The 258,512-nt window shown below is 40.9% G+C and overlaps 5 protein-coding genes and 3 long non-coding RNA genes across 16 annotated transcripts; 5 read left to right on the top strand and 3 right to left on the bottom strand.

The window, feature by feature from the left end:
• Positions 1-4,069: 4,069 nt before the first annotated feature.
• On the bottom strand, positions 4,070-45,045 carry LOC105463552 (phosphoribosyl pyrophosphate amidotransferase). 2 transcript variants are annotated; one of them, XM_011710729.2, is made up of 11 exons: positions 44,778-45,044; positions 16,829-16,895; positions 15,666-15,872; positions 12,507-12,619; positions 12,263-12,408; positions 11,327-11,399; positions 10,544-10,695; positions 10,000-10,127; positions 8,089-8,310; positions 5,525-5,645; positions 4,070-4,432 (listed from the first exon to the last, which is right to left on the bottom strand). In XM_011710729.2, exons 1-11 carry the CDS (start codon positions 44,903-44,905, stop codon positions 4,236-4,238), a joined length of 1,554 nt encoding a protein of 517 aa, XP_011709031.1. In that variant the 5' UTR covers positions 44,906-45,044; the 3' UTR covers positions 4,070-4,235. The 2 variants fall into 2 exon arrangements, with proteins under 2 accessions (XP_011709031.1, XP_011709032.1); XM_011710730.2 differs by lacking the exon at positions 8,089-8,310 and having other exon boundaries at positions 44,778-45,045.
• Positions 19,628-71,881, top strand: LOC105463551 (phosphoribosylaminoimidazole carboxylase and phosphoribosylaminoimidazolesuccinocarboxamide synthase). Of its 6 annotated transcripts, XR_011621195.1 has the most exons (15): positions 19,628-20,027; positions 25,498-25,584; positions 29,028-29,462; positions 38,635-38,700; positions 41,121-41,248; positions 45,716-45,782; positions 51,484-51,681; positions 56,807-56,985; positions 58,845-59,024; positions 59,122-59,235; positions 61,016-61,099; positions 62,408-62,588; positions 64,155-64,313; positions 69,911-70,138; positions 71,708-71,881. XR_011621195.1 is itself a non-coding variant. In XM_011710727.3 (14 exons), exons 1-14 carry the CDS (start codon positions 19,646-19,648, stop codon positions 70,072-70,074), a joined length of 2,424 nt encoding a protein of 807 aa, XP_011709029.2. In that variant the 5' UTR covers positions 19,628-19,645; the 3' UTR covers positions 70,075-71,881. The 6 variants fall into 6 exon arrangements, 5 of the variants coding, with proteins under 5 accessions (XP_011709029.2, XP_070949506.1, XP_070949507.1 ...); XM_011710727.3 differs by having other exon boundaries at positions 69,911-71,881; XM_071093405.1 differs by having other exon boundaries at positions 29,085-29,462; positions 69,911-71,881.
• Positions 71,882-78,083: 6,202 nt separating this feature from the next.
• Positions 78,084-113,594, top strand: LOC105463553 (signal recognition particle 72). Its single transcript, XM_011710731.3, has 19 exons — positions 78,084-78,221; positions 80,140-80,260; positions 82,201-82,324; positions 84,608-84,751; positions 84,834-84,945; positions 88,056-88,087; positions 89,726-89,850; positions 89,938-89,995; positions 93,248-93,379; positions 94,830-94,958; positions 96,418-96,490; positions 98,040-98,104; positions 99,476-99,571; positions 100,422-100,525; positions 100,657-100,734; positions 101,520-101,657; positions 105,873-105,910; positions 111,024-111,183; positions 112,222-113,594. Exons 1-19 carry the CDS (start codon positions 78,113-78,115, stop codon positions 112,397-112,399), a joined length of 2,016 nt encoding a protein of 671 aa, XP_011709033.1. The 5' UTR covers positions 78,084-78,112; the 3' UTR covers positions 112,400-113,594.
• Positions 94,902-128,531, bottom strand: LOC139362383 (uncharacterized). Its single transcript, XR_011621198.1, has 3 exons — positions 128,459-128,531; positions 119,263-119,341; positions 94,902-95,028 (listed from the first exon to the last, which is right to left on the bottom strand). It is a non-coding gene; the product is annotated as an uncharacterized lncRNA (long non-coding RNA).
• LOC105463555 (ARF like GTPase 9) lies at positions 115,690-135,692 on the top strand. The gene is made up of 4 exons (XM_011710732.3): positions 115,690-116,646; positions 121,887-122,049; positions 129,519-129,694; positions 135,400-135,692. The coding sequence occupies exons 1-4, from the start codon at positions 116,356-116,358 to the stop codon at positions 135,577-135,579; spliced, it is 810 nt and encodes a 269-aa protein (XP_011709034.2). The 5' UTR covers positions 115,690-116,355; the 3' UTR covers positions 135,580-135,692.
• On the bottom strand, positions 115,889-117,021 carry LOC139362382 (uncharacterized). 2 transcript variants are annotated; one of them, XR_011621197.1, is made up of 3 exons: positions 116,884-117,021; positions 116,619-116,778; positions 115,889-116,024 (listed from the first exon to the last, which is right to left on the bottom strand). It is a non-coding gene; the product is annotated as an uncharacterized lncRNA (long non-coding RNA). The 2 variants fall into 2 exon arrangements; XR_011621196.1 differs by lacking the exon at positions 115,889-116,024 and having other exon boundaries at positions 116,870-117,021.
• A 6,525-nt stretch (positions 135,693-142,217) lies between the features above and the next one.
• SPMAP2L (sperm microtubule associated protein 2 like) lies at positions 142,218-225,259 on the top strand. Of its 2 annotated transcripts, XM_071093409.1 has the most exons (10): positions 142,218-143,163; positions 169,947-169,980; positions 174,339-174,404; positions 176,064-176,144; positions 184,211-184,339; positions 203,404-203,541; positions 209,686-209,800; positions 218,183-218,314; positions 222,626-222,801; positions 224,907-225,259. In XM_071093409.1, the coding sequence occupies exons 1-10, from the start codon at positions 142,671-142,673 to the stop codon at positions 225,019-225,021; spliced, it is 1,479 nt and encodes a 492-aa protein (XP_070949510.1). In that variant the 5' UTR covers positions 142,218-142,670; the 3' UTR covers positions 225,022-225,259. The 2 variants fall into 2 exon arrangements, with proteins under 2 accessions (XP_070949510.1, XP_011709036.2); XM_011710734.2 differs by lacking the exon at positions 176,064-176,144 and having other exon boundaries at positions 142,530-143,163.
• A 12,699-nt stretch (positions 225,260-237,958) lies between these two features.
• Positions 237,959-244,734, top strand: LOC139362384 (uncharacterized). Its single transcript, XR_011621199.1, has 4 exons — positions 237,959-238,343; positions 241,215-241,275; positions 242,642-242,742; positions 244,349-244,734. It is a non-coding gene; the product is annotated as an uncharacterized lncRNA (long non-coding RNA).
• The last annotated feature ends 13,778 nt before the right edge of the window (positions 244,735-258,512 follow it).

The following is a 258,512-nucleotide window of genomic DNA, read 5'->3' on the forward strand; positions in this document are numbered from 1 at the left end:
CTGGCTAATTTATAAAGAAAAAAGGTTTAATTGACTCAGTTCCACATGGCTGGGGAGCCCTCAGGAAACTTAAAATCATGGTGGAAGGCACCTCTTCACAGAGCACGAGGAAAGAACAGCTAACTATGAAAGTAGAATGGAAGGCCAGGAGTGGTGGCTCACGCCTGTAATCCCAGCACTTTGGGAGGCCGAGGTGGGTGGATCATGAGGTCAAGAGATCAAGACCATCCTGGCCAAAACGGTGAAACCGTCTCTATGAAAAATATAAAAATTAACTGGGCATGGTGGCACATGCCTGTAGTCCCAGCTACTCGGGAGGCTGAGGCAGGAGGATCACTTGAACCCAGGAGGCGGAGGTTGCGGTGAGCCGAGACTGTGCCACTGCACTCCAGCCTGGCGACGTAGTGAGACTCCATCTCAAAAAAACAAAACAAAACAAAACAAAAACCCTCACTCTTTGCTTTAACAATAACAAGCGTGGTAAGGGTGGTGTCGGTCCATAAGTTAGATAGGCAGTTGCTAGGCAGATGTCCTTGCAGAAGTATGTGTGTATGTGTGTGTTGTGTTTAAGATTGTGGTGGCCTTTGTGCAGGTTGTAAATTTTGGTAGTCTTTTGATAGTTCTTGTTATCAACCATATGTATATGAGAACCCTTCCCCTTCATGGCCTTTCCTGGCTCTGTTTATCAGGGTTTTAATACAAGTGACTCCATTTTCAATTTGACAACTTCCACATTTCCTCTTTTGATCAAGGTCTTTCTCAAAAGCATCACTGATCAATCATCCTGTATGTAGGTTTTGATGTCTCTTGGTGCCAGTCTGCCCCCATGTTGAAGGGAGTCATTGGTAACTAGGAATTACCATCAAAATCCTTTAGCCACATTTGAGCAACAAAAGAGGTTTGGAGGGAGTGGATCTCAGGCTAAGTATACCTGGAGTCCATTGTTAAGTTCAATTTTGTCTCTTCCACAGGCACTGGCTATCATCTCAAAGTGCTGGGAGAGCATTTTTCTGTTAGGAGTTGCATTTCTATGCAAATTTGACAAGAAACAGTTCTTTAAAAAAATACAAAGTAACTATCTCAGCATAATAGTTTTGAGCCATGAACCTAGGCTTAAAGGTAACCAACTGAATAAATCAAATGATCATGAGGAATTAGGTGAGACCTGTTATACCATGTGGCCTATTTTCTTATTTTGTGTAAATTCTCCAAAGGAATGTATCCAGGTACAGCATGTAGTATGAGCAAAAGCACAGACATCTCTTTGTTTAGCTGGTACACAGCAATCCTATTATTTAGCGTTCCATGACTGGCTTGAATTAAAGCAGAGAGAGCTGTTTTAAAAAAGACCGTTAGTACAATTTGAACAAAACGTTTACTGAGGATGTTGCCAGTATTACCCCCTGGGTGGACTAAAGGATTTGGTCACTCACACTATCTACTGATTGTGAAATTTCAATTACACCATTATCCTGCCAAATGAAAGAGGCAGGCATAAACAAGGAAGAATAAAGAGGGGCAAAAGTGTCATTAGGATGGGGAGTTATGTTCCATCATCTTGGAAAAAGCTGCCCACAGTATAAAGAGGTTAACTTTTCATTCCGGTTTACAGGTTATAGCATTGAGCAGTTTTGGGAACCTTTGGGCATGAGATTTCTCCCTTAAAATTCAGTTAGTTTGAGCTTGGGCTTTAAGAACATAGCAAGTCTCATTTTTAGTAATTCTATGGAAGAATGTTGGATTGGAGGAACCTAGAAGAATTAAAGATCCAGTCCAGCGACCAAGGTTTACCTAGTTGCACAGAAATTTTCTTAACACTGGCAGGTGCCCTACTAGTAATCTTTCCTGTCTGTGACCAGTTTATCCTTAACATGGGAGACTTTTTCTTTGGATACCTTCAATATTAAGTATGTAGTATTTTCAGAGTGGTGCCTTTCATTTAGTTAATATGCATTTATGTTCCCTCTGTCATTTGATGGCTTGATTGCTCATTTCTTTTAAGCACTGAATAATATTCTATTGTCTGAATGTACTACAGTTTATCTATTCATGTACCTACCCACCCCAACACTTTGAATCTAATCCTGCTCTTCCATGACACTCCCTCTTTCCCCATAGTGCTTCCAAGGAACTTGCCACGATGTAGTGCTTACTTAGTATTGCATTTCTAATTACTTTATTTGTCCCTCATAGTCAACCAGACGTTTTGCCTGTTTCATAAGAGATGGCCTATTTATTGAAATGCCTGGATCAGAGAAATAAGATATGACTAGGTGGTGCCAAGAATGGAGCCTAGAAGTTGTTTTCATGCTAAAAAAAAAAAAAAGCACACACATATTTAAACATACTTATTACACATATTTATCAACAAGGCATCACAAATAAGTCACAAAAAGTAGGCTTAGTTTAGTTCACAATATAAATCCCGTGAAAACACATTTTTCATCTCTGCAGTTTCTAATACTCTACGTATATAAATTTAAAGCAGTTAAACAACATTTGAGATTAAATTGGTAAAAAAAAAAAAATTGTAATTGAATTCAGACTTCAGAAAATTGTGAAGTAAAAGGCCATGATGGAGAAATATTAAGAAATCTGTAGAATTACCAAACTGTCACAGTATTATTTTTCCTTTACAAAAGCATCTCAGTAAAACAAAAACTACAGAAAACGCAAAGTAAAATCAGAGATTTTGGTTCAGTACTTTCCCTGAGTCTCTTGTGTTTTAAAAATCAAATTAAGGCCAGTTCAAAATTGACCCACAGGTCTTGCCTCCTCCATGCTGCCATGGGGAATACATTTAAGACAAGAGGCTGCACATGTTGAGGTGGTCCCAGGGCTTTATTCAAATGCCAATTTGCCCATGTCACTGCCACAGGGTTATCTGACCCACTGCTGCATGTGGGCTTAAAGAGCTGTCAAAATGTTATCTTGGCCTGCTATAATATAATATGTGAGACTATATACCAAAGGAAGACAAACAGTTTCAGTTATTAATAAATATTAAATTTCTAAATGGATCTGGACACTATATACATCAAATTATGGTAATATAACAGAAACAAACACTTTTATGTTTAAAAATTCTTACATAAACAAAGGTTTGGGATCATCTTAAACTTCTAAATCTCAGATGTTACAAGAAAAAACTTCAAAAAAGAAATCAAACTCATTAGATCTTAATAAAGTAGAAAAAAGTGATTATAAGATGATACTAATTCCCCAAAGTGGTTGTCTCTTTGATCCTTAAACAAAACTGGCCCCTATTGTGTCTGTACTTGATCACTTAATTGCAATAATGTTTATGTGTACATGCATATGTACATCTACATGTATATATGCTTGCAAGTGATCAAGCACTTCATTAAAAAAGCATATGATAATTAAGGATAAAGGGATTGTTTGAATCTAAAAATCTAGTTTTTATTTCAAATGTACCAGGTTACTTGCTGAGCTTATAGTATCAGGGCACTATGGATCACATTTTCTAGTCAAATGTAAGAAAAACTTTTTCACAGATTTTTACAACCCTTTTTAGGACATCTCAAAGAGAGATGGCAAAGATCTGCCAATTATGTCTCCTTCCATCATAATGAAATCTTAATTGTAAACTAATTTCAAAAAGTTAATAATCATTAGCTTTTCGAAAGCTAACAGTCATAAGCTGTCTTAAAATCAGAGGTGAAATGATGGTTCAAATCACAAAAGTATGACACTTATTCACATTCTTATTATTTAATCTAATATAAGTATCCCATTGCACATGTGGGGTAACTGAGGCACCACAGATTATATTTTGTTTGTTTGTTGGTTTTTGAAGATTTGTCTACAGTTAGACAGGGAAACCAAGGTCATAACTACAGCCAGAACTGTCTTGTTGGCGTCACCTCTCCTTAACTCTAACTTCTTGCAGACCCTTTAAAGCACGGACTTGGCAAATGTCAGTGACCACCTGCCTTCTCTGACCAGGTAAAAAAGGCTAGCCGATGCTTGTGTAAAAAAAAGAACAACACCACATGTTGTTGTATTATATGCAATTAGAGATGTTCAGTTATCGCACTTTGGTATCCTTTTCAGAAAAAAAAAAAAAAAAAAATCTCCAAACTTATAAAGGTAAACATAAGCATGGCATTTTACATTGTACCAACTGAGTAACAGTAAATAGATGAGGTGTGACCACTATAACTTCTTGACCAACTTTCTATCTTGAAACTACACACATCCAACCCTACCAGCTACCATTCCAATTCTACAGGATATTTTCCAGTGAGACAAGCTGTACAATGACCACTCTTTTCAAAACATTCCAGGCCATTTCCATTTTCTTGGATCATAATATCATGCTTTTTCTCTTTCTGTTTTTTAAACTTTATCCCTTCTTGTACAGATGAAACCAGTCCTTCTACTGACAGATACACAACACTGTTTGCTCCTAAAGGGAGAAAGAAGGAAAAGTAAAAATGTAGTGAGAATTCCTTTAGAAAGGAAGAAATGCTTCAACAGAGAATAGTTACACACAGAATAATTTAACCTAGGATAAAAATTTCTCCTTTAGCCTTTCTTTAAAAAAAAGGAAAAAATAAGTCAATAAAACTCAGTTCCTTTATTTTTAAAATTTTAAATTGGAATCTAGGGGATAACATAATTTAAAACAGCAGAGGAGGCTTCAAGGCTAGAATGGAATTAGAGGGCTTTGGGAGTAATTTTCTTAATTAAGAAAGTGGAATTTAAAGTCAGGAAGATCTAGGCTCAAATTTAAGCTCAAGTTCACTCAGTTTTCCGAAGTCTATTCTTTCATCTATATAAGATGGTGGAAACATTGCCTAAATGTAGAGTTTTTATGATGTTATGATAATACAAATAATATAGGCAGTATAGTTTCTGGCAAAGTGTGAGTGCTCATAACATGTATGATACCCATCAGGGTGATATTTAAAAATATTTAACCAGTGAGGCACGTGCATGACAGGTTAAAAGAAACACCAGCCACAAACAAGTCATTGTGCCTTGCCTTGTGTAGAGGAAGCAAGGCACAATGACTAAATATCATGTGTTATTTCCACAGTTTATACATCACCTGATTTTGAAAGGAAGATGTCTTACCCAGGAAAACTTAGATCTCGAAGTCTCCTTATCTCATTATTGAATATGAACCTACACAAACTTTTTACTTTGTGATTTGTATCCACATCCAAATTACTCTGTTAGAATCTGATTAAATTATTTTTGTTTTTCTTGGGATCTGACTTTTGGGAGGTTTTAAGTGATATGCTTGCACTTCCCTCCACCTGGAAACCACCTCTCCCTTCTCTGATCTCACCTTGGCTTAGCTCTTCAACACAAGACTCTATGGCGTCTGCCCCATGCCAACTACTCTCACTGTTGAGAATAGTATTCAATATCTGCTTAACTTTAAAAACTTTTAACAAACACTGAATACTCCTTTTTACTAAAGGTGTAAAGACTGTCAAGCTTTGGCTTTTCTCTGTTAATAATCAAAGTTTATAGAAATTTTAATACTTACCTAGATATTCTGCAAGGTGATCAAATTCTGGTTTATTGGCAATGAGCTCTTCTTTTGTAGGAATGTTTATTCCCATGAAGCATGGATATTTAATTGGTGGTGAAGCTACTCGAATGTGTACCTTGGAAAGAAATCATTGTACACAAGGTTTGTAACACTATGCAAAATTCTCTTTCATTGTGCAAATACAATATAAAATTGTTTTGCAGAATATTCAGTAACAACATACGGGTAATAAACTATTCTTTCTACAAAGCTGCTGCTTGTTTTTTTTCTGTCACCTAATCATGAGGAATTTTCTTTCTCTAGATATCCTACTTCTCATTTGATGTCTTTACATTCCTAGAGCCACTTAGATTTTCTCTTGTAATACCGGGTACCTCTGCTTATCTCTTATCTTACCATTTTAAAAAGAAAAATACAATTTACCAGGTTATAACAAAACCTTACTACTACAACAGAGTTGTTTTTGTCTGTTACTATTGTTTTTTTTGCCTTTCATCAGGTACATTTAAATGGCTATACTCAGTGTCCACATTTCCTTTTTAAACTTTATTAGAATAGATTTTCCCATTTTTGCTATGTAGTCTTCTTATTTAATGGCTGCATCATATTTAATCACTGATATATCAATTTACTAAATTATATTCTCCAACCGGGAGATATTTAGGCCATTTCCAGGTTCTTTGACTTTATTCTTTTTCACTGTTGCAATAAATGATGCAATTATGTTAAACTCTTATATCTATTACATAATTTCCACAGAATTCCAGAGTGAGATGATCATAATCCTAAACACAAGTATAAAAAAGGCTGGAAAATCATAATCCCAATTATCTTGGAAACTTTCTAAATAAACTGGCGTACTGCTTTTCATCCCACTTTCTTCTACAGTGAGATTTTGTTTTTGATTTTTCAGAGATGGGATCTTACTATACGTTGCCCAGGCTGAGACTTTATTTTTAAATTTACTCAACTATTAGTTGTAAATGGCATCTCACTTCTGTAGTATGAGCTATGAAATAGAATAAGCTTTGAAATCTTAAAATAACTTAGTGTATCTATATAAAAACATGTTGTACACAATGAATATATACATTTATCAATTTAAATAATAAAAATTTAAAAAAAATTTTTTCAAGACATAAAGTGAGGCCAGGTGTGGTGGCTCACACCTGTAATCCAAGCACCTTGGGAGGCTGAGACAGGCGGATGGCCTGAGCTCAGGAGTTTGAGATCAGCATGGGCAACATGGCGAAACACTGCCTCTACTGAAAATACAAAAAATTAGCCGGGCATGGTGGTGTGTGCCTATGGTCCCAGCTATTTGGGAGGCTGAAGTGGGAGGATTGCTTGAGCCCAGGAGGTAGAGGTTGCAGTGAGGTGAGATCGAACCACTGCATTCCAACCAGGTGACACATTGAGTCCCAGTATCAAGGAAAAAACAAAAGACGTAAAGTGATATTAAAAAATAACTTGGCTGGGCACGGTGGCTCATGCCTGTAATCCTAACACCTTGGGAGGCCAAGGCAGGTGGATTACTTGAGCCCAGGAGCTCGAGACCAGCCTGGGAAACATGGTGAAACCCCGTCTCTACTAAAAATACAAAAATTAGCCTGACTGCAATGACGCATGCCTATAGTCCCAGAAACTGAGAAGGCTAAGGTGGGAGGATTGCTTGAGCCCCAGAAGCAGAGGTTGCAGTGAGTTGAGATGGTGCCATAGCACTCCAGCCTAGGCAACAGAGCCAGACACTGTCTTTAACAAAGAAATTTAAAAAAATATTAAGTCAAAGGTATTACACTGGAATTGGCTGCATGTCTTCAAGTAGAGAAAGCAATCAATACTCCACTGATTTTAAAGAGCATTCTATTTTGTGCTTTTAGACTTTTTTTTTGAGATTGGTTCGGCTCACTGCAATCTCCACCTCCCAGGCTCAAGCCATCCTCCCACCTCAGCCTCCTAAGTAGCTGGAATTTTAGGTGTGTGCCACCACGCCCCACCCATTTTTTGTAATTTTAGGAGAGGCGAGTTTCACTATGTCACCCAGGCTGGTCTTGAACTCCTAGACTCAAGCAATCTGCCCACCTCAGCCTCCCAAAGTGCTGGAATTATAGGCATAAGTCGCTGTGTCCAGCCTATTTTGTATAGTCTTTTTGTTAAAATTTTAGGTTTTTTAAAATTTAATTTAATTTTTTTAAATTTAATTTTACTATTATCTTTTATTTTTGTAGAGACAGGGTCTCACTATATTGCCCAGGCTGTCCTCGAACTCCTGGGCTCAAGCAACCCTCCTGCCTCAGGCTCCTGGGATTACAGGCATGAGCTACCTCACCCAGCCTTAAGCTTTTATATTGAGCTTTTTAATCTATTAAGGATTACATTTAAAGTGTGGCTGTTACATGTTCTCCAAGTTGCTACACAGTTAATCCTAAATCAAACTGATATAAAAAAGTTAATTTATTATATTGAACATCCATTTTGATTCACTACCCTGAATTGCAATTTTATGCCAGTATCTTATTGTTAACTGATGCTTTGGGATATGTTTTAATATTACTCACCTCTTTTGCACCAGATTCTTTGAGCAGTTTTATTATAGGTGAGATGGTATTGCCTCTCACAATTGAATCATCTACAAGAACAATTCTTTTGCCTTTAAAGTTGTCTGACAATACTCCAAATTTTTTTGCAACACCAAGTTGTCTTAACCTCATGTTTGGCTGAATGAAGGTTCTCCCTACATATCGGTTTTTACACAGCACCTCCACATATGGAAGTCCACACTGATAGAGAAGAAATGAAAGGACAATGAGGAGCAATATACAGAACAGGCAAATACTAGTTCTCTAGATTGTGTTGCCACCAGAATATTCAAGTGAAATTTCAAAATTATTTTCCTTTATTATTTGGAGAAAAGGCAAAAAGAAAAACCACTAAACAAAATATACTTGGTGGAAAAACCAATTCATTTTGTGAGGACTCATAATGTTTTTGTCTTAAACATTATTCCTGTTTTGAAAGATAACACTAAGCATATGAAGACATGACAAAGATTAAATCACTGTCAGAAAAATTCATTATTCAAAATGATAATTTTTATTTTTATTTTTTTGAGACGGACTTGCTCTGTCGCCCAGGCTGGAGCGCAGTGGCCGCGATCTCGGCTCACTGCAAGCTCCGCCTCCCAGGTTCACGCCATTCTCCTGCCTCAGCCTCCGAGTAGCTGGGACTATAGGCGCCCGCCACCACGCCCGGCTAGTTTTTTGTATTTTTAGTAGAGACGGGGTTTCACCATGTTAGCCAGGATGGTCTCGATCTCCTGACCTCGTGATCCACCCGCCTCGGCCTCCCAAAGCGCTGGGATTACAGGCTTGAGCCACCGCGCCCAGCCCAAAATAATTTTTAAAGAAATGAATTAAATAAATTAAAACCAGTAGACTAATGAGATACTTTTTAGGGATAGGAGGTAATTAACCCATTTATCAAGGTAATCTTTTATAAAATGTATGCATATTAATTATTTTAGAAGCTAATGAAGTATCCAAGATAGTGAATATTGGATGTTATACCCCAGGATTACTATAGTTACACAATCTACCTGGTTATGAAAATAAAGCATAACACTGACAACATTATGCTAAATGAACATAAACAGCTTTACTATTACCCATACTTAGTAGCAAGCAAATATTCCAGTGACTTGCGAAGATGATTCAAGATGTTTATTTTAATATTAAGTAAATTTTTCCACTGAAGTCAATATACAGTTGATGAACAGCATGGGTTTGAAGTGCATGAGTCTACTTATAGGTGGATTTTCTTCCATCTCTGCCAACCCTTAGACAGCAAGACCAGCCCCTTCTTTTCCTCTTCCCTCCTCAGCCTACTCAACGTGAAGACAACAATGAGGATGAAGACCTTTATGAAGATCCATTTTTACTTAAGGAATAGTAAATATATTTTCTCCTCCTTATGATTTTCTTCAAAGCATTTACTTTTCTCTAGCTTAAGTTATTGCAAGAATACAGTATATAATATATACACAAAATATGTTAATCAACTGTTTATGTTATTGGTCAGGCTTCCAGTCAACAGTAGGTTATCAGTTAAGTTTGGGGGCATTAAAATGTATACACAGATTTGACTGTGCAGAGGGCTGGCACCTTTAACCCCCAAATTGTTCAAGGGTCAACTGTATATTCATGATGTTATCTTTTTAAAAAGAGGGGGGCAAATTTCTGAACCCTTTAGTGAACGTTTTTTCTTTTCAGTGAACCTTTTAGTGGGTTTCACTAAAATAGTGCCATTGGGTAAAAAGCCTGGAAAATAAATAACGCTTGTAAACAAAGCAACATTAACCACCAAACCTTCCTTTCTCCTTAGAAATGTTGATGAGTTTCTCTTTATAGGCAAGGATTTCTTATTCCACAGCTAGGAGAGCAATTCACTGCATGTTAATTAAGAGAAAATACCTTTCCTGCATAAGCAAGAGCAGCAGGTGTAGCAGATTCTGGAACAGTGCTGACCAAATCTGCATCCACAGGTGCTTCAATCGCTAGCTGCTGGCCACAACGGTATCTTACTGTATAAACCATTTGGTCTGGTGTGTTTGGAAAAGGAGAGAGAGTATTTTACTTAGCATAATATAACAGTGTTATTCTAAAAAACTAGTGCTAGAATTCTACAGATTGAGTATAAAAAGAAATGCAATATATACAAAAATATGAATGTGGAAATACACAAACTAGGGAATTCAACTGTGTGGTTTAAAAAAAAATTTGACCCTTCATATAGATCTAAAAATCATAATCCTTACTCCTAACAAAAAACAAAATCCAAGAGTCAAAAGGAAGTAAAAAATTGTGATCTTATGACTTGTGGGCTCAGTCCTATATCCACAACATATAACTATGTGCCTTCGAAGAGCCAGGTAAGCCTTTGAGGCAAGAATTGCCATATTTCAAGGAGACAGCTAAAACATTTATATGAATATTCTAAGAAAAGAAATCTACTTACCTTCAAACATACTGTCTGGTCTTGCAAAATAAACATATTCAAAGATACAAAAAGCCATTGGGTTTCCTTCAGACCTTGATATAATATCAAGAGTTCGGACATTATGTCTGGATATTTCCACAATTTCTCCAGGCAAGACTTCACGGTAATATCTTGGGAAACAATGTTAAAGAAAGAAGACTTTTAATAAACTAGTCCTTAAGGCTGATGAAAACATTAATTATAAAGCACATAGAGTACCTTCCCTTAGAGAAACAATTGATTCATTCAATATAAAATCTAGAAGTGGCTTTTTAAAAAGTGGTATGTCTCCTGCAATGATTTCTGTATAATCTCTCTGTAAACTCTAAGTTCTAGTATAGAATTGAAAAATGAAGGGCCCTAAGTTGTACTGAATTTTAAAAGAATAAAGTATAAAGAAAACATTTTCTCCTGGCTTACATTTTTCTATCATAGCTATATCTCAATGAGGAAGTTCTTCCTTTCTAAAATAAGTCTCTATGATCATATTGTACTGTAAAAAGAGAAAAATATACAAAATAATTAAAATAAGTTTCATAGTATCTTGAAAGAATGCCAGCGTCAGAATTAGAAGCTATTACTAGAACATTAAACTCAGTGCAACTGCTGAACATAACATGCATAAGAAAATCCCTTTATAAATATTTTCTATTAGATATCAGAAGGAAAACTTTCAAACTTTCACGTAAATAAGAAACTGTGTCAAAAAAAAATTCTTTTCAACATGGGGAAAGATAATATGCCAAATAAGGTAAAACTTACCTTGCACCAATAGATAAGAAGCTACAAGATTCTGAAGACACCACCCATCCTTCTGTTTCTGATGTTTTTTTCTCTGTAAATCACAAATCAATTCAGTTAATGGATTCAAGAAATTTTAAGAGGCTATTTCAACAGAACAGCTAACACTAAATAAGTAAGTAAAAAAAATTCATAGAATAGCCATTTCTGTGGCTTTAAGAGCACATGGATCCTCATTTGACTTGAGCCAAAGATAAAATAAATGATCTTCTAAGGTTCCTTCTAACATTATGATTTCACGGCTAGAAAAACATCTTGATAAAAGTCAAAAGAAACCACTAAAATCATACTGCAGAAATGAAATAGCTAGGCAAAGGACATGAATAGGCAATCGAGACAGGAAAAAATAAGAATCTCCATTAAAAACATTAAAAGGGACTCATCCATCCAGGTGTGGTGGCTCTCACCTGTAATCCCAGGACTTTGGGAGGCTGAGGTGGGCAGATCACCTGAGGTCAGGAGTTTGACACCAGCCTGACCAACACGGAGAAACCCTGTCTCTACTAAAAATACAAAATTAGCTGGGTATGGTGGCGCATGCCTGTAATCCCGGCTACTCAGGAGGCTGTGGTAGGAGAATCACTTGAACCCAGGAGGCAGAGGTTGCAGTGAGCTGAGATCGCCCCATTGCACTCCAGCAGCCTGGGCAACAAGAGCGAAACTCTGTCTCAAAAACAAAACAAAACAAAAACAACAACAACAAAAAACAAATGGGACTCATCCTCAGAAGTACTCAAAGAAACATACTTCAAAAAGGAAGAATACATTTACCATTATTTCATTACTTAGCTCCCTCCCACCCATCAACTCTCTATACCTAAAGATTTCAGGGCTTGATAGCAGTACGACAATAACTGAAAAACATTATGAAAGGATATTCCTTCTGAAGTTTATTACCTTTGTCATTTATATCAGACACTGGAATAAGACGACCAATGCATAAAGGACGATTTCCATAAGGATCTCGTACTGCATAAATAACATCTCTGTGCATTATAAGCAGGGAGTATGCTGTGGGTGCTTCCTTCATCAAATTTTTAATCCTGGAATTAATTAAATAATGAATAACTTCAGTTATAAACATATGCAAGGCAAAACTGTCCTTACTAGAGCTCCAAGTTTAATCCAGTTCTCTGCTTACCTGGCTACCCAGTCTGGGGTGTCATCTTGTTCCTGAGGAGGGGTATACGCCAGTAACTGGGTAATCATTTCACTATCAGAACTTGTGGACAGACCAATACCATGACGCAGAAGCTATACAGAAAAAAGGAGAAGTTTAATCATCAGAGGGGAAGCTCCACCCCACCCCAAACCCAGTAGCCAACCATAATGGAAAGAAATAAGGCATTCTGTGGATGTCCAGCTATGAAAATCCTGCATCCCACTAATGCAGCAGTCCCCAATATTTTTGGTACCTGGGACCAGTTTGGTGGAAGACAATTTTTCCATGGACCAGGGACAGGGGATGGTTTGGGGATGATTCAAGCGAATTACATTTATTGTGCACTTTGTTTCTATTATTACTATACTGTAATATATAATGAAATAATTATACAACTCATCATAATCAGTGGGAGCCCTGAGCTTGTTTTCCTGCAACTAGACAGTCCCATCTGGGGGTGATGGGAGACAGTAACAGATCATCAGGCATTATACATTAGCTTCTCCTAAGGAGAGCACAACCTGGATCCCTTGCATGTACAGCTCACAACAGGGTTCATGCTCCTATGAGAATCTAATGCTGCTGATGATCTGGACAGGAGACAGAGCTCAGGTGGTAATAGTGAGCAATGGGGAACACCTATAAATACAGATGAAGCTTCACTTGCCGCTCACCTCCTGCTGTGTGGCCTTGTTCCTAACAAGTCACAGACTGGTACCAGTCCCTGGCACAGGGGTTGGGGACTCCTACATTAATGGTATGTGTATACTAATAACGGATGACCATGGCTGGAGGCAATATAAGAAATCTAGAAGGTTTTCAAGCAGAAAAAAAAAGTGCTTTGAGATGTATAGAAAAGCTTTTGAATACTAAATTTGAAGGCATGCAGACCTGAAAGTGGTTAGGGGATCTTGAAAATTTGGTTAGTGGGTCTGACCTTTTCTACCCTCAACACTCTTGATGAACTGGGTATATTCCTATAAAAGTAGTACACTACAGTGTTAACTTTCAAGCTGGGTTTGTTAGTGATCATAATGGTGGCTACCCATCCTCACTAATTATTACTGATAGAAGAAAGGAATCAACTGTATTGAACAACGAAATGTAGCAGATGCAATAAATATCGCTTGAGTGTACTCTATGATAATTACAAAGTTCTGAGCAAGACTGACCAGGACAAGGGCAGCCCCATGGACATGCACAGATTGAGTCTGAATGGGCACTACAGAACATTTTCAGTAGGGAGCTAAAAGTAGAGATGAAGTTTAGCATCTGGGTAAGGGGTAATGTCAGGAAACGGTGAGTTAGTGGTTATCTCTAAGTGGTGAATTTTTAAGAAATTTTTACTCCATATTTATACGTTCATGATTGTCTGAATTTTTAAATGAACTATACATTTTTTCATTTGGGGACAGAAAAGCACAATAAGGTCATTATAATGCCTACAAACAGGGCTGGACAAAGCTCTAGGAAATGTCTAAAGACAGAACTGAAAATAGAATGACAATGAATGGTACAAAAGCCTAGTTTCTAGATATTTTTGACCCGGCAATTCATTATTATTCAGCTTCTGTAACTGTTCATCATATGTGAATTGCCCAGCTCTAGAATGCTTATAGGATGATGGAGCATGTGGGTAACAATCTATTACTAAATATCACCAGGTTCTGAGGTTACCAAGTCAAGATGACTGGGAGCTAATAAACTGAAGAAACTCAACATTAATGAATGAATGCCTGAATGGATAAAAGGAAGCTACTAGGAATGAATATAAAGACAGGCAGTTTAAAAAAAAAAAAAAAGATAAAATGATGAATGAAAGCATAGGCACAAATTTGACATCATTAGCACAGAAAGCTCCAAACAACATGCTGTGAACCAAGAGTTTAAACACTCTCTCCCTTTTCCCATACTCTAGTTTTCTGTCATTGTTTCCAATTCATTTTTTTATGTCATCTCCAAGTTTATACTCCATTTTATTTTTATGATTTTGTGACATATAAGAAGAAATATATATGTTGATTTTTATCCTGGTCTTTCCTGGTACACAGCTCCTAAAACCCTTAGAATTGCCAAAATGATAAGTGTCCTTTTGTATGCTGTTGAGATGACCGGTAGCTAGGGGTTCCTACATAGCATCAGTATGAGGGCTGGTTGCCAGGGGAATCAACCAGAGGGTTGGAGCTTCCAGCTTCGGGGAGAAAGGCTAAAAGGTTAAGCTGATCACCAGTGGCTGATGATTTAATCATTCATGCCTACTTCATGAAGCCTCTATAGAAATTCACAATGACTAGGTTCAGAGAACTTCTGGATAGCTGAACAGTTGGAGATGCCTGGAAGGTGGTGCCCCTGGAAAGGGCATGGAAGCTCCATGCTCGTTCCCACATACCCCGCCCTTTCCATCTTTTCACCAGACTGCTCTTCTGTAGCCTTTGTAACATCCTTCATAATAAACTGGTAAATGTATACAAAGTACTTTCTTGAGTTTTGTGATGTTTGAAACCAAAGGCAGTGCCAGGGCTGTTGCAGGAACTCCCAATTTATAACTGGTTGTCAGATGTACCAGAGGCCTGGACTTGCAACTAGCATCTGAAGTGGGGGACAATCTTGTGGGATTGAGCCCTTAACTTCTGGAACCTGACTTTACCTCCAGGTACTATCAGAATACAACTGAATTATAGGATACCCATTTCGTATCCTCTGGAAAATTGGCTGGTACAAGAAACCCCCCCTATTTGGCCACAGAAGTGTGCTGAGTCTGAGAATAGGAAAAACGCTTGGTTTTTCTTATTTCATACGAGCTTTGTACATAGCAACAGAGTTAAAGAGATAGCAAGTCCATAAACTCTAATTTCTCTATGCTTCCAACCATAAATCAACTCTCCCAAATCTCTAGAGCAGTGCATTCAAAAAGTGAGTCTAAAATGCATATTCTCACCCTTGTCTCCAACTCTAGGGGACATCTTACAATCTGGAATTGTAACAAGTACTCCAGATCATTCTGATGCAATTGTTGTTGCAGTTAGGTAACAGGTAGCAACAATTAGAAAATGCCTTTTACAAAGATCCTTAACTTTTATTCATTAACCCATGCTAATCATTTAAAAAGGCTTAGGGAAAACAAACAAACAAATGTACCTTTTTCCTTAATCGAGCAGCATTTACCAATTCGCCATTATGTGCCACAGCTATCTTCCCATGAAGTGTTTCAACAACAAAGGGCTGACAATTTTCTAATTCACATTTTCCTGTAGTGGCATATCTTGTGTGTCCAATTCCAAGATTTGAAACATACAATTTTTTCAAATTGTCTTCAGTAAAGACGTGATTTACAAGACCCATTCCCTTGAGAAATCAAAAAGTGCAACTTAGAAAAAAACAGACTAGTACTGCTAGTAATAAACGCCTCTCTTCTCTGCTCAGCCAATCCAAATAAGACAAAGAAGTACATTTAATTTCTCTGTGTTTCAGAATTCTAATCTTAAAAAAAGGCCAAAAACAAATAACCTAACTGTAAGAACTGTGAAGCACTTACTTAAAAAAATTTATTGAGGCAAAAGTCACATAACATAAAATTAACCATTCTACAGAGAAAAATTTAGTGGCATTTAATACCTTCACAATGTTGAAGCACTTGTGTTTCATAAGATACTATTCACTAAAACATTTAAGAACAGATGTACTAAGCAATACAATTTGTCAAGCATAAAAACTAAGATTTGCATTAAACAAATCAAAGCATCTTAAAGCATTTAAATAAATGACTCCCTATTTGAGTTGGTCTTAGGCAAAAAATTGTCACTGGGGAAGAAATACATCCTAATTTGATAAATGTTAGGATATAAAGTTGAAAGTGGCTGATCCAAAGAATATCACTTTTGACTGCAAATTATTTATTCAAAACCCCCCCATATTAATGATCACCTGTCTTTTGTTATCTTTGTCATCCCATTTCTTTCACTTATTTATTTATTTATTTTATTTTTTGAGACGTAGTTTTAGTCTTGTTGCCCAGGCTGGAGTGCAATGGTGTGACATTGGCTCACCGCAATCTCCGCCTCCCAGGTTCAAATAATTCTCCTACCTCAGCCTCCCAAGTAGCTGGGATTACAGGCATGCGCCACCACACCTGGCTAATTTTGCATTTTGAGTAGAGACAGGGTTTCTCCATGTTGGTCAGGCTGGTCTCGAACTCCCGACCTCAGGTGATCCTCCTGCCTTGGCCTCCCAAAGTCCTGGGATTACAGGCATGAAGCATCACACCCAGCCTGTCATCAAGATTTCTTAAAGTTCAAATTTACCTTGTGTGATTTGAATGTTGGCACTGAACTCCCGTCACTAGTCACAATACCGGCACTCTCCTGACCCCTGTGAATATAAAAAGATATTAGCTGTTAAATCTGCCAATTGATGAGCTTCTTGAAGAACTTTATCAAGCATACTTTCTCGACAAGCACCCATGAACTCAGTGTGACAACACATTAAATGCTACTTGTACTAGAACTACTCCTATTGATGATGCTGATGCTGATGATTAGCAATCAAAGCAGATGACAATGTAACAACTAGATATCTAATTCTAACTAACATGTCCTAAGCATTTTACGCTGTAAAAATAAATAATTTAAAACCTACTGGAACCCCAAATATACTTTAGGCCTTGAGAGAGATATGACTGTGATCCAAGTCACATATGGTTACAACTTCTGTTTCTCAGACTATAGATTAACTCACTTTCTTATTTTTCTTGTTCTATACAATGACTAGAGAGAATTAAAAGACATCAGAGACGGCCGGGCGCGGTGGCTCACGCCTGTAACCCCAGCACTTTGGGAGGCCGACACGGGCAGATCACGAGGTCAAGAGTTGGAGACCATCCTGGCCAACATGGTGAAACCCTGTCTCGACTAAAAATACAAAAATTAGCTGGCCCTGGTGGCACATGCTTGTAGTCCCAGCTACTGAGGAGGCTGAGGCAGGAGAAACGCTTGAATCTGGGAGGCGGAGGTTGCAGTGAACCAAGAAGAAGAAGAAGAAAAAAAAAAGACAACAGAGGTGATAACATCCTGCCTTCTCAAGTGATGACCTTTGTTAAAGATTAACTTCTAGGCAGAGGCGGGTGGATCACAAGGCCAGGAGACCGAGACCATCCTGGTTGACACGGTGAAACCCCATCTCTATTAAAAATACAAAAAATTAGCCGGGTGTAGTGGCGTGCGCCTGTAGTCCCAGCTACTCGGGAGGCTGAGGCAGGAGAATGGTGTGAACCCAGGAGGCAGAGCTTGCAGTGAGCCGAGATCGCACCACTACACTCCAGCCTGGGTGACACAGCGAGAATCCATCTCAAAAAAAAAAAAAAAAAAAAAAAGGATAACTTCTGCTTTGCTGTGCTGCATAGACCAAATGAAAGAAAACCCATTCACAATTACATCCTCTGTAAAAAATGTTAAAGGTACCCTTCCCCAAAAGAACCACCACCTATAACCAATCAAACTGCTGTAACTGGGCGCTAACCTTGTATAAAAAATGTTGTGATTCCGCTAAAAACTCCTCTGTCTGCCTATAGAAATGAAACCTTAACCTTCCTACTTCTCAATGCTGACTCCATTCCTTGGAGTTGGTGTTTCCAGGTGAGTCATCCTCAAACTTGGCGCGTGAATAAACTCTCTTTAAACTAGATTCTGATCCTTTTAATTATTTAAGTTGATAGCATGAGTGATCTAATTTGGCTTTCACAACAATCCTATGAAGTAGGTACTATGATTACCACGCCCATTTTACAGATAAACACACTAAAGCAATAGAAAAGAAGTTACTTTCCCATTGCCAAACAGACAGCAAGTGGTACAGGCAGGATTCGAATACAGACAACCCAGCTGCAGAATTTATGCTTCTAACCTCTACACTTTATAACCTCTAAATAGGGTTTCAACAGGATGAGTATGTAGATATAAATTAAAACCTCCAAATATAATAGAGGCAAAATGTGTAGCTGGTACTGAAACTATCACCATTTTTTGTGCCTTTCTGCATTTTCCAAATGTTCTCCAATAAATAGCACTTTTATTATTAGAAAAAAAAAAAAAGTTGTTTTTGAAAACCCTCTGCTGACCAGGCACCCTTTCCCATGTCTGTGTCTCATTTCCTGCATTAGTGTTTTTAAGTGGTGATACAGAGAAAACAGCCAAAATCTAAAGACATAGTAAAGACTAAGAGCATCCATACCGCTGTGCAGTATAAACTCTCATAAAGGTTCCAACTGCTTTACAATTTTTAATAGTTCTGAACAAGTGCTATAAATAGTAGATGTTTATTGACCAATTTTTGTTCCAGAGAACATATATATCAGGATAGAAACAAAAAGTAAACCTCTTCCATATGTGCCTGTAGACTTTAGTGGCTGTTAATACATTGATTTATTTGGTAAAAAGGAACCTTTTTCAAAATTATATATTGCAATTTTTGCAGCATTTTATTAACGAGAAAAACTATAACATTAAATACGTTGCCAAGTAAAACTCTAAAAAACACTTGGCATGATCACAGCTCAGAGCAGCCTCAAGAACTGATTTTATTAAATGCATTAAATACTGAAAATAGATATGCATAATACTATATACCATATGGGACTAAATAAATTATGACTTATGATTTCTTTTATTTAGTGAAATGCTATGGGGTCTGTAAGTTAACCAATGTTAGAGGACTAGGTGATTCATGTCAGTGGAAATATATTATTAACAATGGTTATAAACCTCTGGGAAAAAACCTCTGCCAACCATTTTCAAAACAATTTTTAAAAATCAACAATCATTTGGTAAAACAGTAAATTATGAAAGAAAAGAAATACACAAAAAACGGTTTTCTTTCCCTTTTGTCTCAAGGGTAGTTCTTCCTTCAAGCTGAAATGAATATGGTTAAAAATCATTTAGGTCCAGGCTTCTTTAATCACAAAGCCTGCTTATTTGGCAGTTTCTCAAGTTACTCCCTCAGGCAGCTTGAACCAGTTAAACTAGATCCTTTCAGCTCTTCAGAGCTTATTGACAACCAGCCGTCTGGTTTCCTAGGAAACAAAACCTTGGCTAGAAATAGTGAATCATTTCCAGGTCACTTTCAACATGGAGAGTGGAGCAGGAAAGCACTGGACTGAGGAGGAGGTTAAAGCTTTGCTAAGTGTCTGGGCAGAAAAAAATATACGAAAACAACTTTATGGAACACTAAGAAATAAAGGAATATTTATTTACATTGCTAAAAGGCTGCAATCATTAGGAGTATACAGAGACTGGAAACAGTGCCGGGCTAAGTACAAAAATCTCAAATATGAATACAGAACAGTTAAATATGCCCATAACTCTGGAGACAGCTCTAAAACTATGAAGTTCTTCCACGATTTGGATGTAATCCTGCAGTATGAACCTGCCACACAATTTACAGAGGAAGATGCAAATGGCAGGTACCTGGAAACGCTCAGCCCAAGTACAGCCCCAGAGACCACTGAAGGTAAAAAAAAAAAAAAAAAAAAAAAAAGTACTCTATTGTTTTTGTTTTGTTTTACAGTTTTACAAACTGTAAAAGTTCAAGACTTCTGAGGCCATATGATAAATATAGACTGAAATGTCAAGACTGAGGAAAAATAACCAATTTATTATGCTATTTTGCACAAGGTTAAGAATTAATTTTTTTTAAAAAGAGGTTAAATATTACTACTTTAAAAAAATCTGTAAAATACAGAAAAAGCACATTACAATGGCACCGACTGCTAGTGCCAACTGCATGTGATGTTTCTGAAATATGGATTGGGTTCTAAAAATTGTTTAAGTTTTAATTTTGTAAGAGTGGCAAAAAGGGGGAAAAATATCAAAAACATTAATTAACTGATGTTTTTCCACAGCTCCAAACAAGAACTTTCTCCTTTATTTTGTTTCCATTTTCCTAAATTGATAAATAAAAGCACATTTAAAATAACTGTTCAACACTATTTCATTACTTGTTTCGAAGAACAGCTCCATTTTAACAATGAAGAAGAACAGCTCCATTTTAACAATAAAGTATCACGAAGATGTAATAGATTAAATGATCTGAGACTAAGTGATTTAGAGAAGTTTCTTGACGCACTGTGTTGTTAAACCCAATACTACTTACATAGAATCTGCTCACTGTCTGTGGAAACATTAGTAGGCAAAGGGAGGGAAATCAATGACAGTAATAAGATTTCTACCATAGTCTAAATCTTACAGATGCTATTTTTAAGAGCAGAATTATTCAAAAATCTGTAACACCCACTATCTGTGTGTACCATGGGCAAAGCACTAAGCTATATACATTTAGTAATGTGAAACCTCAAAAAGGACAGAACTGCAAATAAATTTAACACCTGAGAGAAAATAGTAAATAGTATAATAAAAGTACCAAATGTGAATTGGGTTAAGAGGACAAAGATTACAACTGGTTAACTTAAGTTAGCTAATTTTCATGTTTACAGCTCAGTAACAAATCATTTCATTAAAAGAAGAATCCACCCTGCCTACATTCTTTCCATTTCCGAGATGACACCAAATTCTGAGAAAGCTTTGCGGTTATTACCATATTAAACAGCAATTACATTATTTTATTCAATTAAACACCTTCCACTCTTCATTATTTAAGTGCTTTAAATATTGATTAATAAATAAGTAAATCACTTAGCTTCTGAAAGTCCCCGATTTTAACCAGGAGTTGGTCTGATGAAGATGTGGGTGCCAGTATCTCCACTTCTTAAAGGGATCTTCAGCCCTTTCAGGTATTCCCTTGGCTCCAAACTCCTTCATTTTCACTCATAAACAGAGGGACTATACTTACAACTTAACTATGCACGTTTAGGTACCTCAAACCCCCAATTCCAAAATCAAACTCTCCTCCCATCAACTTTTTTTTTTTTTTTTTTTTTTTAAGAGAGAGGGTTTCATTCCTGTCACCCAAGCTGGAATGCAGTGGCGTGATCTTGGCTCACTGCTCCAGGACTCAAATGATCCTCCCAACTCAGCCTCCTGAATAGCTGAGACTATGGGGCATGACCCACCATGCCTGGCTAATTTTTTGTATTTTTGGTAGAGATGGGTTTCACCATGTTGCCCTGGCTGGTCTCAAACTCCTGGGCTCAAGAGATTCTCCTGCTTCGGCCTCCCAAAGTGAGGCATGATCCACCACATCTAGCCCGAATTTGATCCTCCTACAAATTGCTTCCACCTTAGCATCACTATATTTCCAATCACTTATACAGAAACATTTGAGATATCCTTGATTTTTGGCCAGTCACTAAGTCTTTAAAAAATCTGCTGACATACTACATAAAATTTTCTCTCTGCTCTATTCTCATTACGGCTAACCAGAACTTCTTCATCTCTCATATACAATATTAATGTAACCTCTTTACTGGGCTCCCTGGTTTTCAGCCTCTTCCCATATACTTTCCACAATACCACTAGTTGTTTTTTACATTTTTAAATTATAAAATTATAAGCACATTAACATTTTGGTTGCATTAAAAATAATCTTTATACCTAAGATTAATCATGATCTAAAATTAAATATTACAATTAATGGTTCCATAATATTTAACTGAGTGTGGGTCTTCACCCCCCTCAGGCAAATGATACTGCAATTAATAACTTTTGTCCATTTTTAGTATTATTACTTTAGGACACAAGTCCTAATACTGATTCAGAAGGATATAATTACTTTGGTTTTTTTGTTGTTTTGTTTTGGGTTTTTCGTTTTGTTTTGTTGTGTTTGAGATGGAGTCTCACTCTGTCAAAAAGGCTGGAGTGCAGTGGTGTAATCTCAGCTCACCACAACCTCTGCTTCCCAGGTTCAAGCGATTCTCCTGCCTCAGCCTCCCAAGCTGGGATTAGAGGCGCACGCCACCATGCCCAGCTAGTTTTTGTATTTTCAGTAGAGACAGGGTTTCACCATGTTGACTAGGCTGGTCTCGAAGTCCTGTCCTCAAGGGATCTGCCCACCGTGGCCTTCCAAAGTGCTGGCATTACAGGCCTTAGGCATCCCGCCTGGCCATTACTTTGAAACATTATTTCTAAAATAACTGCTTTCCAAAATAACTGTACTTCACTAGGCATGAATGTCCCTTATGTAGAACCATTGTCATGCAAAATTATGGAGTATTGATGGGAAGAACGGACTTTCCAAATTTAATAAGTAAATAGTGATTTAGGCCAGGCGTGGTGGCTCATGCCTATAATCCCAGCACTTTGGGAAGTTGAGGAGGGTGGATCACCTGAGGTCAGGAGTTCAAGACCAGCCTGACCAACATGGTGAAACCCTGTCTCTACTAAAAATACAAAAAATTAGCTGGGTGTGGTGGTGGGCACCTGTAATCCCAGCTACTCGGGAGGCTGAGACAGGAGAATTGCTTGAACCCAGGAGGCAGAGGTTGTAGTGAGCCGAGATCATGCCTCTGTACTCCAGCCTGGGTGACAAGAGTAAAACTCCATTTCAAAATAAATAAATAAAATAAATAACGATTTAGGCTAATTTAAGAAACAATGGCCTATAATGATATACAAATTGGTAACTTTTAATTTGCATTTGTTTAATTACCAGTAAGGTGGAACACTTTTCTATACATTTATTCACTTTTACAAATTGACCATTCATGTCAACTGAGGTCTTAGAAATTTGCGTGATTTTCTTGCCTTATGATTTATTTGATCTGCAGAATCCAAAACTTTTTAAGGTAATCAAAGTTTTTTCCCTAAGGCTTAAGAAGCCCTCCTTGCACCAGGTTTGATTCATTATATAATGTTTTCTGGTTTTTCCTATGGCCGAACCAGCAGAATTTTTATTGGTGTGTGATAAATGGAAGAAGGGAAGAAAATGGAAGTGCCTTTTCCACTGTTGGGATCAACCTCATGCAAGTGGTAGGGATAGGCTGCTTGTTAGGCAGCAAGTAGCCAGGACCAGAGCCATGGCAAAGGACCCAAATACACTTTTGACCAACTCTACGAGGCTTCATGTTCTGCTAAATCTGATCATCCTCAGCCTCAGAATTCCTTTGGCCTACAGCTGCCAAACCACATTCCTTCAGTGGTCAAGTTTTCCCTCTATTTCACTCCTTTTATTTTATATAAATGCATCTCAAGTAATGATTTAAGAGTTTCAGTTTAAAATCCCCAGAGCCTCTACCTACAGTTTTAGGATTCATGCTGTGGAATGAGGAGCAACTTAGGAAAAAATTATCTGAAGAGGTCGGAGAGAGAGCTTTTCTGTTTCACTATCATTTGTATATTTGGTCCAGACTCTTTTCTATGGCGGTAAATCTAGACTCTAAACCAGGTAATAGAATAGAAACCCTGCCTTTCTTTACTGCTCTCATATTCAAGCTCAGGTGTTAAATAACCTGGGCCCTGTTTCTCTAAAGATAATTCTTACATAACTCCAGATTTTTATTTTTCCTATTTTCAAACAAATCTAAAACATTTCTCAACAACATTTTAGCCTAAAGCAATTATAAAACCTGATTTAAATTTTTCAACAATTTTTACCTTGAGAGTTAAATACAACTGTGCCATCTGAAAGCAGTGATGTGCTTTTGTACTTATGTTTATTTTTCATTTGTTTTCCTTTTTTAACATAGAAACCCTAATAGAGTTTTTAAGATGATAAAGAGCATACCTTTTCTTTTTCTTCAACGGGAAAGTCTGTAAACGTAATGGTGAATCATGATTTTAAAAGAATGTTTATGCCACTAAAATCACACCTAACAGTTGATCTATTAATGTAAAATACAACGCTACTTTTGTTACTCAATAAAATAGAACTGGAAAAACATTTGGAAATGAAATGATTAATGAGATGAGTAAATTTTTAATTTAAACATTACAAAGAGCAATCAAACGATACTTATCCACCTCCCGATTAGTCTGCAATTTCATTGTAATTATAATTCATCTTCATGTGTCAATTTGAGTTAAAAATCATATAAGTTGGATTCCTTTCTAAGATGTACTTCATCCTCCTCATTTGATCACTTTAAAAAGTAGCCTATGCCTCATTTTATGAAAGCCTATATAAAAGCATCCAAACCATAAAATGAGGAAATCAAAGGAGGACTTCAGTTTTTATGGTTGGCATGGTTCTTTTAAATGACATATTCCTTAATCCATTTAAACATAATTTAGATTAACTTCTGGAAACTTTAGTATGTATCAATCAATAAATTATATAAGATACTTAAAAACTCTAAGCTATCTGATCATATATGCCAAAAAAACAGCACTTTCTAATTATCTATCTCATTGCAGGACCCACTCTTTTACATTACTGGTATTATTTAGCAAGTGCCTACTCTGTTAGAGCACCCAAGATACAATTATAAATAAAACACCACTTTTTAAAAATGTAAGGCTGGGCACGGTGGCTCACGCCTGTAATCCCAGCACTTCGGGAGGCCGAGGATCACCTGAGGTTAGGAGTTCGAGACTAGCTTGGCCAACATGGTGAAACCTCGTCTCTACTAAAAATACAAAAATTAGCCAGGTGTGGTGGCAGATGCCTGTAATCCCAGCTACTTGTAAGGCTGAGGCAGGAGAATTGTTTGAACCCAGGAGGCAGAGGTTACGGTGAGCCAAGATCACACCACTGCACTCCACTCTAGCCTGGGCAACAAAGTGAGACTCTGTCTCAAAAAAAAAAAAAAAAAAAAAAAAGTAATTTAACTTGAAAACTAACTACAACTGTTTCTAAAAACTTACAAAATTACCAAACAATTCTAGCAGAAATTCAAAATAGACCATGTCTATATTGGATGGAAAAAATTGGATTTTTCTTTAAATACATAAATATTTAAACTATATTATACAACTTTATTACAAAATGTCTATCACAAATCTATTTTGAAGAATATGATCACATTTAGCTAAAGCTATTAGGATTATCAGTTATGTTATTTCTAAAAGGAATTCTGTTATATTTCCAGGTAAAATGTCAATTGCATCAGAAGATAAGGAAGATGTCTCAGGAAATCCTTTACTTCTGGTTTCTCATGTCAGACCAATGGAACTAGGTATAGTATAATGGGTGGGACAGAATGAAACTGATCTAATTTCAAACTAGAAGATAAGACTGGTTTCTAATCTGAGAAAACTGACAATTTTTCCTGGAAGAAACACTCAGAATTAATTTATGTTTTCCTCCCTTTTTGCCAACCCATACTGAAAAAAATTATTTCTTTTTTTTTTTTTTTTTTTTTTGAGACGGAGTCTCGCGCTGTCACCCAGGCTGGAGTGCAGTGGCCGGATCTCAGCTCACTGCAAGCTCCGCCTCCCGGGTTCACGCCATTCTCCTGCCTCCACCTCCCGAGTAGCTGGGACTACAGGCGTCCGCCACCTCGGCCGGCTAGTTTTTTGTATTTTTTAGTAGAGACGGGGTTTCACCGTGTTAGCCAGGATGGTCTCGATCTCCTGACCTCGTGATCCGCCCGTCTCGGCCTCCCAAAGTGCTGGGATTACAGGCTTGAGCCACCGCGCCCGGCCGAAAAAAATTATTTCTAAAGCAAATGATTTCTTTACCAAATTTAAGTTTCCTAGAAATACAGGTTCTCTAATTTCCAAACTTTACTCTTTAAATGTAAGAAATCTGATGGCTAGACTTACACATAGTAATGCACATGATCACTTTAGTGGCAAGGGTTAAGACAAACAGAATTTTACGTTTGAAAGTAAACATCAGAGCCACAACCAGGTCAAGGATTCAGTGTAAATCCTTCTTCGCTTCTATTTTTCTTTTCTTTTTTCTTTTTTTTTGGAGACCAAGTCTCACTCTGTTGCCCAGGCTGGAATGCACTGTCATGATCCCAGCTCACTGCAACCTCTGCCTCTGGTTCAGGCGATTCTCCTACCTCAGCCGCCCGAGTAGTTGGGATTACAGGCGCGTACCACCACACCCAGCTAATTTTGTATATTTAGTAGAGACGGGGTTTCACCATGTTAGCCAGGCTGATCTAGAATTCCCAACCTTTGGTGATCCACTCGCCTAGGTCTCCCAAAGTGCTGGGATTACAGGCATGAGCCACCACACCCGGCTGCTTCTAATTTCTTATCGAAGCTAGAAGCAAAAACCTTACTTCTAACTTAAATGATAGAAAAACCTATTTGTAACCCAAATAAGAAAAATAATTCTGAAAAGCATTTCAAAGCAAAGACATTAAATATACCACAAAATATCTCAAATAAATGCTATAAAGTTTTTTTCAATGACTTAAAACTCATGAATCTGATGAAAGTTGTTAATTGTAATATCATTTGTATGATAGGGGCCAAAACCTAATCTCAATTAAATATTACTGAACCATTAATTTAATATTTAATTTTAAATTATGGCCAGGCACAGTGATTCACACCTGTAACCCCAGTACTTTGGAAGGCCAAGGTGGGGGATCACTTGAGACCAGGAGTTCAAGACTAGCCTGGGCAACAGAGAGAACCCCCCCCCCCAATGCCTAATAAATTATTAAAAATAGGCCAGGTGCAGTCAGTGGTTCATGCCTGTAGTCCCAGCTACTTGTGAGGCTGAGGCAGGAAGGCTCACTTGAACCCAGGAGTTCAAGGCTGCAGTGAGTCATGACTGTGTTACTGCACTCGAGCCTGTGCAGCAGAGTCTAGGGAAAAAAAAAAATGAAAGAAACAAAATAAATTATGACTAATCTTGGGTATAATTTGAAGATATTTATTTATTTATTTATTTATTTATTTATTTATTTATGTTGAGACAGAGTCTCGCTCTGTCGCCAGGCTAGAGTGCAACGGTGAGATCTCGGCTCACTGCTATCTCCGCCTCCCAGGTCCAAGCGATTCTCCTGCCTCAGCCCCACAGGCACGCACCACCACACCCAGCTAGTTTTTGTATTTTCAGTAAAGACAGGGTTTCACCACGTTGGCCAGGATGGTCTTGACCTCCTGACCTCGTGATCCACCTGCCTTGGCTGCCCAAAGTGCTGGGATTACAGGCGTGAGACACCGCACCTGGCTGAAGATTATTTTCAATGCAAACAAAATGTTAATGTCATGCACGGTAGCTTGTGCCTGTGATCCCAGCTACTCTGGAGGCTCGCTTGAGCCTGGGAGGTTCAGACTGCAATGAGCGGTGATCTCTCCACTACACTCTAGCCTTGGTGAAAGAAAATTGCTTTCTTTTTAAAAAATTTTATTTTATTTTATCTTATTTTGAGACAGTGTCTCACTCTTTCACCCAGGCTGGAGTGCAGTGGTGTATTCTCAGCCTATTGCAACCTCCACCTCCTGGACTCAAGCAATCCTCCCACCTCAGCCTCCCAAGCACCTGGTACCACAGGCACATGCCACCAAGCCTGGCTAATTTTTGCATTTTTTTGTAGAGACAGGTTTTGCCCTGTTGCCCAGGCTGGTCCCCAACTCCTGAGCTCAGGCAATCCACCTGCCTTGGTACCCCAAAGTGCTGGGATTACAGGCCTGAGCCACCATGCCCAGCCAAAAATTCCTTTCTTTAATAATATTACATCCAATTTGAAACCCTGTCTCAAAAAAAAAAAAAAACCCCACAAAAACCAAAGTTAATGTGCTTGTAATTTTATAATTCAAAAAATGAACCTACTTCTTTTATGAAAATGAAATCTGAGAAAAGCACAAGATAATATGGTTGTCAAAATAACCAATATAAAGTCAGGTACCTGTCAGTAATGTAAATGAAGTATAAAACTGTTCTAGAGACCTAATACGCACCATGGCATATTAAAGGATTTATAACTAAGTGGAGACATACTGCCTAGGAACAAGGCATTATGAAATTTCTGACACACTTCCCTACCGTTGAAAGAAAATGCTTCATTTAAAATGGCTTTAGTCTTTCTGTAATTTTCACAAGGCATAAACACTGATTTTTCCGTGTGACTCTTCCAAGCCCTCAGCTCATGAGTAGCCTCAGTTCTCAACTCTGACTACACATTAGATCACAATCTGGGGATGAAGGATGAGGCAGGTACCAGAGTGGTGGTTTTTAAATGCTTCCCAGTAGACTGATACATAGCCAAAGAAAATCACAAGATAAAGAAAGGAGTTAAATTCTTTGTACCTATCCTATTTCAAAACAAATTATCTACAATGAGTCATTTTCTTATATAATTACTGTTTTCTACAGTAAATGCTACACATTTAAATATTGAACTTCCACTATGTACTGATATACACCCTACATAGTAAAGGAGTGATATGGAAGAGAAAAAAATGATATAGAGGAAAGATGATCAAAATGTGACTAAAAAGCCACAACTTTATTAAAGCCAGTAACTGGCATAATAATGGACAGCTTTAGGTTCTGAATTTGTTTCCCCACTGTTTAAGAGAAAAGCTAAGCTATGATTTGTTACTCCATCTCCTATGGAGGAAACTGCTTTCTTTAATAATGTTGCATCCAATTATTTACCTTGTCTGATGTATATAATGCATATGTCTTTTACCTCTCTACCTAATGCAGGTATCTCTACGTCAGTATTGGAACCCTCTAATAATACAACTTTTATCCCAACTGTAGCAAATGAAGGAGGAAAGCACTGGACTGTGACAGAAGTCAGGGCTCTAATAGACATCTGGTCTGATAAAAGCATACAACGACAACTAGAGGGAACAGTGAGAAATAAGAGGATATTTGAACAAATTGCGGCCAAGCTTCAGAAATCTGGAATAGAGAGAGACTGGAAACAGTGCAGAACAAAGTACAAAAACCTAAAACATGAATACAAGATCGTAAGAACAGCTCAAGATCTAGGCATGACTAAGAGTATGAAATTTTTTACTGAGTTGGATGCTATTCTGGGACCCAATAAAACAGAAAAATCACGAGACCAGGAGTCCCAAGATGGAGAACATGTCACAGAATGTGCCAACGTAAAAATGGGAGAGGACCAGACAGGTAGGAAGGTGAAGAAAAATAATCTTAACATCATGTTACATCATACAGGTTCAAGGATCCCTTTTCCAAAATGCCTGGGATCAGAAGTGTTTCAGATTTAGACATTTTTTCAGATTTTAGAGTATTTGGATATACATCGTGAGGTATCTTAGAAAGGGGAGCCAAGTCCAATCATGAAATTCACATGTGTTTCATACATATAGCTTAAAGCTAATTTTATGCAGTATTTTTAATAATTTTGTGCATGAAACAAAGTTTTGACTGTACCCATCACATGAGGTCAACTGTATAATTTTCCACAGGTAGCATCATGTTGGTGTTCAAAAAGTTTCAGATTTTGTAGCATTTCAGATTTCATGAGGGATGCTCAACCTGTATTGAAAATGTTCAGTACCATAAGAGGAATGTTATATACGTAAGTTAAATAGGTTTCATTACATGCTATTTGACAAACTAGCTGAATTTATTATGAAACAGATTTAGTATACATTTGATCTTCCCCAGAATAGAAACAGTACAGTTATACAAAAAGGAAATAAAACTGGATTCCCAGAATAAAGTTTAAAATAGATCAATTTTAATAAAGCAAATATGCAACCCCAGACGGCAGAAGTTAAAGTAAATTTTCACACTAATTGTGGTAAAACTGAGTAGAACAGAAAAAGGGCATTGAAGAACTTAGAAAAATATAAAATACATGAGACTTTCTTAGAAGTAGTACATTTCTCTGGGACCCATCATAAATGTCTTTAAAGTATATTTAAACCGAAGGATTGAGATGCAGTACATACACACAAAGACACGATAGCATGAAATAAACTGAATGAGTTCTAGACCAGGATTCAGGAAGTCAAAGTTCTAAGGCTCTGTGGAACCTTGAAGTAACCAAGTGTCTCCTCTAGACCAGGGGTCCCCAACACCTGGACCCTTACTGGTCCGTGGCCTGTTACGAACTGGGTTGCACAGCAGGAGATGAGTGGTGGGTGAGTCAAGTTTCTTCTCTATTTACAGACACTCCCCATCATGCACATTACGACCTGAGCTCCACCTCCTGTCAGATCAATGGCAACATTAGACTCTCACATTAGATTAGAATACTGGTGCAAGAAGACTGTTGTGAACTGTGCAGGCAAGGGATCTAGGTTGTGTGCTCCTCATGAGAATCTAATGCCTGATGATCTGTCACTGTCTCCCATCACTCCCAGACGGGACCATCTAGTTGCAGGAAAACAAGCTCAGGGCTCCCACTGATTCTAGATTATGGTGAGTTGTTTAATTATTTCATTATATATTACAGTGTAATAATAATAGAAATAGAGTGCACAATAAATGTAATGCACTTGAATCATCCCAAAACCACGGCCCCCTCACCCCCAGTCCATGGAAAAATTGTCTCCCATGAAACCAGTCCCTGGTGCCAAAAGGTTGGAGACTGCTGCTCTAGACCTAACTCCAGAATTGGGGGGTGTGGACAAGATGGTCTTAAAGACCTCTACTAACCACAATGTCTCCAGATTTTATTATCTGGCTTAAATGATGAGTCCCAATTCTAAGATAGTCTGTGTCTAGGGAAGAGAGGGGAACAATAGACAGTTAAGACTGGAAATGCTGGTGAGAAATCTCAAAATATTTCACTGGTGGACAAGAAAGAAACTGGTATGCTAGAGAACTATACATATCCCCCAGTTAGATGACTACAGATAAAGCAGCCCAATAGCAGTGGCATGATATCTTCATACAGTCAATGCTGGAGATGCAGCTAAAGATGATTCCATTAGTTATGTCAGAAGACCTAGTTAGAGACTCAGATCCATACCCAACATCTATAATGACAAAAAGGGTAGGGAATCTAACCTTTGGAAAAGCAAATAATCATATTTACTACTAGGGTCCCTTTAAAAAGGAAAATACTACATTAAAGTTTAAAACACAATTCTGGGCCAAGCGTTGTGGCTCATGCCTATAATCACAGCACTTTGGGAAGCCGGGGTAGGTGGATCACTTGAAGCCAGGAGTTTGAGACCAGCCTCACCAACATGGCGAAACCCCATCTCTACAAAAAAAATACACAAAAAATTAGCTAGGCCTGGTAGCACATGCCTGTAATCCCAGCTACTTAGGAGGCTGAGGCATGAGAATCCTTGGAACCTGGGAGGCAGAGGTTGCAGTAAGCCGAGATCGCACCACTGAACTACAGCCTGGGCAACAGAGTGAGACTCTGTCTCAAAAACAAACAAATAATCTAAATAAATAAAACACGATTCTGAAGTGAACTTAAAAAGTCAATATATATCCCCTTATGTTCATACAGTCATTGCTGGATATGTAGCTGAAGGTGATTTGGTCAGTAATAAGTCAGAAGGCATAGGAGATACAGATATAAAACAAGGTCTTGACACAGGTAAAAAAAATATTCAGGTGTTTTTGTTTTGTTTTGTTTTGTTTTTGGTGTGTGACAAAGCATATACACAAAATGCTATTATAAGACACTGTTATGGCCTGAACTGTGTTCCTCCCACCAATGTTCATATATTGAAGCCTTAAACCCCAATGTGATGTATTTGGAGACAGGGCCTTTGAATGATAACTAGCATCATGAGAGTGGTGCCCTCATAATGGGTTTTAGATTTTCCATCAATATATTAATAGATGCTACCATACCTAAGAAATTATGTTATAACATTGTATGAGGTACTGTTGGATCATAACTCAAAACACATAAATGGAAGGTGGAAATAATATTCCCCATGGCTGTTTTTCTCCAAGTATAGCAGCATCAGCATTAACTGAGAACTTACTCAAAATGCAAATTATTGGGTCCCATCCAGAATCAGAAACTCTAGTATTGGGGCCTAGCAATCTGTTTTAACAAGTCTTCCAGGTGATAATGATGCAAGCAAGTTTGAGAATCATTACCCTCTAGTATAGGGCACTAAGGGTGTGGAGGTGAAATTTCGTACTTGCAACCTGATAGTTTGCTGCTTCTACACAAACCAAAATTGGGGAGGAGGAGATCACCAAGCCCCCAAGCTGAAGCTTATCTGTTAAAAAGACCTTGTACCTAGTCTTTCAGTCCAAAGCTAAATATAACCTTACAAAGTATAAAGCCCAATGTTAATTTAACAAACTAGTTAATCAAATTTCCTATACTCCTGGCCAACTTATTTATCTGGTTTATCAGATAGGACAGAGTCTTAGGTTTCCATTGGCATCACAGCAATGGCCTTTGTCATTAAGAGTTAAAAATCAAATTACGCCAGGTGCAGTGGCACATGCCTATAATCCCGGCTTCTTGGGATGCTAAGATTGAAGCATCACTTGAGCCCAGGAGTTTGAATCCAGCCTGGGCAACACAGCAAGAACCCATCTCTAAAAATAAAAAATAAAAATTTAAAAAAGAAGAAAATCAGACTACTGCATTGTTTAATAAGGAAAAAAGATTTCCATCTAAAAAGTTAAGAGCTTTAGTATTCAGAAGATTTTAGCTTGTTAGTCCTTTGGAAAACTTACTTAAGCACAACCTCAAGATACTTTTTTACATGTAAAAGGAAAAGATTAAGTCAGAAATATGAGTTTTTTTGTTGTTGCTGTTTGGCACGTTTGCATGCCAAATATGAAATATTTGGAATATATTTAGAAAATATGAAACAGAACAAATGCATAGTCATTCTAGAAATTATATTAAACTGTTACATGAAAATACAAAGCAAAGATATAAACCTACAAGGATCTCAGCAGCTAAATACATAAGAAAAAAACTTAAACAGGCAAGGATTTTAGTAACACCTGCAATACATACCAACTGATTCACAAATTGCCACTCTGTTCTTAGGAAGAATGTAGTAGAATGTAGTATTGAGGTATAAAAATATGGATTATTTATCTTCAGGGAAAAAATTCACATGAAGTAGTCTTTCTTTAAAAAAACAAAGTGATGGACATTTACATGTAAAAACAGAGGTCACCTCATTTTTATTTTTTATGTTTCACTGATGAATTTCTGAAATTAGAATTGTTATTATTAATAATAACTCCATATTGTTAACTTTGATATCTGGCCAAAAAACCGGTTCCCCAAAAGTATTCTCTTTCCTATCTTAAATGTACGCTATAAGCCATAAGCTTTTCCTTACTTCAAATGAAAATCTAGCTAGAGCTGTAGACCCCTTGGATTCTGAGTATCTAGATCAGTTCCCTATTTGGAACTTCTGAAGATTTTGATCTAGTAGGTTGGAGTCAGTTCAGGCACCCGTATTTTTAGATGATTCTCAAGCATAGCCAGCACTGGAAACCATAGCTAGGTTATCATGCTCAAACCAGCAGAGGACTGATTCACACAGAAGTTTCAATTTGATTCCATTCAGGGAAGAAAAATCCGCTAATGCCAATAGATTATCACTTAAAAATTAATGACTAATGGAATACGAAGGAAATTAATCACAGGGAAGAATCATAGACTGCTCAGGCTATCCCTATTACATTAAGTAAAAAGAAGTGGTCCGTGAAAATTGAATTAACTAGATCTCTGGATCTAAAACATATTTTATTTTTCTCCCTGGTCTGAAGCATAAGCGAGAGAGGATAAAAGGAATCAAGACGTTATCAAAGGAGAAAGGACTCTGCTAAAAGAGAAAATTTGTGTTTGACAATCTTATCACCTACCTGTCTCCTCTGAGTAGGACAAAATTGACTTAATTCAGGTCCAATATCAGCTGCCATTTATATGAGCTGGAATGCCTTACTATCTATGTATTCCTGAAAGCCACTGCTTTCTCGTATAGGACAGTCACAGTTAAACCTATTTTAGGTCAGAGGGGGTGGAGTCAGGCATACTTAAATAAGCATAGAAATTCCATGGTAGTAAAATATATCCTATTAGATAAGGTCACGCTGATCTTCAGCCTAAAAATCACAAGTGAAATACCTCAATGTTCATCTAAGAATAACCCTAGAAATGCCCATTTTTCTTTTGGTTGTAGCAAAACATATTTCCAAAATTCAAAAAAATTCACAAGGAGATGGCCAGCAGGGGGCATTAAGGAATCTATTGTTACCATCTCAAAGGGTTTGCTAAGAATTATGTTTTCTTCTAATTCATTTATCTCTCCCAAAAGAAAGAAATTGGAAGCAATTTTCCTTAAACCTGGAATATTTAAACACTTTTGTATATTTTACATGCATTATAATTTGTATAATCTTAGCAGTAACATTATTACATAAATTAATGCACTTTAGTCAGATGAGACACGATATTACTGAGAACTTTTCATTTTAATCCAATAGTACATCCAGATAGAGAAGAACTGATTACTAAAAGTTCAGAAAACCCAAGACTTATAAATGTGAAAAAAGAAAGTTCAGACACAGGTATGCTGCTAATCTTAAATACAGGCAACTTGTTAATTATGAAGGTATTATTTTTCTAATTTGTACTGTTGATAATATTTTAATAAACTTTTAAGAGGCTGTGGCATAATAAAAAATATATCTAGTTTTGCTCTCCCATTCCTGGCACAAAGCATCAACAGCCTTTGGAATTTCCAGAGACAGAAGCATCTATGTTATGTTAATGAGGCTACTCTAGGTGGGTTCCCAGATAGCTTCAGGATGGCAGGTAGTCACCGAAAAAGACAATCATGTGATGAGGGTTGGAGCTTTGTGCCAGTGTGACTTCCAGGAAGGAGAGTGGGGCTGGAGGTTGAGTTCAATCTTGTAGCCAATGACTTAATCAATCACATCATAAAAACTCGGGCTCAGAAGATTTGGAAGCTCAGTACAATGCAGTTCATGTTTCCTTAGTTCCTTTATAACTTCCCACAGACATCACTGCATTAACCTCTACACTTGACCTGTCTTTACTTTTCTATTCTCAAACCTCAGCAACTTTTCTTTTTTGAGATGTAATTTACATACAATGAAATTCACCCAATTAAAGCACATAACTGTGGTTTTTAGTATATCCACAGTTATACAATAATCACCAGTATCCCATTTTAGAACATTTTGATCACCCCACAAAGAAACCCCGTATCTGTGGGGCGCAGTGGCTAATGCTTGTAATCCCAGCACTTTGGGAGGCCAAGGCAGGCAAATCACGAGGTCAAGAGATCAAGACCATCCTGGCCAACATGGTGAAACCCCATCTCTACCAAAAATACAAAAATTAGCTGGGCATGGTGGCGCACGCCTATAGTCTCAGCTACTCAGGAGGCTGAGGCAGGAGAATCGCTTGAACCCGGAAGGTGGAGGTTGCAGTGAGCCGAAGTCACGCCACTGCACTACAGCCTGGGTGACGGAGCAAGACTCTATCTCGGAAAAAAAAAAAAAAAAGAAATCCCATATCCATTAGTAGTTTAACTGCTTGACCACACCTCTGTAACCCCTGGCAACCACTAACCTACTTTCTGTTTCTATGGATTTGCCTGTTCTGGACATCAGTGGTACCCTCCAATATACATTTTTGTGTCTGGTTTCTTTTGTTTCATGGTTCATCCATGTTGTAGCATATATCAGTATTTCATTCCTTTTAATGGCTGAATAATATTCCAATTTACGGATATACCATATTTTGTTTTCCCATCCATCACTTGACAGATATTTGGGTCACTGCCATTTTCTGGCTCCTATGAACACTGTTGCTATGAATATCCTGGTACAATTTTTCTCTCATTTTGGTAAAGTATACATAAAATTTACCATTATACCCATAAGTACATTCACGTTGTTGCACAAACATCACCATTCTCCACCTCCTGAACTTTTTCATCATTCAAAACTGAAACTTCTGTAGCCATTAAACAATAACTCGTCCATCCCAACTCTTCTTAGCCTGTGGTGACCACTATTCTCCTTTCCATCTTTGTGAATTTGACTATTCTAGGTACCTCATGTAAGTGGAATCATACAATATTCGTCCATTTGTGCCTGGCTTATTTCACTTATAATATCTTCAGGGCTCCTCCATGTTGTAGCATTTATCAGAATTTCCTTCATTTTAATATTGCATTGTATGGATACACCATTTTATCAATCCATCGATGGTCATCTGGGTTGTTTCTGTCTTTTGGCTATTATCAATAACACTGCTATGAATGTGGATGCATAAATATCTGCTTGAGTCCCTGCTTCCAATTCTTTTGGGTATATACCCAGAAGTGAAATTGCTGATCATATGGTAATTTATGCTTAATTTTTTTAGGACCTGCCATACTGTTTTTTCCGCAGTAGATACATGTTTTTATGTGAACATGTTTTCAATTCTTCTGGGTTTATACGTAGGAGTGGAATTGCTTGGTCATATGGCATATGCTGAAAGTTTCTGAGGAACTACCTGTTTCCCACCATGACTTCATCATTTTACATTTCTATCACCATCTTTTAAAAATTATATCCAACAAGAGTGATTTAAACACATTTTCAAATTTCCATGAGGCACTAGGCATGGTGGTGTGCAACTGTAGTCCCAGCTAACTGGGAGGCTGAGGCAGGAGGATCACTTGAGCCCAGGAGGTCCACAGCAGCCTCAGCAACATAGTGAGAGCCTGTCTCTTAAAAAAAAACAAAAACAAAAACAAAAATCATAAGGCTGAAAAAGTATTCAGGATTAAAACCTAAGAGAATTGAAGATGAGAGGAACTCACTGTTGGAAAGTACCGTGGAGTATGCCCTCCCCCTGTCACCCCCCGCTGCACATCATTACCCCAAAATAACACTGGGTCCACTGCAGGGTCTAAACTGGTAAATTTTAAATGTCATTTTGATATATGAAGTCTAATAGAGAATATCTCTATTGTGTATTACCTAAAATGCTTCCACATACTTGAGTTGGTAGAGAACATGGTAGAGAAAGAAGGAAAATGTCAATGCCCACTTCTCACTAAAAGAAATTAAGTAAACATTGGGAATTTCCATATTCATAAATATCCAATGAAGATCACCTATGATGAAAAGCAGCTAAATTATCCTCACTAATAATGGAGAACAGTCTGTCTTATAATTTTTAGAATATACTGTTTGAATATGGACACAAAATTTCTTTTGACTCATATTGAAGTTATTATTGTATTCTTGGTGCTTTATGCCATCACAGTTGCTTTAAATGAATGATAATCAAATACAAGACTTATCTATGTTTGAATAATTATAAATCATGTTGATTTGTAGGTAATCCTTTAGAAGATGCTAAAAGTCATTTACAGATTGTAACAGTGAGTGACACAGAGGCTGGAAAATACTGGTGTGACAGTGAGGTCAGAGCATTGATACAAATATGGTCTGATGAAAAAATTAAGTGAATGCTTGAAGGGGTCACAAGAAACAAGAAAATATTTGAGGAAATTGTCAGAAGATTAATGCAGTTTGGGATAGACAGAGACTGGAAACAATGTCGTACCAAATATAAAAAGTTAAAATATGAATATAGCATTTTACAAAGAAAAAATGGCAACCCTCCAAGAAAAATGAGATTTTTTTTTTTTTTTTTTTTGAGACGGAGTCTTGCTCTGTCGCCCAGGCTGGAGTTCAGTGGCGCAATCTCGGCTCACTGCAAGCTCCGCCCTCGGGTTCATGCCATTCTCCTGCCTCAGCCTCCCAAGTAGCTGGGACTACAGGTGCCCGCCACCATGCCCGGCTAATTTTTTTGTATTTTTAGTAGAGACAGGGTTTCACCATGTTAGCCAGGATGGTCTTGATCTCCTGACCTCGTGATCCACCCGTCTGGGCCTCCCAAAGTGCTGGGGGATTACAGGCGTGAGCCACCGCGCCCGGCCAGAAAAATGAGATTTTATGAAGAGGTTGACTGCATCCTAAGAAAACCAACTCTCAGAACTGCCAAATGGAAACATGGTAACCTTCGAATTGACATTAACCAAAAAAAAAAAAAATTCTAGACATTCTTCTTTGCACTTTCATTCAGCAAGAGAAAAACTCTAAAAATAAAATCCTAACACTATCGTATACTCAAATGACCCTTTAAAATCATTAGAAATAGGTACCTAATTTAAGCCAAGAGTTTCAACTTTTTTCTAAACCTTATACCAAAATATTCCTAATTCTTAACTCATTATTTGTCCAACTGCTTAAGTGTTCTTATTTTAGTATACTTGAATACTTGAAAACTAATGCGTTTCAAATGATGTCATATAATGATTTTTTTCCTGTGTTTTTATTTAAGAATTATTTGAAGGTCATAACAAAAGCCAAGGAACTTTGAGCTTCAAGAGAAAAGCACATGAAGATGGTAAGAGCCAGAGAAATGCCAAATTCTTCCACACAGTGAAAAAACTTGTTGCTTTTTCCTGATAACAGAGATATTTATTCCTGTCCTTGATAAATTAGACTAAACATATTGTTTATGAACTGTATTAGAGCAGAGAATGCTGAGAAATAATTTCTTTCATAGCTCATTGAGTGAAAGTTTCTGCAGGAGCTAGATTTTATATTTTAAAAGAAGAAGAAATAAAAAAGAGTGAGAGTAACACCATAAGTAAACAAAAACTTGCCCGGAGTTAGATAACTATTTGGTTATCATGGTCCTTTAAATTGTACTTTACAGTGATTCTTACAATTATTGTTATCAGATGTAAAAAGAAAAAAATCCACAGTTCTTCAAAGGTAGTCAATAATCAATACAACATTTTAATAAGTCTGAAAGTAAGTCAAACTCAGAAGCCAACCTAATAATGGGAGCTGTAATTCCAAAATGACCCACCACAGATATCAGAAAAGAAAATATAATGCAATATAGCATGTAGAAGAAAATGCACACAAGACTAATAAGAAAACCTGAGTTCCAGTCTCTCTTTGACCCTAATTCCTCAACACAGAGCAAATCACTGCATCTCTCTGGATCTCTAAAATAATCCAGCTTTAATGTCTTATAGATTTATGATTTATGAAACTGTTTTTTAGTTAACACAAAAAATTGAAGAGTAAAACAAAATTTTACAAAGTAAACACACCAAACCCACCATTCAGGACATAAAACTAACTAGCACCTTAAAAGCCTCCCAGTCATTAATCATCCTCCAGCCCCCATAAACATTATCATTATTCTCACTTCTATCACCATAGATTAGTTTGGGATTTATACTATATGTACTTTTCTTTCATTCAACATTGTTTGTGAGATTCACCCATGATTTTACTCATAACAGTAATCTGTTATTTTTTATTGCTGTAGAACAGTCCATTATAAAAATATACAAGCCAGCCAGGTGCAGTGGCTCAGGTCTATAATCCCAGCACTTTGGGAGGCCAAGGCAAGAGGATCACTTGAACCCAGGAGTTCAAGACCAGTCTGGGCAACATAGTGAAACCCCCATCTCGATATTTAATAAATAAATAAACGTACATCCCATTACTTTTTCAAATCTATTTCACTGTTGGACATTTCAGTTGTTTCCAGATTGGGGCTTTTATGAAAAATTGCACATCTCTCAAAGGACATATGTATGCATTTCTGTTGAGTATATACCCAGAAGAGAAAGGCAGGGTCATAGGGCGTAGGTCATAGGGCATGCATATATCCAAGCAGTGTTCTAAGCACTTTACATATATTTAACATATTTAGTCCCAATCACAATCCTATAAGGTAGATACTATCATTATACCCAATTTATAGATGAGGAAATGGAGGCATAGAGAAGTCTAAGCTCTTGAACCAATGAGGTCTCTCTGCCAGGGCAGGGACCACATCTGCCCTGTATGGTAAAGTATTCCCAGTGTCTACCACACTGCCTTAGTAATGTACTTAGATGTACATTATTCCTATTTGTTGAGCTCCTGCTCAACAAATACATTTTGAATAAAGTATTAGCAAATAGCAAGAATTCCTCTTCCCCTTATAACCTTTTATCTCAAGTGAACTGAAAAGTGTACTTTTCCAAGTCTGGATATAAATGCAAGTCAGATAAAATGCTTGTGCCGTTAACCCTTAGCAGTTTCTCCTTTCAGGTTAAACGGCTAAGGGTTAACCGCACAAGAGTATCATTCTGAACCCACTGAATTTGAGCATTAGACCTTACAGTATGTAAGTCTAAGCCAACAGACGAGGAAACAGACTCAGAAGTTAGGAGACTTGCCCAAGATTAAACTGTGTTACTGGAAAACCTGCAGCTAGATTTCAGATTGTATGTTAAGGAGCTCTTCCCAATATTGACCAGAATGACCAAGCAGTGGTACTTGGAGACTTTTGGGGGCAGGTAAATTCTGCTTCAGACTAATGCAAAAAGCTAAGTTTTAAAAAAACAATAGTTATAAATGGAAGAATTGAAAACACTTATTTTAAATCAAGAATCACTGAATTATAAAATAATTAAAATCAAAGACTGGAACCATTTGCAAGGACACTTAAGTCACTTCCTCAAACCAAAATTTACTTGACTTAGATAAAGGTTATAGATTAAGGGAGTATAAAAGTTAAACACTATAGAAATGTTACATATTTGGTCATTTTCAGTCAAATATGAAAATCAAAATTAAGATATTCCCTGCCTTAATTTGGCAGCCCAAAGTAAGTTCTCTGACAAGCAAATCCTGTGTTCTCCACAAAACTAAATGAAGATTAACTGGGAACTAGATCCATAGAAGTTTGACTGAGTGCATCTCTCATTCTCACAAGTGCCTTTCTAGTGGTAATGTTCTGTACTCTGTTTGCAGAACCAGTGTCTAAATCTCTTAAGAAAAGTGCTCCTGAGATCATTACAAATCAGTTTCCTCAAAGCATAATAACAGAACCAAAAGATTCTACAGAATGTTTCTGCAGACAGGAAACCCAACTTCATCAGGTAAATCTTATAAATTTTTAGAAGTAGTATGAAAATGTTTGTCATTGTAAGGTTCAATTCCTAACCTGGAGAATTGATAATTCACTGAAGGGAAGGGCATGGTTATCTCCTAACTAATCAAGGAAAGGCTAACTAGCTGATTCATGGGATAAATCTACAGATGTTTACTAATTCCTTTTATGAAATCTTCAAATATGTCCAGGCCATTCTAGTCTCCATAAAATGTGACTGTGTTTTAAAGATGAAAATGTTTATTCTAAGAAGGGGTGTCTGGTTTGTTCAGAACTCCCTAAGCTACTGAAATGATGTTTTCAGGACCAAACCAGCATTTGGTGATTATATGAATCAGGCATGAACATACCCATACACATGCATGCACAGTTTACAGCTAAGAGGACATTTGAAAATTCCCCTACAGAAAGCAGAGCTACGGAATAAGTCTGAAGATAGCGAGCACTACTAAAAAGGGGGGGAGTACATCTGGATGAACCCATCTGGGTTAAATATCCAGTGCATGACTGACTTAACTAATTGATACTCCATTTATTTTTATATGAAATGGGTAATATACCTTCCAGGTATTCTGTTAACCCCAGGACTAAATGTTTCCGATTAGATTATGCACAAGACAAAAAACTGAACCAAATACAAAGCAAAAGTTACAGAAATCTCACCTTCTAGATTCCATCTTCTTAAAGATAAGGTTGGCCAGGCATGGTGGCTCACACCTGTAATCTCAGCACTTTGGGAGGCCGAGGCGGGTGGATCACTTGAGGCCAGGAGTTCGAGACCAGCCTGGTCAATATGGTGAAACCCCATCTCTGCTAAAAATAGAAAAATTAGCTGAGTGTGGTGGCGGGCACCTGTAATCCCAGCTACTCGGGAGGCTGAGGTACGAGAATCGCTTGAACTTGAGAAATGGAGGTTGCAGTGAGCCCAGAACATACCACTGCACTCCAGCCTAGGTAACAGAGTGAGACTCTGTCTCAAAAAAAAAAAAAAAAAAAAAAAAACCAAACAAAAAAACAAGAAGATAATGTATAAGAAATAAATTCCTTCATCAAAAAGGAAAAAAACCCAATCAAACCTTTTTGCAGTTGTTTTAAAACCAGTGAGTGAACGAGGGTGAGAAAGTGAAAACAGAGCTTTCTGCAACAGACCACCACCTCTCAGGGTACAGTATATAGATACAAAAAACTAACTAAACTAAAAAAAAAAGTTAGGTCTTAGTTTTATTCTGGCCCTTATCTATCAGTTTAGAGCAGCAGATAATTGAAGACATAAGGCAGTGTCACTGTTCTTCCAGTCAGAATCAGTCCTCCCAAAGGATGAGCACTATAGCTCATGCAAAATTTTAAATTGATTATGGGTGAGAACCAGCCCTCTTTGTGCACCTTAATGATTCTATGCCTACACAAGAGAAATTTTAAATTGTTTTTCAGTAATACACTTGTTCCTCAAAACCACATAATCACATAATTATTGCCCTTATCTGGTATTATTTAATCTTATAATTCTTTTACAGAAAAGCAACTATAGAAAACAGATATATGTAACCAGGAATCAAATTGTATTCATTAAAAAAACAAAACAAAACAAAACAAAAAAAACCCCACAAAAACCCATAACCATGAATACCAAGTATTTTCCTAAAATGGGTACTAAAACTCCAACTAGTGCTAATATGTAAGTTTTTTTAAAAAGTCTCTTTTTCTTCAGGCACACACTTAAAGGGAAGGAGAAAGGGGAATGAAAATTTCTTGGATAACTTTGGCAAAAAAGTAAATATAGTGAAGAACAGTTCATATATATTTTCTACAGACCACCAGGCAACCCTAAAGACCTCTAGATTCTCCTCCACCCCCATGACAGAGTATCCAAAATAACTTCTTTTTTTTTTGAGACGGAGTCTCGCTCTGTCGCCCAGGCTGGAGTGCAGTGGTGTGATCTTGGCTCTCTGGAACCTCCATCTCCCGGGTTCAAGCGATTCTCCTGCCTCAGCCTCCCGAGTAGCTGGGACTACAGACGTGCGCCACCATGCCCAGCTAATTTTTGTATTTTTAGTAGAGACGGGGTTTCACCATGTTGGCCAGGATGGTCTTGATCTCTTGACCTCGTGATCTGCTCACCTCGGCCTCCCAAAGTGCTGGGATTACGGGCTTGAGCCACCGCGCCTGGCCATAACTTCTAAGAATGTTACAATCTAATGTGGCTCACAACTATCACATAATCAAGAGTTTACTTTCTCCTTGGATTATATAACTAATTTTCTCAATAATTTTTTTTTAAACAAGAAATCTATTATGGTCAACCCACAATTATCCAAGATTGGAGTTATGCAAGTTAAAAATATACTTTTTGATGCTTCCCACATTCTCAGCTCTAAAACAAGGAATACACAAAATGTGGAACTGAAATTCAAGTATTTGGGACAATGAAAACAGCAAAAAGTACTTCTAGTTTAAGTTTGGTTGAGGGAAAGCTAATTATTTGGAATGCGTTTATACATGGTGCACCCATTTTGCTGTTAAGTGTTATTGCCAAGTTCCTTAACTGTAGTAGAAGTTGTTACTACTGTATTGCATTGCCTTATGGAAACTGTAATACTTTCAGTGAGAATATCAAACCTAGGTTTGTTTTTCTTATCCTAGTGTAATAATTTATATCAACTTCCAGTTAAGTCAGGTAGTAAGAAAAGGAAAGATCACCGAAGTAATTTTTTTTTTAACTCGAAGGGATCTCTCAATTTTTCAAAATCAAGTGTATGGATCTTGGCATAGAGACAATACTCCCCTGTCCCCCTTTTGAAGAAGGGAGTTAATTTTTGTCATATTACCAAGGTTTTCATTCATTACAAGACGTCTACTAACGAATCTTTTCCAGATGCATTATTCCCTATGGTTGGTTTATTTTCACTTAATTTATATGAGATCTACTACCGGTAGTTATTCTCAACATCAACTAGTCATCTTTCCCTGGGTCTGAAGTCTAGGATCCTCAAATTCCCAGAGCGATAACTACTTTCAAATCCATAATCTGCTCAATAGCTCTGCCCTTGCAAACAAAAGCTTGTGGTGGTTGGAGGCCCCGCGCGAAAACCTTTAGGTGTTCAAGGACCTGGACTGGCCGCCACGCCACACTAGCCTATTTACAGGAGCAGCCACAGGCTCGGGGATACTAGAACCCGCATGCAGTCGGGGAGGAGCCCTGACCCAGCTAGACCAAGCAACCGGCGCTTTACAAGCTGGCCAGCCTCTGGAGGGGTGCACAGACGGGGGGGCGGAGAAGCAGAAAGCCCCTAAAGGGCATGAGTGGCTGGGAGGGTGGGCAGGACAGGCTAAAGTTCATGGAAGCGAGGTGCCCCTCGTGCACGCCAAGGCAACCCGGTCGATGCCACAGGCAGGTACCGGTTCAGGTCGGAGAGGTCGGTCCTCCCAGCCCTCGGGCGCTCATGAGAACGCCTACTGAAGCGGCTCCGAGAGATGGAAACGCAAGCCTCCGCCACCGCCACCCCCACCCTGTTGCTTACCGGTGCTGCAGCCCCACGAGTCCCAGAGTGATCACATGCGGCACATCCAGCTGCGTGGGCCACTCTCCTGAGGCGATGCACCCGAACACGCCACATTCCTCTCGGACCCCCAACTCCTCCAGCTCCATGTCGCCGCCGAAAGCACGTGGAGGGACCTGCCGCTGCGGCCAAGGTGTAAGCACCAACCAGCCGCCAGCGCAGCCCGTGGAGCTGAGAAGCTCGCGCTCGCCTCAGGCGCTTCCTTCCCGAGGCTGGCCCCAACTACTGCGGCGGCGCGCGCTGTCCCTAGGTGGCGTGGCCAGCTCGGCCCTGCTCCGCCCCCTCCGAGCCCACCAACAAGCGAGGGCGGAGGGGCGGTCTCGCGGCTGAGGGGAGGGGTCACGGATGCTGTAGGGTGGAGCTAGTCTTCCCCTAAGAGCTCTCTGGAAAGTTGTATTTGCTGCACGTGGAAATCTCCGTTATTTGCCAGCACCCAACACTAGCGTAATGGGAATAACGGACTTAACGTCATTTCTCTTTCAGAGCATTTAGCCTTCATATTCCCTTCCCTACATGCTTCCCCCTAGGCCGTCACGACTTGGTATGCTCCAATCTCTGAGCCGCTCCCGCAGCGGAGAAGGGGCCGGGGTATGCGAGCTTCCGCAGAGTAGGGAGGGGCTGCCAGTGCGCGCCACTTTTCGCCTGTCCCGGCACTGCGCCAGCGCGAGGCGGCGCGGAGGCGGGGTCGCGTCGCTGCGCCTGCGCGGCGGGAAGCCAACGGGAAGATGTTTTGTCCCAGATCCACGTTTCGGTCTCCGCCAATACCCCTCCGGGTTAGGCCGGTGTCTGGGAGCTTGAAAAGAGTGGCTCTGGGTCGCGCGGCCCCGCCAGGGGGCGTGTCTGTGGGCCGCGCCTCCTTCCCCGCCCAGCGAAGCTCTCTGACCACCCCTCTTTTCTAGAGTTCTGCCTTGCTTCTCGGCGCGGTCGCAGTCCTCAGCCCACTCAGGATAATGGCGACAGCTGAGGGTGAGTAACAGGGTTCTGGGTCCTTAGCGGTCTTCCTGACCCCCAGGCCGTGAGCTCGCTGTGAGCTCGCGGCCACAGGCGGGCTGCGAAGCTCTGCCCGGCCTCCCTGCAGCCGCGCCTCTAGGCCGCCGTGCGGGCGCACACGTGGCCCAGGCGCTCCCGGGCCTCCCCGAACTTTACTGCCTCCGGGATGGGGAGAAGGAGCAAAGTAGAGGAGAACGAGAAATGACCAAGGGGTGGAAAGGCGCTTGGAAGCATTATTTATAATCAATAGCTGTTGCAAAATACAAGCAAATCAGTGTTGATTCGTCAAAACCTGAGTCTTGCTTTGTCCGTTAGGTTAATGACCTTTCTAAGATGAATAATCGAAACTTTTGAAAAACCTGTCTAGAGGCCGGACCCGGTGGCTCACGCCTGGAATCCCAGCACTTTGGGAGTCCGAGGCGGGCGGATCACCTGAGGTCAGGAGTACCAGACCAGCCTGGCCAACATGGCGAAACCCCGTCTCTTACTAAAAATACAAAAAAGTAGCCGGACGTGGTGGCGCGCGCCTGTAATCCCAGCTACTCTGGAGGCTGAGGTAGGAGAATCGCTAGAACCCGGAGGCGGAGGTTGCAGTGAGCCGAGATCGCGCTACTGCACTCCAGCCTGGGCGACAAAGCGAGACTCCGTCTCAAAAAAAAAGAACCTGTCTAGGGTGTGTGTGTGTAAGTAGTCTTTGATGCAATGGTGTGTGTGTGTTTAGTCTTTGATGCCATGGATGTGTGTGTGTGTGTGCACGCGCGCGTGTTGAAGTAGTCCTTGATGCCACGGCAGCTTGGGGGGGTGTGTGTGTGTGTGTGCGCGCGCGCGCGCGCGTGTTCAAGCAGTCTTTGATGTCATGGGTGTGTATGTGTGTGTGTGCGCGCGCGCGCGCGTGTTGAAGGTGTCTGAGTCCATGATGGCTGGGGAGGGGGGTGTTTTTAAGTCGTCTTTGATGCCATGATGGCGTGCGTCCGTGTGTGTGTGTGTGTGTGTGTGTGTGTGTGTGTGTGTGTGTGTGTTCAAGTAGTCTTTGATGCCATGATGGCTTTGAAGAACTCCAAAACCTTTAGGCAAAAAAGTTACACTATCAGGAAAGATTGTTCTTGCTATTTATGCTGGAAAAAAACGTTGGTTTATTCCACACATCCAGTTGCTATATGTATAGTGAGCCAATTGCTTTTCTTGGCTGCTGGGTACATTCTTTTCCACATAGAAAGTAACTGTATTTAGATTTTAAAAAGATGTAGACTCAGGCCAGGCGCCGTGGCTCACGCCTGTAATCCCAGCATTTTGGGAGGCCGAGGCGGGCGGATCACGAGGTCAGGAGATCGAGACCATCCTGGCCAACATGGTGAAGCCTCGGCTCTACTAAAAATACAAAAATTAGCTGGACGTGGTGGCGTATGCCTGTAATCCTAGCTACTCGGGAGGCTGAGGCAGGAGAATCACTTACTTGAACAGGGGAGTCAGAGGTTGCAGTGAGCCAGGATCCCGCTGCTGCACTCCAGCCTGGCGACAGAAAGAGATTCCATCTCAAAACAAAACAAAACAAAACAACTGTAGACTCAGCAAAAAAGATTCAGATGATATGGAGTATCAACTCCCTAAACTCAAGGCAAGGACCAGAATTTTTCTTGAAATCATGGTACCTGTACCTCTAAACTGGCAAATCTCTAAAATCTTTGCTCTTCCACTTCTTTCCATTTATGTACCGTTGGCAGGTTGATTTTTCTTAAATGTCACTTTTATGATCTCTAAAAGGCAAAGTGTTACAATGACATCTCTAGAGATGTTAAATCCAGTCTGTCCAGTCTGAAATTCCTTTTCATTCAAATCCTCAATACTGCTATCCTTTCTACCTCTTCAGCCTTAACTTTGACTTTTCTCTCCTGTGAATCCTTAGCTATGTTCCAGTCAGGTTAAATCACCAAAGTTTGTTTTTCATTATATACATTTTATTTATATTATTTTTCCCAGAACATTGCTGGCTAATGGAAATATACTGTAAATTTGTCTTCTATGAGCCACATTTTAAAAACTAAAATAATAAAAAAACTGATGCAATGTGTTTTTTTATATATGTATTTTTATATATATATATATATATATATATTTTTTTTTTTTTTTTTTTTTTGAGATGGAGTCTCCCTCTGTGTGGCCCAGGCTGGAGTACAGTGGCAAGATCTCAGCTCACTGCACCCTCCACTTCCCAGGTTCAAGTGATTCTCCTGCCTTGGCCCCCCAAGTAGCTGGAATTACAGGCACGCTCCACCACACCTGGCCAATTTTTTTTTTTAATTTATTTTTTAGTAGAGACAGGGTTTTGCCATGTTGGCTAGGCTGGTCTCAAACTCCTGACCTCAAGTGATCCGCCTTTCTTGGCCTCCCAAAGTGCTGGGATTACAGGCGTGAGCCCATTTTAATATATTTTATTTAGCTCTATATACACAAAATACATTTCAACATGGAGGCAAGATGAAAAATTGTTTAGATATTTTGCAATTTTTTATAACAAATGCAGTGTATATTTTAACAAATCACATCTCAACTTGTAATAGCCACATTTCTAGTGGCTGCCTTATTGGACAGCAGAGTCCTAGAATTTTCTTATCCTTTGTGTAAATTCTGTGCTTTCCCAGACTCTTAAATTTCAGTTCCATGAATCATTTTTCAGTCCTCATCAATCTTTTCTGAATTCATCTGCAAATTTATAGCAATCATTTTGGCACTTGTGTATGTCACCTATCGTCGTTTCTTTTTTTTTTTTTTTTTTTTTTTGAGACGGAGTCTCGCTCTGTCACCCAGGCTGGAGTGCAGTGGCGCAATCTCGGCTCACTGCAAGCTCCGCCTCCCGGGTTCACGCCATTCTCCTGCCTCAGCCTCCCGAGTAGCTGGGACTACAGGCGCCCACAACCGCGCCCGGCTAATTTTTTGTATTTTTTTTAGTAGAGACGGGGTTTCACTGTGGTCTCGATCTCCTGACCTTGTGATCCGCCCGCCTCGGCCTCCCAAAGTGCTGGGATTACAGGCGTGAGCCACCGCGCCCGGCCTCGTCGTTTCTTGTGTTGTTTCTACCCATTAATTGAAATTCCTTCCCTATTTAATGGCTAAGTAATACAGATTCAACTAAATTAAGGCGAGGGGCATTAGATACAAACTTTGCCCGGGCTTACTGCATATTAATACACATAAATGTTAATTTCTTTATCTGATCTGGGCATTGTGTTTTTTGTTTTGTTTTTTGTTTTTTTTTTCTTGAGACAGTCTCCCTCTGTTGCCTAGGCTGGAGTGCAGTGGCGCCATCTCAGCTCACTGCAACCTCCACCTCTCAGGTTCAAGGATTCTCCTGCCTCAGCCTCCCGAGTAGCAAGGATTACAGGTGCACACCACCACATCCAGCTAATTTTTGTATTTTTAGTAGAGATGGGGTTTTACCATGTTGGTCAGCCTAGTCTTGAACTCCTGACCTCAAGTGATCCGCCCACCTTGGCCTCCCGAAGTGCTGGGATTACAGGCATGAGCCACTGTGTCCGGCCCACTGTTCTTTACTCTTCCCTCTCTTATGCTCCATGCTGAATTCTCAAAGCTACTATCTTAAATATCTTGCATCTTTGCCCACTACTCTTTCCTTAGACCAAGACATTTCTTTCCCCCCCCCCCTTTTTTTTTTTTTGGAGACAGGGTCTCACTCTATCACCCAGGCTTGAGTGAAATAGCACAAATCTTGGCCCACTGCAGCCTCGACCTCCCCAAGTAGCTGGGACTACAGGCACATACCACCATGCTGGGCTAATTTTTGTTTTTTTGGTAGAGATGGGGTTTTGCCATGTTGCCCGGGCTGGTCTTGAACTCCTGAGCTAAAGCAATCTGTCTGCCTGGGCTTTCTAAAGTGCTGAGATTACAGATGTGAACCACTGCACCTGGCCAGACGTTTCTTGTTCGAGTTACTGCAACAGCATCCTAACTGGTCTCCCAAGCTCTAGTTTTTGTTCACTCACCCCTTCCTCCCTTCATTGTCCATACAGAAGCCATAATGATCTTTCCAAATACCGTTTTGCTTCATCACTTAAAATCATTATAGCTCTTCTTGGGTTAAAGTCTAAACTCAATCAGTATGGCTTGTGAAACCAGAAGGATGTGTAGCAAAATGGAAGGGAAATTTTCCAGGCCTAGGAGAGAAGAGATTGTCTGAAGCCCTAGGAGGAAGGTTGTGTAAGAATTAAAGATGTTGGAGTTCTAGAGAGGAAATAGACAAATAAGAATTTGGAGCAGTAAGCCAGGACTGTATCTTAAAGGGACTTTTAAACCATGTTAATGAGTCTAGACATTACCTTAGGGAGAATAGGGATTCATCCTCTAGATTAGGTGCCCTACAATGGCAACTGTTAACTAAATTATACCTACTTTGTTTAATGGTTATCTCCACTAGCTGGTGATGTGGCCCCTGTCCAACTCTTAAGTCTTGTCTCCTGCCATTCTTTTCTACAACTTAGCTGCAGCCCCCACCCCTTCCCCTGCCCAACAGCAATGTACATATACCCAGACCTCCAGCTCCAACCAGACTGAAGTTCTGCAATCCACTTTGGCCACCTTGTATTTATTCATCAACACTACCTACCCCTTTCTCTCCTTTGGCTAAATTTTGATCATTCTTCAGATCTCAACCTGTCACTTTCTTGTAGACTTCTTTTTCTAATGTTTAGACTAGTCCCATAGTCTGTATTTATTACATTCTGTTATTATGATGTCTTACTTAATATCAGCTCCCCTCAGACTCAGGTCTCTTGAGAGCAGGAATTATTATTTACTGGTATATCCCTTGGCACATGGATACATTAGGAAAATGTTGATACTGAGAGTGTTCTGGGAGCATGAGGACTGATTTCTCTCTTTGGAAATTTTAAGTTCCTAAACATCTATTATCTTTACTCTTTCTCTAAATCATCCTTTTGTGTACTTCTTAGGTCTTGTGACCAGCATCAAAATTGGATTCCTTTGTGCTCACTTCCTCACAATTTCTTACAACTGTTAGTGAAGAGAAAGGATTAATGGGGACAGGGACAGGATTAAGAAATAGAGAGGGATGCTTCCAAATGTGCTAACTTCAGTGGGATGTCATGCCTCCTCTTGAATATTGAAATCAAGAAACCCATCTGGCTGAATGTTCCCATTTTGCCTGCAAAAAAGCAAATATCAGCAAAAATCGCATGTTTTTTTCCTGCAAGCTAGTTTAGATACTATATTGTGAGTGTGTCTGTGAAAATACTAGTATAGTTACATTACTTGAAATGTGTCTTAATTAATTTTAATTCTAGTTCAGTTCCGCCGTGAGAGGCAGGTTAATAACGGAAAGAGCACAGGATTTGATGTCAGAGGAGTTAGGATTTTATCTACCTCTTATATTTCCTAACTGCATGACCCTCAACCCTTTTGATTTCTGCTTTACTAATTTCTACAATTATTTATGTAATTAAAATTCTTCACAAAATTGTGTGTATCAAATGTGATGATACAAGAAATACATTGTAGAGTATATGGTTTTATACAGATGATTTAATTTTTATTAATATTCCTTAATCACTGTATATTTACACATTCATTGTTCTAGGTGATTTAGTCTTCAGCATTCAGGACATTTCTTTCTGAATTTTGATCTATTTCCATTTTATTTCCACAGTACTGAACATTGGTAAAAAATTGTATGAAGGTAAAACAAAAGAAGTCTACGAATTGTTAGACAGCCCAGGAAAAGTCCTCCTGCAGTCCAAGGACCAGATTACAGCAGGAAATGCAGCTAGAAAGAATCACCTGGAAGGAAAAGCTGCAATCTCAAATAAAATCACGAGTTGTATTTTTCAGCTGTTACAGGAAGCAGGTAAGCAGCTCTCTTAAAGCTCTCTCTCACCTTCTCTGGTAAGCATGTTGATGTCTTTCAAGTGAAGTTGGCATTAAGATGAACAACTTGTTTGCAGATGTTTCAAAAGCTAAGTGAATTTAAATCAAACCAAGAACTCTTAAACTTCACTCTTAACACCTTATTTGGTTTGGGATTATTAGTGTCATTGAATTAAAAGGAATCTTAACAAGTTTGCTGTAATCTTATATCTGGCACATGCACTCTCTATGCAGCTTACCTCTCCAAGGCCATCTTCACTTTAAGGAATTTGACTATGAAGGAAACCCATTTTAATGTTAAGCAGTTCTAACAGATGAACTGAAATTTACTCCCTGTAATTCTATACAAATGGTCTTTGTTCTGCCTCTGGGAGATAATACAGAATTTCAAATTCTTCTTCCACTTGAAAGCCCTGAAAAGTAGTTGAAGACAGCAACCAAACCTTCTCCTCCTGCCATTCCTCAAGTGAGAGATTTGAACTAAAACCCCAGAGCACCCTCCTGTTCAAAAACTGATTGAAGGCTCTATTTTCAATAGAGAAATAGATTCAAAAGACCACAGGAAGATCAGAACATTGTGTGGTGGGTATCTGAAGCAAAGGGAAGGAAATTAGGATAAAGGGGTTTTCTGGAGGGATTCAGTCAGTTGCTGGTTGGTCTGTAGTATATGAAATTTCAGCTAGGAAAAGATTTGAACTCTTTCCGCACAGTGTAAATAGCCTCATTGCTTTGGATCATTCAACCTTTGAAGCCTTACCTATGAAATAAAAGCTTTTTCTTTCTCATGCTTGCCAGTTCTAATTTTATAATTTAATAACTTTCCTTTTAATTCCAATATTCCCAGTTGCCCTTTCATTTCTTAGAGTTTCTAGTAGCACTAATCTTTCTTAAATTCAAAAGGGAATTTAATGCTTTTGTTTTCAGTTAAGTTAGATGTAACTGCCTTACACAAAATAACAAGGTAATGTAATTTAAATACATTGTCAGTGCATTTCTGGAGTAGTTTTGTCTCTTCCAAAGTATCCTATTTCACAATTTTGGCTAATGTGAAAAAGATTTAATTGCAAACCTGGATTGTCATCTACATCATAAATCCCTCTATGCTGTGAAAGTAAGTATATTGCTATAAATTTAAAGGATCTTCCAGTTTCTAAGTCACAGAATCTAAGATTTTTATTTCAAGGTTTCTTGATTGGTAGCTTCCCAATGACTGAGGTAATTTCTAAAGAGAGCATCAAATTAATTTTAGGTTCCTTTTGCAATACAGATAAGTGTTCCATCTATTTATTTATTTTATTTATTTATTTATTTTGAATCAGAATCTTGCCTTGTTGCCCAGGCTGGAGTGCAGTGGCACAATCTTGGCTTACTGCAACCACCGTCTCCTGGGTTCAAGCGATTCTCATGCCTCAGCCTCCCAGGTAGCTGGGATTACAGTTATAGGTGCACGCCATCATACCCGGCTAATTTTTGTATTTTTAGTAGAGACAGGGTTTTGCCATGTTGGCCAGGCTGGTCTTGAACTGCTGGCCTTAGGTGATCCACCCGCCTTGGCCTCCCAAAGTGCTGGGATTACAGGTGTGAGCCACTGTACTCGGCCTGTTCCATCGATTTTTTTTTTTTTTTGCTTCCCAAGTTTTAACTCTCTCCATTCACTTAAACATTTTTTAAAGTGCTTAACTCTTTAAAATGTTAGCAGTCAGAAGATTATTTTCTGTGTACCCTTGGTAGTTTCACATAGCTACAGGATTATATTAAGTAATGGAAGATAAAGCCTGACTTTTTATTTGCTTATTTAGTGTATTTTCTGAGTGTATTTACACTCATCCCATTATCCATTTCCAGAACTTTATAACAAGTAAATTAGAGTGACTCAGTTGTGTTATGTTTGTCCAAGACTTTCTCTGTTTTAACTCTGAGAGTCTTGTGCTCAGGGGAACAGGGAAGGCTACCTAAATGAAATACTCCAATAATTATCTTTAAACTACTTTATTTGGCACTTAACATAGCTAAAACTTAATTGGTTCACAGAAAATGTTGAAAGATATTTTCCAGGTTTTATGTCTAGTACTGTGAAACTAAGTAAACCTGAATTTTTAAAAATTTCTTTTTTTTTTTTTTTTTTTTTGAGACGGAGTCTCGCTCTGCCGCCCAGGCTGGAGTGCAGTGGCCGGATCTCAGCTCACTGCAAGCTCCGCCTCCCAGGTTCACGCCATTCTCCTGCCTCAGCCTCCTGAGTAGCTGGGACTACAGGCGCCCGCCACCGCGCCCGGCTAGTTTTTTGTATTTTTTAGTAGAGACGGGGTTTCACCGTGTTAGCCAGGATGGTCTCGATCTCCTGACCTCGTGATCCGCCCATCTCGGCCTCCCAAAGTGCTGGGATTACAGGCTTGAGCCACCGCGCCCGGCCCTTAAAAATTTCTAAACAGACTAGTTTTAGGGTACATAGTAGGAATTCCATTAAACCTTATGTAATTTTTACTTGCTTAGTCATATAAATGCCTCATCTAGTTGGCCATCAGTGGTCTATTTAAAACTGTTGTTTACAACCAGAGTTATGTTCCAAATTAAGGTAGAAAGTAGAGGGGAAAGAGCATCGGGATGAGAATCAGAAAATCAGGATTCTACTTTTCTCATTGTCACTCAGGAACAAACAGTAAAGGACTATATGAATAAGAAGTAATCTTTTTCCATGGAAATAGTGTAACTGTGCCATAACTATGTTATACAATTTGTGGATTTGGTTTTATTACTTAAAAATTAAAATCTGGCCTTCTCAGTGATGATGAAATCCCAATTTCCTCCCAGAAATTCACTATAATTACATAAAGTGTGATAATAGTATATGAAGAACCATACTACAGTTGCTAAACCACAGATGGGAATCTGGACCGATCTAAAAGAGGGACGGCCACAGGGACATATGTATTAGCTAGAATTAGTATTCATAATTCTAGCTTATATATGTTCATTGTCATTCAGAGTGTGTAAGTGACATAAACATTTTTTAGTAACTTGAATGAGAGTTTTGAGTTTTGTAGACAACTAAGATAAACAATGGGAATTTTTTCTCACCATGCACAGTCATGGAATTTGCTTTCATATTTAGCAGTATTAGAAGCCATCATTGTGTCATCTAAACTGAGTCTCTTTTAGAAACTTTTAGGGTTTTTTTGTGCAGAGGTGATTACCGTAGCTTCATTATGTGCTTTTGGTTCTCTTTGGTATCTTTATGGTAACAATAGAATTGGATACTACTATGTCCAGCTTGGTAGACAAATGAGCAAATATATGACTAATGATTAACAGACCTAAGAGAGAAGAGCTCTTGAAGCCAACGATGTAGTTACTACCCCAAGTTGAGAATTGATTAAAGTCACCTGTCTATCCAAGAGCCTGATCATTCATTAAAAGTTAAACAACAGCTTACATCTAATTTTTAAAAAAAAAAAAAAAAAGGTTAAAATGACAATTTTACTTCCCCCTTTTCATTTTTTCCTTAGGGTTTCTGTTCATGCAACATACCACAATTCTTTCCCTTTTTCATTTGAATCTTATGAGTCAGATTTAAAGGGAAGGCAGAGGAAATAGTGTAGGGTTTGGACAGTGTGTTTCAAGTCCAGGCTCCATTACCAAATGGCTACATGACCTAGTGTGTGAAATTACTTCTTTGAACCTCTGTTTTTTTCACTGTAAAATGTATAAATAATAATACCTACCTCAAGGCTGGGCGTGGTGGCTCACACCTGTAATCCCAGCACTTTGGGAGGCTGAGGTGGGTGGATCACGAGATCAGGAGTTCGAGACCAGCCTGACCAACATGATGAAACCCTGTCTCTACTAAAAATACAGAAATTAGCCAGGCGTGGTGGTGCATGCCTGTAATCCCAGCTACTCAGGAGGCTGAAGCAGGAGAATCTCTTGAACCCAGGAGCAGAGGTTGCAGTAAGCTGAGATCACGCCGCTGCACTCCAGCCTCGGTGACACTTTGTCTCAAAAAAATAAAAAACCTACCTCAAAATTTTATGCACAATTAAATGAAACAACATATACAAAACACTTAGCACAGCGGAGGGTTTCCATAAATAGAAGCTCCCTTCATGTATGGATACACATATAACAGCAAAGATCCCCAATTCTTTCCTGATAATAAAAGTTAGACTAGAGGATTAGGTTGGGATTGGAAATAGTAATGCAGGCTGAAAATGAGCATTATCTCAAACCCATGTAGGTTTCCAGGAGTTATTTTAATTCATGTTAATGCTGTAGCGTTACTTTGTACTGTGATGTAATAACACTTCCCAGAGAGGCAATATAGCAAAGTGGTTAAGTGGGTGGCTCCTAGAGACAGGGTAGGTTGGAAATCCTGCTTTACCTAATACTAGCTGACATTACTGCTGTGTGTTAGTGTCCTTACCTGTTTTGTTGGATTGATCTTAATAGTATCTTATCAAATGTTTGGATAATTAAACAAAAAAGATGTATTTAAAATGATTAGAACAATATCTGCCATCAAATAGGCTCCTGATTTTTTTTTTAAAGAAAATTGTTATAAATACATAAAATTTACCAGTTTGACCATTTTTAAGTGTCCAATTCAGTGGCATTATGTGCATTCACAATGTTGTACACTCATCCCATTATCCACTTCCAGAACTTTTTCATCATCCCAAACAAACTGTGTAGCATTAAACAATAACTATTCCTTCCACTCCTCAGCCCCTGGTAACTTCCATTCTCTTTCTGTCTGAATTTCCCTATTCTAGTTACCTCATGTAAGTCGAATCACAAGTATTTGTCCTTTTGCATTTTGTGTTTTTCATTTAGCCTAGTGTTTTTAAGCTTCATCAGTATTATATAGCATGGATGTATCACGAATTTTCATTCCTTTTTATGGCTGAACAATACATTGTATGTATAGTCATGTGCTGCTTACTGTTTGAGTCAAAAACTGACTGCATCTACATTAAATAAAAAAAAAAATTACACTTATTTTTGATAGAGGTTCTTTGTTTCTTGTAAAGGGTAGAGTTTTATTGTGCCTCAGATCTACCTTTTTACATATTATTTCAATGCCTTTTTTAACTTTGGTTATCAATATGTAGGTATTAAAACTGCCTTCACCAGAAAATGTGGGGAGACAGCTTTCATTGCACCCCAGTGTGAAATGATTCCAATTGAATGGGTTTGCAGAAGAATAGCAACTGGTTCTTTTCTCAAAAGAAATCCTGGTGTCAAGGAAGGATATAAGTTTTACCCACCTAAAGTGGAGTTGTTTTTCAAGGTAATTATCTTATGCCTCTATTTTATGTCTTACTGTAACACGGCAATAAATTTATAATTAGAAACTCTAAAGGTTTAAATATTCAAGCAAAGTTTTTGATATTTTGATATTGCAAATGTCATCCCAAAATTTGTCTTATCTAGTTGCCAGTATCAATAATGTACACTTCCATTAGCAATGATAGATCAAATTTTATAAAGAAAGCATCTGAAAATCTTACCTTTGAACCAAGATGACTAATAGGAGGGCAAGAAAACTAACAGTTAATTTTTTAAAAATTTAGTTGAAATCTTTTTATATTCTAATACAGGAAAACTATACTAACAATGTCTCTTGTAAGTAAAAATATATAAATAAAGGTTGTAAGAATCAGTGGTTATGAATTTTTATAGGCTTTACTGCTTTAACCATCTTCATTTATGCTGTTAAGCATAGATCTGCTTGGGAAGCAATATCAGTGTTGCTTTTTAATCAATAAGTTATATATCTTGTGTATTATGATTATATAGATGAAGAATTTATAAAGATATTGTCGGCCGAGCGCGGTGGCTCAAGCCTGTAATCCCAGCACTTTGGGAGGCCGAGACGGGCGGATCACGAGGTCAGGAGATCGAGACCATCCTGGGTAACACAGTGAAACCCCGTCTCTACTAAAAAAAAAATACAAAAACTTAGCCGGGCGAGGTGGCAGGCGCCTGTAGTCCCAGCTACTCGGGAGGCTGAGGCAGGAGAATGGCATGAACCCGGGAGGCGGAGCTTGCAGTGAGCTGAGATCCGGCCACTGCACTCCAGCCTGGGTGACAGAGCGAGACTCCGTCTCAAAAAAAAAAAAAAAAAAAAAAAAGATATTGTCATATAAAGTTGGGACACAGCTTAGAATAAAATGAAATTATTTCATTTTTTTCACTTACCTCTTTGAGGTCTCTTGAATTATCAAATAATGTCCCTAAAAAATTATAGTCCTGTATAAATTCTAATAAAAAGTGAGGTCAGGAAGTTATGAGAACTGTAGTTTTGGAAAGATTTGATTGATTAAAATGTGCTTTGACCTTCCTGTCATGTCTGTTGACTGTTACTAAGGAAAAACAGAAATCACAAACTTAAATTCTGTTTAAATTTGTTTAGAGGTTAAATTCTTTGAAATACTTTGTGACCTAGAATAAGTTACTCACCTAAATACTTTGAATTTTAAAGTGCTATTGAGAGTAGACAAATTAAGAGTAATAGTTTTTTCTGCTTGCAGGAGCTAACTAGGAAAAAAAGAACAAAGGAGTAATAATTGCTTTGAATTAAGGAGTATCGTAAATTAAAAATTTCTTTAGATGTCTCATTTTGTTGCCTAGGCTGCTCTTGAACTCCTAGGCTCAAGCAATCCTCCTGCCTCAGCCTCCTAAATTACTAGGACTGCAGTGTGAGCCACTGCACCTGGCTCAAAATTTCTTTCTTTTCTTTTCTTTTTTTTTTTTTTGAGACGGAATCTCCCTCTGTGCCTAGGCTGGAGTGCAGTGGCGCCCTCTCAGCTCACTGCAACCTCTGCCTCCCGGGTTTAAATGATTCTCCTGCCTTAGCCTCCTGAGTAGCTGGGATTACGGTGTGCACCACCACACCCAGCTAATTTTTTGTATTTTTAGTAGACGGGGTTTCACCATGTTGGCCGGGCTGGTCTCGAACTCCTGACCTTGTGATCCGCCCACCTCAGCCCCCGCAAAGCACTGGGATTACAGGCGTGAGCTACCATGCCCAGCCGTGGCTGAAAATTTCTAAGGAGTTCATGCTCAAGGTGAAAAGGATGTTGGTTTTTCTGAAAAGTTTAAAAATTTTAGATTTAAGTTAATTGTACTACTATACTTTATTCACAGGATGATGCCAATAATGACCCACAGTGGTCTGAGGAACAGCTGATTGCTGCAAAACTTTGCTTCGCTGGACTTGTTATAGGCCAAACTGAAGTGGATATCATGAGTCATGCTACACAGGCTATATTTGAAATACTGGAGAAATCCTGGTTGCCCCAGAATTGTACACTGGTTGATATGAAGGTACAGATAAAACAATGGGATTTGAAAGTAAAGGTTAGAGTTGAGAGATGCTTTCATAGAATAGTTTTTGAAAACTTTGTTGACATGCTGTTTCCAGATTGAATTTGGTGTTGATGTAACCACCAAAGAAATTGTTCTTGCTGATGTTATTGACAATGATTCCTGGAGACTCTGGCCATCAGGAGATCGAAGCCAACAGAAAGACAAACAGGTAGATAATGTGTCAGGTTTTTTATCCTTTTTGAGGTCAAGCTGAGATAGAGGAGAAAGGAGAGATGAGGGGAAAAAGCAAATTATTGTTCCTAATGATAGGAACCTGTTTTGTTGATTGCTGTTTATTTTTAAAGAGAAATATCTCCGGTATCTTAATATAAGAATAATAGGAATAATACTTTACATTTATAAAGCAAATTTCTCATCTGTTACCTTAATAACCTTCTCACAACAATAACAGCAAGTACTATCTTTGGCTAAATGAAAACTAAGGGTCTTAAGAGAATGGGTATCTTCACAATTACTAGAGTCGGGCAGATCTGGGACTCTATCCCAAGTCTCCTGGATATTACCAGGCTCCATTTCTGCTCCTATAAAAAACAGTAGACACTTCGCAAAAGAAGACATCTATGTAGCCAACAAACATGAAAAAAAGCTCATCATTAGTGATCATTAGAGAAATGCAAACCTAAACCTCAATGAGATACCATCTCACACAAGTCAGAATGGCTGCTATTAAAAAGTCAGGAAACAACAGATGCTGGAGAGGCTGTGAAGAAATAGGAACACTTCTACACTGTTGGTGGGAATGCAAATTAGTTCAGCCATTGTGGAAGACAGTGCGGTGATTCCTCAAGGATCTAGAACCAGAAATACCATTTGACCCAGCAATCCCATTACTGGGTATACACCCAAAGGAATATAAATCATTCTACTGTAAAGACACGTGCACAGGAGCAGCACTGTTTATAATAGCAAAGACATGGAACCAACCTAAATGCCCATCAGTGATAGACTGGATAAAGAAAATGTGGTACATGCACACCATGGAATACTATGCAGCCATAAAAAAGAATGAGATTGGCCAGGCGCGGTGGCTCACCCCGGTAATCCCAGCACTCTGGGAGGCCAAGGTGGGTGGATCACAGGGTCAGGAGTTCAAGACCATCCTGCCTGGCCAAGATGGTGAAACCTTGTCTCTAAAAATAAAATAAAATAAGCCGGGCATGGTGGTGGGCACCTGTAATCCCAGCTACTCGGAAAGCTGAGGCAGAGAATTGTTTCAACCCAGGGGGGAGAGGTTGCAGTGAGACAAGATTGTGCCACTGCGCTCCAGCCTGGTTGATAGAGCGAACCTCTGTCTCACAAAAAAAAAAAAAGAAAAGAATGAGATCATGTCCTTTGCAGGGAAATGGATGAAGCTAGAAGCCATCATCCTCAGCAAACTAACACAGGAACGGAAAACGAAACACCACATATTCACGCTCATAAGTGGGAGTTGAACACTGAAAACACATGGACACAGGGAGGGGAACAACACACACCGGGGCCTCTTGCAGGATGGGGAACAACGGGAGGGAGAGCATTAGGACAAATACCTAACAGATATGGGGCTTAAAACCTAGATGACAGCTTGATGGTGCAGCAAACTACCATGGCACATGTATACCTATGTAACAAACCTGCACATTCTGCACATGTATTTAAAATAAAAAATAACCAAATTAGAGCAAGACCCTTTCTATACCTAATATATAAAAATTCTCAAGGCAGTTAATTGTAGTTGCTAGTACAGAAAACACTTAACCTTAAGAGAAAATAAAAGTATACTTTACTATGGAACTTTCTGTAGTTTAATTCAGGAAGTGATAAGATGCATTTTCAGAAGTATCCCTTGCTATACAAGCTCTTCATAATCCCTCCCCAAAACTCAGAAACCAGATAGTTTCAGGTAGCAAGACATACTTGTTTTCTAAACTTTCTATCTTATTTTCTAGTCTTATCGGGACCTCAAAGAAGTAACTCCTGAAGGGCTCCAAATGGTAAAGAAAAACTTTGAGTGGGTTGCAGAGAGAGTAGAGGTAAACCTTCTATAGTGAAACTGTACTGTATTATGTATTATGTGTTTTTCTTCTAAGAAAATCTTGTTTCAAAAGAAAAAAATGGGAGAGTATAGTGCTTTTCTCTTCAGTGACTTTGTTTTATTTAGTTTTTTTTGGAGACACAGTCTCGCCCTGTCACCCAGGCTGGAGTGCAGTGGTACGATCTCGGCTCACTGCAAGCTCCGCCTCCCAGGTTCATGCCATTCTCCTGGCTCAGCCTCCTGAGTAGCTGGGACTACAGGCGCCCGCCACCACGCCCAGCTAATTTTTTGTATTTTTAGTAGAGATGGGGTTTCACCATGTTAGCCAGGATGGTCTTGATCTCCTGACCTCGTGATCCGCCTGCCTCAGCCTCCCAAAGTGCTGGGATTACAGGCATGAGCCACCACGCCTGGCTTTTCAGTGACTTTGAAAGTGAGGAACACTTTTAGGAAATGTATCAGCTGGGCAATCCTTACTAGTATACTGGAACTCCCTGCTGTTAAGCTGGCCAATACACACCTCCCAGATCCTGTTGGGGAAATCTGAAATCTGTCTCCTCCCTACCCCGCAGGAGAAACCTTATATTTCCTACTCACCTCCACAGCTACTCAGAGTTCTATTAGCATGGGATGGCTGGAACTCTGTGTGGCTTTAAATGTTACTTTAAGTTTTATGGTATTACTCTAATTCTGGGAGTTGAATGGGGTTTGTGATTATGCAAGGGTCATAATCACATTTGAGAACATTATTCTCATAGGAATATATATATTTTGAGTTCCAAGCAATTAACTTACAAAGACTTAAAACATGACTTCTGATTTGGCTAATCAGAAGTATGCCTTGTAATCCCAAAATGCTGGGATTACAGGCGTGAGCCATCACTGCTGGCCACTAGGCTTTCTTAATACTCACCTCCAAAGAGCTTAAGGTACTCTAGGAGCTTAGAAAAGAAAAGCATCCATTAAACAAAGTGCACTGAAGGTCTTAGGATGAAATATTTTGTATTATAATTTCCTGAATATTAATTAAAAGATTTTGAGTATCTTTACTGTTTATTTTAAATAAACATAATTTGTCTCATAAAAATTGAATTCTTTAAGTCTTAATGATGAAGACCACTTTCCTTTATATATTGAGATTATTTTAAAAAATAAATGCTGTCTTTTTGTTCTGTTTGTCTCTGTCTTAAATTTGATCTGTTAAGAAAGAAAATATTGTGCCCAGATGTAATTTCACTACAAACCCTAGCTCATTTATTCATTTTTGTTTTTATGTTCTTTTCATATCCATGTATTTTTTCTTCAGTTGCTTTTGAAATCAGAAAGTCAGTGCAGGGTTGTAGTGTTGATGGGCTCTACTTCTGATCTTGGTCACTGTGAAAAAATCAAGAAGGCCTGTGGAAATTTTGGCATTCCATGTGAACTTCGAGTAACATCTGCGCATAAAGGACCAGATGAAACCCTGAGGATTAAAGCTGAGTATGAAGGTAAACCACAAGTAATATGGACATTTCAGGTATTTCTGATTTTGCTAAAAGAAATTACACACTTTAGACTAATAATGCTGAAAAAGAGCTTTGTCACTTTTCTAAGGGAAAAACACATGATATACTAGGCTTTCTTTTTTTCTTTTTTTTTTTGAGACGGCATCTCCCTTTGTCGCCCAAGCTGGAGTTGCAGTGGCGCCATCTCAGCTCACTGCAAGCTCCACCTCCCAGGTTCACGCCATTCTCCTGCCTCAGCCTCCTGAGTAGCTGGGACTACACGCGTCCGCCACCACGCCCGGCTAATTTTTTGTATTTTTAATAGAGACGGGGCTTCAAAGCCAGGATGGTCTTGATCTCCTGACCTCATGATCCACCCACCTTGGCCTCCCTAAGTGCTGGGATTACAGGCATGAGCCATCACGGCCGGCTACTAGGCTTTCTTTCTTAATGCTCACCTCCAAAGAGCTTAAGGTACTCTAGGAGCTTAGAAAAGAAAGGAGCAGGGAGAAAGAATTAAAAATGCAAGTATGAAAAGAAAACAAAGACTAGAATAATAAGAACCTCTGCCATCCTTATCTGGTAAGAAGGCCCTGGAGCATTGCTTCTAATAACGCTCCAATAGAAAATAGGCCCCCACAGTTACAGGAGGTGGGAGGTTGAAACAGCAGGTTCTCCTGCGAATCTTTAATTGCCACCCTTTCCTGGGAGGCAGTCAGATAGGAAATTAAGGAACAGTTTCAGAATACAGTACATAAAAAATAATGGTATAGCAGTGATCTAAAATAGTGGAGTCCTGGGTTTACAACCAAATGTTTCTCAACTAGAAAAAAAAGTTGATTATTTCATCTACAGGTCGTTGCTATGGAAGTGCAGTTACTAATTTGGGAAGAGTGGGAGGTTGGGGGAACTCAGACTCCTTTGATAGCTAATGAATTCTAGAACTCTTTTCAGAAAATTGCAAATACATATAATTTTGGATTCTAGGTTAGAAATCTCTGCTTTAGGAAACAAGCAAGGATAATTTATAAATTTATCAAAGAATGAATTGCTTAAGAGATTATGTTAAAAAAATATTTCAAAGGGCCTTAAAAATTTGGGGACACTATATCAATTAAACTTTCCTTCAACTCTTGCTTCAGGACGTGTCCCTAAACCCCTGGTCTATATTAACTGGTCTCCCTGCACCGGTTGACGGACCACCCAGTCAGGAAAGACACCTGTTCAGATGGTGTCATTCTTCACTTTGGCCAGCCTACGCAGCAATAGAAGAGGCCTATGAGCTATTCCCTCACTAACACCCTGCTATCCCCTTTATAATGTAGATCTCAAAAACAGCCAAACCTATTCCAGCTACTTTATTACTTGACATATAGTAAGTGGCAGAGTAACCTTATATCTTGAATATATGTGTAATAATAGTGTCTTTTATGTTTTTTCAGAGAAGACTATTCAAGGACCTCAAGTCATTAAAACATATAGGCCTTAAAACCCCCCCCCCCAAAAAAAACCCTGTCTTTAAACCTCTTTTGAATGTTTAGCATAATTATAAACTTGTTATTTCCCTAGGGGATGGCATTCCTACTGTATTTGTGGCAGTGGCAGGCAGAAGTAATGGTTTGGGACCAGTGATGTCTGGGAACACTGCATATCCAGTTATCAGCTGTCCTCCCCTCACACCAGACTGGGGAGCTCAGGATGTGTGGTCTTCTCTTCGACTGCCCAGTGGTAAGATACATTGAATTTTTAAAAACTGTTCATTACAAGCATTTAACAGATACAAAACAGTAGACAGAATAGCATAATAAAATCTCATGTACCCATGACGTAGCTTCAGCAATTAACATCTTGTGTCTACAGCCATCTCCTGCTGGATTATTTTAAAGCAGAACTTAGACGTTATAGTAATATATACTTAATTATACGTTTAAGTAATACGGGCTCTAGTTTTTAAATCATAATCATGATGTTGTTACAGAACAAAAGGGGCCCACTTCTGATGCATTAGAAACCGGTACTATCTAAGCCCCCAGGTTTTTGAGAAAGAAAGGCTTCCTCTTTCAAGTTGACCAATAAGGACACATGAGTCCAGCTCAAATCTGTCCCCCTGTGCTGGCTTTATGGCAGTAATCTTACTAGAAAAGGTTTAGGGGATAGATTCTGGGATTAGTAGGTGATTGGTGGAAGGAAAGGGGAGGTCTAGAAAGTCCTTGGGCATGTGCAGTTATCTCTTCGTGTTGTTTCATGGATCGTGTGTGTAAATTTGGGGGAGTTAGAATGAAATGTGGTGGACATTGGGCCTGTGACATCGGTCAGCTGGTTCTGTGCAGACTCTAGTTGGCCATATTGTTTAATCTACCATTCTGCAAACTCAAGAATTTCTGTTAGTTGTTGGTGTCTTTTAATTCCTGGGGACACAGTTTCAATACCATATTCACACCTCAGAAAGAGTAGTGGTAATTTCTTAAGATACAATTTTTAGTTGGTGTCCAAGTTTTCTAATTGTCTCATCTATTTGTTCAGATCCACCGCAGTCCTTATATTGCATTTAGTTGATAACCTCTTAATTTTTTTAATACATAACAATTCATCCTCCCTTCTTCCCTTTCATTTTTTCGATAGAATTTTCTACATTTTGGATTTGGCTTCTTACATTTCTAGGTGGTGGTAAACATGCTCTTCCATTCCCTATATTTTCTATAAACTGATGGTGAGATCTGTAATAAAATCAAGTTTGGATATTTTTTTCCCAAGAATTCATGGTATTGAGTTTTTTTTAAAGTAAATGTGATCATGTTACTTCTGTAGAGAGAATAAAATTTTATTCTTAAATATTGGGGATAAGGCTGGGTGCAGTGGCTCATGCCTGTCATCCCAGCACTTTGGGAGGCTGGGTCTCTTGAGGTCAGGAGTTCAACACTTGCCTGGCCAATATGGTGAAACCCCATCTCTACTAAAAATACAAAAATTACCTGGGCATGGTGGTGAGCACCTATAATCCCAGCTACTCAGAGGTTGAGGTAGGAGAATCACTTGAACCTGGGAGGCGGAGGTGAGTCAAGATTGCACCACTGGACTCCAAACTGGGCAACAGAGTGAGACGGTGGGGATAAAAGATAATAACATAAGGAAGTCCCCTTTTGGCTGATGGAACTGGATCACGTGTTGTGGTTTGTTCATCATAGACCAAGATATGATCTGACGTTCTGCAGTTTATGAGGGTCAATATTATTTCAGTAGGAGCAGATTTGCTTTATTACTGAAATCCCTAACTTTTGTCATAGCTGTATATATCCAGTCTTGATACATGTCAAGTATACTAAGTCCTTGAGCCCTCCAACCTGGTCCAGTGGACTGGCTTTTCTCTAGGCATCCTGTATTGCTGTTGTCTTAGGATCCCCCTTTACCATCATTTTAGAGACCCATTTTGCCTTTCTCTAGGCTTGGATCTCCCATGTTTTCACCTTACTTGGTTTATTTTTATTTTGTTGGAGTACATTCTTGAACTTAGGGGCAAAAGAATACAAAAGGTAAATTTTGATACCTTGTATATCTGAAATGTTTATATTGAAGCCCTATACTTATTATCAAATTAGAATCCTATGCTGATAATCATTTTGCCTTGGAATTTTGGGAGCATTATTATTCCACTGTCTCCAAGCATCCACAGTTGAGGACTCCATTGCTTTTCCACCAGTCTGATTCTAGGTTTCTCAGGAATTTTCTCTCTGGAAACTTTCAGGATCTTTTGTCTGTTTTGATTGTTCTTAAATTTTACACAGATGTGACGTGCCGAGTCTGTTTGCATTATGGACTTTCGGTGGGCTCTTTTAATCTGAAATTCTAATTTCTTAGTCCCCATTTTCCTTGAATTATTTAATTTTCTTACCCCTCCATATTCTCTCTTCTCTCATTTTTGAATTTATTCAAATTTGGGCTTCCCTTGATTTCTATTCTACTTGTTTGTCTTGTTGCTATACTCTCTGGAATATTTCCTCAATTTTACATTCCAGCCCTTGCGTTGAGTTTTTCTTTCTTTTTTCCTCCTTGAGATGGAGTCAGGCTCTGTTGCCCAGGCTGGAGTGCAATGGCACAACCTCGGCTTTACTGCAGCCTCCGTCTCCCAGGTTCAAGCAGTTCTGGTGCCTCAACCTCCCAAGTACCTGGGATTATAGGTGTGCACCACCACGCCCAGCTGATTTTTGTATTTTTAGCGGAGACATGGTTTCACCATGTTGGCCAGGCTGGTCTTGAACTCTTAACCTCAGGTGATCTGCCTGCCCTGGCCTCCCAAAGTGCTGAAGTTACAGGCGTGAGCCACTGTACCCGGCCTTCATTTTGGATACAGGTGTTTTTGTTTTTGTTTTTTGACACAGGATCTTGCTCTGTTGCCCAGGTGGGAGCGCAGTGGCGTGATCATATCTCACTGGACCCTTAAATTCCTAGGCTCATGTGATCCGCCCACCTCAGCCTCCCAAGTAGCTACGACTACAGGCCCACACCATCACACCTGGCTAATTTTTTTACTTTTTGTAGAGATGGGCACTTCGTATGTTGCCCAGGCTTGTCCTGAACTCCTGGGCTCAAGCAATCTTCCCACCTCAGCCTCCCAAAGTGTTGGGATTGGATAGGAACCACTGTCTCTGGTTTTTTTTACACGAAGTTTTCGTATTTCTTTTGGTTTTTGTTTTCTGGGCTTTTGTTGTTGTTGTCGTTTGTGTTTGTGTGTTTTTAAATTTCCAAGAGCTCTTTTTTGTTCTCTGGAGGAGAAGATTATAGTCTGTTGCATATAGTTACTTTCTTCAGCTGTCTGGTAATCCTTGGCTGTTTGCTTTTTTAAGAGTGGAGTACTATAAAAAACCAATTGGAAACTTCAAATGGGTGGTGTGTGTCAAAATTGGGCTTCACTGTGGGGTGTATCTGGTAGTGATTGTTCTTCAAATAACCCCTCACATTAATGTCTAGGTATTTTCTTAAGCGTTGACCAGAATTACTCAGAGAACAAAAGTGTCTGGTGTCCCCTGGTTCAAAGACACCTAGACTGTGAAGTCTGTTTTACCTTCAGAAAAATTAAAGGTCTGGCATGGTGGCTCATGCCTATAATCCCAACACTTTGGGAGGCAGAGATTGGTGGATTGCCTGAGCTCAGCCTAGGCAACCTGGCAACACCCCGTCTCTACCATAAATACAAAAATTAGCTAGGCATGGTAGCACACTCCTGTAGTCCCAGCTACTTGGGAAGCCAAGGTGGGAGGATCACTGGGGCCTGGGAAGTTGAGGCAGTAGTGAGCCGTGATGGCACCACTGTACTCCGGATGACAGAGCGAGACCCTGTCTCAGAAAAAAATAATGTTTAAAAAGAAAAAAAATTGCTACAGTGCTTTAAAGAGGCAGTTACTCGGGTAGATGGAGTGGAGAAGGAGATATGAGGGCCTAGCTGCTTTTTAGACTTCGAGTCAGTCATCTTATTAGTCCCTATTCCCTTCCAAAGGTATCTAGTGCCACTAATTTAGTCAGTCAACCTTTCGGGAAGTTCTGTAATGTCAATCATGTTGCTTCTTATCTTTCCCTCCTTTCAGTTTAGGATTAAGTTTTCTTTCTTTTTCTTTTTTCTTTTCTTTTCTTTTTTTTTAAGACAGAGTTTTGCTCTTGTTGCCCAGGCTGGAGTGCAATGGCGCAATCTCAGCTCACTGCAACCTCTGCCTCCCAGGTTCAAGCGATTCTCCTGCCTCAGCCTCCCAAGTAGCTGAGATCACAGGCATGCACCACCACGCCCAGCTAATTTTGATTACATTTTCTTGGTCTGCTAAGTTAGCTACTACTCTATTTGCCTTTCAATTGCCAAAATGTTACTGCTGTTATCTGGCCTTGTGTGTTCATGCCTATTTCCTTTATTCCCTTTGCTGTTTTTATAGGCTCTGAGAATTAAATTTTGTGCCTAAGCTATCTTTAACAAGATGTGACTATACAAATGTCTCAAGCTAAAAATCGGCAGCTACAAATAAAGCTGTAACCAAATTTATGCCAGAATTGTATAGATATCCATGGAGCTTACAAAAGGGGAGCATGATGAGCAAAAAATTGGCAATTTTTATAGTAGTGCCGTTTCAGGAGTGACAGATAATCTGGAAGACTTGTACATAATGATCACTAGAATCTTTTGAGGAGTAGTTTTACAGTAACCTGTGTAAAATCCTGAAGACTGCCCATATTTCTCATCTCTGATGTCATGCTCACTAGATAACTTTTTTTTTTTTTTTTTTTTTTTTTTTTACAATTTAAGCTATTCTTTTACCAGAAAGGGTGTCCTAGGCAGGAGACACAGGTTATTTCAACTATTAGAGTGGAGCACTCTACCCAGTGTGCTAACAATAATGGTTGACATTCTTGGAGCACATATTGTGTACCAGGCAATGCTCTAAGCACTTTATATTATTAACTCATTGAAGTGTCACATCAGGTAGCTACTAGTTACAATTCCCTTCTCACAGAAGAGGAGAATAAATTAACATGAAGTAACTTGACCAATACCACACAATAATGGGTGGAGCTCCATAAAATAATGTGTTAATACAAATTAGTAAATTGGCCTTGTGATTTGTATTTGACTCTGTTCTTGTTGCGGATAATGGTAGTCAAAGAGCCTGATGAATTCCAAGAATACTGGGAAGATGGAGCTTTTGGATATAGTCCCTGCTAGCAAACACTAGACATAATAGTACCACCTCAAGACACTCTGCCTGAGCAGACATGTGGCCCCTAGGATGTTACTTTCTTATTCTGGTGTCTTGGATCTTATTACTATTTATTTATAACTTGACATTTCCTAAAATTATTCTGTGGATTTGATTTTTTTTACTGCTTAAAAATGTTAAAATAGTTCAAATGTAGACAGAAAGATTAGTTAGAAAATTATCAAAACAACATAGCTCAAGTTTGTCTAAGAACAGGTACTTCTGGCCACTTACCTTGACCCTTATTTTACTTCAGTTGCTCTTCGCCAGGGATTGAAAGGGATAGTGTATGTGAACAGAACTTTCAAAAAGTTAAGTTTCTTTGTAAGTGATTTCTGTAAGAAGGGTGATAGATGATATATATAAAATGTCTCTTCATGGCAGGTAATACTGACTGCTTTTCCTCTTATAATCACTTTACCACTCCGGTATTAAAGACAGTTCTTCTAGAGATTCTACTTTAGATTAGAATAATGCAGTAGCTTTTTATTTTCTGGGGCAGGACTGCTCTGAGTATAAAATTTTTTGTGAGGTTGTATTTTCATTATTTATTGAGCTCAATTTTCTGTCTTTTCCTTTCTGAACCAATAGGTCTTGGCTGTTCAACCATACTTTCTCCAGAAGGATCAGCTCAATTTGCTGCTCAGATATTTGGATTAAACAACCATTTGGTATGGAGCAAACTGCGAGCAAGCATTTTGAACACATGGATTTCCTTGAAGCAGGCTGACAAGAAAATCAGAGAATGCCATTGAATTTTTTAGGGGAAAAACTACAAAGTTCTAATTTAGCTGAAGGAAAATCAAGCAAAATGAAAAGGTAATTTTAAATTAGAGAACACAAAATGTATTAGTGAATAAATGCTTTTCTAGATCCATATTAATAAATATGAACACCTAACCTCTCCTTTCTTAGGTTAGACACCAAGATATTTCAGCCAGCCTTTATCATTCCTCTTATTTTATCCTTTTTTCCTTAAGTATTGGTGGTCACTACTATTGAGTTTCTTCCTTAACACTGAATAATCTTAACTCCCTCAGCTAAAACTGGCATTACTGACTCCCAGCTATGTTTTTCCAGACTTGTATTTTCTTTTTTTTTCGAGACAGGGTCTTACTGTTGCCTAGGCTGGAGTGCAGTGGCGTGATCTCAGTTCACTGCTGCCTTCCCTCCTGGGCTCAAGCAGTTCTCCCACCTCAGCCTCTCGAGTAACAGAGATTATAATCTTGCAGCTCCATGCCGAGCTAATTCTATTTTTTGTAGAGATGGGGTCTCACTATGTCACCCAGGTTGGTCTTAAACTCCTGGACCCAAGTAATTCTCCTACCTCAGCCTCCCAAAATGCTAAGGTTACAGGCATGAGCCACTGTGCCTGGCTAGACTTATACTTTCAACTGTCCATTTCTCCCTGTACCTCCCATGGGCACTCCCATAAAAAACAGAATGCTCCCAACTTTATTCATCTTCCAAGCCTGAAACTCTTGGTATGCTCACTGCTGCCAAGTCAGAAGCTTGATTTCATCATTGATGTTTTTTTCACATTTCACATCTCACTCATCAAGTCATGTTGGTGTTAATTTCTAATTAACCCTTGAAATTACCGTCTTCTCATCCTCTGTACAAAAGCCTCAAGTGAGGGTCAAATTCAACATTATCCTGATCTAGACAGTCCCCATTCTCAATCCACCCTTTTCCAAGTTGATTGCCCAAGGACTTCTAACATAATAAACTCTTTAACTCTTTTGCACCACAGACTTCTTTGGAAATATATATGCTGTTGACCCTCTCTGTAGAAAACTGCACACATAAAACTTACCAACAGATGTCATTGGTTCTCGGGTTCTCCCGAAGCCTATCCATGGTTTATAGATTAAGAATTGACGAGGTAGCTGGGCGCAGTGGCTCACACCTATGATCACAGCACTTTGGGAGGCTGAAGCAAGCAGATCACTTGAGGTCAGGAGTTTGAGACCAGCCTGGCCAACATGGTGAAACCCTGTCTCTATTAAAAATACAAAAATTAGCCAGCCGTGATGGCGGGCACCTGTAATCTCAGCTACTCGGGAAGCTGAAGCATGAGAATTGCTTGAACCCGGGAGGCGGAGGTTGCAGTGAGCCTAGATCACGCCACTGCACTCCAACCTGGGCAACAGAGCAAGACTCCGTCTCAAAAGGGAAAAAAAAAATTGCTGATGTGACCCATGAAGGGAAGTCATTTTCCTCGTAATTTCTGGACTGCCACACATAGGTATCTTTAGTTCTTCGAAGGCCCACATTTTTATCATTTAAGACCTATTTGTTACTAAGTAGAGCTTTATCTTCAATGTCTCCATGAAGCCTTCTGTAACCACAGTGACTACAAGTAGTTCTTTCTCTATTGAATTGTAGGTCCAGAATAGAAGATGTCATTGTATACTTTACTTCCCTCACACTGTGTTACACTCTGATGTGCTATGCTTAGCTATCTGCCAGAGATTAGTAAATTATAAAACTCATGTGTACTACTTAAGTTTGTATCTTATGCTAGTTTATAAGAACAATTAAAAGGACTTAGAAGATTAACTTTGGTTTCATGGTCTCTGAAGTCACTGGCTGCTATTTCAGCTTGTTTACCCTTACCTAGCATTAAGACTGCATCTACTTCTGTGCAGTTTATGAAAATTTTTAAACATTCATTTAGACTGGTAGATAGGACTGACCATTATAAATTGTCATTATCAATTTTTTTCCCTTTTTTTTTTTTTTTTTTAAGAGCCAAATTCTCACTGTCTCCCAGGCTGGAGCACAGTGGCATGATTATAGCTCCCTGCAGCCTTGAACTCCTGGACTCAAGCTGCAGCCTCGAGTAGCTGGGTGCATGTGCCACCATGCCCAATTATGAATTTCATCATTAGTTTCTTAGTAGAGTCGACATGTCCTCAGTTGTAAGTTCATCAGTGTTAAATAGTTGAAGGTATTTCTACTGTTTTGTAAAAGTAACTTAAGCCTACCTGGTCTGCTATCTTTTGAGTATACTTTCCACGGACTTGTAGGTAAACATAAATAAAAAGAGAAAAATTATCCCAATAATACAGTTTTTAACCTTTTATCATAAAGACATGCTTAGAATTGCTGTTAAGCTTTCTGAGATTTAACCACTGAAACTAACTAAAAGACAAAACACAGGTAAAGCTTCATTCAGTATCCACTCACCCAATACTGGTTTGATTCTAGGGCCTAGGAAAGTAGGACTGAACAAAGCCCTCATCCACATGGAATTTATGTTTTAGAGGGGAAAACAAACCATAAAAAGATAAACAGTATAAAATCAGGAAAGGATAAATGCATATGAAGAATCAAAATGAGGACAGTGATGGGGATAAGAGGGGAAAGTTTTTGAGGAAAGCAGAGCAATGATGTAAAAGCAAGACACACAGAGATAGGGAAATAGCTTTCCATACTAAGGGAACAGGAAATAAAGTTGAGTTTTGCCTTGTGGACCTCCAAACATGAGAATTGCTGGAGCTCTGTGAACAAGGATGAGAGTGGAAGACAATATAAGAAAAGGCTAGATCACTTAGGGCCTATAGGCCACACTGAAGTGTGACAGGAAAACTACTCAGTTTGAGCAGAGGCCTGACATACTTTTGTGCCTCAATTTCATGAAGTGTGAAAATCGGACTAATACCACCTCATAAAGTTGTGAGAATTACATGAGTCAATATATGTAAGGCCCATCATGGCACACAAATGTGTTATGTAATATCTGTTGGGCAGACTGAAGAACAGTATGAGTGGAATTCATTCACCATAAAAATTGGAATTCTCTGGGCTTGGTAGCTCATGCCTGTAATCCCAGCACTTTGAGAGGCCGAGACAGGCGGATCACCTGAGAGATCAGGAGGTCGAGACCAGCCTGACCAACATGGGGAAACCCATCTCTACTAAAAAATAACAAAAACTAGCCGGGCATGGTGGCGCATTCGTGTAATCCCAGCTACTCAGGAGGCTGAGGCAGGAGAATCATTTGAACCTGGGAGGCAGAGGTTGTGGTGAGCAGAGATTGTGCCATTGCACTTCAGCCTGGGCAACAAGAGCAAAACTCTGTTTCAAAAAAAAAAAAGAAAAGAAAAGAAAGAAAATTACCTGGAATTCAATATTGCCATCAGCTGATTTAATTTCTAAAAATATGAAGAAAGGGGCAGTGTAATGTGCCACGGAGCATCCACAAACTGCCATTTCAGCCCAGCCAACCTTAGGAAGCCATTGAAAAGAGTTGTTTTTAATGGTGTTTTTACATCCAGCTTCCCACACCTCAAAATACTTGGGGTGGAACTGTTAATCTCACATTGCAGTACAATGAAAATAGTGGAATGGAAATCAAGTTATAAAATGGAGCTAAATATTTCTTCTGCTTGCCTCTGAGTGGACAAGATACCATAAGATACTGTACATGAGGTTGGGTGCGGTGGCTCATGCCTGTAATCCCAGCACTTTGGGAGGGTGAGGCGGGAAGATCACCTGAGGTCAGGAGTTCAAGACCAGCCTGACTGACATGGAGAAACCCCCTCTCTACTAAACACAAAATTAGCCAGGCATGGTGGTGCATGCCTGTAATCCCAGCTACTCGGGAGGCTGAGGCAGAATTGCTTGAACCCGGAAGGCAGAGGTGATGAGCTGAGATCAAGCCATTGCACTCCAGCCTGGGAAACAAGAGTGAAACTCCGTTGCCAAAAAAAAAAGATACTGTACACAGAAGCTTCTCAAATCATAAATGGCTAAATCCATTAATATAAAAATACATTATGGATACTGATGAGATGGCTAATTCTGTCAACTTGACTGGGCTAGGGATGCCTTGATAGCTGGTCAAACATTTCTAGGTGCGTCTGTGATGGTGTTTCTGGAAGAGACTAGCACTTGAATCAGTAGACTTGAGTAAAGAAGACTGCCTTCACCCATGTGGGTGGGCGTCATCTAATCCATTGAGGACCTAAATAGAACAAAAAGGGGGAGGAAGGGTGAACTGCTGGGACATCCATTTCGTGCCCCCAGACGTTGGTGCTCCTGGTCCTCAGGCCTTCAGACTAGGACTTACATTATTGCCTCACCTGATTCTCAAGCCTTTGGGTTTGGAACTACACTGGCTTTCCTGGGCCTTCAGTCTGCAGAAGGCAGACTGTGGGACTTCACCTCCATTTTGCAGAGCCAATTTCTCATAATCTCCACATATCCTATTGGTTCTGTGTTTTTTAGAGAACGAATACAGCCTACTATGTATATGTGAGGCTCTCGGAATACAAAGATGAACAAAATTAACCTTCTGCCCTCAATTAATGTTGGAGTCTCCAGAGGCAGACAATTTCGAAACACCATATTAAGTCTTAACATGGAATTAACAATATGGTATTGTGAATACACAGAAATAGGAAGGGCTCTCTGATCTCTAGAAAACAATTGTATACTGTGAATGAAATAATTCTCCACAGTCTATACTCAATCTCTCTTAGCTTTCCATAATTTTCTTCAGCAAACTTATTGCTACCATAGTACATATTTATTACCCATCTCTCCCAACTAGAAAATAAATTTTGTATTACACTGGGTTGTCTTCTTTGTTGTCAGTTGTATCCCAGCAATTGGTGTAATACATGGCACTGGCATATACAAGACATTTAAACACTTGTCAAATGAATAAAAGTGCAGATTCCAGGAGGTAGGGGGACACATAACTACACAGAAGTTAGAGATGACTAGCATGCAAGGGGGCTAGGAAATGAGTAAGGAGACCTATTTGAGTTGGGGAGGTGGCAAGCAGAGGCCAGATCACAAAAGCCCTTACTGCTAGTCTTTGTAGTTCGGATTTTATCAGGAGGGTAGGAAAGTGGCATCAGATACATGCTTTAGGAGATCAGTCTGGTGTTTTTCCCACCATCTGAAAACAGAAGATGCCATCTATGAGTGGGACCTCACCAGACAATCTTTCCATCCTTCACAATGTGAGATGTAAATTTGTTGTTTATTTAAAAAAACAAAACAAAACAAAAAAAAATGCCACTCTGGTTTGGAAGATTCCTGTTTCAAAAATGGCAGGTTAAGCCCCAAATTTATAGGCTGTTTGCCACAAAACTCCATTAAAATGACATAAGACATAGAAACAAGTCCACAGCAGCAGAATTCTGAGCATTTCTAAAAGCTACAAAATATATGGGATCAGAATGATATAGAAACCAAAATTACCAATTCTTATATAAAGTCAATGTTCTAAAAAGTAATACTAGTGCAGTGGCTCTTAACTTGGAGGGGATAGTGGATATAAACACCTTTGGAGAATACAGTGGAATCTACATTTTCTCAGAATAACAATACAACAAAATGTTGGTTGGGTATACCCAATTTTCTCACACAGCATTGTCATCTGGAGCTCCCATCCCCTTAAATCTAAACATAACTGGCTTGAAACCTTTGACAGTTCTAGTCAGTAAAAGTCTAAAGCTCTTCTCATGATTTTTACTAATTGACAAGAATTACACCCTCCAGCACCTACAGTTCAAGCCACCTTTCATGCTGTTTGCATTGTATATACTGCAAGGACCAGACAAAAATATGGCAGGGCACCATATGCCATATCAGGAGCTGGGCAGTTTCTGCCCTCAAGGAACTCACAGATTAGGTAAGGAATGTGAAGCAAAAAATGCCAACTGTGTGCCAGGCAGTATGCTAGATCCTAGGGATACTGCAGCGAGCAAGGTAAATATGGTTCCTTGGCCTCAGAATTACAGTCCATACAGAGTGAGATAACCCTTAATTGATTATCAGTGCTCAGAAGTAGACAGAATCTCCTATAAGTGGTCTCCCAACCTTTTTGGCACCAGGGACCGTTTTCAGGGAAGACAATCTTTCCACAGGAGTTGGACAGTTGGTTTCAGTATGATTCAAGCTCATTACATTTATCATTGGATTCTCATAAGGAGTGAGCAACCTAGATCCTTCACATTCCCAGTTCACAATAGGGTTTGAGCTTCTGTGAGAAGCTAATGCCACAGCTGATCTGACAAGAACTCAGGCCGTACTGCCCACTGGCCCACCAGTCACCTGCTGCTGTGCCGCCCGGTTCCTAACAGGCCACAGACCGGTACCAGGGTTGGGGACCCCGTTCTAAGAGGATGCAATCAATTAAGGGTTATCTCACTCTATATGGACTATAATTCTGAGGCCAAGGAACCATATTTACCTTGCTCACTGCAGTATCCCTAGGATCTAGCATATTGCCTGGCACATAGTTGGCATTTTTTGCTTCACAAGGTTGCCCAGTCTGCAAGATCAAATGTTTCCTCAAAGTAACTTTCAACGTAGAACCAGAAAGACTGAAAGACAAAAAAGTTAGCAAGGTCAGGCACAGTGGCTTAGGCCTGTAAATCCTGTACTTTGGGAGGCTGAGGAGGGCGGATCACTTGAGGTCAGGAATTTGAGACTAGCTTGGTTAGTCTCAAACCAACCCAAGCATAGTGAAACCCCATCTCTACTAAAAATACAAAACTTAACCAGGCACGGTGGCTCATGCCTATAGTCCCAAATCCTTGGGAGGCTGAGGCAAAAGAATCGCTTGAATCCAGGAGGTTGAGATGGCAGTGAGGTTCAGCCTGGGTCACAGAGCTAGACTACGTCTCAAAAAAAAAAAAAAAAAAAGAAGTTAGCTAGGTTCCTGAGGGACAGACGGAGTAGCAGAAGTTGTAAAAGTCATGACAAGATATGAGTCTGAAAAGCAGGCCATTCAATAAAATACAACATTCACATCAAGTGTATCTCTCACATCGTCTGGGTGTGGTGGCTCATGCCTGTAATCCCAGCACTTGGAGAGGCTGTGGTGGGAGGATTGCTTGAGCCCAGGAGTTCCAGACCAGCTTGGGCAACACAGCAAGATTCCCGTCTCTTAAAAAAAAAAAAAAAAAATGCTCACACCAAGCGTACCCAATAGATACCATTCCGTTCGTACACCTGAACACATCTTGATACTAAGGTCGTAAGCAAACCCTAATATTTTATATCTCTAGAACAAATATAGTATCCCTATTTCACAGTCGGGAAAAAAGACTCCCAGAAGCTAAGTAACTTGTTTATTGTCAGGCATCTAGTGAGTCGCAGAGCCAGGAACTGACCCCGGGCATTTTCACCCCACTACCCTTTCAGCTTATTGCCCACTGCTCCCGAACGGAGCGAAAATGACAGGCAGAGGGTTTCACCAAACCCTTTGTAATGGGAGATTCTTGCCTTCTTACCTTTCCTCACATTTGCTTCTCTGCCAGAATGTCCTCCCCTACTTTCCCCAGAACCCAAGTTCTCCTAATCATCTTTCAAGATCCCTTTCCCTCAACCACCGACAAGCCGTGCCTATTTCTCCTTCAAATGACTCCCTACGGCTTCTAGTTGGTAGTCTTTCATTTACCACCTCATAGTCCTTTTATTTATATCCCACAAATGATCGTCTGGGCCCGCACCGTGGGACCGGGACGCTGCCTCGACCATGGCGGTCTCCTGGAAACACGCTGCTTTGAGCCGAAACTGGTGACCGTTTCCCAACCCCGTCCGGGAGTCCGACGCCTCTTTCTCCAGGCCAACTTCAAGTGAGGTGCATCAACTCTATCCGTGCAAATTTCTTGCCACGAGAGCAGAAGATTACGGTCTCTGATGCTGCCTCAGAGTTGAAGACGCTCCCAACGCTTAGCAATCATCAACTTCCTCCTCCTCTTGGCAGCCTTAGAGATCCTCTTCCGGGGCAGAGGTCGCCCCGCCCCGCCCCTCGTCTCCTCCAAGATGGCGAGTAGCGGCAGTGGGGGGGTGTCAGTGCCTGCGCTGTGGAGTGAAGTGAACCGGTATGGCCAGAACGGCGACTTCACGCGCGCTCTCAAGACCGTCAATAAGAGTAAGTGTCGGGGTGGGCACTGGGGCGGGCCCAGGCCGGCGGGAGGATGCGGCCTGTTTCCGGCGCGCGAGACCACCTCGCGCGGGAGGCACGGGAAGGGGAGACCCCCGAAACCCCCCCGACCATTCTCCCGCCGGCTCGGGCCCGAACGTCCGGGAGACGCAGGTCTCACCCCTCGGCTTCACCAGGTCAGCCTGGGGTCCCTGGTTGCTTAGAGCCACGTGTACTTCCCTCTTTACCCCCCGCGGGAAGCGAGGGCAGGTTTTAAAGAGACCGCAGCTCTCGGAGCCCATTTCAAACTGTTTTCTTATTTGACTCCCTCTTTGCTGTTTTATTTCACAAATATTCCAAAGTGCCTCCTTTTCTTCTTCATCTTGAGCGCAGTGATCAGGACTGTATTACTGAGGGAGCTTGTTCTCTTTGGCCGCTAAAGGGGGAGGAACCTGCTTGGGACACGTAGTTTAGAAGCTGGTGCTGACCGGGTGGAAGCTGTACGTATTCTACTGGGCGAGAGGAAAGGGCTGGATCTGGATGTCAGGCCTGTCATTCCCACAGATGGGATCTCTTCATGTTATTAAGTTAGGAATTAAGTGTGTGGAAGCACCAACACTGGATAAATGTCGGAAGAAAAGTTTGGCCTGTTTTTTTTTTTTGCCTTGTAAGGGATAGTTTAGGGTTTTACTGCCTTTGTTGTGAGGTTTCATTCATCGGATCCTTTTGTTCTTTACTACATACCTGGAATGTGGCATGGCCATGCTACTTAATGTTCTCGGTGGTGCGCAGTTCTTCTCTAGTGAAGATACAGCCTGTGCATGTTATATTTGGAAATGTAATTACCAAGGCACGGCTTAGCTGTTCAGAGTAGTATTAACCTAAAAGGCGTGTCAGTAACATAGAAAGCTGTCTAAATAATTTTCAACACTCTAGTACTGGGTTAACGTGAAAAGTAGTGATTGTGCCCACAGTGCACTTTTGGTGATTTCAGACATTGAGGAGAATAGCTACGAATTAGAATTTATCCCTAAATTTGTTTGAATTAACTCTAGCCTTCCAAACAGTACTATGTACTTAGTAGCAGTGTAGTATTTTGCAGGAATTCTTTTAATCAGCAAAGGTTGTCAACTTGTTCACCAGTATGTTTTCTTAATTGGTAGAAATTCTTGTGATTCTTTGAGAATTGGACTTCTGTAGTTGCACAGGAACAAGAGTAACGATGATCCTGGTCATTTTAATACCGAACAGTTGTTAACATTGAAACTTGCCACCTGAGTTCTTCCTTATACTTTGGTCATCTTAGGTGAAAAGGGAAAATTTTAATGATTTTCGGAAACGTTGCCAGCAAGATAAATTGCCTTTGCATTATATTTTATAAAATTTTTCCGAAATATTCTCATTTTGTGTTTTCAGTAACCTTATTAAATAGGTAATGCTTTTCTAATCATTTTGTAGCTCAGAAAACTAAGATTTGACTGTTAAGCGATATACCCAAGACCTCAAGGCATTTAGTGGCAAGCTTGCACCAAACCTAGGTCATCTGCTTCCAAATTCTACCTGAACTATTTCCCTGTGAAGTAATGAACTATACAGAATGTAGCATGCATTTCAAGATAAAATATCTGGAGAAATTGCTTCTTTCTTCTTTATTTCACTGCACTTTTTTGGTACATGCATACTGGGCATCTTTATCTCATTGAAAATTTAATAACTCTCCTTATTGTCACTTCTTAAGTTAAAAGTGAAGATTAGTTATTTTCTGGGTTTGTTTTGCTTTGTTGCTGTTTCTTCTAGTTGTTCTGACCAATTATTTCTGCTGCAATAAAATTAGAAATTTAGCTTTCGGAGAGACAGGATGGGAAAATTTAGTAAAAATGTGAAAAGGAATGGATTTAAAAATGACTTTCCTAAAATTGTTCTCTAGTACTACAGATCAACAAAGATGACGTAACTGCCCTGCATTGTAAAGTGGTATGCCTTATCCAGAATGGAAGTTTCAAGGAAGCTTTGAATGTCATCAATACTCACACCAAAGTGTTAGCCAAGTAAGTGATTCAGTTAGTTGCTTGTACAGTTATTAGAAACACTTAGTATAGCTATAATCTCTTCCATGTTTTTTTCCCCAACTATTTGCTGATTTTTTTTATCTTTCCTTCCTTTTTTTCCCCCTTTTGCTTGTCAATAATGTTTCTGAAACTGGGAGGAATACTAGTAACTTCTGTTTCTTTTAGCCTTAGAGGGTCTATTTTTTGTTTGTTTTAACCATTGTGTTTCCTTTGAACCACTAAGGAGGTGAACCATAGAGAGTTGTGGGGCATAATTATGAGTCCTTGGAGGATGTAGGGAGAATAACTCAGTCAAAGTTTCTTTACTGTTACACCTAGGCTCCAAAAAAAAGTATTGAAATTAAATTTGAAGCATATTAATGGGATACTGGTTTATAAGGTGCAGAACAATGTACAATATACTTCCTTTTGCAAGAGGAGGAGGATGTAAAAATTTATATATCCATTTGCCTGTATTTGCAAAACAAACAATATAAAGAGAAACAATGAGTAAATAGTCATTTGTGGGAGGCCGAAAGAGGGCAGATCACAAGGTCAGGGCTTTGAGACCAGACCGGCCAATATGGTGAAACCCCATCTCTACTGAAGATACAAAAAATTAGCTGGGTATGGTGACAAGCATCTGTATTCCCAGCTACTCAGGAGGCTGAGGCAGGAGAATCGCTTGAACCCAGGAGACGGAGGCTGCAGTGAGCTGAGATTGCACCATTGCACTCCAGCGTGGGTAACGAGGAGACTCTGTCTCAAAAAAAAAAAAGTCATTTGTAGGAGGTAATAGGAACGGGTTAGATTTGGGTAGCAGTGGAAATAAAGCCTCTTACTGTACATCTTTTTCTTTTTATATTTGAGCCGTATAAATGTGTTACAGAGATTAAAAATTAATTTTAAACTTTATTAAAAATAAAAGGGAAATGGAGGCAATGCTGCTTTTCTCCTATTAAATATGTTTGTGCTAAAATTCAGTGTCTTGATTTTGGGCTATTTTGTGAGAGACATTTTCAAAAACATTTTGTCAATGAGTCTTGGATAAAAGTATTTATAAATTTTTTTTTTTTTTTTGAGACGGAGTCTTGCTCTGTCGCCCAGGCTGGTGGAACCTCCACCTTCCAGGTTCAAGCGATTCTCCTGCCTCAGCCTCCCAAGTAGCTGTGATTACAGATGTGCACCACCACACCGGGCTAATTTTTGTAATTTTAGTAGAGACAGGGTTTTGCCAATGTTGGCCAGGCTGGTCTTGAACTCCTGACCTCAAGTGATCCGCCCGCTTCGGCCTCCCAAAGTGCTGGGATTATGGGCATGAGCCACTGCACCTGGCCCAAAAATAAATTTTTTTGTTAGGTAAGTAAATAAAGGACATTGGCCTTTGCTTTAATAAATATTTTTCCTCATGGATTATGGTTGAAACATCATCAATGAGGTATCACATTAATGTAGATGAATTTTTAAGTGTGTGTATGTTAGTAGTGTTTACCGGTTGTTTGATTACAGGTACTTCTTTTAAGATTTATAGTTATTTTTTCTTTCTAATCATTTGTTTCTGAAACAAGTTTAAAGAAGCATTATATGGCTTATTGTTTTGTTAATGAATTTAAGAAACTTCCAAAACAACCCATTTAAAGCAGCCTTCAAATTATCTTTGTATCTAAGACAATTACTTATTTAGCAGATTAATGATTTCCTTCTTAAATGTTTATTTTAATAAGAATATCCATGAAAGAAAGGCTAGGGAAACTGATATATGCTTAATTATATGTTTGATAGACATTTACAAGCTATCTGATATTTAGATAAGTCTCTAACCTTTGTCAGTTTTCTCATCTGTTATCAGGACTAAATCCAGTGCTTAGAGCGATGTTCTATATATTGGGTGCATTGCATTGTTAGATAATAATCAGATACTGGTTTTTTTCCTTCTTCAGTAACTCTCTCTCCTTTGAAAAGGCATATTGCGAGTACAGGCTGAACAGAATTGAGAATGCCTTGAAGACAATAGAAAGTGCTAACCAGCAGACAGACAAACTGAAGGAGCTTTATGGACAAGTGGTAATTACTGCTTTTAAATACATGTTGACAGTGATCCTGAGTGAGCATGACTACCTCTAGCAAGGAGCAGGGTTGAGGAAACCCAGCCCATCCTGATGCTCCACAACACTAGCCACCAAACCAGTCCTTGAGGTTTGAACATAATCCCTCTTCTTGATCTTCATACAAATAGTTGCATATATAACATGCTATGAACAAATGACTTCCTCAGGTAATTAGGAAATCAAAGAAAATAAAAGAACTAATGTATTTAATTTTGACTTTTGAGTTAGAAAGATAAAGCACATTGAGCTTGTATACTTCAACAGGTTTGAAATAGTATTTCACTAATATTGTATTCTAAATTTAAAATAAAGGATATCATGATAGATAAGAATTTAGATTATTCTAGCCCATGAAATCATGAAAATATTTTAAAGTATTTTGAGACATAAAATTAAACCTAATGTAAAATGGGGCTGTTAATGACAAGAGGACAGAAATGTGTATATTATAGTTAATAAAACCCTCTTAAAGTTTTTCTTTTCTTTTTTTTTTTTTAATGGAGTCTCGCTCTGTTGCCCAGGCTGGAGTGCAGTGGCACTATCTTGGCTCACTGCAGCTTCCAACTCTCAGGTTCAAGCGATTCTCCTGCCTCAGACTCCCGAGTAGCTGGGAGTACAGGCATGCGCCAACTCACCCAGCTAATTTTTGTATTTTTTAGTAGAGACGGGGTTATGCCATGTTGCCTAGGCTCTTCTCAAACTCCTGGCCTCAAGTGATTTGCCTGCCTTGACCTCCCAAAGTAGTGGGATTACAGGCATAAGCCACCACGCCTGGCCTTCTCTTAAAGACTGTTAAATGTCAATTTAGGGCAAATAATGTTGTATTGAATGTATTGTTCTCAGGAGGTAGTATGGATTTAATAATACAAATGAGTTGAAGAAAGATTTGGACAAATTCATGGATTGTAGGTCTATAAAAAACTTGTAAGTTAAACTGGATAACTTTAGGGTAAATTCTAGCATTTTGAGGTTAAAGACATCAACCTGTGTCATACATAATGGACTAATTGACCTAGAGTGGCAGTTATTATTTTTTCAGCACAACTTGAATGAAATCGGTAGGAATTCTGTTCTGTCTGCTTGAGACTCACTTGTGTGATAGCTGGTTTCTAAGAAAGATAAAATGAAGATTATAGCGAACTCTAGGAAACATTGTCTTTTTCTTAACATTTAATTTTGTTCCTGTTTTAGTAATCATTTTGTGTTGTGGAAAAATATTTTCGTTGTAACTTTAGATCTAGATAACAGGGTTGAATTCTGTAAAGGTGTTCTTTCACAACCTATTTAGGCACTTTACTTTTTTTTTTTTTTTTTTTTTTTTTTTGAGACGGAGTCTGGCTCTGTCGCCCAGGCTGGAGTGCAGTGACCGGATCTCAGCTCACTGCAAGCTCTGCCTCCCGGGTTTGTGCCATTCTCCTGCCTCAGCCTCCCGAGGAGCTGGGACTACAGGCGCCCGCCACCTCGCCCGGCTATTTTTTTGTATTTTTTAGTAGAGACGGGGTTTCACTGTATTAGCCAGGATGGTCTCGATCTCCTGACCTCGTGATCCGCCCGTCTCGGCCTCCCAAAGTGCTGGGATTACAGGCTTGAGCCACTGCGCCCGGCCTTAGGCACTTAACTAACTTCAAGAAGAAAGGTAAAGAAAATGACTTTTCTTGGCTGGGTGTGGTGGCTCACACCTGTAATCCCAGCACTCTGGGAGGCTGAGGCAGTCAAATGACTTGAGGTCGGGAGTTAGAGGCCAGCCTGACCATGGAGAAACCCCATCTCTACTAAAAATACAAAATTATCCAGGCATGGTGGCACATGCCTGTAATCCCAGCTACCTCAGGAGGCTGAGGCAGGAGAATCTCTTGAACCCAGGAGGTGGAAGTTGTGGTGAGCCGAGATCACACCATTGCGCTCCAGCGTGGGCAACAAGAGTGAAACTCTGTCTCAAAAAAAAAAAAAAAAAAAAGAAAAGAAAAAAAAGAAAGAAAATGACTTTTCTCAACTGAATCCTGCCTACAGATCCACAATATATTGAACATTCATTTTAAAAGTATTTTAAAAAAGTAATTTATTTGGAAGTATGACTAGTACGTGGAACTCATTTAAAAATTATAAAACATAAGCAGTTGATGGTTCCCGTTATGCTGAACTAGGATTCCTACTTAGTGGTTCCAAAAAAGATTTGCATGGTATTAAAGATGTAACACCATATTTGTCTCTAATTTTTTACTTGCTATTTATTATTCAGTTATACCGTTTGGAACGCTATGATGAATGCTTAGCGGTATATAGAGATCTTGTCCGAAACTCTCAAGATGATTATGATGAGGAGAGGAAAACAAACCTTTCAGCAGTTGTTGCAGCTCAAAGCAATTGGGAAAAAGTGGTTCCAGTGAGTATCCTTGTGGTATACCCATACAGTCGTGAAGTATTATTCATGTTTAGTATTTAACTGGTATTTTGTCCCCTGACAGGAGAACTTGGGCCTCCAAGAAGGCACACATGAGCTGTGCTACAACACTGCGTGTGCACTAATAGGCCAAGGCCAGCTGAACCAGGCCATGAAAATCCTGCAAAAGGCTGAAGGTTGGAAGTTTGTTAAACTTACCTGTAAATATAATGTGCATATAACTTTGTAGAGTATCTTCTAAAATTGCACTGGACTTCTGTGAAATTATTAAATGGAAGTTATCAATGCAGTGACAATTTCTCAAAGTTCATGTAGTCTTTCTCTTTTTTTTTTTGGCGGGGGATGCGGACAGAATCTTACTGTGTCACCCAGGCTGGAGTACAGTGGCACGATCTCGGCTCACTGCAACCTCTGTCTCCCAAGTTCAAGCAATTCTGCCTCAGCCTCCTGAGTAGCTGGGATTATAGGTGCGTGCCACCACGCCTGGCTAATTTTTGTATGTTTAGTAGAGAAACGGGGTTTCATCATGTTGGCCAGGCTGACCTCGAACTCCTGGCCTCAAGTGATCCACCCTCCTCGGCCTTTCAAAGTGCTGAGATTGCTGGCACTTTCTCTTTTTGACCATATCTCACCTATATTTCTAATCCCTAAGCCAGTCTATTAGTCTGTTTCCAACCATACCAGACCTTACGTTTGAATTTTGAGGAGCAGGTTTTGAACAAGTTACTGTGAATGTTATGTGTAGATAAAGTGAGTTAATGAATGTCAACCATTCGCAATAATACATGGCATGATGGCATATAGTATAAGCATTCACTAAATATTTTGTTACTATTATTATTGTTGTTTAACAGGTATTCAAGTAATAACATGGTGTGCCTATGTGTATACACACACATACACTACATTTATGTATTGATAGCACCATTCAAGCACTTTTTTTTTTTTTTGAGACAGAGTCTCGCCCTGGTGCCCAGGCTGGAGTGCAATGGCGTGATGTCAGCTCACTGCAACCTCCACCTCCCAGGTTCAAACAATTCTCCTGCCTCAGCCTCCCAAGTAGCTGGGATTACAGGCGTCCGCCACCACAACCAGCTAATTTTTGTATTTTTAGTAGACACGGGGTTTCACCATGTTGGCCAGGCTGGTCTCGAACTCCTGACCTCGTGATCCACCTGCCTCGGCCTCCCAAAGTGCTAGGATTACAGGCGTGAGCCACCACACTTGGCCTCAAGCATGTTTTAACTCCATTTGGTATGTTTCTTTATATAATATTTGCATGCTTTGAAGCTTTTTTGGTGGGGTTGTGGGCAGGGGAGGAACAGAGTCTTGCTCTGTCGCCCAGGCTGGAGTGCAGTGGCAAGAACTTGGCTCACTTCACCCTCCGCCTCTCAGGTTCAAGCAGTTCTCATTCCTCAGCCTCCCAAGTAGCTGAGATCACAGGCGCGTGCCACCATGCCCAACTAATTTCTGTATTTTCCGTAGAGACGGTTTTTGCCATGTTGGCCAGGCTGATCTCAAATTCCTGTTGTCAAGTGATCTGCCTGCCTTGGCCTCCTAAAGTGCTGGGATTACAGCCGTGAGCTACCGTGCCCAGCTGAAGCTTTTAGTTAAGAAAAAAATTAATTGATTAGAGAACTGTGTCTGGTATTAACACATGAAACATTTTGACTTTGCTCGTGCATACATTTTTCCCTGGAAGCTATAAAAGTGATGTAGGTACTGCAGTGATCATTGGGGTGGAAAAAAAGGTGAAACAAAGTCTGTTTTACTATTAAATATTAGGGTTTAAAGTGAGAGCAAAATTTTCCTGTTAAATGTTGAAAGTTAAAATAAGAACAAAGGTTAGAGCATCATGTGGAAAATCTGTTTCAGAATTACAATTTTTTGGCTGAGTGCAGTGGCTCATGCCTATAATCCCAGCACTTTTGGGAGGCCAAGGCAGGAGGATTGCTTCAGCCTAGCAGTTCAAGACCAGCCTGAGTAACATAGTAAGCCTTCGTTTTTACAAAAATATATATATATTTAGCTGAGTGTGGTGGTGCACACCTGTATTCCCAGCTACTCGGGTGACTGAGGCAGCAGGGCCTAGGAGGGCCTAAGAGATTGAGGCTCCAGTGAGCTGAGATCATACCACTGTATTTCCAGCCTGGGTGACAGAGTGAGACCCTGTCTCAAAAAAAAAAAAAGAGATAATTATAATTTCCTGACCTCAAGTGACCCACCCACCTCGACCTCCCAAAGTGCTGAGATTACAGGTATGAGCCACTGCACCCAGCAGAATTATAATTTCTTGATCATACCTAATGAAGAACGTTCTCATACATTGTGGGTTTGAGTGTAAGAATAATACAGACTTTTCAGTGAGCAATTTGGTGATGTGTAGCAGATTTTAAAATTTACCACCCTTTGATCCAATAATTTCACTTCTAGAAACTTAAGGAAATGATTAGATAAATTTACACATGTGTCTGTATGAATGTTCATTGAAGGGATATTCATAAGAACAGAAATTTAGAAACAGCATGAAGTTTTGTGCTATTAAAGGATTGGCTAAGTTTTACCATAATCACAAAGTAATTACAGTCATTACAACCAATAACATTAAAAAAGATACAGTAATGTAAATCTATGTTTATTGTAACAGAGAGATATCCACAGGATATTGAATGGGGAAGGGAGGTTTCAAAATAGCATGCACAGTGTCTCACTTTCATTTTAAAATGCAGCTGTGCATTTACATAAAACTAAGCCAGGTATGGTGGCTCACAGCTGTAGTCCCAGCTACTTGGGAGGCGGAAGTGGGAGGATCAGTTGAGCCCAGGATTTCAAGGCTGTAGTGAGCTGTGATGAAGCCTCTGCACTCCAGCGTGGGCAACAGAGTGAGACCCCCCAACTTTAAAAACAAACAAACAAAAATTAAAAACTAAATAACTGAAATGCTAATAGTGTTTATCTCTGGGTGGTAGGATTATTTATTTTTATACTTTTCTATAATTGGTTTTTTGCAATTAATATTTACCACATTTGTATTTTTTGATGCACTTTACAAATATTTTTAGCATAGACACAACAAATGACAGAAAAGTGCCAAAGAGCTAGGAAAGTCAAGGGACTGATAATATATATGTAGTATATTTGATGCTAACGTAAATTTCACAGTTGCTTGTTACTATGATTATCTTAGAATCTTCTGCCTAGAAATTTAGATCTTGCTCTTTGGAATAGTGAAAGAAATGGGATTTACCCAGCAATACTACTTTTAAAACAATTTTTTCTCCTATAGATCTTTGTCGCCGTTCTTTATCAGAAGACACTGTAAGTATTCCATCATTGTTAAACCAAAATTTTACACTTCTGACTATTAACATTACTGAGGCTTCATTGTACTATTTATTGACTTTCTTTGGAAGATGGTGATTAAGTAGAAATCACACTAGAAACCACCCTTTTGTATCAGTTATTTGATGAAGTCTATTAGAGTGAGAAATCACAATACAAAAAATTTTGGCATACCTTAAGCACTTGATTATATATTTATATAATGTAAATTTATTCTTCTATTTTAGGATGTAGGACTAAGGTCTTTGAGGATTGGTCTGCTCATAGAAGTTCTCTGTGTATTTCTTATGTAGTGACATAATTCAACACTCCCAATTTACACTTTTGGTTTTTCTTTTTAAGTATAACAATATCTTAAATACAATAGGCAAGCACTTTCATTATAGAGTCCTTAAAGTTTTTTTTTTTTTTTAACCAATCTCTTACCACAGCCAATCTTTTTGCCTCACAACTAATTAGACAATAATTTTCTTTAGGAATTTACCTTTACTGTATCCTTCTGAGTATTCAACATGATTTATGTTGAAATATGTCTCTTTTCACATTCAAAGTTAACTCTCTCCTTTTTTTTTTTGAGATGGGATCTTGCTGTTTCACCCAGGCTGGATTGCAGTGGTGTGATCATAGGTCACTGTAACTTCAAACTCCTGGGCTCAAGCAGTCCTCTCACCACAGCCTCCTGAGTAGCACCACCATGCCCAGCTAATTCTTTTCTTCTTTGTAGAGATGGGGGTCTCACTGTGTTGCCCAGGCTTGTCTCAACTCCAGGCCTCAAACGACCCTCCCACCTCAGCCTCCTAAAGCACTGAGATTACAGGCATGAGCCACCATGCCCAGCCCATAGTTTTTCTCTTTAATATTTTTAAGTTTTATCATTTCCTCATCAAACACAACTGCATAATGGGTTTGGAAACAAACATACCTGACTCCTGGTCAGCTGATACTCACCAGGTGAGAGCAGGAGTGTTGGGTCATTAAAGGAGTGTTGTCTCCTAGTCTTGAGTATTCATTGTACAACCTTTTCAGAAGGAGAGGAGAAATGTGGATTAATCTGGAGCATCAGTTAAGAGAGCTACTACTTTAATTACATAATTTGTTCAATCATAGGATTAAAGTACAGAATTAGTTCCAGCTTTTGAAGTTTTTTGGTACAGTGTTAATTGGAATTTTCTAGTTTTTATAGTAGAGTTATAGTAGAGTAGAGAGAAAAGCATTTTTAAATGTGATTTTTATGAGAAAATTATGTTTTCAGAATTTAGGGGTATCATTATAAAAAGATATACTTGCATGCTGGTTTTTTACTTAGGTTTTTTAATTCTTGGGCTTTAGAGGGTGATAATGATCAATAAATGGTATTCCTAAACTTATTACCATGTTCTTCTAGGATCTTTTTGCCTTTTTTTTTTCTTTAGATACTTCTTAGAAGTTGAAGTCTTTTTGCTATTTTCACTTAAACTTCTCTCTTGCTGGCAATTTCTAAAGAATTGACTCTAAAGGAAAATTTCTGAAATTATGTTTTCTTTAGGATTGTATCTCTTTTGAATTTTTGGGTTATTTGGTAAATATGTAGATCAGTTTGGAAAATTTATATGGGAAAATATTTCTTTCTTTTAGGATGGGACTGAGGAAGACCCACAGGCAGAACTGGCCATCATTCATGGTCAGATGGCCTATATTCTGCAGCTTCAGGGTCGAACAGAGGAGGCTTTGCAACTTTACAATCAAATAATAAAACTAAAGTGAGTTATTAAAAGGAAGTATCTTTTATAGGGATAGGGTTCTTTTTAAAGGTTTGTTTGGTTTTGACTGTTGCTTGTTGTTCACAGACCAACAGATGTGGGATTACTAGCTGTAATTGCAAATAACATCATTACCATTAACAAGGTATGGAATATTCGTGGCTTTCCTTACAGATATATTTTATCCTGAAAGCTCATCACCTTAGTTTTAGTTTTGTTCTAGGAGTTCTTTTTAACATGATGAAAAAAGTCCAGTTGTAGCAAAATCGCAATGGAGAGTATTACTTAACTCTCCTAACGATAATGATGCTGCCAGGTATATTTGAGTAATAAAACTTTTTGTAGTAGATCCTAGAGTTTTTAAGATCCTCCCCTTTTCCCAGTGTATAATAATATAGAGACTCTCTCTTTGTAAAAGATATAAATTATTGGGGCTTTTAAACTTTAAGTATATGCATGTTTTATATGATTTCTTCATCTGTGGAATCTGAATGTGAAAGTGTTCTTTATATAATTTTTTCTTGGGTTTTCTTTTTTTAGGGGGTATAGACAGGTGCTCTTTCTCCTCCCCCACACCCCATCCAATGTAAAATATTACAAATATATATATAAGCACTCTAACTTAGAGTACTGTACTAATGTCTTTAGCCACTTTTTTTTTTTTGAAACAGAGTCTTGCTCTGTCGCCCAGGCTGGAGTGCAGTGGCACAATCTCGGCTCACTGCAACCTCTGCCTCCCGAATTCACGCCATTCTCCTGCCTTAGCCTCCCGAGTAGCTGAGACTACAGGCGCCCCCCACCAAGCCCGGCTAATTTTTTTTTTTTTAGTAGAGACAGGGTTTCACCACCGTGTTAGCCAGGATGTTCTCGATCTCCTAACCTCATGATCTGCCCACCTCAGCCTCCTAAAGTGCTTGGATTACAGGCGTGAGCCATCATGCCCGGCCAGGAACAGTCTTAATGGAAAATGTTGTATTTTCTTTTCTTTTTTTTTTTTTTTTTTTTTTAAGACTGTCACCCAGGCTGGAGTGCAGTGGTTCTGATATTACTCACTGTAGCCTCAGGCAATCCTTCCAAGTAGTTGAGACCACAGGCACACACCACCATGCCTAGCTAATTAAAAAAAAAAAAAATTGTAGAGACAGAGTCTTGCCATGTTGCCCAGACTGGTCTTTTGACTCCTGGGCTCAAGCAGTCCTCCTGCCTCAGCCTCCCAAATTGCTGGGATTCTAGGGGAAACAGAAGAGAGTATGTATTTGCTGGATAGTTTAAAAAGTAGATTAGATTGAATTATATCAGAGCCTTGGAAATCAAGTTTAAGAAAAGTCTGGCAGTGATGTGCACAATTAATTGAAGTATTAAAATAGTGATGTGAGAGAACCAGCTAGAAAATATGGTTTCTTTAGGATTGATTTATATGAAAGGCAGTTTCTTGCTGCACATTAAAATAGTTTCAAATTGGTTTGGAGCTCAACACTAAGAAAAAGTAGAATTTATTTTAGATTTCTTTACTTCATTTTAGTCTTTAAACTGGTAGAAGACCTGTTTTAAAAAAGCACAGTGGCATCATGTATTTGCAAGTAAATACATTGTTTTACAAAGCTGGAGTATTGTGCACGTAGTAGATACTCAGATGCTCAGTTTGTGCTTCTCAGGATGCAATCAGTGTGACTTCATTTTCTCCCTTTTTTTGGAGATGTATGTGACTTTCGGTAATTCTTAAAAGGTCTTTCTTTGGGAAGATAACACTGTGCCCCTACATGGGAATTTTAGAAATTGAGCTTCTTTATACTTTTGCTTGGTTAAGAAGAAGGGACTTTAGGAAATGAAAAACAGTAGATATGTTACATGAGTATTTTCTACTAAAAAAAAAAATGGGTTCAAAAGTGGTTACAGATGTGTTTCTGAGGTTTCATGATTTGCTTACAGAGTGACTACAGGCATACTTCGTTTTATTGTGCTTTACTTTATTACACTTTGTAAGTTTTTCACATACTTAAGGTTTGTGGCAATCCTGTGTTGAGCATGTCTGTTGGCTCTATTTTTTTTTTTTTTTTTTTTTGAGATGGAGTCTCGCTCTGTTGCCCAGGCTGAAGTGCAGTGGTGGGATCTTGGCTCTCTGCAAACTCCAGGTTCAAGCAATTCGCCTGCCTCAGCCTCCCGAGTAGCTGGGAGTACAGGCATGTGCCACCACACACAGCTAATTTTTGTATTTTTAGTAGAGACGAGGTTTCACCATGTTGGCCTGGATGGTCTTGATCTCTTGGCCTCAGGTGATCCACACACCTCTGCCTCCCAAAGTGCTGGGATTACAGGCGTGAGCCACTTTGCCTGGCGATGTTGGTATCTTTTTTTTTTTAGCAGCATGTGTCCATTTCATATCTCTGTATCAGTATTTTTTAGCATTGAAGTATTTTTAAATAAAGGTATGTACTGGGCCGGGCACGGCGGCTCACGCCTGTAATCCCAGCACTTTGGGAGGCCAAGGTGGGTGGATCATGAGGTCAGGAGATCAAGACCATCCTGGCTAACAGGTGAAACCCCGTCTCTACTAAAAATACAACAAATTAGCCAGGTGTGGTGACGGGCGCCTGTAGTCCCAGCTGCTTGGGAGGCTGAGGCAGGAGAGTGGCGTGAACCCAGGAGGCAGAACTGGCAGTGAACTGAGACCACACCACTGCACTCCAACCTGGGTGACAGAGTGAGACTCCGTCTCAAAAAAAAAAAAAAAAAAGAAAGGTATGTACTTGTTTTCAGACATAATGCTGTTGCACACTTAATAGACTACAATGTAGTGTAAACATAACTTTTATATGCACTGGGAAACCAAAAAATTTGTGACTCCTTCTATTGTAATATTTGCCTTATCGCGGTGGTCTGGAACCAAACCCGAAATATCTCCAAGATATGCCTGTATTTTGAAGAGAAGTGAGTTACTTTTTATTTATCATCTAAATTCTAGAGGGCATAGCTTGTAGGAATTGTCAAATTAGGTATTTTTGTAGTCCTAATACACTGCAATTTGTGCTGTCCCTTTTTTCCTTCAGAAAGCTCAAAACAAGCAATTAATAGTGGAAAAATAAAACAAATCTTGTTCTCCATTTCTTTAAAGCAGTGCACTTGTTAAACCTTTTTATACCTAGGAAGCCTCCTTTGAGAAGGCTCTAAAAGAGTGGGCGTAGATTCTGGGATAACTGTGTATACAAGTAGATTTGAACTGCAGAGATTTTGTTTACTTCTATGAACCAAGATAACTTTATATGCATCTTATTAGCTTAGGCACCCCAGTCAGGTAGATAGATTCAAGCTCTCCTGCTGTATTTATATAAAGTTAATAAAAAAAGGAGTAAGTTGAAATCTGAGATTCTGTTAATGGTGGATAAACTTTTTTTGTTAGGACCAAAATGTCTTTGACTCCAAGAAGAAAGTGAAATTAACCAATGCGGAAGGAGTAGAGTTTAAACTGTCCAAGAAACAACTACAAGCTATAGAATTTAACAAAGCTTTACTTGCTATGTACACAAACCAGGTGGGTAATTACCTTTGGTGTCATGGCTAAACCTTTTGTAATATGGTGTATGAGGAGTAATAGGGATATTAGTCTAATCTGTTTATAGTTTTTGTTTGTATTTTGTCGTCGACTCATAAATATATTTTTTTCCTTCCTCAAAATATTATATATATTATTGGCTGGGCACAATGGCTCACGCCTGTAATCCTAGCACTTTGGGAGGCTAAAGTGGGCGGATTGCTTGAGCTCAAGAGTTCAAGACCAGCCTAAGCAACATGGCGAAACCCTGTCTCTACATGGTGGTGCATGCCTATGGTCCCAGCTACTCTGGAGACTGAGGCACAAGAATTGTTTACAGTGAGCTGAGATTGTGCCATTTCACTCCAGCCTGGGCGACAGAGAGAGACTGTCTCTAATAAAAAGAAAGAATGTTATATGTCATAGATTTTATTTATTAAGCAAGTAATTTGCCCAATTTCTTATAAGGGTGTAGGGTTGACACCTTTTAAGGTGAAGAAAACCGTATTCACACCTTTAAATGAGATAACTTTCTCATTACCTTATTTCTAATCTGAATTAAGATAAAATCATCAAAGATGCTGGCCATGATTATAGATTTAAGACCCATCTTTCATTTTTGCTGTGTATAATCACATCAAGTTATAAATGTTAAGGAGGTCAAGTCTAACTCCAGTAAGCATTCTAATTCTAGTTTTATACTCTTTTAGAGCAGAAGTTTTAGTGGGAGAGAGAGAGGCAGTAATTTTTTTTTTGTTTTTTGTTTTTGTGGAGACTGAGTTTCGCTCTGTTGCCCAGGCTGGAGGGCAGTGGCACAATCTCGGTTCATTGCAAGCTCCGCCTCCTGGGTGCACGCCATTCTCCTGCCTCAGCCTCCCTAGTAGCTGGGACTACAGGTGCCCATGACCACGTCCAGCTAATTTTCTTGTATTTTTAGTAGAGACAGGGTTTCACCATGTTAGCCAGGATGGTCTTGGTATCCTGACCTCGTGATCTGCCTGCCTCAGCCTCCCAAAGTCCTGGGATTATAGGTGTGAGCCACCGTGCCCAGCCGAGAGGCAGTAATGTTTCTATTATTTAGAACTGAGTCAAGTTATTCTTAATAATTTAACAAACAATACATATGCATTTTGTTTTTGAAGCAAATGCTTATACTTGATGTGTTTGATTTTTTTAAACAGTTCTAGAATTTAGGCATCCAAGTGAATGTTTAGAATTTCTCCTTTACTAAAGGCTTTTAGAGTTCATAGATTAAATTCAATAAATAGAAATCATTTTCTTACAAGAAAAAATTGAGAATAGATACTGTAAACTGATTCTCTTATCCTAGGCAGTTCTTTGGTTAATATTTGTTTCAACTAATTTTCCCATGTTTCTTTTCTTTCTGGTCATTTAGTGTTTAATTTCATTAACCAGTTTATTTTTGTCGTGGGGGTTGGGTATCTTCTAGGCTGAACAATGCCGCAAAATATCTGCCAGTTTACAGTCCCAAAGTCCCGAGCATCTCTTACCTGTGTTAATCCAAGCTGCCCAGCTCTGCCGTGAAAAGCAGCACACAAAAGCAATAGAGCTGCTTCAGGTAAAATAATTACTTGAATGAGGTGTCAGGCATTTGCAGCCTTGTTTCATTTTCATTGTGTTGTAATAACCTACAAGCATGTAAATTTAATGGGAAAACTAATCAGAAATGTACCACTACACAAATTTCAGTGCCATTTTAGTCAACAGCTTTGTTTTATATAAATTTCTATAATGTAAATATTTGTTATAAATGCTAAAGAATGCTGTTTTGTTTGGAGATCTATTTAACCTGAGTTAGGGGATTGTTTCAGGCAATAACCTGAGTTAGAAGATTGTTTAGGCATGTATAATTCTAGAACATGCTTAACCTCTTTTGCAATTATCTGATCTCCACTGAGTTCCACTCCAGAACCTCAATTATGGAGATACTGACTTTGTTTTTATCAGCCCAAACCAGCTATTATATTGCATATTTAAATTTCTTGAATATAAACTACATTGGAAAGTTGGACAGGTACGATTAGGATCATCCGGACAGACACAATTGCCTAGCAGGCACACTCAGTGAAGAGATACCACCCCTTCTCTCCCCCCAGCAAAAAAAAAAATCTATTTTGTAATCTTTATTACAGTTGACACTTTGTATCCTTGAGTTTTGCACCCAAGAATTCAACCAGCCATGGATTAAGAACTTTGTGGGGGTCTACTGGCGTAGTGGCTCACGTCTGTAATCCCACCACTTTGGGAGGCCCAGTCAGGCGATCGTCTGAGGTCAGGAGTTCAAGACCAGCCTTGCCAACATGGTGAAACCCCATCTCTACTAAAAATACAAAAAATTAGCTGGGCATGGTGGCACATTCCTGTAATCCCAGCTACTTGGGAGGCTGAGGCAGGAGAATCACTTGAACCTGGCAGGCGGAGGTTGCAGTGAGCCGAGATCACGCCACTACACTCCAACCTGGGTGACAGAGCAAGATTCCGCCTCAGAAAAATAAAAAAGCACATTTTGGGGTTGGAAATGTATGATTGCCTCTGTACTCAACATATACAAACTTTAAAAATCATTATTCCCTAGATAATATAACAACTATATACATAGCATTTACATTATATTAGGTATTATAAGTAATCTAACAATGATTTAAAATGTATAGGAGTACGTGTGTAGGTTATACGCAAATACTGTACTTTTATATAAGGGACTTTTGAGCATCCTTGGGTTTTGGAATGCGGGATGGTTCTGGAAGCAATATCCCGTGGCCGAGGGATGATGGATTTCTCTGTTAGTGACTTACAGAAAACTTGACATTATTACACTTACTTTTAGAGCATACCTTTAAGAAAAAAAGTGGGCGTTGAATAAAAATTTTCCCAAGTTAAGATTTTGACCAGCAGCCAGAAGTTTAATATTTTAAAACTGAATTTAAAATCTTATGTAGCTGAGTTAAATAACTGTAATGTATACAATTAGATGTGTAAATTAAATGTGATTTTTTTTTCCCAAAATAAAAAAATAGGAATTTTCAGATCAGCATCCAGAAAATGCGGCTGAAATTAAGCTGACCATGGCACAGTTGAAAATTTCTCAAGGTATTATGGTTTTCATCGTGGTTAAAATATTTTAATGAAAACATGGTTGAAATGATTCTACAGTTGTGAACTATGTGATTTTAAGTTTTTTGTGTAATGGTAAAGCATAATAATTACTGTTTGAAACATGCAGCTAGATTGTATGATCTCCAACAGATTTAGTAGTGAGGTAATTGCCCCTTTTCACAGATTATTCCTAAATTATTAGAATGATTCTCAATCTGTGCCTTGAAAGTTCTGAAGCAAAGAATTCCTCTGTTCCAAAAGACCATACGTACTACTCAAATTGCCTGAGTATGTCACATGCAGAAATGCTTATGTCTGTCACTTGGTAATATTTGTATGACTACTTTGCATCATAGTTTTCAGAATTTCTTAGCTTGGCCCTTCATTCTTACTTTGTTTTACACTTTGCCACCTATGTCTTTGGGCTTGGGGAAAGATAATAGAATTTAACAAGAACTGATGTGTTTGAATCTTAAAACTGCCAGTGTTTTTGTCTGTGGTTTTGATCTAACTTTGAATATCTAGAGCTATATTGCCCAGTTTGGTAGTCACTAGCCACATGTAGCTATTTTAAGTTTAAATTAGTTAAATTAAATTTAAAATTCAGTTCTTTGATTATGCTAGCCACATCTTAGAAGTTTAGTAGCTATGTGCAACTAGTGGCTGCAATATTGGACAGCACAGATATAGGACATTTACATCATCACAAAAGGTTCTGTCAAACAGCTCTGGTATAGAGTGTGAATTTTCGATGGGGGTGACAATTCGTCACAAAAATCTTAAATATTACAATGGCTGAAATGAAAATTTTATGAGTTGAAGGAGAGGAGTTGGCAGTTAGGGAAAAAATGTTTAAAATGTCCTTAGTAGGGCAATAATGAAAACAAGGTTGAGACACACTGCAGATCTCCCTCTTATCCAATTCTCACATTTCTTTACTTTCCTTCTCTCTTTTTCCTTATTCTTAGCCCTGTCTTCTCTTCTTTGCCCTTTCCTTGATCTTTCCTCCTCGTGTGTTTAGTTTATTTTTTCAAGGATGATTTATTATCTTGAAATTCCTGACAGTCTGTCATGGTTTTTTGTTTCTATTTAAAGACTAGAAATTTTGAGTTATTGAGGTTTGCAGTGAGTACAAAATCAGAATTTAACACCATAGGAAATTTTCCATTGCACTCATATCTACAGTAACATATTTCAAGGCCTTTAGGGAAGGACCCCACTTTCAAGTTACAGCCCAAAAAAGAAGAAATAGAACTCAACAGACTGGGAGTTAAGACACTTCTTTTCTGGTAGCAGCTCTGCCATTAACTTTCTTTGTGAACTTAAGCAAGGTATATTATTTCTTTAGAGCTCAATTTTCTTGTCTCTAAATGAATAGAGTTCACCATCCCCAGGCCCAAAACTTACATGTTTAGAGATGTTACAAAATATGACTTATGGTTGCTTTCCTAAGGAAAAGTAGTGGGAGGAAGTAAAATTTCTTGTATTTTTTTTCATAATATGTGTTCTTCTATGTAATGCTGATTTTGTTTATTCTCCTAAGGTAATATTTCTAAAGCATGTCTAATATTAAGAAGCATAGAGGAGTTAAAGCATAAACCAGGCATGGTGAGTTTGAAACATTACAAAATTGAAAAGTAGTTGAATTGATAATTTATTTATATGTCTAATGTGTATTCACTTTATTTTTATGTGTAGTATGTGTTCACTTTAAGGTAGGAGTAGTAATTATAATAGTAATGATTGTCTGGTATAAATTTAATTTCATTCTCTGCTCTGGTATTGGTTTCTTATTCAGTTAAATGTGCCAGGCACTATTTAGGCCTTACAGTATCACTGAAAGCCAACCTCAAATAATCTCAGATCTGTATAGGGAATTTCTTAGCCTAAACCATTTTCATCGGTGTGATTTCTTTAAATTAGAACAGTTTTGTAATAGTGGCCAACAAATTTAGTTTTTAGTTTTCTGATTATTCAAATATTGCAGGTTTCAATCATTAATATAGCTGTGAAAGCATCTTTTCCATAGTATACACTAATTCTGTAGTGCATCTTTTGGACAGGGGCTGTTTTATTCATGTTTTCATTCTCTAACATGGCCTCTGTGCAGTTGGCATTCAGTAAATGTAAAAATATGGTAGTGCTTTCCCTTGAAGATTCATATTTTAAGGATTGTGCTATAATTACTTTACCTTAAAGTCAAATACAGTATATGACTGAAATTAAAATGTTTCTGATATTTGATATATGGCCTTATTTTACCTTTCAAGGAATGTATCCATTTCATTTAAGTTGCTGACTTTATTGGCATAAAAGTTCTTCATTGTATTTCTTTATTATCCTTTTAATATCTATAGAACCTCTCTCATTCCTGATACTGGTTATTCATGTCTTTTTTTCTTTTTCCCTCTGATTAGCCTGACCAGAGATTTGTTAGTTTTACTGATTGTTCTTAAAGATCCAGCTGTTTGTTTCCTTTCTATCCTCATCTCCTACTGCTCATCATCCCCCTTCCCCTCCACTCCAGCTGTGTAGGCCTCCTTCCTGTCCCTAAGCGACACTAGGCACTCTTTTGACTGGCTTGAAGCAGCTCATGCCACGTGGGATTCATCATGAGAGTTCAGCCACTCTATGTATGCCTCACTGATCGTACACTTAAATGTCCAGCAGTGTCTTATTGTATAAACATTTCTAAGGGCTTATTCTCAACCTCTGTAGTTACCAAACCATTTGTGAACTGGCACTGCTTTAAAGGAAAGGTTTATTTTACAGATAACTACCTTCATATTTGGAAAACACAGTTGTTCATGGTATTTCTAGAAGTAAAGTTACTATGTTCTCTAAAGGGAGTAGCTTTCATGATAAATCAGGTACTAACAGAGAGCCTTTATTCGCTATTTTTTCAGTGTTTTTTATTTTCAAAAATGGTATTCTGGGAGTGAACGGAGGATTCACTAATTTATACCTTTGGCTGTGTAGGTGTCTGCATTAGTTACCATGTACAGCCATGAAGAAGATATTGATAGTGCCATTGAGGTCTTCGCACTAGCTATCCAGTGGTATCAAAACCATCAGGTAAACAAATGGAGTAAAATGTTATGAGGGCATGTTTTTACATAAAAATAAAGAGGTAGTAGTGAAAAAATTCAGGCAAACTGAAGTATTACACGTCACTATTTTAAAAGTGAAATACTATTTAGATTATCAAATTCATTTTTTTCAGTATACTAGATCCCAATTAAGTTATTAGAAATAAGCAATGGCTGCAAAATAGAAAAATAGCTCATTTATATTTATTCAAGCTCCTTGCTGTATGTGTATGTACACATTTGTTTATGTAATCTCAAGAAATAATAATAGTACATGATTGCATATTTAAGAGATCATCTTTAATAGCTAGAGAACCCATGGGTGGTAGCAATTAGTACAACAGTAATACATGGAATAGTTGTTTATCATGTCTCTAGTAGGAATATCATTATTTCCAGTATGGATCTCTGCATAAGCAGTATCCAACTTAAAATTATACATAACGCTGTGCAGGTGGCATTTTATACTGTTAGTACTGTTAGCAGTGGAAGGGTATCAGTGCTCTGGGAAAGTATTATATTAAATTAATGTTTGAGAACTATGGTGGCATATCTTTAAGATTTGATTATTATAGGGGAATGTTTCCAGTTGTAGACACCAAATATATATAGGTTGTTTTCCAAATTTATCTGTTGGTGATTGTACAGTTAATAATTTGTCCACCTGCTTTTCTCTACATATGTGGATGATTTTGTTGTTTCAGGCATTCAGTGAAACTTAAGATGAGGGATCTAATGCATCGGTGTATTTCTTAAAGGTCTAATGAATATAACTGCATTTACTTGCTAGATATTTAGCTTGAAACTTTTTTTTTTCCGTTTTATTGAAACTGTAGCCCAAATCTCCTGCTCATTTGTCCTTGATAAGAGAAGCTGCAAACTTCAAACTCAAATATGGGCGGAAGAAGGAGGCAATTAGTGACCTACAACAGCTATGGAAGTAAGCTCTGAAACATGGAGTTGTAGAAATAACACATTTATTGCTGCTACTTGATATGAGAGAGTTACTTGTTTATATTACTTTCTCCAGTTTTATAAACAGTTCAGTAATTTTCTTATTTCTTCTTTTAGACAAAATCCGAAAGATATTCACACCCTGGCACAGCTAATTTCTGCTTACTCACTTGTAGATCCAGAGAAAGCCAAAGCGTATCCTTTTGATTGTTGTTCCTTACAGCTCCTCGGTAGCACAATAGATCTCTTCTAATATCTGTGTTTTGACTGGAGCTTTTTCCATTGTAAATTGCAACTAACAAATCCTCCTTTTAACTAGTAAAACCAAAAAATGACAATTTGTTGATCAGTGTGATGAAAAATGCGGCAATAGATCCAACTTAGGGTTCAGTTTCATCCAGAAGCAAAAATGAAGTCAAAAGGGTATAGCGTCTTTTCCTCCAGGTTCAAGTTCAGCAGCAAGGAAAAGAAAAAGCGTATTTTATGTGGGTAGTTTTGCATGATTCTGAAATCTTATTTTCGGATTCAACTACTTAGGTCACTTGCTTATCTCAAGTAGTTACTTGATACGCAAATTCGATGCCCTTATTGAGCTTGGATCATATGTGCTACTCTCATCAGAGTGTGTTCCTAAAACTGAGGTGGGTTGGTGGATGCTAAGCAGTCTCAAGATATAAACTTGATAGTTGTTTTGGAATGGAGTTTGTATTAAGCCACCACCTTGCTCCACATCACTGAGTTAAGGAATAGAGGATTAGATTATGACTCCTCATGTTCTCCTTTCAGAATACTGTGTGTACTATATAATTGATATGACTTGTAATTGTTATTGTATAGAAGATTTAGGAACATTTTTTGCTTTTGTTGAAGGTCATCAAGAAAAGACAGTCTTCCAGTGTCAATAGATATATTGGCAAACGTATATATATAAATGTGTGTGTTTGTGTATATTATGTTCCTGGACTCCTGTTCTATCACAGTCTTAGTAAACACTTGCCATCGTCAGATAGTATGTCTCTAAAAGTAGATGTTGAGGCTCTTGAAAATTCTCCTGGTGCTACGTACATTCGGAAGAAGGGTGGAAAAGTTACTGGAGATAGTCAACCAAAGGAACAAGGGTAATATTTTTCGTTGTAACATTCTCTAATGCTGATTTTAAATTAGACAAAGAATAAAAAATATATTCTTATAGAAATTTTGTATGAATAAAGTTCTAGTTCTCTTCGTTTCTTTTCCATTTCTTTCACTGTGCCCAGCTCTTTGTCCTTATTTCCTTCCCTTTTCCCTCAGCCCAAAATTAACCTCTGGTATTAATTTAATCTATTATTCCAGAAATTTTTCTTTGTGTTTACACACACAGGTGGTTTACGAATATTTTCTTTAGATTAGTTTATTTTTTGTTATTTAGTTTCTTATTTGTTTGTTTGTTGAGACACAGTCTTGCTGTCTCCCAGGCTGGAGTACAGTGGCACAATCTTGGCTCACTGCAGCCTCCGCCTCCCAGGTTCAAGCAATTCTGCCTCAGCCTCCTGAGTAGCTGGGACTACAGGCTAATTTTTGTATATTTAGTAGAGACAGGGTTTTACCCTGTTGGCCAGGTTGGTCTTGAACTCCTCACCTCAAGTGTTCCACCCACCTTGGCCTCCCAAAGTGCTGAGCACTATAGCCAGTTGTTTTTTATAGAAGGAAAATTGTACTGTACTTAGTGTTTTCCACCTTGCTTTTATTTAATGAGTTTTAGAGATCTTTCCACATACTAAAATGTGGACATATTTCATCCTTTTTAAACACTCCATAGGCTGGATGTGCCTTTTTTAACCTATAAGTTATTGTTGTATATTTAGTACATCATTTAGTATATGATTTATTTTGCTGATTTGAAGAAAAGGTTAGTCGGTTTCATTTACTTACAAGAAGTCAGATTTTGACTCTTGTTTGTTCCATTGTCATCTTAAAAATATAGTTAGAGACCTACAGTAAAATGTTTTAAGATTTTACTTTTGACTCAGAATGAATAGAGCATGGAAAAGATAAAACATTTACTTAGCTTTGTGACTTTCATAAGTTTTTATTACTTTCTCCTTTTTTGAATGCCTTTTGAAATCTAAATTTTTCCCTAACTTAAAAAAAACTCAGCAACAGTGACTGATTTCTTCCTAACAAACTCTGCATTTCATAAAAAGTATTGTCGTTCTCATAATAACTTCCAAAACTTTTAATAAGGAATTGGAGTCTCAAAGAGGTTACATTGTTCCAAATTCCATTTCATCTTACAATTATAAATTCAGTTGGATTTCTTAAATGGATTTTCAATTAAGTATGTTTACTATTTTTTTTTTTCTTCACCAAACAGGGTTGGGTAACAACTAAGAACATACAGTTCCTTCTTTAGCCTGGCATAGTGGCATTTGACTCTAGTTCCCATTACTAGGAGGCTGAGGCGGGATGATCGCCTGAGCCCAGGAGTTTGAGGCTCCAGTGAGCAGTGATTGCGTCACTGCACCCCAGCCTGAGTGACAGAGAAAGACCCCCATCTTTAAAAGTTTTTTTTTAAATAATCTTTCTTTTTGTTGTTGTTGTTGTTTGTTTGTTTGTTTTCTTTTTTGAGACAGTCTTGCCCAGGCTGGAGTGCAATGGTACGGTCTCAGCTCACGGCAACCTCTGCCTCCTGGGTTCAAGCGATTCTCCTGCCTCAGCCTCCTGAGTAGCTGGGACTACAGGCACCCGCCACCACGCCTGGCTAATTTTTGTATTTTTAGTAGAGACAGGGTTTCACCATGTCGGTCAGGCTGGTCTTGAACTCCTGACTTCAGGTGATCCACCCGCCTCAGCCTCCCAAAGTGCTGGGATTACAGGCATGAGCCACCGCACCTGACTTCTTTCTCTTTTTTCTTAGACAATCATTAAGATATACATTGAATTTTTAAGCTTTTAAGTTTAAAAATAGTATTTTCATTAGGCATTATTAGTGCTCTTTATCTTACTAAAAGTTAGTATTTTGTTATACTAACTTTTGGATGTAAAGGTTTAGTTTCTTTTAACAATACACTATGTGATAGGTTTATGCTAGGTGTTGACCAGAAAATAAATCATGGTACTTGCTCTCAAAAGAACTTGAGCCCTGACGTGGTGGCTCATGCCTGTAATCCCAGCACTTTGGGAGGCCGAGGCAGGTGGATTACTTGAGGTCAGGAGTTCGAAACCAGCCTGGACAACATGGTGAAACCCCATCTCTACTAAAAATACAAAAATTAGCCAGGCGTAGTGACACATGCCTGTACTCCCAGCTGCTTGGGAGGCTGAGGCAGGAGAATCACTTGAACCCAGGAGGTGGAGGTTGCAGTGAGCCAAGATCGCACCACTGCACTCAGCCTGGGTGACAGAGTGAGACTCCATCTTAAAAAAAAAAAAAAGGAACATGAGTCTAGCAGAAGGAAATATATTTAAACAATAATTGCAATAAAGATTGCACCTGCTGTGATTGTACAGGGCGTAGAGGAGTACACCGGAGGGAATAGTCACTTCTTCCTGAGGACAGTGGGAAGTTAGGAAAGGCTTCATGGAGAAGATGATTGTGTTGACTCTGAGGAAGATGAGGACGAGGTAGGCAAAGGGTGAGCTAAGGCAGAGAAATAAGAAAGAGCAGAGAACCGTTGGGAAATTTTAGTATGGCTGTGGAGTATAATTTGTAGGGAGACAATTTAGAATACTATTGCACACTCTGGGTAAGAGATGAAACACTCAAGTAAGATAACAGTATGTTACACTTCTTGTTTGGGGTATCCTGAGGGAACTTTCACAATTGAATGACTTGTAGAATGAATTGTTGCTGTCTCATCTTTAGTTCACTGTTTCATATTTCTTGAGTTATATCACATAAGAATATATAGAGAGATGTATTTTTATGTTTTTCTCTGTTCACTAGAGCTTTCAGAATGCTTTTTTTTTTTTTGAGATAAGAGTCTTGCTCCGTCACCCAGGCTGGAGTGCAGTGGTGCAGTCTCACTCACTACAACCTCTGCCTCCTTGGTTCAAGTAATTCTCCTGCCTCAGCCTCCCGAGTAGCTGAGATTACAGGCACGCACTGCCACATCCAGCTAATTTTTGTATTTTTAGTAGAGACGGGGAACTCCTGACGTCAGGTGATACCTGCCTTGGCCTCCCAAAGTGCTGGGATTACAGATGTGAGCCACTGTTCCCAGCCACTTTCAGAATGCTTGACAATTATTATTATTATTATTATTATTTATTATACTTTTAAGTTCTAGGGTATGTGTGCACAACATGCAGATTTGTTACATATGTATACATGAGCCATGTTGGTGTGCTGCACCCATTAACTCGTCATTTACATTAGGTATATCTCCTAATGCTATCCCTCCCCCCGCCCTTGACAGTTATTTTGGAGTGTTAATTTGTATGCCCTTTTTAGTGCCTTTTTTGGTCAATGTACTTAATACATATTTTACTTACATTAAAAAATTAATAAACTCACAGGTTTAAAATATGAAAGATAAGCCGGGCGCGGTGGCTCACGCCTGTAATCCCAGCACTTTGGGAGGCCGAGGCGGGCGGATCACAAGGTCAGGAGATCGAGACCACAGTGAAACCCCGTCTCTACTAAAGATACAAAAAATTAGCCGGGCGCGGTTGTGGGCGCCTGTAGTCCCAGCTACTCGGGAGGCTGAGGCAGGAGAATGGCGTGAACCCGGGAGGCGGAGCTTGCAGTGAGCCGAGATCGCGCCACTGCACTACAGCCTGGGCGACAGAGCAAGACTCCGTCTCAAAAAAAAAAAAAAAAAAAAAAATATGAAAGATAAAAAAGTATAAGAGTAAGTTAAAAGTCTTCCATCCGTGTCTACCCACCTCTCTCCCAGGGCCATAACCAATGTAACCTGTTTTGCATCTCCTTCCAGAGATAATTCTTTGCATGTATCTGACCTACACGTGTTCTTCTGGCAAAAAATTTATTCTCTAAAGTCTTGCCAAACATAGAGTAACTTACCAAGGGATTGTAGATATTCATGCTTGTGCAAATTACTTTTTACATAGACTTAATGTGTGCCACTGAAAAAAATTTTTCAATGTAAACAATCTGTTTTTGAATTGTCACCTCTGTTTTCTAAAGTACCTTCCAAAAATTATAGTATCTGAAGCTTAATGGACTTTAACCTGAATCAAATCTTAACTAGTTTGTTAGCTTTGGTGAGCTGATACCAAGTCTTAAACCATGTTTATGATAAGTGCCCAACTAACTCTTACAGAGCACTTACTTAATGCTTTATAAATATTTTATCACAAAGATGGTAATGATTTTTTTTTTCTCTTTGTAGACAGGGAGATTTGAAAAAGAAGAAAAAGAAAAAGAAGGGTAAGGCATTAAAAAATCTTTATAAATTTTCTACAAGATAAATGTTTGATTTCAGCCCCATATAGAAATATTTGGACATAAATATACTGCCCTCTCTTATATCTTTGAAAACTTTTTATCTTGACTATAGCTAACATTTAATTTTATTCTATTACTTTAAAGATTGCAATTTACTAGTTTGCCTAGATTCAAATTGTTGTTCCCTCTTTTACTCTGTGACTGTGGACAGGCTATTTAATATACCTGCCAGAGTTTTTCATATGTGGAATGGAATATGATAGTATGTATCTTGTAGTATTAAATCAGATACTACATGTAAAGTTCTTAGAGTGGTGCCTGGCACAAAAGTAAGCCCTTACACATTATGATGTTTCTGCTACACATAACTACAAAATTCCATCAAACTAGCTTCAGAAAATTTACTGTTTATAAAGTTGGCAGTCTAGAGGAATGTTAGCATCAAGGTTGGTTGACTCAGTATTTCTCTCTCTTTGTTCTGCTGTCCACAAAACAGAATCCCATTAGAGTCATACAATGTATACTGGAAACAGTCAGGGCCACATACTTGTCATTTATATTCATCACAACAAAGAAGCCCTCTCCAGATTTGGCAAGTATTTCTCATTAATCTGATTTGGCCAAGTAGGTCAGTGTCCAGCCTTGAATTATTAACCAGGGAAATAACGTGCATTGATTGGCTTGGGGTGTGGCTTTAATCTCTGGAAAACTTGGGTGACATTACCGTGCTTTGTTTTACCTGGTCAGATGTTATCCTTGGAGCCACCCAAGTTCCTGAGGTTTTGAGGAATCTATTATATAAATCAGGTTATTTCTTGATTTTGCTCTCTGCCATCTTAGGATACGGGTTTCCCAAGACTTAGCTAAGTTTATTATTACTCCTCCATCTGTTTTCCAGCTACCAAAATTTTATTGACAATATCTTTTCTTCTGTTCTTCCTTTAATGTGTTTTATTACCATTTTAGTGGAGTTTGAGGAAGGTACACAAGCTAATGTTTGTATCCATTTCACTGTCTTTAACTGGAAGTCTTGTTGGTTTGTCACAGTACTTGAAAATTGGCAAACATTTAATATTTGTTTTGTGTATTAGTAATACTGCAAGGAAACAGCTGATAGCTGTAGGTGGTAATAACCTAAAATTTTACTTTCTTTTCTATTTTTGTAGTTTCCAGATGAATATTTTTTAAAATTTACAAGTGACATATGCTTATTCTAAAAACAAAGGTAGTTGATACCTATCATTATAGAATGGCATAAAGAGTGTAAAATTCCCTGCCCAGAATTCATGCTTGCGGCTGGGCATGGTGGCTCACGCCTGTAATCCCAGCACTTTGAGAGGCCAAGGCGGGTGGATCGTTTGAGGTCAGGAGTTCCAGACCAGCCTGGCCAACATGGTGAAACCCCATCTCTACTAAAAATACAAACATTAGCTAAGCATTACTCATGCGTGCCTGTAATCCCAGCTACTCAGGAGGCAGAGGTAGGAGAATTGCCTGAACCCGGGAGGCCGAGGTTGCAATGAGTCGAGATCACGCCACTGCACTCCAGCCTGGCAACAGAGTGAGACCCTGTCCCCATCTCCCAAAAAAAACATGCTCCCAAAGACAATTACTTAACATTTTTGTGTGTGTATATATGTATATATAGAATCAAACATATATCATTAGGTACTGAAAGTTGAACATAATATAATTTGTTTTAATTTTCACTTTAGACTGAATTGTGAAGAACATTTTTCCAGATTAATAGATGCACTTCACTTTATTTATTTATTTATTTTGAGACAGCTTCTCGCTCTGTCACCCAGGCTGGAGTGCAGTGGCGCGATCTCAGCTCACTGCAAGCTCCACCTGCCAGGTTCACGCCATTCTCCTGCGTCAGCCTCCCGAGTAGCTGGGACTTCAGGCGCTCGCCACCACACCCAGCTAATTTTTTGTATTTTTGGTAGAGGCGGGGTTTCACTGTGTTAGCCAGGATGGTCTCGATCTCCTGACCTCGTGATCTGCCCGCCTTGGCCTCCCAAAGTGCTGGGATTACAGGCGTGAGCCACTGCGCCTGGCCTGCACTTCACTTTTTAACCCAATTGAATAGGTTGCTATACTGTAGGCATATTATAATGTAATCATCTTCATTGCTAGACATTTAAGTTATTTTACTGTCTTCAAGAATATCAGCCCACCCATACCTTGCCCTATCCATCTTTAAAAAAAAAAAAGAAAGAAAAAGAGCGTCACAGAGAATATTCTCTTCTTAACTTTGTTTCTCTTGGGTTTCTGCATGATAAATTTCTAGAAGTCTATAAATTTCTAATGGTGCTGTCAGATTAAATTGCTCTCCACAAAGGCTATACCACTATACACTTCTCCTAATATAGTGTTGGTGAGTGCTGCTTACCATTTCACCAACACTAGGTATTACTGCTTTTAATATTTACGAGTCGGATAGAGTTTTTTACCCTTCTCATTTTTAATTAGTGAGGGTGAACATCTGTTCAGAAGATGAATTACTTTCCTTTCTCCTAACCTACCTTAATTATAACTGAGTCCATTTTTCTTTGAGTGATTTACATATTGATCGGCAAGAATTCTTTTATATTAAGGATTTTTTCCACTCTTCTGTTATATACTTTGTATTTTAAATTTTTTCTTAGAAATATATTTTTTACTAAATAAAGATTTTAAAATTTTTATATAGATGTATCTGTGAAGTCTTTTTCTTTATGGCCTCTGAATTTTTTTGTCACGCTGAGAAATAAGGCCTTTTCCCCCTTCGATAAAATTCAACACCCCTTCATGCTAAAAACTCTCAATAAACTAGGTATTGATGGAATGTATCTCAAAATAATAAGAACTATTTATGACAAGCCCACAGCCAATATCATACTGAATGAGCAAAAGCTGGAAGCATTCCCTTTGAAAACCGGCACAAGACAAGGATGCCCTCTCCCACCACTCCTATTCAACATAATATTGGAAGTTCTGGCCAGGGCCATCAGGCAAGAGAAAGAAAGAAAGGATATTCAAATAAAAAGGAAGTAAAATTGTCTTTGTTTGCAGATGACATGATTGTTTATTTAGAAAACCCCATCATCTCAGCCAAAAATCTCCGTAAGCTGATAAGCAACTTCAGCAAAGTCTCAGGACACAAAATCAATGTGCAAAAATCACAAGCATTGCTGTACACGAATAATAGACAAGCAGAGAGCCAAATCATGAGTGAACTCCTATTCACAATTGCTACAAAAGAATAAAATACCTAGGAATACAACTAACAAGGGATGTGAAGGACCTCTTCAAGGAGAACTACAAACCACTGCTTAAGGAAATAAGAGGGGACACAGACAAATGGAAGAATATTGCATGCTTATGGATAGGAAGAATCAATATCGTGAAAATGGCCATACTGCCCAAAGTAATTTATAGATTCAGTGCTATCCCCATCAAGCTGCCATTGACTTTCTTCACAGAATTAGAAAAAACTACTTTAAATTTCATATGGAACCAAAAAAGAACCTGTATGGCCAAGAGAGTCCTAAGCAAAGAGAACAAAGCTGGAGGCATCATGCTACCTGACTTCAAACTATTACTACAAGGCTACAGTAACCAAAACAGCATGACACTGGTACCAAAACAGATATGTAGACAAATGGAACAGAATAGAGGCCTCAGAAATAATGCCACCTATCTACAACCATCTGATCTTTGACAAATCTGACAAAAGCAATGGGGAAAGGATTCTAGCCATATGTGGAAAACAAACTGGACCCCTTCTTTACACCTTATACAAAAATTAACTCAAGATGGATTAAAGACTTAAACCTAAGACCTAAAACCATAAAAGCCCTAGAAGAAAACCTAGGCAATACCATTCAGGACAAAGGCACAGGCAAGGACTTCATGACTAAAACCGCAAAAGCAATGGCACCAAAAGCCAGAATTGACAAATGGGATCTAATTAAACTAAAGAGCTTCTGCACAGCAAAATAAGCTATCATCAGAGTGAACAGGCAACCTACAGAATGGGAGAAAATTTTTGCAATCTACTCATCTGACAAAAGGCTAATATCTGGAACCTACAAAGAACTCAAACAAATTTACAAGAATAAAACAAATAACCCCATCAAAAAGTGGGCGAAGGATATGAACAGACACTTATCAAAATAAGACATTTATGTGGCCAAGAAACATGAAGAAAAGCTCATCACTGGTGATTAGAGAAATGCAAATCAAAACCACAATGAAATACCATCTCACATCAGTTAGAATGGCAGTCATTAAAAAGTGAGGAAACAACAGATGCTGGAGAGGATGTGGAGAAATAGGAACACTTTTACACTGTTGGTGGGAGTATAAATTAGTTTAGCCATTGTGGAAGGCAGTGTGGCAATTCCTCAAGGACCTAGAACCAGAAATACCGTTTAACCCAGCAATCCCATTACTGGGTATATACCCAAAGGATTATAAATCATTCTGTTATAAAGACACATGCACACTTATGTTTATTGCAACACTGTTCACATTAGCAAGGACTTGGAACCAACCCAAATGCCCATCAATGATACAGTGGGTAGAGAAAATGTGGTACATATATACCATGGAATACTATGCAGCCATAAAAAATGATGAGTTCATATCCATTGCAGGGACATGGATGAAGCTGGAAACCATCATTCTCAGCAAACTAACACAGGAACAGAAAACCAAACACTGCATGTTCTCACTCAAGTGGGAGTTGAACAATGAGAACACATGGACACAGGGAGGGGAATATCACATACCGGGCCTGTGGCGGGGTGGGGGTAGGAGGCTAGGGGAGGGATAGCATTAGGAGAAATACCTAATGTAGATGACAGTTGATGGGTGCAGCAAACCACCATGGCACGTGTATACCTATGTAACAAACCTGCACGTTCTGTGCATGTATCCCAGTATAATAACAAAAAAAAGTAAGGCCATTTTGCCTGCTAGATTATACAAATTAAACTTTCCCAAATTCATTTCCATTTTAATGTTATTTATTCCCAGGCTTAGAGACATTGTTTAAATCAAACTATCTCGAAAATATGATACATCTCTCTTTATAATTGTTATGCAGGAAAATTGCCTAAGAATTATGACCCAAAAGTTACCCCAGATCCAGAAAGATGGCTGCCAATGCGAGAACGTTCTTACTACCGGGGAAGAAAGAAGGGTAAAAAGAAGGATCAGATTGGAAAAGGGACCCAGGGAGCAACTGCAGGAGCTTCATCTGAACTGTAAGTTATTGCTCCACAATTGAGGGCACTTAGAACATACATTGTTTCTGAGATTGACTCAAGGCTACTAGTGAGAATTTAATATATATTAAGTATGAGAAATGTAGTGATGTATCTTTGATAAATGTTTATACTAATGTAAATGAAAGAAAATATATTGCCTTTTTAGACTAGTTTTTCCTTTAGTTTTTACAATACAGTCAAATAGTTTTAAGTATTTACAATATAATCAAATATATATTGTGAAATATATATAGTAAAAACTATTTGTATTATAAAAACTAAAGAAAAGTCTCAAAAGGCAACTAAATACACTGAGTCATTCAACTAAATAAATGCCTAGATAAACAGATGTAAATAAATAATATGACTAGAAAGAAGTGTTAGAAATGTTAATACGTTCTGTATGGTAGATGAGAGGTTATTTTAAAAATATTTTTTCTGGCCGGGTGCGGTGGCTCACGCCTGTAATCCCAGCACTTTGGGAGGCCAAGGCAGGCAGATCACCTGAGGTTATGAGTTCAAGACCAGCCTGGCCAACGTGGTGAAACCCTGTCTCTATGAAAAATACAAAAATTAGCCTGGTGTGGTAGTGCGCACCTGTAATTCCAGCTACTCGGGAGGCTGAGGCAGGAGAATCACATGAACCCAGAAGGATCACGTGAACCCAGGAGGCAGAGGTTGTAGTGAGCTGAGATGGCGCCACTCCTCTCCAGCCTGGGCACCACTGCACTCCAGCCTGAGGGACAGAGCAAGACTCTTGTCTCAAAAAAATAAAATTTTTTATTTTCTACGCTTTCTAAAAATTGGCATGCGTATCATGTTTTACTTTTCTTCAATAAAAACAGTAAAAATGTTATTCAAAAGAAAAGTCAATAGGGAGTTGGGGAGCTTACCTTAAAAGAAGTAGAAAATATGTTAAGTGTGATAAGTAAAATGGGTTAAGTGTGATAAGTAAAACCCATATACATACATTTTTATACTCTCCCTTTGTTGAATATATGAGTGACCAAAAATGATCTGATCTAATGATTTCAGGGATGCCAGTAAAACTGTGAGCAGCCCACCCACCTCCCCAAGACCTGGCAGTGCTGCAACAGTATCTGCCTCTACAAGTAACATCATACCCCCAAGACACCAGAAACCTGCAGGGGCTCCAGCAACAAAAAAGAAACAGCAACAGAAAAAGAAGAAAGGTGGAAAAGGTGGCTGGTGATGAGAATATTCTTGTTGCAGGCTGTTTTTAAACTAGTCTCAGTGACACTAGGAATATAATAAAGGTAACACAGCAAGAAGCACAGAACTGCTCCCTCTTCATCTCCATATTTTCATAATTTCTTGTGTTTCAGATAGGGAAACATCTTCCTCAAAGTCTGCCTAGTGAGATATGGCCTACTGGTTGCCTCATAGCTTTGTACAGATTATGAGGACTGAAAATAATTGGGCATTTACCCATCTTGGTATCTGTTGTATCCTTTATCTGTGTGTGCTGATTCAATCTTTTTTCGGTTTCACATACCTTATCTAAGGTTTCCCAGGATTTAAACAGAAACTATTTCTACGATTTCAGCTGGAGTCTGAAGATACTTGTTTCTGTTCAAGTCCCGCTTTAAATTATGTCTTAGGAGGCCTTAGGAGACTGAAAGTGGAATCTTCTGAGCATTCCTAAATATCTGCTTAGAAATATCATGTGATAAAGAGGGACCTTCTTAATACTTAACTGATGTTCTTCACTTAATTAAATGGATGGCCACAAGAAAAATAAAGTAAATGTCTTAAATAATTTAACCATAAATTTTCTGTCATGTGATACTGGAATATGGGATTATTTTCATATTTTTATATATATATGACTCCTTTGTGCCCCATGTCATTTTCAGATTATGTAACATGCTGATACAGCACCAGGAAAGAACTCAAGGAAAATATATCAATGTAAGAAGTTGACTCTTAGACCTAGTGTTCTGAGGTCAGATGGGTTTGGATTGTCTCAATCAGAAAGATTAATGACTATTATCAAGAACATGAACATTGGTTTCCTACATAGAGAGGAAATCAGTATCTGAGTTTGCATACCAGGCAGTATTAAAATCTGACAGATCTGTTTGGCCCATTGATAGATACTCAAATGGTGTCTCCTTCTGGTTATGGATTTTGACCATTGATTACCTTTCTCAATGTAATGAAATATTTTACAGTCAATTTGTGGTGTAAATGTTGCTCTTGTCTTTCCTTGCTTACAAACTACTTTCACATTGAACAGCTGTGAGACAGACACATTGAGATGCCTGCCCTTGTTAGTATTCATTTTATGCTGCCCAACATATCATTTAATTTAGACTTAGAAGTATTTCCTTGTGATTATATTACTCTGTCCTTGTTAATAAAGTGCTGCTGTGTTTGACTCTGAACGTAACTACCAAAACTTCTTCAAAGAGTTTTTTTATAAAAGACTTTCCTCCTTTACAAGAAAGAAATGGGGTGCTGCCTTTCTGTTCAGTAAAAGCAGAATCTGCAGTGGCATCTAAACAAGAGATCCTTTTTAAATACAAATGATGTATTGTGGCATAATACTTTTTTGAGCTCTACAGAGAACAGTCTTTTGGTAATAGTGACAGATATTTATTACTTCTGAATATATACCCCATTATAGGAATAACTGTTACTTATTTAGGATTCCATCATTGAAAATTTTAACCCAAGGCACAGCAGTGAAATTTACAGTTCTCAATTTAGTTGTCATTATTGATAGCATTAGTCATTGCTGAGCAACTGAAACTTCTGTTCAAATAAAGTTTTAATTGTCAAATGAAGTATAATACATGAACCTTCTAGAAATATTTCTTCTTTTGGATAGGTCTTTAACCAGTACATATATATACTTTGTCAAATATATGGATGTGTATGTGTACATTTATAAAAACCAGTATGGATACATCCATTCACTGTGGTACATTTTAAAATAAAATATTTTAGCAGTGAATATGGATTAAGGTGTTTTGGGTGTTGGCATTTTATGGAGGACTTCCTGGTTAGTATAACCAAGAATTTTCTTTTAAGCTGAGTATCAAAATTGTGTGTACTGTCCCTCTTAGTAAACTCACAAAACTAATCTAATGGGATTGAGAGATTCGGTAAGTTTCAGTGTAAACTTCACTGAAAATTCATCTTGGTGTGTGTATAAACAGAAGTAAACCTTTGAAAAAGTGATTAAGCATAGCAATTCCAATGCTATTGGGAACAGCCAACCTTAAAAATCATTGCATCACTCAAACCTTCTGGAACCTGCCATTCATTGTTCCTTACAAGTCTATTTGAAACAGATACAATGAAGGAAAATAAGTTTATTGCATTAAAAAATAATTGTGGCCGGGCACGGTGGCTCGCACCTGTAATCCCAGCACTTTGGGAGGCCGAGACGGGCAGATCACCTGAGGTCGGAAGTTCGAGACCAACCTGACCAACATGAAGAAACCCCGTCTCTACTAAAAATACAAAATTAGCCGGGCATGGTGGCTCATGCCTGTAATCCCAGCTACTCGGGAGCCTGAGGCAGGAGACTCGCTTGAACCTGGGAGGCAGAGGTTGCAGTGAGCTGAGATCGTGCCATTGCACTCCAGCCTGGGCAACAAGAGTGAAACTCTGTCTCAAAAAATAATAATAATTGTGCTGGACAGGTGCGGTGGCTCACGCCTGTAATCCCAGCACTTTGGGAGGCTGAGGTGGGCAGATTACCCGAAGTCAGAAGTTCGAGACCAGCCTGGCCAACATGGTGAAACCCCATCTCTACTAAATACAAAAATTAGCTGGGCGTGATGGCGCACGCCTGTAATCCTACCTCCTCGGGAGGCTGAGGCAGGAGAATTGCTTGAACCTGGGAGGTGGAAGTTGCAGTGAGCCGAGATCGTGCCACTGCACTCCAGCCTGGCGGACAGAGTGAGACTGTCTCAAAAAATAAATAAATAATTGTGCTAAACTGAAATATACTGAAGAGTTCAGTTTAGCAAGATAAAAGGAACCCTCCAGATATTTCTTAGTCAGTTTGAGAAACAATACCACCTTTGAAAACCACCTCGTGTGCCTTATTTACCATTTATTAGATAATTAGGAGTGACTAGACCATTAGGTTTTGGTTTTAATACTGAGCATTACTAGCAGCTGTGATTCTGGCAGGCTATCTCTGAATAATTTTTTAAAAAGCGAAATACAAGCGGGGCACGCTGACTCATGCTTGTAATCCCAGCACTTTGGGAGGCCGAGGCGGGTGGATCACTTGAGGTCAGGAGTTCGAAACCAGTCTGGCCAACGTGGTGAAACCCCGTCTCTACTAAAAATACAAAAATTAGCCGGGCGTGGTGGCTCACGCCTGTAATCCCAGCTATTTGGGAGGCTGAGGCAGGAGAATCGCTTAAATCCGGGAGGCGGGAGGTTGCAGCGAGCTGAGATCGCACTACTACGCTCCAGCCTTAGTGACAGACTGTCTCAAAAAAAAAAAAAAAAAAGGAACTTAAAACAATGGAACCCATTCACGTTCTTCTATCTGTCTTTAATAATCCTGGGTAGTAGTCTGGAGACACTCCTAGTGGAGTTTACTCGGGAGAGGGCGGAGAAATACACGACATGAGCAGTACAGGCTCGTGGTTGACAGCTGGCGGAAGGCTGAGAATCCTCCCCGGAACCTTTGGACTCTGGCGCCCCAGGGGTTCTTCGCGTAGGCTGGCCGGGCTCGGGATTGAAGCCGGAGACGTCAGACGCTAAGGTTGCTTAGGTTGCGGCCCGCGTGGAAGGCTCTCCTCAGCCACCCTGTCCGGCCCGAGGGAATCGCGCAAGTGACGCTTTTTCTGCAGCAATGATATATACCCCGCCGAGCTGTCCGCGTCCTGGTTGGGACCTCTTGGTTTCGCTTGGCTGGGCTCAACCCATCCCGTACGCCTCCGCCCTTCCCTCTTTGCGTGCCCCTGCGGATTCAGCGAATCTGCTGCAAGAAGCCCTGCATCCGCCAGGTGAGCGGCTGTTGGCGGCGCTGCCGGGGTTGGCGGCTCCCGCGGGTTGTCTACGCCGCGGGGCCTACGTCTCCGTCAGGCGTGCACCTTGGGAGCCACACCTGGGGCCCGGAGCCACCGCTCAGCACGCGGGCACGCGGCGGGAGGGAAGGAAACCGCGGCGCTGGGGATGGAGAGGGGGAAAGTGAAGAAGAAAGAGAAGGAAAAGAAGACGGAGAAGGAGAAAATCAGAGAAAAGGGAAAGGAAGAGAAAGTGAAAAGAAAGGAGGTGGAGCAGAAAATTAAAGAAAAAGAAAAGGAGAAGCAAGAGAAGCAGGAGAGGAGAAAGAGAGAAGAGAAAGAGGAAAAAAGGACAAAGCAAGGGAAGGAGACAAAGAAAGAGAAGGAACAATTTAAGGGACAAGAAGAGGAAGGGGAGAACAAGGACAGCACCTTGACAAGGACCCCGCTCGAGCCGCTGGTAAGAGATCCAGTGTCCAGGACCCCTTGCCCCAAGGCCATTGTCGGCTTTCAGACCCCGGCGCTGTCTCTGTTACGTTGGAGGCCCCCGACCCGCGCGGGAGGGAATGGATCTCAACTGAGGGCTATTTACCTATGGATGAAAGCGATGTGCCAAACTTTGAACGACCCATCGCCAGCCCCTTTTTCCCGGACCCCCTGCCCACCCTCGCCCGTATCGTTACCCCTGTGTCTTAACCTTCGTCGGGTCTAGTGTTGAGGGACAAGTGATCTCGGTCTTAATGGGGACATGGCGAACGGCCCCTCTACTGCCCTTGGATCTGTCCAGCGCGCAACACTAGCGCACAGACCACCTGACCACATTTAGAAACCAGTCCCGAACCCTCCCCGCACGCAGGCCCTCTTTGCAGTGAATGCGTTCTTTGTCAGAAGGGGCAGGGTTCCAGAATGCAGGAGGTGTTGGGGACGCTGCAGTTGATGCCTTCATTGTTTTCAGACCACCAGTACCCTGAATGCATGGCGGAAAAGTTTTAACTGACAGGTCTTAAAAACTTGGCATTGTTTGGGTCAGCTGGATGGTCTCTGTGCTCCTGGAGTTCCTGAACTGGCTCCTTGGCTTAGAGCTACGATCTGGTTCTAAACAATTTGAATGATTAACACAGTTGTTGTTTTTTTGTTTTGTTTTGTTTTGTTTTCTGTTTTCTTTTTTGTGACAGGGTCTCACTCTGCCGCTCAGGCTGGAGGGATCCTCCCACCTCAGCCTGGCACCGCCCCCATCTCCCAACCTCAGTGACTGGCACTACAGGCGCACGCCACCATGTCCAGCTAATTTTTGTATTTTTGTGTAGAGATGGAGTTTCGCCATGTAGCCCAGGCTGATCTCAAACTCCTGGGCTCCAGCAATCCGCCTGCCTCGGCCTCCCAAAGTGCTGGGATTACAGGCGTGAGCCACCACGGATTAACAGATATTTGATCTCTGGTAAAACACATACTACATAGACCCATATTTGGCTAAAGGAATAACTTCTGACAAAAAACCAATGGTGTTCAGCATCACATTTTGTGTCTGAACTCTGTTTTACAAATTCAGCTTTCCTTAGTCTCAAGAAGATAAATGTGAGGAAGCCTGAATGCAGAATTTCTAGGTAGGATGGGCGTAGGGACAGCCATGTGGTTGGAAAGGGAACTGGTGTTTTTGTTTTTGTTTTGAGACAGTCTGGCTCTGTCGCCCAGGCTTGAGTACTGTGGCGTGATCTCGGCTCACTGCAACCTCCAACTCCCAGGCTCAAGGCATCCTCCCACCTCAGCCTACCAAGTAGCTGGGAATACAGGTGCACACCACCATGCCTAGCTAATTTTTGTATTTTTGGTAGAGATGGGGTTTCGCCATGTTGCCCAGGCTGGTCTTCAACTCCTGAACTCAAGCGATCCACCCACCTTGGCCTCCTGCCGAGACCAGCTCGGTTGGGGAGACCCTACCCAGTGTCCCTAGAGGAATTAAAGACACGCACACAGAAATAGAGGTGCGAAGTAGGAAATCAGGGGTCTCACAGCCTTCAGAGCTGAAATCTCCAAACAGAGATTTACCCACATATTTATTAACAGCAAACCAGTCATTAGCATTGTCTCTATAGATACTAAATTAACCAAAAGTATCTCTTAAGGGAAACAAAGGGATGGGCCGAATTAATTGCAGCTGGAACATGCACTTAAGACACAGATCACTCAGGCTTTTGTTTGTGGCTTAAGAATGCCTTTAAGCAGTTTTCCGCCCTGGGCGGAAACTGTTCCTTGCCCTCATTCCTGTAAACCCACAACCTTCCAGCTTGGGCATTATGGCCATTATGGACATTTTACATTGCTGCAGAGATTTTTTTTATGGCCAGTTTTGGGGCCAGTTTATGGCCAGATTTTGGGGAGCTTGATCCCAACAGCCTCCCAAAGTGCTGGGATTACAGGCAAGAGCCACTGTGCCTGGCCTGGGAACTGCTTTTTATTCACACTATTTTATAGGACCTAAGATGTCGTTAGTCTAGGTACCACTAAGAAAGAAAAAAAAAGCCGGCACGGTGGCTCACACCTGTAATCCCGGCACTTCGGGAGGCCAAGGCGGGCAGATCACCTGAGGTCAGGAGTTTCAGAACAGACTGGCCAACATGGCAAAACCCCATCTCTACTAAAAATACAAAAAAATTAGCTGGGCATGGTGGCATGTGCCTGTAATCACAGCTACTCGGGAGGCTGAGGCAGGAAAATCACATGAACCTGGGAGGCAGAGGTTGTAGTGAGCCAAGATCGTGCCACTGCACTCCACCCTAGGCCACAGAGCGAGATTCTGTCTCAAAAATAAATAAATAAATAATTCTGCCAATCAAAATATGATATACTCTCAATTGTCAAAGACATCCTAATTTCAGAGATGTTAAAATGTGGAATGTGGGGGGCGGAATGTGTATCTTAGAATGAATGAAGTATGTCGGGGTAGGCTGAATGGTGCCTCTGGTGAAGACTGACAGGACATAATCCACTCTTGGCTGCCATTTCTTGGTGCCGGTATTGCTTAAAAACATGCAATTGTAAGCCATCCAGTGAAGTCTCCCTTGCCCTTCTTCCTTACCTTGACACACTCTCAGAATGACATCATAACATTTAGATGCAACTGAAGGGAATGGAGAAGAGCCAGGGATGGAAGACACCTATGAAAATACAATTTACTTTAAGAACCATCAAAGATTTGCTCTAAGAACAAATAAGTACGTTTTTTTTTTTTTGAGACGGAGTTTCACTCATGTTGCCCAGGCTGGAGTGCAATGGCACGATCTCGGCTCACTGCAACCGCCACCTCCCAGGTTCAAGTGATTCTCCTGCCTTAGCTTCCTCAATAGCTGGGATTACTAGTATGCGCCACCATGCCCGGCTAATTTTGTATTTTTACTAGAGATGGGATTTCACCATGTTGGTCAGGCTGATCTCAAACTCCTGACCTCAGGTGATCCACCCTCCTCGGCCTCCCAAAGTGCTGGGATTACAGGTGTGAGCCACTGCACCGGCCTACTTTTTTTCAAATTCTGTTATACACTGTATGGCCTTCATAGATCATGCTCTCTGTACAAGTCTTTATGTTAAAGTTTACACCCTGGAAACCACATTTCGGAGCACTCTGAACGATCTTCACACCAGCCTGCCCTTCTGTCCCTCAGTCATTTGCCATAAAAATTCTAAGGCTAATACATTGATAGAATGCTTCTTTCTTTTTTTTTCTTTTCTTTTTTTTGGGGGGGTCAGGGGGAATGGAGTCTCTGTCACCCAGGCTGGAGTGCAGTGGTGTCATCTCAGCTCCTGCAATCTCCACCTCCCAGGTTCAAGCAATTCTCATGCCTCAGCCTCCTGAGTAGCTGGGATTACAGGCATGTGCCACCATGCCCGGCTGATTTTTGTATTTTTGGTAGAGGCAGGGTTATGCCGTGATGGCCAGGCTGGTTCCAAAGTCCTGGCCTCAAGTGATCCACCTGCATTAGCTTCCTAAAATGCTGGATGAGAGCCACGACGCCCAGACTAGAATGCTTCTGTCTAAGTTTACTTCAAGTTCATCAGTTTGTTTTTTTGTTTGTTTCTTTGAGATGTTGTCTTGCTGTGTTGCCCAGGCTGGAGTGCAATGGCGCCATCTCGGCTCACTGCAACCTCCGCCTCTGAGGTTCAAGTGATTCTCCTGCCTCAGCCTCCCGAGCAGCTGGGATTACAGGTGCCCACCACTGCACCTGGCTAATTTTTTTTTTTTTTTAGACGGAGTCTCGCTCTCTTGCCCAGACTGGAGTGCAGTGGTGCAATCTCAGCTCACTGCAAGCTCCGCCTCCCAGGTTCACGCCATTCTCCTTCCTCAGCCTCTGGAGTAGCTGGGACTACAGGCACCTGCCACCATGCCCGGCTAATTTTTTGTATTTTAAGTAGAGACAGGGTTCCACTGTATTGGCCGGGCTCGTTTCGAACTTGCGACCTCAGGTGATCTGCCTGCCTTGGCCTCCCAAGTTCGTCTGTTTTTAAAACAAATATTAATTTGTGATTGAAACTGGCTTAATAATTTCTATAACCTTTTCATTTAATTGTGATACTTATATTAAAAAGTATAAGAGGGAGGCCTGGTGTGGTGGCTCATGCCTGTAATCCCAGCACTTTGGGAGGCCAAGGTGGGCAGATCACGAGGTCAGGAGTTCGAGACCAGCCTGACCAACATGGTGAAACCCCGTTTGTAGTAAAAATACAAATTGTGGGACGTGGTGGCGTGCTCCTGTAATCTTAGCTACTCGGGAGGCTGAGGCAGGAGAATCGCTTGAACCCAGGAGGCGGAGATTGCAGTGAGCCCAGATCATGCCACTGCACTCCACCCTGGGTGACAGAGCAAGACTCCATCTCAAAAAAAAAAAATGTATAAGAGGGAAACCTTTCTCTGAGATCTTACAATCTAGTTATTCAATTGTGAAGACAGGCGAAATTAATAATTGAGACCTTAGATGCTTATGCACTGAGTGGCACAGTCAATACATGCACCACGGAGGTCCCAAGACCCCAAACAAAATGAACTCAGGTGCAGTCTCCAATTCATAGACACGAATTCAAGAAGCAAAATGAAGTCTGAAAATTGGTCCTGTAATCTATAGCACTACTCATAAATGCTGGTAGTATTTATTTGATAGACTGATCAGGAGTTAGGGGATGGAGGAGGGATGTAAAATTAGTATCACATAATGAACAGCTAATTAGAAAATGTTCACTGGTTGGTATAGTTTGTTCTAGACCTATAAAATATTCGTGAAGTTTTATCCTTTTTTTTTTTTTTCGAGACAGGGTCTTGCTCTGTTCCTCAGGCTGGAGTTCAGTGTGCAGTCTCAGCTCACTGCAACCTCTGCCTCCTGGGTTCAAGTGATTCTTGTGCCTCAGCCTACCAAGTAGCTGGACTTACAGGTGCACGCCACCACACCTGGCTAATTTTTTGTGTTTTTAGTAGAGATGGGGTTTCACTATGTTGGCCAGGCTGGTCTGGAACTTCTGACCTCAAGAGATCCTCCTGCCTCAGCCTCCCAAAGTGCTGGGATTACAGGTGTGAGCCACCTGGCCCGTGAAGTTTTATTCTGGTTACAATTCCAAGAATATTATTGGATTCTACCACAGGCAGGCCCACTGCCAAGACCCAGAAAAATGAGCCCCTGATAGCATGGGCTTATTGATTTATCTTTTGTTTCACAGGAGAAAAACAAGCAAATCCTAGTGCTGGGCCTGGATGGAGCAGGAAAAACCAGTGTCCTCCACTCTCTAGCTTCAAACAGAGTCCAGCATAGTGTGGCACCCACCCAAGGTTTCAATGCAGTTTGCATCAACACTGAAGATGGCCAAATGGAGTTCCTGGAGAGTAAGCTCTCTGTTCCTTAGTTACAAGATAGCCACATTTTATTCTCTCTTAAGCCAGACATGATGTTAGCAACATTGAGTCTTTATGAAAACTAACACTGAATCAAATTTTCCTAGACTTTTAGAATGGATGTGTACTTTAATACCCAGGTACACTGTGGGGGGAATCACTTTTTGCTTTTTTGATGTTCTCCTTTTTACAGTAGTGGTGATAAAGGGGGAGTTTAGAGGAAGGCTTTAGCACTCCCTCCTATAATCTCCTGTAATCAGCCTTCTTCCCACACTGCTGCAAATGAGCATGCAATCTAAGTTTAAGTACATTGTGCTTGCTTCTCTGCAAATAAAATTATAGACAAGCTCCAAACCTCTTCTTCTAAATAGATGGCAGTCCACAGGCCCCTACTGGATAGTAATTCTGGAGTCACCACCTGTAAATATTACTCTCTCCTGAAGTTGGGTCAAGTCCTCTTGTCTTCTCTTTACACATTCATCCATCCATATGGCATTAAATACCATCTATAAGCTAATGGCTCCCAAATTTATCTATCCAGCCCAAACATATCCAAGTCCTCAAACCTAACAAGGGAAAAACAAAATGCTTGATTTTTCCCATATCTGTTCCTTTCCCTGTAATCTTCTGGTCAGTAAATGGCTCCATACCCATCAGGTTGCTCTAGCCAGAAACCTGAGAGTCACCCTTGACTCCTCCTTTTGCATCCCCACCTCCAGTCCACAAGTAAAACACTATGAATTTTGCCAGCTCCAATGCATCTCTCAAATGCATTGGTTACATCCTTTCTACTGCCTCTATGCAAGTCGGAACCTCAATCATCTATTACTTAGATTGTTATAGTCACCTTTTTACTTTGGCTTTTATCTGTTTATGAAGAGCAGTATTTTAACACATACTTATCATTTGCTAACTTAAAACTCTTCAGTGGAGATCTCATCCTTGTAATAAAATCGAAAGTCTTTATTATGGCCCATGAGGCTCTTCATAAACTGCCTCCTCCCTAACCTTACCTCACCCCAGGCTTATTGTACTCCTTTCTTTCTCTCCTTTTACAAGAGCTTTCTTGGGTGTGCCTTCTGTCAGACATACTACTACCCCTGCTCTTCCCATGATGGCTTGCTCCTCAACCTTCAGGGATTAGCTTACATGGCCCCATAAAATCAATCATTCTTTTTTTTTTTTTTTTTTTTTGAGACAGAGTCCTGCTCTGTCACCCAGGCTGGAGTGCAGTGGTGCAATCTGAGCTCACTGCAACCTGTGCCTCCCGGGTTCAAGTGATTCTGTCGCCTCAGTCTCGTGAGTAGCTGGGATTACAGGCACACACCATCATGCCCGGCTAATTATTTTGTATTTTTAGTAGAGACGGGGTTTCACCATGTTGGCCAGGCTGGTCTCGAATTCCTGACCTCAGGTTATCCACCCACCTTGGCCTCCCAAAGTGCTCGGATAACAGGCGTGAACCACTGCACCCAGCCCATAAAATCATTCTTTCTAAGTATGTTCCCCAATGCTGTTTGCTTCCTCCATAAGGTTTTTAATAACATTCACTATTTATTTTTATTTGTTTTTGATCTGTCCACCGAACTAGATGGTAACTTTTGCTATACTTGCTTTGTTCAACAATATATACCCAATGTCTGGCAAATAGTACATATTCAACAAAAATGTATTAAGTGCTAACTGTGTTCCCAATTTTTATCATAATCATCAATATCCTGAAGAAGAATAGCAGTTTACACTTGCAACCTTTAAGTTTTAAAATGTGTATCTTCACAGTGGCTATATTAAGCCATCAATTTAGGTAAGTTTTCATAATGCCACAGGCATAGCTTCTAAGGAGGCTTTTTTTAGGCTGCAGCATCCAGTGGTATTCAGTGATATAAACCTGTATGGGCTGCTATGCTATCGTGTAACACTTGGAGTATGTTGGGGATTGGTGGGAGGTGAAGTTTTATTGTATAAGCCTATTTGTAGAAATGATATATTCACATATAATTTTGCCTATATCTCTTCATCAACATTCTACAGATCATCTTAATCTTTAAAAAAAAATTCTTTTAGTTTATGCACTAAAAAGTAGTGGCAAAAATAAATGGAGAGATTTCAGTTCCTATTATAGTTTTTGAAGGGCCTTTCTGTGACAAAACCACAAATCCTGGTTAAAATTTATTTATTTATTTATTTATTTATTTTATTTATTTATTTTTTTTGAGACGGAGTCTCGCGCTGTGTCACCCAGGCTGGAGTGCAGTGGCGCGTTCTCGGCTCACTGCAAGCTCCGCCTCCCAGGTTCACGCCATTCTCCTGCCTCAGCCTCCTGAGTAGCTGGGACTACAGGCGCCCGCCACCACGCCCGGCTAGTTTTTTGTATTTTTAGTAGAGACGGGGTTTCACCGTGTTAGCCAGGATGGTCTCGATCTCCTGACCTTGTGATCCACCCGCCTCGGCCTCCCAAAGTGCTGGGATTACAGGCTTGAGCCACCGCGCCCGGCCTAAAATTTATTTTTTAAAGCATTGATGAACTTGCAACAAGTAAGACAAATTTGCAAGGCTACCTGCTTTACTCTTCCTGCCCTTTCCCTCCTTCCAAAGACAGAAAAATAAAACAACTCATGAGTTGAAACTGCAGTGACAGCCACAGTAGATAAGCAAATGAAAAAGCGGTGTTATCTAGAGGCACATACCAGTATTTAATCTGCAGTGGGCCTGAGACAAAATAGGAAAGCACTAAGATGCCTGCATGACATGAGGGCCCCTGGAAGAGTGCTAACATGCTCCCAGTCAGTAGCTCCCCCAGTTTCTAATTCTGGAGCAAAGACCCCCAGTATTCTCGTAAATTAAGATTAATCAAATATGAGTTCAGGCTAGGCATAGTGGCTCACATCTGTAATCCCAGCACTTTGAGAGGCCAGGGCAGGTGGATTGCTTGAGTCCAGGAGTTTGAGAACAACCTGGGCAACATGGCAAAATCCTACCTCTACAAAAAATACAAAAAATGAGCTGAGCATGGTGGTGCATGCCTGTAGTCCCAGCTACTCTGGAGGCTGAGGCAGGAGGATCGTTTGTGCCCAGAAGGCAGAAGTTGCAGTGAGCCGTGATCATGCCTCTGTATTCCAGCCTGGGCAACAGAGTGAAACCATGTCTCAAAAAAGAAGATGACAAAATCTACTGATCAAAACTAGCATTTAAAGCATTTATAATCTTAAATGCTTATAGCTGAAAGGAAAATAGCTGAAAACGTATAAGTTAAATATGCAATGTAAATTAGGTAAAAGAACAACAGAATAAAACCAAAGAGGTTGAGGGAGAGATGATAAAGACACGAAGTGAATGAAATTGATGAAGACACAGTAGCAAAGATCAGCAAAGTCAAAAGTTAGTTCCTTGAATAGATAAACAAAATAGACAAATTTCTGGTGAAATTCATTAAGGAAAATCTGGAAACCACAAATAAGTAATGTCATGAAGGAAAAAGAGCATATCATTCATTAAGATGACAAGAGTATAATACCTGTGTTAACAAATTTGTATCAATAGATATAAAGTCCTGGATAAGTGGCAAAAATCCTCCAAATATGTGTCTTAGGAAAATGGACTCAAGAAGAAATAGGAATATTGAATAATTTAAAGCTTCTAAAGAAATCAATAGCAAAAAATCATCCTATAATGAAAAACACCCGATCAGTTGGTTTATAGGTGGGCTCTTATCAATCTTAATCTTACATAAATTCTTTCAGAGAATAGGGGAAAAAAAGAAATGCTCTCCAACTCACAGTATGAGGTCACTGTATATCCAAACCAGCAAAGAGTATGAGAAATGGAAATGCAGAAATCTGAACAAAATTGTAGTAAACTAAATTCAGTTAATATATTAAAGAGATAATATATCACCAGATGAGTTTCTCCAAGAATGAAAGGTTGGTTTAACATTTGAAAAATAGCCAGGTGTGGTGACTGATGCCTGTAACTCCAGCACTTTGGGAGGCCAAGGGGGGCGGATCACTCACTTAAAGTCAGGAGTTCAAGACCAGCTTGGCCTAACATGGTGAAACCCTGTCTCTATTAAAAAGACAAAAATTAGCCGGGCATGGTGGCAGGTGCCTGTAATCCCAGACACTCAGGAGTAGCTGAAGCAGGAGAATTGCTTCAACCCGGGAGGTGGAGGTTGCAGTGAGCCAAGATCGTGCCACTGCTTTCCATCCAGCCTGGATGACAAGAGCAAAACTACATCTCAAAAAAAAAAAAAAAAAAAAAAAATTTCATTCAACATTATACAGGAGGTTCTAGTCAGTTTGAGAAAAAGAAATAAAAGGCATAAGAATTAGAAGGGAAGAAATAAAACAATACTTATTTACAAGTTATATGATTGTCTTCAAAGAAAGCCTAAAACACCCTTCAAATTATTAGAAATGATAAGAGCTTGGCAAGACAACTGTATATAACAATATAAAATTAATTGTATTTCTATTACCCAGCAGCATGCAGCCATTTTCAATAGCAACAAAAGATAGGAATAAACCAAACAAAAAAATGTGTCTATCTATACAGAGAAAATCTGTAGATATCATTGAATAACACTGAAAGACCTAAATAGAGACATAATACAGTTTTCATGAATAGGTAGACATTATATCAAAAAAAATTAATTCTCCCCAAATTGACATTTAGATACAATTCAATTCCAATCAATAGCTCAACAAGATTTTTTAAAAAGAGTTTGACAAGCTGAGGCTAAAATTGACATGGGTGAGCAAAGGAGTAAAGAAAGTCAAGACACTCGAAGAAATTAGTAAGAAAGATGGACTTGTCCTGTCAAGTATCAAATCTTATTATAAAGCTATGAAATTAAAATGTGTGGTGTTGGCACAAGAATGAACAGAATGACCAAAGGAACAGACCAGAGAGTCCACTTGGGAAACTATTCAATAAATGGTGCAGGGACAACATGGAATAAAAATGAAATTAGTTTCCTGCCTCCTATGCATACAAATGTATACATCAATTTCCGATGGATAAAAGCCAAATGTAAAAAGCTTTGTGGAGAAAATATAGACTATCCTTATGACTTCAGGATAGAGAAAGATTTTTTAAACAGGATACAAAAAATAATAACCATAAGAAAGATGGATAAATGTAACTACATTAAAATGGAAAACATCTGTTCATTAAAAAGATGCCACAAAACAGGAGAAGATACATGCAACACATCCAAGCAAATGCCTAGTATCCAGAATATATAAAGAACTCCTACAAATAAAAACAACATAAAAACATTGGCAAAAGACATGAATAACATTTCACATAAAACAAATTAGAAGTGAACATATGAAAAATACTCAACTTGATCAGTAAGTAGAATTCAAATTAGGCAAAAAAAAAAAAAAAAAAGAAATCTGATAATATCAAGTTTTGAAGAGGATGTGGCCGGGTGCAGTGGCTCACTCCTGTAATTCCAACACTTTGGGAAGCCAAGGTGGGTGGATCACTGGAGTTCAAGGGTTCAAGACCAGCCTGGGCAACATGGCGAAACCCCAGCTCTACAGAAAATACAAAATTAGCCAGGCTTAGTGGCTCGTGCTTGTAGTCCCAGCTACTGGTGAGACTGAGAAAGGAGGATCGCTTGAGCCCAGAAGGTGGAGGTTGCAGTGAGTGGAGATTGCACCACTGCCCTCCAGCCTGGATGACAGAGCACAACCTTGTCTCAAGGAAAAATAAAATAAAAATAAAAAGAGGATGTGGATATAGAGGAAACTTATTGGCTATTAGCTGTTGGCAGAGTGTGTATTGGTAACAACTTCTTTGGAAAATAATTTGGCGCATTTGGCATTAGTTCCATGCTTAGATAACTGGAGAAACTCTTGCTTGTACGGACCTCAGGAGACAAATACAAAAATGTTTACAGCAGCATTGTTTATTGCAGCAAGAAATGAGGAACAACCCAAACGTCCACTGATGTTTTAACTAAGTGTGTTAAAACCATATGAGTTACTTAGAAGGTCACACAGCACTATTTTAACAAATTAAAAACACAAAATACTTCAAAGAATGAGTAGCCTACCTCTGTACAAAGGAAGCCAAAGGGAAGGCAAAGATCCTTTCTTGTTAGCATTTAAAATACTTTTGTTAAGTTCTTGAAACAGAGGTGCAAAAAGTTTTTCTGTCAAGGACTACATAGGAACTAATTTATGCTTTGCAGGCCACCTGCTCTCTATTGCAGTCACTCAACTCTGTCTTGAGAAAGCAGTCATAGACAATATGTTCTATATGTTCAATGTTACTATAAAACTTTATTTCTGGGCACCAAAATCTAAATTTGATATAATAGTCCTGTGTTAGAAAATGTTATTCTACCTTTTTTTTTTCCTCTAGTATTTAGACATGTAAAAGCTATTTTTACCTAGTGAGCTGTACAAAAATAGGCAGTTGGTCAGATTTGAACTGTGGGCCATGGTTTGCCAATACTCCTCCTAGGACAAAAATGAAAACAAAATCCATTGTATATATGTTATTATCATTAACCAAAAAAGTTTATTCTGGGAAGAATCAGCAGGATGAAGTAATCAAAAGGCATTTTTTTTTCTGAAGCAAATATTCCTGAATACCCACAGGATCATGTTAACTCTGTGCAATATTAAGAGGAGAAGTTATTTCTAGGATTTTGACAAAGGAAAAAAATTGTGCAAGTGAGACTAGCCAATGAATTCAGTTCATTTAAAATTTATTTTAATGTATATTTTATCCTACCATCCTTTTCCAGTCTTAATTATTTTAGTAGCATACTCCCATTTTCTTTTTCTTTTTCTTTCCTTTTTTTTTTTTTTTTTTTAGATAGGTGGGGTCTCGCTCTGGAGTGTGGTGGCGCAAATACAGCTCACTGTAGCCATGTTCACGCCACTGCACTTCCTGGGCTCAAGTGATCCTCCTGCTTCAACCTCCCTAGTCGTTAGCACCACAGGCATACACCACCACACCGGCCCATTTTTTAGTTTTTATTTTTGTAGAGACAGAGCCTCACCCTGTCGCCCAGGCTGGTCTTGAACTACTGGGCTCAATCAGTCCTCCTGCCTCAGGCTCCCAAAATATTGAGATTACAGGCGTGAGCAACTGTACCTGGCCTTACTCCCATTTTCTGAGCTATAACTGATAAAGATGCAGTGGCTGACATGGCTGCTGTGGACAATGGGATCAGGAGACATCCCCTGTAGTATTTCGCATCTCTCTGCTGATCCTTTGTGATACAGTAATGAATGAACCACTTGTGATGGTTCTTCTCACCAACCAGTTCCCCACTAACATGCCTCTGGTCCCTCTGAGGACTGGGTACACTCTAACACGGTGATATTTTATCAAAACACCTGTCCTGTGTTCAGAAATCTGGATGTGCCCTCCCTGCTCCCAGGGTGGGTGCTTCTGTAATTTTGTGTGTGTGTGTCTTCTTCCTCTACTATTCTCTGTAGTTGGTGGCAGTGAACCTTTTCGGTCCTACTCGGAAACGTACCTATCCAAGGGATTGCTGCTTATCTTTGTGGTGGATTCAGCAGATCACAGCCGATTACCTGAAGCCAAGAAATACCTTCATCAGCTAATTGCGGCAAACCCAGTACTTCCTCTGGTTGTGTTTGCAAACAAACAGGTAAAAATCTGTGCAAATATAAATTGTACTCAGTAGTTTTGTATTTAATACAAAAAATGTATATGTGTAATAGCTAGTCAACAATAAGCTATATATTTAATTCAGTTTATGTTTATTAGAGCTCTTGGATTATAAACACCTTGAAGGTAGAGACTATTATTCATCTTTGTGTTCCTTGTAATACCTAGTATACTGTCTTGTGGATGCTAGGAATTCAACAGATGTGTGTTGAACTTACTTCAATAAATACATGTTAATTGTTAAATTTGATTCAACAAAATATGAGTGGCTACCATGTATAAAGAAATCGTTTTGCTTTAGATCAATCAGACTGAGCCGAACTTACTCTACACATGCATTAAAAATATTAAATATATGTGGAGAATTTGGAACCCTTGTATACTGTCGGTGAGAATGTAAAATTGCAGAGCTGCTATGGAAAACAGTAACATGGTTCCCCAAAAGAATCAAAAATAGAGGCAAGGCGCGGTGGCTCACACCCGTAATCCCAGCACTTTGGGAGGCCAAGGGTGGGGGATCACGAGGTCAGGAGATTTTGACCATCCTGGCTAACACGGTGAAACCCCGTCTCTACTAAAAATGCAAAAGATTAGCCGGGAGTGGTGGCGGGGGCGTCTGTAGTCCCAGCTACTCGGGAGACTGAGGCAGGAGAATGGCGTGAACCCGGGAGGCGGAGGTTGCAGTGAGCCAAGATAGCGCCACTACACTCCAGCCTGGGTGACAGAGTGAGACTCCGTCTCAAAAAAAAATCAAAAATAGAATTCCCTTATGATGCAGCAATTCCACTTCTGGGCATACAGTGAAAAGAATTAAAAGCAGGGACTCAAACTGATATTTGTATGTTTGGCTGTTTTATGTTTCTTTATGTTTTATATTGTTTTGTTTTATATATTTTATGTTTTTTGTGATATGTTCATAGCAGCATTACTCATAACAGCCAAAAATGGAAGCTACCCAAAATAAATGGATATATAAAATACGGTATACACATGCAAAGGGATTTTTTTTTTTTTTTTTTAAGGCAGCATTCTGCTCTAGCACCCAGGCTAGAGTGTAAGTGGTGTGATCTCAGCTCATTACCTCCTGGGTTCAAGTGAGTTGCTTGCCTCAGCCTCCCAAGTAGCCAGGATTACAGGCATGCACCACCACTCCCGATTCTTTATTTAGTTATTTATTTATTTTTTTGAGACAGAGTCTTGCTCTGTCTCCCAGGCTGGAGTGCAATGGCGCAATTTTGGCTCACCACAACCTCCACCTCCCGGGTTCAAGTGATTCTCTGCCTCAACCTCCTGAGTAGCTGGGACTACAGGCACATGCCACCACACCCGGCTAATTTTTGTATTTTTAGTAGAGACAGAGTTTCTCCATGTTGGCCATGCTGATCTCGAACTTTTGGCCTCAAGTGATCCACCCACCTGGGCCTCCCAAAGTGCTGGGATTACAGGCGTGAACCACCGCACCCGGCCACAATGGGATATTGTTCAGCCTTAAAAGGGAAGGAAATTCAGACACATGTCCCGACATGGATGAACCTTGAGAACATTATGCTAAGTGAATAAGTCAGTCACAAAAGGGTAAATACTATCTGATTCCATTTATATGAGGTACCTAGAGTTGTCAGATTCATAAAAATAGAAAGTGGAGTGGTGATTTCCATGAGTTGGGGGAGGGAGGAATATGCAGTTATCATTTAATGGATACAGAGTTTCAGTTTTGCAGATAAAAGTTTTGGAGATGGATGGCGGTGATAGTTGCATAACATTGTGAATATACTTGATGCCACTGAACTGTACACTTAAAAATGGTTAAGGAGAAAAATTTTGTGATATGTATTTAACACAATAAAAATTGAAAAACAATTTAAACATCTATAATATTATAATGCTAAAGTCCCTTTCTCAATTGTTAGGTTTGCCAATCATAGAAGAGCTCAATTCCTGACTTTTCTCCTACTACTTCTATGGGTGAATGTATATGGAAGTAAACTAAGTAATTAAAAATGATGACCTCAAATAGGAGCCTATGTTAAAGTCCAGTACAGAAGCTAGTCCAGCAGACTGTCTCAAAAGAAAATTTAAAAAAAGAGAGAGGGATGCTTTTATTGTTTTGTTTTTAAGTGGAGCATCTTAAGTACCATAAACTACAAATATTTAGATCATGGTACATGTAAGTGAGCTGTATAGTATTCCATAGCATTAATATGCCAAAATGTTATTGTTTTCTTACTGCTGGGAATTTGAATTATTTCCAGTTTTTTATTGTTCTTAATGGTGCTGCCAGTGAGCCTTCATGTATGTGTCTCTTTGAGGATGTGTATGAACATTTTGCTGGTGGATATGCCTAAAATAATTGCTGGGATTTTGGATTTGTACATATTCTGTTTTATTAGATATCACCAAGTTACTTTCCAAAGATGTTGCGCCAATTTATTCTTCCACCAGCAGAATATGACAGTTTTTGCGGCTCTACATCCTTTTGTCAATACTTGGTATTGTCAGACTGTTTCATTTTTGCCAGTCTGATGGGTGAACTTGTTTTTTATTATTCTGATGTTCATTTCCTTAACTACTTGTGAGTTTGAACATTTTTTCAGAAGTTTATTAGTTATTGGTCTCCACATCTGTAAATTGCCTATGAATATGTTTTCCCAAATTGCTACTAGGGTGTTTATCTTTCTTATTTTAGTTGTAGGAGTCTCATATCATTTGGAAAAATAATCCTTTGTTAATAATGTGCATTAAAATTATCTTTCCCAGCATCCTGGTGGCTTATCATTTTACTTTGCTTACTTTTATACAGAAGATTTTCTTCCCTCCCCTCCCCTCTTCTCCCCTCTTTTCTTTTCTTTTTTTCCTTTTTTCTTTTCTTTTCTTTTTTTTTTTTTTTTGACAGAGTCTCACTCCATCACCCAAGCTGGAGTACAGTGGTGTGATCTCGGCTCACTGCAAACTCTACCTCCCAGGCTTAAGCAATTCTCCCACCTCAGCCTCCCAAGTAGCTGGGACTATAGACACGAGCTGGCACACCCGGCTAATTTGCATTTTTTGTGGAGACAGGTTTTCGTCATGTTGCCCAGGCTGGTCTCAAACTACGGGGCTCAAGCAGTCTACCTGCCTCGGCCTCCCAAAGTGCTGGAATTACAGGCGTGAGTCACTGCGCTCGGACTTTTTTTTTTTTTAAACAGGGTCTCACTTTGTTGCCCAGGCTGGAGTGCAGTATAGTGGCATGATCATAGCTCAGTGCAGCCTCAACCTCCCCAGGCTCAGGTGATCCTCCTCCCTCAACCTCCCTAGTAACTGGGATTACAGGTGTGCACCACCATGCCCAGCTAATTTTTTTTTGGCATTATTTGTGGAGATGGGATTTCACCATGTTTCCCAGGCTGGTCTTGAACTCCTGGGCTCAAACAGTCTGCCCACCTCAGCCTCCCAAAGTGTTGGGATTACAGATGTGAGCCACTGCATCCGAGTGATTTTCATTTTTAATATTCAAATTTATCAATACTGTGCCTTATGGTTTGTATCCATTATCTTCATCAAATTGAATAAACAGAGCCATTTGTTATCACATTTATAGCTTTTTTTGGGCCTTAATGATAAAAGATTTGAATATCCTAGTTTAAGATTAATGCATCTTTGTTTATATTCCTTGGCCAAAATATTTGGTCCAAGCTTTTAGGTGACTCACTGGTTCAAGTTATTACATAAGGGTTTTCAAAAAGTCATCTTACCATCTTTACTCTTTGGGTTATGACCTCTATTAAGGCACATACAGGAAAGTGTGGAATAAACCAGATATTTTTGCCTGATGTGCTTTATCATTACAGAGAGCCCCTTCTCCCATCCATCACCCTCCCTCCCTCCCTCTCCTATTTCTTCCTCTTCAACTCCACCAGTGAATTTATTAACCCGAGATATCATTCACATGTTAAGGGATCCATTAACACTGTTCAAAAAGTTAGCATAGGCTCTAAACAAATTCAGGTTTCAAACAGGCAACTACCAATATCTGGAAAGGTAATCAACTCCAGCTAAGTACCGTGGACAGCACATCAGGAAAAGCCCCACAGGCTCCAAGTGATAGAATTTGATAGGTTTGGGACATGCACAGCGGCCCATGCCTATAATCCCAGCACTTTGGAAGGCCGAGGCAGGTGGAACACCTGAGGTCAGGAGTTGGAGACCAGCGTGGCCAACATGGTGAAAACCCGTCTCTACTAAAAATAGAAAAATTAGCTGGGTGTGGTGGCATGCACCTATAATCCCAGCTACTTGGGAGGCTGAGGCAGGGGAATCGCTTGAACCTAGGAGGCAGAGGTTGCAGTGAGGCAGTGAGCCGAGATTGTGCCACTGCACTCCAGTCTTGGTGACAGGGTGAGACTCCGTCTCAAAAAAAAAAAAAAAAAAAAAAAAAAAAAGATAGGTTCATACTGATACAAGAAAAAAAAAAGGCACAATATTAGGTTATTTCCAAAGATTTAAAAATGATCTTCTAAAATTTAGGGGGAATGCTATGCAATAACAAAAAGCCATTTACAAACGCAATTTTAGAAGTGAAAAAACTTTCACAAAGGACTGGAAAACTATAGCTGAATCTGTGTATTTACGAAAGGGAATGTCACAGGTCATTTGCTTAAATAATTCTTGGCGTATGAGAGTTAAAGATGTATGTTTTGACCTTGCCATTTCCATCATAAGGAGGTTTTGGCCCTGGCATGCGGCCTAAGCACAGGCTTCCTGTCTTCCCCTCTCTGCCTCTTGCTGTGGCTTTCCCTCTTCCAAGACTCCCCCATCTCTTTCCCTGTCTCTCCTCTGAGCCTCCTCTTCCCACTGCACCTTGTCTCAATCTGTTCTCTCTCCATTCCCTTCTCTGTCTTCCTCTACTCCCCAAAATTGGTCGAGGATTTTTTTGTTCAATAGAAATAATGAGCACAAAAGAAAACTCACAGTGGCAAGAACTATAATTGGTAAAGTATGATATAGACCTAAAACAATAGATGAATCAAATTTCTGTTATTAAATAGAAATAAAAAGAATTGCTCCTGTTGAAATAATCTTAGAAGATTAAAAGGAAAATGGAAAAACAAAATTAGACTGGGTGCAGTGGCTCATGCCTGTAATCCCAGCAGTTGGGGAGGCCTAGGTGGAAGGATTGCTTGAGGCCAGGAGTTCGACACCAGCCTGGGCAACATAGCAAGATGCTCCTCTTTACAAAATATTTTTTAAAATGAGTGGGTCCGGTGGTACAAACCTGTAGTCCCAGCTACTCAGGAGGGTGAGGCAGGAGAATTGCTTGAACATGGGAGGCGGAGGTTGCAGTGAACCAAGATTCTGCCACTGTACTCCAGCCTGGGCGACAAAGCAAGACCCTGTCTTTAAACAAACAACAAACAAACAAAATTAGAAACAGATTGACTGCACTGTTTAGAAAACGAAGGTATTATATTGGCTTAGCTTCATTCCAGAATATACTTTTTTTTTTGATAACTCATAAATGCTGGCATAATTCTTATGAAAACATTTTTATTCAGACAACCTCTGGGCTCATAATAATGGAGTCACAATATCCTTTATATGAAAATGGGGTGGTCACTGAGAGCAATAAATAAGAGTAATAAATGTGTTTATCTGAAAGGATTGCAAAATAACCAACTTTGTCTTATTCTTATTCCACTCCGGATGAAGGATCTTGAAGCAGCCTATCACATTACAGATATCCATGAAGCTTTGGCATTATCTGAAGTGGGAAATGACAGGAAGATGTTCTTGTTTGGAACCCACGTGACTAAGAATGGCTCAGAGATACCATCCACCATGCAAGATGCCAAAGACTTGATTGCACAGCTGGCTGCAGATGTGCAGTGACCAGGACTCAGCCCACTGTGCGGCTCACGACTGAAATGTCATCAGTGTTGAATGGCAGGCTTGAAGCCAAAGGTTTCCACTTTCAAATAAAAATTAAGCCATTTCCTATTTTCTCAATGCATGGGATGTATAGTCAGCCCTCCATATCCATGGGTTCCACATCTGCGGATTAAAGAACTGTGGATCAAAAACATTCAAAAAGTAAACCCACTAAAGAATAATAACACAACAATAAAAATAATACATATATAATTTTTTTTTTTTTTTTTTTTTGAGATGGAGTCTCGCTGTGTCGCCCAGGCTGGAGTGCAGTGGCCGGATCTCAGCTCACTGCAAGCTCCGCCTCCCGGGTTGATGCAATTCTCCTGCCTCAGCCTCCCGAGTAGCTGGGACTACAGGCTCCTACCACCTTGCCCGGGTATTTTTTTGTTATTTTTTAGTAGAGACGGGGTTTCACCGTGTTAGCCAGGATGGTCTCGATCTCCTGACCTCGTGATCCGCCCGTCTCGGCCTCCCAAAGTGCTGGGATTACAGGCTTGAGCCACCGCGCCTGGCCTAATAATACACATTTTAAAACACAATATAACAACTATTTACATAGCACTTACATTGTATTAGGTATTATAAGTAATCTAAAGATGATTTAAAGTACACGAGTAGATGCGTGTATGTTATATGTAAATACTATGCCATTTTCTATCAGGAGCTTGAGCATACACATTTGCCTGTGCGGAGCTTGGAGTGAATATCCCTGAGATTTTACCAATGGACAGCTGCACACAGATAGTGTTAACATATTAACAGCATCTCTATTGGATTTTGAATGTTAAAAATATTTGTAAAACAGCGTATTGGGGGGATTGCGATTTTTAATCAACAAAGGTAAAATGAACATTAGCAAGCATTTGTCCCATTTATTGTATTGCAATGGCATGAAATTGATATGAAATTTTTTTTGGGTGGGTGGATAGGGTCTCACTCTGTTGCCCAGGCTGGAGTGTAGTGGCGTGATCTCAGCTCAGATGATCCTCCCTCGTCAGTCTCCCAAGTAGCTGGGACTAGAGGTGCATGCCACCACGCCTGGCTAATTCTTCTATTTTTAGCAGAGACGAGGTTTCACCATGTGGCCCAGGCTGGTCTTGAATTCCTGAGCTCAAGCGATGTGCCCGCCTTGGTCTCCTAAAGTGCTGGGATTACAGGAATGAGCCACCGCACCTCGCCTTGAATATATTTTAGTATGTTTTCTCTTTTCAAGTAAAAAACCAGGTGTCTTTCCGTTAAGTTGATCTGTTTTTAACACTATAGGAAAGAAATATCGGGACAGGACAATGAGGAACGTGAACTTTGTCAAACCCCTAGAGAAATAAACATTAACAGTATTCAGAAAGAGTTAGGAAGGGTTTCTTTTCCAGGAGCTTGTTAGACTAGATGAGGAACATTGTGGGGATTTGTTTTTAAAATTCTTAACATTTTGCTTTTACATAGATAAACTTTCTTCACTAGAAAGAGTGATAACTATATTTATTTGCAGACACTCTGTAAATCCAACTTGTAACTATAGTGGCTTACTTTGGTTTTAAAGCAAATTGGCGAGAGAGTTTGCTCTATAAATCCTTCCTTTTAAAATTTGGAATCTGTGGTGAAATAATGCAAATATGGGATCAGGTATGGTGGCTCACACCTGTAATCCCAGCACTTTAGGAGGCCGAGGCAGGCAGATCATGAGGTCAGGAGTTCAAGAGCAGCCTGGCCAACATGGTGAAACCCTGTCTCTACTAAAAATACAAAAAATTAGCCAGGGGTGGTGGTAGGCACCTGTAAGCTCAACTACTCAGGAGGCTGAGGCAGGAGAATCGCTTGAACCCAGGAGGCAGAGGTTGCAGTGAGCCAAGACCACACCACTGCACTCCAGCCTGGGCAACAGAGAGAGACTCCGTCTCAAGACAAATAAATAAAATAAAATTTGGAATCTATGGTGAAATAGTACAAATATGGGGTCAGGCGTGGTGGCTCACACCTGTAATTCCAATACTTTGGGAGTCTGAGGCAGGAGGATCATTTGAACCTAGGAGTTTGAGACCAGCCTGGGAAACATAGTGAGACCCTGTCTCAAAAAAAAAAAAATCCAAATTTGGTGAAGACAACCCCTCTCAATATTAGCACATAACTGTCTCTAGTTTTAGGTTAAAATAGAACACAATTTAATTTATGCATGTATGCGCAAAATGATGATTGCCTTCTGAGAGATGAGACATCGGAGAGTGAGCCTTTAACACCATTACCTTTCTCACATCACCGCTGTGCTGTCATGTTTAATGGTGTCTTATTACAGCAGCCACTCAGGTGTCTAATGTTAAACCTTCTTCTTGTCTGGCCTACGGAGGGTGGATCACACAATGATTCGGAATTGTCAGAAATGTTGGATTTTAACCTCTGCCCCAAGGATTACCGTGAATGGACCCCTGGACAAATTCCTTGACTGTCTTGGTCTTGTCCTTGTAAAAAGATCAAGTGAGATGCAGACCACTTCTAGCCCTAAACTCTGATTCTATGTGTTTGTCCCTTCCCTAGGTTTTCTAAGGTGATCAGGGACGTAGACAAGTTTCTGGATGCTTATTTCAAAGAAAAGGCCAAAAGCTTTCAGGATGGGGAACAATATCTCTGTTCTTCCCTCTTTGGTCTTTTTATTCTCAGATTCTGATTTTAGATTCTGCATTTTGGCAACAAGTATTGTGGCTGGAGTTTTTCTTTCAGTGGACAGTTATGGAGTGCCAACATGGCAGTCATTGCTTGACACCAGGGTGAACAAAGCAGGGATTCTGCACTTGAGATGCTCTCAGGCAGGGACTCTGTACTTGAGATGCTCTCAGGCTAACGATGAGGGTTTGTGTCATGGGGCTTTCTAACAGAAATGGCACTAGACAACAAGACAGATTGGTGTATTGTCAGAGAGGCTGCCTGGCTGGTAGCCTGCACAATGGGCCTAATAGGGTGGCATACAACCTTGGAGAATTTACCACAATCTGGCGTCTGTTGCCAGCCGTCCAGGCTTGAGAAGCTGAGTCATGTTAGAAAGTAGGTTTACTTAGCACATCAAGAGTGGATCTGCCTTTTCATTCAGTAAACATTTTGGGAGCACCATGTGCCAGAACTCTTTCAGTTAAAAAATAAATTCAGTTAAAAGGAAATTCAGGCTGGGTGCAGTGAATCATGCCTGTAATCCCAGCACTCTGGGAGACCAAAGTAGCCAGATCACTTGAGCCCAGGAGTTTGAGACCAGCCTGGGCAACTTGGTAAAACCCCATCTCTTCAAAAAATGCACACCAGAAACAAACAAAAAACTAGCCAGATGTGATGGCACATGCCTGTAGTCCCAGCTACTCGGGAGGCTAAGATGGGAGGATCACTTGAGCCTGGGGAAGTCAAGGCTGCAGTGAGCAGTGATTGCACCACTGCACTTCAGCTTGGATGATGGAGTGAGACCTTGTTAAAAAAAAAAAAAATGGCTGGGCACAGTGGCTCAGGCCCGTAATCCCAGCACTTTGGAAGGCAGAAGCAGGAGGACTGCTGGAGGCCAGGAGTTAGAGAGCAACCTGGGCAACATAGAAAGACGCTGTCTCTACAAAAAAATTTTTAAATAAAATTCAACTCGAATTTGTGCGTGCCCCCACAAAAAAGAATTTTTTTTTCCTCCTCATCCTGGAAAATCTGGGCATGGGTGGATTCAGGAGTTCAGAAGTTCAAAGATAAAACTGTCTCTCCGTATCCTGGCCCTGCCAACTTCTGCTTGGTTTGATTCTCAGATTCCCTCCTTAGAGTAGCAAGATGACTGCTGTCAACACAAGCCATTCTTATAGCTCATGATCTCAGAGTAAGATGGACCCTCCCTTTCTCAGCAGACTTCCATTAAATCTCATGGAGGGATACCAATTGGCTCTTCTGGGGTTGCATATTCATCCCTGAATCAATTACTGTGGCTGGATTGGTCAGACCTGGCTTAGAAGGAAGGATCAGCCCCTTAAACTATATTGAATGAGTTCCTTGCAGAAAGGAGGGGTTCTGCCTTCTGAAGAAGAGGGAAGGGATTCTAGGCAGGAAAACAAAATGATGACAGCTATTCACAGTCGTTCACTGTGCTTGGCACAGGGAATATACCAGTGACCAGGACAGAGAATGCCACTGTCTTTAAGGAGGTTACATTCTAACTGGGGAAGTACACAAAAATAAAAAAGCAGATGAAATAATTATAAATTATGTTGAAGCAAGGAACTGAAATAGAAAATAATGGTGGGAATATTTTTAAAATTAATATGGGCTAGAAAGACCTCTTTGAATGGGTAATTTAAACTGAGCCCTAGAGGCTAGAAAAAAGCCAGTATGTAAAGAGTGGGAAGAAATGGGCTCCAGGCAGTGGGAACAGGTGTGAGAAGAGACTGAAATGGGGAAGAGCTTGACACTTTAGAGAAGAGCAGGGAGGCCGGAATGTAGTGGAGTGGCTCAAAGTAGACTAGAGAGAGAAAAAAGGACCAGAGTATGGAACACCTTATAATGCAAAGCTTGAGGATTTTAAAAAATGGTTTGGAGTGTCACGATTGGAGGTGATGAAAAGTAAAAGTCAGAAGTTCCACCAGTTCAGAGATCATTGTAGAATCCAGAGAGATGATGATAGGCCTGGGTGGCCTGCCATGACATGGTGGGAGTGGGTTGTTATAAAGTGAGTCCAGCCCCTGGTGCCTCTGTGTCTTTCATGTTCATTTGCCCTTCCACCATGTTATGATGCATCAAGAAAGCCTCACCAGATGCCAGAGCCATGCACTTGGATGCTCCAGTCTCCAGAACTAAGAGAAATAAGTTCTTTATAAATGACCCAGTCTCAGGTATTCTATTATAGCAACATGAAATGAACAGACTTGGAAAAGAATTCATTCTGTGTGATCATTACTAATCTTTCCCAATAAGCAGACTCCTTGAGAAGCGAGTCATGTCAGAAAGCTGCCTGTGCCGGGTGCAGTGGCTCATGCCTGTAATCCCAGCACTCTGGGAGGCCAAGGTGGGTGGATCGCTTGAGCTCAGGAGTTTGAGACCATCCTGGGCAACATAGCAAAACCCTGTCTCTACAAAAAATACAAAAAATTAGCCAGGTGTGGTGGCCTCTGCCTGTAGTCCCAGCTACTCAAGAGGCTGAGGTGGGAGAATGGTGTGAGCTCAAGAGGCAGAAGTTGCAGTGAGTCAAGATCGCTCCATTGCACTCCAGCCTGGACAACAGAGCCAGACCCTGTCCCAAATAAAAAAGAACGAGAGAAAGCTGAGCATGGATATTTTGATGTATAGTGGTACAACATTCATAGCAAGTGGACCTAAAAGATAGGCTGTAACAATTGCAGTCTGTTGGCTTAGATCCCCTTCTTTCTGCAGTTTTTGAAAAGGCACACCCTCTATGATGCTCCTTCTGTACATTCACAGTGGGCTGAATCCCCCTCTTTCAATTGATGTGTTCTTTGGAGTTTTGAAGACATTTCATGTAGCCAGGGACTACTTTTACTGATTTTAAGGGCCATCCTGCCTCTTTAAGGTGGATTTACATAACTCCTACCTGATTGGTTTACAGGTTGAGTTAAAACTCTCTGAGAGTAGCTTTATTTCTCCTTGCAAGTTTTGGGGGATATTTCTTGAATTTCCATACAATATTACACACATCTATATCAAAGCAAGGTTGAAGGAGATTCCCTGATTCATATATGCATATGCTAGAATGAATCTCCTAGTTCCATTCCAGATAACATTCACAATGCAAAGTATTTCTCTTCTAACTTTTCTTAGCATCTATGAGATTAAGTACATACAAGGAATACCCAGTAACGAGCAAAAGGGGTACTTGGGTTTACTATATATTTTGACAGACAACTTATTCCTTAACACCTCCAGTCCCTTCCCTTGGAAATAAACACATCAGTAAAACTCCACCACTTCTATTCCCCTCTACCAAACTGTCACCACCATGAAAATTAGCTGAAAGCACTCCTCAAGGATTGAGAGAGAGCCAGGCCACCTACGTTTTTAAAGTCTCTTGGTATTATAAGTGATAAAAAAAAAAAAAAAAAAAAAAAAAGAGGATGCCAAAAACAGGATTACAAGAATTGTGGTATATTTAAAAGATACCACAGTTACCAAATTAATGGACGCACCCACAAAACACGGCACACAGTTGTATTCTTCACAAGATAATTACAGCCCTTTATAAAAAGTAGCTTATAGCATACTTCAGTAGATAGTGAGCCTTGTAATGAGACATAAGTTGTAGATGAATATATTTTTCTTTTAATCCAGTCAGTGTTTCTTTGTGACTGTGTGAAGAACTTCATGTGGAGATAAAGTAAAGCATTCAAGTTTGAGACTCTTCTTGAATGTAAGCTTATGTCAAATGTTGAACTGGTGGATCCACCTCCCCCGCACCCCCCGCACCCCGCACCCACTCCATTCTGATTGTCGTGTCTTTAACTAGAAATTGATGGAAATCAGTGTTAGCAACTGAGGGCCTTAGAATATTGTCAGTCTCGGCATCCTCTCCCAGTATGATTAGGGGACAAAAGTCTGTATAGAGATTGTGTCCAGGAACCTCTGGGCACAAGCTCTATACAGACTGGCTCTGGGGTCTGAGGGGCGCCCTAACTAGATTAGAAACTGACATGTTCTACCCCAGGGCCTCCCCGAACGGCAGCAGGCGAGAATCCTCGCGCCGGACACCGGCAACAGGGTCAGTATCTCGTCTCCTATCTCCACCGACGTGTCTCTGGCTTTTCCGCGCCCCGGGATGCGTCCAGAAGGTCCTGGAGAGCTGTGCGTCCCCTTGGCAACCATACAATGCGCAGGAAGGCGACGTGAGATGGGCTGAGTCCGGCCGGGGCTGGGCTGTGCGGGACTAGGGCGGGACTCGGGAGCGAGACCGGGGCGGGGCTCGGGGGCGAGACCGGGGCGGGGCTCGGGGCGGGGCTGGGAGCGAGCGGCCCTGTAGTATCGCGCAGAGAGCAAACTGCGCCTAGGCAACCAGCCGGGAGGGTGAGTGCCGCGCGCGACAGAAGCTTCTGGCGCGAATGGAGAACCAAGAGTTTCTAGGTTCGTCTGAGCCGTCCGAAGTGACCGATGGGCAGGTCTCAACAGAAATATCCACTTGCTCCGAAGTCTTCCAGAAGCCCATTGTGCTCAGGATTCTCGACACTCACAGCGAGCTTGGAGAGTCGGAGGATCCCGAGAAACACGAGAATCCCGAGGAGCCAGAGGAGGTCAGGGAGCAAGACGAGTCCGAGGAATGTGATGAGCCCCACGAGTCCTATGAGCCCCACGCGCCCTATGCGCCCCATGAGCCCCGGGACTCCTATGCACCCTACGAACTCCATGAGCACCATGCAGCCCCCAAACTTCGCAAGGCCAGTGAGCCCCGACAGCTCCGCCAAGCCCGTGAGCCCCGCAAGCCCCGCAAGCCCCGCGAGGCCAAGGAAACCGAATTACTTCCCAGTGCCGCAGTAATGATCTCCCCATCTCTGATCACCAGAGCCCCGCCACGGCCTCAGCTGTCTTTCCTGGGAGGTAGGTGTTCCCCTTCCCTCATCCCCTCTTCTGCTCCTCCCTTCCCCTTGTTCCCCACGCGCTGAGCAACCACGCCCCATCTAGAACCGGGGGTCCTAAGTTGGAGGTTTGCATGCAAGAGCTTGCCATATTGAAAGGAACTCGTGTCATTTGCCTGTTGCTTCGCAGTCATCAGCCCTTGCGTTTCAAGGGACTCAGATGGGAAATTGACACCTGATAATGAGAGAAACTGAATCTCTTCTCTTCCACTGCCACCTAATGAGCTATTGTTACCTCCTTTTGAAGCCCTTTTTCATTCGCCTCTACAGTTAGTCATTGCATTCCTCTGGGTTGCACTTTGAATGTTACCCTTGTTAGAGCACTTAAGATCTTGTACTTCACCATTCGTCTTTCTCCTTCACTAAATTTTCGTCAGTGTTTGGCATATGGTCACATGTGGAAACAAAGCATTCATTGAGCAAGTATTCAGAGTGTGCACCTACAAAGTGCTCACGATATGCTCAGTCCCCACCACCTTCACAAGGTAACAGAGCAGATGGGACTTGGGTATAAACATCCTTCATCTGACCCCACCAGCTCATTTATGACCCCTCACTAATGACCCAATCCAAAGCAATTATTTGTCCTCATTGGACCGCCAATCTTTTGGGAAACCAATTTTTATCTCATGTTCTCACTGACTCCTCCTTACCCAGCCTGGATTCCATGATCTGCCATTGCAATTACTCCCTTACCTCTTCCAACATTTCATTGGCTCTCTGGTTATCCACGATACTTCTGACAAAACCCCAACCCCTGATTGAACCCAGCCATCGATCTTCCTACACCTCAGCAGTTGACTCTTGCTGTGCAAAATTGCGCAGTCATACTGTCTGGTTTATTTCAATTTCATCTCAATTGGTCACTTGGCACTGCCTGGCAGGCTCACTTTATTCCCTTAGTAAGTTAGTTTTCCCAGTCTCTGAAGATGACTAACTGCCTTACTCTCCTCTAAAGTTCACACCTTTGACCCCCCACCCAGCTGAAGACTTTGCCTCATTCTTTATTGAGAAAATAGAAGTGATCAATCACGAAATCCCTTATTTTCTTACAATTGATCTATTGCTTTACCTGCATCTGTACCCATGAATTCTGCCTTTTCTCATATTTCAGGGAAGAATTGTGCCTTTTTTTTTTTTTTAAATGAAAAGCAAAACCCTTCACTTATGCTTTAGATAGCACTCTCATTTCCTGAAGAACTTTCTTCCTGCAGTTATCCTCTCTCTCCTACAGCATCAGTTTCTCCCTAATTAATCAGTTCCATGAGCATACTCATACTCTAGAATCTTCCATCTTGAAATAACTCTTGACCCCATGTCATTTTTCAAACTCTCCCCTTCCACCAGCATCACCACCATTTCTCTGTTGTTCTTCATTGCAGAACTTGTCAAAAGAGTTGTCTATACTCACTGACTCAATTTCTTCACCTCTCATTCGCAACACATTTGGTTAGGCTTCTTTTCTCTACTCTCCCAAAACTGCTCTGGTTTACTGCTTTTCTCTCTGCCACCACTACTATCATCATGCATGGAGATTTCATATCCACTTGGATGATCCATTTGGCTTCTCAGTTCTTTGACCTCCTCACTTGGAAAGATCTTGTCCTTCACCCCATTGTAGGCACCCACTATCAAAGCCATTGTTAACTGCTGTACCATTTCCAGACTATTTCAAGCACTCTGATCTCTAACCATGTCTTAGCTTTCCAGTTCACTCCTCCATGAACCCTCTTATCAGATTTTCAGCTTAAGGGACTTCTAATACATTGATCCTACTAACTTTTCATTATATATCACTATCTTATGTCCTGCCGTCTCTCCTCACCTTATATTCCATGGACTAACAATGGAATCACTCCCTTGATTCTCTCTCCCTCTGTCATTCTTGCCTTGTTAAATCCAACTCTTGCTTGCACTTGGAATAACAGATAATGGCAAGAGAAAGGCAAACAACTATGCCAACTATGCTAACTGACCTTTAAATCCGTGGTCTTGAACTTCAAGTGGGCTCTCAGTGCTGCTTGCCAGTCATACTGTATTTCCCCAGTCAATTTATTTTCCAACTGTCTCAGAAATTATGGTGAGTGCTCTCATTCCTCAACCTTCTGCATCCTTTCCTCCTCGCTCTTAGCTGATGATTTCACTTTTTTTCTTCACTGAGAATAGAAGAAATTCTGAAAGATCTTCATATCTTTCCACCATGAAATCTACCAAAATGCCAGCATCTATATGTATGTACTCTACTTTTTTTCCTGTTAATAATGGATGAACTGTCCTTGCTCCTATTAAAGGCCATTCCATCAATCTATATGTTGGATTTCAATCCCATCTTTCAATCTCATCTAACTTCTTTAAGCTCTTTGTTCCTAAAATTAGCCTCTCTCTCCTGCATCATTGTATTCCTCCTCTACTGGATCATTCCCATCAGCATACAAACATGTGCAAGCACTGGGTACGGTGGTTCACACCTGTAATCCCAGCACTTTGAGAGGCTGAGGTGGAAGGATCACTTGAGGCTGGAATTCAAAATCAGCCTGAGCAACATAGTGAAACCTCGTTTCTACAAAAAAAAAAAAAAAAAAAAAAAAAAATTATTAACCATGCATTGTGACACATAACTGTAGTCCCAGTTACTGGGAGACTGAGGCAGGAGTATCACAGATCACCTCAGTCTCAGCAGTTCGAGGATACAGTGAGATATGATCATGCCGCTGCACTCCAGCCTGGACAACAGAACAAGACCCTGTCTCAAGAACAAAAACAAAAACCAACTAACCAAACAACAACAATGACAACAGCAAAATGCACAATAACTCTTGTCTTTTAAAAAACCCCAAACCTTCCCTGAACCCCATGTGCCCATCCAGGTATCATGATTTCCTTGCTCTGCTTTAGAGGAAAAATTTTGCAACGGAATTACCTGCAAGTCGTTATCTACATGTCCTCTTTCCCCCTTTTTCCCCTTCTCTTGAGACCCACTTACATTTTCATCCCCTCCACTTAGCTGTGGTGGCTTTTGCTGAGGTCACAATGATCTCTGCCTTGTCAAATTCAATGGCTAATTCTTCATCTTCATTTTACTCATCTGACACATTAACCTCCTATTTTCTTAGAAGTCTTCTTTACTTGACTTCTGGGATGCCTCTACCTCTGTGGTCCTACCTCATTGATTGTTCTTTAGTCAGTTTCCTTTGCTGAATCCTCCTCTTCCCAGCCTTTAGGTTGAAGTGACCAATGGCTTAGTCCTCTCAGATTCATTCTTCTAGAACTTTCCTTATTCCTTGGGTGAGGTCATCAGTTCCATGGCCTTAACTATATTCTGGTAACTTCCCAAATTATCTCTAGCCTCAGTTTTTCCCCTAAACTCGAGTTTTATAACCAGTCGTTGATTTATCATCCCTGCTTGAATATCAGTTTGGCATGTAAAACATAATGTGGGCCAGGCATGGTGGCTCATGCCTGTAATCCCAGCACTTTGGGAGGCTGAGGCGGGTGGATCACCTGAGGTCAGGAGTTCGAGACCAGCCTTACCAACATGGTGAAACCCCATCTCTACTAAAAATACAAAAACAATAGCCAGGCATGGTGGCACATGCCTGTAATCCCAGCTACTTGGGAGGCTAAGGCAGGAGAATTGCTTGAACCCTGGAGGTAGAGGTTGCAGTGAGTCGAGATTGCACCATTGCAGTCTAGCCTGGGCAACGAGTGAAACTCCATCTCAAAAACAACAACAAACAACAACCAAAAACACCATAATGTGCTCACCACTGAAGTCTTCCTGCAACACCCATACGTGCTCTTCCCTTGTTGTTTCCCATTTCAGCCAATGGCACCACCGTTCATTTATCCAGGTACCCAAAAACCTTGGCATCATTCTTGATGCCTGTTTTTCTCTTACACTCAGACTGTAAACCATTAGCAAATTGTAACTTTGAGCTATATCCTGACTATGGCTGTTTCTTAACATTTAAAATGTCATCATCTTTGTAAGCCACTATCATCTCTTGCCTGGTCTAAGGGAGGAGACCACCCCTCATAGTGTCTTATGCCCAATTTCTGCCTCCACAGAAAGAAGTAAAAACTAAAAGGCAGAAATGAAATCCACAGACAGCCCGGCGCCACACCCTGGGCCTGGCAGTTAAATATCAACCCCTGACCTAATCGGTTATGTTATCTATAGATTACAGACATTGTATGAAAAAGCACTATGAAAATCCCTGTCCTGTTCTGTTCCATTCTAATTACTGGTGCTTGCAGTCCCCAGTCACGTACCCCCTGCTTGCTCAACCGATGACAACCCTCTCACGTGGACCCCGTTAGAGTTGTAAGCCCTTAAGAGGGGCAGGAATTGCTCACTCGTAGAGCTTGGCTTTTGAGACATGAGTCTTGCCAATGCTCCTGGCCGAAAGCTGTTCCTTTTTTAACTTGGTGTCTGAGGGGTTTTGTCTGCGGCTAGTCCTGCTACAGGTCCACTGCAGTAGCCTCCAGCTGGGTTCTTGTCTTGCCCCATCCCCGGTTCATTGTACCTACAGTGGTCACAGAAGTCCCTTAGAACATAAATTATATGCAGTTCTCTTGCTCTCCAGAATGGGTTCTCACCTCAGGTAGTATGTCCTCTGAGGCAGGGATCCCCAACTTTTTTGGCACCAGGGATGGGTTTTGTAGAAGGCAATTTTTTCACTGGGTCGGGGTAACTGTTCCACTTCAGATCAATCTATCAGGCGTTAGATTCTCATAAGGACCACGCAAGCTAGATCCCTTACATTCGCATGCGCAGTTCACCATAGGGTTTGTGTTTCTATGAGAATGTAATGCCACCACTGATCTGACAGGAGGCGGAGTTCAGGCTGTAACGCCTGCTCGCCTGCCACTTACCTCCTGCTATGCAGCCTGGCTCCTAACAGGCCACAGACCAAACCAGTCCACAGCCCGGGGGTTGGAAACCCCTGCTCTAAAGTCTTTAGCAGGCCTCCAAGGCCCCACTTGATCTGAGCCTGTCACTAACCTCACCTTGAACTTGACCTGATATGTCCATGACATCATGTTCTACTACTCCCCTGTCAGTTTTTGCTCTGCAGGCACATGGGCATCCTTGCTCTGAGCTCAAGATCATTTCACTTGCTTTTTCCTCTGCCAGGGCACTCTTCTTTCAAATACTTGTCATCTCCTTTTCATGGAGTACCAAAAAGAGCATTATTTGGCCTGCTCCTTTTCTTTGAGACACTTATCTGACTGTATATCTATTTGTTTACTTGTTTACATTAAGCTCTTATGGAGGCAGGACCTTTGTCTTTCATCCTCAGTGCCTCAAGCTTGCCTGGAACAAGTCAGGAATTAATTGTTGTTGAATGAAAGATCTCTTCATTTGACCTCTGTGTTACCAAATCCAGTGGTTTCTTCTCTATCCTTAGCATTGTCAAAGAGTTAATACCCATAAAGGTCTTAGAACAGATGTGGTACATTTTAAGTGCTCAGTAGATGTTAGCTAGTAGTAGTAGTAGTAGTGTTGTAGTGTTATTATTATTATTGTTACTATTTTGAGATGGAGTCTTGCTGTGTTGTGCAGGCTGGAGTGCAGTGGTGCAATCTTGGCTCACTGCAACGTCCGCCTCCTGGGTTCAAGTGATTCTCCTGTCTCAGCCTCCAGTGTAGCTGGGATTACAGGTGTGCGCCACCATGCCTGGCTGATTTTTGTATTTTTAGTAGAGACAGGTTTCACCATGTTGGCCAGGCTGGTCTTGAACTCCTGACCTTAGGTGATCCGCTCACTTCAGCCTCACAAAGTGTTAGGATTACAGGCATGAGCCACCACGCCCGGCCAATGTGTTAGTATTATTATCTCATTAAACCTCTTGGCAGCATCTAACACAACTGGCTACTCCCTTCTTGTGGCCTCTGTGACACCATAGTCTCCTAGTTTAGCATCCACCTGACTGGTTGCTCCTTCTCAGGCTCCTTTGCTGAACCCCCTCTGAATTCTCGAATTCTAACAGGCTCTATCCTGACCCCTTTAAAAAATATTTACACTTTTACCCCTAGGTGGTCATAACCACACACAAGAGTTTAGCATTTCTATGCTGCTGCCTTCTAAATTTTTATATTCTCTCTTCTCTGAGTCTGACACTTATATATTCAACTGCCTCCTGGACATCTCCATTTGAATATTGATATATTGCTTGATATATGCTTCTCAAATTGACTATACTTTCAAACGGAAGTCTTGATTTCCCTTCCAGCCTTGTTCTTCCTTCAGTTTCCCCCATCTGAGAAAATATTGTGAAGTTGCTCAAGCTAAAGAAAATCTACTCTTCTTCGATTTTTCTTGCCTCACCTTCAAGTACAATGCACCCAGTGAAAGTTCTGTGTTTTATCTCAAGAATATTTCCTGAATTTATTCATTTCTGCTGCTAACACACTCACTCCAGTTGTCTAGTTGTGGTCACTTCTTACCTGGATTTTTTTTTTTTTTTGAGACGGAGTCTTGCTCTGTCGCCCAGGCTGGAGTGCAGTGGCGCAATCTCGGCTCACTGCAAACTGCGCCTCCTGGGTTCATGCCATTCTCCTGCCTCAGCCTCCCCAGCAGCTGGGACTACAGGCGCATGCCGCCGCAACTGGCTAATTTTTTGTATTTTTGGTAGAGACGGGGTTTCACCATGTTAGCCAGGATGATCTTGATCTCCAGGCAGGCAGATCACCTGAGGTCGCAGTTCAAGACCAGCCTGGCCAACATAGTGAAACCTCAGCTCTACTAAAAATACAAAAATGAGCCATGCATGGTGGCGCAGGCCTGTAATCCCAGCTACTCTGGAGGCTGAGGCAGGAGAATCGCTTGAACCCGGGAGGTGGAGGTTGCAGTGAGCCAAGATCATGCCACTGCACTCCAGCCTGAGCAACAGAGCGAGACTCCATCTCAAAAAAACAAAACATAAGAAAAGACTACTTTAAAGCCTTCTACCTTCTCAATTTGTCTTCTAGATTTTCCTTGTCAATTCCAATAAGTCTTCACGTTAATTCCTATAGTAAAGCTTAACAAACACTAAGTATTTTATATAATATTTACAAAAAGTAGTGTAAACATTGGGCGACAATTAGCACATCCCTGTGCCTCTACTCACTCAATAAGATTTTTTTTCATCCAACATTTATTGAGTGACTACTAAGTCACTCTTCTGTGTCCTATGGAGTGCAAAGATGAGTAAGACATGGCATTTTGGTTGTGTGCCAAATTTTTAAAATTTATAGAATCAGTTCTATTATTCTGTCACCTAACAATAGTATCATCTAATCATCACTGTTATTGCTGAACTTTATTGAGCACATGCTATGTTCATGGTGTAGGTACTGAGCTGTAGATGAATAAGACATGGATTCCTTCCTTGAAGAACTATTTATGTGGTTGGGAGGCTGAACACATCCACAACAATAACACATCCATAGCATACACAGTAAAATGTACTGGAGTATCCTACAGGACAAGCACTTCATTTTTCTGAGTTAAGTGGCAACAATAACCTCTTTTTATTTTTTACTTATTTATTTTTTTGAGACGGAGTTTTGATCTTGCTGCCCAAGCTGGAGTGCAATGGCGCAATCTCAGCTCACTGCAACCTCTGCCTCCCGGGTTCAAGCGATTCTCCTGCCTCAGCCTCCCGAGTAGCTGGGATTACAGGCCTGTACCACCACACCTGGCAAATTTTTATATTTTTAGTAGAGACGGGGTTTCACCATGTTGGCCAGGCTGGTCTCAAACTCCTGACCTCAAGTGATCTGCCTGCCTCAGCCTCCCAAAGTGCTGATGTTACAAGTGTGAGCCACCGTGCCTGCCTTAAAGTAGTGTTTTCTAAAGCAGAGTCTGAATACATTTTAGAGAGAGTCTTGTGACCATGCTACTTCAGGAAGGCCCTGACTTATCTCCCTAAAGTAGGCACCCCCTCCTTCTGCCTTACCAGCCACATCACACTGATTTATTTCCTTCTCAGCGCTTACCACTATCTAAGTTAGTTACTTGCTTGTTGTCTGTCCTTCCACCTGAAAGGTAAGCTGCGTGACCTTGGACAGGGATTTAAGTTTCTTTATCCTTCTCTATTCCAAAGCTTAAAATGAATGAGTAAACTCAGCATAAAAGTCATTCATGGCCGGACGCGGTGGCTCACGCCTGTAATCCCAGCACTTTGGGAGGCCGAGGCGGGCGGATCACGAGGTCAGGAGATCGAGATCATCCTGGTGAACACGGTGAAACCCCGTCTCTACTAAAAATACAAAAAAATTAGTCGGGCGTCGTGGTGAGTGCCTGTAGTCCCAGCTACTTGGGAGGCTGAGGCAGGAGAATGGCGTGAACCCGGGAGGCGGAGCTTGCAGTGAGCCGAGATCGCGCCACTGCACTCCAGCCTGGGGGACAGAGCAAGACTCCGTCTCAAAAAAAAAAAAAAAAAAAAAAAAAAAAAAAAAAAAAAAAAAGTCATTCATTTGGCCATTCCTGAACACTTTCTAGATTCACTCAAGAGTTACTGAGCTCATATTAATAGTAGCTTATGTTCATTGAGTGTTTTAAATGTTTAATGTAATCTCATTTTATCCTTAAGACAACCCTTTGAAGTAAGTACTATTTGCGTCCGCATTTTACAGATGAGGAATGTGAGACTTGGTATTTTGTCTCCATGCATATAATGGAGGACCGGCATTCAAAGCCATATCATGGGCCAGGCATGGTGGCTCACGCCTGTAATCCCAGCACTTTGGGAGGCTGAGGCAGTTGGGTCACCTGAGGTGGGGAGCTCAAGACCAGCCAGGGCAACCCATGCCAAAACCCCTTCTCTGCTAAAAATACAAAAATTAGTGGAGCGTGGTGGCGTGCGCCTGTAATCCCAGCTGCTGAGGCAGCAGAATCGCTTGAACCCGGTGGGCAGAGGTTGCAGTGAGCTGAGATCGCACCACTACACTCCAGCCTGGGCGACAGCGAGACTCTGTCTCAAAAAAAAAAAAAAAAAAAAAACAACTAAAAAAACCATATAATACCTCCTGATCAGTGGTGAATGAAAAAGAGAGAGAGAGAGAGCGAGAGAGAAAGAAAGAGCGAGAAAGAGAGAGAAAAAGAAAGAGAGAGAAAGAAGAAAGGAGGGAAGGAGGGAAGGAGGGAAGGAGGGAAGGAAGGAAGGAAGGAAGGAAAGAAGGAAGGGAGGAAGGGAGGGAGGGAGGGAGGGAAGGAGGGAGGGAGGGAGGGAAAGGGAAAGAGAAACAAAGAAAAGAAAGAAAGACAGACAAAAGCCATATCGGTTCATCCAAAGACTGTGAACTAGTGATGAGATAGGTCAGGCCCCTTAAATGGGAGAAAAGAAGCACGTCTGCTATTTTCTGTGGAAGAGCGGGCTGGGAAACATTTTGGGGACAGAGTGATACTGGAATTGTACTACAGGAAAATCAGCCAATGAGGATGGATTGGATGTGTCAACTCCTCCCCACTGCCCCTAAAGAAATGTCAATGTTTGAACACTGCTGTACCCAGGAGTCATGGCTCCAGTTGCACCCTGGGGATTTCAGTGTATGTTGCATTTCAACGTATGTTTCAAATGTATGTTGCAGCATACATTCAGTAGAGAGGAAACTTGATTCTGTTGTGAAGAACACTGGACTAGGAGTTAGGAAACTTGGGATTTACTTTTGGTTATGTCATAGCTGTGTGTCTGTTTCCTTTCTAGTGAAATGAAGTGGCTAGACTGGCCAATCACTATGAACAAATGTTGAGAGTCTATATTTTAATACAACTGCTTAATCTGATGTAACAAGATATTGCCAAAGTGCAATTACTGTATATTCTTGAATATAAGGACATTTAAATGCTTTTGCCAATTTGAATATGTAAACTTTAAAAAATAGAGCTAAAATAGATAAATGTTTATAATTGTATTACAAAAATTTAAATTAAAAATAAAAGTAACATATTAACATAAGTGGTATAATTTAGAAATATTTATCCCTAATGTCATATTTCATGGAAAACACTTTTATTAATTTTTTCACATGCATATTTGACATCACTAGAGTCATGTTTTGAGTGATTTAACACACTTTTGAGGGCACATTATTTTTATTTCTAAGTTATTTGAGATAGAAAACATAAAATTTTTTTTATTATGGAAATTTCTTAACATACACAAAATAGAGAATATTATAATAAACCCCTGTGTACCCATTACGTAGTTTCAATTATTAACACTGTTTTTGAATCTTGTTTAATCTAGGCACCCCCCAACCCTAAATTTTGGGCATCCTATAGGACAAATTTGTTTTAAAGAAACTGCCAGATACCATGTCATTTTACCCATAAATACCTCAGTATGCATCTCTAATTGCTAAGGATTTTTAAAAAGCCACATAATTATCATGTCATAATTACACCAAACAAAATTTACAATTGTTCTTTCTTTCTTTTTCTATAGAGATGGAGTCTTCCTAGGTTGCCCAGGTTGGTCTTGAACTCCTGATCTCAAACAATCCTCCCACCTCAGCCTCCCAAAGCGCTAAGATTACAGGCATGACATGCCCTGCCACAATTATTCTTTAATGCCCACTAAATACATATTTTCCTAATTGTCTCAAAAATGTATTTTTACAGTTGATTTGTTCAAATTAGGACTTAAACAAGAGCCTCACATTGCATTTGGGAGTTTTGTCTTGAAGGAAACCAAAATACTAATGAGTGTTAAGTAAAAGACAATGAAAACAGAGAGGAATGCTCTGCCTCAGGCTCCATTTGCCTGGCGGTGGCGGGGACATCAACCCTTCCTTACTAGAGAAGGCACCAGCAGGCAACAGAGAAATCTGGGAACAGATTTTACTATCTTCCCTCATTTTCCCGACTTTAAAAAGACCAAAACTGCTTTCTCCTTTCTCTGGTCACTGTATAGCGTGTATGGCTCTTTGTTAAAATATGATTTAAGCAAAGCCCCTAAGCTACTGCCTTGAGAGAGAAATACTTTTGAACTGAGACCTCTCCCGCCCAATGGGTACAGCTCATGTTCATAAACTTCTGCTTGTTTTTCTTTTGTAAATTAAACTTTTTTTTTTTTTTTGGAGAGTGTCTCAACTAAGATCCCAAAAAGGGGAAGAAAATAACTTAGGTTTTCTCCCCTACAGTCTCTCTGTCTCTGTTATTCTTCATCAATAGACCTTGTCCTCTCTCCCTTTTTGAAACACCGTCTATTTGTTAGGAAAATTTGGTAAAATAGCCCATATTCTGAATTTGATGCATTCTTTGTGATGTTTTTAACTTGTTTCTCTAGCTCCCCTACTTCTTGAGAATCACAGTTACAGATTATGAGGCTCTCCTCAACTCAGAATAAATTATTTTTGGCAAGGCTCTTTGATAGGTGGTTCTGAATGTGCTTTTCCTCTAACATCACACTTTGAGTAAGGTGGATGCTTCTGGCTCTCCCACTTGTGGGGAATGTAAGATTGATGAGTGGGTTCAGGTGAGGTCAGCCCTGATCCCTCAACATTAGTTCTCATCCACCTTTCACCTAATGGTTTTAACAACCAGTTTTGTTCATTGCCTAGATACCATTATTTTATTAGATTCCATTATTTTATTAGGAGTAAGACAGGGTCCCTTTGAACCTGTGTTTGATGCTGTCACTGGAAATTATCACAGGCCATCAGAACTCATTCATGTCATGTAAAAGTAGGAACTATAAAAAAAAAATTCATCCTGTAGGTGTACTTTTACCTTTACAATACAATCACTATGTGGTTTATTGTGTGTGGTTTATTGTGTTTTGTGTTTATGTTTTGCTTTTTTTTTTTGAGATGGAGTCTCACACCGTCACCCAGGCTGGAGTGCAGTGGCGCCATCTCAGCTAACTACAAGCTCCGCCTCCCCAGTTCACACCATTCTCCTGCCTCAGCCTCCCAAGTAGCGGGGACTACAGGCGCCTGCCACCATGCCTGGCTAATTTTTTGTAATTTTAGTAGAGACGGGGTTTCACTGTGTTAGCCAATATGGTCTCAATCTGCTGACCTCATGATCCGCCTGCCTTGGCCTCCCAAAGTGCTGAGATTACAGGCGTGAGCCACTGTGCCCAGCCATGTTTTGCTTTTTAAGGTTTAGGGCTGGGCATGGTGGTTCATGCCTGTAATCCCAGCACTTTGAGAGGCAGAGGCTGGTGGTCACTTGGGGCCAGGAGTTCGAGACCAGTCTGGCCAACATGGCGAAACCCCTTCTATACTAAAAATACAAAGATTAGCCAGGTGTGGTGGTGTGCACCTGTAGTCCCAGCTACTTGGGAGGCTGAGGTATGAGAACCACTTGAACCTGGGGAGCCAATCGCACCACTGCACTCCAGTCTGGGTCACAGAGTGAGATTCTGTCTCGAAAAAAATAAATAAAATAATGTTTAAAGCTTTAGAGCAATACCCAGCATTTAGGATTATGAGATTATATGTGGGGAAAAGAAAGAGATCAGACTATTACTGTGTCTATATAGAAAGAAGTAGACATAAGAGACTCCACTTTGTTCTGTTTTTGAGATGCTGTTAATCTGTGACCCTACCCCCAACCCTGTCCTTGCAGGAGACGTGTGCTGTGGTGACTCAAGGTTTAATGGATTTGGGGCTGTGCAGGGTGTGCTTTGTTACACAAGTGCCTGAAGGCAGTATGCTTGTTAAAAGTCATCACCATTCTCTTAATCTCAAGTACCAAGGGACACATACACTGTGGAAAGTCGCAGGGACCTCTGCCTAGGAAAGCTAGGTATTGTCCAAGGTTTCTCCCCATGTGATAGTCTGAAATATGGCCTCGTGGGAAGGGAAAGACCTGATCGTTCCCCAGCCTGACACCCGTGAAGGGTGAAGGGTCTGTGCTGAGGAGGATTAGTAAAAGAGGAAAGAAGGCCTCTTGGCAGTTGAGATAGAGAAAAGCATCTGTCTCCTGCCTGTCCCTGGGTAATGGAACGTCTCGGTGTAAAACCCGATTGTATGTTCTATTTACTGAGAAAGGAGAAAACCGCCTTAGGGGTGAAGGTGGGACGTGCTAGCGCAGTGCTGCTCTTTATGCACTAAAAAGGTTTATGGAGATGTTTGCATATGCACATCAAGGCACAGCACTTTTCCTTAAACTTATTCATGTTACAGAGATCTTTATTCATATGTCTTTCTGCCGACCTTCTCCCTACTATGATCCTATTGTCCTGCTACTTCCCCTTTTCTGAGATGGTAAAGATAATGATCAATAAATACCGAGGGAACTCAGAGACCGGTGCCGGCGCGGGTCCTCTGTATGCTGAGCGCCGGTTCCCTGGGCCCACTTTTTCTTTCTCTATACTTTGTCTCTGTGTCTCATTTCTTTTCTCAAGTCTCTCATTCCACATAACGAGAAACGCCCACAGGCGTGGAGGGTAGGCCACCCCTTCAATTATATTCCCAAGAATGATTACTAAATCTGTTTTGAATTTCTTATTCCTTTCCCCCGCTTAACCTACTAATTTTGGTAGGGAGAACTCTGTATTTTTCCCATTCTAGCATATATTGAGTGTGTGTGTGTGTGTCTGTGTGTGTGCGTGTGTGAGAGAGAGAGAGAGAGGGATGGAGTCTCGCTCTGTCGCCCAGGCTGGAGTGCTATGGCCCTACCTAGGCTCACTGCAACCTCTGCTTCCTGGGCTTAAGTGATTCTCGTGCCTCAGCCTCCAGAGTAGCTGGGATTACAGGTGCCTGGCACCACGCCCAGCTAATAGTTGTATTTTTTGTAGAGATGGGGTTTCACCATGTTGGCCAGGCTGGTCTCGAATTCCTGAGCTCAAGTGATCCGCCCGCCTTGGCCTCCCAAAGTGCTGGGATTACAGGTGTGAGCCACCGTGCCCAGACCCAATACGTTTTCCTTGCCCAGTTCTTTGTTGAGGAAAAAAAAGCAATTGAGAAAGTACCTCTTAAGATGGGTTCTTTTAATAGCTTGCATATAAGGTAGACTTTACTGAAGAATAAATTTTTGAGGAAAATCATGCCTTATATTCAGTCATTTATAGTACTTCACTGGAAACTTTCTTTTTTTTTTTTTTGAGATGAGTCTTGCTCTGTCGCCCAGGTTGGAATGCAGTGGCACCATCTCGGCTCACTGCAGGCACCACTCCCGAGTTCATGCCATTCTCCTGCCTCAGCCTCCTGAGTAGCTGGGACTACAGGCGCCTGCCACCACACCCAGCTAATTTTTTGTATTTTTCGTAGAGACGGGGTTTCACCGTGTTAACCAGGGTGGTCTCGATCTCCTGACCTCATGATCCGCCCGCCTCAGCCTCCCAAAGTGCTGGGATTACAGGCGTCAGCCACCGCGCCCAGCTACTTTCTTATGTTTTTAACTTGTTTTCATGCAATACAAATCAGGAGTAAACTTCGAAGAGGGAAAAAACGTAAAAAAAATCGGGTTCTATTTGGCTTTCCACCGTCATCTTGTAATTTATGTTGCTCCCTGTATAACACCGGTTAAGACCTCATCCGAAAGATTTTTTAAAAAGATTTCAACATGTGTGGCAGTTCCAGTTGCTGGACGCTGCTAGGCCGAGCCCCGCTGCCCTCCAGCCGCTGCCAACCTGCGCCCCCTGGTGGCCTGGATGCCGGTGGCCTGCGCTCTGGCTCAGCAGTCTGGTGCGCAACGAGGGTGGGAGGGAGCCTGTGGGGCAGTTCCAGCGCGGCTTGTGGATCTGCACAACCCCATCCCCTACAACATTGACCAGAAGGCTCAGCAAGGGCAGCATTCTCAACAGGAAAGCCCATCGCAGGCCTACCTTCTGTGTCCCCGAGACGACTGTCTGCAAGGTGGTAGCCAGCATGCCCGGGTCCATCAAGCCCGACCTGTGCCACTGAGGACGGCACTGTACATGCAGACCCGCCCAGTGCAGCCGTGTCAGTGTAAATCCTACAGTCTGCGGCCAGGCTACAAATGTCTGTTGACATTTGCATGTGATTGACTAATCTATGAGAAAGAAAACAAACACAAGAAAGCCCCTCCTCCACCCTCCTCCTGAAAGATTCCAATGTTAGGAACAGCTGGTGTCTTTCTTACCTTGGTAGAATGCTCAGATACGACTATTCTAGGCATTATTATATATGCTTCCCTTATTTTTCTTTCTCTTCTCCTGACACTGTTTTTCTCTTTCCTTGAGTTTTTCTTCTAAAAACAGACATATTCTATTGTAGTCTGTTTATGTACGCAACCTCGAATCCTTCTAGAAATGGAGGGTAGAAACACATAAACCAATGAAAATACATGTGAGTACATGTTTACAAAGTAGGTTAAACATTTTAATAATTTTCGTGGCTAGGCGTGGTGACTCATGCCTAGCACTTTAGGAGGCCAAGGTAGCAGGATTGCTGGAGCCCAGGAGTTCAAGACCAGCCTGGGCACCATAGTGAGACCCTGTCTACAAAAAATAAAATTAGCCTGGCATGGTGGCACATACCTGTAGTCCCACCTACTTGGGAGACTGAGGCATGAGAATCGCTTGAACTGGGGAGGTGGAGGTTGCAGTGAGTGATGATTGCGCTACTGCACTCTAGCCTGGGTGACAGAGAGACCCTGTCTCAAAAAAAAAAAAAAAAAAAGCAATTGGAACCCTTAATAGTAAACACTTCCTTAACAATTACTTAAACATTTTTGTTTATGTTTGTTTGTTTGAGACGGAGTTTTGCTCTTGTTCCCCAGGTTGGAGTGCAATGGCACGATCTCGGCTCACTGCAACCTCTGTCTCTTGGGTTCAAGCGATTCTCCTCCCTCAGCCCTTGAGTCGCTGGGATTACAGGCGCCTACCACTAGGCCCAGCTAATTTTTGTTATTTTTAGTAGAGATGGGGTTTCGCCATGTTGGCCAGGCTGGTCTTGAACTCCTGACCTCAGGTGATCCACCTGCCTCGGCCGCCCAAAGTGTTGGGATTACAGGTGTAAGCCACTGCACCTGGCCACATTTTTTTAATCCACAGAAATTTAAGCAGAATCTTAATTCCTAAATTCTTAGAATTAATAATGTAAAGGTAAACTGAAGCTGGAGCCAAACCGGGAACAAAGACACAAGGCAAATGGCAGTGAGAATATCCTTTATTAGGACTCGCGGGCGAGGTTCCTCGGTCCAAAGGTGCGGGCCGAGGAAGTCGCGCTGAGGGAGGAGGGTAGGGGCTTTTTTATAGCCCGAGAGGTAGGGAAGCTGGTTGTACAAACAGGGCCTGGGGGGTCTTGAAACTACTAGGGCAGGAGTCGAGTAAGGGTCATGAGGAAGGGGTCTTTGGAAACTGTTAACCGAAACTGCTGTTTACGAACTTGTGGAATGCAGGTGAGCTGCAGGTCATGGGGGAGTGTGGTTGCCCAGCCGGAACCTCTGACGTATGCAAGTCTGCGGGTGTGTTCAAAGAGGAAGGGAAGTCTCGAACAAAGGGCCTGCTGCGCCAGGTGGCGCCGCCATGTCAGGTCTAGATTCCTGCCTAACATTCCGACCTCTTTCTAATAAGAAAAAAGCGGCGACGTGTTCATCTGGCTGCTTCCTGCTGGTATGGGTCGTCGTGGGGTTCTTCGGAGGTCGGAACTCGGGTATAGGGGTGGAGCAGCATCTGATTGAAAGTGATCCAGGAGACTTCTTTCATGCGGTCCTGGATGAAGCGGAGGATACAGGGAGCTATGAGTAGTAAGAAGCCAGTGATTAGTAAGGGGCTTAGGAAAGGTAGGACCTACCCAGCCATGGACGACTGCCACCACCCGAGTGGGGACTCTAATCCTGAGGTTTTTTTGTGGAGTCCTTCTTGGACTTTTTCTAGAGTGAGGAGGTTGGTTTCTACTAGTCCTGACTCATTGATGTAGTAGCAGCATTCTTCATTAAGGAACATACAGGTCCCGCCTTTGTCAGCCATAAGGAGGTCGAGTGCCCTGCGATTCTGGGCTGCCACTTGGGCAACTGAGGTGATCTATCATTGGAGGGAAGCCAGGGATTCTGCCGAAGCTTCGCTTGCTACCTGTAATCGGGCCGTAAGGTCTTGAGAGGATCAGACAGAATGAGTTAAGGCTCTAGTTCCAAGGCCAGAGGCCACGAGGGATGCAGCTAAAGAGACTCTAATCATTAGCGGAAGGAATACTGCCCTTGCCTGGAGGGGGCGGGCAAGGGACAGAAGAGAGGATAGCTCGGCTTCACTGTACAGGGTGAGGCTGGGGACTAGGGAGATGGGAACGCATAGGGTAGTGTTGGAAGCCTTGAGAGTTTTTGACAGGGTAGAGTTGCACCAAAAATACCCGCCTGGGGGGGGCAGTGAGATTTGGAAGCGCCGATCCTGTCCGGTTGCACCAGGAAGCATTAGGGGTGGAGTAGCAAAAGGGGAGTTGTTGTTTAAGCAGGTCTTGGAACAGAGGGACTTCCCCCAGGGTTGGGCTGGGAAGGGGAAAGGAGGGGGCTAGGTTAGAGGAGTAAAAAGGGCTAGGTAAAAGTACCGCAACCAGTGGGGGCTTATTCAATGCTGCACGCAAGAAACAATGGGAGATGTTGTACACCCCGGCCATATGTACTACCTGGGCCCCTTCTCTGACTAGGGTTAGCCAAGAAAAAGGGTTACCGCTGCCCTGAGGCTCGTTGTCTGAGTTGGCTGTGTTGTCTGGGTTGGCTAGAGCTGAGATGACCTCCTCTTGTTGTTTGATGTCGGAGGCCAGGCTGACGAGGCTGCTTGTGACCCTGATGTAGGCTCTATAAATCTTGAGGTGGGCTACGGGATAAGACTCGTAGCCGTGCCGGTAAAGGCGAGCCTCTATACCTGATGCCCACCGAGGGTCCCATGGGTCAGGAATGGTAAGGAAGAATGTAGGCACTTCTCCTCGTCCGTATGATCTGACTAACCGAACTGTTGATGCCGGTTGCTGCCACTTGGTGTATGACATGTCGAGGTAAATAAAATGCATGTTACAATAATGGTATGGACACCCGCCGTTGGTTTCTACCCAGTAATTGAGACAATTATATTCTACCTGATCATAGAGAAAGCATATGACCGAGTTCCACCAGTCAGGGCAACTGTTAAAGGTGAAGAAGTTAAAGGTAACTTGACTCTGGCACCCTTGAGGCCGGCAGTCAACTGTGGCTAAGATGTGGGAACTTATGTGATTGTTTTGGGTCCAGGGCTCTGACAGATAGAATCTCCAGTGGAATGGGTTGACGGGGGGAGTTCGTGCAGGAGTCTTACCTAGGCTCAGGAGAACTGGATAGCTGAGGAAGGTTAGGCAGAGGGTCGTTACTGGCATGCGTAAGTCATAGTTTAGTAGGGGCAACAGCCTGAGCCGTCCACCTGGAATCATGCTGGGTGGGTGCCTTTTTCAGCTGGGACAGATGATACCAGGAGGGAAGGCCAAGGAGCTTGGCAGCAGTGGGCGTGGTAAGGATTACAGTGTATGGTCCTTCCCACCGGGGAGATAAGGCTCGGGGCTGCAGCTGCTTGACCAGTACCAGGTCTCCTGGTGCTACAATGGCGGGATTTTTAGGGTTTAGGGAAGCGGGTGTGGGGAGACACCTGTCCGCGTGTTTTCTTAGAAGCTCCCGAAGGAGGGTTAAGTAAGGGAGGTAGGAGCCTAAGGGAGGGGAGAGGGCTGGCAGCTCCTGGAAGAGGAACGGGCGTCCGTACAGCAGCTTAAGAGGGCTGAGCCCTGTGGGGGCCCGTGGAGCTGCCCTGAGACAAATAAGAACCAAGGGAAGGAGAGTTATCCATGAGAGGCGGGTTTCTAGAGTGAGTTTGGTTAGATGCAGTTTAAGGAGGCCGTTTGCAAGTTCTACCTTACCAGACGACTGCGGGTGGTAGAGAATGTGGAGCTTCCAGGTAATCTGGAGTGCGGCTGCCACCTGGGGGTGAGTTTGGAAAGGAAAGCTGGACCATTGTCTGATTGGATGGTTTCGGGGAGACCGAACCTGGGGACGATGTGTAGGAGAGTAGTTGCCGCGACTTCTGCAGTCTCTCGAGTGGTGGGGAAAGCCTCAATCCATCCTGAGAAGGTGTCAACTAAGGTCAGCAGGTAGCGAAATTTTTTATATCGGGGCATGTGGGTAAAATCAAGTTGCCAATCTTCTCCTGGCTGGTGGCCTCTTAGCTGATGAGTAGGCCCTGGGTGTCTGAGCCTACCTTGGGGGTTAGTGGCCGAACAGGTGGCACATTTGTGATGTACTTTCTTAATTTGGGCCTGCAGTGAGGGAAGGTGAAAGATGGGTTCTAGGAAGTTATACATAGCCTTGGGTCCTATGTAGAGTTGTATGTCGGTCAGTGTATGTACTGCCTGAGTCTGAGGGAGCGCTATTCGGCTGTCAATGAACACCCACCCATCCTTGTTTCAGGTAACACTGAGGTGGGCCATCAGGGTTTGAAGTTCCTGGGAAGAGTAGTTGGGGGACTATGCGGGGGAAAGAAAGAGTAAAGACGCTCCGGGAGGAGAGGAAGTGAGGGCAGTGGCCCATGCAGTGGAGTCAGCTAGGCTGTTACCTTGTGACACAGGTCCTTAGAATGCTGGTGGCTTTTGCAGTGGATGATCGCTACCTCTTTGGGGGCCTGGAGAGCATCAAGCAACCTCTTTATATGTGGTCCATTGACTACTGGCGTCCCTTTGGTGGTAAGAAACCTGCGCTCTTGCCATAGAATAGAGTAAGCATGTGCAATAAGGTAAGCATATTTAGAGTCTGTATAGATATTAACCCTCTGCCCTTCGGAGAGAAGTAAGGCACGAGTAAGGGCAGTGAGTTCAGCTTTCTGGGAGGTGGTGCCTAAAGGCAAGGGCCTGGTTTCAACCATTTGGGTTGCTGTTACGACAGCGTATGCTGCCTGTCGGCGTCTATTGGGGATTAAGACAGAACTCCCGTCTACGAACAGGGTACGGTCTGGGTGTTCTAACGGCTGTTCGGAAAGACCAAGGCAGACGGGTGGCAGGGTGGTGAGAACTTCTGGGCAGGAATGTGTGGGGGCGGAATCGTATCCTAGAGTGGGCAAGAGGGTAGTAGGATTTATAGCGGGTGAGGTGGTGAGAGTGATGTGAGGGTTTTCAATGAATAGCAGGTGGAACTGTTGAAGCCGGGACGGGATGAGATGGCTGAGACACTTATGTGTGATGAGATCTGACAGTCAGTGAGAAGAGTAGACTGTGAGAGGATGCCCTAGGGTAAGCTTGAGGGCCTCTTGGGTAAGTTCTGTGGCAGCCGCCAGGCTCGCAGACAAGGTTGCTAGCCCTGGACTGTGGGATCTAACTGCTTGGAGAGATAGGCCACAGCCTGGTATGTGGATCCAGCCGGCTGGGCTAGGAGGCCAGTAGCTACCTTCTGGCGCTGCTCGGTGAACAGATGAAAGGGCCGAAGGAGGTTGGGGAGAGAGAGAGCAGGGGCAGAAAGGACACAGTCCTGAAGCTTCTTGAAAGAGTTGGCAACCAAAGAAGGGTCGGACAGTGGTCCGGTGGGTGTCTCCTTGGCAGCCTGGTAGAGGGGCTTGGCTAAGACCTCGAAGTTGGGAATCCAATGCCTGAAATACCCTACCAGTCCTAGGAAGGACAAGATGTCTTCCACATCCTGAGAAGGCTGGAGAGTTTTGATGAGGCTCATTCTATCTGCTGTGAGGCTTTTCGTAGTAGGTGTGAGGAGTATACCTAGGTAGGTGACAGTAGGGGTGCAAAGTTGAGCCTTAGCCGGGGTAACCTGATAACCTCGATTGCCTAGAAAATTTGAAAGTGTAGCAGTGTCTGCAAGGGAGCACTCTCAGGAAGGACTACATAGTAATAGATCATCTACATATTGTAGAAGGGTGCTATGGGTTGGGGGCAGAGGAGGATGTCCCATGCCAGTGCCTGTCTGAAAAAATGGGAGCTGTCTCGGAACCTTTGAGGCAAGACAGTCCAGGTCAGCTGGGAAGAAACATGAGTGTCTGGGTCCTCCTATGTGAAGGCAAACAGAAAGTGGCAGTCTGGGTGTAGAGGGATGGTAAAGAAGGCATCCTTCAGGTCAAGGACAGTGAAATGAGTGGTGTCAGGGGGAATGCTCGAGAGGAGTGTATATGGATTAGGAACAACTGGAAAGGTAGGGACTAGTGCCTCATTGATGAAGCATAGGTCCTGTATGAGGTGATAGGCCTCAGAGCTTTTCCATACAGGCAGGATAGGAGTATTACATGGTGAGTTGGCAGGAACTAGAATGTGCTGCCGGAGCAGGTGTGTAATGATGGGTTTTAGTCCTTGTCGGTGTTCAAGGGAGATAGGGAACTGGGGTCTAGAGGGGAACTTGGAAGGGTCTTTTAGCCGGATGCGGACCGGAGTGTGGTGCTGGGCAGTGATCGGGGTGGAGGTGTCCCACACCTTAGGGTTAATGGGGACTGGAAACAGGAGTGGGGGGTCAGCCTGGCAGAGTTTGTCAGGTGAGAGAAGGGGGAAGAGGAACGCGAGGTGTGGGGAGGGGTTGGGTTGGAAGTGAACTGAGGCCCTTAGCTTGGAGAGGAGATCTCGTCCTAACAAGGGGACTGGGCACGAAGGAATGATAAGAAATGAGTGCAAGAAGAGGGAGCCATCCAGGCGGCAAGACAGAGGAGGAGTCTGGTGGTAGGTGGAGGGAGTGCCGTCAATTCCCATGACTGTGACAGTGGAGGGGTGGCTGGGGCCACTGAAGGAAGGCAAAACAGAGTAGGTAGCCCCCATGTCCATAAGGAAGGATATGGACTTACCCGTTACCTGGAGCATAACCCTGGGCTCGGTGAGAGTGAGAGGGGTCCCCGAGTCTGGGTCTCTTCAGTCTTCGTCGATGTCGAGGAGCTGGAAGGTGCCTCCAATACCTAGAGGAGGGTCGTCACATGGAGGTGCAGCGACCGTCCTTAGGTCGGGGCAGTCTGACTTCCAGTGGCCCATCTGCCGACAGTTTGGACAGGGGCGAGTTGGCTCCTTTGGGTTATGGCACTGCGTGGCCCAGTGGCCGTCATTGCTGCACTTGAAGCAGGCACCAGGTGGCGCTCAGGTAGTACCTCTTTTCTGGGAGCTCCTGGAGCCAGCCGGCCTCAGGGCTGCTACCAAGGCCTGGGTTTGGAGTTGTACCTTCTGTTTTAGCCTGGCCTGTCGTTGGGCCTCAGCTGCTTCCTCCCTGGAGTTGTAGACCTTGAAGGCCAGTTTGATTAAATCCTGGATGGGAGTTTGAGGGCCTTCCTCCGCCTTTTTAATTTTTTTTTGGATATCAGGGGCCGACTGAGAAATGAAATATGAGGCCAAGATGGTTCCTCCTGTGGGGGAGGCAGGGTCAAGGCGGGTGTACTGAATAAGTGCCTCAGTCAGCCGGTTAAGAAAAACAGCTGGATTTTCATCTGCGCCTTGGACAACCTCTTTTAGTTTGTTAAAGTTGACTGATTTGTTAGAGGCTGCCTGCATGCCGGCAAGAAGGCACTGAACCATTATGTCACGGTGGCGGTGACCTGCCTGCCCTACCTGGTAGTCCCAGTCGGGCTTAGCCGAGGGCACTGCCTCGGTGCCGACTGGCATGGCGGGGTCAGTTAAATGAACCTGGTTAGCGTGCTGCCTGGCTGCCGCTAGGATGCACTCCTGCTCCTCAGAAGACAGGGTTGAGGTCATAACGACATGGAGGTCATGCCAGGTGAGATTATATGCCTGGCATAGATACCTGAACTCTTTGATATAACTAGTAGGATTGGCCAAAAAGGAGCCTGCACACTCCCCAACCTTAGACAAATCTGCCAATGAAAATGGCACATGGACCCGGACTACTCCTTCGGCGCCTGCCACCTCTCGCAAGGGACACAGGAGGTCGGTCCTGGACCGAGTATGGGCTGAGACAGGCGAGGAAGGGGAGGAGGTGGAGGTAGGGTAGACAGAATCTGTCGGGTTTGGTAAGGACACATGCGGGGTGGAAGGGAGGGGAGGCATTGACTAGGACGGGGATAATGGCGGGTCAGGGTAAGGAGGAGGTTGGGCGGGAGACTGGAGGGGTGGCCGGGATAGGGTGTCAGGAGGCTCAGAAAAAGAGGAGGAATCATCCCTCTCCTTGCTCAAGGGAAGAGACTTTGCGAGTAGGACCTGAGCTAACGAGCATTGGGCGCAGAGATCTGGGCGAGAACGCAAGTCCCAAAAGGCTTGAACATAGGGTATCTCGTGCCATTTGCCTAGTCTCTTGCAGAAGTTGGTCAGATCTGTGAGGATGTTAAAGTCTAGAGTGCTTTCTGCAGGCCACTGAGACTGATTATCCAATTTACACTGCAGCCATGCTACTGTGCGGAAGAAAATGAGCCGCTTTTGTTTTATGTCTTGGCTGAGACTTAAAGTCTGGAGATTCGCCCAGAGGCACCCCAGAGGGGATTTTTGGTCTGGTTTGGACTGGGTAGTTCCCATGGTCCTAAGACGGGCAGTCCAGAGGCAATGGGAGCGTCCTCCTACTGCCACGTGGAGTGCAGGGTACCGCGGCTTCCGGGGAGGTTGGACGTCTTCTTGTCCCCGGTGCCAAGGTCACAGTTGACTGGAGGGAGCCCCTGACGTGGCCACGCCTTTCAGACAGGGACTTCCCGGAGGGGGCCTACAGGACGGGGGAAGACTTACCCAGCAGTGATCAAATTCAGTCTTGGATTTGGTGAAACGGCTCCCGGCTTGGAAAGAAGGTCCTGGCTCGGGGAGAGGGGAGCCTGCCCGACCCCGCAGGGGTCTGGGGGAGGGGGGTCTCCTCCCAGGTTTCGGCACCAAATGTAAAGGCAAACTGAGGCTGGAGCTGAACCGGGAACAAAGACACAAGGCAAATGGCAGTGAGAATAGCCTTTATTAGGGCTCGCGGGTGAGGTTCCTCGGTCCAAAGGTGCGGGCCGAGGAAGTCGCGCTGAGGGAGGAGGGTAGGGGCTTTTTTATAGCCCGAGAGGTAGGGAAGTTGGTCGTACAAACAGGGCCTGGGGGGTCTTGAAACTACTAGGGCAGGAGTCGAGTAAGGGTCATGAGGAAGGGGTCTTTGGAAACTGTTAACCGAAACTGCTGTTTACGAACTTGTGGAATGCAGGTGAGCTGCAGGTCATGGGGGAGTGTGGTTGCCCAGCCGGAACCTCTGACATATGCAAGTCTGCGGGTGTGTTCAAAGAGGAAGGGAAGTCTCGAACAAAGGGCCTGCTACGCCGGGTGGCGCCGCCATGTCGGGTCTAGATCCCTGCCTAACAAATAATGCCATTTATTGTGTATTACTGTGTTTTTGGACACTATGCAGAGTTCATTCTTCGCATTATTTAACTTTCCTCTAACAACTTTTTGAAGCAAGAACTCAGTGGTGAAAATACTGAGTTGCAGAGAGCTTAAATAAACTTGCCCTAGATCATAGGTTAGAGCCAAAATTTGGTTCCAGGAACTCTGATTCCAGAGCCAGTGGTCTCAGCCATTAAATGCAGTTCCCAAACTTGTCTGCTTCAAAAAATGCTAATGCCTGTGTCCCTTCCCCAGAGATTGTGACTAAATTGGTCTGAGATGTGGCCTGGGACTTGTAGTTTGTAAGAGATCTCCAGGTGATTCTAATCTGCGGACAAATTTGGAAACCACTGTAACACTGCTTTGCTTGGGACATTAGCTAACAACAGCTACCTGAGAGCTATTTCATCCTGCCAATTAATGAGATAACATCAAAAGTGTGTTTTCTAAAATAGAGTTAAAGCTTTACCTGTGGGAGAAATTATAGCACAAAAGAACAATAGCAAGTTATTCATTCACATTATCAGTACTTATAGATGGTCTTTTAGGACTGATTCAGTTTTTTACTGACTTCAACCTGTGTCAGGTCATAAAGCTGAAAGGCAAGGTTGGTAATACATAAAAAGCCCATAGAATAAGTGCTGCAACTTTCATGGGTGACAGCACGGCTGGCCACGAGGGGCATTTTTGTGGACTACTCTCCCTTTTCCCTTAGGTCTGGAACAACAGAAAATATCTGAATTTAAAAGTTCCATTAACTGTTTTTGTTGAAATTCATAGCCTGCCTCCCACTGGAGCGTAAACTTTTTGAGAAGAGAGACCTTCCTCATTTGTGTTCTGTCCATGCTGGCACCATGCTTGCCTATGGGAGCCAAATCACAAGTTGGCTGAATAGTTAATTGTGTTTCCTACAGTGCTCTATTTAAGCCATTGATACACTGAAGTTGTAACCAATAATTGTAACTACCATTCATCTACTATATGCAAGATTCTTTACATATATATGTAAGTGATATACATATATACACTAATCTTGTTTTGTTTATCACTAATCCTTTTTTTTTCTTTGAGATGGAGTTGTTTCGCTCTTGTCGCCCAGGCTGGAGTGCAGTGGCGTGATCTCGGCTCACTGCAACATCTGCCTCCCAGGTTCAAGCGATTCTCCTGCCTCAGCCTCCCGAGTAGCTGGGATTACAGGCACGCACCACTATGAGCGACTAATTTTTGTATTTTCAGTAGAGATGGGATTTCACCATGTTGGCTAGGCTGATCTCGAACTCCTGACCTCAGGTGATCTGCCTGCCTCGGCCTCCCAAAGTGCTGGGATAACAGGCCTGAGCCACTGTGCCCGGCTGTTTATCACTAATCTTTACACAGACCTATTAATCCTCCTATCTGAGAAGGGGGAACTGAATCCCTGAGAAATTACCCAAGATTGTACAGTGGAGTAAGCAACAAAACTGAGGTTTGAGCCATGTCTGTCTGATGCTGTAGCACACCCACTTTTCTTTACCAAAAACATTCTAGACTCTTAGATGGGATTAAAAACTCCTAAGAAAAGACTCTGGAGTAATCCTTCATTATAAAGCCTATGGGATCACCTACATTTTTCCACATTAAAATAAAAAACAAAACAGCTTCTAAACAAGATTTTTCATTAGCTTAACCATTTCTTCTGTTTTGGACATTTCAGGATTACCTAATTTCCCACTGTTAAAGATACCACAATGAAGATTTTTCTGCATAAATCTTTGCCCACACTTGGAATTATTTCTTTAGGGTCCATTTCTATAAATAGAATTGGACTAAGGCATGTAAACATTACTGACTTACACTATCAAATTATTTTTCATAAAATATACTAATTTAGACTTTTACCAGCAGTGCACAAGAGGACTCATTTCATCCCTGCCAATATCTTTATATTTTGCAAAAAATTTTTGCCAATTTGCTAGTTTAAAGAAAAATCTCATTTTTTGCATTGTTTTGATTACAAGCAAGTTTGAGCGTTCTCTCTTTTTTTTTTTTTCCTTTCCTGTAGTGCTGATGAACTTTTACTTAATGTTTATTAGCCCTTTATATATCTTCATATGTGAATTCTGTTCTCATCCTTTGTCTATTTAATTTTGACACTTACCTTAGTGTTTTCTTATAATCTGTACATTTTTACTCTTCAAATATTAAGACTATTAACCCTTTATCGTATTTATTGCCAAATATTCCTCCAAAGTTTTCTATCATCTTTAAGTTTTAATTGTTGACACAGAAATTTTAAGTATTTTAATCTACTTATATTGTCCTTTATATGTTTTGCCACCTTTAACTCTAGAAGATTAAAATCCAGGGATCAAGTAAATATTCTCTTATTTCCTCTAATTCAGTTTTTAAAATATTTAACTCCTTGATTTACCTGTGGTTTATTTTGGCACATAATATGATATATGTCATTTGGCCATTTCCCCAAATATTTCTTTTTCTAATTCCTTTCTCTTTTAATTTGTGATGCTATCTTGATCATATTTTTGATTCCTGTTGAATCTAATTTTTGCTTTTACTTTTGTTTTCTTTTAGCAAATCCTGTTTCCTGTGACTTTGTAAGGAAATGGTAAGATGTAGTTATAGTACTATTTTCACAGACCTAAACTAATAGTCCAGCCAATCTGGATGGGGCAGATTCATTTGACGTGGGTCTACCTTGGGGTTTTCAAAAAGGACATTCCTAGGCTTTCCCTTTGTCATAAGGCCCTTTTCTTTTCTTTCTTTCTTTCTTTCTTTTTTTTTTTTTTGAGACAGAGTCTCACTCTGTTCCCCAGACTAGAGTGCAGTGGCATCATCTCGGCTCACTGCAACCTCTGCCTCCCGGATTCAAGTGATTCTCCTTCCTCAGCCTCCTGAGTAGCTGGGATTGCAGGCATGCACCATCACGCCCAGCTAATTTTTGTATTTTTAGTAGAGACGGGGTTTCACCATGTTGGTCAGGCTGGTCTCAAACTCCTGACCTCGTGATCCATCTGCCTCAGCCTCCCAAAGTGTTGGGATTACGGTGTGAGCCACCACGCCTGGCCCATAAGGCCCTTTTCTAATCACAGTTCCTATGGGAAGAGGAATGAAGGAAGACAGAATTACTAAGAAGTTACACTTCTGGTCCCAAGCATTTTGGATAAGAGATATTCATCCTATAGAATCATTAGGGAGAAATACGAAGGGTTCATATAGGTGAAAAGTAAATAATACCAGATTTTATTTTTATCCACTTTTTAAAGAAATAGGTAAAAACCATTCATATTTATTGTTACTGATTAGCTCATTTATATGTATGGCTATTATTTAGACTTTTTAAACAGTGGGAAAGAAGATTGAGATGCAGGAGAACACTTTCTTTTTCTTTTTTTTTTTTTTTTTTGAGACAGTCTTGCTCTGTCGCCAGGCTGGAGTGCAGTGGCACGATCTCGGCCCACTGCAACTTCCGACTCCCTGGTTCAAATGATTCTCCTGCCTCAGCCTCCTGAGTAGCTGGGATTACGGGCATGCACCACCACACCTGGCTAATTTTTGTACTTTTAGTAGAGATGGGTTTTCACTATGTTGGCCAGGATGGTCTCTATCTCCTGACCTTGTGATCCGTCCACCTCGGCCTCCCAAAGTGCTGGGATTACAGGGGTGAGCCACCGTGCCTGGCTGGAGAACACTTCTATTCTCTGAGTTTTTCACTTGTTTGCTAGGTACTTGATTCATTACTTAGTAGATCTGAACTTTTAAGCGATTTGGGATTCTGCATTGACAATCTCGAATCACAGATTTTGTGAAGTTCCAGTTCAATATATCCCAATCTTCCTTGCCTCTAATTCAAATACAGTAGCTAATGACTTTTCAAGAAAGTGCCCTTTATGAAAAAAAGAAAAGAAAAATGTATATGTGTATATGTGCATATAATGCACAACAATAAATGCCTCCTGAAAACCGATGCTTACCCTTTGTTAGGCTAAGATACAGTTAGAAGAGGAGACAGAATACAGGTTGAGCATCCCTAATCTGAAAATCTAAAATCCCAAATGCTCCAAAATCTGAAACTTTTTGAGCATGGACATGACACCACAAGTGGAAAATTTCACACATAAGTACTTACCACAAACTTTGTTTTACACACAAAATTATTTAAAATATTATATATATAATTACCTTCAGGCATGTGTGTAAGATGTATGTAAAACATAAATGAATGTTGTGTTTAGACTTGGTTCTCATCCCCAAGATACCTCATTATGTATATACAGATATTTCAAAATCTGAAAATATCCAAAATTCCAAATACTTCTAGTCCCAAGCATTTTGGATAAGAGATACTCATCCTATAAAATCATTAGGGAGAAACACCAAGGGTTCATATCAGTGGTTCATGTAGGTGAAAAGTAAATGATACCAGATATTATTTTCATCCACTTTTTAAAGAAGTGGGTCAAAACCATTCATATTTATTGTTATTGTTTAGCTCATTTACATGTATGGTTATTATTTAGACTTATTTTGTATTTTATGTTTTAACATTTAGTTTTAAAATTTTATTGTGGAGATAGATCTCACTTTGTTGCCCAGGCTGGTCCCAATTTCCTGACCTCAGGTGATCCTTCTAACTCAGCTTCGTGAAGTGCTGGCATTATAGGCGTGAACCACCACACCTGGCTGTATTTACCATGCTTTCCAGTTTTTTCCCCCCTTCCTTATTCAGGCAGCAAATACTACTACCTTATTTTTGTTTAATGGTTTTCAGTTAAAAAATAGGTTTTCTCACAAGAATTCTGAAAAGTAGATAGGACAGATATATCAACTAGATTTTACTGAGAGAAAATGAAAGTCAGCAAAATTAAGTCACTTTCCCAAGGTTGTCAGGTGGCTGAGGAGTAGAGCAGGTAGAATTAACATCTACTGAATAGTACCAAGTATCCACTCAAAATACCACAGTACTTAAAATAAATAATGTATGCTGAGTGAACAAGCTTTCCTGTGACTGGATAGTTTGTGTCTCGTAAAGTTTTATACTTAAAAGGCTGTGAGGAGTGTGGTTCCAAAAAAGTTTTTCATTATTTTTATTTCTTACTGCTTCTTGTTTCTCTCTGCTCTGTTAATTTGGAGTCATGTGAGGAAATTGTGCCATTTCTATCTGCATTATCTACCTGTATCCTGTATCAAAAAGTTTGCTTTTATGCAAATATGCTGTGCCTAATTAGCCCGGTATGGTGTCTGTAGTCCCAGCTACTCAGGAGGCTGAGTTTGGGTAGTAGTCCAAGGCTGCAGGGAGCTGTGATCATGCCATTGCACTCCAGCCTGGGTAACATAGACCCTATCTCTAACAAAACAAACAAACCAACCAAAAAAATGCTGAGAGGTTATACAAGTGTGCACCCTTGGGAGCTGCTGACTATTGAGCCCACTCTCCCCTGCTGCCTCCTCCCACGGTGCATCAGTCACCACTTAATTAGGAAGGCCATTTCTTCACATAATGCCTTGTATGTGCTGTGTCAGTGACTGAATCCTACCTGACACCAGGGCTAGGGCTTATTCTAAAAGAGTTTGGAGCCTATTAAAGAGCTCAGTCAAGTGTTACAGGGATGCTTTTCCTTATTACCTCCCTCATTATACATTGAAGCATTTCCGTTGAGGAATTCTCCTGGCCTCTTGCCTCATTCTTTAGTTAGACTTTCCATGGAGTAGGAGTGACATCTGTTTGATAGGTTTGGGAGAGAGCATTGGTCCCTTCTGGGACCCTTTTTCTTTGGGGCCTGCCTGTCCACAGTGATCTGTAAGATGGTGCATCAATCTGTACAAGGATCTTTGTGATCTACTTTCTATCACATAGCAAGTTTAGCCCCTACAGGAGGAGGCCTGCAGCTTTGGGATGTCAGTTCAATTTGGGGGTGTCAGGGATCCAAACTACTCATTTCAATATGGTTTTGTCAATAACAGATAGTATTTTTATTCTATTTGTCTGACTCCTGTGCCTATTTTTCAGTTGGTTTCTAAAGATGGTAGATCAGAAGAGTTGTTATATATTGGGCCCTTCAGACTCCAACCAAGGCCATTACACAGTTGTAATATGAGTCCCCACAACATAGATGGTGTATTAGTCTGCATAGAATAGACAATGCTACATTAACAAACACGATACAGAACTCTCAATGACTTAACACAATAAAAGTTTATTTCTCCCTCCTGCCAGAGTCTAGTGTGAATTGATTGGCCCTTCTCAACCTTGTAGCTCTGCTATCTAGGATATGTGCCTTCTAGGTCCCTGCAACAGGGAAAGAGAAAAGTGGAAGAGACACACTAGCCCATATGTGATACCCAGTACTCTTGCTGAAATTAGACATGACAGTTATGTCACTCCAAACACTGCAAAGGAGGCTGGGAAACATAGGGGAACACATAGACGCTTGGAGGGCACAAACTCTCTCTGCTACAAGTGGATTAAGAAAAATTGGGAAGGTTCAAGGGAGCAGAGTGAGGCACAGAGGGGGTTGAGTGGTACCAAAAGTATATTTTGCCTATTTCGTAGTTTTTCCAAAGCCAGATATTCTGTCTGAAATTTGTCTGTACAATCTCTTCAGAATCCAGTGCTACAAAGCCATCTACAAATGACCTTAATAGACTGATTGAGGTTTTTCCTGTTAAAAAGTGTGCATTTTACCTCGGGTCTTCTGGAGACAATATGTTCATTGTTTGGTTGCATAATTTATTGTCTTAATTTTATTATGTGTTATATTAGCAATTCTAGAAGTGAGAATGTTGGGTCCAAAGAATGTTTGGGTACTTTGAGCCTTTCAGTACTCTTCAAATCACATCAAATACAGCATTGGTTTTAGTTCTTCTTTTTTTCCCCCTCATATGGGATTTGTTTGAGTAGGAGTCATCTAATGTAACCATATTTCTTAAGCATTCTCTTTGAATTAATCAGCTGATATTTGTTAGTTTTTCTTCTAGGAAGAGAACCCCAAATCTTTCAAAGCCTAAAAAGCAATGGGGAACTCCAGACAGGTAAGGCAATATTATATGGTCTTGTTTGTGATGATTGTGTTCATTACATCAAATAGGTAAGTATTATTTATCCATCCACCTCTACAGATCCTCTGAACCAATATTATCACCTCATTGTAGTCAGCATGTAAAAAGCTAACCCTTGGTCAGTGGTTCTTAAATTTGGCTGTACATTGGTATCACCTGGGGAACTTTAGTAATGGCTGAGTGCTTTCCCCAAAAATCCTGATTTAGTCGATATGGGGTGTGCCATAGACTTTGGGAGTTAAAAGCTCCCCAGATGATTCTATAGGCAGACGGACTTGAGAACCACTGCTCAAGGGTGTGACTCCACACCCCTTTGAAACTTTTTGTGCATTTTCCAAGTCCAGCTTTGCTGCCTGTATCTCTAAGGCTGCTATCACTAATCTTGATACCGCTAAACCTCTTATTAGAGCACACCTGTCCTCTGGGTCTCCAGCAAGCTAGACCCTCAGTCCTTTCATGCTTGGCCAAGGGACTCTTCTTTTTCTTCTTTGGCTCCTGAGTCAAGCTTGAATATTTTTTGGATCTCCTACTGCTTTTTTTTTGAGGCAAGGTCTCACTGTGTTGCTCAGGCTAGAGCGCAGTGGTGCAATCATGGCTCTCTGCAGCCTTGACCTCCCAGGCTCAAGTGATTCCTCCACCTCAGCCTCCTGAGTATCTGGGACCACATGTGCCCAGCTAATTTTTAAATTTTTTTGTGGAGACAGGGGTCTCCCTATGTTTCCCAGGCTGGCCTCAAACTCCGGTGCTCAAGTGATCCTCCCACCTTGGCCTCCCAAAGTGTTGGGATTACAGACGTGAGCCACCATGCCTATCCTGTTGCTTTTTAAACAAAATTAATAGACTTTAATTTTTAGAGCAGTTTTGGGTTTACAGAAAAATTGAGCAGAAAGTACAGAGTTCCCATGTTTACCACCATTCCCCCTAGTTTTCCCTACTACTAACATCTTGCATTATTTTGGTACAATTGTTAAAATTGATGAGCCAATATTGATACATTGCTACTGATTAAAGTCTGTGGTTTACATTAAGGTTCACTTTTTGTGTTGTGCGGCTTTATGGGTTTGATAAATGCATAATGTATCCACCATTATAGTATCATACAGGATAGTTTCACAGCCCTAAAAATTACCTGTGTTCCAACTATTCGTTTCTTTTCATCTTTCCTCCCTTTCCAAACCCTTGGCCACTGCTAATCTATTTACTGTCTCTATAGTTTTGTCTTTTCTAGAAAGTCATATAGTTGGAAGTGTACAGTATGAAATCGTTCAGATTGGCTTCTTTTACTTAGTAATATGCATTTAAGATTCCTCCATTTTTTTTGGCTTGATAGCTCATTTCTTTTTAAGATTATATTCTATTGATGTGGTACTATTTAGTTGTATAGGTGTATCATATCCATATATACCATGGATATAGGTATATCCATTCATCTATTTAAGGGCATCATGGTTGCTTCATAATTTGGCAATTATGAATAAAGCTGCTATAAACATTCATGTGCAAGGTTTTTGGTACATATAAGTTTTTAGTAATTTGGGTAAATTGCTGAGTAATATGGTAAGAGTACATTGAACTCTGTAAGAAACTGCTAAGCTCTTGTAAGATGACTGTACCATTTTGCATTTTCACAAGCAATGAAGGAGCATTCCTGTTGCCCCACATCTCCGTCAGCATTTGGTGTTGTCAGTGTTTGGATTTTAGCCATTCTAATAGGTGTGTAGTGGTATCTCATTGTTTTAATTTGCAATTCTCTAATGAACTGATGTTGAGCATATTTGCTTATTTGTGTAAGGTATTTGTTCATATCTGCCCATTTTTGCTATGTGTTATTGTTGAGTTTTAGGTGTTCTTTGTATGTTTTGGATGCCAATCCTTTATCAGATATTAGTTTTGCAAATATTGTCTCTCAGTCTATGGTTCAGCTTTTCATTCTCTTAGTGGTGCGTTTCACAAAATAGAAATTTTAATTTTTATGAAGTTCAACTTACTCATTTTTTCTTTTGTGAATCATGCTTTTGGTGTTGTTTCTAAACTCATTGCTAAACCCAAAGTTGCCTGGATTTTCTCCTGTGTGTTTTTCTGTAAAACTCCTGAAAGTTTTATATTTTTGTATTTTATGTTTACATCTAGACACATTTTGAGTTAATGTTTATGAAAGGTGCAAGGTCTGTGTCTAGATTATTTATTTTTGCATGTAGATGTCCAGTTGTTCCAGCACCATTTGTTGAAAAGACTATCATTTCCTTTTTTTTTTGGAGATGGAATTTCACTCTTGTTGTTCAGGCTGGAGTGCAATGGTGCAATCTCGGCTCACTGCAACCTCCGCCTCCCGGGTTCAAACGATTCTCCTGCCTCAGCCTCCTGAGTAGCTGGGATTACAGGCAGGCACCACCACGCCTGGCTAATTTTGTATTTTTAGTAGAGATGGGGTTTCTCCATGTTGGTTAGGGCTGGTCTCGAACTCCCAACCTCAGGTGATCTGCCCACCTCAGCCTCCCAGAGTGCTGGGATTACAGGTGTGAGCCACCGCACCTGGCTGAGACTATCCTTTCTTGATTGGATTGCCTTCAGTCCTTTAGCTATATTTGTGTGGATCTACTTACTGGATCTGTATTTTATCCCACTCATCTGTCTCTTCTTTCACCAATACCACACTGCCTTGATTACTGTAGCTTTATAAGTCTTGAAGTAAGATAGTGTTAGTCCTCTGACTTTGTTCTTGAATATTATGTTGACTATTCTGGGTCTTTTGTCTTTCTTTTTTTTTTTTGAGACGGAGTCTTGCTCTGTCACCCAGGCTGGAGTGCAATGGCCGGATCTCAGCTCACTGCAAGCTCCGCCTCCTGGGTTCGCGCCATTCTCCTGCCTCAGCCTCCCGAGTAGCTGGGACTACAGGCGCCCACCACCTCGTCCAGCTAGTTTTTTTGTATTTTTTTTTTTAAGTAGAGACGGGGTTTCACCGTGTAAGCCACGATGGTCTCGATCTCCTGACCTCGTGATCCACCCGTCTTGGCCTCCCAAAGTGCTGGGATTACAGGCTTGAGCCACCGCGCCCGGCCGGTGTTTTGTCTTTCTATATAAACTATAGAATCAGTTTGTCAATATCCATGAAGTAACTTGCTGGGATTTTTACTGGAATTGCATTGAATGTATAAACTAAGTTGGGAATAATTGATATCTTAATATTGATTCTTCCTATCCATGAATATTGAATACCTATCAATATTTATAACTCTTTTTTGATTCTTTCATCAGAGTTTTGTAGCTTTCCTCAGTAGATCTTATATGTATTTTGTTAGAATTATGCTTATGTATTCCATTTTTTTCGCGATGCTAATGTAAATAGCATTCTGTTTTTTATTTCAAATTCCAATTGTTCCTTGTTAGCATATTAAAAAATCAGTAGACTTTTGTATATTAATGCTGCATCTTGCAACTTTGCTATACTCTGAAGACTAAGTTTTAAGAGGCTTAAAACTAAAAATATAGTATGCATTAAATTCTCTCTTACTCATGGATAGGAACACACACATATATATTGAGTAGAGGTATACACTGATAAGAGATACGTTAATGAATATTACTAGAACTGTCAAAATCTTGGAACACTCAACCCACCCTGTTTGAAACCAATAGAAAAATTGGAGACTTTATTTGATTAGGGAGTAAAGTTTAGAAAAGTTAAGTAAGTTACCCAATTCACTTGGATTTGAATCTACATCCGTTGCCCACAAAGCCCATTTCTTTCCATTATATCATCCTGTCTATTTTAGAAAGGCACAGTTCCTTTGATGGCATGGAATACCAGAGGCAAGAAGATAATTTGGGGCTATTGAAATAATGCAGGAGAGAAATAATGATAGCCTATCCTAAAACATTGGCCTTAAAGGTTGAGACAAAGGTTAGAGTCAAAACATAGATGGACAGGACCTAGTGACAAATGAATTGTAGAAGTCTGAGGAAGGAGTAAAATATGATTTCTAGTTTTGTGTCTTTAGAAATAAGGTAGAGAATTCTATTATAACTGCGAGAGAAAATACAAGAGGGAGATAGGTTTGAGAGGAAGATACATTAGATCATGCAGATGATTTTCAGACATTCAATAAGTATCTGGAAATATGGATTTAGCACTCAGGAGACTACTTGAGAATAACTGGAGAGACTTATTCGGGAATTGCGTTTAGTAATAATAAAATAATATTGAGGATGGGCGCAGTGACTCACGCCTGTAATCCCAGCACTTTGGGAGGCTGGGATGGGTGGATCACTTGAGATCAAGAGTTTGAGAAAGCCTGGCTAACATGGCGAAACCCCATTTCTACTAAAAATACAAAAATTAGCCAGGCGTGGTGGCACACACCTGTAATTCCAGCTACTTGAGATAGGTTGCGGCAGGAGAATTGCTTGAACCTGGGAGGTGGCAGTTGCAGTGAGCCGAGATTGCACCACTGCAATCCAGCCTGGGTGACTGAGAGACTCCATCTCTAAATAATAATAATAATAATAATAATAAAAGTAATATTGAAGAGATTGGAAGCCTGGAGCATGTGCCATTGTTTGAGTTGTGAAAGAAATGCTACCTAAAGAAACAGAGAGAGGCCGGGCGTGGTGACTCATGCCTGTAATTCCAGCACTTTGAGAGGCCAAGGTGGGTGGATCACTTGAGGTCAGAAGTTTGAGACCAGCCTGGCCAACGTGATGAAACCCTGTCTCTAATAAAAATACAAAAATTAGCTGGGCATGGTGGCACGTACCTGTAGTCCCAGCTATTTGAGAGGCTGAAGCAGAATCGCTTAAGCCTGGGAGGCTGAGGTTGTAGTGAGCTGAGATCATGCAACTGCACTCCAGCACAGGTGACAGAGGTGACAGAGGGAAACTGTCTCAAAAAAAAAAAAAAAAAAAAAAAAAACAGAAACAAACAAACAAAAAAGAAACAGAGGAAGCTGCTAGAAGAGAACCAAGAAAGAGAGAGTCTCAAAGGCCAATGAAGAAAATTATTAAAAGAAAGATGGATCCTATGAGGAAACATTACAAGAATTTGTGGTTGGCGAGACTAGACTGGCAAAGAAAGTTTGAAGACTGATTTCTAAATTCAAAAAGTCCATAAAGCATTTTAAAGAGATAAAAGCTAAATAAGTATTTGTTATGATGGGAGAGATTATAAGAATTTCAGAACAGTACAACTCTGGAAATGGACTGATGAGAGCTGTTTTGTGTTTTCTAAATCTGGAAATCTGAAACAGACTAGAGTTTTAGCTGTGCAGAATGGGGTGATTGAACATTGAACCCCCCAGAATCCTTCTAGTTCCATTATTCTAGAATTCTGTGGGTAATTGTGATGGTGTCAGACTTGGTTCTGTTTCATGGATACATCAGACAGGTGTGGTATGGATAAAGATCCCATACTGTGTGGTCAAGTCCTAGATATGGACCATAGAAGATTACATTTTTATTTTCTTGATATTACTAGCCATGTAACTGCTAAACAGGTAATTTCTAAAATGCTGGCAATACAGTGGTACATTATCTGTATATAATACGCTACTTTAGCCTGTTGGTTAGCCTCCCTGCTTCCTGATGAAGTTTACCTCCAAATTTTTCTTTTTTTTTTTTCTTTTTGAGATGGAGTTTCCTCTCGTTGCCCAGGCTGGAGTGCAGTAGCGCGTTTTTGGCTCACTGCAACCTCCATCTCCTAGTTTCAAGTGATTCTTCCGCCTCAGCCTCCTGAGTAGCTGGGATTACAGGCATCCACCATCATGCCCAGCTGATTTTTGTATTTTTGTAGAGACAGGGTTTCACAACATTGGCCAGGCTGGTCTTGAACTCCTGACCTCAGGCAATCCACCTGCCTCGGCCTCCCAAAGTGTTGGGATTACAGGCATGAGCCACCATGCCCAGCCACCAAATTTTTCTTGACTGTGGAGTCTCTGCTCTTTCTCATCCCACTAATCTTTTCCTTCTAACTTACTTTAAGCCAAATATCCTGCTTTGTATATTATCCTCAATGCCTTTTGTTCATACTCTGTTTTCAAGTTCTTGTGGCCAAAATTTTTGTTTTATTTTTTTTTTTTAAATATATTGTGGGTATATAGTAAGTTTATATATTTACTTGTGGCCAAAATTTTTAAGCAGCTATAATCTCATGAGGGTTCAGTTCTTGGAGGGCATCATTTGGACCATATTTTATGCACTTAATTTCATTGTTGTTTCTAAGGTAATTTTTGCTCTGAATTTGAAACTGGGTGCAAACCCAGTATATATATACATATCACCTCAGCTTCCTAATCCCTGACTCTTCTAGCCTCTCTCCATCTGAGCTGTTATATTTACCCCTATCCAAAGACATATTTTTCACTCTTATTACCACTGATAATGGCCTGGCCAAATCCTATTGTCTTTTGATTTTTTTCAGAGCTCATCCTTTTATGATATCTAAGTTATATTTGATGCTTTTTGATATATTTTATTGTTTATCAAAATATATTTGGTTTGATATATTTTATGCATCCTTCTCTCAAACTCTTCCCCTCTTTGACTTCTATTACGTGGTTCTCTCACCTCTACCCACTACTTCTTTCTTTTTTTTGAGATGGAGTCTCGCTCTGTCACCCAGGCTAGAGTGGAGTGGCGTGATCTTGGCTCACTGCAGCCTCCACCTCCTGGGTTCAAGGGATTCTCCTGCTTCAGCCTCCCAAGTAGCTGGGATTATAGGCATGTGCCACCATGCCTGGCTAATTTTTGTATTTTTAGTAGAGAAGAGGTTTCACCATGTTGGCCAAGCTGGTCTCGAACTCCTGACCTCAGGTGATCTGCCCGCCTTGGCCTCCCAAAGTGCTGGGATTACAGGTGTGAGTCACTGCACCCAGCCTGCCCACTACTTCTTTCTTTGGGAGCCTAGTTACTCTCTTCCCCATGTGGATCTCCCTCCTGTGGCCCTCTTCACTTGAGGTCTAAACATCGGCATTTGCTTTTTATTCTGCCTGTGGTTATTCTCTCCTCTCTAATATGTGCTGCATGTCACCATCAGGTGAGTCCCCAGTTTTCACCATTCATTCATTCATCGAACCACTATGTGATTTTTCTTGTAGTTTTTTTTTTTTTTTTTTTTTTTTGACAGTCTCACTCTGCCACCCAGGCTGGAGTGCAGTGGTGCTATCTTGGCTCACTGTAACCTCTCCTCCCAGATTCAAGCAATTCTCCTGCCTCAGCCTCCCGAGTAACTGGGATTACAGGTGCACGCCACCATGCCCGGCTAATTTTTGTATTTTTAGTAGAGACGGGGTTTCACCATGTTGGCCAGGTTGGTCTTGAACTCTTGATTTCAAATAATCCACCTCCCTTGGCTTCCCAAAGTGCTGGGATTACAGGAGTGAGCCACCCCACCCGGCCTTTCTTGTGGCTTTTAAAAAAATTTATCTCATGTGCAAGGAACTAGCATGGTTTCTTTCACTGGGTAGATGCCTCGCATAATCCATTCAAGGAAGATCACTTAGTCAATTTAACAAAACCTATATCCTTCGCATACTGACAGAAACACTGACAGTATGTATGGAGGCCATATTTCCACATCTGGCTGTGCTGGCTTGAACAGACTCGATGAGAACAAGATCCCTGCCCAAATTTTTGCAGGTGGCTCCAGTAGAGTTTGATGAGACAAAAGGCCATCAAACAATATTGAGTACCACTTCTGTACAACACTAAACTATGCAAGGAAAACTCCCCAAAAGACTAAGACATGATCTGAAAGAATAGATAGGCTGGAGAGGCAGACACTCGACTTGATCAAGTTTGCTTTTAGAAAGATCACTCTGGCAGTGGCGTAGAGAAAGGCGTGGACATAATGAGAGTATGGACAAAAGAAGGAACAGTGGGAATGAGAGATGGACAGATTTGAGCCATATTTAGAAAATGGATTGGGAGGCCGAGGCGGGAGGATCACGAGGTCAGGAGATGAAGACCATCCTGGCTAACACAGTGAAACCCCGTGTCTATTAAAAATACAAAAAAAATTAGCCAGTCATGGTGGCAGGCGCCTGTAGTCCCAGCTACTCGGGAGGCTGAGGCAGGAGAATGGCGTGAACCCGGGAAGCAGAACTTGCAATAAGCCGAAATCGTGCCACTGCACTCCAGCCTGGGAGACAGAGGGAGACTCCATCTCAAAAACAAAACAAAACAAAACAAAAAAGAAAAACAAAAAGAAAATGGAATCAGCAGAAGGTAGGGAGCAAGGATATTAATTCTTGTTTCTAATAATAATTCTGACTGATGTTTACAGAGCAGAGAAAGAAAGATTATATCTAAAAATATAAGCAAAGCTGAAAAAAGAAAACCAGGGGTCTTTTTAAAGGGTTGACTCAATTAGTTGGGCAAATTTAATTATGTGTGAAGTCATAACAAATGTATGGAGGTTTTTTTTGTTTTGTTTTGTTTTGTTTGAGACAGGGTCTTGCTCTGTCACACTGGCTGGAGTGCAGTGGTCTGATTGATCTTGGCTTATTGCAGCCTCGACCTCTCAGGCTCAAGCAGTCTTCCCACCTCAGCCTCCAAAGTAGTTGGCACTACAGATGCTGCCACCATTGCTGGCTAGTTTTTTGATATTTTTTTGTAGAGACTAGGTTTCACCATGTAGCCCAGGCTGGTCTCTAACTCCTGGGCTCAAGTGATCCTCCTTCCTCCTGCCTCAGCCTCTCAAAGTGCTGGGATTACAGGTGTGAGCTACCACGCCTGGCCTGTATCTTTTTCTTACTCCTCCATCTCAAGGCCTTCTCCTGCCCTCCTTACCCATTTCAGCAATGTTGCTTAATTACATCCCAATGTGACATTCTACTTCCCCCTAAATATTCCTGGTTCCAGCCTTGGTCATTTCCATTTCCCATTGTTATCCCAACGTGGAATGTACCTCATTTCTGGCAATCTGTGCTTTTTACTTTCTTCCATGAAGCCTTTTCAGGTTAATTCCTTAATGATTTCTCCTTTTCTGTTCATCCCATGTTCAGTAATCCTCCCAATTTCACAGGGCTGTTGAGACTAAATGAACTGATATCTGTAAAGTACTTAGCACAATGCCTGGCAAAGGTTAAGTATTCCACAAATTATAGCTATTAATACTATTCTGTTACTATTTTATTTTCTAACCACCCGGTACAGGACTTCACCCAAAACAGGAGGCTAGTGTAGATAGTTAGAATGCTCATTTTATGCCAACCTGAGTATAAACCACAGGGTTTACTTGATGGCAGAAACAGAACTATCTCTAGTAGGTTCATTTTTGGTCACCTCATTTTAAGACAATAGGTTAAACAGTAATAGTTTAACTTCCATAAATACTATATTCATTTCAGATCCTTGTAAATAATAAAATTCTGTGATATAGTTCTTAAAATGAAGTAAAGTCAGTGTATAAAAGCCATCAAGAGCCATTTCTGGCCAGGCGCGGTGGCTCACGCCTGTAATCCCAGCACTTTGGGAGGTCAAGGCAGGTGGATCACTTGAGGTCAGGAGTTTGAGACCAGCCTGGCTAACATGGTGAAACCCTGTCTACTAAAAAATTAGCCAGGTGTGGTGGTGCGTGCCTGTAATCCCAGCTACTTGGGAGGCTGAGGCATGAGAATCACTTGAATCCGGGAGGCAGAGGTTGCAGTGAGCCGAGATCGAGCCACTGCACTCCACTCCAGCCTGGGCAACAGAGCGAGACTCTGTCTCAGAAAAAAAAGAGTCAATTTTTAGATTTTCATTAGCAATCAATTTTTTTACCATTTTATTTGTATGTTTCTTAACAGAAAACTGTTTTGGGGAAATCAAGATCCTATTCGCCCTGTTTCCCAGGGTGCTTTGAAGGCTCAACTGACCAAAAGACTTGAGAACCTTGCCCAGCCCAAGGAAGTTTCCTGCCTCTATGTACCTAACAGGTTAGTGTCTGTGTGTTATCATGTTACTTTATCAGGAGGTTTTTTTGTTGTTGTTTTTTGTTTTTGAGATGGAATCTCAGACTGTCACCCAGGCTGGAGTGCAATGGCGTGATCTTGGCTCACTGCAACCTCTACCTCCCAGGTTCACGCGATTCTCCTGTCTCAGCCTCCCAAGTAGCTAGGATTACAGTCACACACCACACCAGGCTAATTTTTTGTATTTTTAGTAGAGACAGGGTTTCACTATGTTGGCCAGACTGGTCTTGAACTCCTGACATTGTGATCTCTCTGCCCTGGCCTCCGAAAGTGCTGGGATTACAGGCGTGAGGCACTGCGCCCGGCCTTTATCCTGAGTTCTTAGGGAAAATGGACATAGAACTTTTATCTAAAAGCCACAAATTGTTCAACGTGCAGTCAAAATTCACTGAGAATTAGGGATTCTATATCTGTTTCCAATCTGATGCTACAAGTAAGCTTTTCCAGAGCAAAATCTAGTATTTAACTATTGCAGACTTGTAATCTATTATAATGCTTTGGTTTATGAGGATTAAAAAAATAATAAAGTGAAGGTGTTACACAAGGATACTTCCAGAATTAGGAAGATATCTCTTCAAGATATCTCTGAAGAATTCTACAGAAGCCATTATTTTTTCAAGTTAGGGTCTCCAATTTTAGAATGAAAGACACTGTAGAAGTTCGGGGATACTGAAATCACCTGTTGCGACTCTTGCCGAGGACTGACCACTTCCTTCTCTAAGTTCTCCTCCTCTTGGCTTCAGTGATACTCTCCACCCTGGCTTCCCTCCCATCTTCTTCACCTTGCCCTCTCAATATCCTTTGTGGGTTTCTGTTTCTTTGCCATTGTTGCCCACTGTCTTGTCCCTGGATGCTTTCTCTTCCTGCTCTAAACTCTTCCCAAAGGTGGAGTTGTCCTCATAGGAATTTTGCTTCCATTCTTGTGGTGGTGACCTCCAACTCCTGTTCCCAGCCTAAACCTCTCTCCTGTCTCAGAATTATTGACTTCCCTGTAAGAAGGTGCTACAGGAATCTCCAACTCAACATGTTTGTATCATTTTTTTTTTTTTAATTGAGATGTTGTCTTGCTATGTTGCCCAGGCTGGTCTCGAACTCCTGGGCTTAAGCAGTCCTTCTTCCTTAGCCTTCCAAAGTGCTGGAATTACAGATGTGAGCCACTGTACCTGGCCAGCATATATGAAACTGAATTACTTTTTATTTTTTTGGAGACAGAGTCTTGCTCTGTTACCCAGGCTGGAGTGCAGTGGCCTGATCTCGGCTTACTGCAACCTCCACCTCCTGGGTTCAAGTAATTCTCTTGCCTCAGCCTCCCCAGTAGCTGGGATTACAGGTGTGAGCCACCATGCCCAGCTACTTTTTGTATTTTTAGTAGAGAGGGAGTCTTGCCATGTTGGCCAGGCTAGACTCAAACTCCTGGTTTCACGTGAGCCACCCACCTGGGCCTCTCAAAGTACTGGGATTACACACATGAGCCATCGCGCCTCGCCAGACCTGCTTTTTAATCTAATGTTGAGGTGGATACTTGCTTCAGAATGATATTTACAGGCTACAATCATTGGTGTATTTGTTTACTTGTAAAAGTTTGTTCAAGAAGGTGAATTCAATAATATTTTCAAATTTCTTAGTGAAGATCACTTCATTTTTTTTAACACAAGAATACCAGTTGTACATGATTAATTTTATCTTCTTTCTAGAAAATACAGAAATGATCTTTGCATGTTTGGTGACATTTTATCATTATGTTTGGTGGCATGTTACTATTAAATTTAATTCGGCAAATATTTTGCTACAACAGAATACCTGAGGCTGGGTAATTTACAAAGAGAACAGGTTTATTTAGCTCACGGTTCTATAAACAGAGAAGTATAAGAAGCATGGTGCTGGCATCTGCTGGGCTTCTGGTGAGGGCTTTTCATGCTACTTCATAACATTAAGAAGAAAGTCAAAGGGAAAGCAGACATGTGCAAAGAGGGAAAACCGAGCGGCATCTAGTTTCATAACAACCCATTCTCATGGGCACATTCCTGTCAAAACTAATCCCGGCTCAAGAGAGTGAGAACTCACTCACTACCGAGAATGGTACCAAACCATTCATGAAGCATCCGTCCCCATGACCCAACACCTCCCATTAGGCCTCAACTTCCAACACCACCACACTGGGAATCAAATGTCTTTTTCTTTTTTTTTTTTTTTTGAGATGGAGTCTTGCTCTGTCGCCCAGGCTGGAGTGCAGTGGCGCGATCTTGGCTCACTGCAACCTCCGCCTCTGGGTTCAAGCGATTCTCCTGCTTCAGCCTACCGGGTAGCTGCGATTACAGGTGCCCACCACCTCGCCCAGCTAATTTTTGTATTTTTAGTAGAGATGGGGTTTCATCATGTTGGCCAGGCTGGTCTCGAACTCCTGACCTCAGGTAATCTGCTTGCCTCGGCCTCCCAAAGTGCTGGGATTACAGGCATGAGCCACCGCACCCGGCCTGGGAATTAAATTTCAGCATGAGCTTTGGTGGAGGCAAACAAACATATCCAAATTATAGCACAGGGGCAAAGGCAAGTAAGACACTATTACTGCTTTTAAGGAGTTTATCATCTATTATGGGGGATATACAAGGTCGATTAAAGTAATAACTAAGAAGCCTTTGGAGTTCAATAAAGAAGAGATTATATTTAGTTGGGAGGGATCAAGGAGGAGAAAAAAGCTGAATTTTTCCTTTCCCTAGTCTATCTTCCTAAAAGTAGCCTCAATTTTCTCATGATTTCTTCCAGAAAAAATAAATAAAATTATGCATATATGTATCTTTTGCCCTTTAAAAAAAAAAAAAAAGCAAAAGGAATCTTTTGTGTGTGTGTATGTTTATATGTGGTTTCTTTCTGGTAAAATCCTTGATCTTCTCTCCTTTAAAATGTGTTCCCCAGACTTGAGCCATCAATATATTATCTTCACAAGCTGCCGTATTTGTGTACCATTAAATTATTTATTCAGTATTTGTATTTAAATGACATGTGTCTAGTACAACTCTTAAAATACCACTCATTCCCTCTAAATTCACTCAAGTGCTACCTAAAACCATTTGCAATACCATTTGCGGTATGTGTGCATCACATTTGCTTCATATTATTTTAGACTTTTCCCTTATATCTTTATTTTACTTAATTCTGTACTGTATAATAAGAATATATTTTAAAAGGCAACAAAAATCTACTGTAGGCTTACAACTCAGAGAACTAATTTTGTCATATTCTAATCTGTTTTTTTTTTTACTATGGGTGTATTTACATATATAGCCTACTTAAAGAGTTAGAGATAATAAATATATAATTTATATAGTGCTTTTTGCACTTAAAAATCTTTCCAAACTTTTAAGGAAGAGTAGATAATTTATTAAGCAGGTAATTCTTCTATTGTTAGAGATATAGTATATTTCCAATTTTTATAGCATATGTAACATTGTTGTGAATGAACTTGTTCGTGCATGAAATTTTCATGAATTTTTAATTATATATATGGACTTGATTGCATGAGTTAATTACTGCATCTAAAACTAAGAATGTTGTTAAGGTTTTTTTTTTTTTTTTCTTTTGGAGGCTGGAGTGCAGTGGTGTGATCTTGGCTCACTGCAACCTCTGCCTCCCGGGTTCAAGAGATTCTCCTGCTTCAGCCTCCTGAGAACTAGGACTACAGGCACACGCCACCATGCCTGGCTAATTTTTTTTCTTTTTCTTTTTTTTTTTTGTATTTTTAGTAGAGACGGGGTTTCACCATGTTGGCCAGGCTGGTCTCGAACTTCTGACCTCATGGGATCTGCCTGCCTCGGCCTCCCAAAGTGCTAGGATTACAGGTGCGAGCCACCACGCCTGGCCTGCTGTTAAGGCTTTTGATGCTCGAATTTGCTTTTGGTGCTTGCTGGTTGGATGATTAAAGCTTTCTGCTAAGTTAGCTCTCTGAGGAAAGACTGTTGGGGGAGGGGAAGGAGACGGGTACAGGCAGTGAGGGAGTTTAAAGTAACAAGAAAAGGATGAAGATACTATTATTTACCTGAAGTCTGGTTTTAGATAAAATACTAGTTTAAGGTGGCCATTTCTCTATCTCTTTCAATATATAACTTTAACAAAAAGTTAACGAACTTTTTCTGGAAAGGGCCAGATAGTAAAGTTAGCCACACAGTCTTTGTTGCAACTACCCAGCTCTACCATTATAGCACCAGAGCATCCATAGACATTATGTACATATACACATTGTATGTGATGCAATACAGCTTTAGAATTCTTGCATCTATGTCCATGAGGGATATCGGTTTGTAGTTTTCTTGTATTGTCCTTGTCTGGTTTTGGCATTATGGTAATGGTGTCCTCATAGAATCACTTGGAGAGTATATAGACTTGGTATTTATTGGTATTTATATAGTGGAATTCTCCAATGAAGTCATCTGGGCCTGGAGTATTTTGGTGAGGTGGTTTTTAAACTATAAATTTATTTTATAGGTACAGGGCTATTCAGATGATGTATTTCTTTCTGAGTCAGCATTGGCAGTGTGTGTCTTTCAGATAATTTATTAATTTTGTTGAAGCCGCAATCTGTGGAATTTTTTTTTTTTTTTTTTTTTTTTTTTTTTTTTTTTTGAGACGTAGTCTTGCTCTGTCACCCAGACTGGAGTGCAGTGGCATGATGTCTGCTCACTGCAATCTCCACCTCCCAGTCTCAGGCGAACCTCCCACCTCAGCCTCCAAAGTAGCTGGGACTACAGGCATGGCACGCACCACCATGACCAGGCTAATTCTTCGTATTTTTAGTAGAGAGGGAGTTTCACCACGTTGATCTGGCTGGTCTTGAACTCCTGACCTCAAGTGATCCACCCACCTCAGCCTCCCAAAATGCTGGGATTACAAGCATGAGCCACTGCACCCAGCTCATTTATTAATTTCATCTGTTTTAAAATTTATTGGCATAAAGTTGTTCATATATTTTCTTACTTTTGATAGCTATGCAACCTCCTGTGATGATTCCCCCAACCCCTCGTTTCTGGTATTAGTAGGTTGTGCCTTCTCTCTTTTTTTGCTGACATTCTGGCTAGAGATCTATCCGTTTTTGGTTCCATTGATTTTCTCCATTATTTTACTGCTTTTTATTCATTGATTTCTCCTCTGATCTTTATTACTTCCTTTTTTCTGCTTACTTTTTATTTTATGTGCTTTTCTTTTTCTAGTTTCTTATGATGGAAACTGAGATTGTTGACTTGAGACCTTTCTTACTTTTTCTAATATAGTCATTAGTGGGGTGCATTTTCCTCTAAGTGTTGTTTTAGATGCATTCCACAAATGTTGATATATTGTGCCTTAATTTTCATTTAGTTGAAAAAACTTTCTAATACCCTTTTTGATATCATGTTTCAGCCATGGATATCAGATGTATATTATTTAGTTTTCAAAACATATGGGGGATTTTCCAGATGTCTTCCTATTGATTTCTAATTTAATACCACTATGGCTAAAGAACATATTTTGCATTATTCTAGTCCTTTTGAAACTTCTTTTATGTCCCAGAATATGATCTATCTTGATAAATGTTCGATGTGCACTTGCAAAGAATGTGTATTTTGCTCTAATGGGTAAAGTGTTCTATAAATGTCACTTAAGCCAAGTTGGTTGGAAGTCTTGTCCAGGTTTTCTACACCCTTACTGATATTCTGTTTACTTACTTGTTCTATCAGTTATCATGATGGAATATTGAAATTTCTGACCATAATTGTGGATTTGTCTATTTCTCCTTGCAATTCTATTGGTTTTTACTTTATGTACTCTAAGCTCTGTTATTAAATGCATAAAACTTCAGAATTACAGTTGAGCATCCCTAATAAAAAAAATATCTGAAATCCAAAATGCTCCAAATCCAAAACATTTTCCATGTTGACATGACTGGAAAGTTACACACCTGACCTCGTGTGATGGGTCATGGTCAAAACACAAGCACACAACCCATAGTTTATTCATCATCCATAAGGGAAAGTAGACGCATTCCTCTTTCTGCACTCCCATGCAAGGACATCTATGCAAGTTAATCAAATGGTTTTGTTTCAGGTAGACAATTATTTAAAATATTCTATAAAATTACCCTCAGGCTATATGTATTAGGTAGATTTGAAACATAAATGAATTTTGTGTTTAGACTTGGGACTCTTTCCAAGATATCTCATTATGCATATACATATTTATTCCTCAATCCAAAAAATTAAAAATCTAAAACACTTCTAGTCCCAAGCATTTTGAATAAGGGATACAGTTAACCCCTTTATTATTACAAATTGACCCTTTTTATCATTGGTAACATATGTTTTACTCTGAAATCTACTTTGTCTGTTGTTAATACATCTATGGCAGCTTTCTTTTCATTATTGTTAGCATGACATATATTTTTTATCCATTTACTTTTAACCTATTTGTGTCTTTACATTACAAGTACATTTGTTATAGGCAAATGTTGTTTTTTTATCCAATCTGATAATCTCTGTTTTTAAATTGAGGTATTTAGATCATTTACATTTACTGTGATTACTAATATGTTCAGATTTAAAGCTACCAACTTGCTGTTGTTTTCTGTTTAGTCCATCTTTCTTTCGTTCCCCTTTCCCCTCTTTGTTGCCTTCTTATGTATGTATGTATGTATGTATGTATGTATGTATGTATGTATATATTCGAGATGGAGTTTTGCTTTTGTTGCTCAGGCTGGACTGTGGCACAGTCTCAGCTCACTGCAACCTTTGCCTTCCGGGTTTAAGCAATTCTCCTGCCTCGCCTCCTGAGTAGCTGGGATTACAAGTGCCCACAGGTGCCTGGCTAAATGTTGTATTTTTAGTAGAAACAGGGTTTCACCGTGTTGGCCAAGCTAGTCTTGAACTCCTGACCTCATGATCCACCTGCCTTGGCCTCCCAAGGTGCTGGGATTACAGGCATTAGCCACTGTGCCCGGCCTGTTGCCTTCTTTTAAATTAATTGATTTTTTATTATTCCAACTTATCTTCTTTGTTGGTTTATTCACTATAAATTTTTTTGTTCATTTTTTAGTAGTTACTTTAGAACTTATAATGTACATCTTCAACTTATCACAGTCTATCTTTCTATCTTTAATTAATTAATTAATTAATTTTTTATTATGCTTTAAGATCTAGGGTACATGTGCACAATGTGCAGGTTTGTTACACATGTATATATGTACCATGTTGGTGTGCTGCACCCATTAACTTGTCATTTACATTAGGTATATCTCCTAATGCTCTCTCTCCCCTCTCCCCTGACCCCACGACAGGCCCCGGTGTGTGATGTCCCTTTCCTGTGTCCAAGTGATCTCATTGTTCAATTGCCACCTATGAGTGAGAACATGTGGTGTTTGGTTTTCTGTTCTTGCGATAGTTTGCTGAGAATGATGGTTTCCAGCTGCATCCATGTCCCTACAAAGGACATGAACTCATCCTTTTTTATGGCTGCATAGTATTCCATGGTGTATATGTGCCACAATTTCTTAATCCAGTCTGTCACTGATGGACATTTGGGTTGATTCCAAGTCTTTGCTATTGTGAATAGTGCTGCAGTAAACATATGTGTGCATGTGTCTTTATAGCAGCATGACTTATAATCCTTTGGGTATATACCCAGTAGTGGGATGGCTGGGTCAAATGGTATTTCTAGTTCTAGACCCTTGAGGAATCACCATACTGTCTTCCACAATGGTTGAACTAGTTTACAGTCCCACCAACGGTGTAAAAGTGTTCCTATTTCTCCACATCCTCTCCAGCACCTGTTGTTTCCTGACATTTAAATGATCGCCATTCCAACTGGTGTGACATGGTATCTCATTGTGGTTTTGATTTGCATTTCTCTGATGGTAAGTGATGATGAGCATTTTTTCATGTGTCTGTTGGCTGCATAAATGTCTTCTTTTGAGAAGTGACTGTTCATATCCTTTGCCCACTTTTTGATAGGGTTGTTTGTTTTTTTCTTGTAAATTTGTTTGAGTTCTTTGTAGGTTCCAGATACTAGCCTTTTGTCAGATGAGTAGATTGCAAAAATTTTCTCCCATTCTGTGGGTTGCCTGTTCACTCTGATGGTAGTTTCCTTTGCTGTGCAGAAGCTCTTTAGTTTAATTAGATCCCATTTGTTAATTTTGGCTTTTGTTGCCATTGCTTTTGGTGTTTTAGACATGAAGTCCTTACCCATGCCTATGTCCTGAATGGTATTGCCTAGGTTTTCTTCTAGGGTTTTTATGGTTTTAGGTCTAACATTTAAGTCTCTAATCCATCTTGAATTAATTTTTGTATAAGGTGTAAGGAAGGGATCAGTTTCAGCTTTCTACATATGGCTAGCCAGTTTTCCCGGCACCATTTATTAAATAGGGAATCCTTTCCCCATTTCTTGCTTTTGTCAGGTTTGTCAAAGATCAGATGGTTGTAGATGTGTCGTATTATTTCTGAGGGCTCTGTTCTGTTCCATTGGTCTGTATCTCTGTTTTGGTACCAGTACCATGCTGTTTTGGTTACTGTAGCCTTGTAGTATAGTTTGAAGTCAGGTAGCGTGATGCCTCCAGCTTTGTTCTTTTGGCTTAGGATTTTCTTGGCAATGTGGGCTCCTTTTTGGTTCCATATGATCTTGAAAGTAGTTTTTTCCAGTTCTGTGAAGAAAGTCATTGGTAGCTTAATGGGGATGGCATTGAATCTATAGATTACCTTGGGCAGTATGGCCATTTTCACGATATTGATTCTTCCTATCCATGAGCATGGAATGTTCTTCCATTTGTTTGTGTCCTCTTTTATTTTATTGAACAGTGGTTTGTAGTTCTCCTTGAAGAGGTCCTTTACATCCCTTGTAAGTTGGATTCCTAGGTTTTTTTTTTTTTTTTTTGAGTCAGAGTCTTGCTCTGTAGCCCAAGCTGGAGTGCAGTGGCGTGATCTTGGCTCACTGCAAACTCTGCCTCCTAGGTTCACGCCATTCTCCTGTCGCAGCCTCTCAAGTAGCTGGGACTACAGGAGCCCACCACCACGCCCGGCTAATTTTTTTTGGTATTTTTTTAGTAGAGAGGGATTTTCACCATGTTAGCCAGGATGATCTGACCTCGCGATCCGCCCGCCTCGGCCTCCCAAAGTGCTGGGATTACAGGCATGAGCCACCGCGCCTGGCCAGGTATTTTGTTCTCTTTGAAGCAATTGTGAATGGGAGTTCACTCATGATTTGGCTCTCTGTTTGTCTGTTATTGGTGTATAAGAATGCCTGTGATTTCTGCACATTGATTTTGTATCCTGAGACTTTGCTGAAGTTGCTTATCAACTTAAGGAGATTTTGGGCTGAGACAATGGGGTTTTCTAAATATACAACTATGTCATCTGCAAACAGGGACAATTTGACTTCCTCTTTTCCTAACTGAATACCCTTTATTTCTTTCTCCTGCCTGATTGCCCTAGCCAGAACTTCCAACACTATGTTGAATAGGAGTGGTGAGAGAGGGCATCCCTGTCTTGTGCGAGTTTTCAAAGGGAATGCTTCCAGTTTTTGCCCATTCAGTATGATATTGGCTATGGGTTTGTCATAAATAGCTCTTATTATTTTGAGATACGTTCCATCAATACCGAATTTATTGAGTGTTTTTAGCATGAAGGGCTGTTGAATTTTGTCAAAGGCCCTTTCTGCATCTATTGAGATAATCATGTGGTTTTCGTCTTTGGTTCTGTTTATATGCTGGATTATGTTTATTGATTTGTGTATGTTGAACCAGCTTTGCATCCCAGGGATGAAGCCCATTTGATCATGGTGGATAAGCTTTTTGATGTGCTGCTGGATTCAGTTTGCCAGTATTTTATTGAGAAGTTTTGCATTGATGTTCATCAGGGATATTGGTCTAAAATTCTCTTTTTTTGTTGTGTCTCTGCCAGGCTTTGGTATCAGGATGATGTTGGCCTCATCAAATGAGTTAGGGAGTATTCCCTCTTTTTCTATTGATTGTAATAGTTTCAGAAGGAATGGTACCAGCTCCTCCTTGTACCTCTGGTAGAATTCGGCTGTGAATCCGTGTGGTCCTGGACCTTTTTTGGTTGGTAGGCTATTGATTACTGCCTCAATCTCAGAGCCTGTTATTGGTCTATTCAGGGATTCAACTTCTTGTTGTTCTTTGTTTTTTAGTAGTTACTGTAGAACTTACAATGTACTTCTTCAACTTATCACAGTCTATCTTTCTATCTTTAATTTATAATACTTAATGTATCATGTAAGAGTTGTTTTTTTTTTTTTTTTTTTTTTTTTTTTTGAGGCGGAGTTTTGCTCTGTCATCCAGGCTGGAGTGCAGTGGCGCAATCTCAGCTCACTGTAACCTCCGTCTCCCAGGTTCAAGCGACTCTCCTGCCTCAGCCTCCCAAGTAGCTGGGATTACAGGCATGCGCAACCACACCCAGCTAATTTTTGTATTTTTAATAGAGTTGGGATTTCAGCATGTTGGTCAGGCTGGTCTCGGACTCCTGACCTTGTGATCCACCTGCTTTGGCCTCCCAAAGTTCTAGGATTACAGGCACGAGTTATCGTGCCCGGCCTAGTGTAAGATTCTTATAATGGTATATTACCATTTCCTTACTTCTGGCCTTTGTGCCACTGTGATCATACATTTTACTTCTATAAATCTTACAATATATTATTGTTATTTTTGCTTTAAACAGTCAAATCTTTTAAGGAGATTTTTAAAATAAGAAAAAGTGTTTTATATTTACCTGCGTTCTTACCATTTCCCATACTCTGCATTCCTTTGTGTAGATCTATTAAATCTATACATTTCATTTTGTATTTTTCTTCTTCCTCAAGGGCTTTCTTTAATAATAATTTTTTTTTTTAATTGAGATGAAGCATCGCTCTGTCACCCAGGCTGGAGTGCAGTGGTATATTGGCTCACAGCAACTTCTACCTCATGCTTTCAAGTGATTCTCCTGTCTCAGGCTCCCAAGTAGCTGAGATTACAGGTGTGCACCACCATGCCTGGCTAATTTTGGTGTTTTTTATTTTATTTATTTATTTTAGTAGAGACAGGGTTTCACCATGTTGGCCAGGCTGGTCTCGAACTCTTGACTTCAAGTGATCCGTCTGCCTCGGCCTCCCAAAGTGCCGGGATTACAGATGTGAGCCACCATGCCCAGCTTATACTTTTAGTTCAGGCCTGCTGCTGCTGAATTCTTTCAGCTTTGCATATCTTAAAATTCTTTATTTCACTTTCATTTTGAACTGTATTTTTGGTGGGCATAGAACTCCAGATGGACAAATACTGCCTCACTATCTCCATTATTTCTGATGAGACTTCAACTGTTATTTTGCTTTAATTATTTTTCTCTTTGTCTCTGTTTTTTAAAAATTTGATTATAATATATCTTAATGTTTTTTTCTTAACATTTCTTCTGTTCAGGGTTCATTAACATTGGATCTTTAAATTTATGATTTTCATCTAATTTGGAAAACTTTCAGTTATTATTATTTTAGATGTTTTTTTCTGGGCTCTTTCCAGGCTCTAGTTAGACGTATTAGACTGCTTGAAGTTTTCCCACAGCACATTGAGTGTGTTTCCTCATCTCTGTGTTTTATTTCTCTCTATGTCTTCATTAATCTTTTCTTCTACAGTGTAATATTTGTCTCACCCAGAGTATTTTTCATCTCACCCACTGTAGTTTTTAATCTTTAGAGGTTCATTTGGGTATTTCTATATTTTGTCTCTACTTAACATGCTCAATCTTTTCTTTGCCTTCTTGAAAACATGCAATGCAGTTACAATAGCTGTTTTAATGTTCTTGCCTACTAATTTTATAATATATCATTTCTGGGTCTGTTTCTAATAATTGATTTTTCTCATTATGGGTCATAATTTACTGCTTCTTTGCATACCTGATAGTTTTTGATTGGGTACCAAATATTGCAAATTTTACCTTACTGGCTCCTGGATGTTTTTGTATTCCTATAAATATTCTTGAGCTTTGTTTTGGGATGTAGTTACCTTATTTCTAAACAGTTTGATCTTCTGAGGTTTTCTTTTTTTAAAAAAATTAGCTTTATTGTGATTAATCCACTTACCAAATAATTTGCTCATTTAAGGTATATAATTTAATATAAAAGTATAGTGGCTTATGCCTATAATCCTACATTGGGGGGCTGAAGTGGGAGAATCGCCTGTGCTCAGGAGTTAAGACCAGCCTGGGCAACATAGACCCCATCTCTGTACTGAAAAAAATTAAAAATGAAAAATTAAAGTGTATAAATCAGAGTTTGGTAGTATATTCACAGGACTGTGTAACTATCATCAAAATCTAATTTTAGAACATTTTGTCTTCCCTAAAAGAAACATTAAACTCATTAGCAGTCAATTCTTATTCCAACGTCTCCAAGCCCTAAGCAACCACTAATCTATTTTCTGTTCCTATAAATTTACCTATTCTGGCAATTTTATATGAATGGAATCTTACAATATGTTGTTCTTTGTGACTGTCATTTTGCTTAGCACAATATTTTCAAGATTCATCTGTGTTGTAGCATGTATAAGTACATTTGTTTTTATGGCTAAGTAATCTTTAATTGTATGGCTTTGCCACATTTTATTTATCAATTCATCAGTTGTTAGACATTGACCTCTTTTTACATTTTGGCAAAAGTAATGCTGCTATGATCATTTGTGTACAAGCTTTTGTGTGAATTTATGTTTCATTCCTCTTGAATATATAGCAGCAGTTGAATTGCTGTTTCACATGATAACCCTATATTTAACTTTTTGATGAACTGCTAGACTGTTTTCCAAAGTGACTGTGTCATTTTATAATCCCACCAGTAATGAATGAGAGTTCCAATATCTCCACATCCTTACCAACACTTGTTATTATCTTTTTGATACAGCTGTCCTCGTATGTGTGAAGCAGTACTCATTGTGGTTTTGATTTGCATTTCCTTAATGATTTTTGATGTTGAACATTTTTTCATTTGTTTATTGGCATTTGAATACCTTCTTTGGAGAAATGTTCATCCAAATCCTTTGTCCATTTTTGAGGCTTGCTTTTAAGTTTTTTTTTTTTTTTTTTTTTTTTTTTTTAAAAACGGGACTGGTGGCTGGGTGTGGTGGCTCATGCTTGTAATCCCAGCACTTTTGGGAGGCCCAGGTGGGTGGATCACTTGAGGTCAGGAGTTTGAGACCAGCCTGCCCAACATGGTGAAACCTCATCTCTACTAAAAATACAAACAATTAGCTGGGTATGGTGGTGAGCACTTGTGGTCTCGGCTACTTAGGAGGCTAAGGTGGGAGGATCACTTGAACCTGGGAGGTCGAGGCCATGATTGCCTTGCTGCACTCCAGCCTGGGTGATAGAGTGAGACCCTGTCTCAAAAAAGAAGTTACTGGAGATGTCTTTATTCTAGGGATAAACCCAGTCCCTATTATTTTGTTATGCCTGGAAGTGGAAATCTCTTGTAAGCATTTTAATTTACCAAAGTATTTACTTTAAAAATACTATCATTTGTATTTCATGACCCAAGGATTTATGCTGTAATACTAAGTGAAAAATTTGAACATAAAACTGTATATATACTGTGATCCTACTTTTATTTTAAAACGTTTATTCCTTAAGCATACCAAGATATTTCCCATCTCAAGGCCCTTTTCACATTTTCTCCTCTGCCTAGAATGCTTTCCCCATTTTTAAGTCACTAAGATGTTTTGATCCTTTAAGTCTCACCCTAGGTCTCAGCTTTTCACAGAGACCCTCCCTGACTATTCTCTTCAGCACAACTTTCAACATTCTCACAAACCTACCCAGGAAGCCTCTATCTCTGCTGAATAGTTGATGCCTTCACAGTATTCACCATAACTATTTACAGTTACGTGTTGCTTAATGACAGGGATATGTTCTAAGAAATGCATTGTAGGAGATTTAGTTGTTGTACAAACATCATAAAGTGCACTCACACAAACCTAGATGGTATAGCCTACTACACACCTGAGCTATGTGGTGTAGCCTGGTGCTCTTGGGCTACAAAGCTGTGCAGCATGTTACAGAATACCGTAGGCAATTATAACACAATGGTAAGTATTTGTGTATCTAAACATATCTATACATAGAAAAGGCACAGAAAACTATGGTATAAAAGATAAGAAATGGTACACCTGAATAGGACATTCACTAAGAATGGAGCTTGCAGGACTGGAAGTTGTTCTGGGTGGGTCAGTGAGTGTGTGGTGAGTGAACGTGAAGGTCCAGGACATCACTGCATGTAGACTTTATAAACACTGTACACTGAAGTTATACTGTTTATGAAAAATTTTTTTCTTTAATAATATATTCACTTTAGCTCACAATAAGCTTTTTTAAAAACAATTTTATTTATTTATTTATTTCTGAGACAGGCTCTTGCTCTATCACCCAGGCTGGAGTGCAGTGGTGCAATCTTGGCTCACTGCAACCTCCTCCTCCCGGGTTCAAGTGATTCTCCTGCCTCAGCCCCTCAAGTAGCTGGGACTATAGGCATGTGCCACCACACCCGGTTAACTTTTGTATTTTTAGTAGAGTCAGGGTTTCACCATGTTGGCCAGGCTGGTCTGGAACTCCTGAGCTAAGGTGATCCCCCACCTCAGCCTCCCAAAGTGCTGGGATTACAGGTATGAGCTACTGTGCCTGGCCTTTATAAGCTTTTTAACTTAAAAAACAAACAAATAAACAAACAAAACTTTTTGACTTTTATAATAACGCTTAGCTTAAAACACAAACACATTATACAGCTATCCAAAAATATTTTTTCTTTATATCCTTATTATTATTTTTTAATCCAATGGACTCTACTTGATATGTATCCTTATAATATAAGCTTTTTTTTTTCTATTTTAAAATGTTTTAAACTTTAAAACTTTTTCTTTTTTTTTTTCAGAGAAGGTCTTGCTCTGTTGCCCTTACTGGAGCGCAGTCATACTGCTCACCATAACCTCAGCCTCCTGGGCTCACGCGATCCTCCCACCTCAGCCTCCCAAGTAGCTGAGACTACAGGTGTGCGCCACCACACCTGGTTAATTGCTTTGGATTTTTTTGGTAGAGACAGGGCTTTGCCATGTTGCCCAGGCTGATCTCAAACTCCTGGGCTGAAGCAATCCACCCGCCTGGGCATGGTGGCTAGCACCAGTAATCCCAATGCTTTGGGAGGCCAAAATGGGAGGATAATTTGAGGCCAAGAGTTCAAGACCAACCTGGGCAACACAGTAAGACCCCCATCTCTAAAAAAATTAAAAAAATTATCTGGGCATAGTGGCACATGCCTGTAGTCCTAGCTACTCAGGAGGCTGAGATAGGAGGATTGCTTAAGCCCAGGAGTTTGAGGCTGCAGTGAGCTATGATCACACTGCTCTCCAACCTGGGTGACAGAAAAAGAAGGTACAAATAAAGATTAGCCTAGGCCTACAGAGGGTCAGGATCATTCATATCACTATCTTCCACCTCCACATCTTGTCTCACTGGAAGGTCTTTAGGAGCAAAACATGCATGGAGCTGTCATCTCCTATGATAAAATGCCTTTTTCTGAAATACCTCCTCAAGGACCTGTCTGAGGCTGTTTTTTTATAAGTAGAAAGAGTACACTCTAAAATAACAATACAAATACATAAACCTGTAACATATAGTAAATACATAAACCAGTAACATAGTTGTTTATCATCACTATCAAGTATTATGTACTGTTTAAAACTGGATTTTACAGGGAAGTAAAAAAAAAGTATTATGTACTATACAGAATTGTATGTGCTGATGGGTTTGTTTACAGCAGCATAACCATAAACATGTGAGTCATACATTGTGCTATGATGTTATGATGGCTACAACATCACAAAGCAATAGGAATTTTTCAGCTCCAGTACAATCCAGTATAATTGTCGTATAGGTGGTTCATTGTTGACTGAAAGGTCATTACACAGTGCTTGACTGTATTTTACATTTGGTATTCTCCGCTTGACATAGGGAAAAAGCTGCAAGAAAGCAGTGATTATCCTATTCTCCACTCTCTTCTAGTGAGTGCTCCTAACACAGCACCTGGTGCTCCATAAGTATTTTTTGAGTGTATAAATAGAGGGAAAAAAGACTCAAATTATTCCAAGATATTACCCGTTACTATCTCTGAATAGTGGACTACTGTATGCTTTTTGTTTCTCTCTCTTAAACTTTATTTTACAAGTTTTCTATACTGAATATTTGTCCCTTTTACAATGAGAAAAATGCAGCATACTCTATTAAAATAATATTTGAAGCTGGGAGTGGTGACTCACACCTGTAATCCCAGCACTTTGGAGGCTGAGATGGGCAGATCACCTGAGGTCAGGAGTTCGAGACCAGGCTAGTCAACATGGCAAAACCCTGTCTATACTAAAAATACAAAAATTAGCTGGGGGTGGTGGTGTACACCTATAATTCTAGCTACTTGGGAGGCTAGGCAGGAGAATTGCTTGAACCCAGGAGGCAGAGGTTGCAGTGAGCCGAGATTGCACCATTGTACTCCAGCCTGGGTGATGGAACAAGACTCTATCTCCAAAAAAAAAAAAAAAAAAATGAGTACCTCCTCCGTTGACAGCACTGTGAAACTTGGATGCGTGGATGACTCTGGGAGGAGGAGAGGTACACAAGGGCAGCAACAGTACATTCTGTTAATATGCAGCATCTATAAGGAAAAGATATGCAAATATGAAATTAAAAATCAATATAAAAGTTGATTAATAGAATCATTTGAATAGTGCTTTGTGAATTATAAAATAACACACACTTCTCTTGTTTAGCCTTCATAAAACCATACATTGTTTATTTTCTCCATTTTATAGAACACCTATGTACTTTTAGGTGTTGGCAGCATAAGGCATAAGTATTACGGTCAGTACAGATTTTCCTGGCATTTGTTGGTTGCCATTCCCACCTGAGAGTATGTTGTGTAGCAGATTTGTCTTTGGTGTCTTCTCTTTATTTTTGTATTTCTCACTCACTGCTTGGGCCTCTCCCCTCAGGTCTACTCTCCAAGCACATCTTGCCTTTGTGCCGCTCATTGGCTGCATAATCACCTTCTTCCCAACCACCGTGGCCCCCCTTGCCTGAGTCTAAGGTCTCCGCAGTATGCCCCATTGTTCAAAATCACACTTCCTTCTGTATCTCTAATTCCCAAACTGAACCGCCATTTCCTGCAAAAGTCTAATCCCAGGTAAGGGCTGGAGATTTCCTGCCTGTTTAAGCTGGGCTGTGTGTCTGTGTGTGTGTGTGTGTGTGTGTGTGTGTATTGGTGAGTCAGTGCAGTCAGGCAGTGGAGTCAGGGTTGGGCAGCCTCTAGCCCCCTCAAAAGATGTGTATGATGGTGTAGACAGGCCTCAAGACTGGGGGGATAAAGACTTACATGCAGATTAAGGCTTACAAGTCACCATTTCAGCCTAGATGTAAAGGATATTTACAGCTGCAACCAGCAGACAGAGGCTTGGGCAGAGGGATGCAGCTCTGTATCTGTGAACGTCCTAAAGAAACAGAGGTCCTTATAATACAAGCAAAAGTGGGACTGCAATTTGAGTTAACATCAGGTCTGGGGTTAGTCAATGTCACTTCCTTTTCCACTGATGATATATTTTGTTAAGGAAAGATTGAAGGGTACGGTGGATAAGAAGAACAATGGTGGCTGGGTGTGGTGGCTCATGCCTGTAATCCCAGCATTCTGGGAGGCTGAGACGGGAGCATCACTTGAGCACAGGCATTCAAGGCTAGCCTAGATAATATAGCAAGCCCCCATCACTACAAATATAAAAAGAAAGCTCAGCATGGTGATGCAAACTTGTAGTCCCACCTACCCAGGAGGCTGAGGCAGGAGCATTGCTTGAGCCCAGGAGTTTGAGGCTGCCATGAGCCGTGATTGTGCCACTGCACTTCAACCTGGGCAACAGAGCAAGATCCTGCTTCTAAAAATAATAAATAGACAAAAGAAGAACAATATTATTACTTATCCTAAAAAATCATAGTTAACAAGCCCCAGTAATGATTATTCTGTGCACATCATCAAGTAGAATGTATTCCTAAACTCAGTTATCTAAAAAAGTATCAATACAATTCATCCTATAAAATAGAAATGTAAAAATTTTTATTTATATATAGATGCTAAAGGAAGTATTTGGTTTTAAAAGCAAATTTTCTCTTCATCTGTGTATCTTTTGGTCTATTTGGAAAATGTAATTGCCAGGCATGGTGGCTCATGCCTTTAATTCTAGCACTTTGGGAGGCTGAGACAGGAGTATTGCTTGAGCCCAGAAGTTCAAGACCAGCCTGGAGAACATAGTGAAACCCCATCTCTACAAAAGAATTTTAAAAAGTTGCTAGGCATAGAGGCATATGCCTGTGATCCCAGCTACTTGGGAGGCTGAGGTGGGAGGATCACTTGAGCCCAGGAGGTTGAGGCTGCAGTGAGCCGAGTATGACCCTGTCTCAACGAAAAAAAAGAAGATGTCAGCCAGGCGTGGTGGCTCCCGCCAGTAATCCCAGCACTTTGGGAGGCGGAGGCGGGTGGATCACGAGGTCAGGAGATCGAGACCATCCTGGCTAACACGGTGAAACCCCGTCTCTACTAAAAATACAAAAAACTAGCCGGACGTGGTGGCGGGCGCCTGTGGTCCCAGCTACTCGGGAGGCTGAGGCAGGAGAATGGTGGGAACCCGGGAGGCGGAGCTTGCAGTGAGCCGAGATTGCGCCACTGCACTCCAGCCTGGGTGACAGAGCAAGACTCCGTCTCAAAAAAAAAAAGAAAGAAAGAAAAAAAAGACGTCATTTATTTCAGAAAACTATCTGTTTTGAGTATAATAGAGGCCAATTGAAAACTTGATGGGTGTAACTATTTCTAAAGTAATTTCTCCTCACGTGGAAAACAACTCATCAATAATAAACCGTCATACCTGCTCCCCTAGGCCTGGGGATCAATGTTGGAAACTACTATGATAATTTGAAATCATGATTGTTTCATTTACTTCTTTTCTCTTCTACGACTTGCAGGGCTCAATATTACTACAGCTGTGGAAGAGAGTCTGTAATTTGGGAGATCACTCCTCCTACGTTGTTTAGACAACCCTCCAAAAGGATCCAGAGGCTGTCACAGCCCAGTGGATTCAAAAGACAGTGTCTACTAAATAGGTAGAGTATCTTGAGAATCTCTGTAAATCCTAATCTAATTTGGCCAGATGTCTCAGTATTTTTTTTCTAGTTTTAGTGTGTGCAATTTCATGAGCTAAAAGTCCACTTGTGTTCCAAAGCATCAGGTAAAAAAAATCAAATATTTGCAGCAATTGTAGGTAATGAGAAGATCATCTTCAGTAATTACATTTGGCTCAAATTGTGGTGAAACTAAAATTTATACTCAACCTTACCACTGTTAGCCAGTTGAAAGGAAATATGCAACTAAAACGCCACAGGTTTTTGCAGTTTGTGGAATTTGTTCTCCTATCTCTCTCTGACTTTGAGGATACTTTTTCTTCCTTTTGCTTTGAAGGCTGAATTTCTTCTTGTCTTTATAAGACCACTAGGTGGTACATTTTCCATGGGAGCTAAGACTGTGATATGGTTGTTGGAAAAGCTAATTCAATGTTAGGTTGCATTAGTGGAAGATATACAGTGCACAGTTATGGAGAGCTGATAGTGCTACTGTGTGCTACTTTAGTCAGAACACACTGGGCATGTATGTGCAGTTGTGGATGTTATGCCTTAAGAAATGATAATAGGCCGGGTGCGGTGGCTCACGCCTGTAATTCTTGCACTTTGGGAGGCCGAGGCGGGCGGATCACAAGGTCAGGAGATCGAGACCATCCTGGCTAACACGGTGAAACCCCGTCTCTACTAAAATACAAAAAATTAGCCGGGCGCGGTGGCGGGCACCTGTAGTCCCAGCTACTCGAGAGGCTGAGGCAGGAGAATGGCGCGAACCCGGGAGGCGGAGCTTGCAGTGAGCCGAGATGGTGCCACTGCACTCCAGCCTGGGCGACTGAGTGAAGACTCCGCCTCAAAAAAAAAAAAAAAAAAAAAAAAAAAAAAGAAATGATAATAAACTTGAGACTATTCAGAAGGTGGGAAATGAGATATTGGGCTTCTGGAAACTATGTTGTGTGAAAAATAGTTAAGAGAAATGACATGTTTAGTTTAAAAAAGAGAATAAGAAAGTGGCAACAGCTGTGTTTAAATATTTAAAAGGGTTGGCAACTGGAGGAGGAAGAAGAGGTGAACGTGAAATTACTTTATGTTAATCCTAGAACTAGAAGTAGAACATTGACAGGGCAGCAGACGTCAGCTTAGGGTAGGAAAATCTTTCTGACTAGCTATCAGGTAATGGAAACTGTCCAGTAACGGAGGGTGAGCAGGCATTCCACCCTAATCCCGGAAAGTTTTCAAGCCACACTGGAATTGTGACTTTACATGGATTTTAGAAAAGGTTCCTGCATTCAGAGAAAGGTTGAACTAGACAGCTTGAGTCTTTTCCATCATAGAATACTGTTAAAGAAGGCCCAATTCTTCCCACAAAGTTTCCTCAATTACTTATTTATCAATTTGTTCAATAAAATCTGCCATATACCAAATACATAAAATTTGGTAGTTATGTGTACACATAAATTTGGTAATGTGTCTATTGTTATAAACAAAGGAATACTTTATTGCCACTTCTTGAGAGACCTCAGTTTGATGTTACATGTAAATAAAATGCCCTTTAGTGTTAAAACATTTTGTATTTTTTTAAGTTTATATTTCCCTGCTTTTCTAAGTAGACTTTTCTGCTGCTTGAACATACATGTAACCGTTGTTCATTGGCTTAAGCTCATTATTATGAACATCAACTATTTTATAATACTTTAATATAGAAAACTTCTCAGGAGCTGTTTAAGTATAAAGCCAAGATTTTCCTTAGGCTAAATGGTCTGACTTCCGTGCTTTCAAATTATGAGATGTTTGCTTCTCATAATTGTTTCTGTCATTTCTCTTTTTGTCAAGGGAATAGTCTCTAACCAACCACTTTTTAAGTCTTCTGTGAATTGGAAACAGATCACCAAGTTTGTTATAATTATGTGAAGGAAAAAAGCAAGTGCTTAGTGAAGACACGCAGGGCTGTCCAATAGATGACAGATATGAGCCTGGGCTTTGTGACATATATTTTAGTTGATTAACTGAAGGAGCTCAACTGCATATTTGAGCAAGTAGAAAAAGTAATCAGCAAACTTGAACACAGGTCAATTGAGATTATGAAGTCTGAGAAACAGAAAAGAAAAAGAATGAAGTAAAATGAACACATCTTCCGAGACTTGTGTGACACTTTGAAGAGTATCAATGTAGCTGTAATGGAAATTCCATAGCAGAGGAGAGAGATCAAGCAGTGGGAGAAATATTTGAAGAAATAATGAGCCAAAATCTCCTAAATTTGATGAAAAATATTACACATCCATGAAACTCAACACACTCCAAACAGGATAAACTCAAAGAGATTCAGAACTTGACACATCGTGATCAAACTGTTGACAGCCAAAGACAAGATCTTGAAAGCAGCAAGAGAAAAACAACTCATTTTATACAAATGATTTGCAATAAAGTTAAAAAGTAATTTCTTATCAGAAACCATGAAGGCCAGAAGGCAGTGGTATGCCATATTTAAAGCACTGAAGGATTGACCAGGTGTAGTGGCTCACACCTGTAATCCCAGCACTTTGGGAGGCCAAGGTGGGTGGATCGTCTGAAGTCAGGAGTTTGAGACCAGCCTAGCCAACATGGTAAAACCTCATCTCTACAAAAAATACAAAAATTAGCCAGAAGTGGTAGCTCATGCCTGTAATCCCAGCTACTCAGGAGGCTGAGGCACAAGAATAGACTGAAAGTAAAAAAATAGACACAAATAGACTGAAAGTAAAAAAATGGAAAAAGATATACCATGCACACCAACCAAAAAAGACCTGGATTGGCCAAACTGATATCAGACAATATAGACTTTATGACAAACATTGTTACTAGAGACAGAGAAAGGTCATTTTATATCATAAAAGAGTTAGTCCATTAAAAAGGGAGGTGGAGGTTGCAGTGAGCAGAGATTGCACCACTACGCTCCAGCCTGAGCTAGAGAGTGAGACTCTGTCTCAAAATAAATACATAAATAAAATAAAGCACTGAAGGAAAAAGACTGTAAGCTAATAATACTCTTTTTAGCAAAATTATCCTTCATAACTGAAGGGGAAATTACAGTATTCCCAGATAAGCAAATATTGAGAGAATTCATTGCTGGCAGACCTGCTTTATGAGAAATAATAAAGTAAGTCCTTCAGGCTAAAGTGAAAGGACAGTTAGCCTGGGCAGTATAGTGAGATCTCATCTCTACTGAAAATAAAAAATTTAGTGGGGTGTAGAGGTGAATGCCTGTGGTCCCAGCTACTCGGGAGGCTGAGGCAGGAGAAATTGCTTGAGCCTGGGAGGTTGAAGCTGCATTGACTGTGTTACTGCATTCCAGCCTGGGTGACAGAGTGAGACCGTGTCTCAAAAAAAAACCAAAAAAAGACATTTAACAATAACTCAAATCCAAATAAAGGGCACAAAAAGAGTAAACTACATAGGTAAATATAGAATGTAGCACATTTTATATAGTACATTATAATTACATTAAAATGTAAATATGTATATATTTTTGTTTGTAACTCTTTTTCTTCAGCCTGACATAAAAGACAACTGCCTAAAGCAGTAACTTTTTTTTTTTTTTTTTTTTTGAGACAGAGTCTTGCTCTGTCACCCAGGCTGGAGTGCAGTGGTGCAATCTTGGCTCACTGCAAGCTCCCCTCTCGGGTTCACACCATTCTCTTGCCTCAGCCTCCCACGTAGCTGGGACTACAGGCGCCTGCCACCATGCCCGGCTAATTTTTTTTTTTTTTTTTTTTTTTTGCATTTTAAGACGGGGTTTCACCATGGTAGCCAGGATGGTCTTGATCTCCTGACCTTGTGATTTGCCCGCCTCGGTCTCCCAAAGTGTTGGGATTACAGGCGTGAGCCACGGCGCCCAGCCAAAAGTAACTTTTATGCATTAAAGGACACTACCAAGAGAGTGAAAAGACAACCCACAAAATAGGAGAAAATTTTTGAAAACTATATATCTGATCAGGGACTAATATTCAAAATATATAAAAATAATCCTGAAAACTGTACCATAAAAGACAACCCAATTTTTTAAATGGGCAAAGGATTTAAATAGACATTTACCCAAAAAAGATATACAAATAGACAAGAAGCATATGAAAAGATGCTGAGCATCATTTGCCTTCCTGGAAATGCAAATTAAAATCACAATGAGACACCAGTTCACACTTACAAGAATGGTAAGGATGATGATAAGAAATAATAAATCAACAAAACAATAACATATCGTTGAGGATGTGGAAAAATTGAAACCCTTATACATTTCTGGTGGGAATGTAGAATACTGCAACTGATAAAGAAAACAGTTTTTCAGTGCCTCAAAATGTTAAATATGGAGTTATTATATGAGCCAGCAATTAGACTCCTAGACATGTACTCAAGATAATTAAAAACATACGTTCACACAAAACTGGTACACAAATATTCCTAGCAGCATTATTCATAATAGCCAAAAACTGGCAGCAATTCAAATGTTCGTCAATGGATGATGAATAGATAAACAAAATGTGGCAATCATACAATGGAATATTATTCAGCCATAAAAAAGAAAGAAGTGTTGATATATGAATCTTCTAAACATGCTAAGTGAAGGAAGGCAGACACAAAAGGCTACATATTTGTATGAGTCTATTTATTTGAAATTCCTGGCCTGGTGAGGTGGCTCACACCTGTAATCCCAGCACTTTGGGAGGCTGAGGTGGGCAGATCACTTGAGGTCAGGAGTTCGAGAACAGCCTGGCCAACATGGTGAAACCCCATCTCTACTAAAAAATACAAAAATTAGCCAGGCATGGTGGCGTGTGCCTGTAATCCGAGCTACTTGGGAGGCTGAGGCAGAGGAATCGCTCGAACCCAGGAGGTGGAGGTTGCAGTGAGCCCAGAGAGTGCTACTGCACTCCAGCCTGGGCGACAGAACAAGACTCCATCTAAAAACAAAAAAAAAAAAAAAGAAATTCCAGAATAGGCCAATCCATAGATCCAAATCCATAGAGACTGAAAGTAGATTATTGGTTCCCAGGATTCTGAAATTAGATAGTGGTGATGGTTGCATATCTTTGTGAATATTTTAGAAACCACTGAATTGTATACTTTAAAAGGGTAAATTTTATGGTATGTTGATTGTATCTCAGCAAAAAAACAAATCCCAAACTAATAGCCTACCCCTGGAGAGTAATCATGTTTTTATTTGAGAAAAAACATTTTCCATATTAGGCTCGTAAGTTTGTCATTTAATTGGTAGGTTTTTGATTAGGGAAAGAAATATGTGGGGAACAGCCTATGAAAATTGGCCAAGTGGCTGGCAATTATGACCAGCACTATCTTAAATCATACTGCAGAGGAGACTGACCATTGCAGAGGGTGGCTGGAATTTTTATTTCAGAGATTTAAGAGGAGGAATTGTTATAAAATGAAGTGTTTTTCATAATACAGGTCACAACTCATTCATAACAGATCATAAAATCAGTTCCAGTTTTTTTCATAATGAAATTAAATTAAAATTTAAAAACTGGAATGCATTGTATAGGGTATTATTTCATAATAATTTTCATTTCAGATACACAAACACGCATTTGCATGTACTGTATCACAATATAAAATATACTGTTTTTTTTTTGAGACTGGGGTCTCTCTTTGTCACCCAGGCTGGAGTGCAGCGGTGCAATCTTGGCTCACTGCAGCCTTGACCTCTTGGGCTCAAGTGATCCTCCCGCCTCAGCCTTGCAAGTAGCTGGGACTACAGGTACATGCCACCACACCTGGCTAATTTTTAAATTTTTGTAGAGACAGGATCTCATCATATTTGCCTGACTGGCCTCAAACTCTAGGCCTCAAGCAATCCTCCCACCTCCACCTCTCAAGGCAGAGGGATTACAAACATGTTGGGATGTCTGTTGGGATTACAGACATGAGCCACTGTGCTGGCAAAAATGTACTTCTTACTGTTGATCAGAGTAAAAAAATTTTAAGAAACAACAATCTGATAGAAAGAGCATGACTGTGGGATAGATGTTCCTAAGATAGAAGCAGTGTATATAATTGATTAGAAGTTGATCTTAGCAATGGAAAATCCAATTGTTGTTTCTCCATCCAACAGCTGTAATATTTCATGTTTCCATTTGCATATAGACCCTTCAGTGATAACTCAGCAAGAGATTCTCTTCGAATCTCTGATCCTTCTCCCCGGATATTACAACTCTCAGTAGCCAAAGGCACAGACCCAAACTATCATCCTTCAAAAAAAGTAAGTGTGCCCATGTGGAAGAAACAGTTCCCGATTGACTTGTAACATACTACCTACCCTCTTTTTCTAGATATGTTTTCCTTTCTTCCTGCTTATTTTTCCCTCTTATCAAATGAACTTTTCTGACTCTTTCCTCCATGCCTAAGGTATCAATCAGGATTGCATCAGAGAAGCAGAACTACTATGGGTGATGTAGAATACAGGATTTATTATAGGAATTAGCCCTTCAGCAATTGTGGGAACTGGTGGAGAAGCCTGTGGAAGCCTGTTATGGCAGCTGGGACTTGAGTCTGGTTATACATCTAGAAGCAATGAGATATAATAGGGGCAAGTCAGCAGTTCCCTGGAATATGTCTATGATAGGGGAAGCCTCTATGGGTTCTTTAGGCAAGGAGGGTCTAACCTCTTCAGATGGAGGAAAGATTGATTCTAATAGCAAGGGAGGCTCAGCAGTATTTTGGTGTTTAAAGTCCCCAGCTTCATTGGAATCTGCCCATATATCCTCATTCCGATGTTCAAGGCCCCACTCTTTTCTAATCATTGCCCTAACTTTAGCATAAAAGACTGTTCAAATTTGGAAATTCAATTTTCACTGTAATTCACCCACTCACAAAATTAGATTCTGGGTCTGGTTTTCAGAATGTTCAGCCCTATGCAGTTAGAAGATAAGGCTGTCAAAATTTTAGGAAAGTCATAGAAGCTTTCTGATTCTGTATGTGGACATTACTGTGGAATTTTATTTTTTAAATTTTATTTATTTATTTTTTTGAGACGGAGTCTCATTCTGTCACCCAGGCTGGAGTGCAGTGGCCGGATCTCAGCTCACTGCAAGCTCCTCCTCCTGGGTTTACGCCATTCTCCTGCCTCAGCCTCCCGAGTAGCTGGGACTACAGGCGCCCGCCACCTTGCCTGGCTAGTTTTTTGTATTTTTTTTAGTAGAGATGGGGTTTCACCGTGTTAGCCAGGATGGTCTCGATCTCCTGACCTCGTGATCCGCCCGCCTCAGCCTCCCAAAGTGCTGGGATTACAGGCTTGAGCCGCTGCACCCGGCCTATTTTTTAATTTTTTTAAGACAAGGTCCCACTCTGTCACCCAGGCTGGAATGCAGTCATGTGATCGCAGCTCACTGCAGCTTTGACCTTCCAGGCTCAAGTGATCCTCCTACTCCGGCCTGAATAGTTGGGACCACAAGTGCATGCCACCACAATCAGCTGATTTTTACATTTTTTGTAGAGACAAAGTTTCCTTATGTTGTTTAGGCTGGTCTTGAACTCCTAGGCTCAAGCGATTCTCCCACCTTGACCTCCCAAAATGCTGGGATTACAAGTGTGAGCCACTGTGCCTGTCCTACAGATGTATTTTAAAGGCCTGAGATTACCATTTTCTTTTCTCAAAGTTCTTCAGTTCACTTAGAAGCAACCAAGCAATCCTACTGTACTTATTTATTTCACTAAAATGTTTGCTTGCAGCAGCTGCTTCATCACCCAAAGCCTTTCTTTCTGTTTTGCCACTGCATGCCATGGACTATGGTGTATTTTTTTTCACCACTAGCAATAGGATCATTAATGCCTTTAAATCTAATCAGTTTGGAAAACAAACTCCAGATAATCCAAAACCAATACAGAGAACCCAGCCTTAAAGTTCTCATCTAGGTGTCTGTTGCTTTATGCCAAACCATCCCCAAACTTAGTGGCATAAAACAACAATGATTTTATTATGCTCAAGGATTTTATGACTGAGAAATTCTGACTGGGCAAGCAGGTATGGCTCTTCTCTGCTCTATGATGTCTAGGGCCTCAGCTGGGAAATCTGTAATGCCTTGGGTGTCTGACATGGTGGGGGACTGGAATCATCTGGAGGCTCTGTTACACTTGTCTTAGTCAGCTTGGGCTGCTGTAACCTAAAACCATTGTCTGAGTAAATTAAACAAAAGACATTTATTACTCACAGTTCTGGAGCCTGGGAAGTTCAAGATTAAGATACTGGCATATTCTCTTCTTGGTGAGGGCCCACTCCCTGACTTGCAGACAACCACGATTTTGCTGTATACTCACATGACCTCTTCTTTGTAGGTTCTCAGAGAGAAAGAGAGAAAGACCTCTGGTCTCTCTTCCTTTTCTTATAATGACACTAATCCTATTATGGGGACTCCAGTCTCATGACTTCATCCAAATCTAATTACTACCCAAAGCACCCCACTTCCTAATTCAATCACTGGGGATTTGGGCTTCAACATGTGAATTTAGGAGGGACGCAAACAGTCAGTCCACAATAATACCTGTGTGTGGTGCCCAGGCTGGGATAACCTAAAAGCTAGATAGACTCGGTTGAGAATATCTATAGGAGTTCCTTCATATGGTCTCTCCATGTGGCTTAGACCTTTCTTGTCATGAGAGCTGTTCTGAGAAGGAATATACTAATATGGAGTGTCTCAAGGGTGAATATTTCAAGAGAACAAGTGGAAGCTGCATGGTTTTTATGGCTTGACCTTAGAAGTCACGTAACGTTATAGTAGACATGCTCTGTTTATTGATGTAGTTACAAGTCTGGCCAGATTCAAGGGGGCAGGGACACAAACCCACCTCTCAATTGAGAGAAGTGTCAAAGAATTTATAGGCACTTAAAAAAAACTGCCACACCCAATGATGTAAGCTTTTTAGGTATCCTTGAGCATGGATTTTATATGCAGAAAAGACTGTTTAGAGGTATGCTATAAATAATCAATAGTCTCATTTTAAAATTTTCAAATTTAAACGTTGATTTTTCTTAGGCTTTTAAGTTTGGCTTGCAAGTTTATTATTTTATTTATAATTCCAGCAGTTTTTAACAATTAATTTTAAGAGCCCTAAATGTTCTTTTTTACATAGCTGCCCCTAAAATGTTTATTTTATAAATTTACCTTTTACACTTTATTTTCATTCAACTTACTCATTTTACAGTGCATAAAACAATTGTACTTTATCCATTCTTCCTTGGTCCATTGATTGATTGATTGATTGATTTCTTCATTCAACATTTTTCTTTTTTTGTGATTTTTCCATAAGTTATTGAGGTACAGGTAGTATTTGGTTACATGAGTAAGTTCTTTAGTGGTGTTTTGTGAGATTTTGGTGCACCCATCACCCGAGCAGTATACACTGCACCATATTTGTAGTCTTTTATCCATCACCCCCATCCCACTCTTCCCCCCAAGTCCCCAAAGTCCATTGTATCATTCTTATGCCTTTGTATCCTCATAGCTTAGCTCCCACGTGTCAGTGAGAACATACAATGTTTGGTTTTTCATTCTTGAGTTACTTTACTTAGAATAATAGTCTCCGGTTTCATCCAGGTCACTGCAAATGCTGTTAATTAATTCCTTTTTATGGCTGAGTGGTATTCCATCCTATACATATACCACAATTTCTTCATCCACTCGTTGATTGATGGGCATTTGGGTTGGTTCCGTGATTTTTCAATTCTGAATTGTGCTGCTGAAAACATGCATGTGCAAGTATCTTTTTCAAATAAGGACTTCTTTTCCTCTGGGTAAATACCCAGCAGTGGGATTGCTGGATCAAATGGTAGTTCTACTTTTAGTTCTTTAAGGAATGTCCACACTGTTTTCCACAGTGGCTGTACTAGTTTACATTCCCACCAGTAGTGTAGAAGTGTTCCCTGATCACCGCATCCACACCAACATCTGCTGTTTTTTGATTTTTTGATTATGGCCATTTTTGCAGGAGTAAGCTGGTATCGCATTGTAGTTTTGATTTGCATTTCCTTGGTCATTAGCAATGTTGAGCATTTTTTCATATGTTTGTTGGTCATTTGTATATCTTCTTTTGAGAATTGTCTGTTCATGTCCTTAGCCCACCTTTTAATGGGATTGTTTGTTTAATTCTTACTGATTTGAGTTCGTTGTAGATTCTGGATATTAGTCCTTTGTCAGATGTATAGATTGTGAAGATTTTCTCCCACTCTGTGGGTTGTCTCTTTACTCTGCTGACTGCTCTTTTGCTGTGCAAAAGCTCTTTAGTTTAATTAAGTCCCAGCTATTTATCTTTGTTTTTATTGCATTTGCTTTTGAGTTCTTGGTCATGAAATCCCTGCCTGAGCCAATGTCTAGACGGGTTTTTCCAGTGTCATCTTCTAGAATTTTTTTTTTTTTTTTTTTTTTTTGAGACAGAGTTTCGCTCTTGTTGGCCAGACTGGAGTGCAATGGTGCGATCTCGGCTCACTGCAACCTCTGCCTTTCAGGTTCAAGTGATTCTCCTTCCTCAGCCTCCCAAGTAACTGGGATTATAGGCATGCACCACCACACCAGGCTAATTTTGTATTTTTAGTAGAGATGGGGTTTCTTCATATGGGTTAGGCTGGTCTCGAACTCCCAGCCTCAGGTGATCCGCCCACTACAGCATCCCAAAGTGCTAGGATTACAGGGGTGAGCTACCGTGTCCGGCCATCTTCTAGAATTTTTGTAGTTTCAGGTCTTAGGTTTAAGTCCTTAATCCATCTTGAGTTGATTTTTGTATAAGGTGAGAGATGAGGATCCAGTTTCATTCTCCTACTTTTGGCTAGCCAATTATCCCAGCACCATTTGTTGAATAGGGTGTCCTTTCCCCACTTTATGCTTTTGTTTGCTTTGTCGAAGATCAATTGGCTGCAAGTATTTGGGCTTATTTCTGGGTTCTCTACTCTTTTCCATTGGTCTACGTGCCTATTTTTTTTTTCTTTTCTTTTTTTTCTTTTTTTGAAATGGAGTCTTGCTCTGTTGCCCAGGCTGGAGTGCAGTGACACAATCTCAGCTCACTGCAATCTCTGCCTCCCAGGTTCAAGTGATTCTCCTGCTTCAGCCTCCCGAGTAGTTGGGATTACAGGCGCCCACCACCACACCTGGCTAATTTTTGTGTTTTTAGTTGAGACAGAGTTTCACCATGTTGGCCAGGCTGGTCCCGAACTCCTGACCTCAAGTGATCCGCCCACCTCGGCCTTCCAAAGTGCTGGGATTACAGGTGTGAGCCACTGTGCCCGGCCCGTGTGCCTATTTTTATACCAGCACCATACTGTTTTGGTGACTATGGCCTTATAGTATAGTTTGAAATCAGGTAGTGTGAGGTCTCCAGATTTGTTCTTTTTGCTTAGTCTTGCTTTGGCTATTCAGGCTCTTTTTGGTTCCATATGAATTTTAGAATTGTTTTTTCTAATTTTGTGAATAATGCTGGTGCTATTTTGATGGGGATTGCGTTGAATTTGTAGATTGCTTTTGGTGGTATGGTCGTTTTCACAATGTTGGTTCTACCCATCCATGAACATGGGATGTGTTTCCATTTGTTTGTGTCATCTATGATTTCTTTCAGTGGTGTTTTGTAGTTTTCTTTGTAGACGTCTTTTGACTCCTTGGTTAGGTATGTTTCTAAGGGTTTATTGTTGTTGTTGTTGGGGTTTTTTTGTTGTTTTTGTTTGTGTGTGTGTGTGTGTTTTTATTTTTTATTTTATTTACTTTTGTTTTTTGCAGCTATTGTAAAAGTGGTGGAGTTTTTGATTTGTTTCTCTGCTTGGTCACTGTTGGTGCATAGAAGAGCTACTACTGATCGGTATACATTAATCTTATATCTGGAAACTTTGCCAAATTCTTTTAGTAGTTCTAGGAGCTTTCTGGAGGAGTCTTTAGGGTTTTCAAGGTAAATGATCATGTTGTGCAAACAGTAACAGTTTGACTTCCTCTTTACTGATTTGGATACCCTTTATTTCTTTCTCTTGCCTGATTGCTTTGGCTAGGACTTCCAGTACTATGTTGAAGAGGAATGGTGAGAGTGGGCCTCCTTGTCTTGTTTCAGTTCTCAGAGAGCTTTCAACTTTTCCCCATTGAGTATTATGTTGGCTGTGGGTTTGTCATAGAGGGCTCTTATTACATTAAGTTATGTCCCTTGTTTGCCGATTTTGCTGAGAGTTTGCTGGATTTTGGAGAGTTTTGGAGAGTTTGTCAAATGCTTTTTCTGCATCTATTGAGATGATCATGTGATTTTTGTTTTTAATTCTCTTTGTGTGATGTATCACATTTATTGACTTGCATGTGTTAAACCATTCCTGCATCCCTGGTGTGAAAACTAGATATTAAGTTCAAAATTATGCATGGCTAAAAGGTTCATTCAATGTGCAAGGTAAGCAAATAGATTTTAAGGTAATGGAGTATAAAAAGTTCATTCACATAGTTTCAAATGGTACTTTTTGCAGCTACCATTTAAGAAACTAGCATTTTTCAAGTTGTAGTATCAAGGAAGAATATCCACAGTTATTTGAAAAGACTCTTGGGCTCAATCCATCCTCCTTACCTCAGCCTCCCAAACTGCTGATGTCATAGGCATGATCCACCACACCCAGTCTTATGGTTCTTTCTAAGTTGAAAATTACATTAAGGAAAGGAACCGTATCTTATTATTCCTTGTTGTGTCTTACATACTATAATTGCCTAAGAAATGTTTGTTTAATAAATTGAATAAGTAAATGATTAAGTCTTTTTAGATCATAAGCTTTAATTGAAAGCAATGGTTGTCATATATTTCTTTCATTTTCCCAGAGCCTGAGAGGAAAGAAAGCTTTATTCATGCTTAAAAATGCTTAAAATGCTTAATTAGTACTTTGTTGTGTTGTACAAAGAGGTAGGCTCTTCAGTTTGAATGTTCTCTACCTCTTACTATGTAAACTTAAATAAATTAATGAATCTCATAATACCTTGGTTTCTGTCTTAGAGAATTAGAAATAAAAATGATGCCCGAGGTGAGGAATAAATGATTCAATATGTTACGGTTTGATTTGTGTCCCCACCCAAATCTCATGTAGAATTATAATCCCCAGTGTTGGAGGAGGGGCCTAGTGGGAGGTAATTGGATCATGAGGGTGGATTTCCCCCTTGATGTTCTTGTGATAATGAGTGAGTTCTCAGGAGACTTGGTTGTTAAAAGTGTGTTGCACCTTCCCCTTTGCTCTCTCTTGTTCCCACCATGTAAGATGTGCTTCCCCTTTGCCCTTCCACCATGATTGTAAATTTCCTGAGGCCTCCCCAGCCATGCCACCTGTACATCCTGCAGAACCATGAGCCAACAAGCCCTCTTTTCTTTACAAATTACTCCATCTCAGGTAGGTCTTTATAGCAATACAAGGATAGACTAATACAGAAAACATGTGTATTATCATCATCATAATCTTCATCATCAATTAAATAGCACAAGAAGGAATTTGACTAATACACCAAACATGTAAAATTTGACTAATACACAAGACTAATACATGAAACATGTGAAACACCGTCACTGTTAGTATAATCATAATCATCATCATAATCATCATCAATTAAACAGCACAGGAAGGAATTTTAACCCACAGTTAAAGCCCCATTTTATTTCCAGTTATTGATTATATTTTCCTTCAAAGTTTTATGGTAAGCTTTGATTTTGAATACAAGTAATTTAAATAGAAGACCATATAATTTGGACAAATTTCCACAATTCAGATAGTGAAGAATAACTTGGGAGTCTAGTGGGGAGATGTGTGGTTCTGCTTTTCTTCTTATTGGCTTTGGCTTCTTTTTCTTATCTAGTCCAATTAGAAGGGAGACACTTAAATTCACTTTAAGCATGGTGATTTGTGATAATATAAGCCCCAATTCCCAAAGGGCAAAAATAATTAAGAACAAAGCTAAGTCACCCTTTATAGCAGGGATCCCCAGTCCCCAGGCTGTGGACCAATACCAGTCCATGGCCTGTTAGGAATCAGGCAGCACAGCAGGAGGTGATTTACTCATTACTACCTGAGTTCCACCTCCTGTCAGATCAGCAGTGGCATTAGATTCTCATAGGAACATGAACCCTATTGTTAACTGTGCATGCAAAGGATCTAGGTTGTGCTCTCCTTGTGATAATGTAATGGCTGATTATCCAAGTTGGAACAGTTTCATCCCCAAACCATCCTTTTTCCAACACTGTCCATGGAAAAATTGTCTTCCATGAAACTGGTCCCTGGTGTCCAAAAGGTTGGGGACCACTGCTTTATAGTATTCTCATTTGGTGGGGCTGAGCCTGGCGTCCTGGCTGAGTTTATCAGTCCACAAATGAGCATTACCATTTATCTCTGAATCAGTATGTAACATTATTTGCTATTGCCTCAATGTCTTTAGTTTAACAGTTAAGTTCTTGAAAAGCCACGTTGGAATCCATGCAATCTAGTTTGAGAAAGATAGAAATTGATCCTTTCAACTGTGATTATAGGTTACTGCAAGATTCCCACCCTTTCTACTGGAGTGTTGAGAAGTCTGGCCCCGAGGTCAAATCATACTTCGTAATCTTGAACTAGATAGTGTTTATTACTTGATGCTTACAAGTACTGTTCTATTTTTTCTCCTAGATGCAAACCCCGATTTCACTTTCTACCCTGAGTGCGATTGCAACTCCAAGAATTGTAGACCTCGCCCACCCAAGGATCAAGTTAGAGGGTCTGTGCTATGAAAGACAAAGAAGTGAACTGCCCATCCGTCCTGTAAGCCATCACTACCTTGATATCCTTCAGCTCACTTTCTGGCTGCTCCTAGGGTGCTATTTTGCCTCTACAGGGCATAGCCCAAAGTCACTGGAAAAGAGAATCTGGGAAGAGTGGTCTGTGGCAGGAAGAGAGACCTAGCTACATGATAGGGAGAAGGGGAAAAGAGTAGAGCACCAAGAGCATGGGCTTTGGAGTTCAGTTTTAGAGCTGGATTCAAATCGCAGCCTCGTCACTCCAAGCTCTATGATGTTGGGACAACCTTCCTGAGCCTTATTCATTCAACAAATATTTGGATGCCTACTGTGAGCAAGGCAGTGATCCCAGTGAATAACTTGGAGCTCTATGCTAATCAGGGGAGACAAACAATAAATTAGTCAATAGATAATGTCAGATCATGCTAAATGCTATGAAGAAAATAACATAGAAAATGAATGACTATGGGTTGGGGTAGTAAGATACTTTGCCTGTGGTAGTCAGTGAAGGTCTCTCTAAGGAAGGAACATTTGAGCTAAAACCTGACTGATAAGGAGTTAACCAAGTGAAGATCTAGAAGAATATTCCAGTAAAGGGAAGATTACATGTCAAAGTACTAAAGTTGGGATGCACTTGAAGTTGGGTAGAGCAAGGTGAGCTAGGGAATTCTGGAGATAGCCATCCTCACTGATACGTCTGCTGTGTTGAGCAGTAACAGGTAAGTCATGGCACTCAGCACAGAGCCTGGAACCTTCGATGGCTTCCCTCCTTCTTCATCCTTGACATTCCCCACCATCAACTGCAGTGCCAACTTGATGCCCTGTTCCAGTTGGGTTTTCAAAAAATATCTAATGATCCTGTTGCCAAAAGAGGTGGGACCAGTTTCACCCTGTTTCAAGGAAACTGAGGATTTGATACGGAATTCTATTAGGAAAGAAAACCATTCTGGGAATCAGAAACCCTTGGAAGAGTCTCTTAAGTTTACTGAAGTGACGGTCAGGCAAATGACTTTATTCTCAGTTTTTTGGTATGTAAAAATGGAAGTAAGGCAGATCTTTCTGTAATTGCTAGGATTGTTTGGGTTTGTTTTATTTTTTAAGGTCTTTAGAAAAAAGGAATACCACTGCGGAAAATCATAGTCTTAGAACCTGAAACAAATCTGCACCAGTGCAATGCAGAACACTTTCGAGACTACTGAGAGTGGTGTTAGCTGGCCACCCTAATTGTTTTCTTTTGTGTGTGTGTGTGTGTGTGTGGTTTTTTTTGTTTTGTTTTTTTTTTTAGACAGTGCTTTGCTCTGTCATCCAGGCTGGAGTGCAGCGGCATGATCATAGCTCACTGCAGCTTTAACCTGCTGGGCTTAAGTGATCCTCCCACCTCAGCCACCTGAGCAGCTATGACTACAGGCATGTGCCACCACACCCAAGTTTTTAAAATTTTTTGTAGAGACAGGGATCTCACTATGTTGCCCAGGCTGGTCTGGAACCCCTGAGCTCAAGTGATCCTTGTGCCTCAACCTCCCAAAGTGCTAGGATTATAGGTGTGAACCATCATGCCTAGCCCCACTCTAATTCTTTTGAGTGAGCATTTAAAAGAGAATAGTAGATGTCATCCTAGATATTTTACCAATAAAGCAACATAACAGAAAGGCAATCTGGTAGATGTGGTTTTCAAAGTAAGACCAAAAGGAGTCAGTCAATATATGTTTATTCAGCACCAACTATGTGCCAGAGCCAATTTTAGCTTTCAGCAAACAAGTAATTCCCCTTGAGCAGCTTATATTCTAATAGGGAGAAATACAGACAAAGTGAAATAACCAAGTGATAAATGCGCTGACGTGGGTGTTGACATGTGCTATGAAGAAGATTAAGTAAGTCCTGCAGAAGAGGGTAATTAGGCTGACTTGTCTTGGCTGGTCAGGGAAGACCTCCTTGAAAAATGTGACGTATAAGTCTAGAGACTTGAGTGAGGGAGAGGCAGCCAAGCCAAGGCTGAGGGAAGTTTTTTTTAAGGAGAACTAGCAAGTGCAAAGGTCCTGAGAGGGAAGGAGCTGGTCCAGGGGGCTGTGTGGCTGGAATCACAGGGATCAAGGGGAGGAGGGGAGGAAGATGAGGTCAGAGGGCAGATCATGTAGGGCCTTGTAGGTCACAGAAGGAGCCTAAGTGATATGGTCTGGCTCTGTGTCCCCACTCAAACCTCACCTTGAATTGTAATAATCCCACATGTCAAGCGAAAGACCAGGTGGAGATAATTGAATCATGGGGTTGGTTTCCCCCATGCCGTTTTCCTGATAGAGAGTGAGTTCTCATGAGATCTGATGGTTTTATAAGGGGCTTCCCCCTTCACTGGGCGCTCATGCTCTCTTGCCCGCCACCATATAAGATGCGCCTTTGCTCTTCCTTTGCCTTCCGCCATGATGGTGAGGCCTCCTCCCAGCCACTCCCCAATGGAACTATGATTCTATTAAACCTTTTTTTCTTAAGAAATTACCCCATTTCAGATATTTCTTCGTAGCAGTATGAAAATAGAATACACTAAGTGGGTAGGTGTATGTATGTATATATATATATGCATGTGTGTATATGTGTGTGTGTGTCTATATATATATATACACATACTTTTTTTTTTTTTTTTTTGAGACCGGATCTGACTCTCACCCAGGCTGCAGAGCAGTGGTGCTATCACAGCTTATTGTAGCCTCAACCTCGCTGGGCTCAAGTGATCTCCCACCTCAGCCTCCTGAGTAGCTGTGACCACAGACATGCACCACCATGCCCAGCTAATTTTTTTTGCTCACAATTATTATTTTTTCTTATTTTTAAATTTTTTTCACTTTAAGTTCCAGGATACATGTGCGGAATGTGCAGATTTGTTACATAGGTATACATGTGCCATGGTGGTTTGCTGCACCTATCAACCTGTCACCTAGGTTTTAAGCCCCACATGCATTAGCTATTTGTCCTAATGCTCTCCCTCCCCTTACACACCCCCTGCCCCTGACAGGCCCTAGTGTGTGTTGTTCCCCTCTCTGTGTCATGTGTTCTCACTGTTCAACTCCTACTTATGAGTGAGAACATGCAGTGTTTGGTTTTCTGTTCCTGTGTTAGTTTGCTGAGGATGATGGCTTCTAGCTCCATCCATATCCTTGCAAAAGATATGATGTCATTCTTTTTTATGGCTTCATAGTATTCCATGGTGTGTATGTACCACATTCTCTTTATCCAGTCTATCATTGATGAGCATTTGGATTGGTTCCAGGTATTTGCTATTGTGAATAGTGCTGCAGACACTTCTCAAAAGAAGACATTTATGTGGCCAACAAACATATGAAAAGAAACTCAACATCACTGATCATTAGAGAGATGCAAATCAAAACCGCAATCTCACACCAGTCAGAATGGTGATTATTAAAAAGTCAAGAAACAATAGATGCTGGCAAGGCTGTGGAGAAATAGGAATGCTTTTACACTGTTGGTGGGAATGTAAACCAGCTAATTTTTGTTTTTCTTTCTTTTTTTTTTTTTTTTTAGAGATGGGGTTTTGCCATTTTGCCCAGGCTAGTCTTGAACTCCTGGGCTCAAATGATCTGCTCACCTCAGTCTCCCAAAGTTCTGGGATTGATTATAGGCACAAGTCATTGTGCTTGGCTCAGCCTAAGTATTATTTTTAGCAAAATGGGAAACAATAGGATGGGTTTATTTATTTATTTATTTGAGACAAGAGTCTCACTCTGTTGCCAGGCTGGAGTGCAGTGGTGCAATCTTGGCTCACTGCAACCTCCGACTCCCTGGTTCAAGCGATTCTCCTGCCTCAGCCTCCTGAGTAGCTGGGATTACAGGCACATGCCACCACGCCCAGCTGATTTTTGAATTTTTAGTACAGACGGGGTTTCACCATGTTGGTCAGGCTGGTCTCGGACTCCTGACCTCATGATCCAACAGCCCTGGCCTCCCAAAGTGCTAGGATTACAGGCATCAGCCAACGCACCCAGCCCAGGATGGGTTTAAAGCCTGGTAGTGACATGATCTGATTTGGGCTTTAGGAAGTACTTAGCTCATGAAGTTGTTGTGATGATTGAGTGGGAATGATTTAGGTAAAGCTTACAACACTGTCTGGCTCACAGAACATACTCATTACATGTTCATTCTCTCCCTCAGTAACTGTAATGGAAGGCCCCATTGTATAGGAGCAAAGATGGAAGCAGAGAGACCAGTTAGGAGTCTGTTGCAGTAATCCAGAAGAGAAATGATTGTGACTTAAGTAAGGATACAGCTGTAAACATAGAGAAATGTAAAATTTGGGATATATTTTTGTGTCTCTTTGTTTCCACTATAGGTAACTCCTGCTGCCATGCTAGCTAAACCTAGCCCCCGAACAATAGCTCTAGCGAAGTCCAAGTCTGTTCATCAAGATTACCTACCTGACCGCGATGCCTGCTGGCCAGTATCTTACGCGGCTACTCATTCCAAAGCATCACCCAGGATTCAGGAACTAGCTAATCCAAATAAGAGGTATGTCAAATTCAGGCTAAAGTGGGACAGGAAAGGCTGGGGTTCTGGTGAGAGGGAGAAAGTTGACCTAATAAGGCAAATGGAAAGAGTTGTAGAAATACAAAAAAAATTTCAAAAGCATCTTACTTAACAAATTACATTTATTATTGACATATCTATGGTCTTCTTATTCTAAACATAGGCTACAGTTAAAAGGTTAGTGGACTAGGTATTGCAACTTAGATCTAGGATGGGGCAGGTGGATCACACCTGTAATCCCAATGCTTTGGGAGACCAAGGTGGGAGGATAGCTTGAGGCTAGGAGTTGGAGACCACCCTGGGGAACATAGTGAGACCCCGTCTCCACAAAAAATTCTTTAAAAAATTGTCCAGGCATGGTGGCTCATACCTGTAATCCCAACACTTTGGGAGGCAGAGGTGGGAGGATCGCTTGAGCCCAGGAGTTTGACACCAGCCTAGGCAACAAAGTGAGACCCCATCTCTTCAAAAAATACAAAAAATTAGCCAGGTGTGGTGGCATGTGCCTGTAGTTCTAGCAACTTGGGAGGCTGAGGCAGGAAGTCATTGCTTGGACCCAGGAGTTTGAAGCTACAGTGAGCTATGATCTGTAACACTGCACTCCAGCCCAGGCAACAGAGTAAGACCCTGGCTCTAAGAAAGAGAAAGGAAAAAAGAAAAAGAAATTTAAGATCTAGGAGACAGTCCGATCAGTATGTGTATGGAATTATTTATCTAACATATATTATTAAGTGAAACAAGTTCTAGAGCACAGCATGTAATATGTTGCAATTTGTGTAAGAAAAAAAGACATAGGCCATATATTTGTTTGCATATGCCTATAGTATCTCAGAGGGTATACAAGAAGCTAGTAACAATGGTTGCCTTTGGGGTTCTAGGGAACTGGGATAGGAGGAAGACTTATTTTTCAGTAAACAGGCTTTTGTATTTTTCCAGTGTTTTGCATCATGTACTTGTATGGCCTAATTCAAATAGATAAGAATATATAGTTAACAAAGAAAAACATTGCCTCTCATTTCTGTTTATTTTTTGGAGGACCTCTTAACTTGCCTGAGCCTCAATTAATTTTGTTACCTTGACGGATAACATCTGATCCCTCTTTTAAACCATCATTAGCAAAACCCAGGAGAGGCAGAAAAAGTTGTGGAAGTCTTGAGCTCAGGGAAAAGGAAATATGCTAGTCATATATAATGACATTTTTTAAATGCTATAATGTGTTTATCCTTTAAAAAAATAAACTTGCCATCAGATGAAATGAAGCTCATTCTCTGTTCATTAAAGAGAAGAGGCTGGGTGCATTGGCTCACACCTGTAATCCCAGCACTTTGGGAGGCCAAAGCAGGCGGATCACTTGAGTACAGGAGTTTGAGACCAGACTGGGCAACATGGTGAAACCCCGTCTCTACTAAAAATACAAAAAAATTAGCTGGAGTTGTGGTGCACGTCTGTAGTCCCAGCTACTCAGGAGGCCGAGGTAGGAAAATCACTTGAGCCCGGGAGGAGAAGGTTGCAGTGAGCACACATCGCACTACTGCACTCTAACCTGGGTGACAGAGTGAGACCCTGTCTCAAAAAAATAATACAATACAAAAAAATAAAAAATAAAGAAAAGAGAAGAATATGATCAAGTGCATTATCAAAGTTTTATCCTGGTGACAAAATTATTCTTTTGTGGTAAGGTGCTGAGAGTGGCCAGCTTCAAAAATTTTATTTTCTTAAGTCTACCAGAGAACGATCTGGCTTGTTTTAACATTGCCAAATTATGTTATGGTAAATGATACATAGGGGATACAAACTCAGGCTTGTTTGATTCCAAAACTCAAGTTCAAGATTGAGCAACTTCCTGAATTTACTTTCTGGGGAAAGAGAAAAGGTTTTGGAATCTGACAGACATGCAAATCTGGTGTTGTCCATAGATCATTCATTTAACTTCTCTGAGTCTTGATTTCCTCATCTGTATAGTGGAGGTCATGAAAATAAAAATGGGGTAATATCATAGTACATAACATACAGTGGATGCTTGAGAAACATTAGTTGCCTTCTCTGTTCATCTTATTTCAGGTTGATTTCTTTTTCCCCTATTTCAGGGCTCCTGTGCATATTGTGTATTATGATCCAGATGTCTTTAAAACCAAGCCAGCTGCTTTGAAAGCACGGTGTTCTCAAAGGATCCGGGAGTTGTCACAACCTCTTACACGTTAAATACAGAAAGCCACAACAGTCAGACCCTGGTTATGTATCTAGAACACATATTAGATGACTTAGTTCCCTGCTGTGGTACTGTCAGTTTACATTCACCCCTTGCTTCCCCTCCCACAAAATGAGACCTTTAGGGAAAACCACCATGATCATTAAATAGCAGTTGTTGCTGTTACCTGTCACTGAATCTTCAGCAGATTTGAAGACTCCAGCATGCAATAAATGAGAAAATGAGAGACTGCCTTATTATCCTTACTGTTGCCTCACAAGCATCTTGGCTGCCTCATTGCTGTAGCTGACCTGAAGAAACACTCTTCCTTATATTTGTGGGTTTTGCTTTTCCTTTCCCAGTGAGTTCCATGTTCCCCAATAGCTGATCCTGCCGCAGTCCCTTCTCCAGTAAGTCCTGGGAAATGAAACCATTCTTTGTGTCATTTCAGCATCCCCTTATTACTCAGAAAAAACACTGAAAAAGTGAAGCTCTTTTGGGAAAATTGAAATATTTTTTATAATCTATAAATACAATTTATAACTGAAATTTAGGGAACAGGTTACCTTAAATGATGATGTCACCAATCTCTGTTCCTTTACTCATGCCAGAGTCACGTACCATAAATGAGAGAAAAAGCAAGATGTTTGGTAAGCATTAAAATTCTCTGTAAAATTGCATCTGCCCAGAGTTTTATTCTCTCCATAGATCAGTATTTTACAAATTGAACTAACTTTTATGGGGCATATCTAGATTTGCGTGAAAATGAACTTACTTGAAAGCCAGTTTTACAGATGAATGAGCTCTACCTTTAAGGTCTTTGTGTTACAGAGGGGTAGTACCACTTAGTAGTTTTGAACTTGAGTTTTGGAATCAGATAGAACCTGAGTTTGTCTCTGTCAGGGATTATTTACCAGGTATGTGATCTTAAAGAAACTTCCTGGCTCCCTGTGCTGCAGTTTCTTTATGTAGAAAATGGGTTCCTGAATATTCTTGTAAAGATTAGATGATAAAATGTATATAATAAAGTATGAATTTGAAACAAAAATTTTTATTTAGAAATTTAGCTGTGGCTGGGCACAGTGGCTCATGCCTGTAATCCTAGCACTTTGGGAGGCCGAGGCGGGTGGATCACGAGGTCAGGAGTTCAGGACCAGCCTGACCAACATGGTGAAACCCGTCTCTACTAAAAATACAAAAATTAGCCTGGTGTGGTGGTACACGCCTGTAATCCCAGCTACTGGGGAGGCTGAGACAGGAGAATCGCTTGAACCCGGGAGGCAGAGGTTGCAGTGAGCCGAGATTGCACCACTGCACTCCAGCCTGGGCGATACAGCGAGACTCCATCTCAAAAATAGACAAGACAAGAAAAGAAATTTAGCTGTGTTTCACATGTTTAAAGCAGCACAATTCACAATTGCAAAAATATGGAACCAACCTAAATGCCCATCAGCCAACAAGTGGATAAAGAGAATGTGGTATGTATACACCATGGAATACTACTCAGCCATAAAACAAAACAATGGCATTTGCAGCAAGTTGGATGGAGTTGGAGGCCATTATTCTAAGTGAAGTAACTCAGGAATGGAAAAACCAAACATTGTATGTTCTCACTTATAAGTGGGAGCTAAGCTATGAGGATGCAAAGGTATAAAAATGATACAATGGACTTTGGGGACTCAGAGGGAAGGCTGGTAGGGGGGTGAGGAATAAAAGATTACATAACGGGTACAGTGTACACTGCTCAGGTGATAAGTGCACCAAAATCTCAGAAATCACCACTACATAACTTATCTATGTAACCAAAAACCACCTGTACCCCCAAAACTGTTGAAATTAAAAATAAGAAATTTACCTGTGTTAGCCTTCTAAGGGTACAGTGGCATAATTCATATCAGTGGGGAAAATATGCCTTGATTCTTACATTAAATGAATTCTGTTGAGTGTCTTTGCTTTACCAGGCCCTGTGCTAGGCACTGGAGACAACATAGTGAACCAAACAGATACAGGTTCTGCTCTCATGGACTCTCTAGCTTATTGGGAGAGATGATTTCATTAGAATATTCACCAATAAATGTAAAATTACAACACTAGCAAGTGCTATGAAATAGTGTTATGAAATAGCAAAATAGAGAACTTTGATCCCACAGGAAGGTGAGAGAAGGCTTCTCTAATGAAGGAACAACTGGGTTGGATGCTGAAAATTGAGTAGGACTAACTAATCAAAGAGGATACAGGAAGGCATTCCAGGTAGTGGGAACACATGTTAAATGGACATTGGTTGATTTTTTGATCACTCTGAATTCATTCTTCCTCCATCTAATAAGAACTGCCCATTTTCTCTTGGAGAATTACTTTCTCCTCATTGTTTAAAGCTTTATGGGGATTTTTATTCGAGGTTTCCTAGCCAAGGTATGGACATGTAACCTAAGTCAGCCACACCCATTGAGCTGTCTTCTGGGACTGTGGATCTTAAGCATAGTGAGGCAAGGGTGATGGCGGGGGAGGGTAATTGGAGCTGATATTTCCCATTATAGGTGCCCTGACGAGACTTTATTTTTCTTCTACTACCTGTGTCCCTGGCGCTGTTCTGACTCCTACCCTGGTGCTTCAGCTATTCCTTTGATGCCGGAGCTGCCTTCCAGTAAATCCCCTGAGGCGGATGGAAGGATGCATCAGGGACTGAAAGATTGCCAGTGTGGCCCAAACAGCAAGAAATCCGAGGTTGTGTGAAGCAAGAGGAGGCTGAAGGATGGGAACCAGACCAGAGCACGTAGGGCACTGGAGGATGGGTTAAGGATTTTAGTCTTCATCCTAAAACCAAAGGGAAGCTATTGAAGTAATTTAAGCATAGGGATGATGTGATCAGGGTTGGCTTTTGAAGAATTGGTTACGACAAATAAATTGGGAAGGGGCAGTGGAGCTGGGTAGGCCAAGTTAGGTTATCTAGTAGGTCATTTGAAAGGTGAAAATAGTTTGGTGGTACCATGGTGGAGACGGTAAGAAGTGACAGGCTCAAGAGAGATTTGAGAAGGTAGATTTATGGGATTTGATGATGGGTTATACATGGGGGGTGGGAGAGGAAAGAATTCAAGATAACTTCTGGATTCCTAGCTTATGAAACAGGATAGAGAGTGCTCTGGTTTGAATGTGTCCTTCCAAAATTCATGTTGAAACTTAATCCTGGGTGCAGTAGTATTAAGAGGTGGGGCTTTCAGGAGGTGATTGGATCAGGAGGACTCTGCCCTAATAAATTGGATTAGTGCCCTTGTAAAAGGCTTGAGGGAGTGAGTTCATCCCTTTTTCTCTTTTTGCCATGTGAGGATGCGGTAAGAAGGTGCCGTCTTGGAAGCAAAGAACAAGCCCTTACCAGATACCAAATCTATTGGCACCTTGATCTTGGACTTCCCAGCCTCAACTGTGAGAAATACATTTCTGTTCTTTATAAATTAGCCAGTCTTTGGTGTTTTGTTATAGTAGCCCAAGAAAATTGAGGCAGAAAATTAGTACCAGGAGAGTACTGTGTAACAAATATCTAAAAATGTAAAAACAGCTTTGAAACTGGTAATGGACAGAGACTGGAACAGTTTGAAGGACCGGGCTAGAAAAAGCCTGTACTGACATCAGTGGAGCATTAAGGGCGATTTCTAGTGAGAACTCGGAAGAGTTGCAGAGAAACCCTCAATCTTCTTTTTTTTTTTTTTTGAGAGGGAGTCTCGCTCTGTCGCCCAGGCTGGAGTGCAGTGGCGCAATCTCAGCTCACTGCAAGCTCCGCCTGCTGGGTTCACACCATTCTCCTGCCTCAGCCTCCCAAGTAGCTGGGATTACAGGTGCGTACCACCATGCCTGGCTAATTTTTTGTATTTTTAGTAGAGATGGGGTTTCACCGTGCTAGCAAGGATGGTCTTGATCTGCTGACCTCGTGATCCACTGGCCTTGGCCTCTCAAAGTGCTGGGATTACAGGCGTGAGCCACCACGCCTGGCCGAAAACCTCAGTCTTCTTAGAGATTACTTAAGTGGTCATGAACCAGAAAGTTGGCAGAAATATGGACAGTAACCTGAGCATGGTGGCTCCCGGCTGTAATCCCAGCACTTTGAGGGGCTGAGGTGGGAGGATAGCTTGAGCCCAGGAGTCCAAGATAGATGTATTTTTAAAAAATGTTTTATAAAAAACTAGCCAAGCATGGTGGTGCATGCCTGTAGTCCCAGCTACTCAGAGGCTAAGGTAGGAGAATTACTTGAGCCTGGGAAGTTGAGGTTGCAGTGAGCCATGATTGTGCCACTGCATTCTAACCTAAGCAACAGAGTGAGACCCTGTCTCAAGAAAAAAAAAAAAAAAGGAAACATGGACAGTAAAGGCCATTCTAGTGAAGTGTCAGATGGAAATGAGGAATAAGGCAGTGGAAACTAAAGAAGTAAGTAATAAGTGGCAAAAAGAGAGAGAGAAAAAAAGAAAACCTTGGTTACATTGTATTCATGTCCTGGTTTCTCTTATATATGATATTTACAGGAAAAATCTCTAAGCAAAGTGTTGAAGGAGCTGCTTGGCTTCTCTTTACTGCTTGTAATAAAATGTGAGAAGTGAGAATTGAATTAAAGATGAAATTTATAATTAAAAGAGAGGCAGAACTTAAAGATTTGGAAAATTCTCAGCCTTCTCAAGTTGTAAAGAATGAGAAGCATGGTGGGGAGAGAACACCAAGAGTGTGACCAAGAGAATGTTTGGTAAGGAGATTAGTATGGCTAGAAGAAAGTCAGATGCTATTAATCAAGACAATGGAAGAATGACCCTAAAGGTATTTTGGAGATCTTCAAGGCTGCCACTCCCATCACAAGCCCAGAGTGCCAGGCCCTTGAGGACAGAATGATTCCAAAGCAGGAGCCCAGGGCATCTGTGGGCTTCCTAGTATTGCCTCACATTTCTGCTCCACAAATTCTGGTGCAGTGCCCCTCAGCCACCCCAGGTATGGCTCCAGTGGGCCCAGGTACAATATAGTTGGCAGAGAGTCTGCATTAGGACAATGTCTAATAGAGCCATGAGAATAGGGCCACCCTTGTGACCCCAGATTGGTAGAGCCACCAGCATGCAACATCAACCTGGGAGAGCCACCGTCACATGACTCCAAACCGTGCTGACCATGGGTTGTGCCCAGGAAACCCATGGGGGTGAGCCCACCTGGGTGAACCCTAGTGTGTTCAGCAGATGGGACATGGAGTCAAAGAAGATCATTCTCAAGCCTTAATAGTTAATGTTTGCCTTGTTGGGTTTTGGACTTACTTGAGACCTGTTACTCCCCCTTCCTACTTCTCCCTTTTAGAATGAGAATGTATATCCTATGCTGATACCACTATTGTCTTTCTTTCTTTCTTTCTTTCTTTCTTCCTTTCTTCCTTTCTTCCTTCCTTTCTTTCTTTCTTCCTTTCTTCCTTCCTTCCTTCCTTCCTTCCTTTCTTTCTTTCTTTCTTTCTTTCTCTTTCTTACTTCCTTTCTTCCTTTCTTCCTTTTTTTTTGAGACAGAGTCTTGCTCTGTCGCCTGGACTGGAGTGCAGTGGCGTGATCTCAGCTCACTGAAACCTCCACCTCCCAGGTTCAAGTGTTTCTCTGTCCCCTGAGTAGCTGGGATTACAGGCACCCACCACCACGCCAGACTAATTTTTGTATTTTTAGTAGAGGTGGGGTTTCACCATGTTGGCCAGGTTGGTCTCGAACTCCTGACCTTGTGATCCGCCTGCCTCGGCCTCCCAAAGTGCTGGGATTACAGGCATGAGTCTCCGTGCCTGGCCACTATTGTAATTTGAAAGCACATAACTTGTTCAATATCACAGGTTCACAGCTGGAGGGGCAGTTTGCCTCAGACTAATGGTTCATTTATATGTGATTTACATGATACTTAGGTGAGACTTTGGATTTAAACTTTAAAGTTGATGCTGGATTCAGTTAAGACTTTTGGGGCTACTGGAATGAAATGAATGCATTTTGTAAGTGAGAAAAACATGAATTTGGGGGAACTGGGGGCAGAATTCTGTAATTTGAATGTTTGTATCCTTCCAAAATTCATGTTGAAACTTAATTTCCAATGCAAAAGTATTAAGAGGTAGGGTCATTAGGAGGTGATTAGGTCATGAGGGCTATGCCCTCATCAACAGGATTAGTGTCCTTAATACAGGGCTTGAGGGAGTTCATCCCTTTTTCCATTTTTAGCCATATGAAGATGCAGCAAGAAGGTGCCATCTTGGAAGCAAGCAGCCCTCAATTGATGTTAAATCTTCCAGTGCCTTGATTTTGAACTTCCCAGGCTGTAGAACTGTGGGAAATAAATTTCTATCATTTGTGAATTATTCAGTTCATTGTATTTTGTTATAGCAGCCTGAATAGGCTGAGAGAGATAGTGAGAGTCAAACAAATGGAAACACATCCCATGCTTATGGATGGGTAGAATCAATATTGTGAAAATGACCATGCTGCCAAAAGAAATCTACAAATTCAATACTGTTCTCATTAAAATACCACCATCATTCTCCATAGAATTAGAAAAAGCAGTCCTAAAGTTCACGTGGAACCAAAAAAGAGCCTGCATACCCAAAGCAGGACTAAGCAAAAAGAGCAAATCTGGAGGCAATGCATTATCTGATTTCAAACTATACTAAAAGGCCATAGTCACCAAACAGCATGGTACTGCTATAAAAATAGGCACATAGACCAATGGAACAGATAGAGAACCCAGAAATAAACCCAAATACTTACAGCCAACTGATATTTGGCAAAGCAAACAAAAACATGAAGTGGGAAAAAGACACCCTATTCAACAAGTGATCCTGGGATGATTGGCAAGCCACACGTAGAAGAATGAAACTGGATCCTCATCTCTCACCTTATACAAAAATCACCTCAAGATGGATCAAGGACTTAAATCTAAGACCTGACACTATAAAAATTCTAGAAGGTAACATCAGAAAAACCCTTCTAGACATTGGCAAAGATTTCATGACCAAGAACCCAGAAGAAAAGCAAATGCAACAAATACAAAGATAAATAGCTGGGACTTAATTAAACTAAAGAGCTTTTGCACAGCAAAAGGAACAGTCAGCAGAGTAAACAACAACCCACAGAGTGGGAGAAAATCTTCACAATCTATACATCTGACAGAGGGCTGATATCCAGAATCTACAACCAACTCAAATCAGTAAGAAAAAAAAAAAATCCCATTAAAAGGTGGGCTAAGGATATGAATAGACAATTCTCAAAGGAAGATATACCAATGGCCAATAAACATATGAAAAAATGCTCAGCATCACTAATGATCAGGGAAATGCAAATCAAAACCACAATGCGATACCACCTTACTCCTGCAAGAATGGCCATAATCAAAAAATAACAGATGTTTGTGTGGATGCAGTGGAAAGGGAAGACTTCTACACTGCTCATGGGAATGCAAACTAGCATAACCACTGTGGAAAACAGTGTGGAGATCCCTTTAAAAACTAAAAGTAGAACTATCATTTGATCCAGCAATCCCACTACTGGTTATCTACCCAGAGGAAGAGAAGTTGTTATACAACAAAAGATGCTTGGACACACATATTTATAGCAGCACAATTCGCAATTTCAAAAATGTGGAACCAACCCAAATGCCCATCAATCAATGAGTAAAGAAACTGTGGTATATGTATACGATGGATTAACACTCAGTCATAAAAAGGGATAAAGTAATGGCATTTGCAGCAACCTGGATGGGATTGGAGACTATTATTCTAAGAAGTAACTCAGAAATGGGGTGTATGTTCTCATAAGTGGGAGCTAAGCTATGAGGATGCAAAGGCATAAGAATGATACAATGGACTTTGGGAACTCAGGGGGAAAGTGTGGGAAGTGGGTGAGGGATAAAAGTATACTGCTTGGGAGATGGGTCCACCAAAATCTCACAAATCACCGCTAAAGTACTTATTCATGTAACCAAATACCACCTGTTCCCCAAAAACCTATGGAATTAAAACATTTTTTAAAAAAGGAGAAAGAGTCAGAATATACAAATGAACAACAGCCAGGCCACATATGGCAACAGAATTCTGCCTCACAACCTCTGCAGCAACCATGCCAGGAAGCTAAACCACAGCCTCTGCAACAATAATGCCAGAGTGGTCAGAATTGGCTCAATGGTCCTTTATTGGTGCCTGTGTTTTTGCCCCCACTTCTACCTCAGGACCAACCAGAGAAAGCCAAATATGCTCCCTAAGCCAATCACGTAAGACCCCCTAGTTCTAGTTAACCCCCTTCAACTTCCCCATGCAAGCAGCCTCCAATCAGAGCATATCCAAAGCCTCCCCACACCCCTGCTGCTGTAAAGCTTCCCCTCTCCCCTAACTGCCTTTGAGTCTCTGTCAAATGCAAGTGACTGTGGCTGACTACCTCGCTTTCGCCAGCTCTAAATAAGTAGGCTGTGCATGCTCCTATTTGGTGGTCTTTGTTTATTTTCACAACAATGAGCCCTTCACTGATGTAGGGGACACTGGGTGAGGACCAGAAGAGGAGCGTGGAGAAGCATGTGTTCAATTCTGGACACGTAGATTAGAAGATGCCTTTGAGACACTGAAAAGGAGATGTCAGGTACAAACTGCATTGTGACTTTAATGGACCCAAGACACTTTTGCTTTCCTGGATAATTAATTTCTTCCTTAAAATAATATTAAAACTTACATTTTATGACTTTGTTGGTATAAAGATGGACATGTTAATATATACTAAAACATTTTTTACCCAAACATTTCTTTTTTCCTTTTTTTTTTTTTTTGAGACTGAGTCTCACTCTGTTGCCCAGACTGGAGTGCAGTGGTACGATCTCAGCTCACTGCAAGCTCCGCCTCCCAGGTTCAAGCGATTCTTGTGCCTTAGTGACTATAGGCATGAGCCATCACGCCTGGCTAATTTTTGTATATTTAGTAGAGATAGGGTTTCACCCTGGTGGCCAGGTTGGTTATTATTATCTTCTTGCTTACTGAATTGTTTACTTTTTTTTTTTGAGACAGAGTCTCACTCTGTCACCCAGGCTGGAGCGCAGTGGCGTGATCTCAGCTCACTGCAATCTCCACCGCCCAGGTTCAAGCAATTCTTCTACCTCAGCCTCCCGAGTAGCTGGTCTACAGGTGCGTGCCACCATGCCCAGCTAATTTTTGTATTTTTAGTAGAGATGGGGTTTCAGCATGTTGGCCAGGCTGGTCTCGAACTCCTGACCTCAAGTGATCTGCCCACATTGTCCTACCAAAGCGCTGGGATTACAGGAGTGAGCCCCCACACCTGGCCTGTTAACCTTTTTAATTGCTGGTTGCGGAGCCTAGCTAGGTGCCTGGAATGTCCCAGGCATTTTGAAGGGACTCAAAATCTTTCCTTTATTTCCATGCTTGTGGTGCCCAGCAAGCCCCTAAGCGGAGTCCCTGCTGCATCTCATCACAGTCAGGCCCATAAGGGTCCCAAGCTGTCTTCAGTGGTTAGCCTTTCTTCTCCCTTATGTAACTCTTCCCCTTCTTCCCAGAGGGTTTTACTTCCTAAGGGCCTGTCTGAGGAGGTGCTGGCCCACGGCCACCCTTGGTAGCAGAGACATGTTACAGGCAGTAAGGGGAGGGAGCCTGAAGACACATATTCTGTTATAGTTCACATTGCTTTTTCTTTTCCATCTGCAAGGGGTTGCCAGGTGCCTTCCCCACCCACCAGCTGCATGCATCTGCCTGCCTGCCTGCTCTCTATTGCCAAGGTGTGGTCTGCTAGAACTTCCAGAATGCTGGGCACCCTTGGCAGGATTGCAAGACAGGGCAGTCATCGGGCTGGGTATGGAGAAAGGTGGCTTGGTATGTGGGGAAGCAGAAAGAAGCTGTAGACTTCAGTGTTCCCCCCTGCAGATACCAGGGACATAATGGTGGTGGGTGGGCAGCTGCTCTGCGGAAAGGCAAGGGTGGCTGTGACTCAGGCGGGTGGACATCAAAGAAAAGCAATAACAGACCTCAGCTAGCACACCTCTTTTTGTGTAATGATCTCAGCAGGCAGGAATGTCCTGGAGCTTGGATCGTTGGAAAACACCACACTCCTGGCTTCAGGAAACTTAAAACGTGGCCTAGGTCAGGCAGCCATTTCAAATTCCAGCTTCTCTGGGATTATTACCCCATGGTTGACTATAGGTGGGGAAAGAAGAAGTGACTCTGCATCTTCTTTCAGATGGTCAGGGAAGGCAGTGTAGACATGTGACTAGAATTGTACATTCTGGAATGAGAAAGGATTTGAACGCAGGACCTACCACTTACTTGATTTGTGTATTTGGATAAATTAACTAACCTCTCTAAGCTTCAATTTTCTCACCTGTAAAATGGAAAGAAGAATAGCCCTGTCGGTGCTGGCTCCTCAAGGCACCACCACATAGCCTGTGGATGAAGCAAAGCTGAGTTTGTAGCTTACTGAGGTAAGAGGGCTCTCGCTGTCTCAGTGGAGTCCTGGTAACATTTAGTCAAGGGGAGGGCCGTGTAGGATATTTATGAGATTTCGAGGGGTCCGGTCTAGGACTGGTCTTTCATTGGGAGAGCTTGAATAGGACTGGGCAAGGGATTGATAGACTCTATAAGGAAACGATTTCCAACAGAGCCTTGGAAAGTTGATGAGACTGGTGGAATACTTTCAGGATAGTAACAATAAAGGTTATTTGCAACTTCATCATCCTGGAGAAGAGTTTCCTAAAGTAGTGAAGGCTGTGGAAAAATGTTAAGTCATGTTCATGTACATAGTACAGTGTGAGGTGGATGTGGTAGGTTCACGTTCTCTGATCTTGGCTAGGCATGGTGGCTCACACCTGTAATCCCAGCACTTTGAGAGACTGAGCCGGGTGGATCACTTGAGGTCAGTTCAAGACCAGCCTGGCCAACATGGGGAAACCTCGTCTCTACTAAAATACAAAAATTAACCAGGAGTGGGTAATCCCAGCTGCCCCAGAGGCTGAGGCAGAACAGCTTGAACCCAGGAGGCAGAGGTTGCAGTGAGCCGAGATCATGCCACTGAACTCCAGCCTGGGCAACAGAGCGAGATCCATCTTTAAAAAAAAAGTTTTCTCTGATCTTGCCTCCAGCATGCTTGTGAAGATTAAGCGAGACAATGGGTGAAATGCTTCTGAGTACAGGCATTTCTGGCACAGGGTGTACACTCAATGATTGTTATCATTGCTATTTTTATTTTTCTGTCAAAACCCTATCTCTCTTGCTAGTTTGCTAACTCATAAAAATTCCACCTCCAAAGTTGTTTTCCCACCACCTAAGGGTTTATCTCTTTTTTAAATGCCTCTACTAAAATACAAAAATTAACCAGAAATGGTGGCACACAACTGTAATCTCAGCTTCCCCAGAGGCTGAGGCAGAACAGCTTGAACCCAGGAGGCAGAGGTTGCAGTGAGCCAAGATCATGCCACTGAACTCCAGCCTGGGCAACAGAGCGAGATCCATCTAAAAAAAAAAGGTTTTCTCTGATCTTGCCTCCAGCATGCTTGTGAAGATTAAGTGAGACAATGGGTGAAACGCCTCTGAGTACAGGCATTTCTGGCACAGTGTATATACTCAATGATTGTTATCATTGCTATTTTTATTTTTCTGTCAAAACCCTATCTCTCTTGCCAGTTTGCTAACTCATAAAAATTCCACCTCCAGAGTTGTTTCCCCACTACCTAAAGGTTTGTCTCTTTTTTAAATGCAAACACAGCAGAAAAGGTACCTTATTAATCCCTATCAGGCATTTACACCTCAGCATGGATGTTTATAAAATCCTAAATGAGGAGCCCCAGAAGCTTAGAATATAAGCTTTACTAACCCCTTAGGAGAAATAGCACAATACATCCTTATGCTATGCGGGAGGGGCATTGCATTTGCCCAGTTCCACATGAGGCAAAAGGACAGCAGTGCCAGATCCAGAATTCCTAAATTCCTCTCCCAATCTGATGAGTCAGGCTGCTCTGATTTGTGACAATGCCTTTACCTCCTCAGCGTTGGTGCTTCCCAAGTCACAGAAGGAAGCTGAGGATTTGCAGGTGGAGGAAGAGTGCTTCATTACCTCTAGAGAAAAATATCCAGTTTGTTCTTGAAGGCACACATTACTAAAGAAGCTCCTTAGGCCAGGGAGGTAGTAAACTGCCTCAGTTTACCCTAAAGTACCTGCGATCAGTCATCTCTTCTGTAGGTTTCTACACTATGCCAGCAGACACTAAATCAGGGTATGGCAACCCTGCCTGCAACTTAGAGTCAACAGAGGAGCTTTAAAAAATACTTAAACTGGCTGGGCGTGGTGACTCACATCTGTAATCCCAGCACTTTCGGAGACCGAGGCAGGTGGATCACCTGAGGTCAGGAGTTCAAGACTGGCCTGGCCAACATGACGAAACCCCGTCTCTATTAAAAAGTACACAAATTAGCTGGACATGGTGGCGAGCGCCCATAATCCCAGCTACTGGGGAGACTGAGGCAGGAGGATCACTTGAACCTGGGAGGCAGAGGTTGCAGTGAGCTGAGATTACGCCACTGCGCTCCAGACTAGGCTAAAGAGTGAGACTCTATCTCAAAACAAACAAACACACAAACAAACAAAATACTTAAGTCTAGTCCACCCTTGCAACCCCTGACCAGTCAACCCTTGACCAAGTGAATCAATCTCAAGGTGAGGCTTATTTCAAAAATTGCCCAGGTGACCCTAATGTGCAGCCAAGAACCACTGCTCAGATGAGTGCTGCTCAAAATTTACCTGCACAAAAATCATTCAAAGGATTTGCTAAAACACAAGTTCTGGGGTTTCATCTCCTGGAGATTTAGTAGATCTGAACTGGGGCTTGAGAGAGAGCATTTCTAAGGAGCTCCCAGGTGATGCTAGAGCCATGGATTAATTTGCTAGGGCTGCCATCATAAAGTGCCATAGTCTAGGTAGCTTAAACAACAGACATTTATGATCTCACAGCTCTGGGGGCTGCAAGTCTGAGATCAAGGTGTTGGTGGGGCTGTTTCCTTCTGAGATCTCTGTCCTTGGCAACCTCTGTGTCTTTATTTAGTCTTCCTTTTGCTAGTGCATCTGTGTTCAAATTTCCTCTTCTTTAAAGGACATCAATCATATTGAATTAGGGCTCACCTAATGACCTCATTTTAACTCAACTATTTCTTTAAAAGCCCTGTCTCCAAATACAGTCACATTCTAAGGTACTGGGGGTTAAGACTTCAACACATGAATTTTGTGGAGACACAAGTCAGCTCCTAACAGGCTGCCTGCTGGGCGTATGGACCCCACCACCTTGAGTAGCAAGTATCAAAGAACCAGTGTGGGTTCACCAGGTAAGTAATTTATAAGAAGTATGATCTTGTATGGCTTCTTTTATTTGTCCCTTTAATATTGACGAAATCCTTGAGTTCTCTTTCCTTTTCCCTCTGGAGCAAAGTGAGCTAGTGGACAGTGACAGATGGCAGTCAGAGAAATAGCCAGGAGCCAGGGCTGTAGACCGTGGTGAGGACTTTTCACACAAGAGGCACACGGGGGCTCTCTAACTTCAGACTCTCTGCTGAATAATTCCAAGGTGTGGGAGTCATTCCTTTTTTAAGATCTTCCTTTATTAGCCTTCATCTGCCAACTCAGGTGTTCAGTGCAAGGTGTCTGTATTTTCCTGTGTTCATGTTCCTGTGTTAATCTACATAGTTATTTATTTTATTTTATTTATTGTGGTAAGAACACTAAACAAGAGATCTACCCCCTTAACAGATTTTGTAAGTATACAATACATTATTGCTAATTTTAGTAGTCCCTCCTTGTCCGCAGGGGATACCTTCCAAGACCGCGAGGGGAGCCTGAAACCTCGAATAGTACAGAACCCTATGTATACATCATGTGTCACTTGGTGACAGGGATATGCTCTGAGAAATGTGTCACTAGGTGATTTTGTCATTCTTGAACATCATAGAGTGTGCTTGCACAAACCTAGGTGGTACAGCCTATTGCTCCTCAACTACAAGCCTGTATAGTTACTGTACTGAATTTTGTTACTGTACTGAATATTGTAGGCAATTTTAACACCATGTTAAGTATTTGTGGAGCTAAACATAGAAAAGGCAGTGTAGAAATACAACGGGACCACTGTCGTATATGTAGTCTGTTATTGACCAAAATGTTGTGCAGCACATGACTGTACTATGTTTCTTCCTACTACCTACCTACCTACTGTTGTGGGGTGGCAATGACTACCTGAGCCAGTGGTAGTGAAACAGGAAAGGGCCTCTTGTCCCCCTCGCAGGGCATGCAGTGTGGGTGTGGCACGCTTCTTCAGTGCCCCACTGCTCAAACCTTTAGGGGAGCATACAGATGGGCACGCTTGGGCTCTGACCCCACGGCAGTGTCTAGGGGTGATGTCTACAGCTGAAGCCCCAGTGAGCATGTGTTACAGGGTGCTCTTTTTGTTTAGCTGTCCACAGACTGCTTGTGTTAACCAGCTCAATCAGACCCCCTTCCTTATCACAAGGACAGAGGGATTTCTGTATCCCTGCGTTCTTCCCTTGGTGTACCAGAAGAATCGATCACATGTGGGCTTGAGAATGAACACAAGGTTTTATTGAGTGGAAGTAGCTCTCAGCAGATGGGGCAGCCAGAAGGGAGATGGTTTTTCCCTGGATTCGGGCCGCCTCTGACTGCTCCGGCCAAATTCCGCGTCCTTCTGCTGGTCAATGGCTTGCCAGTGCCTGTCGGCATGCTCTTCCACCAGTATGCTCTCGACAACCAGATGCTTGTGTCTTCTTCTGCCTTGTTCCTCACGACATCCAGCTGCTTGTGTCTCTGCCTTGCTAGGGTCTCAGGCTTTTATAGGGCCAGGGCGGACTTGGAAAATGCAACATTTGGATGGAAAGGCAGAAGTGCCTGTCCTCACCTAGGTCCCTGAGGGTAGAGCCCTAGCCAGGGATCACGCCCTGCTCTGCCTGGCATTTCCCTTCTCCACTTTCATATCATTTAAAGGGACAACGCTCTTCCCTTCCCAGCACTCCCATATCAGTAGGGGATAAAAGAATTTACCAAGACAGTTGTAGATAAGGCGGATTATTAAGAAAAGTATGAAAATACATTGCCAGGAGGCAGCAGGCAGAACCAGCACAAGAAGAGCAGACTGCAAGGAAACAAAGGTGTATTAGTCCGTTCTCACGCTGCTGATGAAGACCTACCCAAGACTGGGTAATTTATGAAGGAAAGAGGTTTAATTGACTCAGTTATTCAGGGCTGGGGAGGCCTCAGGAAACTTACAATCAGGGCAGAAGGGGAAGCAAACATGTGCTTCTTCACAGTGTGGCAGAACCCAAAAGTGCCAAGCAAAAAGGAAAAAGCCCCTTATAAAACCATCAGATCTCGTGAGAACTCACTCACTATCGCAAGATCAGCATGAGGGTACCGCCCCCATGATTCAATTACCTCCCACTGGGTGCCTCCCACCACACATGGGGATTATGGGAACTACAGTTCAAGATGAGATTTGGGTGGGAACATAGCCAAACCATGTCAAAAGGCTTGCTGAGGATTTTATAGAATGGAACTGGGGCTGATCGATAACACCAAGGCAACAGGGAGCTTAACTTGCATTCTTCTGCCAGTTGGGGTGTTTGATAAATTGAAGCATTTGATGGTAAGCAGGAAGTTTGAGAGTTCTGTATGCTCTCTGTGCAGGAGGGCCATATGTCCTGGGATATAAAGAAAAGCAGCCCTGTAGCTTATCTGCTTCCTGTTTTTGTTTATGTGTTCTGGACCACGAAGAAAGGCAGACATATAGCTTATTTGCTATATCTCTTAGCTTTCCCCTGGTCCTACAAGCCTGACTCCTTTTCCCTAATTAGGACGCCATGCCCATAATAAACTTTAATTTATAAATAAGGCACTGTAAGAGATGAACAATGATTGCTAATAATAAAATAGAATAATTATGATAATATACTGTAATAAAAGTTATGTGAACGTGGTTTCTCTCTCTGTGTGTGTCAAAATATTGCATTGTACGCTACTCACTTATTTTCAGACTGTGATTGACCTTGGGTAACTGAAACCTCTAAAAGCAAAAGTGCAGTTAAGGAGGAACTATTGTACAGGTACAATGTGGCAGATTTCTAGAGTTTATTCATCTGGCTTCACTGAAACTTGATGCCTATTGTTAGTAACTTCCCATTTTCTTCTCCCCCCAGTGGCTGGCAACTACCATTCCACTCTGTGATTCTATGAATTTGACTGTTTTAGATACCTCATGTAAGTGGAATAATACAGTATTTGTCTTTCTGTGACTGGCTTATTTCACTCAGCACGATGTCCTTAAGCTTCGTCCATATTGTCGCATGTGGCAGGACTTCCTTCTTTGTTAAGGCTGAAGAATATTCTGTTGTATATATATACCACATTTTATTTATTTGTTCATCTGCAGATGAACATTTAGGATGCTTCCACATCTTCACAATATAACATCAAAAGCATAGGCAACAAAACTAAAAAAATAAGTAAGTGAAACTACAATGAACTAAAAAGCTTCTGCGCAGCAAAGAAAATCAGCAGAGTGAAAAGGCAACCCATGAAGTGGGAGAAAATATTTGCAAACTGTTTGATAAGGGGTTAATCTCCAACTTGTATAAGGAACTCCTACAACTCAACAGTGAAAAAAAAGAAAAGAAAAGAAAAGAAAAAAACTAGCTTATATAGCTTTAATCTCCATGGAGCAGCTGTTGTAGGGTGGTCTGCAGGTCTGACCTGAGGAACGTCTATCAGTGCAGCTCTATCAGGCACTGCAGAGTCACAGCTAAGGCTGGCTAACTGGGACGCGGCAGCATCTACATTTACCTAAACAAGCTGTTTCAAAGCCTCTCACGGGGCATCCCTTCAGCAGCGAGGCTGTAAATCCTGCGTGGGAAATGCTAGACCAGGGCCACAGCCTTGCCTACAATCTGCAGTCACTTCACAAGGAAAGGAAAGTCAGGACCCAAGAATCAGACTGTGGCTTGCACAGCCAGAATGAAACCTCTCTAAATGAGTTACTGTTGTCCAGCTCCTTGGAAGTTTTTTATGTTAAAAGAAAAGGAGACCCCAAACTTATGTTCCAAAAGAGATTTTTGGTTTATTTGGATGATAAGGAAACTTCTAGTTTTTTTTGTTTTTGTTTTTGTTTTTTTTTGAGACAGAGTTTTGTTCTTGTTGCCCAGGCTGGAGTGCAACAGCACGAACTCAGCTCACCGTAACCTCTGCCTCCTAGATTCAAGTGATTCTCCTGCCTTGGCTGGCCGAGTAGCTGGGATTCAGACATGCGCCACCATGTCCAACTAATTTTGTGTATTTAGTAGAGATGGGGTTTCTCCATGTTGGTCAGGCTGACCTCGAACTCCTGACCTCAGGTGATCTGCCTGCCTCCTAAAGTGCTGAGATTACAAGCGTGAGCCACCTTGCCCAGCCTTCTTCTAGTTGTTTTTAAGGTGCATGCAGTTCAGCGGGGCCAGCTGAAGGCTGCATGCATTCTGCTGTGGAAATACTTTAAATACTCTATTTAAAGTAATGTAATGCAGCATGATATAAAAATATTAAGTCTCACCGTAAGGAAGTGACTTGTAAACTGTTCTCTTTCGCTGCCTAGCATGTGAGAGTGCCCCTTCAGTTAGCAGACTGTAATCCTCTTCATTCTCCATGTCAGGAGAACCATGATTATTCAAAGACATCTGAAATTCTATGAGTGAGGTTAGTATTTATTATATTGTTATTCTAATAGCGACTGTTACTATAATTTGAAAGATTTCACAAATCTTATAAAAATGTCATTCAAGTGATGAGGTTGCTAAAACTGGACTGAAAAAATACAACCCTAAATCAGAAAGTCCAGCATGAAATTTAGATATGAGAAAATGGTATGAATAATGCTAATTATTACTATACTATTAATTTAGCAGACTGTCCTATAGGAAAAATTTAAAATAGTGCTAAAAAATGAAAAACAGCATTAAAACAAAAATGTGCTCTGATAGTTATAGATTTTTGTGCCCCCAGAATGCATCTCTCATACTCTTTATTTATTCCTATGGAAAAATGAATCTTGAATTATGAGAGATCTCCAAAAACTTGTTCTTTGAAGAAAAATGACCCTCTCTGTATGACACCATTTAGTTCACAAGAATCAAATTGTATGGCAGTGTCAGTTGTTTATGTTGAAGAGCTAGAACTTGAGCAAACATCTCATAGCTGTAGGTGATTTATCCTGAAATCACCAATGTATGCTGAAAAATCATAGCAAGTATAAGGTAATTCATCCTCAGACATTATGCAAGATGAAAGATGATATGTGTGTGGACTCTGCTTGTACATAGGAATAAATCTATGAAGTGATGTTGATTGAACACAATTAGAATTGAAAATAATATGCACAGTTATAGCTATGGAAAAATATAAACTTGCCTACTGATAAAGATAGAGACAATGTAAACTGGTGTAAAAGGTTAGATATACAATGTAAATGTGTATTCATTGGATTCTCATTTCATTTGCTGTATTAATAAAAGCAAATAGGAGTGGCTGCCAGGGCTGGAGCGGGCAAAAGGAGAGAGGAACGAATAGGTGGAGCACAGAGGATTTTTAGGGTGGTGAAATTACTTTGTGTGATACTGTAATGGTAGAAACATGCCATCATACATTTATTCAAACCCATAGAATATACATCACAAAGAGTGGACCCTAATGTCAACTATGGACTTTAGTTAATAATAAGGATCAGTATTGGCTCATCAATTTTTTAAGAGAAATTGGGGGGCAAGGTAGGGAGCAGAGGTATATATGGGAACTCTATATTTTTTGCTAAATTTTTCTGTAAACCTAAACTGCTAAAAAAGAAAAGAAAGTCTATTAATTTTTTTACAAAAATAAATTAGTGGAAGAAGAGACTGGTGCAGGATAGCTTCTTGGGGAAATCTTGACTCATCCACACAAATCAGGTTAAAGCATGCTTGAAGTTTATTTTGCATGAAGCAGCATTATTTATTTTGCAAAGGCAATAAGGAATAAGAACCAAAGGAGAGCAATAAAAATACCTTGCACCCATTGCCAAAATAAGCTTTCTCATTTGGTTGACTATCATGAACATTAAATCTATCCAGATGAATGTATTTCACCCTTTATAGGCAAAGTTCCAAATCTCCCTTGGCTTATTTATTAAGTAAACACTGTATCTTAGCAATTCTCACTACAGGATTCACCATATCAACAAACATATATGAAGGTGTTTAACAAAGTGCTTTATTGTTAGTATCTTGTTGATCAGCAATAACACATTTCTTTTTTTTCTGAGAACATACAGGTTTTGCTCAGGCAGAGAACCAAGTCTTCAACTTCCTCCCTGTGGTGGGAGTTTGGCTAATCCAGGAGAACTCAAACTGACTCTCCACAATCAGACTCCAACCTCCTCCAGCCCAAGAGCCACCTACATCCTTCTCCCCCGTGCCACACACTGCCTTCTCTGCCTTGAATCATGGCTGTAAACTCAGGTCTATGAAAAGCATGACTTTATTCTCCATAACTCAGCTTGCTTTCTGACTTTGAGCCTTTTTCCCCCCGCACTCAGCTGGTGGAAAAACAGTCTCATACCTTTCTGAATTTTCAGGAGCCTCCCAAGTGCTAAGATGTTGAGTGGTGGGGCTGGAGGGCTGGGGTTAGGGGATTATGGGAGGGAAGGTGGATCGGGATGATCCTCTAGGCTCTGGTCCACATGGGTTACTGCTAGGATGTGTTCCTCTCTTGCGTATGTTCCGTTTGGGTCATCCAACTTCCTGCTGCCTTTCTAGCCTGCCCAGGATGTGGGAGCCTTTGACGAGGCTCCTTTAATTCTTTCTGCTTAGACACAGCCATTTTCTCTCTAGGGTTTTCTTTTCTAAGTAGTGACCATGTTGCAAAGCCAGGCACAATCCTTTCCACTCCTAGAACCCACGGCCTCTCCTTTTTTCTTCTTTACCCCTACCCATGGAAAACTCTTTCCAGTCTGGGGATGACACAGGTTCTTTTTCTTTAATTTCCTTCACAGTGCCCCACCCCTTGGATTCCCTATGGGTGTAAGCTTTTGGAACAAGGAGCAAAAAACCACTTTCAAGCTTTATCTGTGTTCTCCTTCGCTACATTCCTTCCCCAAGGCAATGAGGGCAAGAGCCTTCTTGGAGGAAGGGAGAGGAGCCCTACAGAGAGTAAAAGAAAGAAATCCACATTTCAAAGTATTATTTGGTCATGATATGGTTTGGCTGTGTCCCCGCTCAAATCTTGAATTGTATCTCCTGGAATTCTCATGTGTTTTGTGAGGGACTCAGGAGGAGGTAACAGAATCATGAGGGCTGATCTTTCCTGTGCTATTATCGTAATAGTCTGTAAGTCTCATGAGATCTGATGGGTTTATTAGGGGTCTCCACTTTTGCTTCCTCCTCATTTTTCCTCTTGCCGCTGCCACGTAAGAAGTGCCTTTCACCTCCTACCATGATTCTGAGGCCTCCCCACTCATGTGGAACTGTAAGTCCAATTAAACCTCTTTTTCATCCCAGTTTCATGTATGTTTTTATCAGCAGCATGAAAATGGACTAATACAGTAAATTGGAACCAGTAGAGTGCAGCATTGCTGAAAAGATACCCAAAAATGTGGAAGAAACTTTGGAACTGGGTAACAGGCAGAGGCTGGAACAGTTTGGAGGGCTCAGAAGCAGCCAGGAAAATGTGGGAAAGTTTGGACTTCCTAGAGACATGTTGAATGGCTTTGACAAAAATACCAATAATGATATGGACAATGAAATCCAGGCTGAGTTTGTCGCAGATGGAGATGAGGAACTTGTTGGGAACTGGAGCAAAGGTGACTCTTGTTATGTTTTAGCAAAGCAACTGGCAGCATTTTGCTCCTGCCTTAGAGATTTGTGGAACTTTGAACTTTAGAGAGATAATTTAGAGTATCTGGCAGAAGAAATTTCTAAGCAGCAAAGCTTTCAAAGGTGACTTGGGTGCTGTTAAAAGCATTTTGTTTTAGAAGGGAAAAAAGAGCATAAAAGTTTCAAAAAGTTGCAGCCTGATGATGCAGTAGAAAAGAAAAACCCATTTTTTGAGGAGAAATTCAAGCCAGCTGCAGAAATTTGCATAACTAGCAAGGATCCTAATGTTAATCCCCAAGACCATGGGGAAAATGTCTCCAGGCCATTTCAGGGACCTTAATGGCAGCCCCTCCCATCACAGGCCTGGAGGCCCAGGAGGAAAAAGTGGTTTCATGGGCTGGGCCCAGGGTCCCTGTGCTATGTGCAGCCTAGGGACTTGGTGCTCTGTGTCCCAGCCTCTCCAGCCTTGGCTGAAAAGGGCCAACACAGAGCTCGGGCTGTGACTTTAGAAGGTGGAAGCCTCAAGCCTTGGCAGCTTCCACATGGTGTTGAGCCTGCGAGTGCACAGAAGTCAAGAATTGAGGTTTGGGAATCTCCACCTAGATTTCAGATGTATGGAAATGCCTGGGTGCCCAGGCAAAAGTTTGCTGCAGGGCAGGGCTCTCATAGAGAACCTCTTCTAGGGTAGTGTGGAAGGGAAATGTGGGGTTGGTGCCCCCACACACAGAGTCCCTACTGGGGCACTGCCTAGTGAAGCTGTGAGGAGAGTGTCACTGTCCTCCAGACCCAGAATGGTAGATCCACCAACAGCTTTCACTGTGCACCCTGCAAAAGCTGCAGACACTCAATGCAAGCCTGTGAAAGCAGCCAAGAGGGAGGCTGTACCTTGCAAAGCCACAGGGGTGCAGCTGTCCAAGACTGTGGGAACCCATCTATTGTGGGTGACCTGGATGTGAGACCTAGAGTCAAAGGAGATCATTTAGGAGCTTTAAAATTTGACTGCCCTGCTGGGTTTCAGACTTACATGGGGCCTGTTACCCCTTTGGTTTGGCCAATTTCTGCCATTTAGTATGACTGCATTTCTAAAATACGTGTACTCCCATTATATCTAGGAAGTAACTAGCTTGCTTTTGATTTTACAGGCTCATAGGAGGAAGGGACTTGCCTTGTTTCAGATGAGACTTTGGACTGTGGACTTTGGATTAATGCTGAAATGAGTTAAGACTTTGGGGGACTGTTGGGAAGGCATGATTGGTTTTGAAATGTGAGCACATGAGATTTGGAGGGGCCAAGGGTGGAATGATATGGTTTGGCTGTGTTCCCACCCAAATCTCAACTTGAATTGTATCTCCCAGAATTCCCACAGGTTGTGGGAGGACCTAGGGGAGGTACTTGAATCATGGGGGCCTGTCTTTCCCGTGCTATTCTCATGATAGTGAATAAGTGTCACAAGATCTGACAGGTTTATCAGGGGTTTCCACTTTCGCTTTTTCCTCAACTTCCTCTTGCTGCTGCCATGTAAGAAGTGCCTTTCGCTGGGTGCAGTGGCTCACACCTGTAATCCCAGCACTTTGGGAGGCCGAGGCAGGCGGATCACGAGGTCAGGAGATCGAGACCATCCTGGCTAACACGGTGAAACCCCATCTCTATAAAAATACAAAAAATTAGCCAGGCATGGTGGTGGGCGCCTGTAGTCCCAACTACTCGGGAGGCTGAGGCAGGAGAATGGCATGAACCCGAGAGACGGAGCTTGCAGTAAGCCGAGATTGCGCCACTGCACTCCAGCCTGGGAGACAGAGCAAGACTCCGTCTCAAAAAAATAAATAAATAAATAAATAAGAAGTGCCTTTCACCTCCTGCCATGATTCTGAGGCCTCCCCAGCCATGTGGAACTGTAAGTCAAATTAAACCTCGTTTTCTTCCCAGTTTCAGGTGTGTCTTTATCAGCAGCATGAAAACAGACTAATACAGGCCATATATTTTATTTGTATGTAGGTCTTATCTCCCCTAGTAAAATTTCAGCTTCCAGATAGCAGGATTTATTTCTCAATAGAGTGAAGTCAGAAGGTGTGCTTCCCTGACAATCTCTGGGGTTTCTCCAAGAAGCTTTCAAGAAAGCCCTGTGGCTACCCTGTGGGTTGGCCACAGTGGTCCCTGCTGCTAAGTCATAAGACTTTCCTTCCCAGCCGATACCAACCATTACATGTGTGGTCACCTTTGGAGACATTGGAGACCTTTCAACACAGTTCAGCAGAGAGGAAACTGAAAGAATGAGACATAGGACAGATAAGTTTTGATGGAAGAAGATGAAGATAAGGAAAAGGCCATAATCTCCCATGGGTGACTGGGATGAGAAATAAAATATGAAAGTGAAACTGCCTTTGTAAAAATTATAACAGAAAAATATGACAGTAAAAGAGATCTGACCTAACCAAGTCCATCTTGACCTTAACCTCCAAATTGTCCTTGGTCATTCCTGGGCATGGGCCAAGCTAATTTTGGGAGAAATTTAGTTTATTGTGTAACCTTAAAGCAAGGATAATAATAGCCCTCCCCCAAACTAAACTTTCTTTGTAAAACTAAAGTCTGCAAAGTTAAGATTACAAGACGGGCTTGAATTCTGCTAAGATGTATGTATAGTTAAATGATAACCTGCCATTGTTCCAGAGGTCAGATTTGTAACTTCCCCAATTACTCCTGTAAATGACATCAGTATTGTAGAACCTAAGATTTGCCTTTTGAAGTGTCTTTTCTGACTTTTGCATTTCTGACAACCTGATGAATCCACTTATGACTCAACTAGTCCTGTGGCCCCTCCGCAAAAGCAGACTCAGGGCAGGAGGACTATTTCTACACCCTATGAGTGCATCCCCAACCAATCAGCAGCACCCATTCTCTAGCCCCCCACCCACCAAACTATCTTTAAAAAATCCTAGCCTCCAAATTTTCAGGGAGGTTGGTTTGAGTCATAATAAAGCTCCAGTCTTCTGTTTAGCTGGCTCTACGTGTATTAAACTCTTTCTCTATGCAATTTCTATCCTAATAAATTGGCTCTGTCTGGGCAGCCAGCAAGATGAACCCATTGGGTGGTTACAAAAAGACCTCGGAAACCAGTCCAAAATTTATAATTTTGTCTAAGATAGGCCCTGTTTCTGTGGAAAGGGGATTGTGTGAGCCCATTGACTTTGTTTTTTGTGAGTTGTCTGATGAAACCTTTATTCAATCTCTACTCAACTCAGCAGGGGGGCCACAGTGGCAGTATTTGGCTCCAGGGTTTCCCATGTGGGCTGGAGCCCCAGGGCCCAGCTGGGTGGCCCACTGCTGGAAGGTGCCATGCCCATGGAGAAGAAGGACAATGACAACAAGCTCTTTGTTCCAGTGTCCATTCTGTTCACCACTCCCCTCTTGCTTCCACTGCTCAGGACTCAAATGTTCTCCACAGTTCCTTGCAGCTCTAAATCTTTTCAAAGTCATTAACAGACTTATTGTCAGCCTTTCTAGTCCTCTAGCATTTCCTAAATAAAGAGAGGACAATATGTCATCTTAGCCTCACAGCTGGGCCTAGATAAGCTGTTTGGGTGCCCAGCATTCTGTTACCCACTGGAATGGAAAGTGCAGCAATTGGCAGGGGGAGGTAGCCTTTCCCTCTCCACCTCCTGAGTAAGTGACTCTAAGATGTGTCCTGATCTCAAAATGTTGTGAAAATCAATTAAGGAGGCTCTGCAGGGATGTCTCATCACAGGGTGAGCTTATACGCGTCAGGTTTTACACCTTTAAGCATGGAAGGCCAACACCCTTTTTCAAACCACATCTGAGCTTCTGCTTGATCCTTAACCTGAGTTCAGTTCTGAAGGTACATGCAAACTTGGAGAGCAATTGTACTGTATAAGACAGACATACATGGCCCCTGGGAAATCTGCTTAATTCTGGAGCTGGATGCTAAGTAAACCCATCTAGTGAGAGCAGGGTCAAGGCCTCATTCGTCTCTGGACCCCAGTGCCCAGCCCTTTGTCTGCCACCTTGCAGCCACTCTGGCAATGTTTACTGTACTGAAATGAAACTGCATTTAGTCCATATTTGTGGAATTTGGATCAACTTTATCAGACTTTTTAATATCCCCAAGTAAGTCTCAGGCTCTAAAATAAATAAATAAACTAGCTTCATTAAACGACCCAGGGATTCTAATTCTTTGGCTTTGCTTTTCTTATTGCTCTCCACATCCCTCAAGCATTAAGGAGTGCAGAGCACAAAAGAGGAGAGATTGAAGGGAAAGTCCCTTCTGATTGTCAGGCTAGAGACTCATGTGCTTTTATGGAATAAGTATTTTGTACCAGGACTGGACAACATAGTATATTCCTCATGAGAGAAGATGAAAGGAATGACAATGTTGGCCAGAGCAGGAAAAAAAATACCAAAGGTTCGCTCTCCTTCTGGCTAGCTGTTCAGCTTCTTAAAGCAAAACAATCCTTCTCTCTGGGATACTTGTTAAATCTAGCCCTACTGTGGCTTTTTCCCCCAACAGTGTAAAGGAAGTTCCCTGATTATTATCCTTGTTTAGGCTCAGCTAACCCTATAAACAGGACCTGTTAGGTTGCTGCTATTGTTTTGAAGCTTCCTTGGCTTTGGAGATGGTCTACAACTTATTTGCTAATTGCAGAATCTAAAACTATTGGTGGGGTTTTCACTCACAATTCTCAATTGTTGGTACAAATAGGGCAACTTATGTCAAAAGATAAAATTATGACACATTTAGTTTAAAAATCTAAGTGAATTTTATTTGCTATTCTATAATTGGGCAACACTTCAATCTATAGAATAGAATGAGTGTTCTCCTGGGCATGACAGAATAGATTTTGTAAGTGGGAACAAGGAAACAATAATGTTTAAAAAGTTTTTTCAGAATGCATCACTGGAACAGAGGAAACAATAATTTTAAAAAGTAGATTGGTTAACACAAGCTTACTACAGTTCATTTCTTATAAGTGTTAAAGCAGAGGGGACTTGCTTATTATGCTGACTCAAGCAAACTCGGCTTTTTCTGGTTGCTGTGAATCTCCTGCTTTCAGGAAAACACTGGTCCATGTGGGGATGTACCTGTTTCAGTTAACATAAGCTTCAGACTCCATTTTGGTTTGGTCTGGTCTGCTGGAGCCTAGTGCAGGAGACTAGTCCAAAACAATGCCTTCCTATAAACTTTGTTTAACACCTAATTGAAAAGAAATTGAATTATCTAAACCTCCAAAAGATTCCAAATGGTTGCCACTTGACCTTACGATGTACAACATGGATGGGTCTTGAAAATATCCTGACATGAGACAATGTATCATATGATTCTATGTATATAAAATATCCAGAATAGGAAACTTTACAAAGACAGAAAATAGATAAGTGGTCGGGGGTTCAGGGGAGGAGAGAATGGAGACTGCTAATAGGTATAGGGTTTCTCTTTGGAGTTGTCTTAGTTTGGGCTGTGTATTAGTCCATTCTCACACTGCTATAAAGAACTGCCCAGCAGTAATTATAATTTATTAGGGAAGAAGTTCAATTGACTCACAGTTCCACAGGGCTGGAGAGGCCTTAGGACACTTACAATCATGGCGGAAAGGGAAGTGAACGCGTCCTTCTTCACATAGTGGCAATGCTGAGCAAAGGGGGAGAAGCCTCTTATAAAACCATCATATCTCATGAGAACTCACTCACTATCATGAGAACAGCATGGGGTAGCTTCCCCCATGATTCAATTACCTCCCACCCGGTCATTCCCCCGACACATGGGAATTATGGGAACTGCAATTCAAGATGAGATTTGGGTGAGGACACAACCAAACCATACTGGGCTGTGATATGGTTTAGATGCTGTGCCTAAATCTCATGTTGAATTGTAGTCCCCAGTGTTGGAGGTGGGGCCTGGTGGGAGGTGTTTGGATCATAAGGGTAGATCCCTCATGAATGGCTTGCGACCATCCCCTTGGTGCTAAGTGAGCTCTCTCTCTGAGTTCACATGAGATCTAGTCATTTAAAAATGTGTGCCACCTGCCCCCTGAACTCTCTCTTGCTTGCTCCTGCTTTTGTCATGTGATGTGCCTGTTCCCCCTTTGCCTTCTGTCATAACTGTAAGCTTCCTGGGGAAGCTTACAATTACCTGGAAGCCAGGTAGATGCCAGCACCATGCTTCCTGTAAAGCTTGCAGAACCATGAGCCAATTAAACCTCTTTTCTTTAAAAATTACCCAGTCTCAGGTACTTCTTTGTAGCAATGCAAGAATGGCCTAATATAGGCCTGCTATAACAAATTAACATATACTGGGTGCCTTAAACAACAAACATTTATTTCTCACAGTTCTAGAGGCTGGGAAGTCCAAGATCAAGGAGCTGGTGGATCTTGTGTCTGGTGAGAGCCCACCTGCTGGTTTGTAGATGCTGTCTTCTCATTGTATCCTCATCTATTAGAGAGCAGAGGGCTCTTCTGTCTCTTCCTTGTAAGAGCGCTAATCTCATTCATGAGGCCTCCACCCTTATGACTTAGGCACCTCCCAAAGGCACCTCCTAATACTATCACATTGGGGGTTGGGATTTCAACATATGAATTTTGGAGGAACACAAATGTTTAGTCTACAGCAGGGGTGATGGGAATGTTCTGGAATTATATAGGAGTGATGGTTATATGACATGATAAGTGGACAAAAAAATCAGTAAATCAAATTTTAAAATGGTGGATTTTGTTATGTGGATTATATCTCAACTTAAAACATTTAAAATTACTATTACCAGTACAACACATATTTATTGAATGTTTAGTAGCCTGTGAGGTGCCCTGCTGGGTCCAGGTTCTAGAATCTAGAGTAGTGGTTCTCAACTTTGGCTGCACATTAAAATCACATGGGAGTTTTTAAGAATCCTGATGCCCAGGCTACACCCAGACATTTAAATCAGAATCTCTGGGGTGGGATCCAGGCCACAGTGGTTTTTAAAGCTCCCCAGGAAATTCCAGGATGCAACCAAGGTTGAGCACCACCAGCCTAGAGCATCATGACTTCTTAACAGGTTGGGGTTACTTGAGAAGTGACTGCTCTTTTTCCCTGTCTACTTTTACCCAAGAACAGCTATCAGCAAAGACAACATGCCCTCAAGAACAGACTCCCCTTCCAAGTCAAAATGGCTCCTTAATTTCTCCTGTTTAACTGATACTTTCATTTTTGTGGGTGACTCAGAAATGTTCAGTAGTTTAGCTTTACAGTTTTTTTTCTCCTTTTGGATTAGGTTGATTCAACCGTGGGCAGAGATTCATTCATTCCACTTTGGAACAAAAATCAGATTCTGTCCAAATATGTTGGCATCTCTGCTCTGAAAAACCTGAATTTTATCATTTGTAAATTTCTGAGTGAAAAATTAAGATACAACATACATGTGAGGGCTTTTACACACGTCTGTGCTCTCTCTTCTGTATTGATCATCCAACTTTAGCAGTTCATTTAACTGTCTTTAATCTTGGCCTCCCAGCTTTGGTGTTCTAAATCCTCCATTGTTAGCAGCTCACCACATTGCTTTGCTGCCACATTGACTCTGTTTGATGAATCTATGTGGGATTGTGTCCAAAACCACAGCAGTCCTAATTAAATCTACCAACCAAAGTGGAACATGTTTTCATTCATCCCCAGAAGCTGGAGCCAATTTATGAAAAAGATGGAAATGGGCAAATAAATAGAAATGGAAGATTTTAAAGAGTCATAAAGAGTAGCAACAGCAAATGGGCACAGTGGTTCATGCCTGTAATCCCAACACTTTGGGAGGCCATGGTGGGTGGATCACCTGAGATCAGGAGTTCAAGACCAGCACGACCAACATGGTTAAACCCCATCTCTACTAAATACAAAACATTAGCCAGGCATGGTGGCATATGCCTTTAATCCCAGCTACTCAGGAGGCTGAGACAGGAGAATCACTTTAACCCAAGAACTGGAGGTTGCAGTGAGCCAAGATCACACCACTGCACTCCAGCCTGGGCAACACAGAGAGATGCCATCTCAAAAAAAAAAAAAAAAAAAAAGAAAGAAAGAAAGAAAGAAAAAGAAAAAAGTGGCAACAGCTACTTCAGGTTATAAAAGGGCCAAGCATGCAGAGTTCTAGCTAGTTAGTGACCCAACCTTGCTCCCTTGCTTGGAGGCAAAGGGGGTGGATACAGAGGATCGGTTTGGGTGCTGCTCACGGCAACTGCAAGGAGAGGAAACTCTAGAAGAAAACAGAAGAGACTGGCAGCCACAAGAAATGTCTGGCAAGTACGTAAGAACACAAAAAACTATAGAGGCCTGTGGAGTGGAAGAAATTCAGACAAGAAAGGGTGGGGAAGTAACAAGCATGTGTTTTTAGATCTGTCTTTTGATAGCAATGGAATCCAGCCATCTATCTGTAATTACAGTACAATGCACAAATCTTAAGAGTACAGTTCAATGAATTTTTACACAAATACACCTCTGAGGCCACCAGCCAAATCAAGATTTATCAATAGAACATTTCCATCTTCCCAGAAAATTATCTCATACCCTGTCCAGTTCAAATGCCCCCTCCCCTCACCTATAAGTAGCTCTTATTCTTATTTATCACCACGGGTTAACTTTGCCTGTTTTTGAAGTGCATATGAATGGAATAATACAGCATATACTCTTTTGCAGATGGCTCTTCTTGCATAACATGTTTTTGAGATCCATCTATATTGCTACATGTATCAATTGTTTTCTAAATGATTGCTATATAGTGTTGTATAAATATGTCATAAATTTATCCATTCTTCTGTTACTGGACAAACCCAGAAGGGTTGTTCTGAGTTTGCTGCTATTATGAATGAGCTGCTATGAACATTAGTGTCCATGCCTTCTTGTGGATGTACACATTCAACTTTTCTTGGGTATATAGCTAGATGTGGAATTGCCGAGTCATGGAGTGGGTACATATTTAACTTTAGTAGATATTGCTGAACAGTTTTCCCAAAGAAATTGTATCATTTTACACTTTCATCAACAATAAGAATTCTAGTGGTCATTTTTGAGATGAAAAGAAAGTCAATGGCTACCTTAACCTAGGCCAAGTCCTGGCAGCACGAAATTTGCAAGGACCTGTGAGATATGGAGCCAGTAATGCTTTGCAGCTGACTGATGAAAGACAAACAATAAAAACAGACGTGAGAGGGGAAGCCTGTAACTGTCTTACCCCCACCAGTGCCAGCAGGAAGGAAACCCTAAGCTATTTTTAGGCAGTTTCCTAGCATGGACATTAGCTAGTTAAAAGGGAAAGGGATCTGATGGAATGGGAGATGCTAAAATTGTTTTCAATTAACTTACTGAAAAACACAGGAGCATAGGCAAGGTAGGCAGCAATATTTCTCATATTTCATTGGACATCAGAATGTTTGGGGAGCTGGTTAAAAATATAGATTCCCAAGCCCTACCTGGAGAGGTTCTAATTTAATAATTCTAGTAGTAGGGAAAAAAATTTGTATTTTTAACTTTTTTTTTTTTTTTTGAGATAGAGTCTCACTCTGTCACCCAGGCTGGAGTGCAGTAGTGTGATCCATAGCTCACTGTAACCTTGAACTCCTGGGCTCAAGTGATCCTCCCACCTCAGCCTCCTAAGTAGCTGGGACTACAGGTGCATGCCACCATGCCTGGTTAATTAAAAAAAATTTTTTTGTAGAGACAGGGTCTTGCTGTGTTACCCAGGCTGATCTTAAACTCTTGGCCTCAAGAGATCCTCCCACCTGGGCCTCCCAAAGTGCTGGGATGACAGATGTGAGGCACTGCATCTGGACTACCCGACTCATCTTTAGATGGTTCTGGATGTCCTGGAAGAGGGTGTGGCCGCCAAACTGGTTTTGCAGTTTCAAGAGACACTGGGCACCCTAGTGCTTCTTCTCTGCCAATTTGTGGAAGAAGTAGGCCAGGTGCTGTGGCTCATGACTATAACCCCAGCACTTTGGGAGGGTGTGGCAGGAAGATCACTTGAGCCCGGGGGGTTTGAGAGCAGCCTGAGCAAGACTCACTCTCTACAAAAATAAAACAAAAAGTTATCCGGGTGTGGTGGTGCACACCTGTTGTCCGAGGTACTCGAGAGGCTGAGTCGGGAGGATCACTTAAGCCCAGGAGGTCAAAGCTGCAGTGAGCCATGATTGTACCACTGCCACTGCACTCCAGCTTGGGTGACTGAGGGAGACCTTGTCCCCCCCCAAAAAAAGTGACCCACGCCTTCCAGAGCCACATCATCAAGGCTGAAATAGAAGCCCAGAGAGAAGTAATTGTAGGAAGACCATAGATGGAGTTGATGGCTGCCTCCACATATGTGGAATAATTCTGATAAATCTGGGAGCTCATGGTTGGTTGGTCAGCAACAAGGAGCTAACCACAAAAATGGTGTGGCTGGTCCTAACACAGTCAGGTGGGAAGGGTTGCCAGAAAAACTCCAACTAGCCCGTGCACTACGGTGGAGCCTTGAGGAGTTCACACAGTTTGTAGCAGGGAAGAGTCTGGCCCCTCCTCTTCCTGTGTGGAACCTGGGATTCAAACTGGGAGGGGGGAAGCGCACCAAGAGGAACTCTGGCCTTTCAGAGAGTCCCTGTTCCCCCCTTTTTTCCTTTTCACCCAATAAAGCTCTGCTTTACTCACCCTTCAAACCGTCTTCGAACCTAAACTTTCGTGGCTGTGGGACAAGGACTCCCATCTTTAGCTGAACTACGGAAAAGTCCTGCAACAGCCCCAGAAGCAGGAGATGGTGGAGAAGGTGATTCTGGAGGTTGCAGGTGGAGAGGAGATGGGAGGGCAGTCAGAGGCTGGAAGAGAGGGAGTCCCGGGTCTGTTTTATCCACACATGGTTGAAACTAGAGACAGATCCACAGACCAACAAACGCGCTAACAAGTGTCCTTTTAAACACATGAAAATTGAGGGAAAGTTTCCACCATCCACTTTGTCCCCTGGAGTTCTTAGTCCCACTCACAGGTTAAAAAGCGAGATGCAGGCCGGGCATGGTGGCTCATGCCTGTAATCCCAGCACTTTGGGAGGCTGACGCGGGCAGATCAGCTGAGGTCGGGAGTTCAAGACCAGCCTGGCCAGCATGGTGAAACCCCATCTCTACTAAAAAATACAAAAATTAGCCTGCGTGGTGGTGGGCGCCTGTAATCCCAGCTACCCGGGAAGCTCAGGCAGGAGAATCACTTGAACCCAGGAGGCGAAGGTTGCTGTGAGCCAAGATCTCACCATTGCACTCCAGCCTGGACAACAAGAGTGAAACTCCATCTCAAAAAAAAAAAAAAAAAAAAAAAAAAGTGAGATGCCGTGTTTGTCCTACCTTCCTTTTTGCCAAAAAGGTCAATCACAATACATAATTCTCAGCCCTTCTTTTTAAGGGATTTATTGTCAATGAGAAAAATAAAATCACAAGCCTCCAAAATGACTGAACGGACTATTTCTTGGCCAACGGGACTCCAGTGAAGCCTTGGAAGCTGCATTCTAGGCCAAGACTGAATGGGGAGGTCGGACAGGCCTCCTTAGAGCACAGATTGGTTCTGTCCAGTCTATGGAGAATGCGCAGTGAGGATTTCTATGATCTTTCCTCCACCTTTTGACTTCAGAGGGTTGAAAACTCCATTCTTGGGCCTGGTGCGGTGGCTCACACCTGTAATCCCAGCACTTTGGGAGCTCCAGGCGGGTGAATGGCTTGAGGTCAGGAGTTCAAGACCAGCCTGGCCAACATGGCGAAACCCCATCTCTACTAAAAATACAAAAAGTGGCCAGGCATGGTGGTGCATGCCTGTAATCTCTGCTACTCGGGAGGCTGAGGCAGAATAATCGCTTGAACCTGGGAGGCGGAGGTTGCAGTGAACTGAGATTGCGCCATTGCAATATAGCCAGGGTGACAAAACCAGACTCCGTCTCAAACAAATAAACAAACACCCCATTCTTGTATCAATGCTAACACCACCATTTTGGGAATGTGGGTCCCATGGAGAGGCATGAAGCTCAGTTGCACATGCGCATGTTCCTCCTTTCATAAATATTCATCACTCCTCCTATACCTCATTGAATATATATATTTGGCCACCCTGCTGAGCATAAATTTCAGTCTTATTCTTTCCACCGTTGAAGTGTCTGTTTCCGGGCCCTGGCTGGATGCTATGCCTCCCGGCTCATAAGAATGGCCACCCTGCAGGATGCAAACTTTTAAGAGAAATAAAACTCTCCTTTCTGAATTATGAACTTCACCATTCTTCTATTGACATTTGTTTCTATGTTGAGCTATGAAGTGATATCAAAAAATTACTAATATAGTGTAGGGGAAAAAACACAATTTCTTTTTTTTGTTTGTTTGTTTTTTCTCCATTTTTAGGTTCTTAGTTGAGACACTCTCCTGAAAACAAAAATCAGATTAAAAAGAGGAATACAAGCAGAAGCTCATTAGTGGATGCTGCACCCACCATGCAAGACAGGCCTCAGTTTAAAAGTATTTCTCAAGCCAGCTTGGAGCCTAGATTAAATAGCATATTAACAAAGAGCCATAAATCCTACACAGTGACAAGACAAAGGAAAGAGCGGCTCCAGTCTTTTAAAAGACAACACAATGTGGGAAGATCGTAAAATCTG

The sequence above is a fragment of the Macaca nemestrina genome, chromosome 3 (assembly GCF_043159975.1).
Source record: "Macaca nemestrina isolate mMacNem1 chromosome 3, mMacNem.hap1, whole genome shotgun sequence".
NCBI classification, from domain to species: domain Eukaryota; kingdom Metazoa; phylum Chordata; class Mammalia; order Primates; family Cercopithecidae; genus Macaca; species Macaca nemestrina.

Excerpts from the sequence above, each read along its gene's own strand:
- LOC105463551 (XM_011710727.3), top strand. The coding sequence starts at position 19,646 with ATGGAGAGTGGAGCAGGAAAGCACTGGACTGAGGAGGAGGTTAAAGCT. Across the intron at positions 45,783-51,483 it reads GATAATGGCGACAGCTGAGG|TACTGAACATTGGTAAAAAA; the intron begins GTGAGTAACAGG and ends TTATTTCCACAG. Across the intron at positions 62,589-64,154 it reads GATTAAAGCTGAGTATGAAG|GGGATGGCATTCCTACTGTA; the intron begins GTAAACCACAAG and ends TTATTTCCCTAG.
- LOC105463552 (XM_011710729.2), bottom strand. The coding sequence starts at position 44,905 with ATGGAGCTGGAGGAGTTGGGGGTCCGAGAGGAATGTGGCGTGTTCGGG. Across the intron at positions 8,311-9,999 it reads CTCTTGCTTATGCAGGAAAG|TGTGGACTTCCATATGTGGA; the intron begins GTATTTTCTCTT and ends CTTCTCTATCAG. Across the intron at positions 5,646-8,088 it reads AAGAATCTGGTGCAAAAGAG|GTACACATTCGAGTAGCTTC; the intron begins GTGAGTAATATT and ends TTTCTTTCCAAG.
- LOC105463553 (XM_011710731.3), top strand. The coding sequence starts at position 78,113 with ATGGCGAGTAGCGGCAGTGGGGGGGTGTCAGTGCCTGCGCTGTGGAGT. Across the intron at positions 88,088-89,725 it reads GTTCTTTATCAGAAGACACT|GATGGGACTGAGGAAGACCC; the intron begins GTAAGTATTCCA and ends TCTTTCTTTTAG. Across the intron at positions 99,572-100,421 it reads AGTGGTATCAAAACCATCAG|CCCAAATCTCCTGCTCATTT; the intron begins GTAAACAAATGG and ends TTGAAACTGTAG.
- LOC105463555 (XM_011710732.3), top strand. The coding sequence starts at position 116,356 with ATGGAGAGGGGGAAAGTGAAGAAGAAAGAGAAGGAAAAGAAGACGGAG. Across the intron at positions 116,647-121,886 it reads GGACCCCGCTCGAGCCGCTG|GAGAAAAACAAGCAAATCCT; the intron begins GTAAGAGATCCA and ends TTTGTTTCACAG. Across the intron at positions 122,050-129,518 it reads CCAAATGGAGTTCCTGGAGA|TTGGTGGCAGTGAACCTTTT; the intron begins GTAAGCTCTCTG and ends TATTCTCTGTAG.
- SPMAP2L (XM_071093409.1), top strand. The coding sequence starts at position 142,671 with ATGGAGAACCAAGAGTTTCTAGGTTCGTCTGAGCCGTCCGAAGTGACC. Across the intron at positions 209,801-218,182 it reads ACTATCATCCTTCAAAAAAA|ATGCAAACCCCGATTTCACT; the intron begins GTAAGTGTGCCC and ends TTTTTCTCCTAG. Across the intron at positions 222,802-224,906 it reads CTAGCTAATCCAAATAAGAG|GGCTCCTGTGCATATTGTGT; the intron begins GTATGTCAAATT and ends CCCCTATTTCAG.